Source organism: Jaculus jaculus, chromosome 12, assembly GCF_020740685.1.
Source record: "Jaculus jaculus isolate mJacJac1 chromosome 12, mJacJac1.mat.Y.cur, whole genome shotgun sequence".
Taxonomy (NCBI): Eukaryota; Metazoa; Chordata; class Mammalia; order Rodentia; family Dipodidae; genus Jaculus; species Jaculus jaculus.
This window is the reverse complement of record NC_059113.1, coordinates 16,807,891-17,081,456: the sequence shown is the minus strand read 5'-3', so window position 1 is coordinate 17,081,456 and position 273,566 is coordinate 16,807,891. Positions and strand designations below refer to the sequence as shown.

Genomic DNA, 273,566 nt, shown 5'->3' with positions numbered 1-273,566 from the left:
TTCCTCCTAGGCCCTTGGAACCTGCGCAAGTGGAAGTCCCTGAAAGTCTTCTAGTCTCCTTAGAGAGAGCCCCTGGACCCAGTGCTCTGTGGCAGGGCATTGGCAAGCCTACACAGGGGGCACTAAAGAGTGTCACAGACACAAAGAGACAGCATCTTCCAAAAGACAAACAAGAGCAGGATTTCCTCTCCTCTTCCTCCTCCTGTTTCATCTTTCCTTTCCCGTTCTCTTTTCTATAAGTCTTTTATCACCTATCTCAAATAGAAGTGGTCTACTAGAGGAAACCATACTTAACCCTCCCCTTGGAACATACCCAAAGCCAAGTTGAGCTAGCACTTTGCTGGAAGGATCCCTTACCTTCCCCTCTGGCTCCACTGGTTAGTGAGAAACAGGAAGATGTTCTCAGCTGGAAATCAGGTTCAGATCCTAGGGCAGTGGTCACTTAAGAGGAGAGATAGGATGGCTAAGCTGTGGGATAAGACACTGCATGGAAGTTGTATCAGCTAATTTCTCTGTTTTGGGTCAAAACACCTGACCAGAAGCAGTTGGGGGGGTGGTATTTAAACTTAGGATTTCAGAGGATGGAGTCCAGAATGGTGGGGAGAGCCTGGCAGGAGTGGGAAGCCAGCATCACACAATCATGTCAGCAGGGAGAAGTAGAGCAGGATGATCAAGGCTGGTCCTCAACTAGGTTCTTCTTTCTTACCTTCTTTCTTTCTTTCTTTCTTTCTTTCTTTCTTTCTTTCTTTCCTTCCTTCCTTCCTTCCTTCCTTCCTTCCTTCCTTCCTTCCTTCCTTTCTTTCTTTCTTTCTTTTCCAAGGTAGGGCCTCACTCTGGCCCAGGCTGACCTGGAATCCACTATGTAGTCTCAGGGTGGCCTCAAACTCATGGCGATCCTCCTATCTCTGCCTCCTGAGTACTGGGATTAAATGTGTGCACCACCATGCCCGGCTTTTTCTCTTTCTTAATACAGTCCAGGAACATAACTCATGGTGTCCACTATTAGGGTGGGTCCTCCACCAATCCTAGAAAATTCATTCACAGATGTGAGCAAAGATTGGTTTCCATGGTGATTCCAAATCCTGTCAAGTTGACATCCAGAGATTAACTATCACAGTAGTGGTTTTATGTATGAGTGTGTGTGTGTGTGTGTGTGTGTGTGTGTGTGTGCACGGTGTGTAATATATGGCCTGAAAATATCGGACCTTTTTGTAAAAATACCACAGCCAACTTGGAGCGTGAAAAGTAACCCCTGGGTGGACACTAGTGTGTGGCTTCATGTCCTTCCCTTCCTCCTGTTGTGGCTAGGCCATTGGCCTTTACACTGTTGTAGGACCCTTTCTTGATCCCACCCTGTCTCCATGAATCCAACCTCCACTTCTCACTTACCTTACAAATAAGAAAAGATGTCACAGGAGGGTCACTTTCCATGGAATATTGTACTCTGCACATCGCTTTGGGTGAAAGGATGAGAACTTCCATCACAACCACCCTAACTCTGGCCTACACAGCCTCCCATGATTCCAGAGCAGGAAACAGGGCCAAGGCGAGAACTCTCGCCCTCTGCTGGTGTGTCTGCCTTTCTGTTCTTATGAGACTCTTCCTGCATGAAGGGCACAAGCTCCCTGCATAGCCGTGTTTCAGGATAGCTGGTGGGCAGCTCTGTTTCTGGGGATTTTCTAATCAACCTTCCAAGACATGTTGCAACAGCTCACAGTTCTACCCCCTTCACCACACCCTGTAAGGCAACTTTTCTGTCTCTGTCGCTTTCCTTGGCTCTTCCCTTCCTACTAACTTTCTCCTCTTAGGAGTACCTAGGGTCTCCAAGGCCTGGAGGACCCATATGGTAAACTTCCATGTCAGCTCTGAGGAGGGATTAATCCACCAGGGGACGTACCCTAGGCAAAACCATCAGCGAAGCAGAGTGCTCTTCCTTTCCTGAGGCCCTGCTCCTTGTCTCCATCCCTACCAGCCCATGTGTATCTGGGACTTTTTCATGAATCCCACTGCTCACTCATTCTTACCTTGTACCAGGAACATTTCTGCTCCCATCAGACTCTTCTTCCACCAGGGATGTATCTCCAGTGTTTCTTTCCAGGCTCATCTTTACAAAGAGCCACAAGCTGTGTGGCTTCAAACAGACATTTATTTGCTCACAGTTCTACAGCCTGGGAGTCCAAGGTCCAAGGTACTCGCTGGTTGTTTCTTCTTTGGCCGATCTTGACTTCTCCCTGCTTCTTCATATGGTCTTTCCCCTGGGTTTACACATGTCTGTGCCTAAATGCCCACTTCTTATAAGGACATGAGTCATGCTAGGTTAGGGTCTGCCCTCAAGACCTCACTGAACCTTAATTAGCTCCTTAAAAACTATCTGCAAATGGTCACGTTGTGAACAAGCAGGAGTTAGAATATGAAATAGGAATTTAGGGAGGACTCCATTTAATCCTTATGATTCTCCCATACTCCCTCCTTTCTTCTTTCTGTACCAAAAAGAATGTATCTACAATTTGAGGGGGGGGCTTGTTTTTTTATTTAATTAATTGACTGATTTTTCTTGAGACCTATGTAGCCCTGGACAGCCCAGAACTCACTGTGTAGAGTAGATTAAGCTGGACTTGAACTTACGGGTAATCCTCCTGCCTCTGCCTCCCAAGTGCTGGGATTACAATCCTGTTCCACCAATCTCAGATATGTCCACAATTCTTTATTCATATCAGAAGTTCAAATTCAGCCCTTTCTGGTCATCCTAATCTTTCCCCAAGTTGTTTATGCCAAACTGTCTATGATCTGTATTTGGTGACTAATTATGTTCTTGATTCTGACATTTCTGGTGCTTTTTAAAAATCTTCCTCTTTAAGCCCGGTGTGGTGGTGCACGCCTTTAAAGCCAGCACTCGGGAGGCAGAGGTAGGAGGCTCTCCGTGAGTTTGAGGCCACCCTGAGACTACATAGTGAATTCCAGGTCAGCCTGGGCTACAGTGAGACCCTACCTTGAAAAACCCACAACAACAACAACAACAAATCTTCCTCTTTAAAGTGATTTGAAAGGTGAAGGGTACCTGTGTACATTGTACTTGGAAAGACTCTGTCTCCTCAACTAGATGGAAAGCCCTGGAGGGCAGGGCATGTAGCTTACCACAACTATACTGCAGCCCTGAGGCCTGGAAGCTCACAGCTTCCAAGCAGACAAGCAGGAAGAAGGGCAGGCCAGCAACTTGGAGACCATGCCCACAGGAACGTGAACATCCTTAGGGATGCTCAGGGAAGGGTTGGCAACCCTGAAGTTTATAGGAAGTTACAGCTGTGCCTGACTTAGAAGATGGGTCACAGCAGTGGGAAATCCCAAGCTAGCATCTGTCCTGACTCAGGTGGGCTTATGGTCACCCCCCCCAAAGACATCTGTGCCCAGAAAAGCAGAATCCTTGCATTGTAGGAACAGGGTGAGGCAGGATAGCATGGAGTCAGAGACTAGAGCCAGACTCAATCCTAGAATTCCTAGAAACTGAGTAACTAAGGACCAGGAATCCTGTCACCACCTAGGTCTCCATCTCATAAGCTAACCTGTCACCAAGCCATGAAGGGCCACTTCTGGTGAAAGGCCTTCCAACTTTCTGAAGCTTCCTCCACCATTACCCCCAACGCCACACAGGACCATGGCGATGTACTGCTCTGCTCTTCCGTGGGTCCTTTGAGCACCTCTTCCTGTCCACCTTGCTCCTCTTGGGGAAATCTATTTCTGCTTCATCAACCCACCTGAACCCTTATAGACAAATTCACAGCCTTCATGGTGCCATGGCAGCTACAGAGCAATGATGTCTTCTCTTCATCCCCAGCTCCTGCTGAGGAGTGAAGAGCCTTCATCCTTAATAGGAAATTGGGGGTTTCCAGCATGTGGTACCTGCAGTAGCTTGCAAAGAATTACAAAGAATACTGAGGCTTCATTTTCCTAACTCTGTCCCCTCCTGGGAGCCTCTCAGATTCGAAGCGTTCCTAGTCCCAGAGTCTCAACCACAGTGGAGCCCCCTTATCTGCAGCATCACAGTGCATTGGTGTGGGTCCAATCTAGAAATCAGGGAGAGAAAGATCGCATGAACAGACAGAGCCTACAAAAGTATTCAGTGCATTGGAGCCAAAAGCCATTCAAAATCAGGCTTGGATGCATGTAGTTAGGTCTTAATGATTTATCCACCAAAAAAACAAAAGTCTTTCTCCCCAACGCTGGCCTAAATGCCTTTTGATAAGTCATCTTATCTTTCATTATGAAAAGGGCTGAGCTCATTGAAATCGAAAGGGTTGAGAGGCCTGTGGCCCGCTAATCAAAAGCATCAGGATAAGGCTGCCCTGCTGCCCAGTGCTCCCCTCTCCACTCTCTGTGTCCTGCAAGAAGTGACAGTGGCTGTAAAAAGCAGAGAAGCTGGAGAACTTGATGGATGGTAGGTCAATGGGCAGCTTTCATCTACAAATGAGCGGGCTTAAATTCAAGTGACAAGTAGGAAGGCTATTAAATGGTATGCCATGAAGTATTTTTAAGAGCAAAACATGCAAGTATTACAAATATTTACATAATAATTTATTGCCTATTTCTTTTAAAGTCAAATACTTATTAAGGGGTTGTTTGAATTTAAAAAGAGGAGGGTGGAGAGATGGCTTAGTGGTTAAGGCACTTGACTGTGAAGCCTAAGGACCCAGGTTCAACTCCCCAGGATCCACATAAGCCAGATGCACAAGGTGGCACATGCATGTGTAGTTCATTTGCAGTGGCTAGAGGCTCTGGCATACCCATTCATATTCTTTCTCTCTCCCTCTCTCTTTCCCTCTCTCTCTCTTTCTCTCTCTCTCTCCCCCCTCTATCTCTAATTTTAAAAAAAAAAAAGTGAAGTCCTTACTTGCTCTCACCTCCATTTCCTGCTGCTGGCAAGGCCTCTGTCTTCCTGTATTGATCATCTCACGCAACCCTGATATGATAAACGTCAAGTGAGAGCTAGCATTCTGTAACAGAATTTCTGCATTGGCCTGGAAAGCCCAATTCAAAACGCAGGCCTTCTTCATCAGATGTGAAGGAAAATAGCTATTTTTGTCTCCAGGTATGACACACATTACAAGCAATGCCCTTCCCATTATTTCCACCCAAGCTTAGCCCAGTACTATAGCCACTGGGATTCGTTCACTCCCTCTCGCATACCTGTGATGAGTCATGCAGAGGTGAGGCTTGCATCATAAAAACCACGTTTTTAGAAGACCTGCTTCACGCTGCGGGCTCTCTAACACACTTTGGGATGGTAAGGGATAAGATTTTAAAGTCACACTGTACATGAAATGCTTTCACAGAGAACCAGTACTGAGATGTAGGCTTGGGGAGAGGAGAGAGAGTCAAGTCTGTAGGGAATTTGGGGGAAAGAGAACGCTGGGATCGTGAGCTTGTCTGTTTCTTCTCCTGGAGCTCTCCTCTGTGAACCTGAACCTGAACCTGAGTTGTCTTGCTGAACTTTGACCTTCCCAGTTCCACCCAGTCCCCATCCCAGGAGGGGAACCAGAAGGATCTTTAGTGGCGCTTTGGAAGGAGGGATGCAGGAGTGGTCACAGGCCCAGGCTTCAGCATTCTCATCTGATGGGGGCTCTGAACACGTCACATGGCCTCTGTGGTCCTGTTTTCACCTGTGCAGGAAGATACGTCATGAGTTGGTCAAACCCTTCAGATTGTGCTGGGTCACTATACACCAGGACTTTCCTGCCTTTATTCTTCCTTATGCTCATAGGATATTATTATAAATGCATCGCCATTAAGATATGTCGAAGCACTCACCTCATATAAGAGAGAGAGAAAGTCTTTCCTTCCTTCACTCATCATCCTGCTTCAGTTCACCTGGAAAATGGGTCAGCACTCAGGGAAGGCATATGTTTAACTAGAAAAGAAGTCACAAAGCAAAAGGTGTGTGGTGCTGGGTGCTGTCATTCCTAAAATAAGATTCCAACTCTCAATCATCTGTTCCGCACCACCGCCACCAAGCTATGTTTCTTTGGATTAAAAATATCCTCACCTGGAAATTTTGCTTTAACTTAAAAAAAAAAAATCAGACCTCCTGAACTTTCTTGAAGATTTGACCATGCTCAAGAATATAGCCATCCCAGGAAGGAATGTCCAGGCAGGGCTGGTGTTTGTAATCTTTCTAGCATCGATTACTTATTGGGCATTAGGATGGATTTTACATCCTCACAGCTGCCTTGTGCAAGGTGCCACATAAAATGAAGTCATTTCACAACAGGGGCGTGTGTGCTTATATTACTGATGCTATGAGACGGAGAAGTAGCTTTCCTGCTGGAAGAGGGACGGGATTTGACCCGTCAGAAGTTTACAGGACAAACAGAAATCTCCAGTTATGAACAGAGGCAGTTTTGATTTCAGTGGGAGCTGAGTCGTTATCACGGGAGCCCCGGTGCGCCACCTCGGTTCACATGCCACATCCTGCCAGGCAGAGCAGTCATCCCAGAAAACCCTCCACAGGCCTCCCCTGGGAACCTCTGGAAGGGTGAGATGGGGACCTTCCATGGGAAGGCCACACCACCAGCTCAGCCGAGTGCAACAGTCAGATGGGGCGGTCAGTGGACTCAGAGGTTGCCTCTGCCGAGGGTTTATCACACCCTGCTCGTGACTCGGAATCTCAAATTTGGTTCAAACATAAGGGAAGAGTCACTTTGGGGGCTGAGGGTTCTTGGCCCCAACTGTGTTTTAGATAAACATGGCCCAAGGCTGGTTCGGTTTTCTGGATTTTAAGAAACAACGGCTAAGCTGTAACAAAAGCAAAGGGAGGAATGTTGGTTCAAATGAAAGCAGAGCTTCCAGTCCTTCAAACCCTGAAGAGACAAAGTCCCCTAGTATGGGACTGGCCTGCTGCGGAGGAGAGAGTAGCAGACAAGCATGGGTCTCATGTCCAGGAACCAAAGTCTGAACCTCTAAGCATGGACACTTGGAGTTTAGAGTTAAAGAATTTTACTTCATGAAAGGTTAGCATTTTGAATCACTTGATGCCCAATGCTTTAAAGTGTAATATTCTTTAAAGATTCATTTACCCTGTTTTTTTTCTTTCTGTCCCGCCTGCCCTCTCGCCCCCTACTCTGTTCTTTAATGGGATGTACACCCATTACACAGACCCTGGCTGTTATCACTGTCCATCCTTCCTCTGTCCTTTAGGATCCACTGCAGAAGCTCCTGAGTCCTGCCTGAGACATGAAGTTCTTTCTTTTTCAAGCACAAATCTAACATATTACTGTTGCCAACATGAGCACAACAGCTTGTTTTCTTTTTTCCTTTTAAGCTTGCTTAGCACAACTCCCCATTGCATTCTTAAAAGTTGAGCACAGGGCTGGAGAGATGGCTTAGCGGTTAAGCACTTGCCTGTGAAGCCTAAGGACCCCGGTTCGAGGCTCGGTTCCCCAGGTCCCACGTTAGCCAGATACACGAGGGGGCGCACGCATCTGGAGTTCGTTTGCAGAGGCTGGAAGCCCTGGCGCGCCCATTCTCTCTCTCTCCCTCTATCTGTCTTTCTCTCTGTGTCTGTCGCTCTCAAATAAATAAATAAATAATTTAAAAAAAAACTTTTAAAAGCTGAACACAAAGGCTGGAGGTGTGGCTCGGTGGTAGGTCATTTGCCTAGCATACATAAGTGTGATCCCTGGCACCACAGAAGAAAAAAAAAAAGTCATACCCTAAGTTCCCTTAATGTCCCTCAAATTCTAGCACACCCACAGATGTAGACAAAGCCACTCTGCAAAGCACAATGCAGCTTGCAGAAGTGGCCACCGTGCTCAGCTATGCTCTCCACCCATGGGCAGTGGTTGTGGGGAGCTGCCTGGGCTCCCAGAGATGGAGAGCAGCAGTGGTGGAGACACAGACCCCATCCTCCAGAGTGTCTGTGATCCATGGACAGTGCAAGCAAGTCAACGAATACAAAACCGCATAGCAAGTGTGTGATTTGAGTGTTCAGGAAGGCTTGTGTGTAAGACTTGTGTGAGGCAAGACGCTCCACTAACCTCGGCAAATGGCCTCTCAAAAAAGTAACCTTTTGTTGGACCCTAGGAGAAAACGTGGAGTGGAGAGCAGATGAAGTCATTCCCAGAAAGAAAGGAACACATCTGTGCAAAGGCCCAGGGCTCGGAGGATCCCAAGTATGTGCTGGGGTCACCCCTCCTTCCATTTGCCAGGCACTGGGAGATCAGTTTGCTGAAGTCATGGTGGCCACTTGGCTTAGCAAACCTCGTGGACCAAGGCCTGTGGGCAAATCACGCCTCATTTCCTGCCCACTCTTCTCCTAAGCCAATGAAGAGCTCGCTGGAGGTGCCAGGACATAGTGGGTGTTGGGGATCTCCTGACAGGGCCACCAGGTCTGGCACAGCTAAAAACCAAAAGGCATTGGTTTCCAGTCATCCGATTTTGCTTATTCTCAAAGTCTTAGCAGGGCATCACAATGGGATTTCTGAACAGAAAGAAAATTAAGGTTTAATTTCTTTCTTATCATGCAAATAAACATTTGTTCATGAGGTGGCTAATCCGTCATAATAACTATAGGCTTTAGGAGTCTTAAAAGAAAATTGTAGATAAGACAACTCAGTGTTATTAAAAGTTGAGGAATTGTTTGTGGCAAGAAACATTGTGCAATATAGTACGAAGTAGTTATGTCCTGGGGAAAAAAAAAAAAAACACCAATCTGCTCACTACAGTGCCCCATGACCGCCTTCCCCATGGAGGAGGCCCTGTCAGAACATTTGCTCGGCACACATGCTTGGTGGTTATAAGAAATCAAACAGGGGCTGGAGAGATGGCTTAGCGGTTAAGCACTTGCCTGTGAAGCCTAAGGACCCCGGTTCGAGGCTCGGTTCCCCAGGTCCCACGTTAGCCAGATGCACAAGGGGGCGCACGCGTCTGGAGTTCGTTTGCAGAGGCTGGAAGCCCTGGCGCGCCCATTCTCTCTCTCTCTCTCTCTCTCTCTCCTCTCTCTCTCTCTCTCTATCTGTCTTTCTCTCTGTGTCTGTCGCTCTTAAATAAATAAATAAATAAATAAATAAATAAATAAATAAATGAAATCAAACAGAGCCAGGAAATGGGGAGACTGCAGGAAAAAACAGAAGAAAGATTTGGAACTGCACTTTTACTTCCCGGGACATAGGAGGTACTTGACCTGCTGGGTTCATTTTCTCCCCCATGAAATTAAAAATGCATTTTAGTAAATAAGGTTGATGCCGTTGACACATAAACCCTGTGACACGCCCTGGCCTGCTGCAGCTTTTCTGCTTGTGTCTTCCTTCCTCAAGGCTGCTGAAAATACAAACCGCATTTCCACGCTGTCTGAAAAGCAGGTGTGGGCTGACTGGCTGGTTTTGGCTACAATGGCTTTCCATAGCCTTTGCAATTGTGACTGGCAAGATCGCTGTGAGGCTCAGTTTCTAACTTCACAGTGTTTGGCCCATTGAGTTGATGCTCTCATGACCTATCATTTGTTAAAAAAAAAAAAAAAAAAAATCCCTGAGTCATGCTCAAAGTTTGGAATGTGCCTGTGCTAACTATATGGCAGAGAATTCTCTCCTGCATCAGACCAATATATTCATGTGTGTGACTTGTGATACTGGAATTGTGTACACCATTGTGTATTGATGCATATATGCGACACCCAGGCTGTCTACAATGGCTTTGAAGCATTTATTCCTTTTTAAATGGGGTAGTATCCTTGGAATGTGCTACTTAAGTATTCCTGATTTTTTTTTTTCTACACACTACTTTTACAGGTCCATTTGTTTATGATGTGATGTGGTAAGCAATTATGTTTAATTTTTTTGTTATTTCTTTTGATGAAAATGATTGTACATATTACTAAGTAAATGAATAAATTATTGAAAATATATTCTTTATGGATTATGCCCGCTGGTAAAAAATAAATTTATTTTGTTTCATAAAGTGACTGTTCAAATGATAAGAATTTATATGGTCCTTATATGGATATCATATATTTAAGTTCTGTTCATTATTGATGGATGTTCTCCAATAAAATATTTTAAATGTCTTTCTTTAAAGACAACGCCCTCATTCTTCAATCATGATGTGTTGTTAATGTGTCCATTGGTATGCGCAGTGGATAGTAGAAACAAGAAGAATTGGTATTTTGGCTCCATAAGGAATAATGAATGGTCTTGCAACATGCATATTGGCCTACTTGAGACAAAGACCAGCCCAGCTATGAGGAGATGATCAGGGCTCAAGGCAGGTACCAGAGAAAGGCAGTATAGGAAGTCAGACATAAAAGTAGTGGATGTGTTCAGGGCAGGTTGTATTGAGCGACACCAACCAATGTAGTAGGTTAGAGGAGCTAGGTGTCAGAAAAGATCATGAGTAATCCAGTCCTAGAGAGTTCTCCAGTAGAGGTTCTTGTGTAATGATTGTAAGGAAAGTGTAAGAGAAAAGCAAAAGAAAACACCAGATTTGATTTCTATAAACAAGACTGTTTTGTTTAGAGAAAATAGCAAGGGACCTCAGCTTTCTCCCAGGGCGAAGGCTGAAGCCCTGAGCCAGGCTAGGGTGCGAGGGGAGGAGAATCCTAAGAAAAACAGACTGTATCAGGTGAAATTGATAAGAAAATTGTAGCTGTTTGTGTCCTTGTTCAGAATAGGCTTCTTCATCCAGGAATGTCTAGGGGAGGATCCTCAGATGGTCTCTGGTCCTTCAAGGCCATCTAGGCAGAGGGGAGTACATAGTCAGGGAAGGGTACCAAACTTCTCTATGGCCTGCAAGCCTTAGGAATAGCTATTAACCCTTTAGCTCCCTTTAGTTTTCAGGGAAGTCCATTAACTCTTCAATGATAGTCTCAGAACCCAGGAACCCTAAGGCTACCCCCTTGAGCCCTATGTCTCGATGGGAGCCTGTGGAAGTGAAGTGCCCTTCCTAAGGACATGAGCTATGGAGTCAGGTTGTCTGGGAGCTGTGACAGATGCCACGTTTCCTCCACCTCCTGTCGTCGACGTGATTTCAAGTCCAACATCTTCATGTTCACTTTTCAAAGACAGGAGCTATGACTGAATGTCATGTCACTGTTTGCGTTGCTGTGACCAAATACCTGACAAGAAGCAACTTTAGGGGGAGAAGTGGCCTATTTTGGCTCACAGCTCCAGAGGCCATGGCCCATCATGACAAGGAAGGCGTGACATCAGGACCGTGAGACAGCTGGCCACATTGCACTTGCAAACAGGAAGCAGAGAACAGGCAGGAAGTGGGGCCAGGCTGTAGTACCTCAAGACCTATCTTCCCCCAGTGAACTGCTTCTGCCACTGAAGCTCCACACACACTGGTGACCAAATTAAAACACAAGAGCCTGTGGGGGGACATTTCATAGTCAAACCCCAACAATCCCTCGGAGAATGGCTTGGATGATATAATAAAATAATGCAGGTAGGGTTATAAAGGAAATGCTTGTACCGTTTGAATCAGAAATGACTTCCACAGGCTCATATGTGGAATGCTTGGTCCTTGGCTGGTGGTGCTATGTTGGGGGGCTGTGGAAGCTTTGGGAGGTGGGGCTGATGGAAGTTGGTCAGGGTGGAGACGGGGCTCTGAAGGTTCTGCCTGACTCCTAGCTCCCGTTGTACTGCTCCCCTAAGCCACTACTAGATGAACAGCTTCTGGCATGGCTTGAGATGCTGCTACGCCTAATCCACCATGATGGACTGAAGCCTTCTGAAACTGAGCAAAAATACGTCCATGGTCTGGAGAGATGGCTCAGAGATTCAGACGCTGGGTCGCAAAGCCTAACAATCTAGGTTGGGTTCCCCAGTACCCACATAAAACCCAATGTATATGCGTTGAGAGTTCGTTTGCAGTGGCAAGAGGCCTGAAGTGCCCACTCACACTCATTCTCTCCTCTCTCGTCTCTCTCTCTCGTTCTCTCTCTCTCTCTCTCTCTCTCTCTCTTCCCTTGCAAATAAATAAATAACATACTTTTTAAATTTTTTTATGTTTATTTATTTATTTGAAAGTGACAGACAGAGAAAGAGGCAGCTAGAGAGAGAGAGAGAATGGGCGCGCCAGGGCCTCCAGCTACTGCAAATGAACTCCAGGCACGTGCGCCCCCTTGTGCATCTGGTTAACGTGGTTCCTGCGGAATCGAGCCTTGAACCAGGGTCCTTAGGCTTCACAGGCAAGTGCTTAACCGCTAAGCCATCTCTCCAGCCCAAATAACATACTTTTTAAAAAAATACTTTCTCCCTTAAGCTGTTTCTGTCAATGTCATAGGCAACTTTTTTCTTGAAGAGACATGAACACAGGGCTCACACAACAGACCAAAATACAACTGCACCAAACCCAGCTTACGAAAACCAATGAGTTTATTGGGGTTACTTACAGAGCAGGTGAGGAGTCACTTACAGGCGCATGGATGACTCACAGGCAGTTGCATCACTGAAGAGCCCACCCCAGCACAGGTGAGGACTCATGGAAGCTGCCTCTCTGGAGCACACTGTGATGTCTGCAGGCAGCTCAGCGGGTAGGACAGGTGCTTCCCAAACAGTTTACTTTTTAAACCTTAGGGAGGGGGTCTTGCCATCCTTTCCCCAGCCTTATTGACCTCCTGACTCCTTCAGGAGGCAGTGTTTCAATTCAGACAAAATTCAGGGTCAGAGTCTGCTCCTCAACAGTTGTTTACAGCCCCTCTAACCTGGGGAAGGTCATGTGACCTTTTACGTTTCACTTGCCGGAGACTTGTTGATCTCCTGACTCCTTCCTCCAAGCAGGGAATGATTAATTCAGAGGAATTTGCTATTCAACACTTGAGTATTGTGAATACAACACAAAAGTAAGTAACTTAATGTCAGATGCATGCTTAGCTCACTACACTGTATATCTTATTTCCTTGTTGTTTTTTCCTCATTGGTAATGTTGCTCTTTTTTGTGTGTCTATCCAATTGTTCTGTGTGTGTGTGTGCATGTGTGTGTGTGTGCTCTATGTATATGTACTGTGAGCATGGCATGCATGCAGAAGCCAGAGGAAGACATCAGCATCCTCTGTCACTTTCCACCTTATTTTCTTGATTCAGAGTCTCTCACTGGGCCTGAAACTCCCCAGTTTTGTTTGACAGGCTGACCAGGAAACCCCAAGAAATCTCTCTGTCTCTGCACACATCTGCACTCGGGTTTAACCCATGTGTAGACATGCCTAGATTTTACATGGGTGCTCTGGGTCTAAGTCCAATGATACTACCACATCTCTTTTTTCCAATTTACATTTTCCAAACGCTATCACATCCTACCATGTAGCCAGCTGGTCACAGTGCTGGCTCAAGTGGCATGACCCTGGCCTCAGCCCTGGGAGCTAGAGGGCAGATGTAAGGAGGAGGTCTCCTAAAGTACACAAAACTTCCCAGTGTTCCAGGATTTGTTCTCAAAAACCTTGGAGATTATCATAACTATGGGTCAACATCACTGGGTTGTGCTAATGACCTCTCCACTTAACTCTGCTTTGTCCTAAAAATACAGACTATTGAAAAGAAATAAAGTGGAGATAGGAAAATTTTGCCACTAATTATTTCCTATACAGGTAGAGAATAATTTGCAGTAGATGGGTAGAATGGTATGATGGGGCTAATATTTACTAAGTAAAACCATGCACCAACCTTGCAAATTGTACCGTCTCATTGAATCCTCACAACAATCCTATAAGAAACTGTAGATGGCTGCAAGTTACGGAAGAGAAGAATAAAAGTTCACACAATACGAAAAGCTTTGACACATTATGTATCCACACAAAACATCTTGTTAATAATAATAATAAACATTAAAAGAAGAAAACAAAACTTCACACTCCACACATGCTTTGCATGACCTAGTTCTCCCAGCAAAGTGAAAGCTATAAACAAACATACTGGAGGAAAAACTTTCATATAAAAGGGTAGCAAGTTGAAAAATCTTCATAATTCATGTGTAAGATGATTTATGGAGATAACAACAAATGCAAGTTACTCATTAAGTAAACAAAGTAAGTTATTTAAAAAAAAATGATACTATTGTTGGTACTTGTGTATGAAAACACACATCACTGCCAAAGTACATTTGGCTCAAACTACCTGGATTTGAATCTTACCCAGTAATATATCCTTAATGTTTGGCAGACAGTTTTCTGGGGGAAAACAAAATACTTGGTCTATAGGGTTTGTCAATTGCTGTAGTGTAACTTCTACCCAGTGGCCAATTCAAAGCGGCCTCCGTGACTTGCCGAACATGGTAATGGAAAGAGACGTGGCTAAGGCTGGGGAGGTGGCTCAGCAGTGGAGGATTCTTGCTCGCAAGCCTGCCTGCCTGAGCCCCGGAACTCTCCCTTCAGCGCCCATATAGAGCTGATCACAAAGCCACACAGGAACTTGTAATCCACTGCACCTCCTCACTTAGGGCGATGGGAGGCTGAGCCAGGAGAATCTAGACACTCAGGAGGCCAGCTAGTCTGGTGCTGGCAGCAGTGGGAAATCAACGACCCTGTCTCAAAAGAAGGTAGAAGGGAAAGAGAAACACCCTGAGATGAGAAACACCTCTGACCTCAACATGCATGTCGTGTAGTCCCACACAAGCAAAAGAAGGAAAGAAAGGAAAGGAGGGAAGGATGGAGGAAGAGGAAGAATGGGAGGGAGGAAAGGGAAAGGGAAAGGGAGGAAAGAAGAAAGGGAAGGAAGGAAAAAGAGGGAGGGAGGGAGAAAGGGAAGGATGGAAGAAGAAAGGAAGGAAAAGAAGGAGGAAGAAAGGAAGGAAGGAGGGTGGAAACAGGCCTTATGAGCCACCATCACCCAGTGGGTCCTAGACTGCCTCTTAGTAGCATGTGGCCTATGCCTATATGTGTTCCTTTCCTCACCAATAAAATGAAATAAGAGAGCTTACTCATCTGACTGACAAGGTAGAGAACTTCTGGCTAGTTCACAGTAAGCACTCGATGAAAGCTATTGTCATCATTGTTATTAATAGCATAATGATTCGTATAAGCACACACCATCTCAGAATAGCAAGTCTCACTCTGAGAACCCAGAGCAAATGTCATGGGACCATACTCTGAGATCTGGCCTCAGGATAACTAAATAGAGGGTTACACTTTGGAGACAGTACTGCATAGTGCTCCATATTGTAGAATCTGGTGTGAACCATAGACTGGAATGAAATGCATGGAAATAGGCCCAGCACCCATACCCATACCAAGGACCCCAGAGACAGGATAGGCACCCACTCCCAGACCAAGGACAGCACATAGACTCTGCATTCCCATTCAGTTCTCTTTCCTTCACTTTGCTACCTCCCTTGTTTAATGTATAATTTCATTTTTTTCGAATAGCTTTGCCTGCACCATTCTTTCTCTCATCTGTCATTGATGATGATGATGATGATGATGATGATATAGACCTATTAACTTGCTTTAGAGACTCCCTGCTTCAGCTTCCCAAGTACTAGAATTCTTTCAAGTAATCTGATTCCCTGCCTTTAGTAAGAGCTGCCTTATCTCCTCTCTTTGTCTTTATTGCCCTCTTCTTTTCTATATTTTTTGGGGGGGCTCACATGTGGCAATCAGAGGACATGCACACGTGTTGGTTCTCACCTTTCATCCCGTTTAAGGCAGGGTCTCTTAGCTGTTTGCTGCTGCTGCCTTTGCCAGACTAGCTGACCCACGAGTTTCTGGGGGTCCTGTCTCTGCCTCCCATCTCACTGTAGGAGTGCTGGGGTGACAGATGCTCATGCAACTGTGTCTTGCTTTGCGTGAGTTCTGGGGATATGAACCCAGGGCCTCATGCTTGCGTAGCAAGCACTTTCCCCACTGAGCCGTCTGCCAACCCTGTGGTTCACCTGGTCTATGAATCACCCTTCTTCCAGCTTTCCTGTTGTGTTAGAACTAATTGCTAGTTTTGTTCTGCTTAATTTCTTGCCATACCTTTAGTGTCAGACAACTTAGTGTGCATAATACTATCCTTAATACTTTACTCCTCCAAAGTGATTGGAGTGGATAAGGTTTATCAACTGGTTTTAATTGGTTGCTGCTGTATTTTCCTACTGGCCATATCCACTGGTTATGGTCATGTCTGCAGTTAGTACTGCACTCGGAGCAGAGCTGGAGGTCAGGCTCGGTGCCTGCAACACATGGGCTGAGAGTCTAGCTGCTCAGCTACTCCCAGCACAGTGTAGAAAATTATATCTCAACCCTTTTTAAAACACAGTCCCATTTAAACATTACAAATGCATGCCCTAAAGAGTGTGGGTAATTTTTTTTAAAGGCAAATATCTTAATCCCAGAGGCACAAGTCCCAATAAAGAAACACACAAAAAGAAAGAAAGAAAAATCAAGGCAACACAACTCCTCTAAAAATTACTAATTCTACAATAATGGATACCTATGAGAACAAATTAGGTGAAATCCCAGAGAAAGGATGCAAAAGAATGATTGCAATAATGTTCAACAAAATCAAAGAAGCTAAAGATAAAATACAGAATTAATTCAAATAGAACACAAGGAGCTGAACAATGTAAAAAAAAATCAATACAGGATATGAAAGAAAAAATTGATAAAAAGAAATGCTGAAAAAAATCAGAATTAAAATATTTGTAAATGAAAAGCATAACAACTCAGATTTTAAAAATGAACATAAAGGGCTGGAGAGATGGCTTAGTGGTTAAGCGCTTGCCTGTGAAGCTGAAGGACCCTGGTTCGAGGCTCAGTTCCCCAGGTCCCACGTTAGCCAGATGCACAAGGGGGCACACACATCTGGAGTTCGTTTGCAGTGGCTGGAAGCCCTGGCACACCCATTCTCTCTCTCTCCCTCCATCTGTCTTTCTCTCTATGTCTATTGCTCTCAAATAAATAAATAAAAAATGAACACAAAAAAATATTTAAAAAAAATTTTTTAAATGAACATAAAAAGCACAAAAACACACAAAAAAAAGAAAAAAAATTAGCAGAGTCTCACTAATAGAATAGATCAAGTGGAAGACAAAACACCAGGCTTGAGGACATGGTAGATGAAGTAGAACAGTCAAAAAATGGCAAAGATAAAATTATAAGAAAATAAAAGCAGAACATGCAAGCTCTATGGGATATTATTAAAAGATCAAATCCATGAATTATAGGCATAGAAGAGACAGGTTTTAGCTAAATTTACAGAGAATATATTCAATGAAATTACTGAAGAAAACTTCCCAAATCTAAGGAGAAAGATGTCCATCCAGATACAAGAGTCATTTCAAATGCCAGACAAGATGAGAATAGAACCTCACCATGTCATATTATAATTAAAATATAAAGGACACATAATAAGGAAAGAATAATGAAAACTGCAAGAGAAAAGCATCAATGACATGTAAAAGTGAACCCATTGAAATAACAGCAGATTTCTCAACAGAAACTCTGAACACCAGGAGAGCACGGAATGGTATATTGTAAACTCTGAAAGATAATCATGATCATATATACAAAGGAAAAGATAAACAAAGCCATGAAAGTACAGGAAAGAATAAACCACACTAGAACAGCAAATAAACAAGTGAGGATTGCAAATGTACCAAACACTACAAAAATAACAAAATAACAGGAATTACTGCACAACTTTCAATAATAATTCTGAATGTTAATGTGTCAAGGGTCTCAATTCTCCAATTGAAGGATATCAATTAAATGACATTGTATATCAAAAGGGCTTAACAGACATCTACAGAATAAACCCAAACACTACAGAATTTGCATCCTTCTCAACTGAGCTTTCTGTAAAATAGACCACATTTTAGGATACAACAGGAGTCTTAGCAAATGTAAGAAAATTAAAATAATTTATTAAGTCTCTCTGATCAGTCAAATAAAATTAGAGGTCAACATAAAAAGAAACTACAGAACATAGGCAAATAGGAGGTGATTAACACACTGCTGGGTGCTGAATGAGTCACTGAAGAAATCAGGAATAAAATTAAAATATCCCTAGAATCAAATGAAAAATGCAACATACAAAATCCCGTGAGATACAAACAAAAGCGCTTTCAAGAGAGAAGTTTATAGCTATAAATGCCTAGATTTTAAAATATTTGAGAAACCTTGAATAAATAATTTAAAGAAGCCCCTCAAGGTCTTAGAAAAACAAAACAAGTAAGTCAAACCTGAAATCAACAGATGGAAAGCAATAATAAAGATCAAGACAGAAATCACTGAAATGGGAAAGGAGCAATCCAAAGAATCAACAAAACAGAGAGTTGATTTTTCAGAAAAATTAGAACATTGACAAGCCTTTAACCAAACTAACCATAAGAAAGAGAGTGGACTCAAATTAATAAAATTAGAGTTGAATATGGAGACATTATGATACCCATGGTTTTCAGAGGATCCTTGTGCATAGTTTGAAAATCTATATTCTAATAAATGTGGAAGTCTAGAATGAAAGATAAATTTCTAGACATGTATTGCCTTCTAAAATTGAGCCAAAAGGACTTAAGAAATCTAAATAGATCTATAATAAGCAATGAGCTTGCAACAGTAGTAGAGAGTTTTCTGATTTAAAAAAATGCATCTAGGGGCTGGAGAGATGGCTTAGCGGTTAAGCGCTTGCCTGTGAAGCCTAAGGACCCCGGTTCGAGGCTCGGTTCCCCAGGTCCCACGTTAGCCAGATGCACAAGGGGGCGCACGCGTCTGGAGTTCGTTTGCAGAGGCTGGAAGCCCTGGCGCGCCCATTCTCTCTCTTTCCCTCTATGTGTCCTTCTCTCTATGTCTGTCGCTCTCAAATAAATAAATAAAAAATGAGCCAAAAAAACTTAAAAAAAAAAAACAAAAAAAAAACCTGACAGTATAAGATAGGAATGAAAGCAAACTTTGTAACATATGAGCAGTCTTGTTGTGCAGGTATTAAAAAAAAAATGCATCTAGAGTTATTCACTGCTTAATTCTACAAGACCTTTCAAAAAGAATGAGTGGCAATGTTCCTCAAAGTACTGCATAAAATGGAAGGAGAATAAATGCTATGGAACTCATTTTACAAGGGCAAAGGTAACCTTTAAGACCATTCACTATGGCCAGGTAAGCTTCATTCTAGGGGTACAGGGATGGTTCAACATAGACAAATCAATAAATGGAATACATCACATTAATAGACTCAAGGTCAGAAATCACATAATCATCTCAGAGATATGGGGAAGGTCTTTAACAAAGTTCAACATCCCTTTGTGATGAGAGCTCTGAAGAAATTAAAAAAAGAAGGAACATACCTTCACATAATAAAAGCTATTTATGGCAAATGTATAGCCAGCATTAAACTGAATGAGGAAAAATTCAAAGTATTTTTACTAAAACAAAATAAGAGTATCTGCTTTCTCTACTCCTGTTCAATATAGTCCTTGAAGTCTTAGCTATAGCAATAAAACAAGAGAAATAAATGAAAGGGCTACAAATAGAAAAGGAAGAATTCAAATTATTCTTGTTTGCAGGTAATATGATCCTATACATAAAAGACACTAAAACCTCATCAAAAAACTCTTAATTCTGATAAACACCATCATCAAAATACCAGTATATAAAGTCAATATACATAAATCAGTAGCTTTTCCATATGCTAATAATAAATATACTGAGAAAGAAATCAGAAAAACAATCTCATTAACAATAATATAGGGCTGGAGAGATGGCTTAGCAGTTAAGCGCTTGCCTGTGAAGCCTAAGGACCCCGGTTCGAGGCTTGGTTCTCCAGGTCCCACGTTAGCCAGTTGCACAAGGGGGCGCACGCATCTGCAGTTCGTTTGCAGAGGCTGGAAGCCCTGGCGCGCCCATTCTCTCTCTCTCCCTCTATCTGTCTTTCTCTCTGTGTCTGTCACTCTCAAATAAATAAATAAATAAATAAATTAAATTAAAAAAAAAACAATAACATAAAGAAAAACAAACCTAAGGAAAAAGGACCTACCCAAAAAAGTGAAAGACCTCTATCATGAAAATTTTTAAACACTAAAGAAAAAAATTGAGGGCAAGTAGAGTGGCGCACACCTTTAATCCCAGCACACGGGAGGCAGAGGTAGGAGGATCACTGTGAGTTCAAAACCATCCTGAGACTACATAGTGAATTCCAGGTCAGCCTGAGCTAGAGTGAGACCGTACCTCAGAAAGCAAAAAAAAAAAAAAAAAAAAAAAAAAAAAATGAACAATGCACCCGAAGATGGAAAGACTTCCCATGCTTGTGGATAGTCAAAACTGACATGGTAAAAATGATTATTTTACCATAAGCAATCTACAGGTTCAGTGTAATCCCTATAACAATAAAAATTTCAGTGACAAACTTCATATACATAGAAAAAAAAATCCTAAAATTCATATCGAAGCACAAAACACCCTGGATAGCCAAAGCAACCCTGGGTAAAAAGAAAAAAATGCTAGACGAATGAAAATACCTGATTTCAAACTATACTGCAGACTCATAATTACAAAACCAGCATGTTATCAGCATATAAACAGATGCATCAGCAGAATAGAATAGAGGCCCCAGAATTAATCCCACACAACTACAACCACCTAATTTTTTTTGTTGTTGTTTTTTGAGGTAGGGTCTCACTCTAGCCCAGGCTGACCTGGAATTCACTAAGGAGTCTCAGGGTGGCCTCGAACTCACAGCGATCCTCCTACCTCTACCTCCCAAGTGCCCAGCTTAAACCACCTAATGTTTGACATACATGGAACCAAAGCCAGCCTCCTTGACTAACAGTTTTGGAGAAACTGGATCTCCACATGGAGAAGAATGAATTACATGTATAAAAATCAATTACAAATGCATCAAAAGCCTACATGTGTGACCTGAAGCTCTGAGACCAGTAGAGGAAAATACTGTCAGATCTAGGTGTAAGGGAGGCCTTTCTGAGAACTCTACCAGCTCAGAACATCATACCTGAAGAACTGACAAATGAGCTTGTGTGACAATAAAAGTAAACAACCAAAAGTGACAACCAAGTAAACTTAACTGAGTGGAGAGGCAGCCTACAGAATTGGAGAGAATTGTCTCTAGCTATACATGTGATAGAGCATTAACAACTGGATCAGATAAAGAGGCCCCACACCAAAAAAAAAAAAAATTACCAAAAAGCTAAGCAACCTAATCTGTAAAGGGGACAGTAAAACATACAGTCCTCAGATGATGAAATACAAATGGCCAATAAGCATGAAAGAAATCCTTAGTCATCAACAATGCAAATTAAGACTACATTGAGCGTTTGTCTTGCCCTGGTCAGAATGGCTAGCACAAAGAAAACTATAGCAATAAATGCTAGTGGGGATGGGACAGAAAGGGAACTCATATGCATTGCTGTTGGGAATATAAATTAGTCCAGCCACTATTTGAATCAGTATGAAGATTCTTCAAAACACACATGAAAGAGGTGAGTCATGACCCAGCTATACCATTCTGAATATATACCCGAAAGATAACACAGAGACACATGAGCGTCCTTGTTTACTATAGCCTATGCATAACAGCCAAGCCATGAAATCAGCCTTGGAATCCACCAATAAATGAACGGATAAAGAAATGTGCTGTATGCCCAATGTCATGTGAGTCCATCATCCAGAAAGAATGTGTCATTGGCTAGGAAATGGGTACAACCTGGGGTTATCACATTAAGCACAATAAGCTAAACTCAGATAAATCTCATATGCTTTCTCTCATTGGTACATTTTAGGTTTTATATAGATACATAAAACTGTTACATATCTGTGGAACGCAGAGGGGAGACGGAAGAGGAGATTAGCAGGAGGAGATAAGGGAGAAGGAGAAATAGGGGGTGGTATGGGGGAATAAATGTTACCTATGAGAGAAATTGTCATTATGAAACCCAGAAACATGTGCAGTGAGTGTATGCCCATAAATTACTTTTTAAAAAGAATAGCAAGTCTTTATCCTCACTCACTTTCCAAGGAGAGTGACTTTTCTGAGTTATATGTGATAATATGAGAATCCTGCTCAGATATTATTTAGCAGTGACTCCTTATAACCAACCACACTGAATTTGTTAGGTTTTGAGTGATAATTCTGCCCCTTTACATTTTTATTTTAAGCAAAGTATTTAATGACTCTGTGAACCAGTTTCCTCAAAGAGCCTCTTAATGCTAAATCAGCCCACCAGCCAATTATCATTATCACTCCTGTTTATGAATGCAAATTGCTTCCAACAGAATTTGTGAAAACTAATTATCCTGTTGTGTAGATGGAAGGAGAAAAAAACACTCTCCCCATATTCCTCATTTGTTATTCTCTCCTAATCCATGCACGTTTTGTTTCAAACATAATGCATGTGCAGGGTAAGCTCGCTAAGTAAAAACACTACCATGTCATAAGGTTGGGATGAAGGCTGCCAGACACCACCAGGCAGCTCCCTTCTGCAAGAAACCCAGGCAGAAGGACAACAACCAACTGGGAAACAACGTGCAATTTTTAGTAATCCCAAGGAGGGTTGTGTTCCCAAGTCCACAGGGCCTCTGTTATGCTGTCCTGGCCCTTGGCATTTCCATACCTGACTTGCTTAAATATAAAATTTCCAGAGGTGAGGAATGCCATAGGCTGGATGCTGTGTCCCTCCACAATTCTCATGCTGAAATCGAATCTCCAATGTGGAAGTATTTGAGGGTGAAGAAGGTAGTTAGGTCATGAGAGAAGAGCCCTCTTGAATAGTCCTCGTGCTCTTCTAAGACCCCAAATGTTAGGAAAGGGAACGATAGCTGGGGGAAATCAAATAAAGAGGAAGGAAGGATGGGAGGAAGGAAGGAGGGAGGGAGGAAGGAAGGGAGGGAGGAAGAGAGATAAGGAACCGGGGAGATAGCTCAGTGGGCAAAGTATCAGGTGAGCATGAGAACCTGAGCTTGAACCTTAGCATCTGCCCAGTGTGGTGATGTGTGCCAACAATCCCAGTGCTGGGGAGGAAGAGGCAGGAGGATCCCCAGGACTAACTATCTGGCTAGCCTAATCAAATCAATAAACTCCAGGTTCGGTGAGAGAGTCTCTCAAAAAAAAAAAATAATAATAATAATAGCAAGGTGGCAAACAATATGGGAAGACTCTAACATTGACCCCTGACCTCTACACAGGGTGTGCATACACACGCACATACACGCACGCACACACATGTTCCCACATGCATATATACACACAAACACATAATACAAGAAGAAAGAGGAAGGTAAGAGAATATTGCATGATTATAAAAGCATGACATACATGTATGTAAATGACACCATGATGTTCATGAACTCCTATAATTAGTTTTTGTTAACAATTATAATAAGTAATAAAATACTAAGACTACTCCCTCCAAAGAAGACCCCAGAGGGCTCCTTAACCCCTTCTGCCATATGAAGTCATATCCAAGTGTTGCAGTCAGGTTCACATTGCTGCCAGAAAATACCCAACCAAGAACAGTTTGTGGAGAAAATAAAAAGTTATTTTGGCTTACAGACTCAAGGGGGAGCCTCATGATGGCAGGGGAAAAGATGACATGACCAGAGGGTGGACATCACCCCCTGGCCAACATCAGGTGGACAATAGGAACGGGAAAGTGTGCCCAACACTGGCAAGGAGACACTGGCTATAACACCCATAAGCCCGCCCCCAACAATACGCTGCCTCCAAGAAGCATCAATTCCCAAATCTCCATCAGCTGGGAACCTAGCATTCAGAACACCTAAGTTTATGGGGGACCACCACTTTCCACCTCTGGCCCCAATAAACTAAAAACCATCCATGATGTAAAATGCAATGCATTCAGTCCAACTTTAAAAGTCCCCATAGTTTTTTTTTTTAATTTTTTTTGTTTATTTTTATTTATTTGAGAGCGGCAGACAGAGAGAGAAAGAAGCACATAGAGAGAGAGAGAGAAAGAGAATGGATGCGCCAGGGCTTCCAGCCACTGCAAACGAACTCCAGATGCATGCACATCTGGCTAACGTGGGTCCTGGGGAATCGAGCCTCAAACTGGGGTCCTTAGGCTTCACAGGCAAGCATTTAACCACTAAGCCATCTCTCCAGCCCATAAAAGTCCCCATAGTTTTTATCCATCCTAATGATGTTCAAATATCCCCATACTCCAAGGTCTTTTCACTGGGCCATAATACAAAAAAAAAAAAAAAATCTAAACAAAAAAACCCATAATGGCACAGAATAAACATTCACACTGCAAAAGATGGCATTAGGCTGGCAAAGAAATATTCAACCAATACGAGATTTAAACAGGGCAAACATCAAACTCTGTAACTCCAAGTCCAACAACTCTAGTCAGTAACAAGTCTCCAAGTTCAGTAATCCTAACCAGCAACAAGTCTTTGGAGTTCCAATTCCGCCCCTCCAGCGAGGCTACTCAGTCCTGGAAAACTTCATCTGGGGCCAGCCGCTCTCCTTGGCAGCCATCTTGTGGTCCCCGCATCTCCACCGGGTCTCCACTGTAACCCACAGTTCGTCCTCACGGCTCCATTGGGTCTTCATGCAGGAATCCAGCAAACCTGCTTCACACTGCCCATGACCATTTCCAAAATACAAGACTGCATTGCAAATTCAATGACCCTCTCTTTCCTGCATTTCTTTTTCTCCACAATACCAGGTAGGGTGGTGCCAATTTGTTAATCCAGGGGGGAGATAAAGCAGACTTTGAAGAACAGGACACTCCTTGAGCACTCAGTCTCCTTCAAAAGAGTCTACATTCTTCCTGTTGCCCCAGAGCAGATCAGCTGATTCAATCTCAATAGTTGTCATCTCTCAAATGCAGCTGAACAGCCAGAAGTTTCAACCCAAAGATTTCATTTCTGTGCCATATCCTTCTGCTTACACCAGTCCATTTCTACACAAAGCAACCCTGCACAGATTCTCAGGGCATGGGCATAAGAGCAAGCTTCTCACACAAACTGCTTCTAGCCCAGTCCAAGCAAAGCTCTTTCTCACCCTCATCAGCCAAACCTCACAGTGCGTAGTTCTTACTGCTTTCAGGTCTTTCAGCTCTGACCAGAATAGCCCATCATGCTGTACTTACAGCACTGCAAGGCATGTCTTAGGCCAAGGTTTCAACTCCTTCCACATTCCTCTTGAAAATCAGCTCCAAAGGGCCAAAGCCACACAGTCAGATGTCTAGCAGCAAATGACACCACTCCTCAGTACCAACATTACCGTTGCAGTCAGGTTCACATGGATAGCAGAAATCACCCAACCAAGAGCAGCTTTTGGGAAAAAGGGATTTATTTTGGCTTATAGACTTGAGGGGAAGCTACACAATATCAGGTGAAAATGGTGGCATGAGCAGAGGATAGGCATCACCCCCTGGACAACAACAAGTGGACAACAGGAATGGGAGAATGTGCCAAACACTGGCAAAGGGACACTAGCTATAATACCCATAAGCACCCCCCAACAACACACTCCCTCCAGGGGGGGCCATTAATTCCCAAATCTCCATCAGCTGGGAACCTAGCATTCAGAACATGTAAGTTTATGGGGGACACGTGAATCAAAGCACCACAGCAGGAAACCATATATGACCCAAGGAGCAGGCCCTCTCCAGACACCAAATCTGCCATGCCTTGCTTCTGGACTTCCCATCATCTAGAAATAAATTCCTGTTCAGTATAAGCCACCTGCTTATGACATTTTGCCACAGCACCCCTGGCTAAGACAAGAAGAACAAGCTCCAGTGTCCACATGCCTCTGTCCCCACCCTCAAGCAAGACGCAGGCAGAAACACTGTATGCACAAGGACACAGCCATGCCTGCTCCGGAAATGAGACCCTGATCGTAGGACGCCGGGGAAGGGACATGGACAAGCGAGAGTGAGATTCTGCAGGCTATGAGTATAAGGTCCAAGGACGACCAAGCAGCTTATACCTTCTCCACTTTGGGGTTTGGGGGTTCATAAGAGCCAGTGAAAACAGAAGCAAAGATAGAGGTGCATGGAGAGAGAGGAGGCTGATCTTCCTACTCGCCCCATTTAGATGGAAAAGAGGTCATTCCAGCAACCTCCAGTCCAGCTCCCTAGAGGTGACCACTGTTGCTTGTGAATTCATTTACTCAACACATTCCTGTCGCATATGCCCTGTGCAAAAGACCATCTCAGCACACATTAAAGAACAATGAAGGGGGAAAGAAACATGAAGACCCGTCTTCCAGAAATACTCTATGCAAATGCAAATACGAGGCTTTTCTAAAATATCTTTCTTTCTGGTCTCCCTGGAGGGCGCTTCTAGTATCAACAGTGTGACAATGACATTACCATTCACATAACATGACAGTCATGTTACCAGTAAGTTGCCAGGGCAATCCTTGTATTTGCGTCTAAACACTTCTAAAAGCTGCTGTTTTAATGAGAACTTTATTGTATGAACATATTGCATATTGGTCATATTACCATCTGATAATACTTTTATGTTCCTTCTCCCTGGCCCCGTTTCACTGAGGCCCCTCCTCAGTGAGGTTATCAGTATTCACCGTGGGGTCATGAATGCACCAATCAGTTTCTGCTGGGGGAAGGCCACGCCTCAGAGAGCACCTTCCACCCTGTGCTTCTTAAAGTCTGTCCTAAAGGTCTTTATAACAGACTGAGCCATACCTGACCCCGTCTTATTACCTACCCTAGCTGACTTATTACCCTGGGTCCATTTTTGTTGCACATGCATGTGTTTGTGCACATTCGTGTGTGTGTGTAGTGTGGTTTGGAGGCCAGAAATCAATGTCTAACATCTTCCTCTTATCCGTCTTATCTCTCGAGACAGGGTCTCTCATGGGACCCAGAGCTCGCCAATTCAGCTAGATTGGCTGACCAGCAAACACTAGGAATCCTCCTGTCTTTGCTTCCCCAGCACTGAAATTACAGCACCATCATGCCTGGCTTTTACATGGGCGCTGGGGATCTGAACTCTGGTCCTAGTGTTTGCATAGCCAGCGCTTTACCCACTGAGCCACCTCCCCAGATCTTCTGCGTTCATTGTTATAAGTCAGTGATTAAGCAATTGGAGAGTCTTGACTATCTCAGATTCCTAAACTGCCTGAACAAATCTACCACATAACCAGTCAAGCCTAATACCCTGCCTTCTGACAAATTATACTTTGATATGGCAAGTCCTACGAAACTACTTTTTGAGCTTACATTAGAGTTTCTGGCATTTCTAAGTGCCATACATTTATTTCAATAGTGTCATTTCCTAAAATAATTCCAGAACTTTTCTGAGAATGCCTCTAGGGTCAGTTTATATGTTATATCTCCCAAAGTCCCTTATTTACCTAAGAGAGGTCTGTGTCCCATCCTGAAACTGGGGCACAGGGTTTTAGAAATAGCAGGATATTTAGAGTTGGGGCACCCCTGGACATAAGGCTGCCATCACTGGGCTATTCCCCAGTTCCCAAAGCAAGCATCATTGGTTCGATGCTCTCCTATGCTCAGCTATACTAATTAGCCCCTAAACTTATTCTGTGGTCCCAGGAGAGCTGATACCACCTGACTTCCTGACTTTCTGCTGTCCCAGGATCCCGTCTTTAAGGGTGTGATCCCTTCTGCTGTGGTTTCCAAGCTTGCCGCTGGAAGGCTCTTTATGGACTCAGAGTTGAAATTCTCCGCATAGGAAACATTGCTTCCAGAGAAATCTCTTTGGAGAGCTCATCTCCGAAACACTCTTTTTAATTACTGCAAAATGAACACCAGAGTGAATACCCCGGCTCCCCATCGGCTGGTGGTTGGAGAGCTGCTGATGTAATCACTGTTTGCTCCCCGCCATGAAGGGTGGGAGATGCCCTGACACATTGTGATCAGCATTTAATGGGGGAAGAAAGGCCCATTCTCATGAGGGTCGGGGCACTGCGGACAGTTAGGAATATGGAGGTGTGAGGAGGAGTCCCCCCCATATTTAGGAAGAGGCGTCCTGGCATTCTCACACTGTACTCTCCGATGAACAGATGTTAGAGCAAAGTGAGACAGTCACAAGCCTCATGTCCCAGGGGCAAGGTCCTCATGAGCTTCTTTGGATGGAAACTATTTGAGAATTCGTACAAAACTGAAAGGAAATTTTACTGGTGAGCAAGCTTTGTTTCTGGCTGGCCTGGGATTAAAACCTGGCTGGGCAGTCAGGGAGCATCCTGGGGAAAGAGGATCCCTGTCCACAACTTTGACCTCCAGAAGCCTCACCTTGGATATGGTAAGGAAGCCATGAGACCAGACAGGCACCTCTCCCAACCCTGTTGACTGTGTCCAGGTTCCCTAGATCCCCAAATCCCTCCCCTGGAAGGCCCCAAGACAGTTTCCCAAACCTGCTCTGGCCCTGCCCCCAACCCCTGCACTTAAGTCCAGCCAGGGGCCAAAGGAACTAAAGACAGGGCTGCGGGCAGAGCCAAGGAGTCTGAACCCAGGCTGGGAAGAACGAGTGAGCTGTGGGCCAGCGGCCTAGGCTCCAGCTCGGGCTCAGGCTGCAGACCCGCCTCCCCCGTCCTTCTGAAGGTGTGTGTAAGAAGAACCAGCCAGATGGTTGATTTCTGTGGTGATGGGCTACCAGGTCACTGCAAACAATAAATTAGCAAATACTGGGCCATCATGGCTCCTGGGAGGAACTGGGACAGAGGTTCCTACCTGCCTCTCGTCACCATATTTTGCCAGCTGAAGAATATATGACTATCTTAGTCAGTTTGGGTTTTATCCCAGATGGGTAATTTATGAAGAAAAGGAAACTGGTTTCACAATTCTAGAGACAGGGATAGCCAATACCAGGCCCCAGAATCGGGCAGAGGCCTTCTTTCTACTTTATCATGTCAGAGGCAAGTATGAGACAGCGGAGTACATGTCTCATCCTCCCTACGGACCCCGCTTCCAATGTACCAAACCCACCCTGTTGTCTCGCATCCAGGGGTTCATGAGGTCACTGCCCTTCTGGCCTGATGACCTCTTGAAGGTCCCTCCTCTCCACACCTCTGCGCTGGGGGACTGCAAACCACAGCAGTAACTTTGTCTTGTGATTTCCATTTTGAGGACAGCTCATTTTGTTTGTATTGCTGATTCGTTCACATTGAACTCACCACCAACAGCATCATCACTCATACTGGAATGAAGCTTACCCAGCATTGTTTCTTCTCTGTAAGGACCTTCACAGGTTGCTGCACTTAGAAACTAGAGACCAGAGCTGGAGAAATGGCTTAGTGCTTAAGGTGCTTGCCTGTGAAGCTTAAGGACCCAGGTTTGATTCCCCAGTACCTATGTAAGCCAGGAGCAAAAAAAAAAAAAAAAAAAAAAAAAAAGGCATATGCATCTAGAATTTCTTTGCAGTGGCTGGAGGCCCTGGTGTGCCTATTTTCTCTCTCTCTCTCTCTCTCTCTCCCCTTCTTTCTGTCTCTAATAAATAAATAAAATAAATAAAATAAAGAAACTACAAACCACCCAGCACTGCCTGAAGAACCACTGTAAACTGCAAAATCTCCAACAAAAAAAAAAAATCCCAAGCCAGGTGTGATGGCACACACTTTAATCCCAGCACTTGGGAGGCAGAGATAGGAAGATCACCGTGAGTTCGAGGCCACCCTGAGACCACAGAGTGAATTCCAGGTCAGCCTGAGCTACAGTGAAACCCTACCTCGAAAAACAATAAATAAATCCCAAATATGGCTGCTTAAGGTCATATAAGGGACACTTGTTGTAGAAGGCAGAGTGCCACCTTGCTCAGCTTCGCTGGGAACGTGTGCATCTGCTTGGAACCGCCCACTCCTACCCTTGCCTTTCACTACAAGCTCTTCCTTATTCTTTCTTCTCTTCACGCACGCGTGCACATGTGCTTTCTGTGCTGTAGAGCCCGTGTGGGCAGCTGGAGGGCACAGGACAGCCCTGGCTGTCGTCTTTAGGAATGCCAATCCCTTGAGATGCGGGGTCCCTTGTCATGGGGCTCACCAGTTAGGCTAGACTGGCGGCCAGCAAGCTCCAGGGATTTTTCTCACCTCCACCTCCCCAGCACTGGGATGACAGGCACGTGCCACCATGCCTGGGATTATTTTTATATAAATTCTGGGAACCGAACCCAGGTCCTCACGCTTGCTTGGCAAGATGCTACTGACTGTGGCCTCTCCCCAGCCCTCCTTATTCTTTCAAAGTGTTTGTGACATTGAATTCTTTCCCTCAACCTGGAATTGAATTGAGTATATTTTGTGATGTTACACCCTAAGTTTCTTCTTATTTTTAACATCGAATTATTCCAGAAAATTCAAGTAGTGACCTTTTAGTCCTTGCCATTACTTCTATAAATCCACACAGAATAGGTGAAGTAGGCATTCAATCTTTAGAACTTTAATAGATGTCTTTTCCATTATCCCCAGAGATCTTTGAATTAAATTTATCCCAGTGTCATCATAAGCACCAAATCAAGAAGCCACTTCATTTATTTTCCATTCCCAGTTATATTTATTGTCTCGTCTATCTAAACTCAACACATAAACTAATTCAGTGCACTCAGATATGAAATAGCCCATCACCATATGAAAATTTCAGTCTGTGTGTGTGTGTGTGTGTGTGTGTGTGTGTGTGTGTACTCATGTGCATGCATGTGAAGGCCAGAGGACAGCCTCAAGTGTTGCTCCTCAGGAATGCATTTCAACATTTTGGGGGACAGTCTCTCACTGGCTTGAAGCTCATTAAGTAGGCGAGACTGGCTGGACCAGGAGCCCCAGAGATCTTCCTGCCTCAACCTGCACAGTGCTGAGATTACAGGTGTGTGCCACATACCTGGCATTGTTACGTGCTTTCCGGGGATATAACCCCAGTCTTCATGTTCACAAGACAAGCACTTTGCCCCTTGAGACAGCTCCTCAGCCGAAAATTCCCCACCTTGAATTTACACTTCCAGCAATGCAGCACTCTGCTCTCACAGGGAAACTGAGGCCTACAAAATGAATCTGGGGGCTCCCCTGACACAAGTGACACGGGATGGGTCCACAGTGTTCCCAACCTCTTGCTTCACTGCTACTCAACCAGAGATGACACCGTCCAGGTGCCTGGGTCTGCAGGCTGATCCCTACGAGCCAGGATTTAATACCCTAGAACTCCAAAAACGGACTCCACCAACTCCACCCACGTATGAGTCACACTTTCCCAAACTTCCACATTCCCTTCTAGTCTCAATATTTGGAAAACAGAAGCAATTTCACAACCAGATGTGGCCCCCACAGCAGCTTCCAAACCAAGCATGTGCTCCATCACTTAGTGAGCGACCGTATGCGAAGGGGGATTTAAGACTGCACACCACACTGGGGAGAAGTCTCAACGGGGGACGTACTGACCGAGCAACTGCAATGACCTGACATCAGATCCCTACAACTCTTGTAAAGCCAAACACTGTGCTGTGAGTGTCTCAATCCCCGTGTTTCTAGGGCAAGACGGGAAGTGGAGATTCTCCCAAAGCTCACAGGCAGGCTTTTTTTTTTTTTTTTTTTTTTTGATTTATGCTGTTGTCATTGTTTGCTGGTGGCATAGGATATCAGATGGTAAGAGGGGTAAATACAAGTGCCAGAATCTGACTGGCTTTTATAACAGATGCACTCTCCAAATAAGCCATTACCACATTATTCTATTAATCTATGAAGGGGTTAATCCATTGACAAGTGCTCTACTTCATTGCCTTGCAGGCCTCACTTCTTTTTTTAACTTTTTATTTATTTATTTAAGAGAGACAGAGAGAGACAGAGAGACAGAGCATCTGGTCGCAGGTTGCTAGGAACTAGAGGGCCTCTGTATCACCCAGCACAGGTCCTGGGCAGGTTCCCCCACACCCAGTAGCTTAGGAACTGATGGCGACTGTAATGACGGATCTGCTCAGCACCCTGGAGCCTCACATTCTCTTTTGTCCATGGCTGTCTCTGCTGGGGCTCTAAGGGATTTAAACAAAAGGAACAAGACTAAGCAAGTGACAAGTAATCATTACTAATAAGGATGGGCCCAAAATCCTCCTTGGTCTCCTGCCCAATCGATCATGTCTTCTTCTGTTTAAGTCCTCCAGTGACTGCTCAGTGCTCTCTGGGTAGAATCCAGAATCCTTAGCAAGTCCCCGACTGAGCTGACGGAACTCCCCATTTTCTTGAACTTCCCATTCTCTGCCTCTGATTCTTGAAATTCTCTTTCTCCCTGTCTGGAAGCTCCACCCCACCCCACAGCTGCCCAGCCTCTTCCTACTCACCCTTAGATCTCACTTGAAGCATCATGGGTTCCTCCCAGACCCCCAGGCTGGGTCAGATCCTCTTTGCAGTATTCTGAGAGCATCCCCTATTTCTTGTAGCATTTCCTAAATTATAATTAAAAGATCAATATGTAGCCGGGCGTGCTGGTGTACACCTTTAATCCCAGCACTCTGGAGGCAGAGGTAGGAGGATCACTGTGAGTTCGAGGCCACCCTGAGACTCAGTGAATTCCCGGTCAGCCTGGGATAGAGTGAGACCCTGCCTCAAAACAAAACAAAGCAAAACAAAAAGACCAATTTGTAAAGAGCCATCCCTGTGTTTCTATGGACTGGTACCATGACCCTCTCACAGCCTGCAGATCCACTCTAGCCCCTTATATGAAATGATCTAGTATTTGTGTCTCATCCATTCACATCCCCCATGTGCTTTAAATCATCTCTAAATTACTTATATCATCAAACATAATGTAAGTGTGACGCAAATCATTGTTACATGGTATTGTTCAGACAGAACCTAAGAAGAAAAAAAAATGTCTGTAGATATTCACCACAGACAACTCTCATCCCATAGAAAGGCTTGGTGGTGCACGCCTTTAATCCCAGCACTCGGGAGGCAGAGGTCGAAGGATCGCTGTGGGTTCAAAGCCAGCCTGGAACTACAGAGTGAGTTTCAGGTCAGCCTAGGCTAAAGTGAGACCTTACATAAAAACCAAAAAAAAATGTTTTTTTGTTCAAACAATCCACAATTGGTCAGATCTACAAGTGCAGAGCCACGGGTGGTGAGGGCTGGCTATGTTGGCCTAGGCTGTGAGCTCATTGTGTTCTGGTGACTGTTGGAATTCCTCTTGTATTGTCTCACCGAATACAGTGCCTGCATGTAACAAGAGCTCAAAAAATATCTCTTGACTGGAGAAATAAGTTAGATGGGGACTCCTATTAATAATAATCAAAGAACTCTTAACTTACAACCATCTCTGGTTTTACACTTTTCTACTCCTCTTGCAAATGCCAGTCTCAATCCTCCTAAGTGATTTAACAATCCTCCGCAGCCTTTCCCAGCCACGGCTCACACAAACAAGCCTTGAATAAAGTCAGCTAAGCGCATCACTTCTGATGTTTCGTTGTCATTCTGCTAACATGCTTTCTACTCCCAGCCCCATAAATCAATCTCTCATCCTCTTCCATGAGCCGTCAGCCTTGACCTTTGAAATGCTACTAATTTTCCTAGAAAACTCTTTCCTTTTAAAAGAAAAATGAAAGCTAGTAAACCCTCCCTGGACCTACAATATTTGTATATGCAAAATGAATGTGCCACAGAAAAATCTTCACTGATGAACCCTCGATTCCAGACCCAGATAAGACCATGGTGGGTGAGTTTTATATGCAATCAAGCCCCCCCAAACTAGAGGGTACGCCAGCATGAAGCTCTGCAGTGCTGAGATGACATGGCTACCCACAAGGAGAGATTACCCATAACGGGTGTTGGTTAGGAATTAGCCAAGAGGGGCTGGAGAGGTTGCTTAGTGGTTAGGGCACTCGCCTGCAAAGCCTAAGGACTCATGTTGGAAGCTCCAGGTCCCACGAAGGCAGACACACAGTGACGCAAAGCATGCAATGTCGCACAGGTGCCACAAGGGGGTGCACACTTCTGGGGTTCAGTCGCAGTGGCTGAAGGCCCTGGTGCACCCATTCCTTCTCTCTCTCTCTCTCCCTCCCTCAAAAATAAGTAATAATTTAAAAAAAAAAACACACTTTAAAAAAGAGCTAAGAATTTGGATTCTTACTCTGGGAGTCTGTTTTCCAGCTATGTGATCCCACTAAGCCATCTCCCTAGACACAAACAAGGTCATATCTTGAAATTCTGAATGTATTTCTTTGAGGGGAATATCCATTAACTCACTCTACTTATTTTATTTTCTTTACTATAGTGCTATAGTTACTTTCTCATTGCTGGAACAAAGCACCTGACCAAAAGCAGCTGATGGGAGGGGGGAAAAAAGTTTTTATTTTGGTTTACAGTCTCAAAGGAAAGCTTCATGAGGGCAGGGGAAACCAGGGCATGAGCAGAGGCTGGACACCTCCTCTGTCACAGAAGGCGGAAAACAGCAACAGGAGAGTGAACCAAGCTCTACTAAGCGGGAGCTGGCTGTAACCCTCCTCCAGCAAATCTCCACCTCCCAAATGGCCATCATCTGTGGACCAAGAATTCAAAACACATGAGTTTACAGGGGACATTGATTCAACTCACCACACAAAGCTATTACAAAATACCTAACAGAAGCAACTTGAAGAAGAAAAGGTTTATTTGGGCTCACAATTTTTATCCATCACGGTGGGGAAAGTATGGCAGGATTCATATTCATGCAACATTCCTCACGTCTTGGTGGATCAGGAGGCAGACAGCAGAGCTAGAAGTGGGGATAAACTATACCCTCAAAAGCCCACCCCCAATGACCAACCTCTGCCAATGAGGTCACACAACCTCCCAAAACAGTGCCACCAGCTGGGGACTGTGTTCAAACACATGAACCTCTGAGGAGACATTTCACATGCAAACCACAGAATCTGTGAATCTGACATGTTTCACGTATTATTCAGAAAGGAATCTTCAGTAGTCATATATAGCCCAGAAGGTTAACTGCAGGCTCATTAGCCTGGTTTTTGTGTTTTCCACAATCTGACCTCAGTCTGAATTTCAATCCTATTTCTCCTTTTGCCCCTATAATGAGTCAACACTTCCATTAGAATTTTTTATATATTTCCTTTTTTTATTTATTTGTGAGAGAGGGAGAATGTGAGAGAGAGAGAATTGGCATGCCAGGAACTCCAGCTACTGCAATCAAACTCCAGATGCATGGGCCATTTGTGTGTATGTGTGACCTTGTGCATCTGGCTAATGTGGGTTCTGGGGAATTGAACCTGGGTCCTTAGGCTTCACAGGCAAGCACCCTAACTGCTGAGCCATCTCTCCAGCCTGTCCACTAGAATTTTTAACTCCTACCTCTTCACTTCTACAGCTTTCCTCTCATATCCACCCCTGGGATGTCTTCTCTTCAGTTTCCTCATCTTTTGTGACATGGATTAAACCTCAGTGTCTCCAGAAAGGCTTCTTTGGAACAATTTGCATAAAGGATAAATACTACTTTAGGGACACTTATATTGCCCTTTGGCATCTTTTCTGGTAGAATTTGAGCAATTTCTTATTTAAATTATATTGTTATTTAACTTCTTCTGTGTCCACCTTGCCGCCTCATATTTAAAGTTCCTTGGGTTGAACACCTTTGCCTTGTGTTGCAGTCAGGTTTGCATTGCTGGCAGAAATCACCCAAACAAGAGAAGGTTGTGGGGGGAAAAAAGGTTTATTTTGACTTACAGAGTCGAGGTGAAGCTCCGTAATGGTAGAGGAAAACAACAGCATGAGCAGAGGGTGGACAACGCCTCCTGGCCAACATCTGCTGGACAACAGCAACAGGTGAGTGAGCCAAACGCTGGCAAGGAGAAACTGGCTATAGCACCCATAAGCCCATCCCCAACTACCTCTAGGAGGTCTTCATTCCCAAATCTCCATCAGCTGGGAACCTAGCATTCAGAGCATTTAAGTTTATGGGGGACACCTGAATCAAACCACTACATTGCTAGTACAATAGGAGTTACAGGCCTGAGAATCAAGGAACCGGGTCGCTGCACAGTCTAGGTGCTCAGTCCATGTGGCTAGTTGCCTTAGCAGTCCCAATCTAGCACTGAAGACCTGGGAGCTTCCTGAGGAGCCACTGATCTTCAATCCACGTGGGTCTTCAGTTGACACTGGTCTTCAGTCCACGTTGGAAAGCAGAACGCAGCTCTGGCAGCCATGTGGAAGGAAGGGGGCTCTTTTCACCCAGGGCTTCCTTACATAAAGTCCCCTTTAGAGGGGGGGCGCTCACTCTGGGAGAAGGACTTTCTCCTCCAGCTAATCCTTCCTGGAAGCAACCTCGGAGACCCACCCAAAAGGGATGTCTGTGGATTACTAAACAGATCAAGTTGACAACAGCTTAACCATCACACCTTGGTTCCTTGCCTCCTTCTTTCTCTGCAAGGAACCTTTCTTTCTTTTAGAATACACGCACAAGGAGCCCCATAAAAGCACAAAGAAGAGTTGGATGATGTTCTGGTTATTTTCTCATTGCTGAACAAATGCCTGGCCAGAAGCAGCTTATTAGAGGAAAGGGCTTATGTCAGGCCTACAGAGTCCAGCGGGGAGACCGTCAATGGCAGAAGCTGGCTCACTTTCATAGATCCAAGCAGAGAGACACCACAGAACAGCCAGCAAACATGAACAGCCAGAGCTCCAACCTGCTCTGAACACACCTTGGAGTGCCCCCAGTGACACCCCCACCAGCAGGGCAAAGCCCTACTGTTACAAGCTTAATCAAAAGTATCTCTGGCTGGGCTGGAGAGATGGCTTAGCAGTTAAGCACTTGCCTGTGAAGCCTAAGGACCCCAGTTCGAGGCTCCATTCCCCAGGACCCACATTAGCCAGATGCACAAGGGGGTGCACGCGTCTGGAGTGGCTAAGCAGCCCTGGCACGCCCACTCTCCTCTCTCTCTCTCTGCCTCTTTCTCTCTCTGTCTGTCACTCTTAAATAAATAAATAAAAATAAACAACAAAAAAAATTTTTTTACAAGTGTCTCAGGCTATGTGGAGGGGGTTAAACATTCACTTTTGAACTACCACAAATGGAGACAAAGAGAAAGGAGAGACAGAGAAGAGAGAGAGAGAGAGAGAAACAAAGAAAGAGCTATTGAGATCATAAGGAATTATCTTACACAGTTACAAAGGAGGTGGAGAAGTCCCAAGGTGTATAGTTGGAAGCCAGGAACCCAGGATTGCTGATGTGCATCCACTGCTCAAGTCTGAAGCACTATGAACCAGGTGTCCGTCCCAGTCTGAAAACCACCAACATTAAACCCTAAAAATGAACCTGAGGGCAAAATATGACTCAGGCCCCAGCTCCTCCATCGGTAGGGAGGCGTTCTCTCTTACTCAATTCGTCTTATTCTAGACACATCGGAATGAATTGGATTATGTGACCTGCCTTAGGAAGACCAACTTGCTTTACACAGTCCACTAATTTGGCTGCCTATCTCATCCAAAAGTACCTTCACAAACATGCCCAGAGTAATGACAGACCACTCCATAGGTCACTCAAGTTAATAAAAAACATTATCTGTCACAAAGAGGTGGAAAGGAGTAGTGGTTGACATCAACACTATTAGTGATCCTTGAAATCAGAGTCTGGGCCATCGGGAACCACTGTCTTCCAGCAGGGTTGCTGCGGCCACAGCTGGAGTAAGATGCTTTTCCAGAATCCCCTCTTTGTGACAAGGACAGTTGCTCTTCCTCTAGCAGCTCCAGAAGCAAGAGCAATGAAGTGGAGGCAATAGTTGTTACCTAATCAAGTAAGAATGTAAGTAGTAATTGGCCTCTGGTCTTCTCAGCATAGCCTGGATGCAAGCACGTCTGGCAATTCATGCTAGAGAGAAACTGAGAAATCAAGCTCATGGATTCTACAGGAAACGCTCTGAGGTTTCCTTAAGAACTTATATTTGTGTGGATATGCCCTATCCACAGGGTCATTTTAGTTCCAGTGATATGGACCTGAAACATTATACTTTGCACATAGCACATAATAAATATTGTTAATGAATGGCCATAAAATATCCATTTTCACTTTTATGCCCATCCTGCTAAAACACTCTCATCTCCCATAAGCATGATGTTATATTTCATTTCATCCCTTGAGATTTATAGAAGAGAATAACACTTAGGTGTCATGATTAATGCTATGCACGGAAATGCACCAAAACTAAAGTCAACTTTCAGCATGATCATCGATCTTCCACTGCTTTCTTCTTGGAGCTCCACAAAATGTCTCATCTAGTACCACATTTTTAATTTTTGCCTCAAAAAAAAAAAATTATTCCTTGACATTCCCCAGTATCTTTGATTCCCATTTATTTAGGGGTGCTCTTGTCCTGTGTCTGTACTTAGGAATATCCCACAACTTAACTCATTTCAAATAAGCATTGCTTACTTTCTATTACATGCTGAGCTGTGGACTGCGAGCCCTACACTTATAAATCAAGAATATGCCATTATGCTTGTGTCTGTCCGCATCTTGGCTGGAAAATTGACATCGCTGTAAATAACCAAAAGGGAATATAATGCAAGGAATTGGCTTAAATGCATTATGGTGATTGAAAGGAAAAGAGGGAAAAAATGGCATGTGGAAGCACAAGAAAAAGGAAAATTATCACCCACATACCTAGAAGCTGCTTGCTTTTACCCCTGACTGACCCCCCCTCAGCAGGCTTGGGGTGCTGGGCTGGTCTGAGCATCGTCACTGAGGCTGGGAGAACCTGCCGCTGCCTGTGTGAAGGTCCACAGGAGCCCGTGCACACGCCTGTGGTGCTGAAAGGCCTCTCTGTGGTTGAAACTCGCAGATGCCCACATTCCCTCCACCATCTGCCACCAGTTATGCCCCTGCCCCCAGAGACCCTTATTCCTCTCCTAGTCGCTGGAAATGCCAAGGATGCAAGGCCCTGACCACCGACTAACATAAATGTGCCCAGGTTCCTGCAGGGCACTGCACCTGAATTTGCCAGGCTGAGCAGACTAAACCGTAAGAAGCACAACTTCATTTTAATTTCCGATAAATGAACAATAACTTTTTCTTTTAAGTACAAGCCATCAGTGGTCCTGTAGTTCTTGGCCTCTGACCCAGGACTCTTAAGTCCTCTTCCACATTCCATGAATCAAATATGCCATAAAGCGGTCCACGTCAGGCTTCGTGAAACCGTGACAGACAAACTTCTTAGTCTACAAAAGGGTAAAAATCAAATCCCAGACATCCCGAAGCACCAGGGCCCTGTAGCCCTTCAAGTCTGTTCTTGATAGTCAAAGAACCAATGAAAATATCTGAAGCTGAAGAGTTAATACCCTTTGTACCCCAACTACCCAGTTCTCTTGCAGGGAGAACCTCGGTAAAGAGGCTCGCATAAAGATGTGACTCTTCAGGACCAGTTATGTCACCAACTCAGAAGAAAGCAAGTTGGACGACTGAGTAAATTCACTGGTTGAATCTCTCACTGTTCATATGACTGCCTAGCGGTGTGTGGTGCAGATAACTCAGCCTGATGTTGACTCAAGATCCCAGAAGTGCGGGGCGTGGGGGCGCACACCTTTAATTCCAGCACTCGGGAGGCAGAGGTAGGAGGATCACAGTGAGTTCGAGGCCACCCTGAGATTACATAGTGAGTTCCAGGTCAGCCTGGGCCAGAGTGAGACCCTACCTTGAAAAACCAAAAAAAAAAAAAAAAATCCCAGAAATGAGCTGGACCATTCATTTTGGTTCCAAGGATAGTCAATACATCTTTTTTAAAAATTATTATTTGTAAGGTGGACTGTGTGTGTGTGTGTGTGTGTGTGTGTGTGTGTGTGTGTGCACACGCACGTGTGTTGGAGGGGTTATTTCCATTACCGCCTTATTGTTGGGACAAACCATCCAACCATATGCAGCTTATAGGAGGAAAATTTTTAAAAAGGAGGAACATGCTTGTTTCACACTTACGGTTTCCAGGGGGACGTTTCATCACGATGGAGGAAGCTGGACCCTTCTGTCACACTCCAGCAGCAGAGCAGAGGACCACGCGAGCTGGCTCTGACCACACAGTCTTGCTTTTGAGCTGGAGTCTCTTTACTGCTTCTGGAGCTTGCGGGGCCCCGACGATTCTCATGTCCCTGGTCTCCCACCAGCCTGGTACAGGTGGTCGTATCCAGCTGCTTACATGGGACCTGGGGATTTGAGCTTCAGCCATCTCTGACGGCCCTCACGACTGTGCAGGAAGTGCCCTTAAATGCTGAGCCACGGCTCCATCCCATGGACACAGTCAATATGTATTAATTAAGCTCAGCATGTGCTAGACAAAGGCAAGAGCAGCTGACTAGATTTCTTTGACTGCAAGCACCAGAAACCAGCCACCACTAACTTGAAACGTATTAAAAAGCTATCAACAAGCTTACAGAACTGACAGGAAGGCTGAGGAACCAAGCTAAGAGAAATGAATTGTACGGTCTGTCAGGCAGATCCAGGGAGGCCACAGCTGAGGCCACAGCACACCCCTCACATGAAGATGCCATCCCTGGCACAGATTTCTATGCACCACCCATGGCAGCTGAGTGACCATCCCCATGCCACACCAGCAGCACCACTGCCAACCCCCTACATAAGTGAATCACTCACTCTGCAAAAGCCCAGGTTCCTGGGGCTAAGCTTAGGTGTGTGATGTGTCCACACCTATCTGCCAGGCAGGGATACAAGGAGAATGGGTTCTTCACTTTCCTCTTCTATTGGAGGGGTCTTGTAGCCCACCAGCACCCCAAAATTCAGTTTTTCCCCAAATAAGAAGAGAGTTGGTTTCGTTATTGGATAGGCAAATAACATAAATAGTCATGGGTCTCATTCTAACACAATTTAAATCAAGTACCCACAACAAAATGAATTATATCCTTAGTCCTAGAGAACTATAGAGAAAGACTAAATTATTAAATGAAAGAGATCAGTCTGAGATGGAGCATTAAGGAAGAGGTCTTGTTAGCCTAAGCAAGGCAGGCACCTTCAAGGGCAAAGTCCTGTATCAATGAGCCTTCAAAAGGCTTTCTACTTGTTTTCAGCTAAAACTTCATGCCATGAGCTTGAGAAAGCCCAGAGGCATTTCTATCCATAATTTTACTATTTTAAACATGTGCTCCATGACCTTCAACTGAGCATGGCAGGAATGCGCTCCTTAATTGAACATGCTTACGAATGGGCTGACCCCTCTGTGAACACGTACAGGAGCCTGAGTGAAATCCATGTGCGTTTTGCTTTCCTTGTGCTAGGAGACCATTGCTTTGGAAATGACTCTCACAATCCCCTTACTACTGAAGGTAATAAATCTTTCTCTATTTATTATTATTATCATTTATTTATTAGAGAGATAGAAAGAGCAGACACACAGAAAGAGAGGATGGGCACACTAAGTCCTTCAGCCACTGCAAACAAACTCCAGATGCATGCACCACCTTATGCATCTGGCTTTATGTGGGTACTGGAGAATTGAACCTGGATACTTACACTTCTCAGGCAAGTGCCTTAACCATTAAGCTATCTCTCCAGCCCTCTCCATTCTTTTTTTTTAATATTTTATTTATTTTCCAACAGAAAGAGAGAGGTGATGAGTGAATGAGAGAAAGAAAGAGAAAGAGTGGGTGAGAGAATGAGCATGCCAGGACTTCTCGCCACTGCAACTGAACTCCAGATGCATGCTCCACTTTATGCATCTGGCTTTACATAGGTACTGGGGAACTGAACCCAGGCCGTTACGTCTTGCAAGCAAGTGCCTCTAACCACTGAGCAATTTCTCCAGCCCTCCATTCTCTTTTTAATATTTTTTTTTTATTTGAAAGAAAGAGGCAGAGAGAGAGAATGGGCACTCCAGGGCCTCTTGCCACTGCAAGCGAACTCCAGATACACAGCACCACTTTATGCATCTGACTTTGCATGGGAACTGGGGAATCAAACCTGGGTCAGCGGGCTTTGCAAGCAAATGCCTTTAGCCACAAAGCCATCTTCCCAGCCCTTCACCCATCCTTTTAGGTCTTGGCTGTGCTTATTTTGGCTTTGTGCCCAACAAGATGTGAACCCATCATGTTTAGTTACAGTCTCATGGCAGAGCATGGTCCTCATTCAGGGCTCTAGAGATAGGAAGACCTGGCTAGGTAAGGCAAAATGGCATGAGGAGGGTGCTTCACATGGGCTGGAAGAATGAGCGGATACCCAAGAGTGAGATGAGCAGAGGTTGTGTGGGACATAGGAATGCCTAACCTGACCAAAGACAGCTTCCATGGAATTCAATAATGCATCATCTCAGGACCTGAGAATTTTGCAGACATTTGGGATTGATACAGGAGCCCATAAGGAGACATCTACATTTGGTATGCAGAGAAATTCTATACTGTGAAGTAATGATGCATTGGGAAGATTAATCTGACATTAATAGGCAGAATGGGTTGGCTAGTGAAGATTCTGACAGTGACATCTTTGTTAATGGCAGATGAAGGAGGAGCCCTTTTCCCAACTTTGGGGATATCCTCTCAGGATCTATTTTTCATGCTAATGGGCACAAAAAAAGGACCTGAGGGCTCCGGGCTCCACACCTTCTTCCTCTCTCCTCCAGGCTCTGCTCAGCTTCTCTTCCTCCATGCCCTGTGTTTTACACCTATGGCCCCCACAGAGAGGCTCTTGACTGTTGATGCACCTGTGGAAAAAATCTGGCTACTCAGAACTCACCTGGGAGCCAACCCATTTCAGATTTGCTACATCCGGGAGCTCTCATATGATGCAGAACTCGGGCAGACGAAAAGAGTTAATACCCACCGGAACCTCAAGACGTCACCCTGGAGGCAATGCATAGACCCAAGCTTAATATGAGGAAGATGGAGTTTAGTATGTTTGATGTGAGCTTTGACATCAGGACTCAGATCTGGAACCTAATCACATCTCATCAATAATTTTTTTGTAATGATTGCTTCTCTGAACCTCAAGTTCCTTATCTCTAAAATTCAAATAAGTCTTTTTATTGTTTGGGCTATGATACTAATCCTCTGTCAGATGTGCAGTTAGCAAAGATCTCCCCCTATTTTGAGGCTACCTCTTCACCCAACCCATTAATTGTGGCAAATCTGTCCAGAGGAGCAAAGGAGACTCATAGGGGGAAAAGGGTAGGGTAGCAAGGTGTGGAAGGGAATATTCTCAGTGCTGTGTGTGTGTGTGTGTGTGTGTGTGTGTGTGTGTGTGTGTACACCCTTACATAACACAGAACCACATACAATAACTATACACAATGAAAAATTTAAATAATGATCACAATTGAATGATAATAATTTGGGTCTAGGAAGTTAGCTTATGCTTGTGTCATCCCCATGAGTAGCATGAAGGCCTGAATTCAATCCCCAAAACCCATGTAAAGTGCCAGACATGGATGGTAGCACACGTCTGTAATCCCAGCACAGGAGAGGCAGAGATAGAAGGATCCCTGGGGTTTGCTGGCCAGCTAGTCTGACTGACTGACAAGTTTCCAGAACCACAGAGAAACCCTGTTTCAACAGGAGGTGGTTGGCACTCCTGAGGATAACATCTAAAGTTGTCCTCTCTATACATACACATTCACATGCATACCCCCCACGTACATATGCACCCATATGCACATGAACGCACATACACACATGTATGTACATCACATACTCATGAAAAAAAAAACAAAATTCAACTAATTTCGGACTGTCTTGTTTTTCTGGATCATTGAGAAGATCACACGGTACAGGCAGCTCAGGATAGCTAACATGACTTAGTATGTGAATGTTGCTTCCTCCCAGGAAGCTACAGAGCTTATTAACATAGGGTTCATACTGAATTACTGAACCCTACCCCCAAAACTGGCATTTGGAATGCTGTTAGCAGTCTCTGCACTTTACAGGGAATAACACAATTATCTTCGAGATGGGGCTGCTCTTTTTGTCCTGTAAGAGACACTGTGAAACTGGCTTTTACACAGCTGTTTCCACAGATGCTCTGAATGTTGGGAAATGACTCAGTGGCAGGTACTTCAGCTCAGATGCTGAAGTGTTTGGTTTAGAAGCAGAGCCCTTCTTGCATCCTCAGAATCAAAATAAATAAATAAATAATCTTGCTTTTTTTAATCCTTGCAGAAATCTTCTTGATCTTGAAAAATGAATGTGTCGATTTTATCCAGGCCTTTTCTCCCCAGCCATGAGAACCTCAATTCCATCTTCTTGGAAGGAGGAAGATGTGGGCTTGTACAGATAAGCAGGACATCATCTGCTTAAAAGTAATATTTAAGTGCAGGAAAATAGACATGCATGCAGCTTGGGACAAAGATCAATTAGTTTAACTACTTGAACACTAACTTGGTAAACCTATATCACTTTATAATATATTTGTCCTCAGATATGTCCACTTCTGTCCATTCATTCTAGACGCAGCATCTTGGAGCCCAGGTCTAAGGTGTGTGTAGAGCAGCTGGAGTTCTGGTGGGTTTTTGATGCTGGCAATTGGTGGTGTCTCTGCTCAGATCTATGAAAGGGAGCCAGCTTCTTCCACCACTCATGGTGTTACCTCTGGACTTGTAATCCTGAAACAAACCCTTGCCTCCCAGAAGCTGCTTCTAGTTAGATATATGTTTTAGAAAAGAGGAGCTGAAAGCTGGCCATGGTAGCACACACCTTTAATCCCACCTCTCAGGAAGCAGAAGTAGGAGGATCACCATCCTGAGACTACATAGTGAGTTCCAGGTCAGTCTGAGCTAGAGTGAGACCCTACCTCGAAAAAAACAAAACAAAACAAAAAAAGAAAGGAAGGAAGGAAGGAAGGAAGAAGGAAAAGAGGAGCTGACTACAACACGTGCTGTTTTATGTGGTCATAAAAGAGCAACAAAGAAAACATTGTGTTGCAGTTACCCTCTCATTAGTGGGACAATACACCAAGTCATAAGCAGTTTGGGGGGGATTGTTTACATCAGGCTTGCAGTTTTGAGGGGAGGTTTCATCGTGGCATGGCAGAGCAGAGGCTGAGCATCACATCTAGTCACATCAGTTGTGAGCAAGCTCTGAACATCCAGTGGGTGAGACTAAAAAACCCAAGGTCCGCTTCCAGTGAACACACTTCCCCCAGCAAGCCTCCACCTCCCAAATTTCCACCAGCTGGGGACAAACATTCAAAATACATGAGGCTATAGGGGACATTCCACATTCAGACTGTCATACCTTGGGATAATGCGACCCTTTGTTTTGATACTGTGGTTATGTCTGTCAGAATGCACACATAGGAACACAAGAAAAACAGGGAAGATCTAAATAATACTAGTATATTTGTCTATGACACTGGCTATGGTATTATACTTTTGTCTTACAGGATATGACTATCAGAAAGAAAAAAAACTCAGCAAATGTACCTGGGATGACTCTAGATTCTGTATTTGAACCCACAATGGTTTTAAAACAAAAGGAATGAGAATGGAGAGATTGTTCAGTGGTTAAGGTGCTTGCCTGCAAAGCATAAAGACCTGGGTTTAATTCCCCAGTACCCATGTAAAGCCAGATGCACAAAGCGGTGCATGCATCTGGAGTTTGTTTGCAGTGGCTTGCCCTGGCAAGCCCATTCTCTCCCTCCCCTCTCCACCTTGGAAATAAATAAAACATTTTTAAATTTTTTTAAACTTTAATTTTTGGGGTTAGAGAAATGGCTCTGTGGGTGTCTGTGGGCAAATACTTCCTATGCAAGCATGAGGAGCTGAGTTTGATCCCCAACACCCACATAAAAAGCCAAGTGTAGCTGCACATGTCTGTAATCCCAGTACTGAGGGGGAAAGAAATGGGAGGATGGCTGGGATTCACGGGTCAGCCAGTCTAGCAGAAAAACACAAGCTTTAGGTTCAGCGAGAGGCTCTGTCTCAAGGAAATACAGCAGAAGAGCGACTTAGGAAAGAGACCCAAATGTCTTCCTCTGACCTCTGTAGTATGTTCACAGGGTTCATGCATCTGCACACACACACACAGATGTGACACATCACTCACAAATACCACACACATATACACATACATTTAAAATAAAACAGTTTAGGGATGGAGAGATGGCTTAGTGTTTATGCCATCTGCCTGGGAAGCCAAAGGATCCAGGTTCCATTCCTCAGGACCCACGTAAGCCAGATGCACAAGGGGCACATGTATCTGGAGTTTGTTTGCAGTGGCCAGAGGCCTTGGCATGCCCATTCCCTCTGTGTCTCTCCTTTCTCTTCTCTCTTTTCTCTTCTGTCTTCTCTCTTCTCTCTCTCTCTCTCTCTCTCTCTCTCTCTCTCTCTCTCTCTCTCTCTCTTTCTCTCCTTCTCTCTCTCCTCATAAATAAATAAATAAAATTTTTAAAAATAAAGTTTAACTTTTAGGTTATTTTTAAGAATTCCAAGAAAAGCACACAGCTTCATTTCTTTTTCTGTCTCTATGATTTTGTTTTGTTTTTGAGGCAGCTAGGATTAAAAAGCCTGAGCCACCACACCCCATTCACTGCTCTTTTTCTATTGTTTCTGATCTAATTCATCAATGTCACTGGTGTTAATTATTCATGTTCAGCTTCGTTTTGTAACAGATGCATCTTCCTCCGTGGCTCTGTGGGTACCAATGGGCTCTACAGGCTTCCTCACAACTCCCCTCCGAGTTCCAGTGCTCAGGGCATGCCCACTGAGGTAGTGGCAGTAAGGGTCGTGTAAGAGTAGGAAGCGTTCATAAGCAGATCAGAAAAGGAAACAGGGCTGCCATTTCTCCAGGAAAATCCATCCTTATCCCTAACACACAAGAATGCTGCAGTGACCCATAATTTTGAGTAGCTCATTTTGAGACCCAAAATAGTAAAAAATTAATACCATCAAAACTATTTTTAGTTCCAAAATAATGAAAACCATCAACTATTCTACCACCTTCTTAGCTGAGCCTCAGGATAGTGTGCTTGCCTAGCATGCACAAGTCCTTGGTTCAATCCCAGCCCCATAAATACTAACACTACTACTAATAATAACTCCAATACCTTTATACATATATATGTGTGTGTGTATAAATAATATATATATATACATATATATATATATATATATATATATTCATCTTTTCCCAGTTTTTCCTTCTCATCCAGCTCTAATCCCTAAGTTTCCATCCCAACATCTCTTTCCTGGCCCCAGAGTCTGTGGAAGCATATGTGCATGCAAACACGTGCATCTATACACACATTCACACACATTTAAGCTACAAAGACGATCCTGCTGTTTGAAATGATTTGCATGTTGCTTTTGCTTTCTATTCAGGTCATACATGTTAGCCCACTCCAGCCTCTTTCAATGGCTCTCGGGGCTCCCTCCTATCACCCCCATGTCTTTGTCAATAGCCCCCCTGCAAGTGGACAACTTGACGGTTCCCTGTCGTGCTGTGATAAGCCAGAAATTAACAAAAATGCTTACACATATGTCCTCACATAGTTAGGATATTATTTCTACAAAACAGATGCCTCTAAGTGATACTTCTGAGTCCAAATACAAATATGTATTTAACTGCCTATGGCTGCAAATGTGTCTGTCAGAGACGACCTGGGGTTCTTTTTCTTTTTACTTCTTGCACTCCTGTACGCTCGAATCTTGTACTAAACATATAACTGCTACAAGAAACAACAATGCTTAACTTCTGTATGAGAAGACTTGATGCCAAAGCCCTGGATTGTTGGTCATGCCCTGTCAATCTTCTCTCTGCGAAGTCTCCCTGGTAGCCATCAGCTGAGGTGCTGGCAATGAGTGCGAGCAGAGCTGGCTGGTTGATGAGTGAGTGCGATGGTGGGTCAATTGGTGAGCGGGTTGGCTCGTCAGTTGCCTGGCTTGTTAAGTGTGAGCAGTCAGAAATCATCTGAAGTGGTTTCTGCTGTTTAGTATCTGAGAGTAAATACGCTAATGTCTTTTCACCCACAGAAGAGCCTAGCGTATGAGATCCAAAGAGTCTGTACTGGGAAACTGCAAAGCCAGTCCGACATGCTGGATCTCTTCTTCCTGCTGTGGTTCTTGGTCTCTAAGCCCTATGGCCATCCGCGGGTGGGGTATAGCTACAGCGCCGTTTGATTCCTCGCATGCAAAGGAAACAGACCTCAGAGAGCAGGAACACCAAAGGGTCAGGCTGCTGAGCCAAGCCTGCGTGTGCCTCAGCCGCCACTGGCCGAGCAGCCGACTTTGATCCCGCTGACCCAGCCTGTTCCATTGCAGATCCATTGCTCAACCCGTGCCCACTAGGACTGAAAATAAAGGAATTAAAAATTATCTAGCCATGAGTAAGGTGCCCATGCTCCTGGAACAAACACTAATCCACACCAGTAAACAACCTGAATGAAACTCACTGGGTCCCAATAAGTAAAAGACATGAAGGTAGAAACTAGGCTACTTGGGAAGAGGAAGGGGGGGGGGGCAGCGAAATGGGAGGATGACAAAAGAAAGTAACGGGTGAGGGTGATTGAAATCTACCATGTCCATGTATGGAATGTGACAATGAAGCACATTATTATGCACAAATATATACTAATAGAAAACATTTTAAAAAATAAACAGGGCTGGAGAGATGGCTTAGCGGTTAAGGTGCTTGCCTAAAAAGCCAAAGACCCAGGTTCAACTCCTCAGGACCCATGTAAGCCAGATGCATAAGGGACCACACACATCTGGAGTTTGTTTGCAGTGGCTGGAGGTCCTGGCGCCTCCATTCTGTGTGTGTGTGTGTGTGTGTGTGTGTGTGTCTCCCCACCCCCATTTCTGTATCTCTCTCTCAAATAAATAAATAAAAATAAAATATTTTAAAAAAACAGCTAGTCTAGCAGGGCGTGGTGGCGCACACCTTTAATCCCAGCACTCAGGAGGCAGACATAGGAGGATCGCTGTGAGCTTGAAGCCACCCTGAGGCTATATAGTGAATTCCAAGTTAGCCTGAGCTAGAGTGAGACCCTCCCTCAAAAAACCAAAAAAAGAAAAAAAAAACAGCTAGAGTGAACTTCACTCCAGGGAAACACACATACACACACAAAGGGAAAAAATTATTCCCTTGAAACAATAACAATTAACTCCAAATACAGAGTCTAAGGACAGGAGGTCAGGAAGTTTCTAGAGTGAAGAAGAGGACAGACAATATGACAGCATGGAAACCTATTGACGAAACCAAGGCATTACTCCCCATTGTTCAATGGATGCAACAGTGTGCGTAGATTATTCCCATCAACAGACTGCAGCCTCAGGTCTGCTTTCCGGCTGTTTATAAATGAACCCAAAACCGTAGTATTCCTAAATTCCATGATGCATTCTGCCAATCCAAAAGAGGCAAATAAATTGAATTGTGGAGCTTGGCTTCCATATTCCTGGTCTCTGAGCATGACCTGAGAGACCTCTGCTTCCATTAGAGAACGCTCGCCTGAGAGTGATGCTGGGCTCAGACTCGGTACTCAACTGGGAACCTCACTCTCCGAAGCTGTGCTTAGAACTCAGTACTCAGCTGTGAGCCTCACCCCCGGCTGCTTTGCTCACGGCTCTGTGGGCTCCATGGGCTTTCCCACAATCCCCTCCCTCTGAATGTCAGTGCTGCCTAAAGGGGCTTCACAGCAAGGCACGTCCACTAAGGCAGCGGTAGTAAGCGGTCATCTAAGAGCAGGAAGCAGGAAGACTTGATAAGCAGTTCAGAAAGTAAGACAAGACTCATGTTCCAGGAAAATCTTTCCTTGCCCCGGACACAGAAAAAAGCTGCAATGAACCATCAGGTTTCTCCTTAGAGCTTGGGCTAACTGGCTCCGTGAGTCATGGTGCTTAATCCGAATCTCACTATTAAGAGCATGAATGCAATAAGGACCTCGTGAGAGAGAAGAGAGGACGCAGAAAGAGAGAACCCTCCTCGTTTAGTTAGAATCCTGTTTGCCGAGGGACATCTGGCAGAAATCATAATTTAACTCATTTGGACTGAATGAATGGTATCTTATTTCCTCCCCTATGCGCCAACCCTCAAGCCTGGCCATTAGAGGCTCTCACATGTCACCGGATGTTGCTCTCTGCCAAGAAAGTCTTGTTCCCTGTTTTTAAGCTCCTAGAACAATCCCATTTTAGGATATTTTCTATCTGGCTAGCATTTCAATAATTTGCATCACCTGTTTTCCCTTAAAAAAAATGATTTATCCTCTTTCCACATCGAGGAGCCTTTCTGCATCTCCCGCTGGCATGTCCTTGGGTGGCTATCCAATCAATGTCCCCGCTCATGTGCTTAAGAAGGCAGCGGCCTCTGCTCACTACAAAAAAAAGAAGCTACAAGGGCTCAGATGATCAGCTCCAAAGAAATCTTTGGGTGTTGGAATAATTGTTTATCTTGTTTATGATAAATAAACAAGGGAGGGGACAGAACAGGAAAGAGAAATGTGGAAGGAGAAAGACAAACGTTGCATTGTTGCCCTCATGTGGAATCCCAGATTTAAATATATGTACACATGTATATGAAAGCGAATGATAGATAGATAGATAGATAGATAGATAGATAGATAGATAGATGCAGAAGGGGTACTATTTGTGAGGAGAATAAGGCCAGCAGAGGTCAGAGAAGGAACAGTAATGGGGGTCACAAATATGAGTAAGGTACAATATATGTGTATAAAATGTTATCATAAAACCTATTATTTTGGGCTGGAGAGATGGCTTAGTGGTTAAGGCACTTGCCTGTGAAACCTAAGGACTTAGGTTTGATTCCCCAGTATCCACGTAAGCCAGATGCACGAAGTGGCGCATGTATCTAGAGTGTATTTGCAGTTTCTGGAGGCCCTGACATGCCCATTCTCTCTTTATATCTGCCTCTCTCCCCTTCTGCCTCTCTCTCCTCTCAAATAATTAAATAAATAAATATAAAAATAGTTAACAAAAACATTATTGTGTATACAAACTACAAAATTAATAAAAATAAATGAATCTATGCCTGAGTATGTATCTTACTTTAAATCTCAATGTCCAGGCTGAATCTAGACGAATTAATTCAGAATTTCTGAGTGGAAGCCAGGGATCTGCAGCTTTTTCAAGCTCCCATGGGTTTCCAGAGTATGGTCAAGGTTAAGAACAAGGTCCCTGTGAGTGATGTTTGCTTGACAAAGGACAGTGTTTTGTCAGCAGCTCAGAATCCATGGCCAGAGGCAAATTCTGTTAGTGACAGCCCCTGCCACAGTTCCACTGGAAGACTGGCTTTTGTGATCTGATTCCTGAAATGACTTATTTCCTTAGGGACAGTATGGGTTTCTGTCTCTGAGGAATCTACCAAGTGCCTGGAAGTAGTCCTGTGAGACCTAGAAGAGACCGGGTCCTGTTTTTCTGGAATATTCTAAATTCCCAGTGTCTCCCATATCTAACCACAGAACATAAAATGTTTTCAAATGACTCAGAAAGCCAGGTATGGTGGCTTATGCCTACAATTCCAGTTCTCAGGAGGCTGAGGCAGTTGGATTACCATGAGTTTAAACACAGCCTAGGCTACATAATGAGACCTGTCCCAGAAAAAGGGTGGGCTGGGGAAATAGTTGACAGTGGCTAAGTGTGCTTGTCACTTAAGCATGAGGGCCTCTTGGGCCAAAGACTGCTAAGTTTGACATCCCAGAACCCATGCAAAAAGCTAGAAATGGCCACACACATCTATCACTCCAGGCCACTAGGGGCAGAGGCTGGAGTCTCACCAAGGTTTATTGACAGACAACTCCCAGTTGAGGGAGAGACCCTGTCTCACGGAAATAAACAGCCAATGCTAAGAGGACACGTGACATTATCCTCTGCTCCAATCCACAGGCATGGGTGTGCACACTTACACACACAGCTTCGTACACCACACACCACACAATAGTATACACATACACACAACAAAAAGAAAAGGAACGGGGGTGAGCAAGAAAAGCAAGGGCTCTCTGGTGGTGAACTTTATGAATCCATTTGACTGGATCACATCTTTTGGGACATGACTCTAGAACTAAGAAGGTGTTTGGGGGAGAGACAAGCATTTAAATCACTACACTGAGTAAAACAAATCACCCTCCAGCCGGGTTTTTCCTGCCTGCACACTCAAACCAACCACTGACTCTTCATGGGTCTCCAATCCGTTCTCAGGGTAGCGTTTGCAAACTTGCTCCAGATTGGCTGTGATGCGTTTCCAGCCTCCTAACTCACCCCGTAGAAGTTAGGACGGCCAGTCTCCATAGCAGCCTGAGATAGCTCCGTATATAAAAATAAAATGCCACAGGGCTGAGCTGTAGCAGTCTGCTTGCTACCATGCACAAAGCCGAGGGTTCCATCCTCGGCGCCTCATAAACGCGGGGTTCGTGGTGCATGTCTGTAACTCCAGTACCATTGAGCCACCTCTTCAACTCCTAGATTTCACTGTCACATATGCGTACATAAGTGGAGTAAGGAGTATAGCTCATAAAAGTAGAAAGGGGCCACGAAAGGAGAAAAAAATGTTGCAGGAGGATAATTGGATACATGGGAAAATGGAGAGCAGTAAGGGGTCAGGGAGATGGGGGTCAAGGAGTCGTGGGGGAGATCAACAGAACAAGGTATGTATGAAAATGCCAAAGTAAAACTTACTACTTTGTTTATTTTTAAAACACAACCAGTTATAGGCCAAATACATAGAGCATTTCAAAGATAGTGAGAAGCCATATTCCTGGACCATTCTAGAAGAGCTAGAGAGAAGCCGGTCAGGCTCACAGCTTGCCCTGGAACGCGCTTCTGCTCTGGGTTGCCCTCAGGGCAAACCTCACCTATCACCACCCCGTTCTCACCTCCAAATGTAAAAGCAGTCAGGGGAGGAGAGGTGCCCATTTTCAACATTTTCCTAGAATGCCGCCCTCTACAACAAAGTCAGGGACGAGGTCCGGTCAGGGGGCTGCCAATCGCTTCTACTTCAGTGGCTTGGTTCCTCCCGGGCTTTGGGTTTGTGGGACAGTTGTCCAGGCTCTCCTCAGTAGCTAACATGCATTGTGACATGTTCAGGGCTCAGCTCTCTGCACGTTTCCTCTGAGTTCCAGGCGGGCGGAGCTGAGGCCCCAGGTTCTCCGCCCCAGCGCCTCTTTTTTCAGGTCCACCCGGCCCTGCGCTTGGCCTGCGTATGACCTGCGACTCACCCTTTGTGTGTGTGCCTTTAACTCACTCTTTAAGTTAGCATTCAAAGTCATGGGGTTCGTCACATCTTCACACCTACGTGACATCATGCTGGGTTCTTACTCATCCCTCTCCCGTGTTGCCTTCTACTCCCTGCCCCCTCTTTCAGGTTCCCCTCCAAAGTCATGTCTTCTATATTCCTTGCCCTCTCCCCTTCCCTTAGGATCTCTTCCTCCCTCTTAGATCCTTTTCTATTTCCATGTTGCTATTGCATCACTAATGGCTTTCTTAATTTGCCTCTCTTTTTATTTATTTGATAGAGAGAGAGAGGCAAACAGGGAGAGAGAAAGAATGGGCATGCCAGAGCCTTCAGCTGCTGCAAACTCCAGACATATGTGCCAACTTCTGCCTGAGGCTTACATGGGTCCTGGGGAATCTGGGTCCTTTGGCCTTGCAGGCAAGCACCTTAACCATTAAGCAATCTTTCCAATACCACCCTTACATTTTTTTATTGCAGCACATTCTTCCATTATACAATTCTGCCCCTTTGTCACTGAAGAGTTCTGTTATACAAATGACTTCCTAGCATGCCCTTCTGCTCAGCCCAGGCTCCTGAAGACACTTCTCTTCACCACATCTGCAGGAAGGAGACTGTCTGTCCCTTCTTTCATGGGAGCATTGCATAAGCCCCAGGATGAAATGTTGCCTTCTGTTGACTTGTTCAATGAAAAGAGGATGTCCATCGACGCTCAGCGGTTGCCGAAACTCAGGGTGTGTAGATTGTCCTTGCCCCAGATCTAGGACACTGGCTGAATTTTACTTCCAAATACGCAGCTACAGAGGAGGGGTCTTCTCCACTGCAGGATCGGTTTCCACGTTGAGGTTAGCTTGTATCTGATGGAGTCTGTTAAGCCGTAATGAAATCAATTTCATCCCCAGTACCTGGCTCTATGCTCCTGAGAATATTAAAAAAAAAAAAAAGTTCAAGCCTTCACATAGGCGGCCATGAGAGTTTGTCTCTGACTCCCACTGGAGGATTGGAGATGGCTGAGTTAAATGTTACCTAGTGAAATGCACCCTGGTAGGTTCTCTTGCTCTTCCTGGTCAGTCAGAGGTAGAACACAGGTACAGGTGACCAGAGGGCAGAAATAACCCTCTTACTGCCTCACAGAGCACCGGTTGCTCATGGCAACATATCCCATGCTTCCTTCCTTTCACTGACTGGCTCTTAAACCTCCACTCGTATTTGTCCATCTTCTCGGAGGTGAGACTTGCAAGACAAGTCCCAGGGATGGACCTGAAGGTTTGCTAGTCCAGAGTCCCGGGGTGCTCGTGGCTCCCTTTTCTACTTCCTCCCTGCTGATGGGTGACGATGTGACCCTGTTTCCGACGCCCACCACACTTCGCCCACTGCTGTGTCTGAATGTGAAATGTCTCCACAGCCTCATGTGCTTGTGGCTAAGCGTGGAGCCTTGCCGGAGGAGGCAAGTCGCTGGGGCAGACCTTGAAGGTCACGTTAGGTGTTAGTTGGTAGCTCACTCAGACTCGGGACTGTCATGCTTTCCCCAGCACGACTAAACTTCCCCTGTTGGCTGAAGGAAGGGAAAAAAAGAAATTAAAAAAAAAAAACTTTTCTCCACCCCTAAGCTGCTTCTAGTCAGGTGTTTTGTGCCAGCAATGAGTAGGTAACTGTTACTCATGCCCTCCCCTGTCAAGACACTTCCCCTCAAATCTGTAAACCAAAATAAACCCTCCCTTCCCTAAGTTGCTGCTGGTCAAGCATTTGTCCACAGCGACTAGAAGGTAAGTGATCCAGACACCAGGCAGGTTGACCACTAATGAGCCAGACTTTCACTTTCTGTGCTCCGCGTTCATGTGTTTCCATGCCTCGTCAAATCAATAACCTCCATAACACTGCCAATAGCTGCCATCCCAGCGGAACACACTGACCTCGTTTCCTGCATTGCCCTGCCATCGTTTTGTAAAACACTTCTTTATCTTCCTTTAGCTTTATATGGACTCCAACTGCAGCCTTCCTAACTCTGTAATTTGTTTTGTTTTGTTTTTTTTTAACTTTTAGGGGAGTTTTAAGTATATTTTATTTATTTATTTGAGAGATAGAGAAAGAGGCAGAGAGAGAGAAAGAGAGGGAGAGAATGGGCACACCAGGGCCTCCAGCCACAGCAAATGAACTCCAGATGCATGCGCCCCCTTGTGCACCTGGTTTACATGGGTTCTGGAGAATCGAACAGGGATCCTTTGGCTTTACAGGCAAATGCCTTAACTACTAAGCCATCTCTCCAGCCCCAGGGTATTGTTTTGTTTTTTTTTTAACAGAGTCTCACTAATGTAACCCAGGTTGTATTTGAACTTACTATGTAGCTCAGGCTGTCCTAAGACTCAAAACAATCCTCCTACTTCAGCCTGCAAGTGATGGACTTACAGGGTTACACCACCACATCCAACTACCCTATAACGTTTTTACCTTTTAGTTTATTATATTAATAAAAAAAGACACTGGGCTGGAGAGATGGCTTAGTGGTTAAGCGCTCGCCTGTGAAGCCTAAGGACCCCAGTTCGAGGCTCGGTTCCCCAGGTCCCACGTTAGCCAGATGCACAAGGGGGCGCACGCGTCTGGAGTTCGTTTGCAGAGGCTGGAAGCCCTGGCGCGCCCATTCTCCCTCTCTCCCTCTATCTAGCTTTCTCTCTGTCTCTGTCGCTCTCAAATAAATAAATAAAATATTTAAAAAATATTTTATGAATTAACTAATTAAAAAAAAAAGACACAAAGCATCCTCCCATAACCGGACTTAATCTTTAAAAAGTTGAATTAAGAAAAGTGGAGAAAGACTAAGGGGATTGCTCAGCAAATAAGAATCTTTTCTCTACAGGCCTCATGCACCTGAGTTTGATTTGCCAGAGCTCGCATGAGCAGATAACCTTCAAAAGCCTGTAATCTCAGTCGCCTGAAGGTCTGACTGAAAACACGGTCAGTGAGAAACTCTGTCTCAAGGAAATACTGATGAACCGTAGAGGATGTGGTTGTTTGAATGTGCAACGTCCCCTACAGCCTGGCGTGTTTTTGATTCAAACTCATGCTCAATGCCCAACTGGTGGATCCTGCCGGAGGTGGAGGCTTATTAACCCAGCTCCAAAGTAACTCCACCCAGATATGTGACAATGTGACAATGTGAGCCCACTTTCTGCACATGCACGTACATATAACACACATGCCATACCACACACGTGCTGCACGCATGCACACATCAAAAGGAAAAGAAATGAAAATGAACGAAAAGGAAAATCACAGAAAATCGGCACGGGAAGAATGTCAAAGCGAACGGGCGCTCTCCCAGGTTGATCCATCCATATTTCTCCTCGCTGTGACGCCTCAGTGCCTGCATCCACGCGTCCCTCATTTGGAGAGGGGATGATAAATGCTTTGCCCTGGAATGAACTTGACGTGACGGATGGCCTGGCCATCCTGTAATTATGTTCCGCGCATGTGAAGGGACCTTTTCCTGCCTGTGCCCCAAGCTTAGCTAAGTTAGTTCCCAGAGGCAAGGCCGGCTGCGGATTGAAAGGCCACCAGGACACTCCATCTGCTTGCAAGGATGCACAAGGCTATGGGGAGCATTTCACAGTCAAACCACCACGCTCACATTCTGTAAAGGACAAGAAATGACAAAGCACACAATTTTCTAATAACCCTATGGGATAAAGCTTATTTTTGGAAAGCACGATCCACAGCTGCCATCCACTACGATGGTGGTTAGTGGTCACACTTCCCAGTGTGCAAAGCATCACCCCCAGGCTCATCTCTGTGTGATCGTTAGTGCGCCCCCTGTGGGGTCTATAAATGCATTGCACCAGTATTCCTTTCTTTTAATTTTTATTTATTTATTTATTTATTTATTTGAGAGGGGGGAGATAAAGAGAGAATAGGTGCACCAGGGCCTCCAGCCACTGCAAATGACTTCTAGATGCGTGCACCACTTTGTGCGTCTGGCTTATGTGGGTCCTGGGGAACTGAACCCGTGTTCTGAGTCTTCCCAGGCAAGAACCTTAAGAGCTGAGACATCTCTCCATCTCTCCTTTCTTGTTATATAGCACAGTTGAATTGTGATTATCTGCTCAGCCTCCTTTCCTACGAGCTGTGCCTTCAAAAAAGTCACTCTTTAGAACACATTTAAACATTTTTCTTCAAAGTAAAATGAAAAGAAAATCCAACTGCCAGGAAGCGCTGTTATTTAACAAAAACTTGATTGGTAAGAGCAAAGGTATCTTACCTGATCCTTCAATATATTTAATGATCTATTTTAAAAAATGAGTTTGCTGATAGCAATGAACAACTGGAATTTGAAATGTTACATGTAGGGCTTGGGAATTGCTCAGTGGGTAAGAGCACTTGCTGGAAAAGCGCAAGGGCCTGGCCCGAGTGTTATTCCTTAGGACCTGTATAAAGACCTAGGCGTGGCCATGCACATCTATGACCCCAATCCTATGGACCTAGAGACCAGAAAATCACGGAGCCTTATTGGTTTGAGTGATCAAGTTTTTTTTTTAATATAATATGGAAAGTATAACCCATGAGGGAAAAAGTGATGAATTAAACTTCACTAAAATTAAAATACTGGGCTCTCAAAAAGACGTTGTTCAGAGAATGAAATGATAGGCCTCAGGCTTGGAGTGAGTATTTATGAAAATGCATATACAATAAAAGAATAGTACCCAAAATAAACAAAGAAAATTTAAAATTCAATCATAAGAAAATAAGCCCCAATTAACAAATAGTCGAAATATATTAGAGATGCATTCGCAAAGGTGACAAACAGATCACGACTGGGCAGGTGACAGAATACTTGACGCCACGTCATTGGAGAGCTGCGAGTCATCAGTGAGCTAGCTCCGAACGGAAGTCCAAGTTGCTCGGACACTGGCAGAGATGTGGTGCAGTTGTGGACCTCTTTGTCAATGCAGCGAATAAAAGTAATGCAGCCACTCTGGAAGACACGACGGTGTGTCAGTTTCTTAGAACACCAAGCTTATTTTTACCAAAAATTTCACTCCTTGCTATTTACCCAAAGGAGGTGAAAATTGATGTCCATACACACAAAGAACATCTGCACACAGATGTATACAAGGTTTACTATTTAAGGGAGGATGGGAAGGATAAATGGGCAGAGCATGGGGGGTGTTGGGAAGTGAAGCCACTGTGTGATGCTTTCACGGCTGGATGCACGCCATTGCACCTTTGTGAAACCCACAGATGTACAGTGCTAAAAGAAACCCTAATGGAAATGAATGCGTCCATATGGGCTCCCCCATTGTAGCTAAGGCAGGACATTAATAACGGAGGACACTGCAAATGAGGAGTGAGTGTATGGAAATTCCCTGTGCTCTCTGCTTGTTTTCCTATAAACTAAATTTATTCTTTCAAAAGTCTGCTAATTAAAAAGAACACTTTAGGGGAAGGAGCTGAAACAATAACTTAGTAGTTAAGGCACTTGCCTTCAAAGCCTAACGACCAGGGTTCAATTCCTCAGTACCCATGTAAGCCAGGTGCACAAAACAGCATATGCATCTGGAGTTTGTTTGCAGTGGCTAGAAGCCCTGGCGTGCCCATTCTCCTTCTCTGTCTCTCTGTCTCTCTCTCTCTCTCTCTCTCTCTCTCTCTCCTTGCAAATAAATAAATATAAATAAAATTTTAAAAGAATATTTCTGTCAGCCGGGTGTGGTGGCGCACACCTTTAATCCCAGCACTCGGGAGGCAGAGGTAGGAGGATCGCCATGAGTTCAAGGCCACCCTGAGACTACAGAGTTAATTCCAGGTCAGCCTGGACCAGAGTGAGACCCTACCTCGAAAAACCAAAAAAAAAAAAAAAAAGAATATTTCTGTCAGTTAAACTTTGCTTATACAACCATTAATTGCTTTTGCACCAGTGAAGGAATGAATGAACAAAAATTGGACCATATCATTTTGTATGACTATGCATGATGACTTTCTGAGTATTAAAGATCCTGCATCAACTTGGCTGTTCATTTCCACAGACAGATACACAGCAAGTGGCCATCTCAATCTGCTATTGTTACAATTTAGGTTGGTCTCAAATTTTGGTAAAGGAATAACACTATTGGTAAAAATTTCCATTTACATCTTTTCAAATATGAGTGATTCTTTGGGTAGAAATAGCTCTATAGAACCAAGAGGTCTGACACAATCACAAGCATAATTAAGGCTTTTCATGGTTATTGCCAATTTCTTTCCAGAAATACCTCAGTTTCCCCTCCCCCTGCCTGTTCCCTTGCCAATGCTGAGTGGTATGAATATGCAAAGTTGATGCTAATTCCATCGGTAAAAGATAACTTGTTATCATTACTTTTAATGTACATTTTACTATTATGACATCAAATATATTTGAACATATTTTCTAGCCATCTGTCATTCTTTCTTATGATTGTACTAAAATATATATTAAGTTAATTAACATATTAAAGAAAATTCTGCCTAGGGATCCATTTTTTTTCTTTTACAAAATAAAATATGGGCTGCAGAGATGGCTTAGCAGTTAAGGCCCTTGCCTGAGAAGCCTGTGGACCCGTGTTCTACTCTTCAGATCCCACGTAAGCCAGACGCACAAGGTGATGCAACGGTGCAAGGTCGTACGTGCGCACAAGGTGGTGCATGCATCTGGAGTTCGACAATAGTGGCTGGAGGCCCTGGTGTGCCAATTCCCTCTCCCTCTCTCTCACTCTCTCTCATTAAACAACAAACAAACAAAAAAAAAAAAAGCCAGTCTGTTGGGCTAGACTAAAAATAAAATAGGCTGGAGATGTGGCTCAGTTGTTAAGTGTGCTTCCTGCACAAGCATGAGGGTCTGAGACTGACCAGGTTCAAATCTCCAGACCCCACATGAAACAGCTGGGTGCGGCCACGCATGCCTGCAACCCCAGCCCCTCAGAGGATCAGGGACAAAACAAAAGAATCTTCCGAGTCCTTCAAGCTCCAGAAAGAGTAAAGTGAGACAGCCCTGCTCAAAACCAAGACCAGGCTGAAAAGAGACGGGGGCGGGGGTGGGGGGGCAGGACACCACGTGCTGATCTCACGCCACACTCTGCACGCAGGTGAGTGACCCCCCACTGCAGGCCAGCATAGGGATCACCCCAAAAGCACACATAAAGACACCACAGGCCTGCACACGTACAAAAGCAAGTGCATAAAATGGACCTATAAATAAATACATTGATTATAAGTTAATTGTTATAAATAAATTGATAGCCTTTCCTACACAATAATAGTAGTTAACTTAAAAGCTGGTTTCAAATGTAAATATCAGAGCAGGAAAGATGCCTCGGAGGTTAAATATACTTGTTTTGAAAGTCTACCAGCCCAGGTTAAATTACCAGGACACCCAGATAAGCCAGACACAAAAAGTAGTGCAAATGTTCGGCATTCATTGGCAGTGACAAGAGACCACGGTGCCCATGTCCCCCAACACATACACACATACACGTGCAAATAATTTTTTAATTATATGAATATTAAAAATCTGGGGCCAAAAAAATATCTAGGGCTGGAGAAATGGTTCAGCGGTTAAGGCATTTGCCTGTGAAGCCCAAGGATCCAGGTTCGATTCTCCAGGACCCACATAAGCCAGATGCACAAGGAACACACACATCTGGAGTTCGTTTGCAGTGGCTGGAGGTCCTGACGCACCCATTCTCTCTGTGCCTCTCTTCTCTCTCTCTCTCTCTCTCTCTCCTTACAAAAATAAATAAATTAATTAATTATATATATAATAATAAATAATATAATAAATAAAATTATATATATATAAAGAACAGGGAAGATGTCTCCGTGGGTAAAGCTCCTATTGTGTACACATGAGGACCTGAGTTCAGATTCCCAGCACCCACTTACTTGGTTGTAATAGCAAGCATCTGCAGTTCTAGCACTTCTCTGGAGAGATGGGAGATGGAAACAAGAGAATCCGCAAAGGGACAAACAAGTTGGCAGATGGGGACAGGCACTTGGGGCTGTCCTCTGACCCACCCAGGTGCTCCATGCACGCACCTGGGCTTACACAAAACAACAGCCAAACAAAAAACAGCAGGGCTAGAGAGACTGGTCAGTGGTTAAAGGCGCTTGCTTGTAGAGCCTGCTGGCGTGGGTTCAAATCCCCAGTCAGTACCCATGTAAGTCCAGATGCACAAAGTAGCACATGTGTCTGGAGTTCATTTGCAAAACGAAGAGTCTCTCTCTCACACACACACTCTCTCTCTCACACACACACTCTCTCTCTCTCCTTGAAACTACATAAAAATGTCTTTAAAAAACAGTAATAGTTATTTTACTTTCTACAAAGAAATTTAGACGTTATAACTCCCAATTCTAGAGTGGCTTCCTCCTAATTTACAAAAGCATTATAACTACAAAGCATTCAATACTAAGTAGATGTTTTTAAGATGAGATTTTTGTCCTGCAGCCAATCTAGTAAGAAAAAAAAAAAATCTACCTCTAGCAAGATAAGAGAAACCAAATAACTGCCTCAGAGCAATGGGAGGCCAAAGGTGCCTTTTCATTTCACCTGCGGGGGGAGGGGGGGTTCTCCACTGCCTTGAGTGAACAGTGTGCTTCTCTTTGACTGCTCCCCTGAGTCATGTGGTGGAAACTTACTCCCCAAATTTATGTGCTGATGGCATTGGGAGTTGCATGCTTCTTCTGTCTCTCCCTGCGTGCCCTCACCACACATGGACATGGTGCCAGCAGTCAATGCTCTGGGACTTCCCAGACTCCAGAACCATAAGCCAAGTAAACTTCTGGTAGTTTGTTATAGCAGCAGAAAATAGACTGAGACACTATTGTAAAGAGCTGCTATGGGTCCCTCAAGTCAGGGAGCCATTGATCAAAATGCAGGAGAGTGACAAACTCTTTACATAGATATATGTGCCATCCTCCTCAATAGGTTTGCTGCCAAATCCTTCAAGTTTTGTAAAGGGAATGAGAGCAGCTCCCCAGTGGATTCATTAACTCAATATACCGCTGGAATATAAGTTAAATATAATAAGATATGAAGGAAACAGAACTGGGTAGTCAGTGATGCACAGTGAAGTGTGCGTGGCTTTGAACTTGGGAAGCCACAGACCTACCTGCAGGCTCTGAGCTCAGACTGCAGGGATGGCAGGAAAAATGTCTCAAAACAGGCACTAACAGAAGGTCAGTGTGTATCACATGTCCCCATCCACACGCACCTCACCTGCAACAGAATAGCTACAATCATCTCCCTTAAATGCTGCATGTACAGGGAAAAGAAACAAATACAACAAATTAGAAGTGCTCATTTATTTGGGAGAAATAGGGTCTTGTGTAGCCCAGGCTGGCCTCAAACTCACTGCATAGCCAAGGATGGCCTTAAACTTTTGATCCTCCTTCCTCTACTTCCAAAGTACTGTTATTACAGGCTTGCCTCATATCCTGTTTATAAAGTTCTGAAGATAGAAGCCAGAGCACTTTTTAAAAATATTTTTATTTATTTGTTTGCAAGCAGAGAGAGACAGAGGGAGGAGAGACAGAGAGAGAGACAGACAGACAGAGAAAATGGGAGTGTCAGGGACTCTAGCCATGGCAAATGAACTCCAGACACATGTGCCAGTGTGCATCTGGTTGTATGTAGGCTCTGGGGAATTGAACCTGGGTCTCTAGGCTTTGCAGGCAAGTGCCTTAACTGCTGATCAATCTGCTCCCCAGAATCCAGAGCTTGGTACTTGCTAGATAAGCAATCTATCAATTAAGCTAATCTCCACCCTAGAGGTGCACTATTGAAAACTTAAATGCCAGGTGGGCAGTTAAGGGCATTTCTTAGGCAAGCATGAACACATGAGAGGACCTGAGATGGCCCAAACCCAATCCCCCATACCCATGTAAACACATGGCCACTTGTGTCTGTAACCCCTGCAGGGGACAGAGACAGGAAAATCCCTGGAGCTTGCTGATGGAAACAGTGGCAAAAACAGCATCTCTGGATGGAGAGAAAAACTCCATCTTAAGGAACCGGGCATGGGTGAAAAGACAGTATCAGACATTTGCCCTTGACATCCACACACACGTGCACAGGTGTGTGCATCTGCACGCACACATACATGCACTGCATACACACCACAAGTATTCTACATGTACACCATCTCCACCAAAAAATATAATAACTTGAACATTATGTCTTGCCTAACAGCCTAACAAGGACAATATATAAAATAGGAATAGAATGCACCTGGCAACCAACCCTCTCATATCATAAGTGGCCATGTGTTCCTTCACAAAACCCCACGTTGGCCTATGACTTCATAATTCGATATAATTATGAATTAGATATAATAAGCAGCTGAAGTTAACCAGACTTCTAAATAAAGCCTCCACCATGAAAAAGAGAGACTACTGGGCTGGAGAGATGGCCTAGTGGTTAAGGCGCTTGCCTGTGACACCTAAGGACCCATGTTATACTCTCCAGATCCCACGTAAGCCAGATGCACAAAGGTGAGGCAAGCACAAGGTCACATGTGCCCACTAGGTGGCGCAAGCATCTGACATTCGATTACAGTGGCTGAGGCCCTGATGGATCAATTTTTTTCCTTTTCCCTCTCTCTCTCTCCCTCTCTCTCTCTTTCTCTCTCTTCCTCTTTCTAAAATAGAAATAGAGAGTATTAATGTCAAAGTACATCCCAAAGGTGCAAGTTTCAAGATCTCCTGAGATTGAACCCCTAAAATGCTTGACAGAACCAAAGTGCATGACTCCCAAAGATTCACTTGTGAGTGTCTCTGCTGTTTCACCTGCTATGAACCAGTAATCAGGACAAGTTTGTTTGCAAATTTCCTGTGAACGGCCAATATTTCTTCCCTAAGATACGCAGCTACGATGTGGTGCCCAGTTGTAATTAAAAGCAGCTCTGTCAGAAGTCTGCCAGTTTCAATGAGTCCCGCACTGGAGGGCATCTGAGGAGCTTCGGATCTAAGTGTACTTTGTCCTCTATAGTCAGAGGACCACTCACAAAATGTTTCCAGAGCCACGTTACCACTGAGTCGCCGTTGTCCGTGCTTCTAAGCTTAGAGAAGAACCAGAACCTATTGTCCAGTAATGTTTGCATGTGCCTGGGGGGGGGGGGGCGGGGCATGGCGGTCCTTGCTACTCCAAAGCCACTGCATGGTATGATGGTTTGAATGTGATGTGTTTCAAACACTTGGTCCCCAGCTGAAGGTGATGCTTTGGTAGGTTGTATGATCCTTTGTGCCCAGCAACTAGCTGGCAGACATGGGGTCATGCTGGCACAGATTACATTATTATAACCAGTGACCCATTTGTGCCAAGGTCCCTCTGCTGCCCGGTCTGCCAAGACTATGTTAACAGGTCAAGCAGAGCTTGGTCACACAGACACAGCCTCAACTGCTCAGCCTCCTCCACCACGAGTCTATGAGCTGAAATCAATCCTCATCCCTTCATTTAATTGTCAGGCAATGAGCAACAAAATAAACAAAGTGCCATCTTTCCTCCTCCTCTTCCACAAAATTCCCTGAGCCACGGTGGGTGAGTTTTAAGTCTACTTCAGTGACGAGCTCTTAGGAGCCTCTGGATCTCTGCTTTGGTAGGTGTTGAGTGTCCTCCGGGTCTGTCCCCTTCACCCTGGCGCTGATTGTCAGGTTCAGCATGGAAACCACTCTTGCTCCGTCTCCCCAGTTCTTCTGTGGTTTCAGCTGTGGCCTGGCTGAGGTGTGAGGGGTGGTTTATCTCCTCCAGTCCGCTACCTTCTGAAAAAGAAGAACAGATTCTCCAACGAAGACTGAACTCAGCATAGTTTAAATGGGATAAGCATTATTAATTTAGGGAGAAGTTGATGTATGAAACCCCTCTTTTAGCAGGGTACCAACACATGATGTGTCCGTACGAAATATGCTGTTAATAATAATCATCATCATCATTAAAAATAAATAAACAAAGCAATGAACAGGGCAAACCCACCCTTTCCCTCACGTTTGGCTTTCTTGCTGCTACCAACTTCCGTTTCAGGAAAGAGACAGAGAGTGACATGCTGGCCGGGTTTCCCTCCAGCTTCGGCGACAAGCAAGACCACATTCAGGTGATTAAATTCATGTGCTAGGTATAGAAAAAAAAATGGTTGGACGTTTCTATCAAAAGCCATTGTTTAAGCCAAGCGAGGAAATGTCATCCTATTGACTCCTTTGATTGCTTTTCTCCCTCCGGCTCAGGGAAGTGGTGGAGCTCTTCCTGGCTTTGAAAAGCAGACCTTGAAGCAAGTAGCTACAGTAATCCCTTGACATTTTGGAGAGCAGCATTGCAAACAAACTCTCACACCTCGCTGCTGGACACTTCAGAGGTCTCCGCTGCGCACCGTACAGCTGCTGCTGAATTACTTCCAATTGAATAATGAATACTTCATTGAGGCCAGCGCAAAGCTTCCAATCAGGGTCTAATTTGTTTACGGGAAGAGGATTTGAAGCAATTGGAGCAAGTTCTCAGAAAGAACAACCAAGACAGTCGCCGGTGTCCCAGCTCTAATCTTGAAATCAAAGGCGCTGTGCCGACGCCTCATGCCACCTCAGCCAGAAATGAGTATGACTCAGTACCTCCTTCCCATGTGTAGGAAATGAGTCTGTGGTGAGTAGTCAGGGGAATGGTTATGTCCAAAACTTGACTGAGATGCCCCCCCAGTTGGTGTGGCTTTGACAGAGGAAGGACGCTGACGATTCTGCTGAAGGTCTAGAAGCATAGTATCTTGGGCTCCTCACTGTTCTCACTGAAAGGTCATAGGATTCAGCTCAGACCCTCTTTGGATACTCAGGGAAGCAGGGTGTGGTGTGGCTGTTTCCTCCAGCTCAGATGTGACCACGGCCCTCTTGGAGCAGCATGGCTGTGAGACAGGATGGGTATGGGAGACTCACATATGGGACCTACCAACATCCCCTCATGGAGGACAGAAGAGAGCCACCGGACTCATGAGGGGCCTCCACAAAATGCTCTGGAGGCCTTTCCTGCCCCCAGACTCCAATCCCCACTATAGAAGAGGCAAGCAGGTGATGATGGTGGGACTTCCTGGTGAGGTAGCTGCCCAGGAGTCTCCTGGGGGGGCTTCTTGATAATGGAATGGCTATCACTAATGCTCCTGCCGACCCCACCCCCATAAGCTAAACTTTTCTTGGTTATCTGATGCGTTCGTTTTTTTTAATATTTCATTTATTTATTCATCTATTTACTTGAGAGAGGCAGATAGATAAAGAGACAGAGAGAGAGAGAGAGACAGAGAGAGATTGAGCACACCAAGGCCTCCAGCCACTACAAATGAACTCCACACACACAGACCACCTTGCACATCTGGCTTACGTGGGTCCTGGGGAATCGAACCTGGGTCCTTTGGCTTTGCCGTGAAGTGTCTCTTCATTCCTGCTGATGCCTTTTCTGTCTGAAGGTGAGTAGACATTTCTTTACAACTCTTCGAGAAGAGTCAGACAGCAAAACCCTGGAGCAAACGTGGGCCAGTCTGTGTACTTGACTGTGATCATGATGAGAGACACAGAGAAAAGCTCTGGACTCCTTCCCCAGTAGTAAACATTTACAAATGATCCCTCGGGTCCTATTCTCTTTCTTCTTAGTTCAGCTGTTTTTAGTTAACATATAAAATCATGTATTTCATGATGACATTTCAATATATACACACAAATATATATATATATATATATATATATATATATATATATATATATATATATACATATATATTGCACTTTTCTCATATTCACCCTCCCATTACTCTTTCCCATACCTCCCTCACCCTCACTAGTCTTCTTCCTGTTTCCACATATGAAAAAATGCCTAGATTCCACATTTTAAAAAAATGTTTGGGGCTGGAGAGATGGCTTAGTGGTTAAGGTGCATGCCTGCAAAGCCTAAGGACCCAGGTTCAATTCTCCAGGTCCCACGTAAGGCAGATGCACATGGTGATGCATGCGTCTGGAGTTTGTTTGCAGTGGCTACAGGCCCTGGCGCACCCATTCTTTCTCTATCTGTTCCTCTCTCTGTCTCTAGTAAATAAATAAATAAATAAATAAAATCTTTTTAAAAAAATGTATGCTATTTTGTCTTAGTCCTCCCTTCCATCTAGACCCCTCCCCCCCCCTCACAGCCCCTCACACTTTCAGGCCATCTATATGCACATGTGAGAGAACATACAATATTTGTCTTTGGGACAAAAGTGGGAGTCTGGCTTATTCACTTAACATGATGATCTCCGGTTCCATCCATTTTTCTACATACGATGTAATTGTGCCCTTTCTTACAGCTCAGCAAACACTACTGGGCATGTGCAGCCCAAGTCCTTTATCTGGTTCATCTCTTGGTGGCAGCTGGGCTGGTATCACAAGAAGTGTAAGTGGACACTGCAAGCCTTAAGCTTAGCCAGCCAGGCCAAATGACCCAATGGGTACAGTAGTGGCATGTCTGTTGTGGTGGAAAACAACCACTCTCTGATTGGACTGGAGGCCCGCTCCACAAGAGGGGATACCTGCCTGGTACTGAAAATTTGGTCAAAGGCCTATGGAAGTGAAGGTTACAAGCCCTAGGGATGTAATGCCTGCTGGTGTCTGGCTAAATGCATATACTCTGCTCACCAAACTGCCCAGCAAGCACTTCTCTTAATGTTCATACCCATATATTAATGCTACTCTCACTTTTGGTTAGAGAAGCTTCTCTTTTCAAATAGCAGAGACCACTGGGATGACTCAAAAGGCACCATAGTTCTGAGAAGAAGTGACAGAGGAGTGCTCAGCACTGAAACATCTCTATCCCACCCTCCAAGGCTCAGGGTCTATTGTGGAAGATGTGGCAGAAAGAATGTTAAGAGCCAAAAGAAGGGGAGGACGCTTACAATGCACTCTTCCAGACACAAAATAGCCTGGATATCCATGACTTCACAGTGCCTGGCACTGCCTATACAAGACCCTCATAATAGGAGAGACTAATTAAGAAGGGGAGGGGATATGATGGATAGTGAATTTGTGATGGGAAAAGTGGAGGAGGGGAGGCAATTATCATGGTTTATTGTCTATAATTATAGAAATTGTATATAAAAAATGAAGTGGAGCTGTAGAAATGGCTTAGCGGTTAAGGCGCTTGCCTGCAAAGCCAAAGGACCCAGGTTTGATTCCCCAGGACCCACATCAGCCAGATACATAAGAGGCACATGCATCTGGAGTTCATTTGCACTGGCGAGAGGCCCTGGCATGAACATTTCTCTCTCTCTCTCTCTCCCTCCCTCTCTCTCTCTCTCTCTCTCTCTCTCTCTCTCTCTCTCTCTTTTTCTCTCTCTCTTTGTCTCTCATTGCAAATAAATAAATAAAATTCTTAAAAAAATGAAGTGTAGGACTGGAGAGATGTCTTAGCGGTTAAGTGCTTGCCTGTGAAGCCTAAGGAACCTGGTTTGAGGCTTGATTCCCCAGGACCCACATTAGCCAGATACACAAGGGGGCGCACACATCTGGAGTTTGTTTCCAGTGGCTGGAGGCCCTGGTGCACCCATTCTCTCTCTCTATCTGCCTCCCGTTTCTAGACCCCCAAGTGTGTTACACACCCCTGGTTGAAGAGACTGGGTCATCTTGAGAACTGGAGAGATGGCTTAGCATTTAAGGCATTTGCCTGCAAAGCCAAAGGACCTCGGTTCAACTCCCCAGGACCCACATAAGCAAGATACACAAGGTGGCTATGCGTCTGGAGTTTGTTTTCAGTAGCTAGAGGCCCTGGTATGCCCACCCTCTCGCTCTCAATCTTTCTCTCTCTCTCTCTTTCTCTCACTCTCTCTCTCTCTCTCTCTCTCTCTCTCTGTCAGCCTCTCACTCTCTCAAATAAATAAATAATTTTTTAAAAAAAATTAAGGGCTGGAGAGATGCTTAGCGGCTAAGGCGTATGTCTGCAAAGCCAAAGAATCTGTTTGATTCCCCAGGATCCACATAAGCCAGATGCACAAAGGGGTGCATGCATCTGGAGTTCATTTGCAGTGGCTGGAGGGCCTGGCATGCCCATTCTCTCCCTCTTTGTCTCTCTCAAATAAACAAATGAATAAAAAAAAATTTTAAACTTAAAAAAAAAAGAACTAATCCTGAAACTCTGTCTCAGGTGGTTACTCCTGCATGCCTTCTCCCAAAGGGGCACACGGCCTAATAAACAGCAACTGCACTGGAAAAGGACAATGCCTGGACCTTGGGTGCCTTGTGACAGTATCTTAGCACTTATGCTCACTCCCAGGGACCCGAATCATCTTCCTGGTCTGCTAATCAAATCAAGGGAGGAGGTGCGCAGTAGTCACTAACAACTGGAGTTTCCACTCGAGTCCAGTTGGCGGTGGGCCCAAGGGTCCATAGACGATGGCTCCACATTAGTCAGGTCTCCATTTCCTGGCTGTACGATTGAAATGTGCCCACTGAGCAATGACAGCATGCCACGCAGAGTGAGAGCCCTATTGTTGGAATTGCTGAGCACAGTCTCCCAAAACATCCTCTCTCTGCCAGGTCAGTAAACCCTGAGCCATCCTGCATCCCAAAAGAATTTGCAGAAACCAATGCCACTGCCAAAAAAAAAAAAGAAAGAAAAGAAAAATTCAAAGGACGAAAGGATCACAACGACTGTCACCCTCCCCATTTAACAGCTGTTGGTGGATGGATCTGGGAGAATGCAACTCGTTATCAACATAAACAGGTGTTGACGTCCGTGGAGGCTATTGCCATGGAAACAAATCCGAACAACTGCTTGCACCTGATGTGCAGGGCTGAGTGTGACAGGTGCTTGTTTCTCAGCACCGGTTTCCAAGGGTCACCAGCAGCAATGTGCCGCAGCTGGCAGAGCCAACAATGGTACCTTTAGGTTTTGCCTCGGGTTACAGGGCTTGATGGTTGTGATACCTCGTGAATATCACACCTGTCCAAGGCATGGGCAGTGCGATGGATGCAGATTGGAGCTGATGCACAGTGCCCAATGCTTTCGCTCATAAGAAGAGTGGCTGCTGTGGTTACAGAGAGAGAGAGAGAGAGACAGGATAGACACCATCTCCCATGCCAAAGGAGAGTTCTTACCCCTCTCAGCCCTTACCACTGAACAAGAAACGATCCTATGCAGTAGGTCTTCTTTTGGAAGGTTGTAAATAGGCTGGGAAGATGAATCCGTGGCTGAACACACTTCCTGAGCAAGCATGAGGGCCTGAGGGAGCCAGAACCCACATAGACAGCGGGTGGTGTGAATGGCAAGCTCTGGAATTGGTAAAAGACTTCTCTGCGCTGAAGACAGGTGCGTGAGTGACTGAGAGGCCCGCTTGATGTTTCCTTCCTGCTGCCCCAAGTCGGCACACAGGGTGCTATGTCAGCATATACGTGTGCATACACCACACACACACACACACACACACACACACACACACACACACACACAATATTGTTAGGCAGCTTCCTATTTCTTCCTCAATTTCTCAGGCTTAGCCCCACTGAGCTAATCAGTGCTGCTCTCAGTAAGGCCCACCAGCCAATCAGGTTTCTCCCGACACACCTGGGCCTCACGATGAAGCCCATTCTAGTTGGATACCTGGTTCCTATGAATGGAGCGGAACCACACGCGTGAGCCCCTTCCCCACAGACTTGAGGCTTCCAGTCCCTATGTGAGGAAACTCTTCCTTTGTCTTTCCTTCCCCCCTCCCAGCAATTCCTCTTTCCTACCTTTTATTTCCTGCTGTCCTTTTCTCATCCTATCTTTAATTAATTCTCATAACTGAAAAATATTGGGCTGGGACTGGAGAGATGGCTTAGTGGTTAAGGCACTTGCCTGCAAAGCCAAAGGACCCAGGTTTGATTCCCCAGGACCCACGTAAGACAGATGCACAAGGGGGGGCGCGCATGCATCTGGAGTTAATTTGCATGGGCTGGAGGCCCTGGTGTGCCCATTTTTTCTCTCTCTCTCAAACAAATAAATAAAATCTTTTCTAAAAATATTGTTAGGAGCCGGGCATGGTGGCACATGCCTTTAATCCCAGCACTCCGGAGGCAGAGGTATGAGAATCGCCATGAATTCAAGGCCACCCTGAGACTACATAGTGAATTCCAGGTCAGCCTGGACCAGAGTGAGACCCTACCTCAAAAAACCAAAACAAAAAATATATAGATAGAGAGAAAGAGAGAGAGAGAGTTAGGGACTGCATCTCATTAAAAGTGCTAAGCTGAGTGTGTGGCTCAGCTGGAAGAGCATTTTCCTAGCATGCATGAAATTGGGTGCACTGGAGCGTACCTGTAACCTCAGCACTCCAGAGGTGGAGGCAAGACGATCAGAAGTTCAAGGTCATTATCTACTACATAGCAAGTTCAAGATTAGCCTGCACTACATGAGATCCTGTCTCCAAAAACAAAGAGTGAAAAAAATATATATATGTTATTCTAGTCATTTTTTGTTGTTGTTGTTGTTGTTTGTTTGTTTGTTTGTTTTTCGAGGTAGGGTCTCACTCTAGTTCAGGCTGTAATTCACTATGTAGTCACAGGGGGCCTTGAACTCACGGCGATCCTCCTACCTCTGCCTCGCAAGTGCTGGGATTAAAGGTGTGCGCAACCACGCCCAACTTCATTCTAGCCCATTTATCCATCCATTTTCTAGTTCTGTTTGGGAATCAGGAGATGGCGGGGGAGCAACAGCCGCAAGAGTGGGCCCCAGAGCAAGCAAGCTACGCTGTCACTCGGGCCTTGTGACCCAGAATATCCCTGATGCATGAGGTCTCCATAGAAACAAGCATGGCTGTGTGAAACCTCTGAGAAGCTTCTGTGGAAGGAGCATCGAGCGAGGCCCCAAGGTCTAGGAGCAGACTGCCGCCTTCCCATTAGCTGAACTCCTCTTAGGGAGTGGCTCTTGGCTTGTAGCTGGACCTCCTAGGGACTGATCACTGACCAGGCACGTGCTGTGTCTGCGTGCCTAGCTGGAGAGGGTGCTGTAGGACACTGACTCCCAGCATGAGGGAGACACAAGCTCAGACACGCATGTGTCTGGTAATTGGTGACATGGCGTACCTAATCAAACTCCATGTTCAAGAAGATATCTCAGACTCCCCTAACGTCTGATTCTCTCCTTCATATCCCCTGCCTCAGTCTACCCCGACACCCTAGTGAGGGAGTTCTTTCTGTCTCATTGACTGAGAGTGGCAGAAGGCTCTGCCTTTGTTGATGGATGGTTCCGCAGAGTACAGAAATGTGAGATGGACTACTGATTATTCTAGTCTATTCGGAAGGGCCTTGAGCTGGCTATGGTGGCGCACGCCTTTAATCCCAGCACTCAGAAGGCAGCGGTAGGAGGATTGCCGTGAGTTCAAGGTCACCCTGAGACTCCATAGTAAATTCCAGGTCATCCTGGGCTAGAGTGAGACCCTACCTCGAAAAACAAAAAGGGGGGGGGGGCTGAAAGCAGAGGAGTAATGGTCATGTGTTTGTTTGTTTTTCTTTTTAAAATTTATTTATTTACAAGAGAGAGAGAATGGGAGCGCCAAGGCCTCCAGCCTCTGCAAACAATCTCCAGATGCGTGCGCCCCCTTGTGCATCTGGCTTACATGGGCCCTGGGGAATCGAATCTGGGTCCTTAGGTTGTGCAGGCAAGCGCCTTAACCACTAAGCCATCTCTCCAGCCCTGGTCATGTGTTTTGAAAGACATACCTTAATTTAAGTTTGTCTGGCCATTTCTCTCAGGATCAAACAGAGGGTGCCATCTCCCGGAATCATAGAGTTTTGGAAAGAATGCTTCCAAGCAGCTAGGAAAAGGGGTCAGTGGCTAAGAGCACCCACTGCACCCGCATAAGGACCTAAATTCAACCCCGAGACCCCACATGAAAATCCAGGCATGGCTGTGCATACCTGTGACCCCAGCACTGAGGTCAGGGGACAGAGACAGGAGGAGTACTCGGGCTCAGCGGTCAGCTTGTCCAGCAGGCTCAGTGAGAGACCCCGTGTCACACACACACACACACACACACACACACACACACACACAATGCCAACTTGCTGTCTCTCTCCTTCCCACTGTGTGTTCATTACGACAAATCCAGCTCTGCACAAAGGGTGGGGGCGGGTGGGAGGGGAGAGAACAGTGCTCATCAGCCTGAGGGGCAGAAGTGTCCCTATGTCTTATTTCGGGCTCTTTTGCAAAAAAAGATTTCTGCCTTCTCTCCACTTAGCACTAGTAAGATCATTTCCGTCAGCTTGGACTCATCTGTTTTGGGTTATAATTCAAAGTATCTATTTTTTTTTTTTTAAGCTCAAGTTGTAGTTGATCTATTCATTTGCTTATTCAACTTGTTCCATTTTACCCATGGGATCCCTGTCAGTTTCTCTGCCTTTTGTGAGGAAACTGTCTGAATATCTTTGTTTATATGAAAGACAGTCAAGGGCTGGAGAGATGTCTTTGCAGCATAAGGTGCTGGCCTGCAAAGCCAAAGGACCCAGATTTAATTCCTCAGGACCCACGTAAGCCAGACGCACACGGCGATGCATGCATCTGGAGTTCATTTGCAGCGGCTGGAGTCCCTGACACACACATTTCTCATTCTCTCTCTCCCTTCCTCTCTCTCTCTCTCTCCCTCCCTTCCTCCCTTTTCCTCTTTCACTCTCTTTCAAATAAATAAAAATAAAATATTTTTAAAAGCCATTTTCATCTGAATAGAACAGAATATAAGCCTTGCATTGGTTCCCATGACCTTGAAACTTGTGAGGAGTACTGGTCATATATTTTGAAGTATATCCCTTAATCTGGCATTTGGAAGTGCAAGTATGTGTAACGAGCTGTGTGTACAGGTGTCGAGAACCCAGAGCGGTGATGTGAAGCAGTGACATCTCATCTCCAAAGCCTCGCTCCTGCCCTGCGCTCTGTACAGCCAGGGCTGAGCTCCAGCAAACTACATTTCTCGTGCTAGCTCCTGTCAGCGGGCGACAGTACAGAGAAATCAGAAGGCTGGAGACAGCGCTCCTTCCCACCTGTTCTGTTCCTCCCAGCAGCTCTGAGCAAGGACGCTTCACCATAGTGACATCCACATAGTGACTTCCAGACCCAGTGCTACATGCCACTTGAGGGATGCCAGCAGCAGCAAACAGTGCCCCCTCCTCGGAGATCTCGGTTCCAAACTGCACCCAGATCCTCCCCCAGGCTCCTGGCATTTTGCTTTTCAGCTCTCTAACCCACGGGGAAACGGTTCCCTATAGGAAAGTGCTGCTGCCCCACACACTGACTAGTTTAATCTGCATTTTCTTGGCTGGGTTCTCTGAGGGATGGGAGCAAAATATATAAGCAACTAAGAAATGACAAGCTAGGCGAAATGGAAGCCGTCGTTTTGGCATGGAGAGTTCAGGAGGACTTCTGTATCTTGTCTTCCAAAATTTCTGACGTCCTGCCAAGATGTCGTTTCGTAAGTCCCTTTGCAGAGGACAGTGTGTGCCCGGGGCCAACTCTGATAGGTAAGGCCCATTTATGTAACTCGCTGGTAATTCCCAGGTGGGTGGAGACGGAAAGTGAGAGCTGGAAGAGAAGCTCCACACAACACTGAGAGGGGTGGCATCTGACGGAGGCCACAGTTTCTGGTCACAGAAAAGCACCTGCAAGGTTCAAAGCCAGCAGGCATTAAAAGTTCTATGTTTAACCCTTCTGCACTGCTGGTGGGAATGCAATCTGGTCCAGCCATTGTGGAAAACAGTGTGGAGGTTCCTAAAACAGCTAGAGATTGATCTACCATATGACCCAGCTATAGCACTCCTAGGCATATATCCAAAGGACTCATCTCATTTCCTTAGAAGTACGTGCTCAACCATGTTTATTGCTGCTCAATTTATAATAGCTGGGAAATGGAACCAGCCTAGATGTCCATCAACAGATGAGTGGATAATGAAGATGTGGCACATTTATACAATGGAGTTCTACTCAGCGGTAAAGAAAAATGAAGTTATGAAATTTGCAGAAAAATGGATGGACCTGGAAAGGATTATACTAAGTGAGGTAACCCAGACCCAGAAAGCCAAGCGCCACATGTTCTCTCTCATATGTGGATCCTAGCTACAGATGACTGGGCTTCTGCGTGAGAATGAAAATACTTAGTAGCAGAGGCCAGTAAGTTAAAAAGGAGACATAAAGGGAAGAGAAAGGAAGGGGGGAGGATACTTAATAGGTTGATATTGTATATATGTAATTACAATGATTGTAATGGGGAGGTAATATGATGGAGAATGGAATTTCAAATGGGAAAGTGTGGGGGTGGGGAGGGAGGGAATTACCATGGGATATATTTTATAATCATGGAAAATGTTAATAAAAATTAAAAAGAAAAAATAAAAATAAATAAATAAATAAATAAAAAGAAAAAAAAAGTTCTATGTTTAGGGGGTTGCTGGAGAGATGGCTTAGCGGTTAAGGCGCTTGCCTGCAAAGCTAAAGGACCCAGGTTCTATTCCCCAGGAGCCACGTAAACCAGATGCACAAGGGGGCGTCTGGAGTTCCTTGGCACTGTCTGGAGGCCCTGGCGCGTCCATTCTCTCTCTCGCTCTCGCTCTGCATCTTTCCCTCTCTCAAATAAATAAGTGAAATATTTTTTAAGTTTTATGTTCCATTTGTTTTCCATGCTATTTTGACATAGGATGCACGAGCAAACTGAGGCACACGCAAAAGAATCAAGCTGTGATTTCAGGAGCATTCTGCAAGAGCGCGGTACTCCTTTGATGGCCCCGCCCCGCCTTTCCTGGAAGCTTGACGACAGCGGGCATTGCCGCCCCCTGCTGGTCATAATGCTGAATTGCATCCATCCAAAATTCCTATTGAAGTCCTAACTTCCCCTCAGACTGCGGCTGAATTGTTAAAAGTGAGCTCATCAGAATGGGTCCTAATCCAATAAAACTAGTGTCCTTGTAAAAATAAAATAAGACAACTAGGCAGAGGAGTCCGTGTGGTAAAGTGTTGGCTAACATACACTTGAGCTTGGAGCCCCAGAGCCTATGTAAAAATACCAGAAATAGGACTGGAGAGATGGCTTAGCGGTTAAGCGCTTGCCTGTGAAGCCTAAGGACCCCGGTTCGAGGCTCGGTTCCCCAGGTCCCACGTTAGCCAGATGCACAAGGGGGCGCACGTGTCTGGAGTTCGTTTGCAGTGGCTGGAAGCCCTGGCGCGCCCATTCTCTCTCTCTCCCTCTATCTGTCTAAATAAATGAACAAAAACTATTTAAAAAAATACCAGAAATCGCGCTGGGACAGGAAATCCCTGGGGCTCACTGGAGGGCTAGTCTAGGCCAATCAGTGAGCTCTAGGCTTGGTGGGAGACTCTGCTTCAAAGAATAAGGTAGAATGTGACTGAGGAAACCCCCCAACATTGACCTCTGGCCCCCATAGCGTCCATGTACAACCCGCACCCCCACACCTATGGACATAATTACACACAGGCTTTTACACCTTACACACACACGCGCACGCGCACACACACACACACACACACACACGGACATGGCATGTTGCTGGGATACTTCCAGAGTTTTTGAAAGAATGGGCTAGCGTTTTGAAGTCCCTCCAAGCCGACTTGCCATTCATTTTTTTGTCAGTAAGGTATCCTCAACTCCATCAAGTGAGTAAATGCCATTAAAAATATCAGAAAGGGGCTGGAGAGATGGTTCAGCGGTTAAGGTGCTTCCTTGCAAACCCTAAGGACCCATGTTCAACTCTTCAGATCCCATGTAAGCCAGGCGCACAAGCTGCCACAAACACATAGGTGACATTTGCACACAAGATGGTGCATGCTTCTGGAGCCCAACTGCGGTGGTTGAAGGCCCTAGCACACCAATCTCTCTCTCTCTCTCTCTCTCTCTCTCTCTCTCTCTCTCTCTCTCTCTCTCTAAAAATAATATCAGAAAGGGTGTCCTTATGAAAGGGTTCCAATGTTCCCTTGTGTGTCTTTACTATCAATGGAGATCTTCCACAGGGCTGAGGAGGGCCCTCAATGGAATGGGGTGAGGATACAGCACACAAGAGGATAATTTAATGGGAAGGTGACCAGTTTGCAATATGTTCATATTGTAAAGTTCCCAATAAAAAGTATTGTTGGGCTGGAGAGATGGATTGGCAGTTAAGGCTGCCTGTGAGCCTAAGGACCCAAGTTCAATTCCCCAGTATCCATGTAATCCAGATGCACAAGGTGGCACATGCATCTGGAGTTCATCTGCAGTGGCTAGAGGCCCTGGTGCACCCATTCTCTCCCTTTCTCTCTCATAAATAATAAAATATTTAAAAGACTTTAAAGAGGCTGGAGAGATGGCTTAGCAGTTAAGGTGTTTGCCTGCAAAGCCAAAAGATCCTGGTCCAGTTCCCAACACCCATGTAAGCCAGATGCACAAGGGGGCGCATGCATCTGGAGTTCATCTGCAGTGGCTGGAGGCCCTGGAGTGCCTGAATTCTCTCTCTCCTTCCCTCCCTTTACCCTCCCTACCCCTTTGTCTCTCTCAAATAAATAAAGCATATTTTTAAAAATATGTTAAAGAATATTATTAAAGAAGCCACACATACACAGAGAGAGGGAGAGAGAAAATCCAACAAAATAGATATTCTCCGGCTTCCCTCTGCCATCTCCATCACGTTGGCCCTTCCAAACGCTGTTTTCTGGTGTATTGGGGAAAACTTCACTACAGAGTCACTGCCCAGCCATCGAGGGTAGATATTATTAGTTAATATATTAGGGGTCTTGACAAGAGACTGGCTCTTAGCCCCAAATATGTCTTGACAGGTACTTCATGCAGGGATACCACTGTGTGGCCTCCCCCATGCACCCCCATAACCCTAATCTGTGTGGACTAGGCGTTCCCCATTTAGGCTCTTGTTATGAGATGCCCCCGCCCCGGACCCAGGAACCATCACCAAGGAGTCAGGCCCAAGTCACCTGCCCAGTTTCTTACTCTCAATAAAAGCCACAAACGCTAACAGTGGAAGATCAGAGCACCCTTCAGTTTCAATGATTTTCACGTCTGAGAACCATCTGGAAAGAACGGCTGTTGGTGCACTTTTTAACACCTCTGGACCCTGTCAAAGATAGACACTCGTCCGGGGAGAGCTTCTTATCAGTAGATAATCATACAGACCTGGTCCTCCACTGTTGGAACCCCTGAGCGAGGAAGAACGGAAATTTGGAAGTTGTGTTGGCGCGCCCTCTGGTGGACAATGATAATGCTGCCCTGGAGTCTCCTTTGCAAAACTACCCCAAAACTCCTACAAATCTATAAAAACTATGAAACCGCAGGATTTTTCTTTTTTTAATCTGTAGTTCAAAACAGTGTTAAATCCACTTGATAACTCTAACAGGTCAATATAATCTACTACTTTCCAGAATTCATTGATAAGTTTATGTAGTGACACTAAAATACCTCTGTGGGGGCTGGAGAGATGGCTTAGCGGTTAAGCGCTTGCCTGTGAAGCCTAAGGACCCCGGTTCAAGGCTCGGTTCCCCAGGTCCCACGTTAGCCAGATGCACAAGGGGGCGCACGCGTCTGGAGTTCGTTTGCAGAGGCTGGAAGCCCTGGCGCGCCCATTCTCTCTCTCCGTCTATCTGTCTTTCTCTCTGTGTCTGTCGCTCTCAAATAAAAAAAATAAAAAAATAAAATAAAATAAAATACCTCTGTGGGTAGAAATGCACACTTTAAAGACAGCCTGCTCGACTCCAGCAAAACACCTCTGGCTGTATGAGCTTAGAAAAATTATCTTAGTGCTTTTTGCCTCAGTTTCCTAATCCACAAAATATCTCACGCCACAGTGTGATCACTAGATAGGTGAATTTGTGTAATGCACTTAGAACAGCACCCAACACTGAGTAACTATTATGTGTTAGTTTAAAGACGCATAGGCTCTGAGTCACTTTCTCCAGAACCCTGCCTGTGAACCTGGCGTGATCTTTGTGTCTACCCCCAGCAGGTACCCCCTGCTCCCAAGGAGCAAGTTCATGGACGGATCTGTACTGGGACTAGCCTCAGGCCATGCTACTGACCCCACGTGCCAACTTCACCCTGTTCCTCCTTAAGAGCCTGCCCTTTGAACCTGGAGTCCCCCATGCCCGTGTATTCTTGCCTTTGGCTGATGGTCAGCTCCCCGCTTGCTCTGGTCCACAGTCCTCTTTACTGGCTAGTCTCGGTCTCGACTTGTGCCTAAATCTTCTTCCTGGACCTCTGTGTGAGGGATGGCTCAGCAAGTAAGAGCCACAGGCAGGAGAGCCCGAGAGGGCTGGAGGCCACCTGTGTTTGATTCCTCAGGACTCCCATAAACAGCTGGGCACAGCCACATAAGCCCAGTCCTGTGTGGAGAAGTGTCTGAAGAGAATCCCCAGAGCTCTGAAGCTCTGTGTTCAGAGACTCTGTCTGAAGGAAAGACCCAGATGCGATAGAGGAAGGGCACCTCCAGCCTCCACACATGCACAGCCATGCATATCTGCACATACACACATACGCTCCACATACACCTCGCACAAAAATAAACAAGTAAACTGCAGGTTAGGAACTGATGTGACTGAACTGGAGATCTAAAGTATAGAGCCAGAATTAGAAGCCAGAGCCAGGCTGGAGAGATGGCTTAGCAGTTAAGGCGCTTGCCTGCAAAGCCTAAGGACTCATGTTCAACTCTCCAGATCTCACGTTAGCCAGATGCACAAAGGTGAGGCAAGCACAAGGTCTCACATGCCCACTAGGCGGTGCAAGCACCTCTCTCTCTCTCTCTCTCTCTCTCTCTCTCTCTCTCTCTCTCTCTCTCTTCCACTTTCTCTAAAATAAAAAAATAATAATATAAAGAATCCAGAGCCATCCGAGGATCAGAGATGCTCTCTAAAACCCCACACAACTTCCTGGTGCTTTAAAATGCGGCATGAGAGCCGGGCGTGGTGGAGCACGCCTTTAATCCCAGCACTCCAGAGGCAGACGTAGGAGGATCGCCATGAGTTCGAGGCTACCCTGAGACTACATAGTGAATTTCAGGTCAGCCTGAGCCAGAGTGAGACCCTACCTTGAAAAACCAAAAGAAAAAAAAAAAGTGGCATGAACACCTTTCAATCCAAAATATTTAAGGCCCCAAATGTGATCTCATAAATATGAGCATTATTACGAGCTCATTCAAATTTGCATCCACATACTCCCAGAACAAAAAGAAATTCAAAACAACGGTGTGAATAAATCTGGAGTGAGGAGGCCCTGGTCACCCAGGCTAACTGAGGTACCTGAAACTTGAAGAATGGACACTTTTCTTTAAAAGATGTTTGGGGGCTGGAGAGATTGCTTAGTGGTTAAGACACTTACCTGCAATGCCTAAGGACCCAGGTTCGATTCTCCAGGACCCACATAAACCAAGATGCACAAGGTGGCGCATGCACCTGGAGTCCCTCTGCAGTGGCTGGAGGCCCTGGTGTGTCCATTTTCTCTATATATCTGCCTCTTCCTCACTCTCTCTCTCTCAAATGAATAGATATTAAATAAAATAATAAATATTATTTTAGTAATAAAAATAAGTAACTATTAAATAAAAATAAAAATGGTTGATATTCCATCTGTTTCTGGCAAGCAAAGGTTGATGACATGAGAGCAGCAACAGAAGATAAAGTTCGTCTCAGCAGCTGAAGTAACGAAAGAAGGGCCGCCTGCCCGAAAACCTGGAATTGCGAAAGCAAAAGGCTTCCTGACACACTCAAGTATGCAAATAGCTAACGAGGATGCGGCCCGAGGGTTGTGAGTTCGAGGCCAGCTTGAGAGTGCGAGAGGTCTGTCAAAATAACTAAATGGCATGAGTGACATAAATACGTAGCAAGCTCAAGACGACTGAGTTCTGTTGAGGGGAAGAGCTGGAAAAACTGGACCTCAGCCTGCAGTACCCCTGCAAGGTCCCCCCATGAAGCTCAAACACTGGCAGCACCCAGATGCCTTCATATTTACCCACAGAGCTGGTATCTCCACTGTTCATCCTTCATACATCCATCTAGCATCATGTTCTTTCATGCTGGATGATTTCCTATAACCTTGCTTAAATGGGAGCTATGATAATATATTCCTCTAGGCTTTTATGTCTGAAAAAGTCTATGTTTTTAATTTTTTTAATTTAAATTATTTGCAAGGATGGAAGGGGGTGGGCATGCCAGGGCCTCTTACCACAGCAAATGAACTCCAGAGGCACGCATCACTTTGTGCATTCGGCTTTATGTGGGTACTGGGGAATTGAACCCAGGCCATCACACTTTGCAAGAAAGTACTTTTTGGGCTGGAGAGATGGCTTAGCGGTTAAGCGCTTGCCTGTGAAGCCTAAGGACCCCGGTTCGAGGTTTGGTTCCCCAAGACCCACGTTAGCCAGATGCACAAGGGGGCACACACATCTGGAGTTCATTGGCAGTGACTGGAAGCCCTGGTGTGCCCATTCTCTCTCTCTCTGTCACTCTCAAATAAATAAATAAGAATGAACAACAAAAAAAGAAAGTTCTTTTAACCACTGAGCCATCTCTTTAGCCCAATATTTGTTTCCAAAAACAAATCTGATTGGAAAAGAATTATAAACTGATTTTTTTTTCATTTTTTTTTAATTTATTTATTGGAGAGCGACAGACACAGAGAGAAAGACAGATAGAGGGAGAGAGAGTGGGCGCGCCAGGGCTTCCAGCCTCTGCAAACGAACTCCAGACACGTGCGCCCCCTTGTGCATCTGGCTAACGTGGGACCTGGGGAACCGAGCCTCGAACTGGGGTTCTTAGGCTTCACAGGCAAGCGCTTAACTGCTAAGCCATCTCTCCAGCCCATAAACTGATTTTTATCTTTCAGATCATCCCTCCAGTGTCCTCTGGCTTTCACTGTTTCTTAATGTGAAGTCAGTGGTAATTCCTATATTTTCTCTCTCTGACTTTTTGCAAAAATTAATAAATTTTATTTTTTTCAGGCAGTCTTTGGTTTGCAGAAAAAGTTGAGCAGGAAGCGCCATATACTTCTCTTACCTTCCTTCTCAGCGTCCCTGTAGTCACACCTTTGGGCGGTGGCTACATTTCTGACAGCTGATGACCCAATATGGATGCTCTGCAGTTTACCACAGTTTACTCTCGATTGCACTCGGTGTTGTATAGTTCTTTGGATTTTGACAAAAGTGTGATGCAATATACCCAGTGTTAGGGCTCCACAGAGAATAATTTCGGAGTCTGGAGAAATGCCTCAGCGAATAAAACATTGCCAAACATGTGTGAGGACCTGAATTTGGAGTCTCAGCAACCACATAAATGCCAGGTGGGTGTGTCACCCCTTGTGATCCCAGGGCTTGGGTGATAGAGACAGGGAATCACCGAGAGAGGATGGCTAGCTAGGCTAGCCAAGTGTTGCAGTCAGGTTCGCATTGCTGGTAGAAATCACCCAACCAAGAGCAGCTTGTGGGAAAAAGAGATTTATTTTGGCTTACAGGCTCGAGGGGAAGCTCCATGATGGCAGGGCAAAACGATGGCATGAGCAGAAGGTGGACATCACCCCCTGGCCAACATAAGGTGGACCACAGCAACAGGAGGGTGTGCCCAACATTGGCATGAGGAAACTGGCTATAAAGCCCATAAGCCCGCCTCCACCAATACACTCCCTCCAGGAGGCATTAATTCCCAAATCTCCATCAGCTGGGGAGCTAGCATTCACAACACCTAAGTTTATGGGGGACACCTGACTCAAACCATCACACCAAGTCTGTCAGCTCTGGGTTTAAGTGCAAGACCCTGGCTCAGTAAAAATGGGGAGAGTGGTTAAGGAGAACAGCCATGTCAATCTGTGGCCTCCGAATGCATGTGTGCATGTGTGCACGCACATAGAAACACCACACACACGCGCGCACATACACACAGAAAGAGAATAAGTTCAACAGAGTAAACCTTCCCTTTGTCCCAGTTATCCGTCTCCGTTTCCCCGGCCCCCTCGAACCACTGGCCATCACTGACCTTTGGCTGTCTCTATAGAAGTGCTTCCCATCTGCTTTCTTATTATCCGTAGAGGAATTTACATGTAAGAACACTCTCCACTTTTAGCAATTTCTGAGCATGGACTTTACGAGCATCAAGCGTCTTCACAAAGTGCAACCGTCTTCACTCTCCGCTTCCCGCACATTTTCACCATCCCCAGCAGAAGTCAGCCACATAAAGGCAGAGCTGATCAGTGCAGTGGTCCCTGGTAAAGAGGGGAAGCCTGATGCACAGAAAAGAAGAAGGCCATGTTTTCCTATAATCAGTGCTTCGGGGCTTTGTCATTTTAAGGAGATCTCTTCAGCATGTCAAGCAATGAACTCCTCACCATTCGTCACACATAAAATAAATTAAATGCTCCCTTAATTAGACATATTTGTAACTTGTTACAAGTTTAAGCGCTGACGTTTTTATGAGTGAACCCTTCTAAACTTTCAAATAGAAAATTCTTCTGCTACACAAACTATTCCACAGCACAAAAACATATGGAAACAACCCCAAATATTTAACAGGCTGCCATATAAATGTCAAAACTGAATAAAGCTACTATATACATTAGAAAAGCTTTAGAGATGGCTCAAGAACAAATATTGATTTACAACTCTGAATGGGAATCTAAAGCGATACCAGCTTTATGTTAGAAAATAATATCGCTGTGGTTACATGGCTTGTCAAATTCAAACAACAGAAGACTACATGAGCATCTCAAGACGTGTTGAAATTTTTCTATCTGTTCTTTTAAAAGTTCTTACTAGCATCAACATTTACACGTGTGCTCAGAACATGATTTTTAAAAAAATCTCTATGTGAAGACTGTGGCCAAAACGGTATCTTGCAAACCTTTCTGAAATCACATCCCAGAGGGATTATATCTGAGAGATTTTATTAGCAAGGATCATATGAAGGGCAAAGCAATGTTCAAATCAAATAAATATGACAAATGATTAATTAGTCAGACTGGACACGTGCTTATGTGCCTGTGAATATTTTAGATCTCTACATGTTTTTCCCTGCTATGGGGCATTCTTTCCACAGATGTCTCTCCAGGCTGGAATGGTTTTCAGAAACTCACCTTAGAAAATGTTGTAGTAAATGGACTTCCAACAATGAAAAGAACAAAAAAAAATCATTGCTGACACCCTTGTAACATCCTAAAATTTCAGACCAAATCATTCTCCAGGAAAATAATGGAATGCATATAATCACAGGTCAGGCAGTCACTGTGGACATTGGGAGGTTTGAATGACTCCATTGGCTTGACCTGCCGTCACTTAGACAACACTCCCAGAATTCTCTCCTCAACAGCATTTGGAACATGTTCCAAGAGGGACCGTATTTAGGCCTGGAAAACAAGCCTCAATAAATTCAGGGTTACTTAAGTCATACCAAGTATGTTCTCTAAGCATAATGAAATTAGCTTGGAAATCAACAACGGGAAAACGTCTGAATATTCCCCACATACTTACAAGCTCAGTAACACACTCTGCATAACTGCAGAACCTCAGCTTGAAGAATGCAATGGAGGGCTAGAGAGATGGCTTAGCGGTTAAGGGCTTTCCTGTGAAATCTAAGGACCCCGGTTCGAGGCTTGATTCCCCAGGACCCACATCAGCCAGATGCACAAGGAAATTAAATGCATCTGGAGTTTGTTTGCAGTGGCTGGAGGCTCTGGCGCACCCATTCTCTCTCTATCTGCCTCTTTCTCTCTCTGTCTGTCACTCTCAAATAAATAAATAAAAATAAACAAAAAAAGTTTAAAAAGGAACACAGTAAAGCAACAACTAAGGTGAAATTTAGAGTACTAGACGCTTTCATTAGAAAAGAAAAATACTGAAGGTTCCATAGTAGGAAATCAAAATCAGATGAACAAATTAAATCCTAAATAAATAGAAATATATATATATATATATATATATAAAAAGCAGAGAGAAATGCCAAATAAATAGAAAATATTAAAACAGTATTAAAAGACAACTGAATCAGGCCTGGATAGATGGCTTAGTGGTTAAGCACTTGCCTGTGAAGCCTAAGGACTCAGGTTCGAGGCTCAATTCCCCAGGACCCACGTTAGCCAGACACAAGGGGGCGCACGTGTCTGGAGTTCGTTTGCAGTGGCTGGAAGCCCTGGCACGCTCAATCTCTCTCCCTCTGTCTCACTGTCTCCCTCTCTCTTTCTCTCTCTCTCTCTCTATCTCTCTCTTTCTCTCTCTGTCACTCTCAAATAAATAAATAATGAACAAATTTAAAAAAAAAAAAAGACAACTGAATCAAAACCAAGTTCCTTGAGTAATATCACTGAAGTTGACAAGCCTCTAACTGTTTTTTTGGTTTTTTTCGAGGTAGGGTCTCACTCTATCCCAGGCTGACCTGGAATTCACTATGGAGTCCCAGGGTGGCCTCGAACTCATGGCAACCCTCCTACCTCTGCCTCCCAAGTGCTGGGATTAAAGATGTGTGCCACCACACCCGGCTTTGTCCCTATTTTGATCAGGAAAATAAGAAAGAGAAAGTACAAATTGGCACATTCATAGATTATGAAAGAAAAATCACAGAGACACCTCAATAAAATTTGTTAACATTGGTATCAGCTATTTTTGGAGAAAGATTCTTACCAAAATATCAATTTAAAATGCTTTTCAACCGGGCGTAGTGGTACACACCTTTAATCCCAGCACTCAGGAGGCAGAGGTAGAAGGATTGCCATGAGTTCGAGGCCAGCCTGAGACTACAGTGTGAATTCCAGGTCAGCCTGGACTAGTATGAAACCCTACCTCAAAAAATAAATAAATAAATAAAATGCTTCTCTAACAAGATAGATTAAATCTATGTGATCACAGTAGCCAAAACTATTATCTGCTAGGGTTTTTGTTTGTTTGTTTGTTTGTTTGTTTGTTTCGGTTTTTCGAGGTAGGGTCTTGCTCTAGCCTAGGCTCACCTAGAATTCACTATGTAGTCTCAGGATGGCCTTGAACTCACAGTGATACTCCTACCTCTGCCTCCCAAATTCTGGGATGAAAGGCGTGCACCACCATGTCCAGCAGGTATTTTTTTAAATATGTCCCAATTAATTTATTTCTGAGATCTTATTAGCAAGGGTCATATAGGAAAATAGTATGGGAAATAATTAAAGAAATGAGCATATAACATCACTAAAATGTCTACAGATATAAAAAGCTATTAATGGGATAATATTCCTTTTTCTTTTTCTTTTTCTTTTTTTTTTTTTTTTTTTTTTTTTTTTTTTGGTTTTTTTCGAGGTAGGGTCTCACTCTAGCCCAGGCTGACCTGGAATTCACTATGGAGTCTCAGGGTGGCCTCGAACTCATGGCAATCCTCCTACCTCTGCCTCCTTAGTGCTGGGATTAAAGGCATATGCCACCACACCCGGCCAATATTCCTCCTTTTATGGCAATGGATCCAATAACTTAGACAAAATGAACAAATTCCATGGAAGACACAAACTACAAAAGCCACATGCCCACAATGGCATGTCAATCTGGAGTTCACCTGTAATGATGGGAGACCCTGGCACAACCATTTCTCTCCCCACCCCCCATCTCAAAATAAATTTAAAAAGAGGTACAAGGTGTGGAGAATGGTACTTTTCTTGATGGTAGTCTTCCCCAAACCAAAAATCCCAGTCAAATCATGAATAAAACACCAGACCTCCCTAGAGGAATGTTCCACAGATCTGACCATTATTCCTCAGAATTATCGATGTCTCCACAACCGCCACAGCCAGGAGGAGCCTGAGGAGGCGTGAACACTAAATGTAATTAGTATTGTGGATGGAATCCTAAATCAGAAAAAGGGCAATAGGTAAAAACTAACAGGAAAAAAAAGTATGGCTAATAAAGAAGAATAATGTATCCATATTAGTTCACTCATTTAACAAACATGATACCTGTATTTAAATAATACAGGAGAGACCAGGCATGGTGGTTCACGCCTTTAATCCCAGCACTGGGGAGGCAGAGGTAGGAGGATCGCTGTGAGTTCAAAGCCACCAAAACTACATAGTGAATTCCAGGTCAGCCTGGACTAAAGTGAAACCCTACCTCAAAAAATAATATTTATTTATTTATTTATACAGGAGAAACTGGGTGTAGAGTATATGAGAAATCTCTGTACTATCTTGGCAATTTTCCCATAACTCTAAAACTACTGTGAAGTTTAAAAGTATTTTTAAACACTACATGCCCAAAAAATATTTTCAAATTCCTTGCAAAGTGGAGAAACATTTATACTATGTTCATGGTCAAAACGCTCAGTACTGTTAAGATGTTGAGTTGCTCCCAAATTTACTATTGAGTCCTCATAATTCCAATCCAAATTCAAGCATATTTATTGGCTAAGACTTGAAAATCCATGTGAAAACTCAAGAGATCTAGAATAGACTAAATAATTTAGAAAAAAATTAATCTAGGGGGAGGAGAGGGAAATACCATGGCTTGTTGTCTGGAAGTATAGAAGTTGTCAATAAAATATATATATATTTTTAAGTAATATATCTCTGAAGGTTGAAACTAACCAATTTTAAATGTTATTGTCAAGACAATGTAATACTGATATCAGGATAGATAAATAGTTCTATGCCATAGAATATAAAATCTACAAAGAGACCAGTGTGTGGCAACTTTTCATTTAAGAAAAAAATGCAAGGGCAATTCAGTGAAGAAATGGTAATCTTTACAATAGCAATATCAGAACAATTAGATAAAAATTACCTTTGATCAATACCATGTATAAATATTAATTCAGAGTAAAATCTAGAACTAATGCCTTTTTGTAAACCCTACTGGAATTTATATATTTATATTTTATTTGCAGACATAATATATATGTCTACAAATAAACTTATTTCTTTCCAATCAAGGTGCCTGCATATTTTTTCCTTCTTACGTTGCCTATAACCTCTAGTACAATATTGTCTAGAAGTAGACTGAGAGCTTATAGGGGAAGCAGTCAGTCTGCTAGCATTATATAAGATATATTAGCTATAAGGTTTTTGATTGTGTTGTTATTGTTTTGGGTTTTTTGTGGTGCTTTGTTTTTGCAAGGTAGGGTCTCACTCTAGCCCAGACTGACCTGGGATTCAAAGTCTCAGGGTGCCCTCAAGCTCACGGTGATCCTCCTACCTCTGCCTCCCGAGTGCTGGGATGAACAGCATGCACCTCCATGCCTGGATATTTGATATGTTTTATAAAGATGAGAGAATTTATTTCCATTCATTTTTTTTAAGACAGGGTCTCTCTCTGACCTGGAATTCACTCTGTAGCCCAGGCTGGCCTTGAACGATGACAATGCTGATACCTTTGCCTTCCAAGTGCTGTGATTCCAGGCAAGAGCCACCACACTCCATTCATAGCTCCTTGGGAGTATTATTTTTAAATTGGGAATAGATGTTGGAATTTGGATTTTATGAAATCCAAACAAAACTGTGAAACTTCTAGGGTAAAGTATTGTTGAAAAATATTGCCTCTTTAAGTTGAACAAAGATTTACTAGATATATTGCCCCAAAACGCAAATATAGCACAACAAATTGATCAGCTGGACTTCATCAAAAATAAGAATTTCTGGGACTAGAGAGATGGCTCAAGTGGTTAAAGGTGCTTATTTTACAAAGCCTGCCAGCCTGGGTTTGATATTCCAACCCCCATATAAAACCAGATGCAAAATATGGTGCAACAGACATGGAGAGATCTGGTTGGAATCTGGAGAAGAGCCAGTGCCCAGACAATTAGCCCATCTAGTGCTGGAAGGTGCTACATGAGCTATAGGGGGAAAGTGGCCAACATCTGTCCAAGCAACTCAAAGTCTAAGAGACTCAGAAGCAAACAACCTGACATGATGCTCACACAAGTGCAATAGTGGCTCACAGCCACTGCTCTTGGATTGACTAACAGATCTGCTCAATGGAAAGGAAACCACATCTGGAACTGGGAAACTAGTCAGAATCATATCCAGATAATGATTCTGCTTTCCATTGTCAAGCTCCCACTAACCTTAGACTATAAGAGGGTCTAAACCTTTTTTAATTCTAAATTAATAATGGTTATCTCATTCAACTGGTGCTGACTTCATTCTCCACTGGAGAATCTACTCCTCTTTTTCAGACAGTAGCTGGACCAGAAGAGATAAATGACCCAGTGCCCTCCACCCAAGCCCCAGCTTAAACCACAGACGTACTGGGGAAATGAGCAAGAGTGCTGCTTTCTTAGAGAATCTGATATCAGCACAAGGGTGACGGAGATAGACACTGAGGACATCAACACCTACCAGACCAGAGGTCCAGAGGCTCCTAAGTGCCCATCACTGAAATAGACTTAAAATGCGGCAGGGAGGAGGAAACGGATGGTACCAACATGTGTTGTTTACATACAAAATATGTCCATATGGCGCAAGAATCATTTATAATGGTAAGAGAGCCTGGAGCACCCACAGACATGCATACATGCCCACACAAACACATGCACACGCATGAGAATACATAAATATGCAAAAAAAGATGTTGGTGCTCCTTCAAAAACACTGTCAAGAGAGAAACAGCACATCGCTTATAAACAGAACTATCTCTTTAGAGATGGCAGAAAATGCCAGGGAGACCCGAGACTCATCAAAAGGACAAGAAGAGAACGCCCAGGGCTGAGACACTGCCGAGTCATCTCTGTCACACCCGCCAGGGCCCAGGGAGCGCTGCAGAGGAGGCGGGGGAAATAACCTGAGTGCCGCTGTCAGGGCCAGCCAGAGAAGCCTCTCTATGGTGGTGGTGTAGACACTGACGAGACTCAAGGCTCATCACAGTAGAAAAAGAAGAGGCTGTTGAGAATGCAACATTAGAGACTTGCAACACAGCCTCTGAGGCTCCAGGAACATCGGGGGAGAGGAAAAAGAGAACCAGGTGCACAAGAGGGCGCATGTGTCTGGAGTTCGTTTGCAGTGGCTGGAGGCCCTGGCATGCCCATTCTCTCTCTCTCTCTCTCCATATATGTATGCCTATTTCTTCCCCCCCCCCCTCTCTTTCTCTCTCCCTCTCTCAAATAAATAAATAAAATATTTTTTACAAGACTTCCCAGAAGCTGAGAGCAAATATATTCAAAGTGTTCATCTGAGAAGCACTTGAAGGCAGAATATTTTAGAAACTCTCAAAAACCCACACTAAGGGCTGGAGAGACGACTTAGTGGTTAAGGCACTTGCCTGTAAAGCCAAAGGACCCAGGTTCAAGTACAGATGTATTCTCCAGGAAGCCAGGAGCTCATGGTGGTGCAAACATCTGGAGTTCCTCCCTTTCTCCTTTTCTCCTCTCTCTCTCTCTCTCTCTACCTCTCTCTCTTTCTGGCTCTCTAATAAATAAATGAAAATAAAATAGACAAAATAAAAATTTTAAAACCACAATAACAAAAAAAGCAAACCAACTAAAATATGAACAAACCCATGAACAGGCATGTCACCAAAGGAGACATCAAGATAGATAATAAGCATGTGAAAAGATGTTCCACACCTTTCACTATTAGGGATATTCAAATCAAGAGTTCCAAAGACTGACCCTGCTAAGCGCTAATTAGTGGAAGAAGCAACTGGGTTTATCCTGCACTGCTGGCAAGTAAAGTAGTACTACTACTAAAGATCATTTGGTAATTTATTTTGAAATTTTTTTAATTTTTTTTTTTTCAAGAGAGAGAGAATGGGCATGCCAGGGCCTCCAGCCATTGAAAAAATTTTAATATGTATTTTTTTCAAGAGAGAGAGAGAATGGGCATGCCAAGGCCTCCAGCCACTGCAAATGAACTCCAGACGCATGCGCCACCTTGTGTATCTGGCTTATGTGGGTCCTGGAGAGTCGAACTGGGATCCTTTGGCTTTGCAGCAAACACCTTAACCGCTAAGCCATCTCTCCAGCCCCTGTTTTGAAAAGCTTCAATGCAGTGACTATAAAACCTAGCCACACCATGCATGGGTATTCAAATGTGGAAGCATGTGTCCATGCAAACCCGGCACACGCATGCTCAGGGCCATTCTGATTATATAACAGCTATCGCTGGACACGGCAAAGTGACTGTCAGTGGAATGGGTCAGCAAGGCATCCATGCAACTGAACACGGCCCACCAGTTAAAGGGCAGTAAGCATAGGCAACCGCCTGGGTGAGGAGGGGTAAAATTATACTGAGCAAAGGAAGCCAGGTGACAGAAATCATAAACGCTGCGTGACTCCACTCACACAGAATACTGGAAAATGTAGACGAATTCACAGTGGCAGGAAGCAAAGCAGAGGTTGTCTACGGTGGGGTGGAAGATATGTGCCAGTGCAGGGGTAGGAATTACCTAGGGGTATAAGAGAACTTTGGGGTGACTGATATGTTCATTGTCTCTCATGTTGTATCATAGAAGTATACATTGGCACTCTAAGCATGAACTGTTTAGGGCAAGGGGCACAGAAGAGTGGTACCGCGCTTGTCCAGCAGGGTAAGGAAGGACCTGGGTTCCATCCCCATCCCCAGCACACACAAAAATATGTAATTGATTATGTCAATTATACTTCAATAAAGCTATGAAATATTAATATACTTAAAATCTTTTGGGGGGCTGGAGAGATGGCTCAATGATTAAAGGCACTTGCTTGCAAAGCCCAGTGGCCCAGTTTGATTCTCCAGTACCCACGTAAAGCCAGCCAGCTGCACAAAGTGGTGCATCCATCTGGAGTTTCTTTGCACTGGCAAGAGGCCTTGGCGCACCCATACTCACTCTCTGTCTTTCTCTGTCTGCTTTCTGTCTTTCTCTCTCAATAAATAAATATGTTTTTAAAAATCTTTTTGATGGGCTGGAGAGATGGCTCAGCAGTTAAAGGAGTTTGCCTGCAAAGCCTAATGACTCCCGAGTTCAATTCCCCAGTATCTATGTAAAGCCACATGCACAAAATGGCACATGCACCTGGAGTTTGTATGCAGTGGCTAGACGCCCTTTCATGCCCATTGTCTCTCTCTTTCTCTTTCTCTCTGTCTCTGCTTACAAAGGATTAAATAAATAAAATTTTTAAAAATATTTTTTTGTTGTTGAGACAGGGTCTTATGTAGCCCAGGCTGGCCTTGAACTCACAATGTAACCAAAAATGGCATCAACTTATTATTCTCCTGCCTCCACCTCCTGAGTGCTAGGATTAGAGGTATGCATCACCATGCTCAGTTTATGGGGTGCTGGGGTTGGAACTCAGTCTTCATGCATGCAAGCACTCTGTCAACGGAGCTCCGTCCCCAGCCTCAGAGTCACTTTTTAAAATGACAGCGTGTGGAGTTAATTGCAAACATGTTGCAGAAAAGGGTAAGCATAACCCACACATATAAATTTCCTTACAAACTAATGGGAAGATGACCACTGTGTTTACACAGACCGGTGACACAAATATGCAATTCTAAGGAATAAACACAAATGGTTGCTAAAAATAAGTAACCCTGGGATGGAGAGATGGCTCAGTGGTTAAGACACTTGCCTGCAAAACCTAACAACCTGAATTTGATCCCCTAGTGCCCACGTAAAACCAGATGGATAAAGTGGCACATGCATCTGGAGTTTGCTTGCAGTGGCTAGAGGCCCTGGCATTCCCATTCTTTCCCTCTTTCCCTCCCTCCTTCCCTCCCTCCCTCCCTCTCTCTCTCTTTGCAAATATGTAAATATTTTTTTTAAAGATAAGTAACCCCAAAACAGCATTCATTATTTTAAAACAGAATACTTTAACAAATTGGCAAATATGACTTACTATATTCAGTGTTAGTGAGGATATGAGAAAAATCATATAAACACATTCTGAGGATCATTTTGATGCTAATGTAGAGTGGGCATATCTTTTTAACATAAGAAAGTTCTAGTAATTTGCACTGCAGATATAGTCATGCATGAATGCAAAGATGAATATGCAAGTGTGTTTCATTAATTCAGCACAGTAAAGAGACAAGTTATAAAGAAAAGCTTTGGGGGCTGGAGAGATGGCTTAGCGGTTAAGCGCTTGCCTGTGAAGCCTAAGGACCCCGGTTCGAGGCTCGGTTCCCCAGGTCCCACGTTAGCCAGATGCACAAGGGGGCGCACGCGTCTGGAGTTCGTTTGCAGAGGCTGGAAGTCCTGGCGCGCCCATTCTCTCTCTCTCCCTCTATCTGTCTTTCTTTCTGTGTCTGTCGCTCTCAAATAAATAAATAAATAAATAAATAAATAAATAAATAAATAAAAAGAAGAAAAGCTTTGGTAGAATGCGGCGTGGGGGGAATGAAAGAAGGAAAAAGGTGGGGATTGTGATCAAGTCACATTATGTACATGTATGAAAATTGTCAAAGACACAGAGAGATCTGACTACAGACATTAACAGGAAACAAACAGGCTGCAAGAGGAAATTTAAAAGCCCAATTCCTAACACCCAACTCATTTTTTTTTTAAGACATAAGGTCTCACGTTAGCCTAGGCTGATCTAGAATTCACTATGGAGTCCCAGGCTGGCCTCGAACTCATAGTGATCCTCCTTACCTCTGCCGCCCAAGGGCTGGAAATAAAAGCACGCACCACTTACACCCAGTTCTAAACAACCCTACTCTGACCCTGTTGGAAAACGCGTCTCACAGGAAGACACCTTGCTGATGGGGGCGTCTGAGACTCTGGTCATCAACCTATTCAGTGGCTTACGGCACCGAGCTCAGACAGAAGTCTCTCGACTGGGGTCACCCGGGTCTCAGCGCCGCGTGCAGGGCTGGCTGGCTCCTGGCCTTGAGCGGGGCTTTCGGGTCTCTGCTTTTGAAACTTAGCAGGTACACTGGCGCCATCTAGGGGAACCTGTGCGCCCTGCAGAACCAAGCCACTGGCAAAGCCAAGGGACCAGACCTTTGTAAAAAAAAAGGGGGGGGGGAGTTAAACAACGAAAAGCCATTAGGCAAAAGTTAATGAACCCGAGGGCCAGGCTGGGAGCTGCCTAGAGTTAAAAAAAAAAAAAAAAAAAAAGAGAGAGTTGAGAGGTGGGAACCCAGATGAGGAAAAAGTCTCAGGCTTTCAGTGCAGTAATTCTTCCTGAGCTTCATAAAAATCTCAAAAAGCACCCATCAGATATGCAAATGAGGTACTAAAAACTGATAGAAGGTTTTGGGGAACAAAACAACCAGCGGGACCGGAGAATCAGAACATCTGACCATCCTGGTCTCAAAACAGTTTCCATAGACAGCTTAAGTTGGATGCCGGGCATGGAGGCACATGCCTGTAATCCCAGCACATGGTAGGTGGAGGCAAGAGAATCACGAAATCAAAGCCTCAAAAACAAATAGATAAGTAAATAAAAATAGGGCGGAGGCGATGTCTCAGTAGGCAAAGTGCTTGCTGAGTTTGGATCCCCAGTGCCCATGTAAAATGTTAAGTGCAGTGAAAGACATCTGTAATCTCCATGCCTCAGAGACACAGACGGGGAGTCCCTGGAGCTGTGGGGGGGGGGGGTCGCTCACTGGCTAGCTGAAGCAGTGAACCCTGGCTCCAGCTAGAGACCCCATCTCAAAGAACGAGGTGGTGATCATGGAAGACCCCTGGCATCTACCTCTACACACACATGCATGCACACTTGCAAACACATACATGTGACAACATACAGTCACACGCACACTCACCCTATATACATGCAAAAAATGAATCAATTTGATTAAAATTTCAAAATAAAAGCTAGAGGATCAGGTCAGATTCGTGGGCTCGGAGACCAACTAGTTTGAGATGAGCATAGAACCAGCCTGTGGGTTTCCTACCGCTTTTCACCTTTTCTTTAAATTCTTTTTCAGTTTTGAAGATTTGTGAATTCTTTTGGTTCTGACTTGACCTTGAAACACATCCACAGAGCTTGGGAGTGAGAAATCCGCTTGATGGGGAGAAGAACGGAGGAAGGTCCACGACACCCCACCACCACCACCACTTCCCAGGAAAGTGTGGATGGAAACAGAAAGGGAAGGACGACGAATGAGGCCTTTGCGTGGTGGACCCCAGTCTTATGAGTCAGCATGGCTCTGAAGGAAGCCAGGCAGTTGAGACTGGGCCAAGATTCACATGTTTTAGGACAGTCTCTGATAACCCAACCTTGCCTGGAACTGGCGTACTGAACCAAGGATGACCTTGAAGTTCGTATCCTCCGGAGTGCTGGGGGTTACAGGCAGGTGCCGCGGCATCCAATTCTGTACACACCTCTCATTCATCAGGGGCTGGCACTAGCTTTGATTTCCGGGGTTCAATCAAGCCCCGGGGCCCTTGCCCACAGTGGGTCGCAGGTGACATTTGGAGTTGGCCTCTGGGTTCATACAGAGGGCCAGGCTGTGGCGGTGGGAACTGCTCTACAGGTCCAAGTGGGAGGCGTAGGCTTGAGGGCATTAAGGGGGTGGCACAGTTACAGTGCCTGGCATGGGGTTCTGGTGGGGAACAGAAGGGAAACTGATGGGTGGTCAATAGCTGGAAGACTGGGGAGATCATGAGACTGAAGAGGTGAGGGCCAGCAACTGGGTATAGTGGGAGTGGGTGAGAAAGGAAGTCAAGGAGAAGGCGATCAAGCTAGGAGTCGATTCGCCTCTCCTCCAGCGGGGAGACACCCTGTGGTCCCTCCCTGCAGGAGGCTGGCCTCTTTGGGTGGTTCCGGTTCCCAGTGAAGCCATCCTGGAAATTCGCAGCGCCCACCGTCCACTGCTGACCTATGTAAGAGGTAGAGGATGCATCTCCTTCCACCAGGGGGCGCTCGGCTCTCCGCGTACACGGGAGCAGCACCCCTCCCTTGACCCCAGGGATAAACACGCAGAGCTATGGAGTGACAGGGAATCCCAAGCAGGTGACCATTAGAAAGCAAAAAGTCCAGGGCACCTCGAGTCTTCCCTGAGGAGGGGCTCATTCTAACGAGCTGTGGACAGCAAACAGGTAGTTTTCTCACTGCTCCCTGACTCCTGGGAGGTTCACACTTGGAAAAACAGTAAAAGGAAACTAAAAATTTCAGTACACTCCATTTTATTGATGAAAATCTGGAGACAAAGGCAGAAGGTAAATCTGAAAACAGCAGGTCCTGGACAAGGTCACGGCTGAAGGATTAATAGGGTTTTCTTCCCTGCCCTTCACACATATTCTCCCTCTCTCTCTCTCTCTCTCTCTCTCTCTCTCTCTCTGTCTCTAACATTTCTACTGTTAGTCATTTTATATACATACATATGTGTGTGTGTGTGTTTTTATTATTTTTTTTTTTTTTGGTAGGGTCTCACTCTAGCCCAGGCTGACCTGGAATTCACTATGCAGTCTCAGTGTGGCCTCAAACTCATGGTGATCCTCCTACTTCTGCCTCCTGAATGCTGGGATTAAAGGCATGCACCACCACACCCACCAATATTTTTATTTGTTTATTTGCAAGCAGAGAGAGAGAGAGAAAGAATGAGCATGCCAAGCCCTCTAGCCCCTGCAAATAAACTCCAGATGCATGTGCCACTTTGTGCATCTGACTTTACGTGATTACTGGGGAATCAACCTGGGTCATTAGGCTTTGCAGGAAAGCACCTTAACCACTGAGCCAACTCTCCAGCCCCAAACAAGTTACAATTTTTTTAAAATATTTTATTTATTTATTTAAGAGTGAAAGAACAAAAGAGGCAGAGAAAGAGAGAGAATGGGAAAGCCAGGATCTCTAGCCACTGCAAACAAATGGCAGATGCATGTGCCACCTTGTAAATCTGGCTTTACATGGTTACTGGGGAATCGAACCTGGGTCTTTAGGTTTTGCAGGTAAGTGTCTTAACCACTGAATATCTCTCAGCCCAACATTTGTCTTTTGGTTTTTCAAAGTAGGGTCTAGTTCTAGCCCAGGCTGACCTGGAATTCACTATGTAGTCTCAAGGTGGTCTTGAATTCACAGCAATCCCCCTACCTCTGCCTCCTGATGATGAAATTAAAGGCGTGTGCCACCACCTTAAATCATGATGTACTAATATATCTTTGTTTCTTTGCTCTTTTCAGAGGGTTTTCTTTATTCTCATAGTGTTTGTTTTACTTAATTTTTTTGCGCTCTTCACAAATTTAATACTACATACACATTTGTGTATATATACATGCTGGTAATTTTTCACCAAATCCCAGTCTCTACCCATATCTTCTCTATTAGTTATAAAAATTATTAGTTGTGATCCAGGTATGGTGGTGCATGCCTTTAATCCCTGCACTCGGGAGGCAGAGGTAGGAGGATCGCCGTGAGTTCAAGGCCACCACCCTGAGAGTACATAGTGAATTCCAGGTCAGTCTTAACTAGAGTAAGACCCTGCCTCTAAAAAATTAAAAAAAAAAAAATGGGGCTGGAGAGATGGCTTAGCGGTTAAACGCTTGCCTGTGAAGCCTAAGGACCCTGGTTCGAGGCTCAGTTCCCCAGGTCCCATGTTACCCAGATGCACAAGGGGGCGCACGCATCTGGAGTTCGTTTGCAGAGGCTGGAAGCCCTGGCGCGCCCATTCTCTCTCTCTCCCTCTATCTGTCCTTCTCTCTGTGTCTGTCACTCTCAAATAAATAAATTAAAAAAAAATGTTAGTTTCCCTGACCCTTTGTGCTCTCTCCTGAACCATTTTCCCTGGACTTTCAGATACTTTGTGCACTTCCTTGTCTCTTGACTAGAGTCCACATATTGGCACTTTTTCCCAGCCTCCCTCCCCCGCCGCATTCTCCTAAGTAGGAGCTTTCTCCTAACAGAAGCGAAAGACATGTTTTTTGTCTGCTCTGTTCATTGATAAGTCATCCTTTCTCTGCCTGACAGGCAGCCAGCTAGACACATGGAGACACAACCTCTGTACCTATATGAAAATCTGCTCTAGACTCTTCATTTTCCCCATCACCCACTATATTGAAATTGCTATTAGGCTGGAGAGATGGCTTAGTGGTTAAGCACTTGCCTGTGAAGCCTAAGGACCCCGGTTCGAGGCTCGATTCCCCAGGACCCACGTTAGCCAGATGCACAAGGGGGCGCACATGTCTGGAGTTCATTTGCAGTGGCTGCAGGCCCTGGCATGCCTATTCTCTCTCGCTCTCTCTCTCTTCCTGTTTCTCTCTCTGTCACCCTCAAATAAATAAAAAATTTAAAAAATTGCTATCTATCTATATATGTTGTGTGATGTGCATGGCTAATCAGCCTGCCCCTGTCTCTGCCTCCTGAGCATTGGGATTACACATGGGCAACCATGCCAGTCTGGCTTTACATGGGTGAGTGCTGGGGATTGGAACCCAGGTCTTCATGTTCATATTGCAAGAGTTGTTGTTGATGCTGTTTCTCCATTGAGCCTTCAGCCCAGGCCTACTATTGATATCGTAGTTATTTCATTTGGACAGCTTTATATTATTCCTTGATGTCCTGGAAGTCGGGTTTGCCTTTTACCCACTTTTCCCCAAATATTTTCTGGGCTGGGTATGGTAGCACATGCCTGTGATCCCAGCACTCAGAAGGCTGAGGCAGAAGGGCCATGAGTCCAAGGCCAGCCTGTGTGACCCTGCCTCATTAAACACAAACAAGGTCAGCCTGGATTAGAGCAAGACCCTATCGTAAAAAAAAAAAAAAAGTTGGAGAGACGCCTTAGCAGTTAAGGCATTTGCCTACAAAGCCAAAGGACACAGGTCTGATTCCCCAGGACCCACATAAGCCAAATGCACAAGGGGGCGCACGCATCTGGAGTTCATTTGCAGTGGCTGGAGGCCCTGACAAGCCCATTCTCTCTCTCCCTCTCTCTCTCTCTCCCAAATAAATAAATAAAAATGAAGTTTAAAAATATCAAAAATAATGCTAATATTGGGATGGAGAGATGGCTGGGCAGTTAAGTGTGCTTCTTGTACAAGCATGAGGGCCTGAGACTACCCAAGTTCAAATCATCCACACACAAGAGCTGGGTGCAACCCCACATACCTCTGATCCTAGTCAGAGGGGAGAAGAGATTTGCAAGTTAGCAGAGCTCCCCCGCAAGCTCTGGAAATAGTCCAAAGAGACTACAGCTCCAAACAAGACCAGGCACAAAGCCACATACATGTACATACACCAGATGCACCACAGTATACACACACACACAAATAAAAGCTAAGGAACTTTTTTTTAAAGCTAAAGCTAGGCTGGAGGGATGGCTTAGCAGTTAAGGCATTTGCCTGCAAAGCCAAAGAACCCAGGTTCGATTCCCCAGGACCCACGTTAGCCAGATGCACAAGGGCGCACATGCATCTGGAGTTCGTTTACAGTGACTGGAGACCCTGGTATGTCCATTTTCTCTCCCTCTTCCTCTCTCTCTCTCTTTCTCTGTCAAATAAATAAAAATAAAATATTTTTAAAAGGTAAAGCCAATATTTTTCCTACCCATTCTCAAATATTTGCTTATATCGATTAGCAAATCATTTTTCTTCTGTCTAAACTTTTATTTTTCAATGTGGGTGTGTTTAGGACAAGGGAAATATTAAATCCTCCCTTATAATTAAATAAACCCATATATAAATATAAAGCTCATGCCTACTGGCTCCAGGCTGCAGACAGCCTGCTTTTGAGCAGTTGCCCCAACGCTCTATGTCTCCTGGTCTGTGTACTGGCACGGTGACGCCTTCTTCATGGCCTGCTGCAAGGATGAGCCGAGTTAATAGATGCAAAGCCTTTAGAAGCGCCTGGCGCACCACGCTGAATGTGAGCTGTCGGCCTGCCTCGTGACTTAAACCAGCAGACTACCCAGAAACAACGGATACTGTCTCCGACGTCTCCCAATGTCACAAGCTCTGCGCTCTACCCGATTATTGGCAGCCATCAACCTTTGCTCCCTGATGTTGGCGTCTGGCAGGGACAGGCGTGTAGAACAGCTGCTGGCACTTCTGCAATCCTCAGCTCTTCCCACATCCCATTCCTGGCTGGTCCTTTGTCCAAGGACCAGGAAAGCTGCAGGGTTAAGCTGTGGCTACCTCTCGGGTCCTAAACTGAGAGCGAGGTTGGACAGCTAACTTTATTTCATCTCCACCTTTAATCCCAGAGGAGTTAGATGACTGCCTTTGGAAACACACACACCTGCCCAGTAGCTTAACTGTCAGATTCATAAGCCTAAATGCATCGTCAGTTTATCCTGATGTGAGCTTGCTTGATTGATTGATGGGAGAAAAAACAGATATACTTGTCTCCCCCCCCCCACCTTTCCCTATTGCTTATGTATGTGTGTATGGTATGCCCAAGTATGTGTGTGAATGTTTGAGTGTGTGTGTGTGTGTGTGTGTGTGTAGGCCAGAGATCAATGTTGATAGGTGACAGGTGTCTTCCTCAGTTGCTCTCCAACTACTCTTTGAGAGAGAGTCTCTCACTTAACCTAGAGCTCATGGATTCCACTAGAATAGCTAGCCAGTGAGCTCCAGGAATTCCCTGTTTTCACTCCCTAGCGCTGGAATTACAGGTGTGCCTCACTGGACCTGGGGGATTAAGCTCATGGCCTCATTGCTACTGAGGCTTCTGGCCAGCTCCTAGATTTTCCAACAGAATGCATGCTCCATCTGTAGCCCTTCCACCCTGAATGCACCCAATCTCATGAGAATGCATGTTCCAGAAACCACAGGATATAGAACTTTGAGCTCATGGCAATGCCAGGGTAAAGCCTCCTGAAAGCTGTGTATGCCGCTAGCTTTTTCTAGATGCTTTGAAATGGATCTTTGGAGGGAGTCAGATCAGCAGTTACGTGGATGGCTGGATGGATCCACACAACACTGGCCCATTATTAGATGTCTACCCTGGCCCCTCCAGCACGCCGCTTTCTGTTCAAGAGGCCCGGCTACCGGTCAGTGAAACGTTTCCAGCCACAGCCTGGGCCATGCTTCCCAGCCTGGGCTGTACCTGGTTCTCTGAAACCCTCTGAGCAAATGGTCCTAACCCTCATGTGCCTACCCAGGCCTCACTTGCTCAGGACTGCCTTTGGGCAGCTGTCGGCAAGGGTCTGGGCAGAAAATGGAGATGGGAGCTGAAGGCCCCACAGGTCTTCGAGGTGTGGGTCAGGCCTGGAGGACAGTAGGAGGATGGACCATGGGCGCAGGGCTTCATGACTGTCTAGTCCTAGGGCCCTTGCGTGTTCGGATGAGACTCCCTGCTCCATCTCCTGGACACACTTGGTTTCATCGCATCACAGAGCCAGCCCTGCATCCACACTGTGGCTCTTGCAAGGACCCAGCCCTTTCCCTCACGACTAGGGGTCAGGATTCATGAACTTTCTTAAGAGAACCTGATCTCCTTTCACCTTTAGTCATGGTCCGTGTTGTAACCGGCCCTAGCAGACACTAGAGATATTTGCAGGCTCTAAGCAAGTGGTCTGTATTCATGTACTCGGGACCTCTCTTGCTATTCCTACTCTCATTTAACAAAGATCCTTTGTGTATAATGTTTGCATCATCCTTTGTCCCTTTTTTGAGGCAGGACCTCACTATAACACCCAGTCTGTTCTTGAACTCATGATCCTCCTGAGTGCTGGACATTTTGCTGGTATGACTAAGCTCATATACTCTTGTCTTACATCATATCCTGTTTGGATAAACAAATAAGGTCTGGAGAAATGGCTTAGCGGTTAAGGCGTTTGCCTGCAAAGCCTAAGAACCCTGGCTCAATTTCCCAGGACCCACGTAAGTCAGATGCACAAGGGGGCACATGTGTCTGGAGTTTGTTTGCAGTGGCTGGAGGCCCTGACGTGTCCTTTGTCTTTCTCTCTGCCTCTTCCTCTCTCTCCAATAAATAAGAAAATATATATATTTAAAATAAACAAATAAGCTGGGCGTGGTGGCGCACGCCTGTAATCCCAGCACTTGGGAGGTAGAGGTAGGAGGATTGCTGTGAGTTCGAGGCCACCCTGAGACTCCATAGTGAATTCCAGGTCAGCCTGGGCTAGAGTGAGACTCTACCTCGAAAAACCAAATAAATAAATAAATAAATAAATAAACAAACAAACAAACAAACAACTGGGGACAGAAAGAAAAGAGGGTGAAGGGAAAATGATTTCCACGCTGTGATGGGTCCAGGGAGCCTGGAGCACACTATCTCTTCATTGAGTTCTCAGAACTAATTAGGTACTTAGAGACTCTGAAAACCCAGTACCCAGCTTTTCACCTCCACCGTCGTCACCAGCGCTGAGATGAGGGGGAAAGCCCAGGCCTTTATCCTGGTTTCCAGCACCGCCTCCTTGAGGTATGGACGAGCCACCACACTGCAGTCTCTTCTGTCTACGGCACCCAGGTAGCTTCAGGATTTTCCAGGTGAACAAGAGAAAAGCAAACTTGGGGTCTGTAGGAGAGACTCACATCAGCTCATGCAGTCTCACCCAAAGCCCCGTTTCAAAATAGGGTCTGCAGCTCACTTATTTATTTATTTAATATTTTCATTTATTCGCAAGGGGAAAGAGTCAAAGAATGGGGGCACCAGGACCTCTTGCTATTGCAAACAAGTTCCAGAGGCATGTGCTGCTCCATGCATCGGGCTTAACTTGGGATCCAGGGAATTGAACCCAGGCCAGCAGGCTTTGCAAGCAAGTGCCTTCAACCACTATGATATCTCTCCGGACCGCATTTCTTTTCTATAATGGTTTCTGGTCATTCACCTTTTGCCTCCTCATGTTTTTTTTTTTTTCACTGTGTGTGTAATGTGGTGTGAGTACGCATATAGTGTGTTGCGGCGGGTGGCACCCCACAGAGGGCGCTCGCCTACACTGGCCACAGCCTAACACTTCCTTCCCCCCATGTGGGTTTTGAGCTGGAGTCTCCTCCTGGGTTCCAGACATACTCCACGGAGGGGTCTCTACCCCCCTGTTGTGGGCTACAAGTGTGGGTGGCCATGCCCAGCTGTTTGTGTGGCTCCCTGGCAGTCTGAGGTCTCCTCAGGAAGCGCACTTCATTGCTGAGCCATCTCTGTACCCCAGCTATCCTCTTTACATACTGAGGCAGAGTCCCTCACTTGAGCCCAGGACTAGACAGCTTGCCTTGCCCTGAGGGTCCCATTCCCACCTCCGGCATGCTGGGATCACAGGTGCCACTGCACCCACTGAGCATTTACATGGATGGCTGGAACCTGAACCCCAGTTCTCACACTCATACAGCAAGTGCTTTAACCGCCGAGCCATCTCCCCAGCCCAGTCTGCAGACATACCTGACCCTCAGCTTCCGCACGTCTCCCACAGGCTGCAGCCCTGCTTGGAATGAGAACACAGCGACCTATGTACACTATTGAAACGGTCCAGGCTCAGAATTTAAGCTGAGCCTGGGGCTCCCGAGACCAACTCCTCAAAGGAAACAGTTGTCTCCTGTACATCCCAACACACACACACACACACACACACACACACACACACACACACACGGCCCTGAAACAACCACATTTTGCTTTATTAGGAGTTCCATGGTATATAACACAGAGTTCTTAAGGAATAATAAGCATGAGACTTGTTGTTGGGTTTTTTTTTACTATAATTATTTTGCCATTAAGACAGTGGTTACAAAAAAAAAATAAAATAACAAAAGTACCTTTCTGGCTACATACGTGATCAGCTTTAGCACGGAAAGGTCTTCCACTCATGGGTCACAATCACAATTTCAAGGGTTCCAACAATCTAGTAGCAAATCCTACACTGATTTAGAGCATCAAGTCACTGTAGTTTTTCAGTTCTGAGACACTGTCGATTTCGCTCAGCATTTACATATGACATTCATTTAACGGACATAGAAAGCAAGCCAACAGATACACATGCTTACACAGCCTGCGGGAAATCTTCGTGTGTAAAACTGTTTGATTAAGAAAACAATTGAGACAACCAAAATTACCATGACCCGGTACAGGAGAAAATGGGAAGACGGGCGAGTATTGAGGAGCTGCGTGTTGTTTCTCAGAATGGAAACAAAAATAGGTTTGCCAACTTGTTCAAATTTCCTCCAAGTGCAGGTGAGAAAAAAAAATCAAATATATTAAGTCAACCAATTTTTTTTAAAAAAGTGCAATTTACCTCTAAAGTAACAAATAAACAACAAGAACAACAAACCCAAACCCCAACCATAAACCCCAAAGGCAAAAAACGTGTGAACAGACAAGTGTCACAAAGTGATGACCTACTTTCTGATGTTGATGTTTGACACAAGCAGATTTGGTTTCATAAAAGCCTGCAAACCTAACATTGCTTACAAGGACCTGTAAACACGTTTGGAAGGCTATCAGCAAGGACAGGAGCCAACTAGTGAACACGGGCCACATGACAAGAAGCGGGCAGGCTATGGATATGAGGTGACGTGGTCTCTAAGAAGTGACATGTGATCTCTGGGGGGGGGGGGGGACACTCGTTATCAAGGTTTAAGCTTTCTTCCCCACAACAGCCCCTGATATGACATACTGTTCTTAAAACTGGAATTTTCCTCATGTAAAGTAAAACAGATTGGAAGTCCAATTTTTCAAGTTTTTTTTTTCTTTCTTTCTTTCTGAGTTTATAAGGCCTCCCTAGATCATGTTAGACATTTGGAAATAACTGGACAGAAAACAAAAATGTCCCCCTCCCGCCCACTGAAGAGCTCCAGTGTGTTCTAGAACGACCCCCAACCAGGAAAAAGCGGACTCTGGCAGACTCCCCTTGAAGAAACCCTCCCCAGCTGGTAGATGGCTAGAAGCTGGCTGCTTGCTGCAGAGGGGCCCGAAGGCCACACTTAAAGGTTCTACCATGTCTTTAAGCTGTCAGAATTGCCTGGTAACGCTGTCACCAGCCTTATCCTTCCGTGTCTCTCTGCTGGGTGGCTCCACTCTGGGCCCACAGGTGACAATATGGGTGATATAATTCCAGGTCATCTCTATTCCAGGCAAGAATCTCAAACTCAGACACACCCCCTAGTAACGGTGAGCGGGTAGCACCAATCTTACGGGGATCAAAATAACACGTGACCTGGGTGCGAGGAGAAAACTGGGGCCCTCCTAGGCGGACTGTGACTGAAGCCAAACGGTACACTTGGTGATAACAGACGAGAGGGCAAGGGGAGAAAAACACCGTCTCAGAGAAACTCGAGAAAAGAGACGGGCACCTGGAAATACACAAAAAGGCAGAAGGCCACAGACAGAGCTGACATGTGGAGGGCGGTGAGGAGAATTCTCAAAAGGTCTCGTCTGCTGCAAAATCCAGGCCAAAGAAGAAAACCTGACCTCCTCAACAGCTGACCCAGAATGTGCCAGGATGGTGATGTGGACACTGGGGGCCTCTCGGGAGGAGGCACTCTGCCAGCCCCCGCCCCCCGACCCCCGGTTAGCATGATGGTTACATAATTGCATCATTAGGATGTCCAGTTCAAGCCCCATGGATTAATATTGAATTAGACTTTCCAATTTAGTATTTGAAAAAAAAAAAAAAAAAAACTCTCCCACCCCTGCCCCTCCCCAGCCCCACAAAGAAAAACCCTTATAAAAAAATTTAAAAAGAAAACAAGAAAGGCAGCTCTGGGTAATTCACTGTATCTTTCTCATGGCGAGGAAAAACGCTGAGCGCGCAGCTCGGGGGGCCGCTCGGGGCGCCCTGGCCGGGATCTGGGTCGCGGCGCATGTCTGTGTGTTGGGTGCAGCTCCGTGTGGGGTGGGTGTCTAGGCTTGGGTGTGTGGCGTTCGTGGATGTGCAGGGACTTGGGTGAGCCGATTCAGGAACTCCAAGGGAGATGAATGGGAGTGCGGGGGGTGGGGGGGGGGCCCAAGAGGGAGCCCCAGGAACTGGCTGCCCACAGCAACTATCACAGGCTCTTAAAAAGAAACAAAAGTAATAATAATGGAAGGAAGGAAGGAAGGAAGTCTCAGAATGTCCTCAGGTGTCCCATCCCCCATCCCCAAGTGGCCTTGCAAGGCCCAGGGGCTCTAGCCCAGGCTGGTGATGTTGGCACGGCCACCAGGGGGCGCCACGATGCGCTGGGTGGTGCGGCGGGGGATGTTGTCATCGATCTGGGCACCTGCAGGGAAGAGGAAAGGAAGGGGTGAGGGTTGCCTGTCCCAAGCTCGGTAACGCAGCTCAGGGGAAGGGGCCAGGGACATCCCTGAATCACCCCTTTCTCCAAGCCTCACGAAAGGCTCAAACTTGGGAAGCACAGGGCCCCTCGGGCAGTCTGTGGATCATTCGGGGCACAAGAAGCCCCCGCAGGAGCTGGGCTGGACCTCTCACTGGGGACGTACAACTCCAGGCAAGGCTCCCTCTTTCCACACGCATCCTGTCTCCGTCCCTACAGTCAAAGCGGAGTGTGGCTTTTGTGAGGGCCCATTCCTCTCCCTAACCCTACACGTACAGGGAGGAAGAGAGTGAGGGTGGGCCAGGAGGAGCAGCTCTACTCCAAAGCCCCCAAACCTAAAACACGCCAAAGCCTGACACTTCCCGAGGACCTCCTGCATGATTCCACGAGTGGAAAATGCCACTGCTGACCTCAAATAAAAATAAAAAAAAATAAAATAAAAAATAGGTGCTGGCCAAACACAAGCCCACTAAAAAATACTGTAGGAAATCATTTCGGACTCTGTGTGTGTGTGTGTGTGTGTGTGTGTGTGTGTGTGTGTCTACCAGATGCTTCAGGAAACACAAAAGCATTCCATGTTTGGGCATGGGTCTTATCCCAAAAAGATTTCATTATGTAATGCAAATGTTCCAACAATTTCTTTTTTAAATCTAAAACACCTCCGGGTCCCAGTCCTTTCAGATAAAGGCCCCGTATCTTCTCAATGTTCCTCTGAGATCCAGACCCCATATACATCGTCACAAAAGGAAACCCTGAACTGGGAGGGGATTATGATCAAAGTACATTACGGTCATGTATGAAAACTGTCAATAAAAACTTTTTTAATTAAAAAAAAAAACAGCTTCAAACCTTGGGAAAGTGGTAATCTACCTATGGTATAAATGGTACTTTGTACATACACTCCAAAAGAACTGACAAGAAAAAGAAGAAATCTCTCTTGGAATAGGTACAGGATTCTGGGTGTCTATCTGTGACTGGGGTGTGTGTGGGGGGAGGGCTAGAAGATTGGAAGTCCTGTCAAGTTCCAAATGGAAGAGAGGAAGGAAGTTTCCAGATGGAAACTAAATTCTGTTCCTCTCACCCAGGAAGCATCACATCTTTTGTCCCAGCAGATGTCTCTCATATGTCAGTGGCTCAGCCCTGTACATGAACCTGAACTCACAAAATCAGCAACAAGCACCGATCAGGGGACTGAGGCACAGTGGGTGTGAGCTAAGAGGTGGGGCTGCTGAAACCCCCGACTCCACACACTCAGCTACCACAGCCCCTTTTTACCATGGACACGCTGGGGTGCAAACTACTGGTGCAGGCTGTTAGGTGTCTGTGGTGGTTTGAATGTACGTCCCCCATAGACTCGGGTATTTTTTTTTAAGGTTAAACTTTCTGCTGAGCAGGGGCATGTCACTGGGGCCAGATCTGAATTCCAGCCCAAGGGGGCAGAGAGCAGACTGTGTCCTGGCAGGGTCTGTGTGCAACGGCGTTTGGCTTGCTAAAGTTTTGCTCCCTGCTTGGAGGTATGGAAGTAGCTTCTCCCACCACTGATGAAACTTCTCCTGAATCTGTACACTGAAATACACCCATTTCTCCCACATGCTGGGTCTGGTTTGGATGTTCGTCCCAGCACAGCGTGGAGCTGTCTATGACAATGTCACATGCAGGATGAGAGTCACGGCATTGTGAGTGACATGAACTGACTTCAAGATTCAGAACTCCAGCTGCCATTAACAGACACTTATCAGGTGAATGCAGCGTTTCCCCATTTCTGCCCTTTTTAATGGAGCAACCGCAGCCTCAGCACCCCCAGCAAACTAGCTCGGTAGAGCTGGTCCAAACCCACCCTGCCCCAGCTATACCAGACAAGCTGAATCCAGACTGGTGCAGGTTCCGGACAGGCGGCGCCTGCTGCTTGGCAGGGGACGTCTTGGCAGAGGACGCTGGAGTGACCGTCTTGGGAGTCACAGACACCTCGCACACGGGCCCATCATACAGGCCGCGGGGGACCCCTCTCAGCTCAGCCAGCTGCAACACACAAGCGTCCCGTGACTCAGGTTACGCTCAGAGGGCCTCCCCAGCACCCTCCCGGGGGGGGGGGGGCGGTTGGGGTGCAGGAGGAGCTACAGCCAGGTGAGCCTGTGATGCCCAGGACGGGAGCACTCCTTGCGGGCAGATACCACAAGCACCCCTGGGAGACCCGCCCCACATCTCCAGGCCGAAGCTCCAGCGTGGGTCCCCAGCAACTGGATACTCAACAGGAGTGACATTTCTTACAAATTTTCCCCAGGGCCTTCATTTTCAGACCCTGTAAGAATTCTCTAAACATGTTATGAGGAGGTTCTGGTAGGATTGAGATCTGCCCCAAACTGTCTTCCCAATCTCAACTCTGATAACTTTACAGCCGTAAGAGTCACAGTCCCCAGGTGCCCGCTGTGGGCTCTCACCCATGCCCTGAACACACTGCGCTGTCCACGCCCGTGACAGTCCCTCCACCCAGTTCCTTTATCTCCATTCACTGACTTGATAAACTCTTACTTAACCTTCAAAACCCAACTCAAAAAGCCTTCTCCCATGACACCTTCCTCCACAACTACGGCAGTGGCTCCCTCCTCGGGACCCGCACTCCATACCTGGCATCACTACATTGGCCAGCTTACCAGGCTCCTGCACCGGAATGTTACATTTCAGGACTAAAAACTCAGGTCTTCCTTTACCCCTGAACCTCCCCCACCTCAGCATTCTCACTCTAAGTATTTAAGTGCTTGCAAAGTTGAATTTAACTCACACATTTAACAGATTATTACCAACAAAACCACTCACCCTGCTCCTTGCCTTGATACGCTTGTATACAAAGTCAGGGAAGGGCTTCCGGGGGATGTAGCGCCCGGAGCCTTCAGTGACATGAAGTGTGCCATCTTCCAGAACGATCTTACCCTGGCTGATAACAACCAGAGGGGAGCCACGGCAGTCCATGCCTTCGAAGATGTTGTACTCGAGAGCCTGAGGTGAAGAGGAAAATCACCCTCAAGGAAGGTACTGTGCCCAGGCTGGACTGAATCAGTCTAGCGGGGCCCTCAAGGGAGGCCCCTCAGATGTGGGGTCTTATCTCCACTGCCCAGCCCACAGGGACCCTCAAGCTCTGACTCACTGCCCCTTCCAGAATGTGGACTCATCTTTCTTTAATCTCAAAGTGTGGAAGAACAGACTAGAGTGGGCAGAGTGCATGTAATCGCTACACCCCTTTAAATCAAATGATTCCAGCTAGGACCTATAGAGCAGCTCCGTAAGCCCAACTACCCAGAAGACTGAAGAAGGATGATCACAAGTTCAAGTCCAGCCTGGGTAACTTAATAAGACCCTACCTCAAAATACAAAAAATGGTGGGCTGAACAGATGGCTCAGCAGTTAAGTGTGATTCCTACACAAACAAGAGGGCCTGAGCCTATTTCAAACTCCGGATCTCACATAAAACAGCTGAGCATGACTACACGCATCTATAACCCCAGTCCCACAAAAGGAAGCAGAGACCAGGGAATTGCCTGGGCTCATGGAGGGCGGGGGGGAAGCTTCCATATCAGTAAGAGACTGAGGCTCAAATAAGAACAGGCAGAGCCTGGGCGCGGTGGCGCACACCTTTAATCCCAGTTCTCGGAAGGCAGAGTAGGAGGATCACTGTGAGTTCTAGGCCACCCTGAGACTATATAGTGAATTCCAGGTCAGCCTCAGCTAGAGTGGGACACCCTGACGTTCTACTTAAGTCTCTGCAGATGAGGGACCCCAACTGCAGGTGACCACACAGGGGCTGCGAAGGCGCATGCAGAAACAGACATCACACATACAACACACCACACACACACGTACAGCACACAGAAAAATTAAAAATGGGCTGGAGATGCAGCTCAGTGGTAGAACTCTGGTCTAGCACACAAGTGCCCTGTTTCAATCCCCAATACTACAAAGTTGGGGGGCATGGAGAGAAGAGAAGGCAGGGGAGTGGAAAATAAGAAGGGGAAGGGAAGGGAGTGGAAGGAAGAGGAGGAGAGGAGAGGAGAAGAGAGGAAATTCCTTCTCCCAGCAATGACTTTGTTCCCACAAACTCAAGCCCTGTCCAGGCTGAATTTCCAAAGCAACCTTTGAACAAGCTCTATCATGCTACTTGCTACCCAGCAGACAGCCATAACACGATCCCTAATTTGTCGCCTCGCTGTTTCCTGTTCTTTACAAGTACGGTTCAAGGCCCTGGCACCCAACGCTTTGAACAACCACCACATAGTCTAGCAGCTTAGGAAGGAGCCCCGGAATGGCATTGGGGCCATCTTCCACTTTTACAATATGGAGGGAATTAGTGCGATGACTAAGTTGTTTAAAACTGAGATGTCCTTAATTTCAGCTCTCGGGAGGCAGAGGTAGGAGGATCACTGTGAGTTCAAGGCCAGCCTGAGACTACATCATGAATTGCAGGTCAGCCTGGGCTACAGCAAGATCCTATCTCTAAAAACAAAATAAATAAGTAAAAGCCTGACACAGGCAAGTTTGAGATCCCAGTGCAGGGCGCTCAGGTCACACCTCCTGTCCATCAGGGAGGCTAGCGGCTTAGGTATCACTAGTTTTAACCTCCACTCAAAAATCCCAGCAGAGGCTTAGCAACAGAACTACAGATACCAGCTAAGTTCTCCAAACTGAAGCCAGACCCGGACAGAGCCTTCTGCTGCGCCCACCCCCAGCAGGTCAATGCCACACAGGCACGCACAGTGCCAGCCCCTTAGAGCTCCTTACGCAAGTGCTGGGCTGCTAAAGCTTGGCTGAGCCATCCTGTGGGGGAGGAGGAAAAGGTTGGCATAAGTATGGAATCGAGTGAGCTCCCAAGATCCATCTGTACCACCCTGGCACCCGAGCCTGGGCGGCATACGCAATCTGGTGGGGAAGCACGAACAATTTTAGCTTCTAATTCTGGCTCAACCGCAAAATCGCCATGTAACATTAGACTGGTCACTTAAGCTCTCGGCACCCCCGTTTATTTATCTTCCCACTTGGGATAATCGCACAGGACCCTTTACTGAGACCGTCAAATGAAAGAGTGAGTGGGAATGTGAAGTTGGATGTGCACGAACACAGAGGTTTCCCCTAAGGAAGTCTCTGGGGACCCCAAGACATGATGGTCTGAGCTTAAGCCGGAACCAGGATGCTAAAGCGATGCGGAGCCATCCCACGGGGCGGGGGGAGGTGGGCAAGGCCAGCATAAATATGGAGTCAAGTGGCTTTCCAAGAATCACCTACCATCTTGGCACCCACAGGTGCCACAGAAACTGGAGATGAGCCCAATAGGCCACACCCAAGCCCTTCTGTCCAAGAGAGAAGATCTGCACTGGCAAAGGGCCCAGGCCTGTCCTAGAGATGCCAGAAACCTGTCTTGAAGTGCTGTCGTGGCACTTGGGTAGGGACCATCCTTGCTGTCCCAAGCTCTCTGCTGTGGGCAATATGAAATTATATTCCCTAAGCAGCCACTGTCCACCGAACAGCCTCTTCATTGGCTATCTGTTAAGAGCTCACTTCAAGATTCAAGTGAGGGGGGCTGGGAGTTGACTCAGGAGTTAGAGGTGCTCGCCATAGAAGCCGCAGGCCAGATGGCCAAAACCCACATAAAGACACGCACACAACAGCAAACAGCAAGAGAGACCCAGTCTCAAGGGGAAGATGAGGACTAGTAGCCCAAGGTTGTCCTCTGACCTCCACACACACGGCACAGCAAGTGCACACCCTTTCTCACACACACACACACACACACAGATTCAGGTGAGTCGCATTTTGGAGAATTTGAGACTTGGAATTTTCAGATTAGGAGTGCTTGAATGCTTGCTGAAGCATATGCACGTACTGCAATGTCTGAAAATTTCTGAAATCTAAACGCTTCTAATTCCAAGCATTTTGGATAAGGAACACTCACCCTGCATTACCTTTATTTTATTTTATTTTATTTGGTTTTTCGAGGTAGGGACTCACTCTGGTCCAGGCTGACCTGGAATTAACTCTGTAGTCTCAGGGTGGCCTTGAACTCACGGCGATCCTCCTACCTCTGCCTCCTGAGTGCTGGGATTAAAGGCGTGCGCCACCATGCCGGACACCTTTATTTTTTTTTTTAATATTTTTTGTTCATTTTTTATTTATTTATTTGAGAGCGACAGACACAGGGAGAAAGACAGATAGAGGGAGAGAGAGAGAATGGGCGCGCCAGGGCTTCCAGCCACTGCAAACGAACTCCAGACACGTGCGCCCCCTTGTGCATCTGGCTAACGTGGGACCTGGGGAACCAAGCCTTGAACCGGGGTCCTTAGGCTTCACAGGCAAGCGCTTAACCACTAAGCCGTCTCTCCAGCCCAATTTTTTAACATTTATTTATTAGAGTCAGAGAGGAGGAGAAAGACAGAGAGAGACGATGTGCATGCCAGGGCCTCTAGCCACTACCAATGAACTCCAGATGCATGTGCCATCGTGTGCATCTGGCTTACACGGGATCTGGAGAGTCAAACCTGGGTCCGTAGGCTTCTCAGGCAAGCACCAGAACTGCTAAGCCATCTCTCCAGGCCTTGCATTACCTTTAAACTGACTTCTCATGGAATCATGGATTCATGAGTTGGTACTGAATTCCACTCATAAGATGGTCGTACACCACTGTCAAGTGTTTTTTAAGGAGGATGTTGAAAAGTTAAAGGGACGAGTAACCGATGTGCTTCATCGTAGGCTCGTCCTGCAAGAACGCTTACATAGAAGAACCACTTCTTAAACCTATGGCTCACGTTAAATAAGATAGAATGACTTGAGGCAAAAACAAAAAAACAAAAAAAAACAAACAAACCAGAGGTTCATGTAAGGTGATAACAAAATACTTCTGGCCTGACTTGGAGATGCAAACCTGTAATTCTAACACTCAGGAAGCTGAGACAGGAGGATTGTGAGTTTGAGCCCAGCCTAGGCTACAAAGTGAAACCCTGCGTCAAAAAAATAAAAATAAAAATCAAACTCTCCTGCCCCAGGCTCTCCCTGTTCCATGCTCCATCAATGTGTGTGTGTGTGTGTGTGTGTACACACACATATAATGTTGTCTGAAGACTCCATGGGAGCTAACACCCCTGCTCCCTGCTTCAGACCCCACAGATTCACAGGACACCTAGCACCTCACCAAACCACTGGCTCTCAGCAGAAGAGATAAGATGCTCACACACAGCACATCCCCAAACTCCACATTCAAGATCTCTTCCAACCAGCAGTCCCTAACTGTGACCAACTGCCTGAGGCATTCCTTCTGCGGGGGAAGAAGTGAAAGTTGGCCGGTTCCTTGGGGTAAGAAGCCATGCATGCTGTCCGCTTCTGAACAGCAACACTGGCCTATGAAAACAGTGACGTATGAAATACAACAGTGGGAAAAAAAAAAATTCTAATAGGCAAGACAAAAATAACTAAAAAGAAAAATGAGAGAGAAAGAAAACAGAGGCATCTGGGCATCTCAAGGTGAACATGTGGCTATTCTATTTAGGTCCCTTGTACTATAAGACACACCACAAGAGATGCTCAGGGCTGGGGAGAAGGTGCAATCAGAGATGGACTGAGGCTTGCTGACTGGCTACTCTAGCTGAACCAGTGAGCTCCGGGTTCAGGGGGAGACTTTGTCTCAATACATACTGTGTAGAACCACAGACAAGAGATACCCAACATCGACCTCTTGCCTCCACACACAGCACACATAGACAAATACACACACACACACAAACACGCATGCACACACTCATGCATACACACACGCGCACACACAAATACGTGGGCGTGCACACATGCACACGCACGCACACACAACACAGCTTCTGCTCAAGCATGAACACAGAATGGCACCTGGCTCCTACGAGCTTCTGGAGTCCCAATGTCACTCTGCACACCGTGGAGGTCTAAGGACAGAGGCCGTGGCCGTTTCCCCTCCCCACCCCCAGGAAACTGTGGATGACAAAATAGCCCAAGGAAAAATTTCATTCATATCCCAGCAAGTTCCTTTTGGAAATCCCGGCCCTGTCCCTTCCTGCCTGTCTGGGTGGGTGCCCGCAGCCCCCGCGGATTCATGGGTGGCGGGCAGGCCTTACGCTGTTGTGAGTCTTGGCAGAGATGGTCTTGACGCTATCGGGGTCCCAGATGACGAGGTCCGCATCAGAACCCACAGCGATGCGGCCTTTCCGAGGGTAAAGATTGAAGACTTTGGCCGCGTTAGTGCTGGTCACAGCCACAAACTGGTTCTCGTCCATCTTCCCAGTGACCTGAGGGGCACGGCACATGTGAACACACAAACGCAACAAGGACAGGTCAGAAAGCTGAGGTGGACCACACCTAGCAGTGAGGGAACGCCCATCGATACACACAATGGGGTGTCCCTCTCAACCAAGGACGGACATAAATATGGGCTTCTGGTCAACCAACATCCAGCGGTCCCTGGTATACAGTAGGGGCCAATCACAGTTCCTCAAGGCGCCAATTCCCATACCCTGTCTAAACTGAGTACTATACTATGAGTAAAGGACAGAGTGTGCAGAAAGAGCGGGGGAAGAGGGAATCAAGATGGCCAAAAAGCACGCACACAAATTCATTCCAGGGCTGGGAAGAGAGCTCTGTGGGCAAGGCGCTTGCCTCGCAAGAATGAGGACCCGTGTTTAATCCCCAGAACCCACGTAAAAAGAGCTGGGCATGTGATGTACACTCGTAATCCCAGCACTGTGTGAGAAGGAGACGGGGACATCCCTGAAGCTCACTGGCCAGCCAGTCTACCCTATTCGGCAAGTTCGAGGCCGGTGAGAGACTGGCAGGTAGTTCCCAAGAGGAGTGGCATCGCAGGTGGTCCTGCACACTCTGCATGTGCCCCACACATGAACACCCACCCACACACATGTACATGTAATTTTTTTTTTGTCAATTCACCTAATCGATAACTATAGAAATTCAACATCAAACAAGACTCAAGATTCACTTATCCAGTGAGCAGCGCTTCGGGGTTTTGCTCATCTGGATTAGCGAACAACGCTGGGGACCATCACACATAAGTGGTATATCAGATGTGGTTACAGCCTTAAACAATACGTCCTTTAACCCAGCAACATCATGTCTAGAAACTTCTCCTGCCTGCACAATTGAATTGTGCTGGCATCTACATGGATTCTCATCTAGTTGAAAAAAAAAAATCATTCATTATAAAGATGTTCAGCCAAAAAATTATAAAGGACTGACTGACTGGCATAAGGAGAGAATAGTCTGCTATTTTAAAAAAGATTTCTTAGCTGGGCGTGGTGGCGCACGCCTTTAATCCCAGCATTTGGGAGGCTGAGGTAGGAGGATCACTGTGAGTTCGAGGCCACCCTGAGACTACAGAGTGAATTCCAGGTCAGCTTGGACTAGAGTGAAAAACAAAAACAAAAACAAACAAAAAAAAGATTTCTTGGGACTGGAGAGATGGCTCTCAGCCATTAAAAGCATTTACTTGCAAAGCCTCACAGCCCAGGTTCAATTCCCCAGTACCTATGTAAGCCAGATGCACAAAGTGGCACACTGGAGGTTGTTTGCAGTGGCAAGATGCCACTGGTGTATCCATTCTTTCTCTCTCTCTCTGCTTACAAATAAGTATTTTTAAAAATTAAAACAAGGAGCCGGGCATGGTGGCGCACACCTTTAATTCCAGAACTCAGACAGAGGTAGGAGGATCGTCATGAGTTTGAGGCCACCCTGAGACTACATAGTGAATTCCAGGTCAGCCTGGAGCGAGACCCCACCTTGAAAAAAAAAAAATTAAAACAAGGGCTAGAGAGAATGCTTACTGGTTAAGGAGCTTGCCTGCAAAGCTAAAGGATCTCCGGTCAATTCTCCAGGACCCACGTAAGCCAGATGCACAAGGGGATGCGTGTGTCTGGAGTTTGTCTGCAGTGACTGGAAGCCCTGGTGTGCCCATTCTCTCCCTCTCTGTGTCTCTCTCTGCCTCTTTCTCTCTCTCAAATAAGTAAATAAAATATATTTTTAAAAATTAAAACAAAATAAGTTCTTCAAATGTATTTAAGGATGAAGACTTTCATCCTTAAGAATTTTTGCCAGATGTGGTGGCACATGCCTTTAATCCAAGCACTTAGGAGGTTGAGGTAGGAGAATCATCATGAATTCAAAGCCACTCTGAGACTAGTGAATCCCAGGTCAGCTTGGGTTAGAGTGAGAGCCTACCTTGAGAAAAAAAAAATTAGGGCTGGAGAGGCGGCTCGGCAGTTAAAGGCCTTTGCTGGCAAAGCCTGATGTCCCAGATTCAAGTGCCCAGTGTCCATGTAAAGCCAGATACACAAAGTGGCACATGTATCTGGAGTTTATTTGCAGCACCAGGAGGCCCTGGGAAAATCATACTCTCTCTCAACTACATAAATATTTTTTTTAAAATAGAATTTTTAAAAGCAGGATTTGCATACTCATACCATACGTTTGTGTATTTGTATAACAGCAAAAACCAAAAAATATGGCCACATGTGGTGGCACATGCCTTTAATCCCAGCACTTGGGAGGCAGAGGTAGGAGTATCACCATAAGTTCGAGGCCACCCTGAGACTACATAGTGAATTCCAGGTCAGCCTGGGCTACACAGAGTAAGAGCCTACCTCGAACAAATATGTAATATTTAGAAAAAAAGTAATATTGCCTCACAAGAACTGGCTTCTAGAAGAATGTTCTCAACTGGCATTTCAAGGCCAACGTGAGTCCCACATCCACAGATGAAGAGGCGGGAATGCCTGCACCGCCCCTTACCACAGCCTTGTCCCAGATGACGGACATCCGCTCCTCCGTGCCGTTGGTGCCCTCAGGAATCAGGGTGAAGTTGTCCTTCCCCACGGCCTTCTGGGCGGTGTTGAAGGTACAGTGGGCGCTGCCCGTGACCTGGAGGTCTCCACTGGGAGGAAAACAGGACACAGTTTTGTTGCAACGCTGAGCACCTCAGTCTGGTTTGTGAAGTGTTTTGTGGGTAATGTTGCACCAAGCCATGCCCAGGTCCTTCTGGCACCCCATTTGGTACCTCATTTAGCCCCTTTGGTTGACTGCCCCCCAGGTTCTATTTTGGGAACTCCTACCTGGGATGGTGACAGAATAATTCTTTATTCTCATTTTTGTGATCTCAGTTTGGCGAGTAAAAATCTATTTCAAGTCCGCTCCCAGCCACCAGGGGAAAATGAACGGTGTGAACCAGTCCCCAGGACTCACCAGGACAGCAATGAGTTGAGAAAGTCTGGAGTGGTCGGGTCAGGACTCAGGGGTGGGGAGGTGACGAAGGCAGCCGCCTTGGCCCAATTCTTGCTCCAGTAGTGGGAGCCATCGGTCCCCAAGCTGGCAGTGATAGGCTCACCGTACACCACCGTTCCTGGGGAACAATGAATACGTGGCTCAGTCCAGCACACCATGGACCAGAGGTCACCCTTAGCAGACATTACCAAACGTATGCCAGTGTTCTTACCGTCCCCTCCATGGGGACGCAGACTCCTCTCACAAGTGAGATCATCAAGATCACCGGGGGTCAAGTCCCAGGCAGCCAAGGCCATCCAACAGGCAAGTGCTCCCTAAGATTTCCTGTGGCACTGCTCTGAGGACTCACAGCTCTATCAGGAGCTGATACCAATCACCCTGCCAGCGTCCACCTCCCGCGCCACCGATCCCCAGTGTAGATGGCTACCAACCAGCCCGTCCTCAGAGACATCCAGACTTTTGTGTTTTTTGTTTCAGTTTGGTGGACGTAATCTTACTGTGCAGCAAACAGCCAACCAGCTCACATCTAGTTCTAGCTAGAGGGCTGTGGACAAAACAGCATGTGTCCGCGCTGAGCGGAGGTGCTACAGATCAAAGCAGTGTCAAGATATTCCAGAGAGACTCCTGGGTCCCTGAGTCGCCATGGGAGGGAGCTGGCCAGCAGAAGGACAGCTGCTTCGTGAGAGCAGTAATTAGGCCACTAGAATTTCAGGGTTTCTGGAAGCCTAGCCTAAGTTAATACGATGTCCAAGAATGTCAGTTCCTCTTCTCTGTCTACGCCAAGAAAACTGGGAACCATGTATACCTGTTAGATGCCACATTATTCTGTGTTAAATTACCTTCTTCCTTTAGACCTGGCCTCATGGCTTCTCCCAGCTCATTCCAACAGGGCCCCTAACTGGACTTCGGGTTTATATTTTCCCAGTGCTCTTCCACTCCTCTCCATCCAGGCTCGGAGACATTTCCAGAACAATCCGCAGGGAAACCCTGTCCCTACACCCACTAGCCCACACTTCGTGTCTAAGAAGCCCTTATGTCTCTCTGCCTCCCACAGGCTGGGATTAAAGGCATGCGCCACCACGCCTGGTTTGCTACCTTATTTCTTGAGAGAGAGTCTGTGCAGTACTCAACCTGGTGCTGCAAGCTGGGACAATCTTCCTGTCTCCCCTGCCCAGCCCTGGGACAACGGGCACGCAGGATCGTGCCAGGCTTTCATGAGGTACTTGGACAGCCAGACCCGGGTGGTCCTCTTGCTTGCACAGCAAGCACTTTACTATCTCCCCAGTGCCCACAACTGGTTTTTCCATGTCCTCTTTAGCAGGATACAAAATTCAGTTTAGGCATTGTACCATCCCCCACTCCCCCCCCACACACACACCTGAACCCTATCCTCCACTCCAGTAATCGCCCACTTTTGACCGTTTGGGTTCTATGGTGACACCCTGACAATCACGTTTCTGGCTCACATGGAAGGGGACGGCACTCAGTAAATGTGTGTTAAGCCGATTCGGTGCTCTCATCGTTCATTTCATTACAGGAATTTGATCTGAGGTCATCTAAATCCCACTGGCCTCTTCTCCCCTTCCCACCAGCCAAGAGTCCCTCAAGGCCAAACCCTCCTCAGACAGGAATGTGTTTCCCCGGCCTCTCCACCGTCTTTTCAAAGGCTTATCACTTGATAATATTCCACAACACCCTCTCTGCTGGACAGGCTGAGAGCTGGCTCCCTCCTGCCTCAGGAATGTCACAAAGGAGTGGCTGTTCAGCCCGAGAGAGTGTTGGAAGCCCTAAGTGCAGCTGCCCCCAGGCAATCCAAAGAACAATCCCCTGGCAAGAGGGAAGGTTCCAGAACAGAGGGCAAGGCAAACTGCATCCTAAAGGGGGAAAAAAAAGAGCCTGGATGGGACCCCCGAACTCTTGACCTACTCAAAGTTCCCCCAACAGGAGGCTGTTCCTTCCCTCAAAGCAGAAAAACACCACATAATCAATGACCAGACCACAGAGCTGTTGCCGGGCCCTCTGCAAGACACAAACGGCCACGCAGGGCCCAGCAGCAGCCACAGTTGGAGACTCTCCCAGGATCTCCAGCTCTCAGCTTTTGGCTGGAACCCCAAACACATGGGGGTGAAATTAGCTTATCCCTGACCCAAGCCAGGTTTGGAGGTCCTGCAGGCCACTGTCCCCCCAGTGAGCACAAAGGACCTACTGAACCTGGAGATCTCCTGGTTTTGTCACGACGAGAAGTTCATGACTACAATGGTGCTTGAAAGGGAAAATGTTGTGGAGGGAGGGAATTACCATGGGATATATTTTATAATCATGGAAAATGTTAATAAAAATTAAAAAAAAAAAAAAAAAGGGAAAATGTCGTGATGGTCTGGGGAACTCTTTGGATGGGTATCCACGTCCCCAGAGCTCCCTGAAACTTGCCAAGGTCCGTCTTGCCCTGGGTCTGCCCCTCAGTCCTGACTTTGGAAACCAAGGGTGGAGAAAAGACTGGTGCTGGGAACCGGTGAGCTACATCTCTGACTGGGGGTGGGGTGCCATTCAACAAGGGTCCCCTGGCCTCAGTTACACAAGCACGCACCTCACAATACAAGGAGCCCTGCTTTCAACCTCTAGAAACCCCAGGGCTTCATGGGGATGAAGCTTCCAAGACCACTGGTGGCCAGCACTTTTCCTCCTTAGACCACGGCAGATGGAGGACTCCTGAACCCACCAACAAGGAGATTCAGGACAAGTGGGCACCACCCGGGAGACAAAGAGGAGCAGTTATGCCTTGCTGCGGGCGTGAGGAAGTCAAGAACTTCTCACCGTCTTTTGATTTTTAATTCTGTCCTCAGTTGTAAAAGGCAGGAGTTAATCAGCACAGCCAAGGTCTCTTACCTCCAGGGGAGTGCGGTTCACACGCCCAGGCTCTGTCTCCCACCCCAGTGCCTCACCCCAGGCTCCGCTCCTCCTATTATAAACCCCATGGCTCAAGGGAGCAGCTTCCAGAGCCCAGCCAGGCCACGGACACCAGCAAGCTGCGTGCCAACGATCATTACCTCTAATAATAATAAACCACAAAGGGCTTAATTGCTCTTTGTGTGCTTCTTTAAACACGCTGCTGACGCTTTCTTGGCGGCTGTGGGCGCTTCGAGATTCTCTTCTCCAGGGAAAGTTTAAACTGAGAGATGTGACCCCCCCCGAGCCAGCCTCAGACAGGCGCGCTGCTCCAGCCAGGAGCGCAGGGGACTGGCGGGCGAGGCTGATTCACAACGGGCCCAGGCCCCGAGAGTATTCACGAAGAACAAATGCAAGCTGGGGTTAGAAATGTCTGACAGCTCCGGCTCCAACGCTTAAGTCATTTCCCATGAACACGAAGCAGGCGGACGGACCCAAGGTAGCAACAAGGGAGCCATGTAGCCAGAGGCAGAGTGAAAAATGGACTAGGATGGATGGACGGACGGACAGGACACACACACACACACACACACACACACACACACAGAGCACTGCTTTTCTTTTAGAGAACGCACACCACAAGCATTATGGCTGACAGACTATGAAATGAGATTTTGACGGCAAGAGTGGTTCTAAAGCAGCAAATCCTTTGTGTGTGAATGAGAGTGTGTGTGTGTGCATGTTTCTTCTGTGTGGTGTGCACGTGTGTATGCAGGCATATATGGAAGCCAGAGGACAAGCCAGATGCCATCCTCACCTCCTCTGAGACAGAGCTTTTCCCAGTGAAATCCACCAAATAGCCTAGGCTAGCTGGCCAGCGAGCCCTGGGGGCCTCCTTTCTCCAGCTCCCCAGCACTGGGATCACGAGTGTGCCACGCCTGCCACCATGAGTGGGCGCTGAGGATCCAACTTGGGTCCTTTGTGCTCGTAAGGCAAGCACTACCCACTCAGCTTTCTCCACAGCTCAGGCTTGTCTTCAGGGAGAAATCCTCCTGCTTCTGCTTCTGCCTCCCGAGGACTGGGTCTGTGGGCATGTACCACCTCACCAAGCAAGAAACAAAATCTGCTGCATGAGTTTTCTGAACTCCCTGGGATTGGTATTAATCTGACATTATTTCAAGGTCCTTTTCTATTCACAGTGAACGCTTGTAAACCATACCGTGATGGGACAGTAGAAATCACAAAACATTCCAATTGCATATCCCCTGTAAATTATTCCTAAAACAGAATGGTTTTTTTGTTTGTTTGGTTGGTTGGTTGGTTGGTTTTTCGAGGTAGGGTCTCACTCTAGCCAAGGCTGACCTGGAATTCACTATCGAGTCTCAGGGTGGCCTCGAACTCACAGCAATCCTCCGACCTCTGCCTCCTGAGTGCTGGGATTAAAGGACGTGCGCCACCACGCCCGGCCAGAATGGTTTTTTGCAAGATAACCAATGAGACTGGGTAGCTGCTTCTAACAGTGCTGGAGCAAACCGGTAAAGAAAGGAATGAGTTCTGAGATTGACATTCCCAGGTCGGGCACCACCCAATGACTCAATATTTTCTTTTGCCCTGAGAAAGCCTCTGATGTTGTCCAAACACAAAAGCTGATATGGCTGAAAATCAGACCCAGGATCTTACCTTATGAGGATGAATGGCCTGCCAAGGTACGTGCTGTTCAAAGGGGGGGGGGGCTGACTCGGAAGGGCTTTTGCCTCCCATCTTCAGATGTCAAGTGGCACCATCATCTGTCACCTGAGTCCCTAAGCCTGTTGGCCTTCCTGACAGATTTCAGACTTGTTATCACAACTGCCCGAGTCAGTTCCCTGAAGTATATCTGTGTCTGTCTGTCTTTCTGTTACTCTCCCCCATCCTCCCACTGGCTGTTTCTCTAGTAAAGATTTGCTGGGATTTTAGGACACTCACAACCCAATGACCTACCACAGTCAACCCTGTCTAGTTCAAGATTACTAGGCGGTGTGTGTTAGCTTAACACTAAGGAATGATTCCCAAGGTGAGGCTGTCTTCACAGGTCTCAGGACCACACAATTACAGGCTTCTCTTGAGGCTGAGCACTGCTGTTGACAAGTTTTTGCCTCAGATTTGAGTTCCCAGGACTTAAGTGTCTCTCATTAGCCATGACTGTTTTCAGTGTGTCTGTCCATGGGTCCTGGAGGTGGGTGAGGATGGTGGTGAAGAGAAGGATGTTACCAGAGAAAGGAGCTTACCAGACACTACCCATGGGCTAGCATTCCCACACAAAAAGCCATCCACAGCCACACAAGGGCAAAAGGCAGCCTAAGGTAGAGTGTTCTAGAGGAGAAAGTCCTGCCCTGGATCCTCAGGAAGAAATAGCTTAGAGGTTGGGAATAACGGTTTCTGCTCACCACAGGCTGAGGGATTTGAAACAATGTGTTCAATGTGTGCACTTTTGTTTCTCTTCAGTGAAATGAGCCTGTTAAACTTGAGTACTGTCTACATTCTTGCCAAAGTAAAACCTGAGCCAGTCCTGGCAAGTGCAGTTCTGTAATCCCAGCTACTGAGGAGTCTGAGATAGGTGGGCCACAAGTTCAAAGTCTGCATGGACAATAAAGTGAGATCCTGCCCCCCTCCCAAAAAAATAGGACTAGGGGCTGGAGAAATGGCTTAGCAATTAAGGCATTTGCCTGCAAAGCCAGAGGACCCACATTCAATTCCCCAAGGCCCATGTAAGGCAGATGCACCCACCAGGTGGCATCTGTGGTTCATTTGCAGTAGCTGGAGGCCCTGGCACACCCATTTCCCCCTCTACCGCTCTGCCTCTCTCTCAAATAAATAAATATAAAAATAAGTAGTTTTTTAAAAGAGGGCTAGCAATGTAGGTCAATTGTATAGCGCAAGGCCTCAGGTTCAAACCGCAGGCATGAAAAATGAATAAGTGAATGAAAGCCAGGGAGATGGCTCAGTGGATAAAAAGCACCTTCCTGCAGAGCCTGCCAGCTCACATTCAACTCCCCAGCACACACATAAAGCCAGGTGCCAAGTGGTGCATGAATCGGGCGTCCATTTGCAGCAGGAGACCCTGGCACACTCACACACACCTGTGACAGATGTGCGTGCATGTGCGCATGCACAAGTCCACAACCAGGTAAAATGTTTTTAAATAAAGAAGTAGGAAGGGAGGGAAGAGAGGATGGGAGGGGAGATCTTTATCTGCTAAGTGAGCCTGATGAGGTGGTTTTCCGCAGCCTGGCCCAGGATGATGGCGCAACAGGCTCCCAGGAAAGGTGGGCTGCCGTCACGTTGGGTCCAGCTGGCATATGACGAGCCGTATCCCCCACTGGGATTTCACCCCCCCACACCATTCTCACGTTTGACTTCCATACTCACCTAAACAGAACAGCTCTTGCCTCAGACACAGGACTGGCTGGTTTGTGGGTGTGTTAAGAAGGGCATGTTATCTCCCACAGCCTGGCCTGCCTCTCTGTTCTGTGCTCTCGTCCTGCTGGGCTTGGACCTCCACTGGTCACTCCCCTGGGACTTTCTTCTCATGCATCCCCCACCCGCCAAGGGAAGACACTGAGAATCAGGACCATCTCTTGCTCCTGGGACCTAAAGCTTGAAGAGTCACATAGGAAAAGCCAAGGGAAGGAGTGAAGACTCTCTCCATATCGCAGATGAAATACAGGGACAAGAGGTTGGCAGTGCCTGGCACTACCTTGGGTGGGGGAGGGGGAGAAGAACCCACTGGAGGTAGAAAAGCAATCCTTAGCAGGAAACCTTTGCCCGAGGTCAGCAGGTGTCTCTGTTTAGCTCGCCTACCGTGCACCAAGTTGGACCAGCCCTCCCTTCTTCGCTGAGAAGAGTAACTGGTAAGTTATTCTTACGGCTCAACCTACATCATCTCATTTGACCACAACCGCCACACTCCTTGCAGAAGGAAAACTAACAGCTGCGATGGTAGGTCGACCATCCAGGACAACGTGACTAGAGCACCCTGGAGCCAGCTGTGACCCAGAGCCGTGTCACTGATCCCTTCAGACAGCCTTCTGTTAGCTTCTTCTCGGCTGCTTGGGAATCTTTGCTTCTTCTTACCCAGGTCTCTGCTGAGCTAGGCTCGAGTTTCTACCAACACTAAGCTTCAGGGTTTCGGAGACATTCAATGGGACATGACTGCCACGCAATCACGTGAGGACACAAGTTCGGATCCTCGAACCAATGGGAAGCCAGACCTGGTAGCTCACATTTGTTACCCCAGTGCTCTTAGATTGAGATGGGAGGTAGACACAGGAGAACCCTCAGAAACCCACAGGTCAGCTAAGCCGGCGTTTTCACCGATGAACAAGGGACCCTTCCTGAACAAGGGAGAAGGCAAAGCCTGATGGCAGAGGTTGTCCTGACCTCCACATACACAGTGTGACACACGTGCACCTACACTGACACGTGACTGCAGACACACAGCGATTAAGAGAGAGAAAGACCTAAGCCTCAAAGCACACAGACCGCACGCGTTCCCAACCCCGAAGTAACCTCAGGGTGAAGGGAAGTCAGTCAGGTGTTAACACAGGGATTCACGGCCTCAAGTCAGATGACCCCCCTCTCTTCTCTGGCTCTGAGCTTCGGAGCAAAACAGAAGACGAGCATTCCTGCCCAGGCCGTTTCCTGACACTGTCAATAAACCCCAACAAGATAGAGAGCCTTCCCAGGCTAGGAGGAGGCTAAGGTTTCATGCTCATCTGTCAGCACCTGAATATACTGGTATTCCTTCCCAGCACCCCAGGTCTGCCTGGTGCCAGGGCTTTGAAGGGCAACTGGATGACAGTTTTAATGTAACCGCCACACTGAGAAACACAGACACAGGGGACTCGTGCATGGAAGGGTGGTCTAGAACAGAACAGACTGAAATATTTTCCTCTGATACTCAACACACACACACACACACACACACACACACGGCCAAAAGCTACAAGGACAACAGAGAGGCCCTGGGAGAGGGAGACTGCTGACGCAGAACTGAACTCTACCACATACCAGGCCCACACTTCAGGAAGGAGAAAGGGTTTTGGTACTGTGGCGGGGGGGGGCGGGGGGGGGGACGGTTAAAGGCTTCAACTCTCCGCCTATGATCTGACAGGAGGCTGAACCCCTCCATTCTCCAATGTGGACGGGTGAGCGTGTGACTTTGTCACACTTTGAACTCCAAAGGCCAAATCTTGTTAAAATGTTTACCTTAATCACCCATAACCTTCTGGGTATAGAATGGCTCATAAAATGCACAACATAACCGGCCCCTGACTGTCCCCCTTTTACAGACACTGCACCCACTGGGTCCTGGCTGCAGGGAAGCCGCAATGCTATGAATGGTGTTCAGTGTTGAGGTTGGACCTCATGCATACCCAGTCAGCCATGCCAGAAGTATGCTGGCTCAGACTTGTTCCACAGGGTCACCTCAAAAGTAAATAAATAAATAACTCAAAGCAGATTCTAAATAGATTGGGTGAATGCTCTCTTCAAGAAGACAACTCCAGGGCTGGAGAGATGGCTTAGTGGTTAAGGCGATTGCCTACAAAGCCAAAGGACTTGGGTTCAGTTCCCCAGGACCCACATTAGCCATATGCACAAGGTGGTGCATACATCTGGAGTGTTTGCAGTGGTTGGATGTCCTGGAGTGCCCATTCTCTCTCCCTCTCTCTCAAATTTTTCTTTTTTTAAAAGGTAATTCCAGCCAGGCATGGTGGCACATGTTTTCAATTCCACACTTGGTAGGTGATCATTCAAGGTCACCCTCAGCTACATAGCTAGTTCAAGGGCAGCCTGGGCTACACAAGACTCTTGTCTCAAAATACCATAAAATAAAGTGAAATTAAAAAAAAAAAAAAGCAATTCTTTCAAGCTTCCAGAAGACAGCAGGTTCCCAAGAATTAGCAGCACAACAACTTTTTAATTCAAAGCCCTGGAGTCCTCAGAGAGTTCCAAAGAGCAAGGGTGGGAGTACAGGGTTGTTCTGGAAGCCATCATCTCTTGGGACACACTGAATGAGTGGCCATTGAGCAATTTGTTCTGCAACTTGGACCGAGGCACCCACCAGCAAAAACATCCCATGGCTCTTCTGGATCCATGTGGATCACATCATGTAGAAAGTAGAAACGGAGCCATCGGAGCCAAATTGTTTCCTTATTGACAGAGAAAGACAGAGATGAGAGAGAGAAAGAAAGATCAGATTGAGTCAAGAAAAAGAATTAAGAATGATGGGAGAGAGCCAAGGCATGGTGGCACACGCCTTTAATCCCAGCACTCAGGAGGCAGAGGTAGGAGGATCACCATGAGTTCGAGGCCACCCTGAGACTACAGAGTGAATTCCAGATCAGCCTGGACTAGAGTGAGAATCTACCTTGAAAAACCAAAAAAAAAAAAAAGAATGGAAGAGAAAGGGAAGTGGAGACACACAGGTGGCGGGACAGGAAGGAAGAGGACCCCTTCACAATGCTCATTTGACATCAAGCTGTCTCCTCCTCAAACCAACACTGTCTCAGGTTCTCTGTACATGATTCTCGGGTGCGGTGTAATTGGCCAAAGTGCTAGCCAGTGGCAGGTGACGGTAGGACTCGGCTTATTCATAATGTACAAGGTATTCCACACAAAGTCCCCCAGGGGACGCGCTAGGAGCTGCACTTAGTGAATTAGTTTCTAAGACCCTTCTCAGGAGAAGCAGCCTTGCCCGCAGGGGCTCGGCAGGGTACAAAGCCCCAGAGAGGATCCCATGAGTGGCAAAATGCATCCTGCCCTGCGCCAGGCTCGGAGTTTTACCTGGTTAGGAAATCCCACCTACCAGAAGGGAGAAACATTTTGAAACCAGCACTCCCCAGGATGGTCCCATAACCAGTGGGAAGCGACACGATCTGTGTACATACCCAGTTTGTTTAGGCGACAGTTAAAATCAACTTTCTTGGGGTGGTGGGGGGGCACCCAGCCTTGACTTTTAAATAGATACTAACAAGGCCGTGGAACAAAGGGAGGAAACTGTAGCTCCCTGGCCCCGCTGGGCTGTAATTAGGTTAATGCTGGAAGGCGATGAAAGTGGCCCAGCTTGGCACGAGGGTGTAGACAGAAGCGCCCTCCCTCCAGCTGCCCGTGGCCGCGGGGGCCCCCCCCTCCCGACGCTCACCCTTCTTCCGCGCCTGGGCGATGACCTCCGCCGCGCTCTTGCTCATCACCTTCGTGACGTACAGGGGGCAGTTGGTCTGGTTGGCAATGGTGATGGAACGGTTCACGGCTTCAGCCTCCACCTACAGGAGAACGGCCGGCGGTGAGACGTCAGCTCGACCCCGTGCCCCCATCACTTTTCACACTGGATCGAGTGAGGCCCGTGTGCATGTATGTATATAACGTGCCGTGAGCGTATTAACCCCACACCTCACTAACACCCCCTTTGTCTCACGCCTCCTCCTCCCTGCTGGCCCCCGTTGCCCCCCTGGACTGTTTCTCTCGACTTTCACAGAAGTCAGTACATATGTGATTTTAGGAATCTATATAAAATCTAGGACCTACACGTGAAATAAAACATGTTTATCTTTACAAGACTGATTTAATTCGCTTAATATGATGCTTCCGGTTGCATACATTTTCCTGTATTTGTCATAACTTTTTATTTATTTATTTATTTATTTATTTATTTATTTATTTATTTATTTATTTGAGAGCGATAGACACAGAGAGAAAAACAGAGGGAGAGAGAGAGAATGGGCACGCCAGGGCTTCCAGCCTCTGCAAACGAACTCCAGACGCGTGCGCCCCCTTGTGCATCTGGCTAACGTGGGACCTGAGGAACCGAGCCTCGAACCAGGGTCCTTAGGCTTCACAGGCAAGCGCTTAACCGCTAAGCCATCTCTCCAGCCCTTGTCATAACTTTTTTGACTGAAAAAATAATTTTCTTCGTCCATTCCTCTGTTGAGAGATTGGCTCCTTAACTCATCTATGGTGAGAAGTATTACAGTAAACATGGATGCACAAGTGTCTTGGATATGTTGACTTGAAGTCATTTGGGTAAATACCAGGAGTGGTACAGCTGGGTCACATGGTAGGTCAATGTTGACTTTGTTGAGAAACCTTCATACTGACTTCCACAGCGGTTGTCCTGACTTATATTCTCACCAGCATTGTATACGGGTTCCCTTTGTCCACATCCTCACCAGCATATGTTGTTATTTGCTTGATGAGCGCCATTCTGACCAGGATGAGATGGAATCGCAATGTGATTTCTATTTGCATTTCTCTGATGCTGAGCCTCACGTCTACTCTCACCCACTGACAAAACAGACAGAGGCAGCGGGGTCCCCAAGGTTCCCCAAAGCGGAGATATTGGGTGGTACGCTAACGGGGTAAGTGCTCCTTGATCAGTCTCAGAGTGTGGCAACAACAGCCCAAGTCTGTAAGAAATGCAGATAACAAGCCAGGCGTGATGGCGGACACCTTTAATCCCAGTACTCGGGAAGCGGAGGTAGGAGGATCACATCACGGTGAGTTCAAGGCCACCCTGAGACTACATAATGAATTCTAGGTCAGCCTGAGCTAGACTGAGACCCTACTTCAATAAATAAATAAACAAATGAATAACTGCAGATACTCAGGCCCCACCCAAGCCCAGAGCATGGTGACTCCAGGAGGGGGACCCGCGGCACGGACTGCAGCAATCCCTGGTGATTATTCCACTTGCTAATGCTTGAAAACCACCAGGCCCAGACCCTGGCTAGTGTCAAATTTACATATTGATTCTGCTCCCATCGCTGTGAGTGAACATTCTTGGTGACGTGACTTTGAGGCCAAGCTTCTGTCACATGCTCATGAAGCAAGCCCGCATCACCCACAGAACCAAGCAAGCTCACAGGACTCAGGATCAGAGCAGACAGCAGAGCCTGTAATAGCAAGGGCCCCTGCGTGCGAGACACAAGCCGGGCTGGCCAGCCGCAGCAAGGTATGACCTTCAGCCCAAGACCTTCGGCCCTGACCAACCATCGGGCTCTTTCAGTCTGATTTCAGTGAACAGTGAATGGAAGTTTAAAGACCCCACAAGATGACTCCTAAACCCTGACTGAGGAGGAAAAATAAAAAAGCCTTTGGATGGAGGTGTATTTTACAGATCTGAAAGGCCACTGGCTGCTGCCTCACCAAACCCTGGTGAGACACTATGGTGTGAACTCTTTTTTATTGCTTTTATTGTTTGGTTTTGTTTTCTGAGGTAGGGTCTCACTCTAGCCCAGGCTGACCTGGAATTCACTACTTAGTCTCGGGGTGGCCATCCTCCCACCTCTGCGTCCAAGTCTTGGGATTAAAGGTGTGCACCACCACATCTGGCTTATGGTGTGAACTCTTGGGAGTGAGAGGTAGGATTGGTCTTGTTCGTTTCTGGACCCTCTGTGCCCAGCTCCCAACACCACAAAGCAGAATTGGTATTCACAGTGGGTGTTCAAAAGTGTCTGCTGCACCAATAGGTGACCTCACCTTATTAATGGCTCTTAAAGCTGCACTGTTACTTTTCACACAGAGGGACTAAGCTCCTGACTGAGCTGACTTGGCAAGCCGGAGGGCTCATCCAATTGAAGGAAAGTAAGCTTCACTCACACCCGGCCTTTGGACATAACTAGGGGAAGAGGTCTGTCCAGACATCTCCAGGAAAAGCCAGTGACTTTTGAAGATGCTCACTGAAACACCCAAATACTTCCCATTCCTGGGATAGCTGAAGGCCGCCTCCCTGCTCCTCCCCCTGGCTCGCCGTGGCCTCCTGCTGGGTGAAGTGTGGCAAGGGCTTACTAGGACCCTCTGCACTTCCTGGAGAGCCAGAAACCCACAGGATGTCCCAACATAAGACATTTTGGAAAGGAACAAGGGCATTAACAACTGTAGGAGCAACAGACATAGCTTGGGATTGTCCTGAGGAAGTTGAGATGTGTAATGGTACTAATTAAAGGGGACAAATGACTTCCACTGGGACTTGGTGGGAAGAATCCAGGTCCCACGTCTGTCTGGATTTGCATATTTGCTGTGAATGGAGTTCACGCTCTAGCCAAGTGGGCTGAACTTGGGCCAGGTGGTCAGAGGTGCTGGACTTGAGGTGACCCTGATGACTAGAAGCCCAGGCACAAGGTTTCCTGCCAAGAAGTACAACTGGTCCTGCTGGCCACTCAGCTTCACCCCCAAGACCACATAAGGAGGAGTTGCTACCCTGTCCTCAGTCCTGGCCAAGAAGGGCAGGTTCATTGTAACATCTCTATAAAAGATTGTGGGCCAGGCACGGTGGCACTCGCCTTTAACTCCAGCACTCAGGAGGCAGAGGTAGGAGGATAGCCATGAGTTCGAGGCTAGCCTGAGACTACAGAGTGAATTCCAGGTCAGCCTGAGCTACAGTGAGACCCTACTTTGAAAAACCAAAAAAAAAAAAAAAAAAAGATTATAAAACTGGGCTGGAGAGATGGCTTAGCAGTTAAGACACCTGCCTGCAAAGCCAAAGGGCCTAGGGGACCCAGGACTCCCCATAAGTCAGATGCACAAGGTGGTGCATGTGTCTGGAGTTTGTTTGCAGTGGCTGGAGGCCCTGGCGTGCCCATTCTCTATCTGCTTCCCTCTCTCTCTCTCTTTCTCTCCCCCCCAAATAAATATTTTCTTAAAAAAAGATTTTGAGGGCTGGAGGGATAGCTTAATGGTTAAGGCGTTTGCCTGCAAAGCCAAAAATCCCTGGTTCGATTCCCCAGGACCCATGATAGCCAGATGCACAAGGGGGCGCATGTGTCTGGAGTTCGTTTGCAGTGGCTGGAGGCCCTGGGGTGCCCATCCTCTCTTTCTCTCTCCCTCTTTCTCTGTCAAGTAAGTAAAAATATTTTTTAAAAAAGATTGTCAGTCAGGCGTGGTGGCACACGCCTTTAATCCCAGCACTTGGGAGGCAGAGATAGGAGGATCGCCATGAATTTGAGGCCATCCTGAGATTACATAGTGAATTCCAGATAAGCCTGGGCTAGAGTGAAACCCTACCTCAGAAAAAAAGAATAAAAAAACATTGTGAAACTGCAGCCAGCCGGGTTCCTTTTCTCATGGGACCTGGTGGACAATGACCGCAAACAGCAACCTCACTGGTCGTGTACACAGCCTGTTGCTTGTGCAAGTTGCCCTAAAGGACTCTGGGGCTTTCTGGTGGGTGTCCGTGCTGACAATCTCATGCTGTCCCCCAGTCTAAGTTCTAGGCAGGTATGCATGGTGTCTTTCAGAAGCCCCAGGGCATAGTTGCCATGGTTCCCCTTGGCCAGGTCATCAAGTATAGAGAGCGTGCCAGGTGTGGTGGCGCCTTTAATCCCAGCACTTGGGAGGCAGAGGTAGGAGGATCGCCATGAGTTTGAGGCCACCCTGAGACTACAGAGTTAATTCCAGGTCAGCCTGGACCAGAGTGAGACCCTACCTCGAAAAAAAAAAAAAATAGAGAGCATGTGATGGAGGCCCTCCCTACACAGGGTCAAGTTCAAGTTTCCTGGCCACCAGAAGATCTGCATCTCAAAGAAGAAGGGTTCGGCAACAAATGCAGTGCAGATGAATCTGATGACATGGCAGCTGAAAAGTGGGTCAATCCCAGCGGCTCTGGAGTCAACTCTGTCCATCGTGGGCTCAGCTCTCACGAGGGTTTCTCCTGCTGAATATCCTAACAACCATGTTCACTAGTAAGTCTCACAATACAATCCAAAAAGAAGATACTGTGAAAACAACATGGTTGTTTAAAATAAAACCTCTTCCAGGGCTGGAGAAATGGGTTAGCAGTCAAGGTGCTTGCCTGCGAAGCCTAAGGACCCAGGTTCCATTCCCCAGGATCCATATAAGCCAGATGCACAAGGTGGCGCATGCGTCTGGAGTATGTTCGCAGTGGCTAGAGGCCCTGGTGCGCCCATTCTCGCTGTCTCTTCCCTTCTCTCTCAAATAAATAAATATATTTTAAAAATAAAAATATTTTTAAAAAGTCTTCTAGAGCTGGAGAGATGGCTTAGCAGTTAAGCACTTACCTGTGAAGCCTAAGAACCCTGGTTCGAGGCTCAATTCTCCAGGACCCACGTTAGCCAGACGCACAAGGGGGCGCACGCGTTTGGAGTTCATTTGCAGTGGATAGAAGCCCTGGCGTGCCCATTCTCCCTCTCTCTCTCCCTCTCTGCCTCTTTCTCTCTCTCTCACAATCTCTCTCTCTGTCACTCTCAAATAAATAAACAAAAATGAACAAAATTTTTTTAAAAAAACTCTTCTACTTATGCACATCTGAGTGTCCACTCTCTTCCTGGACCCCAGGCTCTGACAGCTGTCCCTTGGGGGCATGTGCTAGTCTACATGTATATTTCATGTGCCTTCTTTCTGCCCAGCTGTGGGGGTTTGATTCAGGTGTGCCCCATAAACTTAGGTGTTCTGAAAGCTAGTTTCCCAGCTGATGGAGATTTGGGAATTAACGCCTCCTGGAGGCGGTGTATTTTGGGGGGCGGGCTTATGGGTGTTACAGCCAGTTTCCCCATGCCAGTGTTTGGCACACTCTCCCTGTTGCTGTTATATGTTGGCCAAGGGGTGATGTCCACTCTCTGCTCATGTCATCATTTTCCCCTGCCATTGTGGAGCTTCCCCTAAAGCCTGTAAGCCAAAATAAACCTCTTTTTCCCACAAGCTGTTCTTGGTTGGGTGATGTCTACCAGCAATGTGAACCTGACTGCAACACCAGTTCACTGAGACTCCCTCTCAAGAAAGATCCTTCCCTCTTATCTCACTGTCCCCACAGGGTCCCTCAGTGCTCCCATCAGCCATCCATCACTGACCGGTGACTTCGAGACTCCTACGTCATGCTACATCCTCCCCAGGCCCCTTTTCTATCTTCTAGGCTAAAATCATGGAAAATCCTATGGGTGGTCTCACATAGAAGGTTTGGAAAAGAAGCATCCAGTGGCAGTTAAGCTGTTATGTGAAGTCCAAATGCAAGTTAACCATCACGCTAGCGATGGAAAATATCCTGGCACTACAGGGAGGCTCATTTGTTTACGAACTGCTGACTCCTACATACCACTGGCTCCTCCCTAAGTGAACTGTACCGCCAAGTCGGCTTAGAAAGGTTCCATGTCGGACTGTGTGCGTCGCCCCCTCAGAGTTTAACACACAACAGACACCCTTGACAGACTGGAAAATCAGCAGCAGCCTGGAGGCTGGGGTTGGAATCCATTCTGCTACCCTCAGGTCCACACATCTGTCCCGTCCCCCACCACCCCCCCCCCCACACACACACACCACACAGAGCTGTCACAGGATGAAAATTACTCAGGGCAGCACCAAGTTCATTGTCTGACACAGGGTAGGTTGCTCCAGATTAGCTGAAAAGAGCACTCCCTTGATGGTGTATTCCTGGCCCTGCTGACCATCAACAAGGACCTTCATCATGAGCTACTTGGGACTCTGCAAATCTGTATTGAAGAGAAGTCCCCATGCGAAGTCTTAGACAAATGGCTGTAATTTTTCTGGTTAAAGGAGCAACAATAATACCCTCTCTAGCTCTCTCATTCCGGTAAGCCAGGAATCCTTCCCATTTTCATGTTTTGTTCTGCAAAAGGTTCTAAAGTCCTAGGGGACCCTGTGTAGCCCTCTTGTCAAGCTTCTCCCTCTTCCTGTTTTGGGAAGGGAACCCCTAATGTCACCTCCATCTGTCCAAGTTCCAAAAGGTTTCCTCTTGCCTCCTCTACACTTTGCTTTGTTTTCCCCAGTACTTCTTTCCAGGCAGTTTCAAAAAGACCAGTGTGCATCCAAGAAGCCCCGTTTCTCAATAGGTTCACAATGGGTTCTGCGTGTTCAGCACAAAGCCCAAAGGGTCACCAAGTCACACGACCCACTCCCAGATGTTCACCTCCTCAGGTCGGCTCAGCACATGTCCCTCGGGGCCAGTGATGCCCAAATCCAGGATCCTCTGCTGCTCCTGAAATATGTGAAGAAAACCAGGCAATCAGGGCAGCTGACATGAAGTGGCCGATGGCTAGTGACCTGGGCACAAAGTTTCCCCACAAGGAATTCTGCTGGCCACTGCTCCATGCCCCCCCCCCAAGACCTCATAAGGAGAGGGCTCACTGCATCATTCCCAGTCCTGTCTGAGCAAGGCAGGTCCATGACAGCTCCTATGCTGGTTTAAATGTAATGTGGGGCTGGAGAGATGGCTTAGTGGTTAAGTGCTTGCCTGTGAAGCCTAAGGACCCTGGTTCAAGGCTCAATTCCACAGGACCCACGTTAGCCAGTTGCACAAGAGGACGCATGCATCTAGAGTTCGTTTGCAGTGTCTGGAGGCTCTTGGTGTGCCTATTCTCTCTCCCTCTCTCTCTGCCTCTTTCTCTTTCTGTCTGTCACTCTCAAATAAATAAATAAATAAAATAAACAAAAAAAAATTTAATGTAACGTGTCCTTCACAGTGAGTGTGTGTATGTGTGTGTGTGTGCGCGCGCACGTGCACACACGCACGCATGTGTGCACATAACTAAGCCTCATACTTGAGCCCCAGCTGGTGGAGGTTTTAGGAGATGAAACCTCGCTGGAGGAGGACGTACCTCACTGGAGGAGGACGTGCGTCACTGCGGGGAGGACAAGTGGACCTTGAGATTTTATTAGTCCAGTACTTTGGGTTTCCAGAGCTGGCTGACCCTCACCATTCCTACCCTACTTGCTGATGTATGAAGCTATGAGCCAACTGCCTGCTCTGCCATGATCTCTCCGCCATAAAGGATCTCCCCCTCAAAACTGTAAGCTGGGAGTAAACCCTTTCCTCTCATTGGCTGCTTCTGGTAGGGTGTTTTGTCCCAACAGCAAAAGGTAACAGCAACACCTTCCCAACTGCCCGGCGTCCTCAGCGATGCTGGCAGCTAAGACCCTCCTGGCCTTGGCACCTTGCTCAGGCATGACTAGGGAGCTCCCGTGGGGGCGTGGGGGGCACGGGGCAGCTGCAATGCAGATTCAAGACAAATGACCTGTGGGGAATTGGGTCCTGCAGAACTGGCAAAGAGGCACACACACACCACCAGTGTTCCCGCCACCAGGAGACCGGCAGAGCCTGGACCCAGGGACGCCGGGCCCTCTGGTTCCCCACCCTGCTATTTGGCTCCCTCAGCTGCCTCCCTTTCTTCAGCCCACCTCTCGCCCTGCAGGGTGAGACAAAATGAGAAAAAGGGACGCTCCATACCTCGGCAATGATGTCGCCATTTTCCGCGTGGACTTGGGCTATGGCACCAATATCCCGGATCACACTCAGCACTTCGTATATCTGACGGAGAGGAAGGGCAGGTTCAAACGTGGGAACCTGTAATCGTCCTGAACACCTCTGAGAAATGGCGACCCTCAGCTGCCCCTGGTAGACCTGGCTTTGTGATCTACCCAAGGGTGCTCACGACTTCTAGCCATCGGCAGGGGAGGACCCTCTGCCATTCTCACACAACCCCCAACGACAGAGATGAGGGGTAAGGGGCTGAGAGATGACACCCAGCTCTGCACCAGATATGCTGAGGGGCTCTGAGTGCTCCCTTATGTCATTCTGTATCCTGGATAAAAGATCAAGGCTCATTTGCAGAGCCTGATAAGAGGATGACCTGGAACCAGGACACTGGGCTCACATTCCTACTAAGAGCCAATTCTATCAGAAATGGGAATCCACCCGACATATTCCATGACACTATGGGATGGGAACACACTGAAGGCTGCTTCTCCAGGTGGCAGTGGTGTGCTGGATGTCAGTGTGGCTACTCACAAAGGCCTGCTCTCTTACCTGGGAATCCGTCAGCTGGAAGCGATCTTTGAAAGCCATGTATACGAGGAAGGAGTTTACCCCTGGTAACAGAGAAGAGAGAGACGGAGATGCGACTTTTAATAGATAAACCAAAACTAATCTGTATGTATGTGGATGTTCACTGAGCATATGGGGGGAATGCACAGAGGAGCAAGAGAATCGAGACACAGATGGAGACACAAGAGGGTGACAAGGCAGCTGTGGTGTCACAGGCCCGTTATTCCAGCTACTCAGGAGGCCGAGGCAGGAGGATTGCACATTCAAGACTGCCCTAGGCAAGGCCCTGTAGTGAAATAAAAAGGAAAGTTGCTCAGTGGCAGAGGGCTCGCCTAGAACAACAAAGCAAGGAGCATCTGGAAGTAGAGCTCATGGAAATTCTTTTCAGCATTCTTAAAATTTTCCTGTCAGTTTAAAAATCACAGCAAAATGAAAAGTTGCATCCAGGTATGGTGGTGGCACACACGCCTGTAATCCCAGCTCTCGGGAGGCTGAAGTGGGAGGATCGCTGTGAGTTCGAGGCCAGCCTGAGACTACATAGTAAATTCCAGGTCAGCCCGGGCTAGAGTGAGACCCTACCTCGAAAAACCAAAAACAAAAGTTTACGTAGTATTAGGGCTGTGGGAATGCTCACAGGTAAGAGCACTTCTTGCCAAGGATGAGGTCCTGGAAGTGACCTCAGATCCTCTGAGTTCAATTCCCCAGGATCCATGCGCATCTGTAACCACAGTCCTGTGGGGAGCAGAGACTGAGGAACTGCTGGGCAATCAGGAAAATGGCAGCTCGGCATTAAGAGAGAGAGGCTAGTCTCAAGGGAATATGCAGATAAGCAACAGAGGGAGGACACCTGTACAGGTGCAGGAACCTGCTTCACACGCACACACTACACCTGCACCAGATAAAATTAAAAGTCGCAGTATGATCATGTTCGTGTTTATAGCAACATTATCCACCATAATCAAAGAATGGAATCCACCCAAGGGAATGTGTGACGTGTGTTCCGGGTGTGATGGAACACCAGCCAGCCTTACACAGGGAGTTCTCACACGTGCTCTACCAGAGAAAAACCCAGAAGACAGAAGATATTCTGCTAGGTGCAGCAAGCAAATCACGAAAGCTAAGTACCGTGGGGTTCCACTTACAGGAGGGACTTAGAACACCAATTCATAGCCGGAGACAGCCGGAGAAATGGATCAGCAGTTAAAGGAACTTTCTTGCAAAGCCTGACAGCCCAGGTTTGATTCCCAAATACCCACATAAAGCCAGATGCACAAAGTGGCCCATGCACCTGAAATTTGCCATGGCAAGAGGCCCCGGCATGCCCATTCATTCCTATTCTCTCTCTCTCTGTCCTTGCAAATAAATAAATAAATAAATTTTTAAATATTCATAGGGCTGGGGAAGATGGCTCAGTGGTTAAGGCATTTGCCTGAAAAGCCAAAGGACCCCAACTTGATTCCCCAGGACCCCGTAAGCCAGATGCACAAGGGGCGCATGCGTCTGGAGTTCGTTTGCAGTGGCTGGAGGCCCTGGCGCGCCCATTTTCTTATAGAGGGAAGTTAGAACGGCAGTTACCTGAGGACTAGGGAGGAAAGACAAGAGAGATTTATAGTTTCATGGGGGCAGAAATTCATTTTAGCAGAGCAAAGAGTTCTGAAGATAGACTGTTGCAATGGCTTCAAAACAAGGTGAATGTATTTAATATAACTCAACTGCACACTAACAAAGGGTTAAAACGGTAAACTTAATGCTACACATTTCGCCACACTTTCATGTTTTCAAAAAAGCTGTCCCCAAGACAAGTCTGTTGTGACTTTAATAAGAAAATGATTAGAAGTTTCATTCTAGGAACATCAGTAAGAAATGTCTCTTTGGCAAGCACACTTGCCTTCGGGGCTGATATTTAAGAAACATTTTTTTATAAATAAGAAAAGGCCCATTAGGTCGACAAGCAGATGTCTCCAGGCTCACACTGGCGTCTTGCAGTTCTTGCCTCCTGAGGCACCAGACCAAACATCCCTGTCCAATGTCCATCAAAATTCTAAACAATCATCCACACAGCCTCAGAGCCTTGGAGTTTAATTCAAGCCACCTGGGGATGCTGGAAGCTGCCTGAGCTAATACCTCTCTGGACATCCTGGCTCTTTGCTGCTTGCCAGGCAACAGTTGCCATGGTAACCTGCCTGGCCTGATGTGGAGTAGATTCATGTTAAGTTATTGGAAGTTTAAAAATCCATTTGGAGTCTGGATACTCTCAAAAAGAAAGGTCAAAAGTTGTCGGCTTTCTTGTTATGAGGCCTTCGTGCTGGAGAGGGTCTTAGAGAAGACATCTTACATCTTAGCTCAATGGTCTCAAGTGAGAGATTTTCATAAAAGCAAAACTCAAAGTTTCCGTGACTTGCCAAGTCACATAGCTAATCCGCGGATAAGCAAAGAATAAACTCAAGGCTCTGGCTTCCCAATCCAGTGTCTTTTTACCGTGCTAAACGATGTCCCCCATCTGCATCCACACCAGATGTGTCCCAGCACAGCCTGTTATTGGCTCTGAGTTTAGAAGTCCAAGAACCCAAAATCAGTAGTGGTTCCCTGAAGGTCACGATCCCATGACGTCAGGTGACTCCAGGAACCTAACCCACAAGGAAATCAAAGGGGCCTGGAAGGCTAAGTGGCTTAGCCACCAACCTGGGCCCAAGGCTGCTATGGACAGGAGTTCCGGAGGCACCTGGAGGAAGACAGGATGCCACCAAATTCCCTGTGAAGCTTTCTAATCCCTGGAAATGTTTGAGCAAAAAATTTCAAAAAAAAAAAAAAAAAAACCCTGATAATCCCCAGCTTTGAAGTGTCTCACTGTCTGCTCCTCTATCCTGATACCTGATTCTTCCAGGCTTGTGGGCAGTGACTGCCCAAACACTCCTGGCTTGCTGTGCCCTCCCAAGACTGCCTCACGACTTCACTGGGATCTGCACTTGCAGGTCCCTCAACCCTTAAACTGCAGGAAGTTGTCGGAGAAGATGTGGCAGAGCCAATGCCCTCTCATCAGTAATGGCTTCCATTCCCACACTAGGGTGGGCACCCTCTAATCGCCTGAGCAGCAGCCCCCAACCCCCTCTGCCCCTTCCTCAGAAAAGGCAGAAACGTGGACACATGACCCGACAGTGTTAACGTCCCAGGCTCTGGACGGAGACGCCCCTGCAGAGGGCATGAAGTGGCATGACCTACCGTGATCCTTCACCAGAGTTTCCATCTCCTCCTGGACGCCCTTGTGCCATTCGGTGATGTCGACATGCAGAGAGTAATCACAGCAGGACTTGCTGTCGGCCCATTCCCTCCACTGGTCGAAGGCAGCCAGCAGGCTGGTCCCGGGCTCAGGAACCACATGGTCAACTAGGAAGGAACGGACATTTGTCACCATCCAGAAACTCATGGGCTGTGGCCAGCAGGTGTCGGCCCACGTGAGCTCTGAACTGAGCCTCTTGGGTTCCCAACGGAGACAGACATCTCGCCAAGCAGCGTCTAAGAATGCACTTAAGCCAGCTGAGGACCCGACCGGGCGAAGAAGGCAGAAACTTGGCATAGGACGGTGTGCTGGTAAAACCGCCCGTGGACCGAACTGCCCAGATCTGATTTCTCAAATCCGAGTCCCTGAGGCCCAGGGGCACATTCCACGGACAATGAGTTCTTAGGGACAATGGCAGTGTCGGAGAGCTGGCGAAAGAAGCCAAGCCCTTCTGTGTACTGATAGCCGCACCCAGCAGACAGCCAGGCCCCGGAGGGGCTGGAGCGCAGCCATGCACGCTGCGTCTTTCCAGAGAGAACGACAGACACCCCCCTCCCGGCCACTCAGGTTTCTACACTACAGCTCTACCCTTTAATTTAAGGGGCAATCTTTCATCTTAAGAGTTCAAAGCATTTTAAAAGCTGGGGTTTCTGTTATAGTCTCAGGGAGGTAGGCTGATACTGGGCACAAAGAACCATGAAACCATGAACTTGGGTTGTCCGGGGTTTATCCCGTCTCCACCATCTTCCTTCAGGTGCCCTTGGGGAAACTGCTTATCCCACCGTCCACAACACCTATGCTGGCTTTAGTGGAGACATTACCTAACACAGCTTTTTGTTGTGAGGATTCAATGAGATGGCTCGAGCTGGAGAGATAGCTCAGTGGTTAAGGCACTTGCCTACAAAGCCTAATGGCCCGGAGTTTGATTTCCAGGCGCCCACATAAAGCCAGATGCACAAAGTAGCCCATGGATCTGGGGTTTGTTTGCAGCAGCTAGAGGCCCTGGCACACCCATTCCCTCTGTCTCTCTTCTCTGTTTCTCTCTCTCCTTGTAAATAATTTGTTTTAAAATGAGGTGACTCACCGGGCATAGTGGCGCACGCCTTTAATCCCAGCACTCGGGAGGCAGAGGTAGGAGGATCGCTGTGAGTTCGAGGCCACCATGAGACTCCATAGTGAGTTCCAGGTCAGCCTGGGCTAGAGTGAGACCCTACCTCAAAAAACGAAAAAAAAAATATGAGGTGACTCCCCAATTTACATCCTCTCAATGGCCTCCCCTGGCACTGCGGATGAATACTGAAGTCCCCAAAAGCTCTACCAGTTTCTGCCCGGCTCTGGCTGACACCCCCCCCCCCCCAAGTGTGTGTCTGTGCTCCGTGTATCCTTTGCACCTTATTTCCAGCTACACAGGCCATCTCTCAGTTCCCACTGTACCAGTCTGCTCCCTCCCACAACACAGCCTTTTTTTTTCTGTTGTTTGCTGGTTTTTCTTTAATTTTTATTTATTATTTATTTATTTGATAGAGAAAGGGGAGAGAGAATGGGCGTGCCACTGCAAACGAATTCCAGATACATGTGCCCCCCCTCATGCACCTCGCTAACGTGGGTCCTGGGGAATCGAACCAGGGTCCTTTGGCTTTGCAGGCAAACTCCTTAACTGCTAAGCCATCCCCCCAGCCCCTGCTTGGTTTTTCTTAATATTATTTATTTATTTGAGAGAGAAAGAGGTACAGGGGTAGACAGAGAAAGAGAATGGGTGTGCCAGGGCCTCCAGCCACTGCAAATGAACTCCAGATGCATGCACCCTTTTGTGCATCTGGCTTACATGGGTCCTGGGGTATCGAACCGGGATCCTTTGGCTTTGCAGACAAACGCCTTAACCGCTAAGCCATCCCTCCAGCCCCACAACAGGGCTTTTGCATGTATTGGTACCTCTCCTAGGTTGCTGGAAAGCTCTTCCACAGCTTCCTTGATGACAGAAAGTCTGCTACAACTGTTGTTATCCATGTCCCACACAGCAAGCACTACAATCGCTCCTGAAACTTGTCTAAAGTTGACTCAAACAACTCATGCAACAATACAAGTGAGCCCAGGACTCTATAGGTGCCTAAAGCAGCAAGCCATTATTCCAAAATAAAAAATATTAGATTTCCCCGCACCCAGGTAAGCAGCTTGGAGCTAAGAAAAATGTCAGCCTATGCCACACAAATGATCTTGGGCTTCCGAAATGGATCAAGTCTTGCAGATGCAGCTGAACTGTGACTGGCTGGGCTAGAAACAGGGTCATCAATTCTCATCTGATCTTTACAAACACATACTGAATGTCACACTGTAACCCTGAAGTATATACAACTGCTATGTGTCCATTAAATATACTTTCAGATATGGCCATCTACGTTCTTCCAGCAGAATTTAGTTTTTAAAAAAATGTATGAAGTGATTTGCATGGGGTGGGCACCACGGCCTCTTGCCACTGCAAGCAAACACAGACACGTGTGTAACATTTTGCATCTACCCTACCTGGGTGGCCTGGGAGTCGAACCCAAACCAGCATACATTGTATGCAAGTCCCTTTAATAATTGAGCCTTCGGGCTGGAGAGATGGCTTAGTGGTTAATGTGCATGCCTGTGAAGCCTAAAGACCCTGGTTCGATTCTCCAGGTCCCACACAAGCCAGATGCACATGGTAGCACATGCGTCTGGAGTTCGTTTGCAGTGGCTAGAGGCCCTGGCGAGCCCATTCTCATTCCCCCCCACCCCGCCTGTCTGTCTGTCTGTCTCAAATTTTGAAACAAAGCCAGGGCTGAAGAGATGGCTTGGCCATTAAGATACTTGCCTGCAAAGCCAAAGGACCCAGGTTCAATTCCCCAGGACCCATGTAAGCCAGATGCACAAGGTGGCAGATGCATCTGGAGTTTGTTTGCAGTGGCTGAAGGCCCTGGCATACCCTGGCACTCTCACACACTTTCTCTCTAAATAAATAAATAAATAAAAATTTTTAAAAAACAAAGAAAAGAAAAAGGCCAGTCTGCAGAAAGAATGTAAGAGCCAAAGGAAAGGCACCGATCCTTACATACAACTGTCTGGAGAGAAATTGGCCTCAATATCCATGACCTCACAGTACCTAGCAATACCTATACAAAACCCTTATAATAGGAGAAAAAAATGATGACATCAAATTAAAAGAGAGACTAATGGAGAGAAGGAGGGGATATGATGGAGAGCAGAGTTACGAAGGGGAAATGGGAGAGGGGAGAGAAATACCATGGTCTGTTATCTGTAAATATAGAAGTTGTCAATAAAAAAACATACATTTTTTTTAAAGGAAGAAAGAAAAAGGACAGTCTGTTGGGCTTGCCAAAAACAAACAAACAAAAAAAACTCCCGTCTGAAGGCAAAGGGTTTCTCCCTAATACCACATGTGCAAATACTGCCTTTTAATTTTTTGGTATGTGTGGTGTGTATGATGCGTATATGTGGTGCATGTATGCATACATGCAGACATGCATGCCCCACGCACACACACGTGGAGGCCAGTGGAAGATACTGGGTGTCCTCTATCATTGCTCTGCCTTATTTCCCTGAAACAGACTCTCTCACTAAACCTGGAGCTGCCCATTTTTCAGTTAGACTGGCTGACCAGTGATCCCCACTCGTGCTCCTGTCTCCAGCCTCCTCAGCACTGGAGCCACAGCCATGGGTGGCCAGGCCTAGCTTTTGACATCGGTGCCTTTCAGCCCTTACCTTTCAATTTTTTTTAAACCATCATTATTTATTCATTTGTATGAGGAGGGGTGCCAGGGCCTCCAGCCACTGCAAACAAACTCTAGACACATGTGCCACTTTGTGCATCTGGCTTTACGTAGGCGCTGAGGAATCAAACCCAGGCTGGCATGCTTTGCAAGCAAGCGCTTTTAACTGCTGAGCCATCTCCCCAGTCCCCTTGCCTTTTAATTCTTATATATGTATCCACATGTGAGCAGGGGTTTGTTCAAGAAACTACAAAGGGGACCATGAGAGGAGACAGCCTATCACCTGGTAGCAGATTCCTTCAACTGCAGGGACCTGGGAGCGGCCTTGAGTATAAAACACAGGCTCATGGTCCTCGGCCCTATTCTGAGTCTGTGGCCCAGTGAATTTCTGATAAACAGTCGTTGCAACTGTGGCTGAGTGGAGACCATTTCCCCATGTGTTTCTCTTTCCACCACCCACTCAGGCCCATCAAAGACCTGCTCAGCATCCCGCATCACTCGTAAACCAAGCGCAGGTTCCCCTTCCTACGTCTAAAGCTGGAGCCAAGTTAAGGACCGTGGAAGCCTCAGGACCCAGCTATGTGCTTCAGGCAAACAGCCTGTTTCCTCCAGGGTCTAATGACACTCAGAAACGTGTCCCCGCTTTCCCACAGCTCTTCTCCCACCGAAGCTCTCCAGGGACGAGCTGCTTCACGGGAACAGGGCAGAAGGCCACATTCACTCATTTCCGGAGGGAGCACAGCCCCCAGTGAGGACACAAGCCTGAAACCATTTACACAGAACTCACATGCCTTCTCCCTGGTGACTTTTCTTTTTTTTTTTTTAATTTTTGTTTATTTTTATTTATTTATTTGAGACAGAGAAAAGAAAGAGAGAGAATGGGTGCGCCAGGGCTTCCAGCCACTGCAAATGAACTCCAGACGCGTGCGCCCCCTTGTGCATATGGCTAACGTGGGTCCTGGGGAATCAAGCCTCGAGCCGGGGTCCTTAGGCTTCACAGGCAACTGCTAAGCCATCTCTCCAGCCCACTGGTGACTTTTCTAAGCTAGCTGGTCCTCCAAGAGAGAAGTTCAGCCACCAGCCATTGACCAGCAGATGAATTCTGGGAGCCCAGGCACCTCCAGAGCTGTCTGCTTCCTGTGGCAGTCCTCCTTGTGGCTGTTCTCTGGGACCCCCATTTCTTCACCTAGAAAGCAGGCACGATGCGCCCCACCATGCCAGGCTGGGGCACGGTATAAAGCACGCACAGCGAAGAGTACCTGCCGATCACCTGGCACAGGCTGGCTCTCCTTCCCTCCAAATATGTGGCCATCAAGTCCATGGCCACCTCGAAAACTAATTTATATTTGTGGGGGAGCCAAGAACACCCCCTGGGACAGTGGCTTGAATTCAGATGCTACAGGCAGACCCCAGGCACGCTGTCACCTAAACAGAGAACAACTGCAAATGATCGGTTCATTTCTTTTCTCTTTTTGGTTTTTCAAGGTAGGGTCTTGGTATTGCTCAGGCTGACCTGGAATTCACTATGGAGTCTCAGGCTGGCCTCAAACTCACAGTGATCCTCTTACCTCTGCCTTCTGAGAGCTGAGGTTAAAGGCATGTGCCACCACACCCAGCAATGATCAATTCTTAACTCCAAAATTCCTAAATCTAAAAATCGGAAACATGGTTCCACAGCTGGGAAGTTCCACACCTGATCTCACATGACAAGTCCCAGTCCAGATGCAGGCATGCTAAAACTACCATATACAATCACAATCAGAGGAGGCTGGGAAGATGGCTCAGCAGTTAAAGGCACTTGTTTGCTACACACATAAACCAGGATGCACAAGGTGGAGCAAGCATCCGGATAGAGTATGTTTGCAGCAGCAAGAGACGCTGGTGTGCCCATTGCCTATCTCCCCCTACCCCAGAAATCACCATCGGGGTTGATGGCTCAGTAGGTAACATGAGGGTCCGAGTTCAGATCTCTGGCACCCACATCAAATGCAAAGCACAGCGGTACACACCTATAATCACAGCACCGGGGAGGAGGTGGAGAAAGGAAGATCGCTAGCTAGCTGGTCTAGCTGAGAAATCAGTGCGTTCCAGGTTCAGTGAGACCCTGTCTCAAAAAATAAAATGGAGAGCCGGGCATGGTGGTGCATGTCTTAAAGGCACTTGGGAGGCAGAGGTAGGAGGATTGCCATGAGTTCAAGGCCACCCTGAGACTACAGAGTGATTTCCAGGTCAGCCTGAGTTACAGTGAGACCCTACCTCAAAAAAGCAAAGAAACTGAAATAAAATAAGATGGAGGGCTGGGGAGATGGCTTAGCAGTTAAGGCGCTTGCCTACAAAGCCAAAGGACCTAGGTTCGATTCCTCAGGACCCTTGTAAACCAGATGCACAAGGTGGCACATGCATCTGGAATTCGTTTGCAGTGGCTGGGGGCCTTGGCATGCTCATTCTCTCCCTATTTCTCTCTCTCTCTCTCTCATAAATAAATAAATTATCTAATTTAAAACAACAAGTTGGAGAACATGTTTAGACTGTAGGACACCGAGAAATCATTCTGGAAGCCACCTCCCAGTTGACTGTCAGGGCTAGAAAATTCTATGCAGCCCATGGGGAGGGGGCAGGTCTGGAGAAAAGTCTTAGGCTTAACCAGCAGTGAACCCTGCAAGCTCTACAGCTGGCCAGCCAGGCAAAAGATGCACTCTAGTGCAAAGGTGGTATGTCTGTTATAGGGGAAACCAATAGCTCTCTAGTAGGTTTTGAGACCCGCTCCACCAGAGAGAATTCATACGGGGTACTGAAAACATAGTAAAAAAAAAAAGTCTATGGCTGCGGAGGCCATCAACCCTGAGAGGAAGCTACTCCTGTTGCTTGGCTAAATGAATATGTTATGCTCACCAAGCCACCCCCTAAGTACTTATGTTTATGCCCATATATTAATGCTGCTATCACTTTGGGTGAACGAAGCTTCTCTTTTCAGCTGGCACCGACCACTGGGAAGACTTAAATTTCATCAAGTGCTGAGAAGTGACAGTGGAGTGTTCCGCACTAAGTGAGACATCTCTATCACACTCGCCAAGGCTCAGGGACTATTGTGGAAGAGGTGACAGAAAGGATGTAGGAGCCAAAGGAGAGAAGTGCTTTGGAATGTTGGCTTCCAGACCCAAAGTGGCCACTGCACTCATGACCTCACAGTGGCTGACACTACCCACACAAAATGTGTATAATATGAAGGAAAAAAAATGATGACATCAAGACAAAAGATTAGGGACCCAGTGAGAGGAGAAGGGGAACACAAAGGACAGTGGTGGGAGGGGTTATGATGAGGGTACACTGCTACATTATGGAGATTGTGAATAAAAAGTTAGAAGTGCTAGCCAGGTGTGGTGGCACACGCCTTTAATCCCAGCACTCAGGAGGCAGAGTTCGCATCACCATGAGTTCAAGGCCACCCTGAGACTACATAGTCAATTCCAAGTCAGCCTGGACCAGAGTGAGACCGTACCTCGAAAAAACAAACAAACAAACAAACAAAAAGTTTAAAGTGCTAATTTTAAAAAAGGAATTCAGGCTGGAGGGATGGCTTAGCATTTAAGGTGCTAACCTGCAAAGTCAAAGGACCCAAGTTGATTCCAAAGGACCCACGTAACCCAGATGCACAGGGTGGCACATGCTTCTGGGGTTCATTTGCAGCAGGTGAAGGCCCTGGAGTGCCCATTCGAGCGCGCTCTCTTTCTCTCTCTCTCTCTCTCTCAAATAACATAAATACAAAATTTTAAAAGAAGGAATCTAAGCTCCAAAAAAAAAAGAAGGAAAAGCAAATGTGGAAAACGACTGATACAGGAGGCTCCCAACATCTATCTGTGACCTTCACACACATGTACTCTTGCTCATGTGCACACACACACACACACACACACACGCGCGCGCGCGGAAATGTGAAACCCTTCTGGTCCCAGGTATTTCAGATAAGGGACACTAGGACTGTACCACTACTATTTCTGCTAAAGTTATCAAAGAAGAAAAGCTCTTTAACAGCTTGATTGAGATATAAGTCACATAATACAAAACTGACCCAGTTAAGGGTATAATCCAGTGGTTGTTTTCTTTATTATATTCATAGATCTGTACAACCACCACCACATCTAATTTTAGAATATCTCCCCAAAAGAAACCAAGTGCCCATTAGCAGGCCCTCCCTGCCCCTGGAAGCCCCAGGCCAAAGCAGCCACTGATCTGCTCTGTCTCCACAGCTCTGCCTGACTGGGCAGCTCATATAAACACGCTGGTGCACTGGGTGGCCTTCGGTGGCTGCTTTGCAGTCCGAATGAGGCTTTCACACTGCAGCATGAATCAGTACTTTACTCCTCTTTACGACCTTCCGGCAGCTTTAGGATCCTTTTTTTTTTTTTTTTTTTTTTTTTTTTTTTTGGTTTTTCAAGGTAGGGTCTCACTCTGGTCCAGGCTGACCTGGAATTCATTATGTAGTCTCAGTTCCTCTTCTCCTAAGTAAATGCCAGAAATGGGTGGCCTCGAACTCTCGGTGATCCTCCTACCTCTGCCTCCCGAGTACTGGGATTAAAGGCGTGCACCACCTCGCCCGGCTGAGATCCCATTTTTATACATATTATACTCTAGCAAAAAATTAAGAAATGAAGAAATAAGCAAGTCACTACTTGAATATCTAAATTTAGGGCCCCAATGAAGAAGGTAGTATTTGAAAGACCCTATTTTTATTTTTGTTTCTTTCTTTTTTTTTTTTTTTTTTTTTTTTTGAGGTAGAGTTTCACTGTAGTCTAGGCTGACCTGAAATTCACTATGTAGTCTCAGAGTGGCCTTGAACTCACTGCAATTCACCTATCTCTGCCTCCCCAGTGCTGGGATTAAAGGCGTGCGCCACCATGCCTGGCTTCTTCTTCTTTCTTTTTTTTTAATCACTATAAACTCATGTACAGTTTTAAGAAAGTCAGATGCCCACTCTCTTACTGTTTGCATGCACCCTCGGTTTCCACTCCCATTTCTGGCATTTACTTAGGAGAAGAGGAACTGGGGAACTGATCGGTAGAGCTGCCCTCTTCTCTGACCCTCCTCTTCCCCTGCCTTCACTCTTCCCCCGCACACATGGTGCCACGAAGGGTCTTCTTCCGTCTCAAGCAAACCCCCCAAGGTAACTGAAGTGGGGGAAGGGGACTGGCAACAGCACCTGTTGGGACAGTCACCTGCAACAAAGGGGACTGGCCATGGACGTTCAAAGCTGCCCACACCTACAGCCCACCCGCCGTAACAGCAGCCTTGCTTCTCGTGGCCTGGCAGAAGGAGACTGTCCATCCCTTCCAGCCTTGCTGGAAGATGTGCCTGGGAGACCAAGAGTCAGAGCTGGAGACGGAGGCAGAAGCAGAGAAGAGAGTATGGATTCCAAACTCAGAGATGTCCAACTCTAAAAAGCCAACCTTAGAAATTAATCTCTACTGGCTCAGCGGTTAAAGGTCCCCGCTTGCAAAGCCCGATGGCCCAGATTTGATTCCCCAGCACCCACATAAGGCCAGATGCACAAACTGGTGCACGCATCTCATGTGCAGTTGCCGTGGCAGAAGGTCCTGGCATGGCTGTGCCCATTCTGTTTCTTCTCTCAAATAAATCAAATTTAAAAATAATTCATCTCTAGTTTGTCCTCTCATTTTCTCAAGTGACACATGCAACCACAGCCTCAGATTTGGGAAGCACACCATTTTTTCCTCTCCAGCAATCTCCAATGGTGGAAGGGGACAATACAGCCATCTTGCAATGCCACACCTCTGGTTGCATTTATCACAGCGATTCTATGAACTCACACTGACATCATGTTTGAGCATTTCACAAAAGGTTATCACGTACTCTTCCTTGCCTGATGCTCAAGGTAGACAGGCAGGGAAGGTGGACAGCCTCACATCACAGCCAGGAGACCCTCGGGGCCCTGTGGCTTGCCTGCCATGGAGTAGTCCCAACTCAGGAGCTCACATCCAAACTGGGAGCTGCTCAGCAGCCTGCCTTCCACATCAAACACCTCCGCAACACTGCACTGAAGATGGGCCAGCTCAGCTTTCCATTTCTACATACTCGCCAGTCTTCCAGCCACACACAGGTTACTGAAGCAGGCAGCTAATGACCTGAACACCTCCAGTGTGAGATTTCCCCCGTGTGTTGGAGGAATCGTCAATCCAGGGCATCAGGTTAAGAGCTTGTCAACATGTCCGCACCTCATAAAGCTCTTTTCTCGGAGGAGGCCTGATGGAGCATGCGTGTGAGGCTTCTGGCAATCCAGATCAAAGACAGGGTAATGAAGTCTGTGTGGTGTGATGAAGGGTCATTTATAACATGAGAATCCCTTCAAGAGTGACAAACCAAACAATGGGCAGGAATTCTCTTTGATTCATCTGAGGCAGAAGTGGCAGGGCAAAAGAGCCCTGAGGCCATCTGCAGTCAGCGAGGGCTTAGAGTCCCCAGAACAAGACCACCAGACTCAACAGCAGCACACGGGCCAGGGAAGGCTGGACAGGATGGGACAGGTAGGGAAAGTGATCCTCCCCACCACACACAGCTTGACTTGCCCTCCAGCACTTGGTGGTTGGAGCTCACTCAGGAAGGGCTGTGCGTAATCTGCGCACCGTCTGCAACAAAAGTCACTGTGTCTGTAGGAACACAGGCTAACCAAACAAATCCTTGAGGGACGTCGGGCAGGACGATGCCTCTATATGACCATGAAACTAGCAAATATTAAGTCAGTCAAGGTAGAATCCACCCAGAGAGATTTTGTAGCTGCAATCTCAGAAGAGTGTCCAACGGTCTTCCTTGCACTTTACTGATAAAGAATCCAGATCGAAGCCAGGCATGGTGGTGCACACCTTTAATCCCAGCACTTGGGAGGCAGAGGTAGGAGGATCACCATGAGTTTGAGGCTACCCTGAGACTACTTAGAGAATTCCAGGTAAGCCTGGGCTAGAGTGAGACCCTACCTTGAAAAACCAAAAAAGAAAGAAAAGAATCCAGATTGCAGGCAAGTTTCTAAAGTTGCTATAAGGTATATAAACCCATCGGAACAGTCCCAGAATAAAATTCAAGAATGAATCCCAACCTCCAGTCTTTGCTTTTTATTGTTACAGGGCGGGCAAAAGAATTACCTATAACCCAAACTGGAGGCTGGAAGAGATGGCTTAGAGGCTAAGGCGCTTGCCTGCGAAGCTATGTTTGACTCTCCAGGTCCCACATAAACCAGACGCACAAGGTGACGCAAGCGTGCAAAGCTGCACATGTGCACAAGGTGGTGCACATGTCTGGAGTTTGACTGCAGTGGCTGGAGGCCCGGATGCACCAATTCATTCTCTCATAATAAGTAAATAAATATTGCTTATAACTCCACCATCTTTAAGACAAAAAAAAAAAACCTACTCATTATCTACCTTATCTTGCATCCATTTCAGGTGGGTACAATCACAAATGTGCTCACTTTTAACAATGTGGGTTTTATGTTTTTATCTCCCTGGCATGTTGTCTCACAGTCTGCATAATTCAGTTCCTACTGAGCGCTGTCATTGAGGCGTCCTTCCCTTTCACTCGTTTCTTAGGGAAAAGCCTGAAGGTCTCTTCCAGTTTCCCCTATGATACACAGTCTTTATGAGTGCACCCACATTCCTAACTGGGCCCCTGTTTCAAAGTCTTCTTGGGAGAGGGTGCTGGAACTGACATGGCTGGATGACCATGTTTCACAATCCAGATGACCATACCGTGTTCCAAAAGGGTCACTGCTGTACTTGGCTAAGGTAATGCATTGGGACGTTACCCCAGACAGAGCTGGAACCCAGTTTGCTTGCTTGTTATTTAAGGGAGCAAACACAATGGCCCCCTTCATCCTTCTAGGCTGCCTCTGTTGCAGAAAAAATGGCCACTGTCCAAGACCCCGCGGGGTGACCGAGGAACACACAAGGTATTCAATCAGCCAGCTGTACTAAGTGACGGACGAGCTTACGAGAACAAGGGCCGGTGGTCACTTCCCACCATCTCTGTCAGTCCTGGCTAGCACTTCCCAGCCTCTCTCCACCTGTCAACCTGCGCCCAACACGAGACAACTGCCAGCTGAGGCTGTCTCATCAGCAGGCGCCATGGCGGCAGGCAGGGGGGTGGTGGCAGCTCTGAAGTCAGCCCAGCCCCCACCCCGCCCCAACCCTGGGTTCTGAGTCCCCCGAGGCAGCACAGAGAGAAGCAGCTACGCCCTGTCTCCACGCCACGTCGGCACCCACAGACACAGGGACTTTACAGGAAATGCACAGAGCAGGGTGACGAAATCAGAGCCTGGGGAAGAAGGCAAGGCGATCCAAAGGTGAACAGCCGAGCCAAAATCTGTTCCCAGGCCGTGTTTCGAGCTCCAGGGCCAAGCAAGATTTCTCCACGAGATGTTGAAACCGTTGGCTGAGCGAGGGACAAGGTTCCTGTTTCCTGTCATTAGACAGGCATTCAAATCGGAATCATAACAAAAGCCACATTGACAGCAGCTCCCGTCCCCTCAGCAGTGGGAGAAACCGACTCTGCTCCCAGCAAGTCTGTCAATGCTGGAGTACCCCTAACTCTGAGGTAGCAAGAAGTGACTTGGCCAGGCGACTCCAGCACTGGGCTCTCGGGGACATCACGGGCCCTGGAGCCCAGCAGTTCTCACACACCCACTGTGAACCATGGGGCCTCAACCATCTGAGAAGATGGGATTAAATATTCACTCCTGAAAAAAAAGGAGGGGAGTGGAGAGATGGTTTAGCAGTTAATAAGCACTTGCCTGTGAAGCCTAAGGACCCCGGTTCGAGGCTTCGTTCCCCAGGACCCACGTTAGCCAGATGCACAAGGGGGCACACGCGTCTGGAGTGAGTTCATTTGTAGTGGCTACAGGCCCTGGCGTGCCCACTCTCTTTCTCTCTCTCTCTCTCTCTGCCACCTTCTTTCTGTCTGTCACTCTCAAGTAAATAAATAAAAATAAACAAAAAAATCATTTAAAAATAAATAAGTAAATGTTGATGAGCCGGGAAAACCCAGGTTACAAGAGAAGAGGCCCCAACTCTGTAACTGTCCACCCTGAGCTCGCTGGAGTCAGGGACCCAACAAGCCACAGGTCTGGACTCAAGTCCCGGCTCTAACACTCATTAGTTTTAGGACCCTGAGCTCGTTAATGAACCTTTTGGTGCCCCATTTCCCCCTTGTGCTAAAAGTGTTCGCCTACTTGATAGTATCAGAATTCAAAGCCCCCAAATGCTGCCTCTCCCACTTGCTGAGTGACTTCAAGCTCTTCTGCCCTCTCTGAGCCTCACTTTTCTTTTTCTTTTCATTTGTTGTTGTTGTTGTTGTTTTTCGAGGTAGGGTCTCACTCTAACCCAAGCTGATCTGGCATTCACTATGTAGTCTCAGGCTGGCCTCGAACTCACAGTAATCCTCCTACCTCTGCCTCCCGAGTGCTGGGATTAAAGGCGTGCGCCACCACGCCCGGCCAGCCTCGCTTTTCTTATCTGTAAAAGGGGCACTGCTATTTTTTCTACTCACCGGGATGTTATGGAGTACTTACCAAGGCCTTACCACACTACTAAGCTTGTGTCAAATGGAAAAGCTAATACAGGGCCAGAGAGATGGCTTAGTGGTTAAGGTGCTTGCCTGCAAAGCCTAAGGATCTAGGTTCCATTCCCCAGTACCCATGTAAGCCAAATGCACAGGGGTGACACATGCGTCCGAAGTTCGTTTTCAGTAGCTAACGGCTCTAGCACGCCCAACACTCTCTCTCTCCCTTCTCCCTCTCTGTCTCTGTCAAATAATAAAGAAATAAAAATTTTTAAAAAGTTAACACAGCAGGGCAGGAAGCTGCACCACGCAATTCCTAGCCAGCACTGTGGTCTCCAAGATAGTAAAGCTTCTTGTACAAAGATCAGCCGTATCACAGAAGATTTAAGGATGTGGAAGTGGCCCCCAGGGGGGGATGAAAAACGGGGTGTGGGGAGGGAGTAGATAAAGACTAAGAGCCCCCCCAACCACCACTACCACCACACTAAGGGCTAGAACTATGAGTCATTCATTCAGCCAAACAGGCTTTCTGCAGAAAACTGATTAAGACCCAAGGAACAAAACAGATCTGTCCTATTTACACAGCACTGACAGTGAATCACAGAGATCCTCTGGGGACAGCCCTGAAGGGAGATTCGGCCCTGGTCACCACAACGCAAGCCATCTTCTTACAAGGAAAGTATCAGGAGCGAGTACATTCACTTCAGTGACTCGGCCACAAATTAGAGGAAAGCTGCCAATCCGAGCAGATAACGAACTACCCTCATTTAGCAAGGTTCATGTCACTCAATGAAGAGCAAAGAAACCTGAGCCTAGAGATTCCCAGAGATCTCCCGAAACATCAGGTCCATCTGCGGCAGGCTTTCCAGGCGCTGGAACAATTCATGGTTTGAAAAGAAAAGGGGAAAAAAAAAGTCCCTGGGGACACAGGGAGCCCAAGCTGGAGCAGATGCCTGGCTGGGTATATCTTTTCCTTTCCCCTGAGACACAGGGGTGTGTGTGTGTGTGTGTGTGTGTGTGTGTCAGGGAGGGTGAGGGACAGGCAAGCTCCCTACCCTACTTCCTGGGGCCTTTCAGACTGCTTGGAGGAAATGAAAGGACTTCCCAAATTTTACCACAAAGTTAGCAAGAAATAAATTCCAGCCAAGGAACAAATTACAGAAAGCGCAGAGATGTAATGAGCTCCAGGAAGCCCAAGGAGCGTGGGGGTCCACCTAGATGTTCCACATGGGGGACTGATCAGCCCCTCCCTGGCCAGCCTGTGCTCGCCGAGGTCCACCTCGAGAGGGATGGCCGCTGGCTGCGCTGGCCTGATGAGGTGGCTGGAGAAATGCGTGAGTAATGAAGCTTCCTCTGTTTGTCTCGGCTTTCGGTTGCCCTGGACTACAGGACCACAGATTCGGTGCTGGCTTGCCAAAAATAAGAGATTACAGGGCGGTGTGGAACATCAGGAAAAAAAATAAAATAAAATAAATAAAAAGTCACACCATAAGGCTTCCACGTGTGAAGACGGTTTGACTCCATTTTCCTCTGTGCTGAGTCCCCGTTCAGCAAAATCAAGACTATGCACTAAGGAGCTGCAGCTTCCTATAAACAGGAGACTAAGGACGACGCATGTCCCTGCTGGGTCATGTGCACAGAGCTATGTTATAATCCTCCCAAAAGCCCAAAGGCCGTGGACAATAACAGGAAGGAACAAAGCGGCCATCAACAGAAAGGGTCACGTGGTACATTTCTACACACAAACAAGCCTTAGGGCCTGGCTACAATAAGCCATCCGTGAGGAAACAAGCAATGTGATGCTCACACCTGTGCTCGAGGGACATCATTTATGGCCAGAAATACAAGACTGTACTAAAGACAACTCCTCCTAGTTCATAGACTGACTCATCCAGGACTCTAAGCCCAAGAACAAACAATTGCGCCCTTATACAAAAGCCGCTGGTGACAGTCTCTCTGTGTACAGTCAAGACTATCTGGGGCTCAAGCTGCACACAGAGACCAAAGCAGGAGTCGGCTCACTGCAGCTTATTCCAGGGTTGCCCAATGCTTCTTGCATCCCCTTCTAAACGAAGGCCAGCAGGGAAGGAAGCCTGGTGAGGTCATCTGTTGACTGGGCTCAATCCACAGCCAAGAGAATTCGATGGGTGTTTTCCTCCTAGAAACTTGGCCTGGATTCAAAAGCAAAGCAAAAGCCACAGCATGGCATCGTGGGGCCTGGGCCACCACCGTCCCCGGACAGTCCGGTGCATCCCTTCTCCTCTGGTGCTCATGGTTCAAAGGGTCTTTTTTTTTTGTCCTCAATGGATGAACAAGACTGAATAAAAGCCAACGTATCAAAACAGCAACGTCCAAGCCTTTAGATAAGGGAGCCGCTGTTCCGGAAGCCTGTAATTACTTTTTACAGCTCTGTGGACAGCTGGCAGTCCAGGTGACACCCAAGCTCCAGCCTGCCAGCACCCCACCATCCGTAAATGCAAACACACGCTCCCAATATGTTCTCCTCCTTCTCAGGAATGACAAGGAATACGAGGTAATAAATAACCCAGATGCAAAGCAGAGCTCCATAGGAAACCATTCTGTGCAAAAATAAATAAATAAATAAATTCCTTGAAGTGCAGAAGTATTTCAGCGCCAAAACTCTGGAGCTCCACAAAGAATTGAGAAAAATAAAATAAAATCTTTCCTGAATCACCCAATCGGCCAAGGAAAATATTAATTGATTTATACATGTACATTTATACAATTTTTCCTACTCACACACATACATGGCTTTGACACTGTGCCTTTGTGTTACTGTCTGTGGCCTCTGGGCTTTGGGGAGTATGCTAACATAGTTCTGCACATGATATTAAAATGACATAATACATAAAGTACTCATCAGTAATGTCCCTTTCTTTTTGGCTTTTGGTTTTTCAAGGAAGGGTCTCGCTCTAGCCCAGGTTGATCTGACAATCACTATATAGCCTCAGGGCTCAGGGTGGCCTCAAACTCTTGGCTGTCCTCCAACCTCTGCCTCCCAAGCTGGGATTAAAGACCAGCACCACCACGCCCAGCAAGCGCCTTCTTAAAAAGGGAGATCTGGGCGGTCATCGGGCACAACAATGTGAGCCTGTAGCGCCAGCACTTGAGAGGCTGAGGCAGAAAGTTCTCTGAGGCTAAGAGTTCAAGACCAACCCAGGCAACATAGAAAGGCTTCATCACAAAACAGCAATAAATTAAATTACTAAATTTAAATTAATATTAACAAAATGAGATTTGTGATAAAGGGCCCAAAGGCATATACCTCAATGGTAACACATGCTTAACATGTAAAAGACCTTGGGTTCTCTCTCAGGGGATACGCGCAGGCGCACACACACGCACAAGGCAGTATCTAATTGGATCCAATTAGACACAGCAAGCATGGTCTTTTTTCCCATCAACATATTATAAATACGTTCATATTAGTAGGTATTCTCCACAATGGCTTCTAATTATTACATGCTTTTTTTCTTTCCCTAGCGACGGACATATATACTTTACCTAACCAGTCATCTATTCTAGTCACTGTGACGGTTAATAGCAATTGTCAATTTGATTGGCGAGGCAGCACTACCGTACTTCTTAGGTTATTATAGTTTTTTTTTTGTTTTTTTTTTTTTTAAGGTGGGGTTTCGTTCTAAGCCCAGGCTAACCTGGAATTCACTATGGAGTGTGAGGGTGGCCTCCAACTCATGGTGATCCTCCTACCTCTGCCTCCCGAGTGCTGGAAGCCCGGCTTTCGTTTTAGTTTTATGAATTTATTTATTTATTTATTTGAGAGAGAGAAAATGGCAGATAGAGAGAGAGAATGGGTGTGCCAGGGCCTTAGCCACTGCAGATGAACTCCAGACACATGTGCCGCCTTGTGCATTTGGCTTTCGTGGGTCCTGGGGAATCAAACCTGGGTCCTTAGGCTTTGCAGACAAGCACCTTAATTGCTAGGCCATCTCTCCAGCCTGTTATTATAGTCTTATACTTTATTTGACTATTTACCCAGTTGTAGCCTCCTATCCTTTCTCACAGCAACCTTTTTGAAATTTTCTTGTCTCTTACCAACTATTAATTAGCCATGTGACTTTCAGACCCCACGTAAACAAAAATATGGCAATGCTAAGAATTTCTATATTGGTCTGATTTTTGCTACTATAAAAAAATAACTAAGGCTAGATAAGTATGTAGAGAAATAAAAAAGTTTCTTTCTTTATTTAGCTCACTAGTTTGGGACTGAAAGTCCACAATTTAGTGGCCCATCGGTTCAACTTCTAACAAAATCTATGTTAACAGGACGTCATTGAAGGAGAAATAGGAGTAAGACAGCTTTTCACAAGTAGTCAGGGACAAACACTCAAAAAAGGAACAAGGAGATGCCATTCTGTCCACCCTGGCAAAACCGGAACTTTCATCTGATCCTGTCTCATCCAAGAAGGTTGCCAGCCACATCCCCCAGCGGAACTTCCTGCTTCTTCCTCGGCTCAGTCTCTCTGGGCCTGCCCTGAGTCTGCACACCAATCGTCTCTGCTTACACACCTCAGGCTGATACTAAGGATCACCTAGGTGGATGTCTGACCCATACCAAGGTGGTCACCCACATGGGCCCTCTCTCTCTTCTCTTCCTGTGAGCTCGCCTGAACTGCCAGTGTGTCTGTCTCTCTTCCCAGCCTGGCTTTTTCTTTATCTCTGAGTCCTTCACTACTTCTTAATCCTCTCTGGTCTTTTCTGGGAAGGGGATCTTTTGTTCTTAGGCTTTGCTTCCACATGTGGGTGCGGGCGGCTCCTCCAGAACCCCTTTACCCCCAGAGATCTCTCTATGATGGGGGATTCTCTCCATCTACCCTCTCACCTTTCCAGAGAAGAAGAATCCTCCTCTGGCTTGAGCCTTTCAGCTAGCCTCCTCCCTGGATCTTAATTTCCCCCTACAATAAACCTCATAATTCATGAGTTCTCTTAATAATTCATAATTTACTTTTCACAGAGTCTGTTTTATCAGTTCTTTCCTAAATAGGGTAAGAACTCAGAAGTTGGGGTTCACAAGTCTGGAGGACCCCAAAATCCTGCATCAGCACCATGATGAGAATGAGAGGGTCACAAGACGAAACAGGAAGCCAGGGAGTGACTCAGGGGTCAGGCGCAAGCTTCTATAATGACGCCAGATCAGTCATCCCCCCCAATTCCCTAATGACAGTTAGGGTTACTTCTTCAGAAGGAATATTGAGCCGGGCGTGGTGGCGCACGCCTTTAATCCAAGCACTCAGGAGGCAGAGGTAGGAGGATTGCCATGAGTTCAAGGCCACTCTGAGACTACGTAGTAAATTCCAGGTCAGCCTGGGCTAGAGTGAGACCCTACCTCGAAAAACAAAACCAAAAAAAAACCAGAAGGAATATTGATGCAGGTTAGGGTGACAGGGCCCTGAAAGGTACAGCAAGGACTGTCCCTGAGCTTGCCCTTGCCGTCTGCACTCTGCTCGGGGCTCTGGGTTCTCCTATGTCTTCCCACCAAAAGGAGTTCCCAAGACCTGTTTTTGTGTTTGTTTTTTTCCCTCAAACTCAACCTGAGTTCCACCCTAGAAAGGAGTTTCCCTTTCCTAGAATTAAGATTCCTAAGGTTTGAACTTGACTCCGCAGATCCCACATAAGCCACAGCACAAGGTGACCCATGAACACGATCACACACATGCACAAGGTGGTGCGCATGTCTGGAGTATGATTGTAGTGGCTGCAGGCCCTGGCGTGCTAATTCTCTCTCCCTCTCTCATAAATAAATAAATAAATAAGGCCATTCGCTTTTGGGTTTGCCTCAAAAAAAAAGAGGCAATTCAGATACGTGCCTCAGCACAATGAAGCTTGAGGACACTGTAAAATGTGAAATAAGCTAGACACAAACAGATAATGAACACTTACCTACAAACTCACTTACACAAGGTACTGAGAGGAAGCAGAATGAGGGGTTGTCAGGAGATGGGGGCAAGGATCATGGTGAAAATCAGAATTTAACAGGGACAGTCTCAGCTTGGGGAGATGAAAAAGTTCTATGAAGCCAGGCATGGTGGCACACGCCTATAATCCCAGCACGCAGGAGGCAGAGGTAGGAGGATCGCCATGAGTTCGAGGCTAGCCTGAGACTACAGAGTGAATTCCAGGTCAGCCTGAGCTATGGTGAGACCCTATGTCAAAATACCAAAGAAAGAAAGAAAGAAGGGGAGGGAAGGAGGGAGGGAGGAAGGAAGGAAGGAAGAGGTTCTATGGATCAAAGATGGTGATATTGGCACAGCAATGTGAAATGCTCTGAACTGTGTTCTTAAAAGTGACTTAAAAAATAGTCAGGGCTGGAGAGATGTCCCGGTGGCTAAGAGTGCTTACCTCAAAAGCATGAGGACCTGAATTTGATTCACAGACCCATATAAGAAGATAGGTGTGGGGCTGGAGAGATGGCTAAGCAGTTCAGGGGTTTGCCTGCAAGGCCAAAGGATCCCGGTTCAACTCTCCAGGACCCACATACACCAGATGCATAAGGGGGCGCACGCATCTGGAGTTCATTTGCAGTGGCTGGAGGTCCTGGCGTGACCATTCTCTCTCTCCCTCTCTCTGCCTCTTTCTCTCTCTCACATACACAAATAAATAAGTAATAAAGATTTTTAAAAACAAGATAGGTGTGGCCCTGCAGCCTGTAACCCAATTCCTAATACAGATACAGACTGGGGAATAACTGGGGACTCACTGGTCAGCAGGAATGACTGAAAAATGGCCCCTCCGGGTTCAGTGAGAGACCGTTTCAAGGAAACTACATATAAGACTGATGGAAGAGGACACCAGACATTTCCCATGTGTGGGCACAAGGCTTGTGCAATTGCACACACACACGCATACAGTACACATGCACACGTACAAACACCGCACACACACACACATACACACGCACACACATGAACACATGCGGCAAATCTCAGCCATTTTGATGGTTAACCTAGCTGTCAGCTTCACAGGATTTATAATCACCATGAAAACAAATCCCTGGAATGTCTGAAGGATTTTCTAGATTAGGTTAATTGAGGTGAGAAGACCCATAATTGTGGGTGGCACCATTCCATGCACTGAATGAAGAAGGAAAAAGTGAGCACTGATCACCCTCTGCTTCCTCACTGTGGAGGGAGGTGACCGGCTGCCTCCAGCTCCTGCCCCGTGCCTTCCGCACCCCAATGCACTGTAACCCCAAACTGTAAGCCCAAATAAACACTTCCTCCCTTTAACTAAGATCGCGCTTGTCAGGCATTTGGTCACAGCAATGAGAAACTAATACATTCATGTATGCTACCATAATAAAATCAGAAAGCAAGGGCTGGAGAGATGGCTTAGTGGTTCAATGCTCTTGCTCTGGAAACTACAAAACATACACAATGAGTATTCTTTTTGTTTTTCCTTTTTCGTATGTGTATATGGTATATGCACGTGTAGGTACAGATGCGTGTGTCCCACACATGCATGTGCAGAGACAAAAGAACATCAGGTGTCCTCCTTTCTCACTCTTCCCCTTATTCCTAGAGATGGAATCTCTCAACAGATCCGGGGCTGCTGGTTTTGTGCTTTGTTTTCTGGTCAGCTAAGCAACTAGCCCAGCAGTTCTCTTGTCTCCGCTCCGCCCTCACCACTGGGGCTGGAGATGGGGACAGTTACGGCCCCGCTTCTCACATGGGCACCGCGGGATCAAGCTCAGGTCCCCCATTTGCCCAACACGTGCTCCTCCCGGTGGGTTACCTCCGCAGGCCCTGGGAACATATTCTGATCACTCTAGCCCTGCAGGGGATCTCTACCTGAGGCAGAAATGGGTCAGGAACACCTGGGTCTAGCAGGCTGCAGAAGGGTACCGTGGCGGAGGAGGGGGAACAGCGATGAAGAGAGAGGCTACAAGTCGTCCACCAGGAGGACAGCCACTGACCCGCCATCATAAAGCCCAGTCAATGCAGGACAGTTACAAAGGGCCACACACCACTTCTCACTCTGGGCCACACGGGGAGAGAGCACAAGGCTAGAGTGGCATAATGTTGTGCCTGAGGATAAAGTCACTCGGTTATCAGGAACCCACTCCCACAGCAACTGGTTCCTTCTGAGGTTAATAACATTCACCTGTGCAAGAAGGCAGAGTGCCTCTTCTGAAAGATCCCACATCCCAATTGTGTTGCCCGTGGGGTGGGCTTCCAGCACAAGGACGTGGGAAAACATTCAAGCCATAGCAGGGGGGTAAGAATGTTCTGAAACGAGAGGGGGATGATGGGTGCCTAAGTCTATGAATATACCAAAATAAACCACTGAATTATATACTTTACCAGTAGATTTTTATGGTAATATGGAGATAGCTTAGTGGTGAAGGCATTTGCCTGCAAAGCCTAATGACCCAGGTTCAATTTCCCAGTACCCACATAAGCCAAGCTGCAAAAAAAAAAAAAAAAGGCCCATACATCTGGAGTTCATTTGCAGCAGCTGACATGCCCAGTCTCCATCTGCCTCTCTTCTATCACTCTCTGTTTGCAAATAAAGAATTTTTTTAAAAAAAAAACTTCAAAAGAACTTTCCTAGAGCTGAAGACATCGCTTAGTGGTTAAAGCACTTGCCTGCGAAGCCTAAGGACCCAGGTTTGATTCTCCAGGTCCCACGTAAGCCCATGGCGGCACATATGTCTGGAGTTCATTTGCAGTGGTTGGAGGCCCTGACACGCCCATTCATTCTCTCTCTCTCCATGTGTATATATACACATACATACATACATATATATGTCTCTCTCTCTCTCTAATAAATAAGTAAAAAATAAATCTTTTTTAAAAAAGTACTTTCCTATCACCTAAGATCACCTGACTCTCCCATAAGCAAGAGGCTGTGCCCAGCAAGAAGTGACTGACCCCCAGCAAGACAGCGACACATGAGCCGTCCTCCCATCTGCAGTATGAAACTCACCAAAGTGAACCTTTCTCTTCCAAAGGAAGATGGAATACATGTTCGTAGATGGCGGGATAGTTTCCCAAATTTCATGCACTTAAAACCTTCAGGAGCTGGGGTGATGGCACGGTGGTTAAAGGTGCTTGCTTACAAAGCTTGCTTGCCCAGGTTCAACTCTCCAGCCCCCACAGAGAGTTAGACAGGTATTCATTTGCGTGGCATGACTAGTGTGCATACCCAAGTATTAATTAATTTTATTTTTTACAAAGAGTGTAGCTGGGCATGGTGGCACACACCTTTAATCCCAGTACTTGGGAGACTGTGGTAGGAGGATCACTGTGAGTTCGAGGCCAGCCTGAGACTACATAGGGAATTCCAGATCATCCTGGGCTGGAGTGAAACCCTACCTCTAAAACCAAAAAAAAAAAAAAGAGAGAGAGAGAGAGAAAGGGAGAATAAAAGAAGAGAAAGCTTAATCTTCAAATTCTTATTTTGATGGTATCTGGAGGACGACGCCCCCATGAGTGATCAATGACTTTCTAGGAAGAGAAAGAGGGGTGCTGGCGGGAACCCTGGCTCTGCCTCACCACGCGGTGGCCCCCGCCAGGCGCAGCCCGCTTGCCAGCATCAAGCTCTTGGACACGGCAGCCCCCAGAACTGTGTGCTAAATAAACCTCTATCTCTACACATTATCTAGGCTGTGGTATTCAGTTCCAGGCGCAGAGAGAGCACTGAGAACTTTCACTAACCACAGCTAAGTGCTTACTTAACAAGGGGAAGAAACGCAGGTGACCGGAGGGGATGAGGATTATCTGGCACACCATCAACAACAAAACCCACTCCCCAGAGACCACGACCACCGTAACACATGTGAGCACAGAACAAGAGGAGAGATGGCTGAAAGCAATCAACACACAAAAAAATAATAGTAATTAATTTAGTCCTCCATGTCTCCCAGGAGCAAGCACCATCATAACCAGATGGGGTCACCTCTCCCCAACCACTCACCATGTCTCTCTCCTACTCAAGCTCCATCATATCTACCAGCTCCCTTGACCCTCACAGCAACACTGGGAAGAAGAAAACATAAAAAGCTTCTGGGGCTGGAGAGATGGCTTAGCGATTAAGGCGCTTGCCTTCAAGGCCAAAGGACCTCAGTTCGATTCCCCACTACCCACGTAAGCCAGATGCACAAGAGGGCACATGTGTCTGGAGTTCGTTTGCAATGGCTGGAGGCCCTGATGTGCCCATTCTCTCTCTCTCTCTCCCTCCCTCCCTCTCTCAAATAAATAAATAAAAATAAAATATTTTTTTTTTAAAAAAGCTCTGTCAATGAGGAAAAGCAAGACAGACACAGGACCACATATCTGGACGAATAATCAACCAAGTGAAGGCCGGAATTAAGACCTCCTGATTCCCAGCTCGGTGAAGATGTGTCCTTGAGAAAGTGAGGCCTCAAATTCTTTCCACTCCACCTCATGGTTCCTTAGAGAATCCTTGGATTATCTCCACAGAGGAAAAAACAATGCCGAGAACAGTAACTCCAGGCCCCAAGACATTGTTTGATTTTCTTCTTCCCTGTACCCAGAAATCCCCACCCTCTCCAGCCCCTCAACAAAACGCCCCACGCCTGGGTGTCGCCCTGTCAGACACAGGGCGGGCTGAGCCGATGCAGCGCACAGAAAGTCACGCCAGAGTGTCCCGGAGACGCCTGGAAAGAGGAGCTCTGGGCAGGGGCAAAGGGGCCCTTGGGAGCACGCTGTGTGACAGCAATTGGCTCATTCTGGCCCTACATGAACAGGGGCTCGAGGCCTCCCAGAAGAGGGATTAAATTCAGCTGATGAATTCATGGCATCAGTTCCTCCCCGTGACTGCTATATCCAAATACCCCCTCTGGGGTGCAGAGGGGAATCTAGGTCATCGAGCCAGGGTTTCTGGTGGGAGACCAGAGACACTCAGTGGGAGATCAGAGACACTGGGTAGACCACCAAAGGGGGCGAGCCTCTGCCCAAGGGTGTAGCCTCCCACTTAGTGGGACATGGATAATACCTAATCATTTTCTCCCTATTACAGAAATTTAAAAAAAAAAGAAAAAGAAAAAGAAAAAGAAAAGGCACTTTCAATGATGGTTGGGCGAAGGGCAGGATCAAGCTTGAAGACCAGACTCTTCCTGTTGCTGGTGTTGGGACAGTAATGTGACACCCCCCACATCGAGCTCAAGGTGGGGGCTGTGTCTGGGGTGTCCACAGCATTCACGAGCACTTTGTTAAAAAGCAAATGTTGCTCTCGGTCTCTGATCTGCGCATGCTTGGGGCTTGGGTCAGACTCTCAGTCCTTCTGCGAGCTCAGAAGGCTGAAGCGAATTCCCCGGCTTCATCCACACTTCTCATTCCTTCGTGTCTAGCCTGAGGGTCAGCCCTTGACCTTCAGGGTAGATGGGAAGATTAGAAATGGAGGACACAGGGCCCGGATTCTCCATGAATGGAGTTAATTTTCTGCTCCTCCAGATGGCCTCACTTTCTTCTCATCACCTCTTGTGCAAAGGATAGAATCTTGCCCATGATGCTGGTAGCTCAGTGGAGGGATCCAGGGCAACATGGTGAGACGCCACCTCAGAAGGAGGAGGAGGAGGGGAAGAGGAAGGAGAGGAAGAGGATGAGAGAGAGGAAAAGGAAGGAGCAGAAAAAGAAACAGCAGGAGAGAGCAACACTCCGAGGTCACATCTTTTCAGAGCTCATCAGAGGACAAAAAAACTTCTTTTTCTGTTTGTTTTTGTTCTTTTTTGAGGTAGGCCTGTGAAGCCTAAGGACCCCGGTTCAAGGCTTGATTCCCCAGGACCCACGTGAGCCAGATGCACAAGGGGGCACATGTGTCTGGAGTTCGTCTGCAGTGGCTGGAGACCCTGGTGTGCCCTTTCTCTCCCTCTCCCCCTCTCTCCCTCCCTCTCTCTCTCTCTCTCTCTCTCTCTCTCTCTCTCACTCTATCTCTTTTCTCTATCACTCTAGCTCAGGTTGACCTGGAATTCACTATGTATTCTAAGGGTGGCCTCAAACTCACTGAGATCCTGAGATTAAAGGCATGCGTCAGCATGCCCAGCTAAGAACTTCGTAGTGATCACGTGACAAGCTGGGTTTGCTAATGGGGTAGCCTAGCCTGCACTACTGTCCTAGGATCCCTCTTAGTTGTATATGAAATAAAAATTCATACATTCAGGAGCTGTGACAATGGCTCAGTGAGAAAAGGGCACTGAGACTCTGAATTCAGTTCACTGGCACCCACATTAAAAAATAAAAATAAGCCGGGTGTGGTGGCGCACGCCTTTAATCCCAGAACTCAGGAGGCAGAGGTAGGAGGATCACCATGAGTTCAAGGCCACCCTGAGACTACATAGTGAATTCCAGGTCAGCCTGAGCCAGAGTGAGACCCTACCTCGAAAAACCAAAAAATAAATAAATAAATAAATAAATAAATAAAAATAAAAAGCTGGTTGTAGCCTCATATGCCTGTTAACCTCAGTATCATGGGAAATGGAGACAGGAGAATCGCTGCTCCCCTCTGGTCTGAACAAAGGCAGCTCCAGGGTCAGTGAGAGACTTTGTGTCAAGGAAACAACCAGACGACTGATAGAGAAGGACACCGCAGGTTCCACAGCCATGTGTGTGAACGCACACGCATGCACACACTACACATACACTGCGCACACACCACAATAAAAATTACTTTTTTTCCTCTGGGCGTGGCAGCGCACACCTTTAATGCCAGCACTCGGGAGGCAGAGGTAGGAGGGTCACTGTGAGTTTAAGGCCACCCTGAGACTACAGAGTGAATTCCAGGTCAGCCTGGGCTAGAATGATACCCTGCCTTGAAAAACCAAAACTAATTAATTAATTAATTAGTTAATAATTTTTTTCAACATTGCAAATTCTTTATTTTCCTATTGACACTAACACAAACACAGAACAAACGACCAGAAATCCCACTGCCTGCTTCCAATGCACAGACGCATACAATGACAAGACTTTTTGTTTTCTTTTTTTTAAAAAAATAGATCCTGTTCGTAGTTTAGCGCTGGGGCCTATAGATGGAGTTACCTGCAAGATGGAGTGGCGGGAGGGTAGGCTTGGGTCTAGAGCTAGGTTTCTTTAGAGCATTTAATCAAACTTACTGTGAAAATACAAAGATGACCGTAACTTGGTATTAACCCTACTTCTGTGGTAACCACTTCATTCATGTAGTTAAGAATTTCAGTGTTTGTCCTCAAACAGGGAAGAAGTCCCACGTAATTATATAAAATGACCCAACATGCCATCAAGACCACTCGAGCTGACTTCCTCTCAGGTTTCCATCTAAAATACTGAAGCAGGGCTGGAGAGATGGCTTAGTGCTTAAGCGCTTGCCTGTGAAGCCTAAGGACCCCATTTCGAGGCTCCATTCTCCAGCACCCACATTAGCCAGATGCACAAGGGGGCACATGCGTCTGGAGTTCGTTTGCAGTGGCTGGAGACCCTGGTGTGCCCTTTCTCTCCCTCTCCCTCTCTCTCTCTCACTCTACCTCTTTCTCTATCACTTTCAAATAAATAAATAAACATAAAAAATTTTTAAAAAATAAAATACTGAAGCAAAAGTCATTATTTTTTTAAATTTTTTTTGTTTGTTTATTTTTATTTATTTGAGAGTGACAGAGAGAAGGAGGTAGAGAGAGATAGACAGAGAATGGGCGCGGCAGGGCCTCCAGCCACTGCAAACGAACTCCAGACGCGTGCGCCCCCTTGTGCATCTGGCTAACGTGGGTCCTGGGGAATCGAGCCTCGAACCGGGGTCCTTAGGCTTCGCAGGCAAGCGCTTAACCGCTAAGCCATCTCTCCAGCCCGCAAAAGTCATGTCTGCTCTACAATACTCAGGTTCCACACACATTAGGCTCAGAGTGGCTTCGAATGCCTGCCGGCCAAGGAACTCTCTCCTTGTTCGTCCAGTAGTTGTCCTCACACCCTTTTCTCATACGCTGTGACCGCTGCCCCTCCTGAGCTAAAGCACCAGGTAAGCCAAATGACAAAAACTCCCGGCTACGGGAGAGCAGTGCCCGTGCAGATGAAAGGAGGAGCTATCTTCCTCTCGATCAGTTGGCCACCAAGGAGTGGGGACCAATTCTTTGATCAAGGAGGAATTCATGGGGTGCCTTGGTTTGATGCTATGAAACTGGAAGGCGTGGCTCGTTGTCAGGACAGAGCTCTGCTCAAGCCCACGTCCCTCAGTTTTTTAAGCCCCTACGTAGTAACTAAAGGCCTCAGCTGAAATGCCCACTGGGAAGGATTTGTCACCATGGCTAGCACAGGGAAGGTGCAGGGCTGTGCTGGGATGCTCAGCAAGGGTCAGGGCAGGGCAGTGGGGTGGGGAAGGGGATAGGTATTGGCTGAAGAAGGAAGGGACACCACAACGCAGATCACGCTGCACGTCCACCACCAGAAACACAGGAGCTCGCGTCCCATGGTCATAAACGTGTGTCACGCTAGCCTCCTTCGAATTCCAAAAGCAGCTGAGATTTCAAGTCCAACGAGAGTTACTGACCTGATGTTTTATGCCGTAAAGAAAATATAGGCCCCAGGATGAGGAAAAGTGAAAACTTTTAATTTAATTTAGTTTGGTGTTTCATGCTGTGCTCAAAAAGAGGAACTTTTTTTTTTTTTCATGGGCTTGGAGATAAAACAAGCCTGGGACTTTCTCCCTGGTCTTTGAAGTGACCGTGAGGTGACATAGCTATATGGCATGTGACTGCATCCTTACTGCGGAAGAGATGTACTAATGATTGATGGATACAGACTAGATGAATGGTAGATATGAAAACAGCTGATGGGTACACAGGTTAGAGATGATGGGAGGTAGATCGATGAATTACGATAAACTGGGCATAAGTGGATAATAGATAGAGATGGGCAGAGAGATGGATCAGTAATAGAATGAGCTATGGTCTGAATCGGTCCTCCAAAACTTTTAATGAATTGATTATATCCTCCAAAAATGCAAATGATTCTCAATCCATAAGAAAATAGTATTAGGAAATGGGGCCTTTGGGAGATAACAAGCTAATGAAGGTAGGGACCCCATAAATGGGATTAGTGTCCTTATTAAAGAGGCCCAAGAGAAACCTGTGGTGACACAGTGAGAAAGATGTTGTCTGTAAACCAGAAAGTGAGTGCTCAGCAGACACCAAACCGTAGTGCCTTGATTTTGTACTTTCCAGAAGCCATAACTGTGAAAAATAAATTCCCGCCATTTACAAACTGCCCTATTGATGGAAATTTGCCGTAATCGCTCAAGCATACTAAAACAGACTAGGTAAGTGTCAGAGACAGGCGATGCGTCGGTACTGATAGATAAGGATGGATAGATCCGATGTATGAGGGCTGAAGAGATAGATGGCTTAGCGATTAAGGCACTTGCCTGTGACGCCTAAGAATCCACGTGTGACTCCTCAGATCCCATGTAAGCCAGACATACAAGAGGACACATGAGCAAGATCACATCACACATGCGCCCAAGGTGGCGCTTGCATCTAGAGTTTGATTTCAATGGCTGGAGACCCTGGCATGCCAATTCTCTCTCTCTCTCTCTAATTAAAAAAAAGGAAAAGCCGGGCGTGGTGGCGCACGCCTTTAATCCCAGCACTTGGGAGGCAGAGGTAGGAGGATTGCCATGAGTTCAAGGCCACCCTGAGATGACAGAGTTAATTCCAGGTCAGCCTGGACCATAGTGAGACCCTACCTCAAAAAAAACAAAAAAAAAGGGGGGGCAGTCTGTTGAGCTCACCTCAAAAAAAAAAAAAATATATATATATATATATATATATATGGGACCCACAAACATACCAAAAGTATCATAATAATAAAAACAAGATGCCAAATTTCACTTACTTTCTATACAACCCTAAAAAAAATGACAGTCTGTTGTCTGCCTCTTATACATGTAGAAATTGCCATCTTGAGATATATTACAACAGTGGGTCTTAAACAGAACATACTAGGAAGGGAAACTGAGCTTCGGTTTGATTCTTGGCACTGCCCCACGCTGTGGGAACTTCATCATCGGAAGTGGCCCAGGGAATTTCATCCAGCTGCAGAGTGGGGCTGGGACAAGAAGGATCTGAATGGCGGCCCTAAGAGCCCATGATTCTATGCTATTACCAAGATCTTTTGATTTCTTCCTCACAGGCCCCCCACAAGGAAGGATTCCAGTCCTGACCTATCATTAGAGGGAGATTAGGTCATAAACACTACAGATCCAACCTAAAGCCAGTAGGCTTTTCTCGGGGAGGAAATGGCACAGCAGGTGGCCATGGGTTTGGGGTCTCAGCCTTCAGAGCCTCTGCCATCCCAGCAGCAGCCCTGCTCCCGCCCACGTCCTCACATTCCATCGACTCCCTTCCCCAGACACTCCTGGTCCTAACCAGTGCTCTGCTAGGGGATGGGCCAAATAAAACCTTTGAAGAGACGAGGACCATAACCAACTCAGCCCCATCCTGCTTCTTAAAGTTCTAGAAGGCACCTGGTTACGCAAGCCACTCCCCAACCAGGTCACAACAGTGTGAGGTTCTTCCCTCTGCAAAGAGAACACAGGGCTGGAGAGATGGCTTAGCGGTCAAGGTGCTTGCTTGCAAAGCCAAAGGATCCATGGTCCACTCTCCAGATCCCACGTAAGCCAGACCCACAAGGTGACGCAAGCGCACAAGGTCGCACATGCACACAAGGTCGCACATGCACACAAGGTCGCACATGCGGTTAGAGTTTCATTGTAGTGACTGAGGCCCTGGCACGCCAATTCTCTCTGTCTCTTTTCCCTCCACCCCCCCCCCACTTCTCTCTCTCTCTCATGAAGGTGTGTGCTACCATGCCCAGCAAAACACACACACACACACACACACACACGCGTGGTGGCGCATGCCTTTAATCCCAGCACTCGGGAGGCAGAGGTAGGAGGATCATCACTGAGAGTTCAAGGCCACCCTGAGACAACATAGTGAATTCCAGCTCAGCCTGGGCTGGAATGAAACCCTACCTCTTGAAACAACCCCCCCCCCAAAAAAAAAGAGAGAGAGAGAGAAAAGACAGCAATGAACAGACCCCAGAAGGTGCCCCTAACTTTAAAGACCTTGGTGGGCATTCATTTCATTTCACCAGAAGACTCACTGCTAAAGCAAAATCTTATATCCTAAACCCTAACCGTGACCTGGAAGCTTTCAAAACTGTCAATGCCAGGCCCACCTAGAACAAATGGGTCAGGAGTTTTGGTGTCTGCATTTTGTTAAAACTCCCCAGGGGATCCTAATGTGCAGTCATGGCTTTTAATGACCGCCCGAGCTCACTGCAAAATTCCGTTTACTGGAAAGTGGCCTCGTCCACCACGACCCAACCCCAGGCTGCATCCTCTCTATCATTAGGGAAACATTTAGTCACATTCAAAGAAAGCTGCCTCCCAAATGGGTTAACCATAAAGAAGTCTAATTTCTAGTCACTATAATCCCCCTTTATCATTAACCATGGCAGGGAGGCTGGCTGGAAACAAGGAATTTGAATAAATGGCTTCACCCAACAATAGCAGCAAAGAGGGGCAGGGCCCTCACAACTCAAAAACAGAAGGGATAGTTTCTTGAGAAGGAATGACCTCTTCAAAAAGGAGCAGGACAGAGGAGAAAATGGCTTTTAACGACACACGGGCAGCTCTCACTGATAATAGGAAGATGCAAGTCTCTTAGCCAATCAGTCCTCAAGACAGTCCCCCCACTTTTCTTTGTTGTTGTTTTTCAAGGTGGGGTCTCACTCTGGCCCAAGCTGACCTGGAATTCACTATGGGGTCTCAGGGTGGCCTCAAACTCACGGAGATCCTCCTACCCCTGCCTCCCGAGTGCTGGGATTAAAGGCGTGCGCCACCACACCCCCGGCTATTTGGTTTTTAAAATAAGGCTGAAGAAGGGCTACATGCTTATCTATGATGGGCTCAGCTGTGAAAAATCAAGCAACCTAGCCCACCCCTGGGCAACGAAAACCAAACAAGTGCTTTATTTGTGTCCTCCCACGAGAAGGATGGACATTCAACAAAACCACTGACAACTTAGCATCGGGAGATTTCTAACATGCCTATGTGGTCTCCCCTCTGCTTATAAACTCGTTCTCCCCTGAGACTCAACAGAGGCTGGCCGGGACCTGTGGCACCACCCTACTACGGAAGGGGCATCTCACTCACACGTGAAGGTTAGGAAGGCCACACGTATCCAGTCCCCATCTGCATCTCCTAGCTCTCGCTCATTCTGCCCAACAGTTACAATAGGAAGTTCCCAAGAGCCTGAAGGGAAAACCAGAGAATAGGCTCTGGAAGCTTCCAAGGACTGAGATTTCCTTGGTTCCATGTGCAACATCCACAGGCAGCATCAGGACTGGGGACAGGGAAGAGATAGACATCTCAGGAGACCAAGGCCTTCCCTTCCTTGCTGGTCTGATTTCCAAGGCTGTCAAGAGCAGATCTCAGGGGCTGGAGAGATGGCTTAGTCGTTAAGGTGCTTGCCTGCGAAGCATAAGGACGCAGGTTCGATTCTCCTGGTCCCATGTGAGCCAGATGCACATGGTGGCACATGCATCTGGAGTTCGCTTGCAGTGGCTGGGGGCTCTTGAGTGCCCATTCTCTCTCACTCTCTCCCTCTCTCTCATAAATAAAAATGAATTTTTTTAAAAAGCAGATCTCAGGATGAGGGACCACACAAGACACCTGGTAGATTATGGTGGCGCCCACAGCGTCCCTGTAGACCTAACAGTGCACACGCTGTACCCTTCCTTCTCAAAGACTCCCCACCATCCTCTCCAGCTGGTTGGTCAAGCCCAACACTACAACCTTCTTGAACCTCTTCCTCCTCATCACTAAGCAACAAGTATTGGGTGATCAGACCAGCCACGCATGGCGTCTTCTAGTCCAGCCATTCGGGGATGAAATTTGCACAGTGACACCTAAACAGGCCCAGGAAAGGTCTTCATGTCAGGTGAAACCTGTGACCGTGTCCAAACAGGGCTTAGAGAGACAGAAGAGAGGCAGAAGGAGTCCCCACAAACAGCGCAGCATAGGACAGCGTAGCTCTCTAATCGTCAGAGCACAGGCTAGAGCTGTGAGGACAGCTTTGGTCCCAGACTTTTGAAACTTCACTGTGATGTGGTCGGGGTTTTGGTGAACACTTTCTAACCCTAGTCAAATGAGTCCTGCAAAGGGACTAATCAAAACAGCAATGACAGACACATCTGCATTATACAGTGTGTTCACACATTTGTGCCTGTCTTAAGCTGGAAGCAAACCTAAATGACACATGGATGAAAAAAAAAAAAAAAAAAAAAACCAATGACAGGCAGTGGATATACCACAGGACCACAGTGGCACTCCTGGGTCATGTCCCTTCAGAGTCTACTCCTGTCTCCTATGCCCCTTGTCTCCACAGCCACCAAAAGTGAGGCTCACAGTAAGAGCTGGAATAAACCCAAATTCTGTGTTCCACTGGGGTCCCCAGGGCCATGTGACTTTTCCAGTAGCCACTGTCCTTAGAGAGCCAGCCTCATTACTAAGAGGACCAATGCGGGACAGCCCAGACAGAGGGCACACCCTGTCTATGACCACACACTGAAGCCCACGCTCTTGGATTCCCTTCCTACCTCCCTCCTCCAGCTGTGAGAAGCGCTGACTCCAGGATCGGGGGCGGGGCACTGAGAGAGCAGCTGTTGCCATCTGGGTGAACATGAGACACACAACCCCACCTTCCCGTCACACCACACTCAGTCCTCCAGCATCACTCTAACAGGAAACCAAGTCTCTCCCTTGAATTCTCATTCATTCGTTCATTCATTCATTCATTCTCCCACTTGGGCATTGATGGAGCACCTCCTAGCATTGATGCTGCTTGCTGGATGGGAAACTCAACAACAAAACAGAGGCATGGGTGGAATCACAGGAGACTGGATGCCACAGGATATGGATTAAAAATTCAACATCTTCTAGGGTGCAAGGTAGAAACAGTGCGCTATAGGAAACAGAACACCTATGCTGAGCCTCAAAGGGGGAGGGAAGAAGGAGATCCCATCTCTGAGGTGACACTATAGAGTCAAGGCTGGACTGTAAGCTTGGGCCACACTGTAAAGGGCTGTGACCTGCGGCTGCATTCTCTGAGCAAGAGGGAGAAAGGAGCCAGCCAGTGCAGTGCTGGGGGGAGAAAGAGTCCAGCTGCACAGGCAGTGATACTCTAACATAACTCCAGGATGAGAAATCAAGACAAAGGTGGGAATCAGTGAGTTTGGAGATAATACCAAGGCAAAAATGCACTCGATGCAGCACAGACAAGTGAAGACCCCAGGTGACTATGGGAGTCAAGTCGGTATGACCGTGGGGCAGTGGTCTGGGACTAGGTACCAGACACGTGGCAGCCTGATGGTTAACTCCTGACTGTCAACTGGATTAGGTCTGCAGTCACTTAGGAGACCAAGCTCAGGGCATGGCTGTGAGTCTCTGGACTAGGTGACTTGAGGTGGGAAGGCCCACCCTCTGCACGGACAGTTCTATGCCAGAGGCTGGAGCCCCAGGCTGAGTAAGGAGAAAGCAAGCAGGCTGAGCACCAGAAGAGACCCTCTGCTTCCTGGCTGAGGGTGAAATGTGACCAGCTGCTTCCCGCGCCTGCCACATCCCTTCCCTTCTGCCCCAACAGACTGCATCCCTCGGAACTGTAAGCTTCTGCATCCAAGAAGTCAACCAACCCTGAATCAAAACGAAGTAAATTTCCTTAATCCCTAAATGATACAGTATGACAACTACTGACGTGCCATTTACGTTGTAACACGTACTATAAATAGTCAGAGATGACTTAAAGTACATAGGAGAGGGCGGGAGAGATGGCTTAGCGGTTAAGCGCTTGCCTGTGAAGCCTGAGGACCCCGGTTCGAGGCTCGATTCCCCAGGACCCACGTTAGCCAGATGCACAAGGGGGTGCACGCGTCTGGAGTTCATTTCCAGTGGCTGGAGGCCCTGGTGCACCCATTCTCTCCCTCTCCCTCTGTCGCTCTCAAATAAATAAATAAATAAAAATTAAAAATAAATAAATAAAATAAGTACATAGGAGAACTGTGTTGGTTCTATGCAACACTATGCCACTCTACAATAAGGCACATGACCATCTCCACATTTTTGTAACTCTGCGGGGGGCCTGAGACCAAATCTTTTGCAGATATCCAAGGATGACCATATAACTCATATATATATATATATATATATTTTTTTTTTCTTTCCCCTAGCCCAGGGTCTAGCTCAACACTGTTCTGGACTTAGTTGAACTGAATACCATTGCATTTAAGGACCAGACATGCATGTTGCCTTAGCTGCATCTTCAAAGAACTAGAAAGACTTTGGTTTAGATGGCAGGGAAGAAAAAAATTTTTTTTGGTATTTAGCAAGAGACAGTTATCTTTTCCAACAGTCCCCAAGTGCTACATTAAAATATAGATCCACAGGGCTGGAGAAATGTCTTAGCAGTTAAGGCATTTGCCTGCAAAGCCAAAGGACATTGGTTCAATTCCGGTACATGCATCTGCGGTTCATTTGCAGTGGCTGGAGGCACTGGTTTGCCCATCCCCACCCCCCCTTTTCCCTCTCTCAACTAAATAAAAAAATAAATTAAATAAAATAAAAAATGTTTAGCCAGGCATGGTAGCGCATGCCTTTAATCCCAAGCACTTGGGAGGCAGAGGTAGGAGGATCACCATGAGTTCGAGGCCACCCTGAGAATACATAGTGAATTCCAGGTCAGCCTGGGTTAGAGTGAGACCCTACCTCAAAAAAAAAAAAAAAAAAGTTTAAAAATATAGATCCACAGACCCCCACACACACCAAAAGACTCACTCCCTCAAAAAGTAGAGCAGGATCTCAAGGGGATACCCAGGCTCATGGTGCCCAGGTCGGCCCAGCCTCTTTCTTCAGACCCGACAGTGAGTGAAATTCCAGAATGTTCCAGAGATGGCGATAGAGGCTGCAATGCTCCATCACGAAATGAAAGGACTGTGACTACCACATCTGTGTGCTTACTAAGGGCCGGGGACCACTCTGACATGGGCGTGGTCCATCTTCAGGACATCATTCCCTGCCACGGAGTTGAAACAGCTAAGGCCACAGGCATGCAGCTGAGAGGCGGCAGTTGCAAGCCCGCCACCAGCTCCAAGCACAACGTGTCACCCCGTGTTCCTCTAGGCCAAATGGAAGTAACCACGCCAGTGTGCTCCTGGGGATTCTGGACACTTAACCACTCTGATGATCATAAGGGCTCTGGAAGTCCCTAGGTAGCATCCTGACCACCTCTCATGACCCTTGGGCCAATAGTCTGGACACCACCTTTAAGCTATGTCTGGCATCTCTGCCCACCTATCCCTGGACAAAAAAGGATAAAGGGTACCCCTTGGTCCTGCACGGGGTCCTCTCACAAAGATCCCATTGTGTAATGCCTGGCAGTGGGCTCTGGTTGATGGCAAAAATATTATCCTTTTTTTTTTTTTTTTTTTTTTTGGTTTTTTGAGGTAGGGTCTCACGCTAGCCCAGGCTGACCCAGAATTCACTATGTAGTCTCAGAGTGGCCTTGAACTCACGGTGATCCTCCTACCTCTCTGTGTCTGAGTGCTGGGATTAATGGTGTGCGCCACCGCGCCCAGCAAAAAATATTGTCTTCTGCTTCTGATGTGTCTCCTTTAAATGGGAGCATGGGCTGCATTTTCCTTAGAACACAGTCCTGTCAGAAGCAGAGCCTCCAGGGCCTGTGATGGAGAAAACACAGCTAGCGGGGGAGGGGGGGAATATTCACCCACCATCGGATAGGCTTGGAGGACGGGGAAGGGGGAGAAGGAGACAACGCGGGCAATCCCTGACTGCTTGGTTTGACAACAGCCAAGAGCCTATCAAGCCTGCACTTGAATTTGTTGAAAATGCCTAAAGCCTTCCTTGATGGCCTTAATATGCAGTGTGCAGTGAAGCTAATCCTGGGCTGGGGAAATGGCTTAGCGGTTAAGGCGTTTGCCTGCAAAGCCGAAGGACCCCAGTTCGATCCCCCAGCATCCACGTAAACCAGATGCACAAGGTGGCACATGCATCCGGAGTTCATTTGCGTTGAGTGGAGGACCTGGTGTGCCCATTCTCTCTCTCTCATAAAAAAACATAAAGTATCTTTTAAAAGCGGCAGCTAATCCTCACGGAGCCACGTGCGCAGGGTTGCATCAAGCTGTCCCTCTTTGTAATGCAAGATCTCCTGCTCTGCAGCCCCAGGCCAGCCACACACTCACGTGAAGCCAGACAGAACGTAGGACCAGCACACGGTGTCTGGATGTAAAATGGCCCCTCATCTGCTCACATGTTTGAACGCATGACCCCCAGCTGGGCGCGCTATTTGGGAAGGTTATGGAACCATTGGGAGGTGCGGCTGAGCTGGAGGAAGAGGTCACTGAGGGCGTGGCTGAGGCTTTCTGGCCAGGCCTGCCTGGCTTGTCGCTTGCTTTCTCTGTTTCCTAACTCTGCTGAGATGTGACCAAGCTTCTCACTCTGGCCTTCCATGCCCTCATCACCATGTTAACACTTCTCCTTGAGGCGTGGGGGAGATGGTTCAGCGTTAAAGTCATTTGCTTGCAAAGCCTGATGGCCCTGGGTTCAATTCCCCAGTTCCCACATAAGCCAGAGGCACAATGTGGCACATGCATCCGGAGTTCATTTGCAGTGGCAAGAGGCCCTTCCCCTTCAATATTCGTCCCTCCCCCCTCAACACCTCCCCTCCCCGAGATAAATAAAGAAAACTTTTTTTTAATTCTCCTTAAAACTAAGCCGGGTGTAGTGACGCACGCCTTTAATCCCAGCACTCAGGAGGTAGAGGTAGGAGATCACCATGAGTTCAAGGCCATCCTGACAACTACAGAGTGAATTCTAGGTCAGCCTGGGCTAGAGTGAGACCCTACCTTGAAAAACAAAACTAAATTAATTAATTAATTTTTCAAAAACAGGCTGATAAAATGGCTTAGTGGTTAAGGCACTTGCCTGCAAAGCCTAAGGACCCAGGTTCGACTCCCCAAAGCCCATGTAAGCCAGGCGCACAAGGTGAGGTAGGGTCTCAAGATCTTTCTGAGTGGAGTCTAGACTAGTTTAGCTGAAAATGAAATTGGAGAAATAAATAAATAAATAACAAAAATAATAATTCTCCTCAAAACTGCAAGCCTAAATTAAACCCTTTTCCTTCCATAAGCTGCTTCCGGTTGGGTATTTTTGTCCCCAGCAACCAGAAAGCAACTGATCCGATCAGAAAGCAGAAGACAAACATCCTGTTGCCTTCACCTACATCATCACTTCCCAGGAGGCTGGCAGCTGGGACCCCTCCACAGGCCAGCGTCCCAGAGTGGGCTTCCGCAAGAGCAGTTAGTACTGTTCATGCACTGCCGAAGGGACGAGTTTTGGGGTGCCGTGACTGAGCACGTGCTGCTGCTCTGCTTACCTGTACTCTTCCCCTCAGGCCCCCTCACAGGGCTGGGTTTCAAATCCAGGGCCTTGCACACGCGGCCACTGGGCAACAGCCCCAGTTCCTGTTCCGTTCTTCAAGGTTCATTCATCAATCTCCCCACTGTCGAACCAACACTAACTGCATCGCAGAGCCCCCACTAATGCCACTGTATCCTGCCCCAACAGGCAGGGCTGCCCATCACTCAATCCTCTCTTCTGAGCATCTGCCCACGCTGCTCATCCCAGCACAGGACACACTGAGATGTCCTTTATCCTGCGCAAGCAGAGCCGCCTGGGTGGATGGAAGGAAGCCACAAGTGCTGAGGGGAGGGAGAAGGTCAAATAGAAGTCGGAGGGGCAAGAAGTAACATGACCCGACAGCAGGGAAGAGACAAGGAGAGGCGAGAAACAGAGCAAGGAGTCGAGACTCTCAGGTCAGGTTGGAGGAGGGAAGAGACGCACGTAGGATCGGGAGACAGAAGATGACAGACGGCATTTCTCAAGTAAGTCTGAGTGACAACAGACCTCTCTGTGGTTAGGGGCAAAAAGCTCTGAGCTCAGTGCACAGCCAGGAGGCCGAGAAGGAATTCCTGTCAACTAGTGCAAATCCTTTCTTATGCCAGGAGACATGAAGGGACCTGCTCAAAGCCACATAGCAAGTTAGTTCTGGAAGGGAACCCCGGACTCCTAATTAACCAAATGGGAGCATTTTCTCGTTGCAAAGCTCCTGCCAGACAAGTCCTTCAGTGACAAGTGTCACCAGTCACTCACGGGGGATACATTATTTATGGAATGTTGACCATCAGTGACCAATGCACGGGCCTCTGGGGCATCTATTTGAACCCAAAGCCAAGGCAGATTGTCACCATGACTTGACTTCCTAATGTTGGGAGTTGACCCATACTAACCAGAAGCCCACCTGGGGTCAAGAAAGAACTGCCCATTCAGCCAAGTGCATCTCAAAGCAGCAAGCTCTCCATGAGCCAGGCCAGTAGGAGGCATGAAGGTTCCCCCACCCCTGAGAATGGCACCCGCTGGGCTGGAACAAGACAGAACCTAGAGACACTACGGTGCTCTGTCCGAGGTGACAAGTTAGCAGAAACCACGGTGCTTCAGACCAAAGGCCAGAACAGAGAAAACACCAGGGGTGGGTGTGATTCAAAATGCAGGCACATGTTCCTCCAGCTCTGGGAAGACAGAAAAGAAGTTTCTAGAAAGACCCTCGAAGCCAGAGGTAACAAACCATCACTAAAAGACACGCATTAAGAGAGGCTTCAGAGGGCTGGAGAGATGGCTTAGCAGATAAGCACTTGCCTGTGAAGCCTAAGGACCCCAGTTCGAGGCTCCATTCTCCAGCACCCACATTAGCCAGATGCACAAGGGGGCACATGCATCAGGAGTTCGTTTGCAGTGGCTAGAGGCCCTGGCGCGCCCATTCTCTCTCTCCCTCTCTTTATCCGCCACTTTCTCTCTGTCACTCTCAAATAAATAAATAAAAATAAAACAAAAAAATTAAAAAAGAGAGAGAAGAGAGGCTTCAGAGCTGGAGAGATGACTTAGCAGTTTAGGCACTTGCATACGAAGCCAAAGGACCCAGGTTCGATTCCCCAGTACCTACGTAAAACCAGATGCATAAGGTGGTGCATGTGTCTGGAGTTTCTCTGCAGTGCCTAGAGCCCCTGGCACACCCGTTCTCTTTCTCTATCTGCCTCTTTCTCTGTCTGTGGCGCACGCCTTTAATCCCAGCACTTGGGAGGCAGAGGTAGGAGTATCACTGTGAGTTTGAGACCACCCTGAGACTACATAGTGAATTTCAAGTCAGCCTGAGCTAGAGTGAGACCCTATCTCAAAAAAAAAAATCTGAGGGGCCATTGTGCAATGTCCCCACCTCCCCAAATTACAATGATGCTTGTCAAAAGGCACGCTGCAATCAGACCATTCCTCAAGCAAACTGCGCATGGTGCCATGTGCACTTTATGTCTGCCTGAGTCGAGAACACAAAACCCTCCGAGAAGCACATGAGTAGCAGCAACCTTACAGATAGGGACCAGTGGTCCTTCCCGAAGCAAGGTGGTCTAACTCACTGAATGTCCAGCCTGGGCCAGCCACCTTCCTAGCTAATGGATCATGAGAACCAGTAGTCCTTCCCCAAGTGAGGGAGCCCAATTCACTGACTGTCCAGCTGGGCTAGCAAGCGTCCCCTTCTTTGATTTTTCACATCCTTGGAACTTAGATCACAAGTTTGGCGCTTCATTTGCAGCCAAGCAAATGACATGGCTGTCATCCCAGTATTTGGGAGGCAAAGGCAGGAGGATCAGGAGCTATACAAGATCCTGACTCCAAAAATAAAAGAAAAGAGCCAGGCATGGTGGCTCATGCCTTTAATGCCAGCACTGGGGAGGCAGAGGTAGGAGGATAGCTGTGAGTTTGAAGCTTCCCTGAGGCTACATAGTGAATTACAGGTCAGCCTGGACTAGAGTGAGACCCTTCCTTTAAAAAAAAAATCAAAGAAAGAGGGGCTGGAGAGATGACTCAGCAGTTAAGGCACTTGCCTACAAAGCCTAATGACACAGGTTCAATTCCCCAGTATCCAGGTAAAGCCAGATGCACCAAGTGGCACATGCATCTAGAGTTTGTTTGCAGCAGCTGGAGGCCCTGGCATTTCCCACTTGCTCTGTCTCTCTTCTCTCTCTCTCTGCTTAAAAAAATATATATATACATATATATTTTTTTTAATCAAAGAGGGCTAGAAAGATGGCTTAGCATTTAAGCACTTGCCTTGAAGCCTAAGGGCCTCTGTTCGAGGCTTGATTCCCCAGGACCCATATAAGCCAGATACACAAGGAGGAGCATGCGTCTGGAGTTCATCTTCAGTAGCTGGAGGCCTTGGCATGCCCATTCTCTCTCTATCTATCTGCCTCTCTCTCTGACTGTCACTCTCAAATAAATAAATAAAAATTTAAAAATCAAAGAAAAAACTCTTCGTTATTTGTACCCCATCTTCCTTTTGAGAAGCATCTTTAGAATTTTTTTATCCAATATTTTTGAGCAAAGGCACAAAACTGAGAGCTCTGATAATGACTTCAAATGCTGTATCTTAATAACAATCACATTTTGAGGATAAAGACAACAGAAGTCCTCAAATAGAGAAAACCACAAGCCCTTCCTATTGCTCTTCCCAAATTCCCCAGGACTTTATTCTCAAGTTCAAGTGGAGAACTCAAGGTTGGACAGAAAAGGAGGATGAGGAGGAGAGACAGAGTTAACATCCCTGAGTGCCCTTACTGGGCAGGCCAAGCAGCTGTTCAGTTCACCAGCATCTAGAAGGAAAAGCTGAACCATACAGATTCCTGGTCACACTGTCTTAGTCCCATAGCCCCACAGCGATGGGGATCAAGCCTTACTGATCATGGTGGTTCCCCCAGCCAGGGCCGCCTTGGTTCCTTGGAAGAAGTCATCAGCTGATGTCATCCCCTGGTCAGGCATCTGGAATCGAGTATGAACATCAATTCCTCCAGGGATCACCATTCTGGAATGGGCTTCGATGGTCTTCACCCCTCCTGGCACAATCAGGTTTTCTCCAATTTGCCTAAGAAAACAGGGTTAGTGAGAAAGGTAGCCAATAAAATATGGAATCAAATCAGATATGACGCAGTTTTCACTAAGATATAAACTTTCCTCCACTATATGTCATGGAAGCACTACCCAGTCCTCACCCCCAAATACAAAGGAATGCACAGTAATCTAGAAAACAAAACTTACATAAGGAAGCCAGCCAGGCATGGAGGCTCATACCTGTAATCCTAGCACTGGGGAGGTTGAAGCAACATGACTGTAACAAGTTCAAAGTTAACCTAAGCTACATAGTGGCTTCCAGGCTAGCATGGGCTAAGAATCAGATCTTTATTTTTTAAAATATGACTAGCCAGGCATGGTGGTGCACGCCTTTAATCCCAGCACTCAGAGGGCAGAGGTAGGAGGATTGCTGTGAGTTTGAGGCCAGCTTGAGACTACAAAGTGAATTCCAGGTCAGACTGGGCTAGAGCAAGACCTACCTTGGTAAAACCAATATAAACACATACATAGATATATAAGCATATATATGTGTATTACTAAGGCACCAAATGCCCCAATGGTTAGTTATCAGAAATCCCCTAAGACCCAATGATAACAAGGCCCTAAGACATGTCTATAAAATGTCACTCAACCAGCTTCCAACACACACCATTGAGCTCATTTTTCTGAAGTAATATGCTACAGACCTGGTTGGATTTCTAAGCATCTGTTTTCACTGTATCCTTTTCAATACAGGGAAAAGAGGTGGAAGGGTGGAGGGAGAAAAAAGAAAGCTAAAAAAAATAAATAAAAGAATGAAAAATAAAACACTATCATTCTAACAGGTTTACAGCATAGAAAGAGGTGCTGATCAACTGAGATAATAGAGGCAGAAAATTAAATATTCATCAAGATGGAAACATGATTTGTTTCCATTGTTTTGTATGTGAGGTGATGCATGTGTCCACATACATGCGTGGACAGGTAAAAAGAGAATGGCCAGTATTCTCCTCTATCAGTCACTCATGTGTTAAGTGAGACGAAGTCTCTCACTGAACTGTTTTCCATCAGACTGACCAGTGAGTCCTAACAGTTCTCTAGTCTTTGCTACCCCTCTGGACTGGAGTTACCTCTGTGTGTGTGAACACAATACTTGATGGTAGGAATTGAACTTGGGGTGAATCAGGCCCTCATGCTTGCATGGCAAGCTATCTTACCTGCTGAGCCATCTTCCCTTCTCCTCATTTGCAATTTGTAAAGCATATTTTTGCTATATCGTTCTACCCACATTTTAAAAGGAAAAGTAATCAAGAGGGAAGTCCTAAGACAAATGAGGGATAACTGAAAATCACCCAGGGCCACTCCACTCCAGGCCAGAGTCCTCTGCCCAGACCCAGTCATGCTGTCTTAGAACTGGGTGGAAATGGAATAAGAAGGTCATAGCCTTTGAGAGCCTGGAGGGAGCCGAACCTGTCACAAGCAAACACACATGGAGAGAACATTAAGTGTGGAAATATTAAAACCTATTTTAGGTTCATAAATCAGGGCGTGGGCTTCCAGGCAAGTCTCGGCCACTCCAGCTTTCCACTCCACACTGATGTGCCACAGGAGCCTGACAAAGGCTGCTTATTTAAAGATGTCAATGGCTGCGGTGTTCGTCACCGAGCAGATGTGTTCTTTCTCCAGAGCCTGTGAGCTGTCCCGGGAGGAAGGGCATGAGGATACTGCTAGGCACTCAGCTCATTTAACCCTCCAGAGTCCCCAGATAGGCCACACGTCTCACAGCCCTCTTGTTCCTCATTGTAACACACAAGAAAGGCTGTGTGGGTCCTATGTGTGCTGGTTTCTATTTCAAGAACGAAACCTAAAATTTCCCCCCAAGATTAGGCAGTCATTTGTCTGTGTTGCTTGGTAATGAACTCAGTGTCCTCCTGTGGCCGCTCTCACTTGGATGCCTGACTGCATCTTGATAGGACCCATGACCTTGGATTGGGCAATCCATCCCAAACAAAGACATTCTAGGAAAATCTTTAATACATTCCACATAGCATAAACCCAAGTATGTGGGCTGGCAACAAGAGCGTGTTGTGTCACCTCCGCTAAAAATAGTAAATTGCATCAGACATGGGTGTGTGTCTGTTGTGATGCTGAATCCTCTAATTCTCAGAGTCATTAATAAGCCCAATCAAAATGGGCTTAGAACAGATACTAGGAAGCCAGGCGTAGTGGTGCACGCCTTTAATCCCAACACTCAGGAGGCAGAGGTAGGAGGATCGCCGTGAGTTCGAGGCCACCCTGACGCTACATAGTGAATTCCAGGTCAGCCTGAGCTAGAGCAACCTTGAAAAAAAAATACTAGGTTGCAGGGGATTTTTTGCAACTTCATACATGTATATGATGTATTTTGGTCATAACCCTCATTATTCTTTCTTAACCCCATCCTGCTACCACTAAATGCCTTTGTTTTCCCACCTAGTCTCCTTCCTGCGCTCACGTCCACATTTTTGCGATCGACTAAGTTTCATTGGAGTTGCCTGCATGAGCATGGGTGGGAGGAGTGTTTGCTGAAGGATGAGTGACGTACGGAAGGCATGACTCCCCTGCTCAACATGTATTAACTGCTATAGTTCTCGGGGAGGGATGGGCCTCCGGAGACACCGCTCACCTTGTCTGGATGGTACTGGAGACCCCATCCATGTCGTGTTCATGCTATAGGAGCACTCTGCTACCCAAGTTACACCCCAAGACCAACTTTCGAGACTCTCTGAGTCACTAACACCTGAGACTACGTGTCTGAGCAGTAGCTAAAGCCTGGGAACGTGGGGAGGTGGGCAGACACACCTCTCCACATGGTAATGAGTCACACTCACTTGATCAGCCCATCTTCCATGTAGATGTCTGCGTAGAACGACTGGTCATCATTCACAATTTTACCACCTTTGATCAGAAGACGGTCACTCTGAAACAAAGAGGTATCCAGGTCACTGCACATCACTGACACCCCCCCCAAGGAGAAACACTATCACTGAGGTAAGTGAGCCAAGACCACGTAGTCACTCCTCAGCAGTGATGCTCAAAACGAGTGGATCTCAGAAAGGAGCCACAAGAAAGGAGAACCTGCATGGAGCAAGCTATTCAGCACCTGATGAGTCAGAACACATTGGCAAATCTCACTCCAGATAAATGAAGCATGTCTTTTGAGATCTCAGACACTAGAGCAATAATAATAATAATAATAAGGCTGAGGAGAACCTGCTAAAGAGCAGAGAGAACATTTCAGATTGAGAAGACAATACTTTTTAAATAACTTTTGGCTAAACTTCATCTTTAAAAAAAAATACACCCACATGTAGGAAAGTCACATCTTGGCAAGGTTTTGGTCGGGAAAACAGACCAAAAGTCTGTTGTCATGGGATGTGCTATACAAACATGGAAACAAGGCTTCAATTCAGTACACCGACTGTGTGAGCGTTTATCTTTGGGACAAATCACAGGCAAGTATAGCAGGGAAGGGAGGAATTACACACACACACACACACACACACACACACACAAAGTACACCATCTTAACAGGTAAGAAAAAGGTAGTTTATGATAAATCAGATGAGATGGACAGTTTTGAAACTGAACACCACTACAGACTGTCGATCCACTTTTGTGTAATAATAATAATAATAATAATAATAAAGGCCAATTAGCACATGAAAACCAAGAACCTAACAGAAACGTTATGTTATGACTCACACTATCTCAGTCCTGGTAATGGAACGGAATGTTAAGATGCTGTGTTCTGGGCTGGAGAAATGGCTAAGTGGTTAAGGTGCTTGTCTGCAAAGCCTAATGACCCGGATTCCATTCCCCAGTACCTATGTAGAGCCAGATACACACAGTGGCGCAATGCATCTGAAGTTTGTTTTGCAATGTCTTTCTCTCTTCTCTTCTCTCTCTGCTTGCAAATAAATAAAATACTTTAAAGAATGCTGTGTTCCATGAATGTGCAGTGCATCACTGCAGACTGGAGGTGTTAACAAGCTGAGTCACACGTTGCCCTTTTAATAAGCAACACCTTTCACAGGACAGTATTCATCTTGACAAGGGCTAGCCCAGGAATCTGTTACAAAATAATATTCTCGGGAAAATGCTATTGGAATTTAACAGCTATAGAGAAAGTGAAATTACCGAAAAATCCTTAAAATATATGTGAATTACTAGCAAACAAGGGGGAAGGACAGTCACACATAAAGGCACACGCTCTTAAGTCTTGGTATATTTATCGATCCTCTGACACTGAGAGACAAGACTTATTTTGGTTGTATACTGTAAGATCTTCCATCCGGATATATGCATTAGAAAGTCCTTGAAAGAGTCAATATGGAGAGGATGATCTTGCCACACACCTCACGTTATTTAAGGGAGAAGATTTTATAACCATGACACACACATTAGGAAACTAAGGCTAGGTGTCCACAGACCCGCAACCATGCCTTCTTCGCCCCCAAAGGGGAAGCATTATGCAGTAGAGGAACCGTGCCCTTCACTTCAGTGCGGTACGTCCCAGCCATCACCGGCGAATCCCCCAGCTCACATCATGCCAAGGGGGGAAAAAAAAAACCACAACCCGTTCACTCAGACTAGAGCCTTCCAGAAGGCATCTTACATAAGAAGCTGGCCTGGTGATGGAGGGAGGGAAATCACTCTATAGATCCTAGGATATGCAACCGGGTTTTCTTTTAAAGGGTGGAGGGGGCGCTCTTTTAAAAAGTGGCCTTGTTGGATTGTCTGCCAATTTATTATGTTTTTTTCCCCTCTCCACACTGTCAAAGCGAAACTGCCTCGTTCATTGAAGACAGCAAATTATCCGAGGCTTGCAGCATCCTATCTGCTCCCTACCCCCACTGCCTAGCTCCCTAGACGCCTTCCTCCACGCAGGGAACCGGTAACGTTGGTCTCCTGGGTAGGTCCTTTGAGACTTAGCGTGTTTCACCGTAGAACAACCCAGCTCAGGGTACAAATCCCTAGCACACGCCCTCCCCCCCTCCCCTGTACGAATGTTCCCACTTCTCTCCTGCGGATGGGTGTGTCCTGGTGTAGGGAGAGGAGGAAGCCGGGGTGCGCAGGGCCAAAGAGATGAGCAGGGCGAACGTGCGCCCACAAATCCAGACTGAAAAATACATCTGGACAGGAAGATGCTTCAACCCCCCCCCCCCACACACACACACCGCCGGCTGCGTGGCCCTGGGTCCTAGGCGGGAACCCGCTGGCCAAGCCGATTGCACAGTGTTATATAACAATGCAATCTCCCTCTCTGGGATTTCCTTTGCGAGGATGCAAAGAATAGGACAAGAGAGATTTTTCTAGAAAAAAAAAAAAAGAAAGAAAGAGAGAGAGAGAGAGAGGATGGGAGCATGGCCCGGTGCTCATCACCGAAGCACAGGATGCTTCCCGGGGGACACTCCCCAGGCCCCGGAGCGAGGCCGACACCTCTCGCGCCGCGGGGATGGATCATTGTGTGCCCGGGGCCGGCGGGGCCATCTGCTCCAGCGCCATTACCTCGGAGGCCGGCTCGCCGCGGTCCCCGGCGCCCACCCTTCCCAGCCCACTTTGTATGCGCCCGCACGAACACCTCCCCGGGAGGCGGAAGAGGCAGAAAAGACGCCAGAAAAGCGCGCCCAGAGCCTAGCCAGGGCTGCAACCCCAAACAAGAGGGGGGGGGGGGAGAGAGAGAGAGCTACAAAAAAATAACCCTGCAGGTCCACAAAAGCCCGCACCCACCCTCCTCCTCCTCCTCCTCCTCCTCCTCCTCCTCCTCGGCCCATCACCGCCGTCCCTCTTTCCACATCATCCCTTTCCAGCATCCCTCCGCTGTCATGACGCCTCCCGCCCGGCAGAAGCCCGCTCCTTCTCGCTAGAAGGAAAGCTCCAGAAAGCTCTCTTCTCTAAGGTGGGCGGGGGGGGGGGACGGAAGACTCGGGAGGGTCTATGTGGCCAGCTCCCCGGCACCGCCGCTCCCCGAGCCCAGCCTTCGCAGCACGCAGCCCCGGGGAACAATATCCGAGCCCCAAACCATGCGCATTCAATCTGGCATCCATTTGCTCACACCCCGCAGGCCAGCTCTGCAGCACCGCGCGCCCACAATAAAGACGGCAGCGGGTCGGGCGCGCTCCCTCCAGCAGCCTCCGGGCTCCTATTTTCATTTTAACGCCTTGCGAATTAAGTGCCCCATAACCAGGACTGCGTCTCCCCTGCCCAACTCTTCTCGACGCTCCCTCCCCATCTTCAAAAAAAAAAAAAAAATCCTTTAAGATGATCTGCACCACAAAAGGTGGCTGGACCCCAACGCAGATTTCCCAAGTACCAAACTCACCGTGATGCGAGGAATATTTTTCTTCCCCTGATAAGACATCTCTCTCCTGAAGGAAAAAAAAAATGAATCTCAAGAAGGCAGTTTTAAAAGCAAAAAAAAAAAAAAACTGCCAGGAAGGGAACTTGATTATTATTAATTTTTTTTGCAAGATTTGAATAAAAAAAAAAAAAGGACGATCGCCTCGCTGGTCTTGCTGTTAGCAAATTTCAAAGAACGTAAGGGATATAAATGCAATCCTCGGTCTCTCTTCCTCTCCTTCAACACAGATCCAGCTAGGGCGGAAAATTAAAAAAAAAAAAAAAAGAAAGCGAAGGAGAGAGAACAGGAGGGAAGAAGGGGGTGGAAATAAACTACAGCAATAAAAGCCTCGCTTCGAGTCGGCCACCGAGGCGCATGCGCCGCCAGCCACTCCCTTTCCTCTCAGGCCAAAGCCATCCGCTTCGAGAGAGACGTGCACTGATTGGCTTACGGCCGTGGGATATGCAAATGAGGACGGGCGGGGAGGGGCGAGGCTCCGGAGCGCCAAACGCTGCTGCAGTGTGCGGCGGAGGGCGGCGGTCGGTGCGTGCGCCCGAGCGGGGAGCGCGCCTTTCGCGCCCTTTCTTTGAGCCCGGGCAGCGGGCACTGGGGGTTTGGCAGGAAGCCCCAGATACAGCATCTGCGACGCGGGGACCGTGTAGGGGTGGTTCGTTGCTAGACTGGGGGCGCGGAGGGGCGGGGAAGAGAGAAAGGGGGCGCAATCCCAAGACGGAGGGGCTTCGGTGCAGCCCGGGCGGCACGCACACGCCCGCCCGCGCGCCAATCCGCGCAGGCCGCCGCTGCAGCCCCGCGTGGGGTGACTGCGCCGAGCCAATGGCTTGGCTGGCGGCGAGCGCGCGACTGCACCGCCGGCCGGCGCCGCGCGGCCCGGGAGGGGCGCCGGGGCTCCCCCGCCCTGCTTCTCGGCCTCCGCCCTGCGGCGGGCTGGGGAGTTCGAGAGCGGGCCGGGGAGGTGGAAGGTGGAAGGTGGGGGGCGGGGGGGGTACTGGCGATCGCAGGCCACGGGATGCGGCTGCTGCAGGCGCCCGGCAGGGAGGAGGCGGCGCGATCCGCCCCCCCCCCCACCCCCACCCCCGCGGCCACGGCGGGGTCTCTCGGCATCCGCTCCCTGGCTGCTGCTAAGGAAAGCCCGGGAGCGTTGGCAGCATCCGGGAAAGCGGAGGTCCGCGGGGCACGAGACGCCCCGCCCAGAGACGGCCTTTTGTGCCTGCAAAAGGCCACCGGGAACTTGGGGACAGAGGCCTAAGCCTGGAGATGCAAAAAAAAAAAAAAAGAAAGAAAGAAAAGAAAGAGGGGGGAGGCCAATCTAGCGCCCTGATGGGCTTCTTGGCCGGCACGCCCACCCGGACCCGCTGGAGGGGTTCAGGTCAGAAGAGGAAAAGCACTTGGGACCTCAATGCCAAGGTGCTCTAAGACTCCCAGGGTACATCGTGAGAAAGGAAGCAGAGATGGATGTAAAGCTAGCGGGCACGTTCCACAGGACAGGGAAACTGAGTCATGGTGAAAACTACTAAACAGAAGCCCTGATTTCTCAGTTAAAGTCTACTCTTACTTTAGGGTCATTCAAGGCCTTTCTTCATAGCCTTAGGGATACAACAGGCCTGGGAGCCCTTGACTACCAAGCCATGCTGAAATGCTCTTATTCCAGAATCTCTATGGAAGGAAAGAGCTGGTCCACAGAACCCAGGGAAGGTTCCCAGGCAGGTACAATGGGGAAAACTAATACACTGGCATGGCCTTGGGCATCTCTGCTTGAGATAAAAGAGTGCATATGTTCCCTGCTTAATCTAAGCCATCAAGCCAGCCTTGAGCGGTGGCAGTGTGTGGGGGGGAGGGGGTCTATTTAATGGGTTCACACCTGCTAAGCAAGATTAGCCAAATAAATGCAGAATAATCCTGGGGATCCATATTTCTTTATTTATGAGTCTTTTTCTGCTCTTAGTCATGGTAGGGGCTGTCTGTCTTTCCAGGCTCAGAGAAGGTGTAAAAGTCAGTCCCTGAGCTGGCAGGCATGCAGGAACCTTTACTCCTGACCAGTTCATTCAAGACTGGTTTACCTGTGCATCTTGAAAACAAGCAGTTTCCTGCTTTCTCCTCCTGTCCCATGTGCACTACCGAGGGGCCTGACATCCCATGACTGGTGTTAGCCAGTAATGTCAGAGACTCCAGTCTCAGAAAAAATGACGCAGGCAGGAGAGATGCCTCAGCAGTCAAGGAGCTTGCCTACAAAGCCTAAGAACCCAGGTTCGATTCCCCAGGACCCACATAAGCCAGATGCACAAGGGGGCGCATGCATCTGGAGTTCGTTTGCAGAGGCTAGAGGCCACGGCTCATCCATTCTCTGTCTCTCCTCTGCGTATCTTTCTCTGCTTGCAAATAAATAAATGAAAATATAAACGTACTTTTAGGGGGCTGGAAAGATGGCTTAGTGATGAAGGCACTTGCCTGTGAAGACTAAGGACCCATGTTCCTCTCTCCAGATTCCACATAAGCTAGAGGAAGTACAAAGTCACACATGTGCATAAGGAGGTGCACACCTCTGGAGTTCGATTGTAGTGGCTGGAGGCCCTGGTGCACCAGTTCTCTCTGGCACTTGCTCGCTTGTTCTCTCATTAAAGCACACACACACACACACACACACACACACACACACACGTACTTTTGGACATGGAGAGGTGGCTCAGCAGTCAAGGCGTGTGTCTGCAAAGCCTAACAACCCAGGTACAATTCCCCAATACCCACGTAAAGCCAGATGCACAAAGTGTCGCATGCATCTGGAGTTTGAAGAGGCTGAGGGCCAGGAACACCCATTCTCTCTGTCTCTTCCCCTTCTATTTATTGCAAATAAATTTAAAAAAAAAATTAAAAAGAATGAGAGAGATGAGCCAGGCATGACTTTACACTCAGGAAACTGACGCTGGAGGATCAGAATTGAAGACCTACCTAAACTTCATCATTGGCTGTCTGAAGACAGAGTCAGAAGCCAGAGGTGGGTCCTGTTAAAATCACAAGAAGCCGGGCTCACTTTTCTAATCCCAGCACTTGGGAGGCAAAGGTAGGAGGATCACTGTGAGTTCCAGGCTACCCTGAGACTGCATAGTGAATTCCAGGTCAGCCTGGGCTATAGCAAGACCCTACCTCCAAAAACAAACAAACAAACAAAAAAGAATGAGTAAAATCACACGAAAGATAAGTACTCAGCAAGCAAGTATATAAATAAGATTTAAATTAATTTAAAACAAAATGGCCTCTAGTGATACTGTTTCTGTTCAGGTTATATTGGCTTGCTCCCAATTATTTTTTTTTTTGTTGTTGTTTGTTTGTTTGTTTTTCAAGGTAGAGTCTCACTGTAGCTCAGGCTGACCTGGAATTCACTGTGTCTCAAACTCACGGCCATCCTCCTACCTCTGCCTCCTGAGTGTTGGGATTAAAGGCATACACCACCATGGCCCAGCTAAAACAAGAGGTTTTTTGTTTTTGTTTGTTTGGTTTTGGTTTTTCAAGGTAGGGTTTCACTGTAGCCCAGGCTGACCTGGAATTCACTATATAATCTCAGGGTGCCCTTGAATTTACAGCGATCCTCCTACCTCTGCCTCTCAAGGGCTGGGATTAAAGGTGTGTGCTACCATGCCCAGCTCCTTTGATCTTAATGGGTTTAAATGCATCTTGTTATTTACCAATTTGCCATGGAATATTTTGATTTGTAATAAAGGCTCCAGGAGTTCATCAGTCTTACTTATGTCAGTCTCATTTCTACAGCCGTTGATCAAGGTTTTTAGTACATGATAATTGACATGTTTACCCATAAATGCCCACGAATGCAAGGTTTAAATTGATTTATCCGCTCTGACTGGAGCCTAGGAGAATATTAGGCACATCGAAAGACCCAAACAAACAGTTTTAGTTAGCCAAGGAAAATAACTGTAGTCTGCATAGTCTCACCATACTTAACCTCTCAGTGCAACGCAGAGAAGTAAAAGGGGTGGGAAAGAGCTGCCCACCTAGTCTACACTGACAGACTGGTTAACGGAAACTATATTCTTTTTAGCTTTTTAGAAAGGCACTCAACGGAAATTTCCTGTGACGTTCAAAATCATTATCTGGGAATCTGATATTCAAAGCCAATCTCCAGAGTGCCTTCTGGGTGTTTAAAAATTAAATACATGGGCAACGGCGATGTTAGTTGCCTACCTCTGCACCAGAAGAGGGGCACAAAGTTTCTAGGTGAGACAGTCATTAATGCAATGGTAACCCCGCAGGCTTTCTAGATGGCTTGGAGGCATCTGTAAGGGTGGGGAGCTGTAACCAAATGCTTTGTTAATCTGACCCCAGCCTCCCCTGAAGCTCGTGTCCCATCCCCTGGACACCCATCAGAGCTCAAAGCTAACCTTTCCCTCAGTTAGTGGGACATGGTGGCACACACCTTTAATCCCAGCACTTGGGGGACAGAGGTAGGAAAGTCGCCACTCTGAGACTACACAGTGAATTCCAGGACAGCCTGGGTAGTGTGAGACCCTACCGCGAAAAAACAGCCAACCAACCAACAAAACAAAAACATGCCTTCGTGGAGGTGTAACTCAGTACTAGAGCGACTGCCTAGCATCCTCAAAGCCCTAGGTTCAGTTCCTTTAGCCAAACCTGGCATCGAAAGCTTGTAATCCCCATTTCTCAGGAGGCTGAGGCAGGAGAAACATGGGTTCAAGGCCTGCCTGGGCTAGAGAGCAAATTCAAGATTAGCCTGGCCAATTTAGGGAAACGCTATCTCAAAATAAAAAGGAGGAGGGAGGAAATCACCATTTTATGCTTTCCTTTTTTTATTTTTGTTTCTACTTTCAGGTAGAGTCTCTGATGGAGCCCGGGCAGGCCCAGAACACTAACGTTCAGTGGCCGGGTACTTGCTGAACAAGCATGAGGCACAAAATTCAATCCCCACTACATACATACATACATACATACATACATACATACATACATAAAATTCCTTTTCCAGTCTCCTCTGTTCTTCCCTTTCCCCAAAACTGCCTTTCCCTGTTACCAGCCATGAAGTCTTTGCAGTCTTTCTTGTGTTGCCCTCTACTGGGACACTCCTCCTGGATGCTGTGATCATTTCTTCATGGCTCCTAGATGCTCAGAGCCACACACCCTTTCCTTCCAGTCACCAGCGCACTGCCTGGTCCATAGCCAATGTCAGAGTCTGGTACATAAATAACCGATGTCACTGCATTGCTATGACAAGGACAAAATATTCTTCCACATCACCACCATGATGGATTTGGGTGTCCAAAAATCTCTGACTCAGACTTTTGGCACTGTGACTTTGCTCGGTCTTACTTCCAGGCAGCTCAGCACCTCTCCCCCAGCTCCTTGGAATTGCAAGAGAACTCTCTTGACAGAGAACTTATGCGTGAAGCAGGGAGGGTGTAGCTGCCTGTATTTTAAGCTAAGCTTTCCCTAACAAAATAGCCATGAGCTATCAAGCCTCATGGCCAGAGCAGTGGGGGAATCCTAGAATCAAACAAGCTGTCTAGAAATTTCCCCGGCCCCAGTTTCTGAATTTATTTATTTTTTGTTGTTTTTATTTATTTATTTATTTATTTATTTACTTTTGTCTCTAACGAGGGCCTTGAGCATGGCAGACAAGCACTCTGCTGCTGAAATTATTTTTTTTTCTATGCTTTTCCATTATTCTTTTCTATCTTGGGGAGAGAGGCAGAGAAATTCGGCTGTTGGTCCTTGCCTTGCCTTCTCCCTTGGTTGAAGTGGGGCATCTTGTTCACTACTCCATACATCACACCACCTTCCAGAGATTCTCCTGTCTCTTCCTCCCATCTCACCATAAGGACACTGGGATTACAGAAGCATGCCTGCTGCATCTGGCTTTGTATGGTTCTGAGGACACGAACTCAGGTCCTTGTGCTTACGCCACAAGCTCTATTACCCACAGGGCATCTCCCAGCCCTCAGGTTCTCTTTTTAAAATATGTTAAAGTATTTTTATGATTTTATTTTTATTTGTTTATTTGGGGAAGAGCAAGAGAAAGAGAGAGAGAGATGAAAGGGCATGCCAGGGCCTTCAGCTGCTGCAAAGAAACAGATATTTGTGCCACGTTGTGCATCTGGCTTATGTGGGTCCTGGGGAATCGAACCTAGGTTCTTTGGCTTTGCAGGCAAGAGCCTTAACCGCTAAGCTGTCTCACCAGCCATCTTTTTGTTGTTGTTGTTTTTATTTGCAAGCAGAGAGAAGAGAGAGAGAGAGAGAAACAGGTACACAGACAGAGAACAGGCACCCCAGGACCTTTAGCCATGGCAAACAAACTCCAGATGTATGTTGCGCCACTTTTATGGGTATTAGGAAATCGAACACTGGTCGTTAGGCTTTGCAGGCAAGTGCCCCAACCGCTGAGCCATCTCTTCAGCCCACCTTCATATTCTTTATGCATGCTAATAGTATCCCGCGTTTCCTATTAGGCCATTCATATTGTACCGTACACCTCGGTACCATGCCTTAGGGCGGCATCACGTTCCTTCCTGTCCTTGTTTGAGTCCCCAGAAAATAAGATCCCTTCAGAAAGTCTTACTGTTCTCTTACCCTTACACAGGACTGGGCAGGACTAAGGGCTTTAAAAAAGATGGGTGGATAGATGGATAAATGGATGGATGGAGCAGTGGTAAGAAAAATATGCTTGTGGGCTGGAGAGATGGCTTAGAGGTTAAGCGCTTGCCTGTGAAGCCTAAGGACCCCGCTCCGAGGCTCGATTCCCCAAGACCCACGTTAGCCAGATGCACAAGGGGGCGCACGCGTCTGGAGTTCGTTTGCAGTGGCTGGAAGCCCTGGCGCACCCATTCTCTCTCCCTCCTTCCCTCTCTCTCTCTCTCTCTCTTTCATTCTCTCTCTGTCTGTCCCTCTCAAATAAATAAATAAAACAGAAAAAAACATATGCTTGTGCCTTGCCAGGAGATGGGGGTAGGGAGCTAGTGGCTGTCAGCGCTACTCCAGGGGAACTGGCTACTTTCAGTTCCTCAGCATGCGCCCAGTGTGAGGTGCCCTGGCCTAACCCACCAAGGTTCTGTGTTTCGTCCTCCCCCTGTGGGATGGTGGAAGAACCATCTCTGCGTCGGTGGTGCCCCTAGAGCCCTGTGTAAGTGCAGTGCTCAGAGCGTTAACAGAGAAGGGGAAACCCCAAAACGTAAAATGCTGACGGCCAGACGGGAGCCTAGATGTGGGCAAAGAGAACAAAATGCAAAAGAGAGAGAGAGAGAGAGCAAAGTGCAACCTGCCACGCTGCTGCAGTCAGACGCAAGGGCGGTGGCCATCGGTGCAGTCTGAAGAAAAGGGTCGGGTGGTGCAGTGGGCAAAGTCGGGGGGACGGTGCTAGAATCCTTCTTTGCCAAAATGGAAGGGCGGTGCCAAGGACGCTTTGCTGCAGATGGAATTGTGTGGGCAAGCTGAAAGGGCAGCTAAACAGCCGCAGATCTGAACCTGCCCGCAGCATCCTTGGACGGTGACCAGTGAAGGTCGGTGGGGCAGGCTTCCAAGGATACGCTGCTTTTTGCTAAAAGTAGGCAAACTAGCCAGGCGTGGTGGCGCATGCCTTTAATCCCAGCCCTTGGGAGGCAGAGGTAGGAGGATTGCCGTGAGTTCCAAGCCACCCTGAGACTCCATAGTGAATTTCAGGTCAGCCTGGGCTAGCGTGAGACCCTACCTCAAAAAGCTAAAAAAAAAAAATTAAAAAAAAAAAAAGTAGGCCAACTATGGGTGGCCCTGGCTGGCTCTGAAAAGGTCCTGAAGGTGTCCCCTCTGCAAGAGGACAATCTGTCCCAAACCTTCTGAACATTGGGGGCACAGAGGAAAGTGTGCACCTCACAGAAACTGGACGCCACGGGCTTTTCCCTCGTGTCCCAGTTAGAATGGACATCACCCAAAAGATCCCCAGCATTATGCAGTGTGCGGTCTCTGCCCAGCTGGAGACAGCCAGCAAGCACCTTGCTCAGGCCATCCTGCCTCGGGTCTGCCCTCCGGTGGCCAATGTGGAGTATGCACGCGGTTCTCTCCTTTCTGGGATAATGGACTCCAAACCCAGAAAGGGGCCTTGGACGCCACTTGTGCCAGTGGTCCCAAACCTGCAGGTTCTTTCAAAATCGCCTGACCCCAGCCCTGCCCTCATGACCAGAGTTCCCCGAGGCAGGCTGGGAATGATGTTAGCTAGTCTTCTCTGGGCGCTAAGCTACACAGACCCAGTGCGCCTCACCCTCCGTTTCTTTTCTTTTTTTAATGTGTAATTTTTTTTTTTTATTAACAACTTCTATACTTACAGACAATAAACCATAATCTCCTCCCCTCCCCCACTTTCCCCTTCACAACTCCACTCTCCATCATGTCCCCTCCCTCTCTCCCGTTAGTCTCTCTTTTATTTTGATGTCATCATCTTTTGCTCCTGTTATAAGGGTCTTGTGAAGGTATTGCTAGGCACTGCGAGGTCACGGATAGCGAGGCCGATTTCTGTCTGGACAGTTGCATTGTAAGGAGTCCTACCCTTCCTTTGGCTCTTACATTCTTTCCGCCACTTCTTCTGCGGTGGACCCTGAGCCTTGGCACCCTCGATTTCGTGAAAGGAGAAAACTACCAAAAGATGAAGGGTGGACTTCTTACCCACATCTTCCTCCTCCACTCCCCAAAGTGCAGTCATGGCCTGCTCTTAAGTGTTGTTTGTTTGTTTGTTTGTTTGTTTTTGAGAGAGTGGTTAATATTATCACTCTGTCATTCGACTTGTCTGATTTCCACCAGAAATCCAATCTGTCACGGGGCTGCTGTGCAGTAAGGAAGCAGCTGGCTTTCATGGAGCACCGCCGTGATCAGGCACGGCCCAGGGGGCAGAAGTGCATCCTCCAGGGCTCAGGTATGGCGCAGTGAGAAAGATGCAATGCCCTGGGTTCCAGCAGTGCCAAAAATTAAATTAATTTAAACACACACACACACACACACACACACACACACACACACACACACACCAGAACTGGAAAAACGGCTCAGTTGGTAAAACACTTGCCACACAAGCATGAGGACTGAAATTTAGATCCTACCATCCGTAGAAAAGCTGGGTGTGGGGGTGCGTACCAGTCATCCCAGAGCCAGGAGATGGAGACAAAAGGATGGCCAGGAGGGTTGCTGACTAGCTAGCTTAGCCAAATAGGTGAGCTCTGGGTTCAGTGAGAGACCTTGCCTCAATAAATACATAAATAGGGCTGGAGAGATGGCTTAGCGGTTAAGCGCTTGCCTGTGAAGCCTACGGAACCCGGTTCGAGGCTCGGTTCCCCAGGTCCCACGTTAGCCAGATGCACAAGGGGGCGCACGCGTCTGGAGTTCGTTTGCAGAGGCTGGAAGCCCTGGCGCGCCCATTCTCTCTCTCTCCCTCTATCTGTCTTTCTCTCTGTGTCTGTCGCTCTCAAATAAATAAAAAAAAAAAAATTTTAAAAAATAAATACATAAATATAGTACAATGATTGAGATGGGGAAGTAATATGATGGAGAATGGAATTTCAAAGGGGAAAGTGCCGAGGGGGGAGAGGTATTACCATGGGATATTTTGTATAATTATGGAAAATGTTAATAAAAATTGTGAAAATATTATGGAAGCTGTCAATAAAAATTTTATTTAAAAAAATTGCGAAAATAAAAATAAATAAATAAATAAATAAAGTGAAAAAAAAAAAAGCAGTTGACATGAGATTGAGGAAAACACCTGACGGATTTCTGGCCTCCATCTGCACACATGAGCCCATACGCATGCATATGCAACACACACACCATATGCAGAGATATCAATAAATGAAGTCTATTTTTTAAAAAAACACAGCTTTACTCTCCCCCAAATCCTATTAGGTCTACCTTCATGCCTCAGCTTCTAGATGGGGAAAGTGAAGACAAAAAAGCAGCCCTCAGGGTTTTAGGCTCAGCTTCTATAGTAGAAACAGAGGTATTCTAATCTAGGGAACACTTCAGCCCACCAAGCTAGTTCTCCCCTTAATAAGGAATTTGATTATAGAAGCCAGGCCCAGCCTTGTGCAAGAGTCAGGTGTGTGGGTGATCTGCTGTCTCTGACTTCACCTCCCTCGCAACCCCCCCCCCAACTCCTAAGTCACTTCTCCTTGTTCCAAAACCCATCCCTTTCTATCCTCCCCAAAAAGCACCCAGATTCCCTGAGCAGCCCAGGCCCTCCCGCTATGGCAAATAACACGGATGTCATCCCTTTCCTTTTTCCCTGCATGCACACACACACCTAGCCTGGTGACACTCAGTAAACAGAAGCTAAGTGAAAAAACATGCAGCGGAACCTTTCTAAGAATACTGTTTCAGTTTTCTCCTTCTGCCCTCCAGCCATCTCCCTGATGGATGCCTGCCACCCTGGTTCACCCCAGGGCTCTAAAAAGCCAATTGTGGGGCTGGAGAAATGCTTGCCTGTGAAGCCTGAGGTTCGATTCCTTACCACATATGCCAGACGCACATGGTGGCACGTGTGTCAAGTTTGTTCGCAGTGGAGGAAGGCCCTGGAATGCCTGTTCTGTCTCTCAAATAAATAAATAAAATACTTTTTGAGGCAAGACCAGGAGACTGGCTTTTTTTTTTTTTTTTTTAATGTGAGAGAGCAAGAGAGAGAGAGAGAGAACTGCCACACCAGGGCCTCCAGCCAATGCAAGAGAACTCCAGACAGGTGTGCCATCCTGTGCACGTGTGCAACCTTGCACGCTTGTATCACCTTGTGTGTCTGGCTTACATGGGACCTGGAGAGTCGAACGTGGGTCCTTAGGTTTTGCATGCAGGCAAGCACATTAGCAGCTAAGCCATCTCTCCAGACCCCCCACACACACAAAATATATATATATATATTTAAAGCCAATCATAGCCGGGTGTGATGGCGCACGCCTTTAATCTCAGCACTCGGGAAGCAGAGATGGGAGGATCTCCATGAGTTCGAGGCTACCCTGAGACTCCATAGTGAATTCCAGGTCAGCCTGGGCTAGAGTTAAGACTCTATCTTGAAAAACCAAAATATATATATATATTTAAGCCAATTGTGGAGACTTCAGTCACTGAAGAGGGCACTATGGCCTAGGTCCTCACTGTTCATGACAGACAGATTCCCTTCCCACTGGGAGGGGTCCTTTCCAAAGTGCCAGCCTGAACAGCCTCAAAGCTCAACTCTTTCTGGGGGGTCTAGTTGTGGGAACTGGAGCTGGGCGCCTCTCTCTGAGCCCACTCCTCAGACTTGTGTGCCAGCATCCCCAGGACATACTATAGATTGTCAGCAGTTGAGATCCTGATTCAGAATCAGTGTCAGAACAACAGCCAGGAAAAAAAAAATGGGGGGGCCTAACTATACCAGAAAGTGTAGCTATTTCAGGAGTTTAAGTCTTCAAGGGATCAGCCGCAATACTGCTCTCGGGCCTGGGGGCCGGGAGAGTAAAACCCCGCACAGGCTTGGCAGCGGGCAAGGAGTGAAGGGTGAGGAGATGGCAGATGAGCTCCCACCTTGCTGCTGATCACACTTGGTCCAGTGAAGTCCACAAGGGATGCAGCGGGACTGTCCACACTGACAGACTTAATTCCAGGTACCCGGTCTCTCCGAAAGGCTGAATCTCCTTCGTGGCCCCTGCTTCCTCCCTTTCTCTCCTTTGGGGAAGAGGGCTCCTGTAGTGTTCAGTTTGGATCAACCAGGATCTGCTAGCATCCACTTCTCCAAGCTTTGGTTTCTGCTCAACTCTTACCAGTTTCCTTCTTGGGAAAGAAAACTCTGTCTAGTGCCCTCAACTGAGTCCAGGGCTTGGACCTGGAACACATGGGGCGCCCACAGATCCTTCCTGGGAATGAAAGCCCTGTCTTGTGCCGTCATCGTCTGATTCCAAGGCTAAGGTCGTGGAATACTTGGGCGGCCCCCGGACTCCCATGGGTGCTGAGCACTGCCTTCCAGCAAGTGTTTCTCAGACTGATGAACTCTTGGATCCCCGTCTGGGGGCTCGACTTCAGTGCTGCCCCTTACACCTCCCTCACCCCCAAACACCACTAAGTCCTTTCACGTGCCTCCTGCCCAAGTAGACCACCGGCCCAGGCCCAGCAGCAGTCAGCTTCCCTCGACATCCATCCCAAGGGTCCGCGTCAGGTCATGGTCCTTCGGGAAGCAATTGCTCTGCCTTGAAGATGCTGAGATGTAGCCCTTCTCACAGATGCTCAGATCTACTTGCTCATTCAGGGCACAAATGGGCCAAGCATGCGCGGGTGGTGGGAGAATTCCCCACTGACCCCCCGCCAACACTGTGAAATCTCACCAGAGTGACAGCCCAAGAGGACCCTCTCACACTTGCATAAGAGACAATGTAAAAGTCAGCAGGGGCCGGGCGTGGCGGCGCACGCCTTTGATCCCAGCACTTGGGAGGCAGAGGTAGGAGGATCACAGTGAGTTCGAGGCCACCCTGAGATTACATAGTGAGTTCCAGGTCAGCCTGGGCTAGAGTGAGACCCTACCTTGAAAACCAAAAAGAAAAAAAAATCAGCAGGGGACATTCTTCTGACCCCTTTGGGTCTGATAGCCGGCTAAGACAACACTTGGTGAAGCACCCAGACAGAACAGTGTTGTGTCTATCTGAGAACTGAACATCTCCTGACATGAAGAAAACTGTCTTTACTACACTTTCATCCAGGGAGCAATGTCTTGCTTAAAAAAAAAAAAAAAAAAAAAAACTTCCTGCAGGCTGTGTATGGTGGCAAACACATTTAATCCCAGCACTCTGGAGGCAGAGGTAGGAGGAGGAGCTCTGTGAGTTCAAGGCCTGTATGAGACTACACAGTAAATTCCAGATCAGCCTGGGCCAGAGACAGACAAAAATAAGTTAATAAATAAACTTCCTGCAGGGATGTAGAGATGGCTTAAAGCATCTAAGGCACTTGCCTGTGAAGCCTAAGGACCCATGTTCTACTCTCCAGGTCCCAAGTAAGCCAGATGCACAAGGAGACACAAGTGTGCAAGGTTGCACACGCGCACAAGATGGTGCATGCGTCTGGAGTTCCACTGCAGTGCTTGGAGGCCCCAGTGCACCTATTCTCTCTCTCTCTCTCTTTCTCTGTCTCTCTCTCTCTCATAAGTACAAATAAGCGTTTTTATTTATTTAAAAAAAAAACTTCCTGTAATGTATATAATTTCTCTGTCCAACCTGAGGGTTCCACACACCATGTCATTACAGAGGCCCTGGAACATGGCTAATGCAACTCAGGAATTGAGTTTTTAATTATATTTCCTTTAACTTAAGCTAATTTAAAAAATATTTATTTAGGGCTGGAGAGATGGCTTAGCGGTTAAGCGCTTGCCTGTGAAGCCTAAGGACCCTGGTTCGAGGCTCGGTTCCCCAGGTCCCACGTTAGCCAGATGCACAAGGGGGCGCACGCGTCTGGAGTTTGTTTGCAGAGGCTGGAAGCCCTGGTGCACCCATTCTCTCTCTCCCCCTATCTGTCTTTCTCTCTGTGTCTGTCACTCTCAAATAAATAAATAAATAATTTAAAAAAATTAAATATTAAAAAAATATATTTATTTAAGGAAGAAAGAGTAATATGGGCACACCAGGGCCTCCTGCCCCTGTAAACAGACTGCAGGTGCATAAGCCACTTCATGCATCCGGCTTTAGGTTGGCACTGGGAAATCGAATCTGAGCTGTCAGGCTTTGTAAACAAGCACCTTTAACCACTGAGCAATCTCCCCAGCCCTCAAGCTAATTTTCATCAAAATAGTGTGTCATACTGAACATTATAGACCTGGAAGTGACCGGTGGACCTGTACTGGTGCAGAATATCCATGTTGTAAACTAGTCACCCGCCATGATTTTAATTTATTTTGAATTTTTATAGTTTTGTTTTTTTTTGAGGTAGGGTCTCACTCTATAGCTGAGACTGACCTGGTAAAGTCCCAAGCTGGCCTCAAACCTTCAGTGATCCTCCTACCGCGGCCTCCCAAGCGCTGGGATTAAAGGTGTGCACCACCATACCTGGCTTCTTATAATTTTTTTACATGTGTACATATGTGCAACGTGTGTGTGTGTGTGCACGCTTATATGTCTATGGGCCCATGAGTGTGTGCAGGTGCATGTGCTCATGTGTGTGTGTCTGTGTGGGCCAGAGGTCAATGTCAGATATCTTCCTCAATCACTCACACTTTACTTACTGAGAAGGAGTCTCTGAACGCGGAGCTCACTGATTCAGTAGACTGGGAGCCTCCTTGTCTGTCTCGCCAGCTCTGGGATTATATCAGCACATGCCACTGTGTCCACTTTAACATGGGTGCTTGAGATCAGAGCTCAGGTCCTCATGTTTGCATAGCAATCGTTTTCCCCACCGAGTCATCTCCCCAGCTCCTGACTTTAATTTAGATCCAACCTTTGAAACTAAGGAGTCATGTGGAAAAAAAAAAAAAAAAAAAAAAACACCACAAACTTCCATTTTCCTTGGAAAGTCAGAGGCTCTAGCTAACTCTGTCTGTTCCCACACGGCACAGCGTGAACAACCACTTTGGAGAAGTGCCCTGGATTCCCTGCACCATAGTTTCCACGCTCCTGTAAAACTAGGGGAGAGCAAAGCGGGCGAATCACAAGTTTGAGACCAGACTAACCTGCATAATGACACCGTGTTCACAAACAAGACTGAGGCTAGGGAAATGGCCCAACAGTTAAAGGTACTAGCTTTCAAAACCTGATGGCCTGGGTTTGATTCCTTAGTACCCACGTAAAACCAGATGCACAAAGTGGCAACTGCATCTAGAGTTCATTTGCAGCTGCAAAAGGCCCTTGTGCACCCATTCTTTAATGCTTTCTCTCTCTCTCTCTCTCCTCTAGAAATAAATACAAATTTAAAAGTAACAAAATACAATTGATTTGGGGGAAGTTGAGTTTGTACCCTTAAACTTTATTAAATCTGTTGTGGTGCTGGAAATCAAACCCCACACTCTTGCATACGCTGAACATGCACGCTGCCACTGAGCTATAACTCCAAGCCCATGTTTTTAGTTGTAATAGATTTTTTTAAATTTTTATTTATTTATTTATTTGAGAGCGACAGACACAGAGAGAAAGACAGATAGAGGGAGAGAGAGAGAATGGGCGCGCCAGGGCTTCCAGCCTCTGCAAACGAACTACAGACACGTGTGCCCCCTTGTGCATCTGGCTAATGTGGGACCTGGGGAACTGAGCCTTGAACCGGGGTCCTTAGGCTTCACAGGCAAGCACTTAACCGCTAAGCCATCTCTCCAGCCATAGTTGTAATAGATTTTAATGATATATATGACCATATATTCTGCAAGCAGGTAATTTTACTTCTTCCCTTCCAATTCAGTTGGTTTCATTTCTTTTTCTTAATTGTCCCTAAGGCCCCCCCCCCCAAAGAAATGGAGGCATAGGCATCTTTTCTTTGTACAGAACTTGGGGGGAAAGCTTTTGGGTTTCCCCCATGGGTTGTGGGCTTAACTATGGTCTTTGTTGTGTTGAGGTGAGGTCCTTCTATGCTGACTTGGTTGAGAACTTGAATCATGAATGGCTGTTGGCCTTTGAGATTTTTGTCTCACGTTTCTTCAGTTGACCATGCAGGACTTTCTTTCAACACACTGGTTACCTTGGATATGCTGAAACAGGCTCATCTCTCGCAGACAAAATTCCCACCGTGTCATGGTGTTTATTCCTTTTAATAAACGTCATGTTGAATTTAGTTTATGTGGAGGTGTGAATGGTAAAATGCCCCCCATGGACTCAGGCATTTGAATACTTAATCCCTAGCTGGGGGTGCTGTTTGGGAAAGCTGTGGAGCCTTTAAGAGATGGAGCCTTCCTGGGAGACATGTGTCAAGGCATTGAGGTTTATAGCCAGCTCCGCTGGCTGCTCTCACTCTACTTCCTCATTCCCTGCCCATGTGATGATGTGACGCATGTCTCCTGCTCCTGCCATACTTTCCTGGCATTGTGGACTTTGCCTCAAAATGATAAGCCAGAAATAAACTTTTTTTTTTTCCTTTTAAATGTGTTCATTTGTGAAGAGGGAAAGAGAGAGAGAAGGAGGGAGAGTATGGGCACACCAGGGCTTCTTGCACTTGCAAATAAACTACAGACACATCTGTCACTTTGTGCATCTGGTTTTATGTGGGGACTGGAGAATCAAGCCTGGGTCTGCAGGTTTTGCAAGCAGGCACTTTAACCTGCTGAGCTCCAACCCTTTCTTTCCTTTAGCTGTTTCTGATAGTGTATTTTGTCCCAGCAATAAGAAAGTAACTGGCATAAGGCTGGAGAGATGGCTCAGTGGTTAAGGAGCTTGCCTGCAAAGCCTAAGGACCTAGGTTCAATTCTGCAGTACCCACGTAAAGCCAGACACACAAGGTGGCACAGGCATCTGGAATTTGTTTACAGTGGCTGCAGGCCCTGGCATATTGTCTCTCCCTTTCTTTCAAATAAATAAATAAAGTAAAAAATATAGATTGCTAGTATTTTTGTTTGTTTGTTTTTTGAGGCAGGGTCTCGGCTAGCTTAGGCTGACCTGGAATTCACTATGTAGTCTCAGGGTGGCCTTGAACTCACAGCGATCCTCCTACCTCTGCCTCTCAAATGCTGCGATTAAAGGCGAGCGCCACCATGCTCAGCAATGGCTAGTATTTTATCAAGTGTTTAAAACTCTGTAGTCATCATGTATGTTGGTTGGCCTCTGCCTTTTTTTTTCTCACTCTTGTAGCATCATAGCCTGCTTTTGGAATCAAGGCAAAATTGAACCTAAAAAATGAATTGGAAAGTGTTCCCTCTTTTATTTTGTGGAAGAATATATGAAGAACTGGCATTAATTTTTCTCTGAATATTTGATAGACTTCACCCATGAGACCATCAGGTCCTAAACTGTTCTCTGTTGAAAAATTTTCTCTTCATTTGTTATAGAAAACTCAGACATTTTATTTTGTTGCCTGATTCAATGTGTAAAGTTGGATGTTTCTAGGGATCTGCACATCCTTCCTGGGTTTCAGTTTGTGAGCATATAAATATTCACAATCCTCTCGCGTGATCATTTTTATTCTCATACGTCCATTGCTAATGTCACCTCTTTCAATTCTGACTTTGCTTATTTTAGTCTTCTTTTTTTTTTTCTGGTCTAGAAAAGGGTTCATTAACTTTGTTAATTTTGTGAATTTTCTATGTTTACTATGACTTTCCTCTTTACTACTCCCTTCCATTCACTAACTGTGGGCTTTGTCCTTTTTCTGATTCCATGAGATGTAAAGTCGGGTTGTTTATTTGAGAGGTTTCTTCTGTAATGCAGCTGTTTTCTGCTAACAACTTTGGGCATGCTATGCTCTCAGTCTTGTTTGTCTTAAAATTCTTTTCAAATTCCCTTTTGATTCCTTCCTTGACCCAGAGGTTGCGTAAGATTGTTATTCAGTTCCACATGTTTGCAAGTTGTACTATTTCTTCACGATTGCCAGTTTTACTCTGCTATGGTGGTAAAGGTCCCTGAACTAAATTTGAGCTTCAGTTTGTTAGGATTTATTTTGTGATCTGAAGTGTGGGCTCCCCAGGAGAAAGTGTGGTGTGCACTTGACAGGAACACGTGTTCTGCTGCTGTTGGGTGGAAAGTTCTGCATATGCCTGTCAGGGACACTTGGTTTATAGCACTGTTCATTGATTTTTCTACCTGGACATTTCATCCCTTACCTCCAGTGGGATGCTAAAAACCCCCTACAACGGGCTGGAGAGATGGCTTAGTGGTTAAGCACTTGCCTGTGAAGCCTAACCCAGTTCGAGGTTCGATTCCCCAGGACCCACATTAGCCAGATGCACAAGGGGGCGCACGCGTCTGGAGTTCGTTTGCAGTGGCCGGAGGCCCTGGCGCGCCCATTCTCTCTCTCTATCTGCCTCTTTCTCTCTGTCTGTCTGTTGCTCTCAAATAAATAAATAAAAATAAACAAAAAAAATTATTTTTAAATCCTGCCACTGCTGTCAGTTTCTGAGAGCCTATCTGTGAAAACTGGCTTCCTGGCTTCAGTGTTCTGATTTGTCTGTACGTTTATTTATAGTTGTTATATCTTACTGCTGAACTGATCTGTTTCGGTGTGCATGTGTCGTATGTGGTGTGTGTGGTGTATGCATGAATATGTGCAGATGTACACGCCTGCAGAGGCCAGAGGAGGATGTCAGGTCTCCACTTCTATCACCCTTCCTCCTCAGTTCCTGCAGACAGGGTCTCACTGAGCCCGGAGCTCGAGCCGCGTTTCAGCTGACCAGCAAGCCACCCTCCGAGTGCTGCTCCCTTCAGCACTGACATCCCAGGTGTGTACAGTCGCCCTCCACTTTTTACGTGGGTGCGCCGGGGCTCGAACTCGGGTTCTCATACTTATGCAGCAAGTGCTCTTGCCCACTGAGTCCTCTCCCCAGCCCCACACTGATCGAGTATAATAGAATGACTTTTTTGACTATTTTGGTTTGGATATGAAGTACGGTCCCAAAATGGGGGGAGAGGGATGGAAAGGTTGACACCTTATGTGGTTTCTCTCATTTTTCTTTCCGTGCTTTGGGTACAGGATTCTATGCTCCTGATTTGCTGTGTTTTCTTTTTCGATATAAGAGCCTCACCCTAGCTCAGGCTGACCTGGAATTCACTATGTAGTCTCAGGGTGGCCTCGAACTCATGGTGATCCTCCAACCTCTGCCTCCAGAGGGCTGTGATTAAAGGTGTGTACCACCACACCTGTCTTCCATGTTCCTGATTTTTCACATTTCTTAAATCCTGCTTTGAAAGCTGTGCATATGAGAGACCAGTCAGTCACCTGTCCTAGACTGGTGAGGAAGACTTCACCCGCGGGCAGGTGGCGGCGCCATCTGCTTGGGCATGGCAGCTCTGTTCAGAGTTTTGGCCGTGGGGATGGTGCGGTGGTGGACCACGTGGAGCTCCGTCTGTTGAGATCTGCATCCTCGAAGACCATGGGGTCCTGTGTGACCATAGTAGTGAGGGGTACTGGAGTCACAGTGCCACTGCGTCCAGCCCTGTTAGCTGTACTCGGTGACACTGGAGACTGCTTGGTGAAGGCTGTGGGTGTCCTAAGTGGCGGTAAGGCCTCTGCTGTCTTCCTCGTCTCCTTCACCTCGGTGCAGGGGAGTACTGTGCCAATGGCATCCCTCTTGGAGCACAAGGGAAGAGAGCTCTGCTGACAGTGGGGGGGGGGGTGGACGCACGCACGTGCTTGCTAACCTTCCACACAGTCGTGCTCAACGCGGTTCTGCAGCCCCTTCATTGTTCCCCAGGCCTCTCCAGACTTCTTGTGTCTCTGCGTGTATATGGTGGGTGTGTGTTCACATGGATAGGTGCACACGTGTGTGGGTACATATCCACATATGGGCACAGGCATGCAGGGCCCAGAGCACCTCAGAGACTGTTCCTCAGGCACCACCCGCTTTTTCTCGAGACATGGCCTCCCACCAATCTGGAGCTCACATAATGAGGCTAAACTTATTTAGAGTTGGCCAATGAGCCCCGCGGATCCTCCTGTCTCAACCTCCCCAGCCTTGGGATTTCATGTGCCAAGAAAACTGGCTTTTTGTTTTTTTTGTTTTGGTTTGGTTTGGTTTGGTTTGGTTTTCCGAGGTAGGGTGTCACTCTAGCCCAGGCTGACCTGGAATTCACTATGTAGTCTCAGGGTGGCCTCGAACTCACAGCCATCCTCCTACCTCTGCCTCCCGAGTGCTGGGATTAAAGGTGCGCACCACACACCCAGCTTGATAACTGGCTTTTTTTTTTTACATGGGTTCTGGAGATCCAACTCATGTCCTCACGCTGGTAGTGTAAGCACCTTACTGACTGAGCAGACGCCAAAACCACTTTTGTGAATACTCACTTACTTGTTCACTGTTTTTGTGTGGGGACAATGAGCCCTGGGACATCCTAGCTTAGCATCTTGTTGACGACACTCTTCCCCAACAAGGACAACATTTTCAGTACTTAACATCACAGTTGTTACGTCTCACCACCACCACCATGACCAAGTGATCCAAGTGATCATGACTAGTAATGGAACAGATGGGCATCCGGTTCCCTACAACATGCATTGCTAAGTCATACCAAAAATTCATAGATCACAAAGGAATAAAAGAAAAGAAATTAGGAGACAGTCCACAAAATGAGTGACCTGCCAGTATTATAAAAGTCAAGGAAAGGGCTGGAGAGATGGCTTAGTGGTTAAGCGCTTGCCTGTGAAGCCTAAGGACCCCGGTTCGAGGCTCGGTTCCCCAGGTCCCACGTTAGCCAGATGCACAAGGGGGCGCATGCATCTGGAGTTTGATTGCAGAGGCTGGAAGCCCTGGCGCGCCCATTCTCTCTCTCTCCCTCTATCTGTCTTTCTCTCTGTGTATGTCGCTCTCAAATAAATAAATAAATAATTTTTTAAAAAAAGTCAAGGAAAGATTAATGATTCCAGAGTGAAACATACCAAGGGAAACGTGGCAACTAAACGCAAAGACGGTCTTGGATATGGCACCTGTCAACGAGCATGATTACAGTCAGTGAACTACAAATGGGGTCTTGAGAATTCAAAGAAGATGCTGTGTCAATCTTCGTTTTCTCATTTTGATGGCTTTACTTTGGTCATGAAGGAGTCTTCTGTGTCTTTAGGAAATGCACACTAAAGCATCAGGAGTGATGGGTCACCACACTGTCAAGTGACCCAGAAGAAACACGTAGTTGTAGGGAGGTGTGTGTATGTGTGAGAGAGAAACAATGAGAGAACTGTATAGTAGATGTAGGAAAATGTCAGCAAAATAAACCAAAATGATGAAACCTTTGTTTTAAGACTGGATCCTTGAATTGATGGTAATTTGCCTCTGCCTCCAGAGTGCATCAGTCCTGGCCTCAAAAAATGACTAAGTTTTCAGCGCCTTCAAAATGTAAACTAATTTTTAAAAGTTGAAAAATACAACCCAATTTTTACAAAATTCTAAATAAGTAATACTAAAAGTTGTGTGCAAGTGTGGCAAAAAAAGGGGCCTGGCACTGAGACCCCTTGCTGAGTATCCCGAAGCTCTGCTCATCAAGGACACTGTCAAGAGAGTGAAAAGCCGAGTGTGGTGGCACCATCTGCAATCCTCGCACTCAGAAAGGTGAGGCAGGGCCGGGCGTGGTGGCGCTGCCTTGAATCCCAGCACTCAAGAGGCAGAGGTAGGAGGATCACCATGAGTTCAAGGCCACCCTGAGACTACATAGTGAATTCCAGATCTGCCTGGGCTAGAGTGAGACCCTACCCTGAAAAACAAACAAAAACAACAGGGGCTGGAGAGGTTGCTTAACAGTTAAGGTACTTGTCTGCAAAGCGTAAGGACCCAGGTTTAATTCTCCAGATCCCATGTAAGCCAGATGCACAAGGTAACATATGTGTCTGGAGTTCATTTGCAATGGCTAGAGGCTCTGTTGCAACCATTCTCTCTCTTTCTCTCTCTCAAGTAAAAATAAATAAATTAAAAATTTAAAAAATGGGGCCTGGAGAGTTTTCTCAGTGGTTAAATGTGCTTGCTTGTCAAGCCTGAGTTTGATTCCCCAGTGCCCAAGTAAAACTAGATGCACCTGGAGTTTGCTTTGCTACAGCAAGAAGCCCTGGCATGTCCGTACACTCATATTCTCCCTTCTCTCTGTCTCTCACTCTCTCTCTCTCTCTCTCCTTCCCACCCTCCCTGTCTCCCTTTCTTGCATATAAATAAAAATAGTTTGTTTTTTTTTTTAAGGAGATGAGGCCAGATCTGGTGGTGCACACCTTTAATTACAGCACCTGGGAGGCAGAGGTAGAAAGATTGCTGCGAATTTGAGGCCAACCTAAGACAATATAGTGAGTTCCAGGTCAGCCTGGACTAGAGCAAGACCATACCTCGAAAAACAAACAAACAAAAAGAGAATCAAGTAAAGAAAGCAAGGGAGGGAGAAAAGGAGGTAGAAAGGAAATGGACCAATGATCTGAATAGACTTTTCTCCAAAGAGGACAGACAAATGGCATAAACACGCAGAAAAAGACTCCGTAGGGCTGGGGAGGTGGCTCAGGGGTTAAGGGTGTTTCCTGCACATGAGAACCTGAAAGGGGCCTGAGACTGCCTGGGTTCAAATCTACTGTCCCCACATGAACAGATGGGGGCTCCCACGAGCACCTGTAAGCCTGGTCCTGCAGGGGAGCAGAAACCAGAGGATCATTGGAGCCCCACAAACTCCAGAATTAGTAAAAGCTGGCACAGACTCAAAGCAAGAGCAGGTGGAAGAGGCACTCCGGCCCCAGCAAGCAAGCACGTGGGTCACAGCAAGGGCGCACACACGTCCATACACCACACGTGACTACCCCACACGCAACACATCACGTACACACATAAAAAATTAAATTAAATTAAAATGCTCAATGGCAGTACTCATTAGGGAAATGCAAATCAAAGCTAAAGAGATACTAACCCTCAGTAGGACAAAAGTAATCAAAAACACATAAACAGAGCTCAGCATGAAGCTCAGTACTTTAATCTCAGCCCTGGGGAAGCCAAGGTAAGAGGATCACCATGAGTTTGAGGCCAGCCTGGGCTAGAGAGTGAGTTCCAAGTCAACCTGAGCTACATTGAGACCCTGATTAAAAAAAAAAAAAAAAAAAACAGAGCTGGGCATGGTGGCACACACCTTTAATCCCAGCACTTGGGAGGCAGAGGTAAGAGGATCGCCTTGAGTTCGAGGCCACCCTGAGACTACAATAGTGGATTCCAGGTCAGCCTGGGCTAGAGCTAGACCTTACCTTGAAAACCAAAAACAGAAGAAAAAAGTATATAAGAATTGGAAAGGAGGTAGAGAAGCTGAAACTCACACCCCACTAGTGGGAATGCAAAGTGGGGCAGCTCTGGTGGGTTGGGAAATAGTTTGGAGTTCCTTAGAGAGGGGTTGCCAAATGACTCAGCAATTCTACTCCACGGTATGTGACTTCAAGACATGAAACCATGTGACCATACTAAAACTTAATATATATATATATATATGTAATATATATATATATATATATATGTAATATATATATATATTATATATATTTATTACATATATATTATTTGTTTTTCTAGGTAGGGTCTCACTCTAGCCAGACTGACCTGGAATTCACTCGGTAGTTTCTGGATGGCCTCGAACTCACAGTGATCCACCTACCACTGCCTCCCAATTGCTGGGACCAAAGGCATGTGTCACCACACCTAGCTTAATATTAATATTAGTAACATTAATATTCTTAGCAATATTATTCATAATAGCTGAAAGATTGGCACAACCCAAGAACCTGTCCACGGATGAATGGATTTCTTAAAAAGTAGTGTGGTCATGCATCACTTGATAACATTTGGTCAAGGACAGACCACATACTTTATGTGGTAGTGATCCAGTAAGAATGCAATGGATCTGAAATACTCCCATCAGCTAGTGATGTCATAGCCATCCTCACATCATAGTGAAACACGTCATTCACATGTTTATGGTAATGCAAACAAACCGAGTGTATGACGTATATGCAGGCCATACATTTATGGACGGTGCCTAACGTTCCTAACATAGACAGAGCCAGCTGTGTTACAGGTTTGTGTAATTACTATGCTCTGCTTTATTATTAATATTATTTTGGTTTTTCAAGGTGGGTTTTACTCTAGCCCAGGCTGACCTGGAATTCACTGTGTACTCTTAGGGTGGCCTTGAACTCACGGCAATCCTCCAACCTCTGCCTCTCAAGGGCTGGGATTAAGAGCATGGGCCACCATGCCCATTTCACTTTTTTTCATTTGTTTGTTTGTTTGTTTTGTTTTTCGAGGTAGGGTCTCACTAGCTCAGGCCAACCTGGAATTCTCAGGGTGGCCTTGAACTCACGATGATCCTCCTACCTCTGCCTCCTGAGTGCTGGAATTAAAGGCGTGCGCCACCATGCCCGGCTCATCTGACTTTTATCATTAATTTTAGCTATGCTACTTTACTTTATATTTTTAAAAAAGTTTTCTGTAAAGAGACAGCCATATTATGCCTGCAGCACATTCAAACATCATTCACATATCTTGATTGCAATCTCTTGTGTTAATCTCGTGTTTTATTCATCATGGCTGTGGCACCAAGATCAATAGACTATTACATAAATATATATAATATGGTCTAAGTGGATAGTAGACTTCCATCTAGATTTGTGTGTGTATGCTCTGTGATATTGGCACAACAACAAAATCACATAACTTCTTAAAAGAAATGAGATGCACATGGTGGCATCTCATTCAGCTGCATGGATGAATCCAGACACATTTTACTAAGGAAAGAAACTAGCTAGTCCCAAAAGGCTACACAGTATTTTTTTTTTTTTCCCACTAAAAGCTAACGTCCAGAATTAGCAAATCCACAGTGACAGAAAGCAAATTAATGACTGGCAGAGGCGAGGGTGGAGAAAATAGAAAGTGATTTTTTTTTTCAAAACTTTTATTTACTGATTTATTTGAGAGAGAGGCAGATAGAAAATGGATGCCTCCAGCCACTGCAAATGAACTCCAGATGCATGCACCACCTTGTGCATCTAGCTTACATGGGTACTGGGGAGTTGAACCTGGGTCCTTAGGCTTCACAGGCAAGCGCCTTAACCACTAAGCAAGCTCTCCAGCCCAGAAAATGATTTTTCCATGGCTTACTTTGGGGGTGATGAAAATGCTCTGTAAGTGGCTGATGATGGTAATACAATTTATAAAAATACTAAAAGCTGAGCCGGGTATGGTGGCACACGCCTTTAATCCCAGCACTCGGGAGGCAGAGGTAGGAGGATCTCAGAGAGTTTGAGGCCACCCTGGAACTACATAGTGAATTCCAGGTCAGCCTGAGCAGGAGTGAGACCCTACCTCAAAACAATAACAAAAAAAATACTAAAAGCCACTGAATTGTACATTTAGGGGTAGAGTGGTTAACCTCAGTTGTCAATTTGACAGGATTTAGAATCACCATGGAAACAAATCTCTGGGCATGTGTGTGAGGGATTTTCTAGATTGGGTTAATAGAGATAGGAAGACGCATTCTAAATGTGGGTGGTGATATTCTTTTGTTGTTGTTGTTGGGTTTTGTTTTGATTTTTTTAAGGTAGGGTTTCCAATGTAGCCCAGGCTGACCTGGAATTCACTGTGTAGTCCCAGGGTGGCCTCAAACTCACAGCGATCCTCCTACCTCTGCCTCCTGAGTGCTTGGATGAAAGTTGTGTGCCACCACGCCCAGCTCGTGGGTGGTGCCATTCTTTGGGCTGAGTCCTGGACTGTACAGACAGGAGAAAGTAGATGAGCACAGCATTCATCCCGCTCTGCTTCCTCACTGTACACGCACCGTGACCAGCCCCGTCTTTCCCTGTTCCCACTGCTATGCCTCCCCCACTCCACAATGCCCCGTGTCCCCTTGTGCAGTGGTCTGAATGTGGCATGTCCCCTATGGCCTCATACTTGATTGGGTGCAGGGTTCAGGATGTGGAGCTTTGCTGGAGGAAGTACGTCTCTGGGGGTGAGCCTTGAGGTTGTATAGTCTGGCTCTGCCTGCCAGGGCTAGTGAGCTCACTCTCTACTTCTTGCCTGCTTATGTGGGGGTGTGATGCCCAGCTGTCTGCTGCTGCCATGCTTTCTCTGCCATGATGAAAGTTCTCCTTGAAACTGTAAGCCAGAAATAAGCCCTTTCCGATGAGCGACAGATGGAGAGAGGCACAGAGAGAGGGAGAGAGAGAGAATGGGTGTGCCAGGGCCTCCAGCCACTGCAAACGAACTCCAGACGCGTGTGCCCCCTTGTGCACCTGGCTAACGTGGGTCCTGGGGAAAGGAGCCTCGAACTGGGGTCCTTAAGCTTCACAGGCAAGCGCTTAACCGCTAAGCCATCTCTCCAGCTCAATAAATAAATTTTTTAAAAATGCACAAAAAATAAAAATAAAAAAAAAATAAATAGAAGTTCATATAGAGCAGCCATTCGTGAAGCGCCTGGTAATACTGAGCATGGCCCTTTCCCTGGCTCTCAGGGCAGACACGGAGGATGCTGTTGTGAAACACGGTCCTCTCTACTTGCCCCACGCAGTGTCAGGACCTAGGGAGGTAACACCACAGGCCCCAGAGCGAATCACTGTCTCACGCCAGGCTCTGTTGGGTTCAGACTCAATGTTCTTTCTAATGCGCAATAATTCCCTTGCTTTGGGTCCTCTGGCATTCTCGTCCATCTTAAAAAAAAAAGGGGGGGGGACTGGAGAGATGGCTTAGCGGTTAAGCACTTGCCTGTGAAGCCTAAGGACCCCGGTTCGAGGCTCGGTTCCCCAGGTCCCACGTTAGCCAGATGCACAAGGGGGCGCACGCGTCTGGAGTTCGTTTGCAGAGGCTGGAAGCCCTGGCGCGCCCATTCTCTCTCTCTCCCTCTATCTGTCTTTCTCCCTGTGTCTGTCACTCTCAAATAAATAAATAAATAATTAAAAAAAAAAAAAAGAACTGGAGCCTACCATACTTTAGCCAAGTGCTCTTTAAAAAAAAAAAAAAAAAAGTTTAAAGCCAAGCGTGGTAGCACACGCCTTTAATCCCAGCACTTGGGAGGCAGAGGTAGGAGGATTGCTGTGAGTTCAAGGCTACCCTGAGACTACATAGTGAAATCCAGGTCAGCCTGAGCTACAGTAAGACCCTACCTCAAAAAACCAAAAAAAAAAACACCAAAACACTTAAAAACTTAAAAAAAATATTTTATTTCTTTGAGAGAGAGGCAAAGAGAGAAAAAGAATGGGTGCACTAGAGTGTCTATCCCTGAAAACGAACTCCAGACGCATGCCACCTTGTGCACCTGGCTTTATGTGGGTACTGGGGAATCGAACCCAGGCCTTCAGGCTTTGTAGGCAAGTGCCTTAACTGCTGAGCCATCTCTCCAGCCCTTGTTCATCTTTTCAGGACTGTCTCTTGCCCTCCAATTAAGGAGGACCCATTCCCCATTGTCTGCTCATCCAGACCACATGCGAACTGAGTGATCTCTCCCACCCAGGGCTTCCAACACCACCTCCCATATGGATGACACCCCACCTCCTCCGACAGCTCCGAAGATCACTTCCTGCTGGTAGTCAGAAGTCCTGCGCTGTGCAAGAGAGTTCCAATGGCCTTCCTTCAGAATTCTCATGAGCCCCTGAGCTGCCCTTCCACTGGGACACAACTGGACTGTCCCTCTATTCTCTCCACACCCCACCACCTGTTTCTTTCTTTCTCTGCATTTGCCTTATTTTGTTTCCTGTCATTGAAATGACCTGAGCTTTGGGTCTCCACAAAGCTCAGGTTTGGGAAATTTTAACAACAGTAGTGAGTGGGGCCTATAGGAAGGGGGTTAGGTCACGGAGGTCCCACCCTTACAGATGGATGGATCGATGCCGCTGTGGACAGGCTGATGAAAATCACTGCCATTCTGCCATGCAGGAAGGCAGCAGGAGAGCCCTTAGCGAGCGCTGGCACCTTCATCCTGGACTTCTATCTCCAGAACCGAGAGAAAGTGTTTTTCATAAACTCCTTAAGCTAGGTGTGGTGGCACATGCCCGGAATCCCAGCATTTGGAATGGAAAAGCGAGAAGATCCAGAGTTCAAGACCAGTCAAAGGAAGGACAGCCTGAGCTACATGAGACCCTACCTCATAAAACCGATATCTAACTAAGGAAGGAAGGAAAGAAGAGAGGGAAGGAGGGAGGGAGGGAGGAAGGAAGGAAGGAAGAAAGGAAGGGAAAAAGGGAGGGAAGGAAAGAAGGAAGGAGGGAAGGAGAAGAGGAGGAAGGAAAGGAAAAAATACATGCACTGCCCTGCCTTAGCTATTTGGTTATAGCACCACAAAACAGACTCAGACAGGCCTTGAAGCTGGTCCTAACATCCTCTTAATCTTGTGTTCAGCCTTGACGTTTTACAGTACTTTTATTTGGAAGAGAGAGTAACAGAGAAAGAGAGAGAATTATCATACCAGGGCCTTTTGTCATTGCAAACAAACTCCCAATGCCTGCACCACTTTACACATCTGGCTTCATGTGGTTACTGTGGAATCGAATCCAGGCTGGCAGGCTTTACAAGCAAGTGCCTGTAACTACTGAGCCATCTCCCCAGCCTCCAGCCTTGACATTTCGGTCGTCATGATCAGCAAACACCTTTCTCTTCGTTTCTTAACTCACAATCAATTTGGTATCTGAGTATTCCCACTCTGCAACTGGCCGTGGCTTTGAAGTCACTCTCCTCCACTCAAAGCCAGTGTGTGGAATGCCCACGTGACCATTGCACAGACCCCTTCAAAATGTCCTTGGCAAAGCTGACTGGCCCTCTCCAAACTCCAAGCCCCTTCCCCATATGTGGCTCTGAGTCTAGCTTTATCCAAATGAGAATTCTAGACATTGCCATGCCCCCTGCTCCTTCTTCGGTGTTTCTCTTTCTCTCTCTCCTTTACAAATTGGTTATCTACTTATTTATTTGCAAGAAGAGAGGAGATAGAGAGAATGGGCGTGCCAAAGCCTCCAGCCACTGCAAATGAGCTCCAGGGGCATGCACCTGGCTTTATGTACGTGGGTACTGGGGAATCACACCCAGGTCCTTAGGCTTTGCAGGCAAGCATCTTAATAATGAGCCATTTCTCCAGCCCTCTTTCTCTTTCTTTCTCTCTCTCTCTCTCTCTCTCTCTCTCTCTCTCTCTCTCTCTCTCTCTCTCTCTCATCTAAGTCCATTTTCCTCCCTCTGGTGGCCTGGAGCTACCACCACCTCATAGGTGACCTGATGGGATGCTGCAGAGCCTCCCGGCAGCTCCTCCCATCCTGGCTCCCATCTGCCACAGCGACCCTTTGACGCCCTCAGGTCTGCGATCATGCCACACTCCCTCCAGGCAAGGGCTTCCCATCTCCAGCAGGGTTCAGGCCAACATGAAGTGACGCCCAGCCACGCCTTGCCTGCACTGGCCCTGGTACGCTTCTTAGCGGCTCTTCTCCCCTGGCTCAGGGCTGTCCACCCGCCCTTCAGCAGCTGTCACCAGGTGATCCTTCCTGGGGGCTTTTGTCTACTTCCTTTTGTTGGGGACACTCTTGCCTGTAGATTCTCTCGGGCAACCCCTTCAAGACCTCCTTCACGTCTTCACACAACTCTGGCCTTCTCAGTGAAGGGGTCTTCTGGGCCGCACCCCATTTCCCTGTTTCCCCACCCTGCTTTACTTGCTATGGGTTGTTTTTTGTTTGTTTGTTTTTCGAGCTTGTTTTTCTCTAGCCCAGGGCTTCACTCTGTAGTCTCAGGGATGCCTCGAACTCACAGGGATCCTGAGTGCTGGGATTAAAGGCATGCGCCACCAAGACTGTCTTATGTGCTTTTGAATATTGTAGTTCTCATCTTCTGATGTATTATTTGATATATATGCAGTTAGTTGTTATCTGACTCTTCTTCCTTCATAGAACATAGCTAGCCAAGAGCAAGAATTTTTGTCTATTCTGCTTACTAATATGTCACAAAAGCCTGCCATGTCATACATTCATGTGGGTTCATGAGCTCCTATGTGGTGCTCTGTGAGTCTGTGGCTCTTCTCCAGTCTCATCTTCCGTTTCCATAGCTGGCACACTCCATGGCCTCCTCACTCTGATCCTGACTTTGGCAACAGCCACCAAGTGGTCTTTCTGTCCCTAGATGATTCCTGCCTCAGAGAAACACTTCCATTCCCTTGCTGGAGGTATCGTCAAAAAAAAAACATCTGGCCAGGCGTGGTGGCGCACGCCTTTAATCCCAGCACTTGGGAGGCAGAGGTAGGAGGATCACCATGAGTTCAAGGCCACCCTGAGACTACAGAGTTAATTCCAGGTCAGCCTGGACCAGAGCGAGACCCTACCTCGAAAAACCAAAAAAAAAAAAAATCTAATGTGTCATACTGATGAGAATCTTGCACAGGAGTTTTATCAGACTCTCAAAGAGCAGGTGAACCTAAAATGAATCATTTAAATCATTCCAGAGCAGCAAGATGAAAGCCTGCACATTCTAAAACATCATAATAGTATTCCAATAATAAATCTTGGGAGGGCTGGGGAAATGGCTTAGCAGTTAAGGCATTTGCCTATGAAGCCTAAGGACCCGGATTCAATTCCCCAGGACCCACAAAAGCCAGATGCACAAGGGGGCACATGCGTCTGGAATTCATCTGCAGTGGCCAGAGGCCCTGGCGTGCCCATTCTCTCTTTCTCTGTGCCTCTTCTTCTGCCTCTCTCTCTCTCAAATAAATAAATAATTTTTAAAAAAAACAATAAATCTTAGGAGATCTGGGTGTGGTGATACACCCTATAATGCTAGCATGCAAGAATCAGAGGCAAGAAGATTGTGAATTAGACGCCACCACGGGCTACATAGTAAATTCCAGGACAACCTAGTCTACCTAATTAGACCTTGTCTCAAAATGAAACAAAAAACTGAGGCTAGACAGATGGATCAACAGTTAAAGGCACTTGCTTACAAAACCTATAGCCCAGGTTTAGTTCCCCAGCACACACATAAAAGCCAGACACAAAATGGCTCATGAATCTGGTGTTCATTGCAGCGGCAAGAGACCGTGTTGCACGTGCATACATGCAAATCAGTTAGAATTTTAAAATAAACCTGAGAGACTAAAAGTGTAACTCAACTAAACAAGCTTTAGCACACGGGAGGCTCTAAGTTCAATTTGCAGCCTGCCCCACAAAAAGAGACATTTGAGAAGCCCATGTAAGAAAAAAGAGGCGTCTGAGGAGACGGCTCAGTGATTAAAGGCTTTTGCTTTCAAAGGCTGCTGGCTGGAGTTTGGTTCCCCACTACCGCCATCAAGCCAGGTGCACAAAGTGGCGTAAGTATCGGGAGTTTGCTTGCCGTGGTAAGAGGCTCTGGTATGCCCCTGTTTTTCTTTCTCTCTCTCTTCATCCCTCTGTCCCTCTCTCTCCTCATGCAAATAAGAAAGAGAAAAAGAAAGGAAGGAAAAAAGGAAGGGAGAGAGGGAGGGAGGGAAGGCAGGGAAGGCCACTTCATGTCTCAGAAGAAAGGGCTGGAGAGCCGGCTCAGCGGTGAAGAGCACTTCTTTGCAAACATGAGGTCTGAGAAGGTTGCTTGTGTGTGAGCCCCACGACCCTCATGTACAGCTGGGCCAGGTCGCACGAGTCTGTAATAAGCCAGTCCTGCATGGAAGCAGAGACGCCAGGATCATCAGAGCTTGTGAAAAAAAAAAAAAAATGCCGAACTCTGGTTAAAGTAAGAATGTGTGGAATGTGGAATCATGCCTTTCCCTGGTTCTGTACTTCCCTGCATAAATATAATAATTTAATAATTCTTTTAAAAGAATGTTTGGGGCTGGATAGGTGGCTTAGCAGTTAAGGCATTTGCCTGCGAAGCGTAAGAACATAGGTTCGAATCCCCAGTACCCACAGTAGTAAGCCAGATGCACATCATGGCACATGTGGCTGGAGTTCATTTGCAGTGGCTAGAGGCCCTGGCACACCCATTCTCTCTCTATCTGCCTCTTTCTCTCTCAAATAAATAATAATAATAAAAGAATGTGTGGAAAAGCAGTAGGATGGGACATTGGAGGTTCCCCTCTAGCCACTGCAGGCAAGTGCACCCCACCTCCACAGACATATATCACACCACACACACACACACACACACACACACACACACACACACACACCAAACTATACAGACCACATTATACACAGACACACAAGCAAAACAAAGAAATTGCCAGTTTTCATAACAAAATGAATAAAAAATAAAAAGGTATGCCCACCATCCTTCCTTTCTTTTCTCCACAAGCTCTATAATAGACTCAGACACTTCAGCACTGTCTCACACCCTCACCATTTGGCCTCACACATCTGCACCTTTATTTTTATTTAGTTATTTATTTTTGTCATTTATTTGACAGAGAAAGAGGGAGAGAGAGAGAGAGAAAGAGAGAGACAATGGGTGTGCCAGGGTCTCTAGCCACTGTAAATGAACTCCAGACGCATGTGCCCCCTTGTGCATCTGGCTAATGTGGGTCCTGGGGAATCGAACCTGGGTCCTTTGGCCTTGCAGGCAAATGCCTTAACCACTAAGCCATCCCACCAGCCCTGTACCTTTATTTTTAATGGTCTCCCCAGTCCTGTTCTCTCCTCCTACAACTCTCACCACCTGGCCAGAGGACTCCTGACAAATGTGTCCCCTCAACCCTATGCGTTTAGCCGCTCTTATTCTACCTGCCACATACAGTCCTTGTTTCTTCATGACCCACAAGTTCTACTTTCACTTCAAACTCACCCTTGAAATTCACAGCATCTATTCTATGCACCCAATCCCGCCCTCTGCACACATATCCATTCAATTCATTCAACATGAATATATGGAGCTGGGCTCCGTCCTGGACACGGAAATTCAAATGTTAATGAAGGACACACAGCTTCTGCCATGAAGGAGTTTATCGTGTAAGGAAGGGAGCCCACCATGAAACCAACAGTACCAGCAGCCAGGGCTGGTGTGGCTGCCCTCCACCCTCACAACATGCTAAGACCACGAATCTTCGCATGTCAGGTTCAGAGGCAAGGAAACAAAGATCACACACAAACCTGAGGGAGAACAGCTTGGAACTCAGATAATCCACTTCCCAGCTCCAGGCTCTGCTGACACCAGAACACTGAAGGACAGTGGCCCAAGGGGAGGGAGTACAGGATAAATTGATGCCATGGGAGAGGGGAGGGTCCCATAACTCTCATGTGGCTACTGACACTAGAAACATGGCTTGTTTAAGTGGAGAAGTGTTACAAGTGAAAACAAAATGTGGACCAGACTTCCAAGACATAGAAAATTCACACACGCACACGAATGCAAGATGTGATTCATAAATTTATACTGAGGCTGGGAAAATGACTCAGCAGCTAAAGGGGCTTGATTGCAAAGCCTCCCATGTTCACTGGGTGTGGTGGTTTGAATAGATGGCCTCCAATATATTCAGTGTTTTATTACTTTGTAGTTTGCATCTGCAGCCACCTGGCTAGAGACAGTGTCACTGGGCAGTTCTTAAGGTGTGGTGGTGGATTTCAGATTTCAATCTAAAGATATGCAAAGTGTGCCTAGAGGGAGTTCCTGATGTGTGCTGTGCTGTGTGGCTTTTGACTTTTAGGCTTGTGCTTCTCTCTGTGTGTTTTTTCCTGTGAAAACAAGAGGGCTGGTTCTGCCATTATAGAACTTCCTCTGAATCTGTAAGCTTCAATAAATCCCTTTCTCCATAACTGTGCCTAGTCTGGAAGTTCATCTCAGCAAACCTGAAGCTGTCTGCTACAGAACTTGGTACCAGGAGTGGGGTGAGATGAACCTGACCATGTGGATGTTAGTCTTTTGGAACCTTTGTTTTGGAGGAATGGGCATCCACTTGGTGCTTACAACTAAAGATGCCTTCTGGAGAGGTAAGCCAAGTTTTATGGACTATTCTGATGAGAGTTTTTGAATGCTAAGTGCAAACAGTATTGAATTTTGAGGTTTGGCTTATGAGCTCTCTAAGGGGAAGGAAAGACTACAGAGGGCTTTTTTGGAACTGGGCTACTGGCATAAGGACTGGCTGTGTTCTTTTGCCCAGGGCCAGAGAGGTTGATCAAGGTTAAATTTGTTATAGACTGATGTGCTTGGCTAAAGATATTGGACAGAGAGATTTAAGATTTTAAGTGTAAAAACCTCAAGCAAGTTAAAATTACAGGCACTGAGACTGGTTTTAGGTTACTGAAGCTGCTATTGTCAAACACATTAGCAATCTTAAGGAAGATGGGCCCAACTTTTTACATTAAAACAATGGAAAGGATGCCTGAGGAAGGATTATCATAGAAATGCAAACTCTTTTGGAAAGAGTTGACTGGAGAAGAAACCTGCTTTTCAAGGCTATAATTTATTTCATCCATGAATTAAGAATATGGCTGTGTCCTGCACACCTGGTATTAGTTTCAGAAGCATGAAAAATGCATGGAGTGGTCATGAATTGCACACGGTTCCAGGAGCTGCTGCTGAGATGCCGCATGAGGCAGGGCCTGATGCCCTGACACGCTGAAAGAACCTTTGGAAGTTGGACCGTGGTTTGCATGAAGACCTCAAGATATTTTGGATATACTAGGCTATGCAAGGGCTACCATAGAGTGCACTGTTGGCCTAGGGTGGAAGTTTTCCCTGGCTACTCTGCCTAGCTGGAGGGGTGGAATTGAAAATCTGGAGACTGTCAGTCTCTGGTTATACTGAACTTGAACTGCAGAAGTTTGATGTTTGTTTGATGGTGGTTGAGCTTGCATTGTTTTAGTCTCTCCTTGCTATGCCTTATGCCAGATGAAAATGTTTACTCTGTGCCCTTATATGTTGGAGGTATTTAAATTGTTTGATTTTTACAGGACTTACTATCTTAAATTGGTCAAGACTGTGGGGTCCTTTGAAATTGAACTGAGTACAATTTACAGTGTGTGATGATTCTGAATCTATTGGGGGCCAGGGGCGGAATGTGGTAGCTTGAATAGATGGCCCCCCAATATATTCAGTGTTTTATTACTTTGTAGTTTATATCTGCAGCCACCTGGCTGGAGGATGTGTCACTGGGCAGATCTTAAGGTGTGGTGGTGGGTTTGAGATTTCAATCTAAAGATATGCAAAGTGTGCCTAGCTGGAGTTCCTGAAGTGTGCTGTGCTGTGTGGCTTTTGACTTTTAGGCTTATGCTTCTCTCTGTGTATTTGGTCCTGTGAAAACAGGCCAGCTTCTTCTGCCATCATGGAACTTCCTCTGGATCTGTAAACTTCAATAAATCCCTTCCTCCATAACTGTGCGTGGTCTGGAAGTTCATCGCAGTGAACCTGAAGCTGTCTGCTGCACCTGGCTAGATAGTGTCTCGCTCTAGTCCAAGCTATGTCATCTCGGGGTGGCCTCGAACTCACAGAGACCCTCCTACCTCTGCCTCCCGAGTGCTGGGATTAAAGGTGTGCCCCACCACACCCTGCTGAGCACAATTTTTTGCTTTTTTTTTGAGACAGTTTCACTCTAACCCAGACTGAGTTGGAACTCAGTCTGTATTGCAAGCTGGCCTCAAGCTCATAGTGTTTCTCCTACTTCATCCTCTTGCATGCTGAGATTAAAGGTGTGCAGCACCAAGCCCAGCCTTAGTGAGCAGTCTTGGAGATGGCAGATTTCAGTTGATTTTTTTCCAGCCATTGTCACTGCCAGTTAAGATACTCATATGCATGGAAGATTTTATTTGATGGGCTGGGGAGTTGGGTCAGCAATAAAAGGTGCTTCTTGCAAAGCCTGCCATCCCAGGTTTGATTTTCTAGTACCCACACAAAGCCAGAATGCACCAAGAAGCACACGTGTTTGGAGCTTGTTTGCATTGGCAAGAGGCCCTGGTATTCCCATAAACACTCTCTGTTTGCATATAAACATTTTTTTAAAAAAAAGAAATTTAGTTGTTAAAAAGTTTCAATTAAAAAGTCCAACTGGATGTGATGGCTCATGCCTATAATCCCAGCACTCAAGAGGCTGAGGTAGGAAGATTTCGGAGTTCAAAGGTCAGCCTGGACTACAGAGTGAGCTCCAGGTCAACCTGAGCTAGAGTGTGACCCTGCTTCAAAACAAACATTCCGGAGCTCATGTATGGGCTTTGGCTCATAATGGATTGGGTTTAGTGATGTGATAAAAATTCTGAACATTCATCAAATTTTTTTTTTTTTTTTTTTTTTTTTGGTTTTTCGAGGTAGGGTCTCACTCTGGTCCAGGCTGACCTGGAATTAACTCTGTAGTCTCAGGGTGGCCTTGAACTCATGGCGATCCTCCTACCTCTGCCTCCTGAGTGCTAGGTCATCAAATTTTTAAAAGCTATTTTTATTTATTAATCTGCAAGCAGAGAACGAGAGACAGAGGGAGAATGGGCATGCCAGGGACTTTAGCTGCAGCAAAGGAACTCCAGATGTATGTGTCACTTTGTGCATCTGGCTTTATGTGGGTACTGGGGAATCAAACCAAGTCATTAGGCTTTACAGGCAAGTGCCTTAACCACTGAGCCATCTTTGAAGCACCATCATCAAAATTTTTTTTTTTTAAATTTTTTTGTTCATTTTTTATTTATTTATTTGAGAGCAACAGACATAGAGAGAAAGACAGAGGGAGAGAGAGAGAATGGGCGCGCCAGGGCTTCCAGCCACTGCAAACGACCTCCAGACGCGTGCGCCCCCTTGTGCATCTGGCTAACGTGGGACCTGGGGAACCAAGCCTCGAACCGGGGTCCTTAGGCTTCACAGGCAAGTGCTTAACCGCTAAGCCATCTCTCCAGCCCATCATCAAAATTTTTAAAGTAACATTATAAATTGCTTTTGTATGTGTGTAGTGGTGTGTATGTATGGTGTGTTGTGTGTGTGTTTGTGTGGTGTGTGCATTTGTGTGTGGGTGTGTGTGTGTGCATGTTTGAATGTGGGCAGGAGCCAGCGATGACATCCAGTATTTCCTTCAATCCTCAGTTCTCTCCTCTTGTTAACTGAGGCAGTCTCTCACTGAATCCAGAACTCCCTGCTTCCCAGCTTACATCAGAGATCCGCCCGCCTCTTCCTCCTGAGCACTGAGATGACTGGCTCATGTCACCGCACCAGCATTCATGTTGGTGCTGGGGATCTGAACTCAGGCTTTCATGCTTGCATGACAAATGCTTTCGGGCTGGAGGGATGGCTTAGCGGTTAAGGCATTTGCCTATAAAGCCAAAGGACCCAGGTTCGATTCCACAGGACCCACGTTAGCCAGACGCGCAAGGTGTCTGGAGTTTGTTTGCAGTGTGGTGAGCCAATTCTCTCTCTCTCTCTCTCTTTCTCTCTGTTAAATAAATAAATAAAAATTAAACATTTTCAAAAAAGAAGAAGACAAATGCTTTACTCACTGAGCCCAGCCACAAGCTTACAGATTTTAAAAAGCAATGTGGCCAGCAGCTCAGATACAACGTTGCACTGGAAGTGCTCATCATGGAGACCAAGACCATAGAAACAGGAACGTGCCCAACGGGTCTGCACAGCTAGACCTGCGGGCGGCTACTGCAGACTGGGGTGGTTGTACCAACGGAGCTAAGTTCTAATTTAGCATGTGAAGCCCTGGCGATACTGCCCAGACTGCTGCCCCAGAGCCAGCTAGTTCCAAAGAGAGTGAGTGAAACCTCTCTCCTTGGCGATGTCCAGCACGCGCAAACCAACCTGTCCAGGGCCCCGGGCTCCTCTACCTCCCCTGTGAAGTTAAAGTGAAGACCGCTGTCCACCCTCCTTCCTCGCTAGGTCATTGTTGTAGCTACCGTCTCATTGCCCGGACAAAGCACCCGACCAAAAGCAGCTGATGGGAGGGAAGTTTGCATTCTGGCTTACAGTCTGCAGGGGAAGCTTCATGATGTCAGGAGAAAGCACAGCATGAGCAAAGGCTGGGCTGAAAGACTCAGGAAGCCACAATAAGCCTCAGAATCATCAACAGGCCTAAGTTTCTGCTTCCCAGCAAGGTCAGTTTCCTGATAAGGGGGAATAGACTGCACCATGCCTTCCTTTGGTCATAGATAAGTTTGCTTAAAATAAGTTTGCTTAAAGTTCCTCACATACACATAGCCAATCACAATAAAGGTTACCTAATTTGCTTGGAATCCCCCTAGCCCCTGCCCACCAGCTTTGCCCACCAGTGTCCTAGGCCTACCAGAAAAACACAAGTGCAGTTATTGCTTAAATCAACCAATCATGGAACCATTCTCCTACCTCTCCCTACTTCTTTGTTCAAATCCCTATAAAAAAAAAAAAACCTGCCCCCCTGCTGCTCAGGGCTCTTGTACGGATCCACTGTGTTGGTGAAGTCAAGAGACCGAGCTTAAGCCCAAAATAAAGCTCCTCGCCTTTGCATACGTGTTTGGTTCTCCTTGGTGGTCACTGGGGGCGCCGAGAGCTGGGCATAACATGGGCCTCACCTCTGCCCCAGCAGGTGGAAAGCTGCAGCAGGAATGAGCTAAATTCTGACAAGGAGGAAATGGCTGTAATACCCCAAAGCCTGCCTGAGCAACACCACCTCCTCCAGAAGGCCCCCCCTCCCAAATTCCCACCAGCTGGGGACCAAGCTTTCAGAACATATAAGTTTATGGAGGACATTTGATTCAAACTATCACAGTCATATACCAGGTTACCGGGGACAGTGTACCGGGGTCCAACAAAATCATCTGAACTAGCCTTGTAAGCCCGCTTACCCGGACTCTCCTGTTCCCTTGCAGACGCCAAGCCTTTCCTGTCCTGCCCCACGCTGTTGCTTCTGTCTGAGATAACTTTTAGAGACCTGTGGGCAGAAAACCTTCCCAGGGCTTGGGTTCCATATCCAGCACCAGAAATCAACTCAATTCAATTATTAAAAATAAATAGGAGATGCTGGGAGTGGTGGTGCACACATTTAAGCCCAGCAGTCGGGAGGCAGAGGTAGGAGGATCGCCATGAGTTCGAGGCCACCCTGAGACTACACAGTGAATTCCAGGTCAGCCTGAGCTAGAGTGAGACCCCACCTTGAAAAAACAAAGTAAATAAATAAATAGGAGATAGCTTAGTGGGTAAAAAGTGTGTAAAAGTGCTTGTAATCCTAGCAAGGGGGCGGAAGAGGCAGGAGGGTCCCTGCAGCTTGCTGGTCAGCCAGCTGGTCATTGAGAGCCTGTCCCTGAGGACGACACCTGAGGTCATCCTCTCACCTCCACATGTGCGTGCACACATACACACACGCACACACGCACGCACACATGCATACACACATACACACATTAAATAAATGAGTAAAGAAGCAGACCAAACCTTGTCCTTCACAACAGTCACTTCCATGTGGCTAAGCCTTAGCACACCCAATTAGAATATAACCCAGCTCATTTTTAAAACAAAGGTCCAGGGTGAGAGAGGTGGCTTAGAAGATAAAGCATTTGCCTGAGAAGCCTAATGACCCAGGTTTGATTCCCCTATACCCACATAAGCCAGATGCACATGGTGCTGTGTATGTCTGGAGTTTGTTTGCAGTGGCTAGAGGCCCTGGCATGCCCATTCTCCCCCTCTCTCCCTCCCTGTCTCTCTCTCTCTCTCTCTCTCTCTCTCTCTCTCTCTCTCATAAATAAATAAAAATAATAGCCAGGCACACACCTTTCATCTCAGCACTCGGGAGGCAGAGGTAGGAGGATCACTGTGAGTTCGAGGCCACCCTGAGACTCCATAGTAAATTCCAGGTCAGCTTGGACTAGAGTGAAACCCTACTTCCAAAAAACAAAAAAAGGAAAAAAAATTAAAACTATGGCCTATACTGATTGGAGAGAGGTCGCATCTCTGCATCCAGCAGAGGTAACACCCCGGGAAGGGAATTTCACAAAAGGGTGGACAGGCAAGAACATGAATAAGAAGCAACCTCAGGGCTGGAGAGATGGTTTAGCAGTTAAGCCGCTTGCCTGTGAAGCCTCAGGACCCATGTTAGACTCTCCAGATCCCACGTAAGCCAGATGCACAAAGGTGAGGCAAGCACCAGGATGCACAGGCCCACTAGGTGGCGCAAGAATCTGGCGTTCGACGGCAGTGGTGGAGGCCCTAGAGCACCAATTCTCTCTTTTCTCTTCCCCACGCCCTTAAAAAAAGAACAAGTGGGGCTGGAGAGATGGCGTAGCGGTTAAGCGCTTGCCTGTGAAGCCTAAGGACCCCAGTTCGAGGCTCGGTTCCCCAGGTCCCACGTTAGCCAGATGCACAAGGGGGCACACGCGTCTGGAGTTCGTTTGCAGAGGCTGGAAGCCCTGGCGCGCCCATTCTCTCTCTCTCCCTCTATCTGTCTTTCTCTCTGTGCCTGTCGCTCTCAAATAAATAAATTAAAAAAAAAAAAAAAAAAAGAACAAGTGGCCTCAGCCAGGGCTGGTGGGCAGCTAAAGCCAGGCTGCCCACAGCAGTCTTCACAAATCTCAGTCAAAACAAAAAAAAATAATAATAATAAGGGCAAATAAAGTACATTGTGCCTATTTTTAAATTCTTGAGTATTTTCCATAATAGTTTTGGAGCTAAGATGTTCTTTATTTTATGAGATGAGACTAGTAATTTTTTAATGCTACTATTTGGCAACATTAAAAGGTTGGCAAATTTGTTCCTCAATTTACTTTTGAAATGTGGCTAGTGTATGGGAACAAAACTCGGAAACCAGTGCTCTGAAGACTAGAGATTAGACAAAGAGAGGGTGGATACTTGACTCCAATGTTCCCTGGCATCAAGGCCAGAGACAGTCTCCACATGATGGCCTGCTAGACGCATGGGTTCTGAAGGGGTCTGGCTGAATCAATATAAATACAAAGGGCGGGGGGAGATCGAGCTTAAGGAAATCACTACAGAATCAATGATTTTCATAATCTTTTTTTTTTTTTTTTCTTTTTTGGTTTTTCCACATAGAGTCTCACTGTAGCCTAGGCTGACCTTGAATTCGCTATGTAGTTGCAGTGGTTTGATTCAGGTGTCCCCCATAATTAGGTGTTCTGAATGCCCAGCTGATGGAGATTTGGGAATTAATGTTTCCTGGAGGGGGTGTATTGTTGGGGATAGGCTTATGGGTGTCATAGCCAGTTTTCCCTTGCCAGTGTGTAGGACACTCTCCTGTTCCTGTTGTCCACCTTATGTGGGCCAGGGGGTTGATGTCCACCTTCTGCTCATGCCATTGTTTCCCCCTGCGATCACTGAGCTTCCCCTCGAGCCTGTAAGCCAAAACAAACCTCTTTTTCCCACAAGCTGATCTTGGTTGGGTGATTTCTACCAGCAATGTGAACCTGACTGCAACAGTAGTCTCAGGTTGGCCTTGAACTCACAGCGACCCTCTTACCTCTCCCTACTGAGTGCTGGGATTAAAGGTGTGCGCCACCACACCTGGCTTGATTTTCATAATGTTGAAAACAAAAAAATTTCAGAAAGCTACTTGGCCTCTTCAGTGGAAGACAGATTATCCTTGAGCAGAAACAAAGCACTACAGAATAAAACCTGTCACACCAAGCCGGATTGTAACAGTTTAGCGAGAAGCCCAGTACAGGCCAGACATGGGGCACACACTCGGAATCCCAGCACTTGGGAGGTGGAAACAGGATGTTCAGTTGTTCAAGGTCTCAACTGGAGAACTCAACAACATGGCTACTTAGAGACCATCCTAGGACACATGAGACCTGAAGAGGGGAAGGGGATGAGGGAACATGCAGTCACATACCCCTTAACAGTGAGAACCGCTTTGCTAGGCCTCTGGTCACTGTGTGAACTTCGCAGGGTAATTATACAAACGTAGGTGCTACTGTGCATCATACACCTATATTGTGAGGCATGATCTATGTGGGGGTTTGAGTCAGGTGTCCCCCATAAACTTAGGTGTTCTGAATGCTAGGTTCCCAGCTGATGGAGATTTGGGAATTAATGCCTCCTGGAGGGAGTGTATTGTTGGGGGCGGGCTTATGGGTGTTATAGCCAGTTTCCCCATGCCAGTGTTTGGCACACTCTCCTGTTGCTGTGGTCCACCTTCTGTTGGCCAGGGGGTGATGTCCACCCTCCGCTCATGCCATCGTTTTCCCCTGCCATCGTGGAGCTTCTCCTCGAGCCTGTAAGCCAAAATAAACCTCTTTTTCCCAGAAGCTGCTCTTGGTTGGGTGATTTCTACCAGCAATGCGAACTGGAATGCAACAATCTATTACTCTCACATTGCAAATTCACACTGTGTGTGACTGCGTGGACAATTCTAACACCATGTAGCAGTTACCTTCTCGGTGCTGGGGCAAAATACCCACTCAGAAACAGCGGGTGGGAGGAAAGGGTTTATTTAAGCTGATAGACTCAAGGAGAGGTCTCGTCACAGTGGGGAGAGCGTGGTAAGCACAGACGCCTGGGTGTCACATCAGTTGGGAAGCAGCAGCAAGAGCAGGCCATTTAGCACTGGTGAGCTGGGTTGGGCTGCGAAATCCAAAGTGTACCCACCGATGACACCTCCTACAGCAGGCTCCCCCTCTCAATGGCTCCCATAGCTGAGGTTTAAGCACAAACATATGAAGCTATTGGGGGGGGGGATTTCACATTCAAACCACCGCACCCATCAGAAAGTATTTGTGTGTGTAAATATAACTATGCATAGAAAAGAGATAGGAGAAATGCTAGGCTGTAGGAACTTTCAGCCCCGTAATAATCTTATGGGACCACATGTATTCGTGTAACCCATTACTGACCAAAGCATTGCTCTTGGGTGTGTGGCTGTACTTTTCAGAACTGCTCTGCCACTCACAGTGTGGGCTGGGTGTTCTCTTGTCAAACATAAACAATTCCACAGAACATCACTCCCACACACAAGGCTCTCTTGTCCAGGTTGAATTATGACAAAACAAAAGCACTCCATCACCATGCCTAGCAAAATATGAACACTGTTCAAGTCATGAAATACCATGTTTTCTCTTCCCTGCCTAATATGAGTAACCACTGATTCTTAGCAGCATTAGCCTTGACCTCCATCTAATAGCCCTCCTATAGACATATGGATTGAAAAACTGAATTACAGGACTGTTTCCACTTTCTGAGTTTTGGTTTTTTGGGGGGTTTCGAGGTAGGGTCTCACTCTAGCCCAGGCTGACCTGGAATTCACTCTGTAGTCTCAGGGTGGCCTTGAACTCACAGTGATCCTCCTACCTCTGCCTCCTGAGTGCTGGGATTAAAGGCATGCGCCACCATACCTGGCTTTGTTATGGTTTTTTAATATAGAGTCTTGCTCTAGCCCAGGCTGACCTGGAATCCACTATGTTAGTCTCAGGGTGACCTTAAACTCATGACGATCCTCCTACCTCTGCCTCCCAAGTGCTGGGATTAAAGGCGTGCACCCCCACAACCAGCCTCTACTTTGTGTTATTAAACATGAACTCTGGGCTGGGGAGATGGCTTAGTTAGGGCGCTTGCCTGCGAAGCCTAAGGACACATGTTCTCCAGATCCCACATAAGCCAGACGCACAGAAGTGAGGCAAGCGCAAGATCGCACATGCCCAATAGGTGGCTCAAGTGTCTGGAGTTCAATTCAAAACCAAAAAAAAAAACGTAAAAATAAAAAAAGAATTAAATAAATGTGAGCTCTGGGAACTGAACTCTGGTCCTTGTGCTTGTGCAGCAAGTGCTCTTACCAGCTGAGCCATCTCCCCAGCCCCGTTACCACTATCTGGCAGCGTCCTATTCACAAGTAGTTGCCTCTACAGACCTTGAAAAATGCCTGTCCTACGGTCAAATCTCTCTTCACACTGTCTTACAGAGACACTCCGTGGCTCTGGAGCGCGTGTTCTCCCTCACAGAAGCAAGTGCAAAACAAACCCAGCTAGGTCAGCCGTGGTGCGCGCCTGCTGCTCAGTGGCTGAAGGGCGCAGGCTATACTGCCAAATTGGGGTTAAAAATATTTTCCAGGGCTGGAGAGATAAATTTGCGGTTGATTGCTTGCTTGTGAAGCCTAAGGACTCCGGTTCGAGGCTTGATTCCCTAGGACACACGTTAGCCAGATGCACAAGGGGGTGCATGCATCTGGAATTTGTTTGCAGTGGCTGGAAGCCCTGGCGCACCCATTCTCTCTCTCTCCCTACCTCTTTCTCTCTCTATCTGTCACTCATAAAGAAATAAATAGTACCAAAAAATTTTTAAAAATATATCTTCTAAAACCTGGACTAGAGATCTCATTATTGTCAGAAGCCAAGCAGCAAGAGAGGACTGGCCATGATCCTAGAACATCGCCATACTAAGAAGGAAAGTCATGAGGAAGAGTATTTCAAAAATGGACAAGAGAGCTGGGTGTGGTGGCGCACACCTTTAATCCCAGCACTTGGGAGGCAGAGGTAGGAGGATCACCGTGAGTTCAAGGCCACCCTGAGACTACAGAGTGAATTCCAGGTCAGCCTGGACCAGAGTGAGACCCTACCTCAAAAAAAAAAAAAAATGGACAAGATCCACCAGGCATGGTGGCACACATCTATAGTCCCAGCACCTCAAAAGACTATGGCAAGGACTTAGGTAAATGGGCTTAAGGCTAGCCTTGGCTATAGAGTGAGTTCCAGGACAGCCTGGGCTAGAGTGAGACCCTACCTCAAAAAAAAATGTACAAGTAGTAGCCACAGAAAATAAAATCATCCACAGAGAATAAATGCAAAACCATCAGAACCAAGAGTGAGCTTATCACAATGGCTGGTAGGAAAGAACACAAAATCCCCCAAAGTAAAAAAAAAAAAAAAAAAAAAAAAAGCAAACAAATAAAATATAAATGACAAATACAATGGAAAAACTTTCCATCTACAATAGCAATATACACATCTAGAAATAAATCTAGCAGAAGTGCTGGGAAGATGGCTCAGTGGTTAAGAGTCCTTGCTGCTGAAGTATGAGGGCCTGAAACAGCCCAAGTTCAACTCCCCAGAGGTGGGCATGGAAGCAATGTGAGTGTCTATGGACAGAGGAATGGATAAACAAAATGTCCAGAGGCTGTGGGTATCCGGCTATAGGGCAATACCTAGTATGTGTGAGCTCCTGAGTTTGATATCCACCAACACACACACACACACACACACACACACACACAAATGGGTCTAAATAATCAGTAAAACAACATTCAGCCTTAAGAAAAAAGAAAAAGGAAATCCAGCCTATGCCATGACATAGATGAGTCCGGAGGACATCATGACAAGTGAAATAAGCCAGCCCCATGAGGACAGCGGATGTGTGATTCCACTAGTCAAAAACACCCAATGTGCTAGCGCACTGGAAAGGGCTGGAGAGACGACTATTGCTTGTAAGACCTACTGGCCTTGGTCTGGAGAGATGGCTTAACAGTTAAGGCACTTGCCTGTGAAGCCAAGGGACCCAGGTTTGATTCCCCAGTACCCAAGTAAGTCAGATGCACAACGTGGTACATCATGTGTCTGCAGTTCATTTGCAGTGGCTGGAGCCCCTGGCATACCCATTCTCTCTGTGTGTCTTCCTCCTCCCTTTCTCTTAAATAAATAAATAAATAAATTTTAAACCCGCTGTCCTGGGTTCAATTCCCCAGTACCCAAGTTAAGCCAGATGCACAAGGGGGTGCATGCATCTGGAATTCATTTGCAATGGAAAGAGGCCCTGACATGCCCATTCTCTCTCTCTTTCTCCCTTCCTCCCTCTCCCTCTCTCTCTTCTTGCAAATAAGTAAAAAAGAAAAGAACGTGCTGGAATCAGAAAATACATGGAGGTTGCCCTGTGTTAGAAGGAGAGGGAAATAAATAAATAAATACTCATATACTAATGCTACTCTCACTTCTGGTTAGAAAAGCTTCTCTTTTCAGATGGCAATGACCACTAGGATGACCCAAAAAGCAGCATAGTGCTGAGAAGAAGGGACAGAGGGAGTGTCCAGTACTGAAACATCTCACACCCTCCAAGGCTCAGGGTCCATTGCAGAAGAGGTGGTGGAAAGAATGTAAGCGCCAAAGGAAGGGTCCCACTTCTTATACACAGCTGTCTGGAGAGAATTTGGCCTCGATATCCAAGACTCTGCAAGGCCTAGCAATACTTGCACAGACCCTCATAATAGGAGAAAAAGATGATGACATCAAATTAAAAGAGAGACTAAGCCTGATGTGGTGGCGCACGCCTTTCATCCCAGCACTTGGGAGGCAGAGGTAGGAGAATCGCTGTGAATTCAAGGCCGTCCTGAGACTACATAGAGAATTCCAGGCCAGTCTGAGCCAGACTGACCTTACCTCAGGGGAAAAAAAAGAGAGAGAGGGAGAGAGAGAGAGAGAGAGAAAGAGAGAGAGAGAGAGAGAGAGAGAGAGAGAGAGACACTAATGGAGAGAGGGAGGGAGAGCAGAATTATGAAGGGGAAAGTGGGGGAAGGGAGGGAAATACCATGGTTTGTTGTCTGTAAGTATAGAAGTTTTCAATAAAAAAATATATATGTTAAAAAAAAAAGAGGGCTGGAGAAATTGCTTAGTGGCTAAGGCACTTGCCTGCAAAGCCAAAGGACACAGGTTCAGTTCCCCAGGACCCACATAAGCCAGATGCATGAGGTGGGGCATGTGTCCGGAGTTTGTTTGCAGTGGTTGAAGGGCTTGGCATGCCCATTTTCTCTCTCTCCCTCTCAAATAAATAAATAACATTGTAAAAATTTTGAAAAAGAACTGGGCGTGGTGGCGCACGCCTTTAATCCCAGCACTTGGGAGGCAGAGTTAGGAGTTAAGGCCACCCTGAGACTCCATAGTGAATTCCAGGTCAGCCTGGGCTACAATGAGACCCTATCTCAGGGGGGAAAAAAAAAAAAATATATATATATATATATATATATATATACATACATACATACATATAATATATATATATATAAAAAAATATATATATACATACATACATACATACATATAAAGAAAAGAACAGCCAAGGACAACATAACAAAATATAAGCAGCAGGATAGATAAATTGTATTTCATTAAAATTAAAAGCTATTGTGCCTCAAAGGAATAATTACAAAAGTGAAAAGTGATCCTCAAAAGGAAGAAAATGTTATCAGAAACCCTGTATGCCAAGCTGGGGTCCAGTGCTTGGCCAGTATGCAGACGGCGCTGTGTTTGACCCCCAGTACCTGCCCAAAACAAGTAGAAACCACATTCCCAGTGAGGGTTAGTGCCCAGACTATTCAAAGAGTTTATACAGCTCAGCAAGAAGACAAACCATCTTTTTGTTTTTTCAAGATAGGGCCTCCCTGTAGCCCAGGCTGACCTGAAATTCACTATGGAGTCTCAGGGTGGCCTTGAACTCACAGCGATCCTCCTACCTCTGCCTCCTGAGTGCTGGGATTAAAGGCGTGCGCCACCACACCGGTCTCAACAAGCCATCAGTTTTTTTTTTTAATTATTTATGTACTTATTTATTTATTTAGTTACTTGAGAGAGAGAAAGAGGCAGATAGAAAGAATGGGCATGCCTCTAGCCACTGCAAACGAACTCCAGACGCTTGTCCGACCTTATGCACCTGGCTTTACTGATGAATCTAACCCGGGTCCTTAAGCTTGGCAGGCAAGTGCCCTAACCACTGAGCCACCTCTCCAACCCCAAGCCATCATTTTTTAAAGTGGCCGAAGGACTGGGGAGACGGCTCAGCCAGTCAGAGTGCTTGCATGAGGGCTGAGAGGCATGTGCCACCACACCTGGCTAAGTTTAACTTTTTTTTTGAGGTACAGTTTCACTCTAGTCCAGGCTGCCCTCAAATTCACTATGTAGTCTCAGGGTGCCCTTGAACTCATGGTGATCCTCCTACCTCTGCCTCTTGAGTGCTGGGATTAAAGGCGTTCGCCCCATGCCCCACTTTGCATATCTTTAGACTAGAATCCTAAATCCACCCCTACACTTCAGGGTTGTGGGGTGATTTGATTCAGGTGTCCCCCATAAACTTAGGTGTTCTGAATGCTAGTTCCCAGTTGATGGAGATTAGGGAATTAATGCCTCCTGGAGGTGGTGTTTTGCTGTAGGTGGGGTTCTAGATGTTATAGCCAGTTTCCCCTTGCCAGTGTTTGGCACACTCTCCTGTTCGTATTGTCCACCTGATATTGGCCAGGGGGTGATGTCCACCCTCTGCTCATGCCATCGCTGTCCCCAGTCATCATGGAGCTTCCCCTTGAGTCTATAAGCCAAAATAAAACCCTTGTTTTCCCCACAAGCTGCTCTTGGTTGGGTGATTTCTGCCAGCAATGCAAACCTGACCATGACGGGCTAGTTCTTCCCTGTCAATTACAACCATCCTGAGCAGGTCTGGTTTGGTATCACGGTGGCTTGAGCTTTTCATTCCCAACTAATAATATGGTGCTTGCTGCACATGCATATATCTTCATTGGAGAAGTAGCTACCTCCTGATGGTTAAATTGATATTTTTAAGTTATATAAATTTCGCCACTATGGTGGTTTGAATGTAAATGTATGTTAGGGACGGATCCTGGGGCCCCGCCCTGAGGTGTGTTTGGGGGCAGATCTGACTCGAGCCCAAAGGTGCAGAGAGCAGTGTGAGCTCTGGGGACCTGCTTTCTGTCAGGTCATGCTCGTTCACTTTAGTTCTGCTGGTGGTTTGGTTGTTGCTCTCTGCGCAGATGTGGCTTCTCCCGCCACTGATGGAACTTCCCCCGGGTGTACAGGTTTGAAGTCAGCCCCTTCCTCCCATACACTGCGTCAGCAGCCTGAAACTGACTATGACAGCTGGAGAGATAGATCAGCACTTAAGGCGCTTGCCTACAAAACAAAAGGACCCAGGTTCAATTCCCCAGAACCCACATAAACCAAATACACAAGGCAGTGCATGTGTCTGGAGTTTGTTTGCAGTGGGTGGAGGTCCTGGTGCACTCATTCTCCCCCACCCCTCAAATAAATAAAAAACGGCTGGAGAGATGGCTTAGGGGCTCAGGCGTTTGCCTGCAAAGCCAAAGGATCCAGGTTTGATTCCCCAGGACCCACGTAAGCCAGATGCACGAGGGGGCGCACACATTTGGAGTTCATTTACAGTGGCTGGAGCCCCTGGCCTGCCTATTCTCTCTCTCCCTCTCTTTCTCTCCCTGCCTATTTCTCTCTCAACTAAATAAGTAAAAATAAAATATTTAAAAAATAAAAATAAGGGGCTGGAGAGATGGCTTAGCAGTTAAGCACTTGCCTGTGAAGCCTAAGGACCCCCGTTCGAGGCTCAACTCCCCAGGACCCACGTTATCCAGATGCACAAGGGGGTGCACGCATCTGGAGTTTGTTTGCAGTGGCTGGAGGCCCTGGCATGCCCACTTTCTCTCTCTCTCTCAAACAAATAAATAAATAATTAAAAAATAAAAATAAATAAGTAAATAAAAATTTTAAAACTTAAAAAAAAAAAAAACAGCTAAGACAGCACAGCTTTCTTTCAGCAGCTTTAATAGAGGTGGATGGAAGAACCTTAGAGAGATAAACACACCCAGCGGCCACTCAAGCTCACAACGGTGCAGGCATCATGGCTAGGGGCTGGCAGAGCCAAGATAGCTCCAGGCTTCCTGGCCCTCCTCTCCACGTTCTCCCTGCTCGACAGCCCCGGAGGTCTGAGCCCGCACACCGCGCCTGCGCAGTGTGGACTTGTTGAAACAGACCTGACGCGCCTCCAGGGCCAGGCTGTGTCTTCCATGTGTATGTGCAGCTTTGGCCCACACCACTAGGCTTCATTACAACTAAACTCTCAGCTCAACTGCCCAACAGCCCATGGGCTACTACTGTCATTGACAGCACCCTCACTATGTACTGACAGGGCAGGACTCTTAAGGACGACATGTTTGCACCCCCCCCTCCAAAATCTACATGTGAGCTGGAGAGATGGCTCATGGTTAAAATCATTTGCTGTGTGAGTCTGGCAGCCGGAGTTTGGATCCCAAAACCCCAAGCCAGGTACAAGTAATGCCCACACCTGTAATCCCAAAGGTGCCTAAGCAATGGGAGGCAGAAGAATTGCAGAGCTCCCAGACCAGCCAGTCTGGCATTTGCAAGGGCAAACAACAAGAGAGACCCTGCCTCTAGACCAGGCGCAGTGAGGCAGACCTCTAGTCCCAACACTCAGGGGGCAGAGGTAGGAGAATTACTATGAGTTTGAGGACAGCATGGGTTTACAGAGTAATCTAGCCTGAGCTAGTGTGAGATCCTACCTAAAGAGAAAGAGAGAGATCCCATCTCCAAAAAAGGTGAAAACTGGGCTGGAGAGATGGCTTAGCAGTTAAGCGCTTGCCTGTGAAGCCTAAGGACCCCGGTTCGAGGCTCAATTCTCCAGGACCCACGTTAGCCAGATGCACAAGGAGTGCACGCGTCTGGAGTTCGTTTGCAGTGGCCAGAGGCCCTGGCGCGCCCGTTCTCAATCTCTCTCTCTCTCTGTCTCTTTCTCTCTCTCTCTGTCACTCTCAAATAAATAAATAAAAAATGAACAAAAAAGGTGAAAACTTAGACCCCAAAGTTATCCTCTGGTCCCCACACATGTACCATGGCAAGTACTTGTTCTTACATACATACCCACTAGATTCACACATACACATACATATAGACTATACACATACATACAGACGCACAAACACACACATACAAACAATTAAAAACGACAGAGACTGGAGAAATGGCTCAGTGGTTAAGGCACTTGCCTGCAAAGCCTAACAGCTAGAGTTTGATTCCCCACAACCCACATAAAGCCATATGCACAAGGTGGCACATGCATCCGAAGTGCACTTGCAGCAGCAAGTAGGACTGTGGCATGTCCATTCTTTCTCTCTGCTGGGTGCGGTTGGACCACTCTGAGCTCAAGGCCAGCCTGAGACTACATAGTGAATTCCAGGTCAGCTCAGGCTAGAGTGAGACCTTTCCTCAAACCCCCCACAAAAAAAAAAAAAAAAAAAAAGCACATGTTGGGCTAAGAGGAAAGTTCAGTCAATACAGTGCTTGCCATGTGAGCCTGAGGATCTGAGCTTGGACCCCAGAACTAGTGCAAAAAGCCGGTGTGCCGGTACACAGGTGCCTGAAATTCCAGCACTGCAGAGGCAGAGACAAGATGATGAACTCTGGATTTAGCAAGAGACCCTATTTCAGAAAAAGATGTAGTAATGATGATGATAATGATGATGCAGAGAACTACTGGGGAAGGCACCCAATGTCAACACACACACACACACACACATGCATGCCTGAATCCATGCCCATACACCCATACATATATGAACATGCAGTCATACCCCACACACATACACGCATGGAAAAACTCCATATGTTGTTGGGGCTGGGGAGATGGTTCAGCTGTTAAAGGCATTTACTAACAAAGCCAGCTGGCTCAGATTTGATTCCTCAGTACACATGTAAAAGCCAGATGCACAAAGTGGCACATGTGTCTGGAGTTCACTTGCAGTGGCTAGAGGCCCTAGCATATCCATATTCTCTTTCTCTCATAAATACATAAGTAAACAAACATCCTTTAAAAAGCAAAAGTGTGGGGGTGGAGAGATGGCTCAGTGGTTAAGGCACTTGCCTGCAAAGCCAAAGGACCCAGGTTCGACTCACCAGGACCCATGTGAGTCAGATGCACAAGGGGGCACACGCATCTGGAATTTGTTTGCAGTGGCTGGAGGCCCTGGAGCTCCCATTCTCTTTCTACCTGCCTATTTCTGTATCTCTCTCTCTAATAAATAAATAAAAATATTTTTTAAAAAAGCAAAAGCGGGCTGGAGAGGTGGCTTAGCAGTTAAGGTGCTTGCCTGCTAGGCCTAAGGACCCACATTCAATTCTCCAGATCCCACATTAGCCACATGCACAAAGGTGAGGCAAGCGCAAGATCACACATGCCCACTAGGTGGCGCAAGCACCTGGCGTTCAATTGCAGTGGCTGAGGCCATGGTGCGCCAATTCTCTCTCACTCGCTCTCTCCAAAATAAAATTTAAGAAAAAGTTCAAAAATAAAAGTTTTTTTTTTTTAAAGCAAACGCAAGAAAACCTATGTGTTGAAATCCTCCTAATCCTCAACAGGATTGTATGAGGAGTTGGAGCCTTCAGAAAGTGAGGAGATCAAGAGTGTGGGGCCTCGGGGAGAGATTAGCACCCTTGACAGCTTATTTTCTCCCTCTGCTTCACCATGTGAGGTCACCCTCGAAGCAAGGAGCAGGTGCACCAGCCAGGGCTCTGCCACTACCTTATCTCCATCGTGCAGCCTGCAGAGCCATGAGAATGAATGTCTGTCGTTTGATCTGCTCAGTCTACAGCGATCAGTCACCACAGCCGAAACTGTCTTAGATACTGATTGACACCAGAGAGAAAATTCCCATCGTCATCACAATGCTGTCATCTTGGGAGGAGATGCGGTTCATACTGCTCAGAGTTGGCCCTGCCCCAGTGATATTGGAATATATTTCTTGTGCTTAAAAAAATGGACAGGATATTAGCAGCTTCATGAAGACAAATCAATAGTTCATTTCATAAACGGCATCAAAGTGCATTGTGGAAGAGCCAAGCAGTCACTCAGACATTTTTTGCAATGACTCCTTTGGCGATATAATGAGAAGGGATGATAAATACAAAAAAGCAGCTCAGAGACATGCCAGGCATGTCCATGGTGCCAAGAATCCCAGCAAGTAGGAGGCAGAGGCAGAATGAGTGCTACAAGTTCGAGGCTACTCTCTGTGCGTAGTGAGTTTCAGACCAACCAGGGCTAAGGAGTGAGACACTGCCTCAAAAAGCAGGGGGTAAAAAAGCAACTAAGTACATCTCGGTGATTAAGAAGCTCTTTTGTTGTTGTTTGGGTTTTCAAGGTAGGGTCTCACTCTATCCTGGGCTGACCTGGAACTCACTATGGAGTCTCAGGGTGGCCCTGAACTCACAACGATCCTCCTACCTCTGCCCCCCGAGTGCCGGGATTAAAGGTGTGAGCCACCACACCCAGCAGGAAGCTCTTGAGTCAGCTAGTCCTGAGTTCAAATTCTGATTTTGTGTTTCACGAGCAAGTTTATTTTACCTTACGTTTATTTACCACACATCCCACTAACTGGACATCCAGTTTGTTTCACAGGCTCATCCATTATCAAACAAGAATCTCAGGGGACTTCTTGGGTATTAGCCATTCACATCAAGGCTGATAACTTAACCAACAAGATGTCCGTGCACTTAGGAACTTTGAAGGGAAGAGAGGAGAGTGAAGGGGAAGAGGGTGATTTAAAACATAGTGACCCAAAGGCCTCAGAGAGCCAATAATGTCCTCAGCAAGAACACTACTGATTGTGTCACCACAGCTGATTTCAAGATTACTATAAATCAAAGTTAAAAAAAAAACAACACAGCATAGCCCTGTCCCCAAACAGACATATAGATCAACAAAATGGAATAGAACATACAGATACAATTTTGATGAACTATAGCTGCTTGTTCTTTGAAAAGAAGCCAAAAATGTACACCTGAGAAAAGAACATTTTCAACAAATGGTGCTAGAGAAACTGGATAACTATAGAAGAATAAATCTAGACCCTCTTCTCTTGCACAAAAATCAGCTCCAGGGCTGAAGAGATGGATTAGCAGTTGAGGCGCTTGCCTGCAAAGCCAAAAGACCCAGGTTCAATGCCCCAGAGCCCATGTAAACCAGATACACAAGGTGGTACATGCATCTGGAGTTCATTTACAGCCACTGGAGGCCTTGATGTGCCCATTCTCCCTGCCTGCCTCCCTCTCTCTTTTTCTCTCTCTCTCTCTCTCAAATAAATAGATAAAATCAACCCCAAATGGATCAAAGACCTCAATATAAGACCTGAAACTGTGTAATGACTAGAAGAGAGGGCAGGGAGAACACTCCAAATATAGACATAGGGAAAGGCTATCTGAATAAGACCCCTGTAGCCCAGAGAATTGGATATCTCAACCTCTGGGAGCTCATGAAACTACAAAGCTATTATTTATACAGCTAAGCAAGCCATCCACAAAGTCAATGGTCAACCTACAGAATGAGAAAAAAATCTTCACCAGCTATGTATCTGACAAAGGTTTTATATCTAGACTATATAAAGAATTAAAAAAACTAAAAGCAATAAAAATATCAATCAACCCACTTAAAAAAATGGGGTAGGAAACTGAACAGAGAGATCCCAAAGAACGAAATACAAATGGACAACAAACATCAAAAAAGATGTTTGGCCAGGCATGTCACATACCTTTAATCCAAGAACTTGGGAGGTAGAAGTAGAAGGATTGCCCTGAGTTTGAGACCACCCTGAGACTACATGGTGAACTCCAGGTCAGCCTGGGCTATAGTGAGACCCTACCTCAAATAACCAAAAATAAAAATAAAAATAAGATGTTCAACATCATCTAAAAAGATGCCATCAGGGAAATTCAAATTAAAACTACTTTAAGATCACAACATCAAGATAAAAGAGAGACTGATTGAGATGGGGAGGGGATATGATGGAGAATGGAGTTTCAAAGGGGAAAGTGGGGGAAGGGAGGGTATTACCATGGGATATTTTTTATAATCATGGAAGTTGTTAATAAAAATTTGAATAAATAAATAAATTACTACTTTAAGGGGCTGGAGGGATGGCTTAGTGGTTAAGACATTTACCTGCAAAGCCAAAGGACCCAGGTTTGATTCCCCAGGACCCATGTTAGCCAGATGCACAAAGTGGCACATGCATCTGCAGTTTGTTTGCAGTGGCTGGAGGCCCTGGCACGCCCATTCATTCTCTCTCTCTCTCTCAAGTAAAAAAATTACTTTAAGGGCTGGAGGGATGACTTAGTGGTTAAGGCACTTGCCTTCAAAGCCAGAGGACCCAGGTTCAATTCCCCAGGACCCACGTTAGCCAGATTCACAAGGAGGCACACGTGTCTGGAGTTCTTTTGCAGTGGCTAGAAGCCTTGGTGCCCCCATTCTCTCTCTCTCCCTCTCTTTCTGACTCTAACAAATAAATAAAAATTTAAGAGGCCAGTAAGTTAACAAGGAGACATAAAGGGAAGAGAAAGGAAGGGAGGAGGGTACTTAATAGGTTGATATTGTATATATGTAAGTACAATAATTGAGATGGGGAGGTAATATGATGGAGAGTGGAATTCCAAAGGGGAAAGTGGGGGGGGGGATTACCATGGGATATTTTTTTATAATCATGGAAAATGCTAATAAAAATTTTTTTAAAAAGGTAAAAAAAAAAAATTAAAAAAAAACTGCTTTAAGATTCCATCTCACTCTGGTCAATAAATCAAATGACAACAAATGCTGATGAGGCTGTGGAGAAAGAGTCCCCACCATCCACTGTTGGTGGGAGTGCTAACTTGTACAACTACGGGAATCAGCGTGGAGGTTCCTCAAAATCCTAAAACATAGATCTTCCGTTTGACCCAGCTGTACCACTCCTGGGCATTTACCCTTAGACTCTAGTGTTCACTGCAGAGATGCTTATCCAACCATGTTTATTGCCACTCTAGTCACAATAGTTAGGAACTGGAATTGGCCCAGATGCCCATCAACTGTGGAATGGGTAACAAAGATGTGGGCCATATACACAATGGGATTCTACTCAGCAGTAAGGAAACATGAAATAATGAAATTTGCAAGGAAATGAATAGACTTGGAAAAAAAAATCAAGCATACTAAGAGAGGTTACACAGGCCCAGAAAGACCAACGCTGAACATTCGCTCTCACATGAGGATCCTAACGTGAAACCATTTGGCTTGCTTGTAAGTTGCAGGAAGAGCCTTAGTGCTGGTCAGGAAGCCAGAAGGAGGTTAGGAGGGAGAAGTAGGGAGGGACGAGAGGAAGGCATACTTGACAGGCAAGTGGAGGGACAGAACACAGGGGTGGAAGGGACTTGGGTAAGGGAGGGAGACACACAAAACTAACAATGGCATGAATCAGCACCATAGAAACCCTCCTCTTGGTTAGCTAACTAAAAGATCTAGCCAGGAGTGGTGGTGCATGCCTTTAATCCCAGCACTTGGGAGGTAGAGGTAGGAGGATCATGAGTTCAAGGCCACCCTGAGACTACATAGTTAAATTCCAGGTCAGCCTGGGCCACAGGGAGACCCTACCTCAAAAACAAAAACAAACAAACAAAAAGATCTAAGTAACTTAGAAAGGAAAGAGAGAGACAGATTTGATGAGGGCACCCTAAAATCATAGGTTGTTGCTAATAAATCCCAGCGCTAGAATTTGGTTGCCTCCCACAGTAATTGGTCTGGAAGGCCCATGAAGCCCCAAACACAATTTAGACCATTGCCAAAGCACTTCGGTTACCCACCAGAACCAAATGGGAAGACCCTATTGCTAAAGACACCACAGGCTGCAGTCACGGGACGTAGGAAGATTGTGCTGGGACGGAGAAGAAAGCCAGCTCCTGCGGGCTAGAACTCACAGAGCTGGAAAGGCTCTGCAAACTGCTGGAGGACAAAGGTCACCAACAGCATGAACCAGCCAGTGGATCCCGCAAGCTACAAGATCAACCAGCCAGGCAACATATACACATGGGTGCAATAGTGGCACATAGGCTATGGGAGTAATCAACAGCTCTCTGATTGGATACGTAGCCTGCTCAGTTAGAGGGAATTCCTACCTGGCCCTGAGAACCAAGTCAAAAACCTATGGCCTGCAGGGCGTGGTGACGCACACCTTTAATCCCAGCTCTCTGGATGCAGAGGTAGGAGGGTTGCTGTGAGTTCAAGGCCACCCTGAAAATACATAGTGAATTCCAGGTCAGCCTGGACTAGAGTGAGACCCTACTTTAAAAACCAAAAAATAAAAATAAATAAGTAATTTTTTTTTAAGCCCATGGCCTGGGAGATCATAGACCCTAGAGGGAAGCTTCCACTGTTCTTAGACTTAAAAAACAAAAAGAGGTTATACATATCAAAAAGTCTTCTAAATGTCTAGATTTATTCCCCTTATTCCATACTGCTCTCACTCGTAGATAGAGAATCTGCTTTTTTACAGATGGCACAGAATACTGGGGAGATACAACACCTATCTGTGTGACATAAAAAAAAAAAAAAAGCCAGGCTGGAGAGATTGCTTAGTGGTTAAGGTGCTTGCCAGCAAAAGCCAAAGGACCCAGGTTTAATTCACCAGGACCCACATAAGCCAGATGCACAAGGGAGTGCACACACATCTGGAATTCGTTTGCAGTGGCTGGAGGTGCTGGTGCACTCATCCTCTCTCTATCTGCCTATTTCTCTATCTCAAAGAAATAAATCAAAATAAAACTTAAAAAAAATAAAGAAATGCCAACTGTCTAGCATGAGGCCAGTCATCTCTATCTTGTCTGCCAGGGCCCAGGAAACATTACAGAAAAAAACAGTGGAGTAAATATGAGTTCTTCAGCCCCCCCCCCCCATTACCCCAAAGGGATTGCCTGAGGCCTTCATAGTGAATCCTATAGCCCCACTGAAGAGGGCCCCCAGGGAACAGGAGCAGAAGCAAGGGAATAAAAGAGCATAACCTGTTTTATTATACATGAAATACATTTTCTTAAATATATGAGTACTGCTTCCACTGCTAGTCTGAGAACGGCAGCTGACAGGAAAGAGACTCAAAATTCATCAAAGCAAGCCGAGCATGGTGGCGCACTCCTTTAATCCCAGCACTCGGGAGGCAGAGGTAGGAGGATTGCCATGAGTTCAAGGCCACCCTGAGACTACATAGTGAATTCCAGAACAGCCTGAGCTGTTCATCAAAGCAGGAAATCAACCAAGGCTCAGGGAATATTGCAGAAGATGGGGAGAAAAGATTATAAGAGCTTCAGGGTGGGAAGGTGTATTCTGAGACATTGCCCCTCTCAGAAATCCCGAATATTGAGTGCATTCATGACCCAACAGTGATTACCTATAACTCCACTGAGGAGGCCTTTCAGTGGAGTGGGGTGGGAGGGAGGGAACATAAGAGCATAACCCAACAGGCACATGACCAACTTGCAGTATGTTCATGTAAGAAAATTCTAGGCCAGGCGTGGTGGCATACGCCTTTAACCCCAGCACTCAGAAAGCAGAAGTAAGAGTGTTGCTGTGAGTTAGAGGCCACCCTGAGACTACATGGTGAATTCCAAGTCAGCCTGGGCTAGAGTGAGACCCTACCTCAAAAAAAAAAAAAAATTGAGCCGGGCGTGGTGGCGCACGCCTTTAATCCCAGCACTTGGGAGGCAGAGGTAGGAGGATCACCGAGAGTTCGAGGCCACCCTGAGACTACATAGTTAATTCCAGGTCAGCCTGTACCAGAGTGAGACCCTACCTCGAAAAACCAATAAATAAATAAATAAATAAATAAATAAATAAATAAATAAATAAATAAATAAAAGAAAATTCTAGGCCAGGCGTGGTGGTGCATGCCTTTAATCCCAGCACTCCAGAGGCAGAGGTAAGAAGATCGCTGTGAGTTTGAGACCACCCTGAGACTACATAGTGAATTCCAGGTCAGCCTAGGCTACAGTGAAACCCTACCTCATAAAACAAAACAAAAACATATCTGTGCTAGAGAGATGGCTTAGTGGTTAAGGCACTTGCCTGCAAAGCAAAGAACCCAGGTTCTATTCCTGAGGATCCTCATAAGCAAACTGCACATGTTGGCAAATGACTCTGGAATTCCTTTGCAATGGCTAAAGGCCCTGGAACACCCACCTCTCTCTCTTTCTCTCTCTCCTTCTTTCTTTCTATCTTTCAAAATAAATTTTAAAAAAAAATTTTTAAAGAAAGTTCTGCAACAAAAACAGAGTGATACTGGCACAAAAACAGACATGTAGATCAGTGGAACAGAATAGAGGACCCAGATGTAAGTCCAGGTAGCTATAGCCACCTGATATTCGATAAAAATACCAAAAATAGCCGGGCGTGGTGGCACACGCCTTTAATCCCAGCACTCGGGAGGCAGAGGTAGGAGGACTGCCGTGAGTTCGAGGCCACCCTGAGACTCCATAGTGAATTCCAGGTCAGCCTGGGCTGGAGTAAGACCCTACCTCAAAAAAAGAAAAAAAATGCCAAAAATACTCATTGGAGAAAAGACAGCCTCTTCAGCAAATGGTGTTGGGAAAACTGGATATATATCTGGAGAAGGATGAAAATAGATTCTTCTCTTTCCATGCACAAGAATTAAGTCCAAATGGATTAAAGACCTTAACATCAGACCTGAAACTCTGAAACTGCTAGAGGAAAAAGTAGGGGAAACCCTTCAATATATTGGTCTTGGAAAAGACTTTCTGAATACAACCCCAATTGCTCAGGCAATAAAACCACAAATTAATCACTGGGACCTCATGAAATTACAAAGATTTTGCACTGCAAAGGACACAGTGATAAAAGCAAAGAGGCAACCTACAGAATGGGAAAAAATCTTCGCCAACTATATATCTGATAGAGGATTAATATCTAGGATATACAAAGAACTCAAAAAGTTAAATAATAAGGAAGAAACAAGCCAATCAAAAAAAGTGCTATGGAGCTAAATAGAGCATTCTCAAAGGAAGAAATATGAATGGCATATAAGCATCTAAAAAAAATGTTCTACATCACTAGTCATCAGGGAAATGCAGATTAAAACTACATTGAGATTCCATCTTACTCCTGTCAGATTGGCTACCATCATGAAAACAAATGATTATAAATGCTGGTGAGGATGTGGAAAAAGAGGAACCCTTCTACACTGCTGGTGGGAATGCAATCTGATCCAGCCATTGTGGAAAACAGTGTGGAGGTTCCTAAAACAGATAAAGATTGATCTACCATATGACCCAGCTATAGCACTCCTAGGCATATATCCTAAGGACTCATCTCATTTCCTTAGAAGTACGTGCTCAACCATGTTTATTGCTGCTCAATTTATAATAGCTGGGAAATGGAACCAGCCTAGATGTCCCTCAACTGATGAGTGGATAATGAAGATGTGGCACATTTATACAATGGAGTTCTACTCAGTAGTAAAGAAAAATGAAGTTATGAAATTTGCAGAAAAATGGGTGGACCTGGAAAGGATTATACTAAGTGAGGTAACCCAGGCCCAGAAAGCCAAGCACCACATGTTCTCTCTCATATGTGGATCCTAGCTACAGATGATTGGGCTTCTGCGTGAGAAGGAAAATACTCAGTAGCAGAGGCCAGTAAGTTAAAAAGGAGATATAAAGGGAAGAAAAAGGAAGGGAGGAGGGTACTTAATAGGTTGGTATTGTATATATGTAAGTACAATGATTGAAATGGGGAGGTAATATGATGGAGAATGGAATTTCAAAGGGGAAAGTATGCGGGGGGAGGGTATTACCATGGGTTATTTTTTATAATCATGGAAAATGTTAATAAAAATTGTGAAAAGAAAAAAAAAGAAATAAAGTTCTAGGCTGAAGAGATGGCTTAGCAGTTAAGCCCTTGCCTGTGAAGCCTAAGGACCCCAGTTCAAGGCTCGATTCCCGAGGACCCACATAAGCCAGATGCACAAGAGGGCGCATGCGTCTGGAGTTCCTTTGCAGTGGCTGGAGGCCCTGACATGCCCATTCTCTGTCTCTCTATCTGCCTTTCTCACTCTGTCTGTCACTCTCAAATGAGTAAATAAAAATGAACAAAGTTTTTTGTTTTTTTTTTTTTTAAAAAGAAAGTTCTGCCGGGTGTGGTGGCGCACGCCTTTAATCCCAGCACTCGGGAGGCAGAGGAAGGAGGATCGCCAAGAGTTCGAGGCCACCCTGAGATTACATAGTAAATTCCAGGTCAGCCTGAGCCAGAGTGAGACCCTACCTCAAAAAACCAAAAAAAAAAAAAAAAGGAAGAAAGAAAGAAAGAAAGAAAGAAAGAAAGAAAGAAAGAAAGAAAGAAAGAAAGAAAGGAAGGAAGGAAGGAAGGAAGGAAGGAAGGAAGAAAGAAAGTTCTGCAGCTAGAGAGAGGGATCAATGGTTAAAGTCATTTGCTTGAAAAGCCTGCTGCCCTGGGTTTGGTTCCCCAGGACCCATGCACAAAGAGGCACATGTGTCTGGAGTTTGTATACAGTAGCAGAAGGCTCTGGTGTGCCCATATTCTCTTACCTTCTCTCTCTCAATCTCCCTTCCCCTCCCTCCCTCTCTCTCTTTCTCTCTCTCTGTTTCGATCTCTCTCAAATAAATAAAAGTATTTTAACAAAGGAAGTTCTGAACAACAACAAAAAAAATCAATTCGCCAGGCATGGTGGCACATTCCTTAGTTTGAGGACAGTTTCAGACTACAGAGTGAGTTCCAGGTCACCCTGGGCTAGTGAGATTCTACCTGACCACCACCCCCCACCCCCAATCAGTGAGGAGCAAAGAAATGCTGAGAGTCTAGAGTAGACTCTTGGAGGCAAAGGAAACTTCTAATATAAAATACAATAATGAAAAGAAGGGATAACTAACATTGCCACATTAGCTAGATCGCATCGGGTTACATGAAAGAATTGGTTCAATGTTAAATCTTAAATCTGAAAATCCCTATATAAAAACATCTTTGTTCTTAGAATATATCCCCAAGGCATTGAGGGGTAAAGGAACATGATATGTGCAAAACACGATATGCCTCAAATAATGCCAAAAATTGGAACAATAACAAATTCACATTGCGGAAAAGCATGATAACATATAGGTGACAAAATGATAGAAAATGTACCTAGCGTTAAAGCGCAAAACATCATAGCGACTCTCGGTGACAGAGAGATCCCAAAGGGGCACCCCGGGAGGCCAAGGCAGGGTTGGTGGTATGCGGCTCTGGGCACTCAGGGTTGGGCTGAACACGGAAGAGGGGACAGGAACACAGAGTGGAAATGAACATTAGCGAGTATTTTACGCTCTTGCTGACCGCCTTGGTCCATTTTGTGCTATTGTAACAGAAAACTTGAGATGGGTAACATATAACTAATAGACGTTTGTTTGGTTCTCAGATCTGGAGGCTGGGAAATCTAAGGCTGAAGCCGTGCACTGTGAGGTTCTTGCTGTGATGTACATGGTGGAAGGTGTTACATGAGGAGAAGAGATGGAACCCAGAGCCTCCAGTCCGCAGCTCTCACCACGCATGAGAACGGAGCTCTTCCCATGAGGCCCTGCCTCCCCACACACGGCACTGGGGTTGAAATGTCCAACACACATCGCTGGGGACACATTCAAACCCACTAGCTGACACTGCCCTGGAACAGGGGAGAATCACTTCCCTGCCACTCTAGCCTGGTGGGTCGTTTGTGGCTAGAGGAGCCCCCTGGGAGGGTGTGCCCCTCACCCAGTCTCTACGCTGAGCAGCTGATTCTAGCCATGTCTCCAACAGAAAGGAGGGAAGTCCTGGGAGGAAGAGCAGAGTCATGTTCACTGGCAAGGGACAAGTGGGCCCAATGCCAGGATTTAGCTGTTGAGCGTCCTCCAAAGGCTTGGTCTCCAGAGTAACAGATCTGGGAGGTGTTGTGGACTGCTAAGAGGTGGAGCTTGGTGGGCAGTCCTCCGGTCATCAGTCATTGGGATAGGCGCTCAAAAGGGATTATGAGGCTCTAAAGAGATGGCTTAGCAGTTAAGACACGTGTCTGCAAAGCCTAAGAACCCATGTTTGACTCTCGAGGTGCCATGTAAGCCAGATGCAATGTGACACAAGCATGCAAGGTCACACATGTGCCCTAGGTGGCGCATACATCTGGAATTCAATTACAGTGGCTGGAGGCTCTGGCACACCAATTCTGTCAGTCTGTTTGTCTGTCTCTCTCTGCTCTCTCACTGTCTCTCTCACCCTCTCTCTCTCTCTCTCTGAAATAAATTAATAAGTAGGTTTTTTAAATAAATGTATATGGGCTGGGGAAATGGTCTAGTGGTTAAGGAACTTGCCTACAAAGCCAAAGGATCGAGATTCAATTCCCCAGGACCCACATAAACCAGATGCACAAGATGACACATGCATCTGGAGTTCGTTTGCAGTGGCTGGAGACCTTGGTGTGTCCATTTTCCCTTTCTCTCTCTCTCTCTCTCTCATCTCCCTCTCTCAAATAAATAAATAATAAAAATTAAAAAGCATTTTAAAATAAATAAATGGATTATAAGATTTCTGTTTTCCGCCTGGCATGGTGGCGCATGCCTTTAATCCCAGCACTCAGGAGGCAGAGGTAGGAGGATCACTGAATTCTAGGACACCCTGAGATTTAGCGAATTCCAAGTCAGCCTGAGCTAGAGTGAAACCCTACCTAGAAAAACCAAAAAATATATATATATTCCTGTTTTTCCCCTCTCACTCTCTCCATGGTATGCTCAGGATGTGACCAGATCTCCATGTATCTATCTATCTATCTATCATCTATTTATCTCCTTTTCCACATTGTGGCCCATCATCAAAGAGCCAAACCCATGAGGTCACTTGATCTTAAACCTAAACTCCCAGAACCATGCAGCAAACAAACCTCTCTTCACTTCGTAAGTAGCCTGCCTTGGTGTCTTACTATAGTGATGTCAGGTGGGCAAAAGTGCCAACAAAACTCTGTCCCAAGAGGCTCAAGGTCTTCACAGGTGTGAATCACTGAAGCACAAAGTGGCCTTCTGCAGGTCACACATGCAAAAGAGGTGACAAGATAGAAGCTTTCAGGCTGGAGAGATGGCTCAACAGTTAAGGCACTTGCTTGCAAAGCCTAACGACCGGGGTTCAATTCCCCAGTACCCACGTAAAGCCATATGCACAAGGTGGTGCATGCATCTGGAGTTGCAGCAGCTGGAGGCCCTGGCCCACCCATATTCCTCCCCCAACAGGTGTGGTGGTGCACACCTTTAATCCTCAGTGCTCAGGGAGGCAGAGGTAGGAGGATTGTTGTGAGTTGGAGACCAGCCTGAGACTACATAGTGAATTCCAGGTCATCCTGAGCTAGAGTTGAGACCCTACCTCAAGAAGAAAAAAAATTGTAGCTTTCCTTTCCCATCACCAAAACCTGACAGCAGGAATCAAACCATGGCCTCAGCCTCTGCACTCTGCCGCCTACTTCACTAGTCCCTGCGAATGTGTCCACCAGCCGCTCATCCCCCATGAGCCGCATGGCTGAGGAAGCTTGTTCCACGCCTTCCCAGGCCTTCATAGAAGAGCAGACCCCTCATGTGGCAGGCGAGCAAAGCCACTCTGGCCATTCTTTTTTCTGAGACACGAGCTGCCCTTGAACTCTCTATGTAGCTGAAAATGACCTTGAACGTCTGAATCTCCAGCTCCCAACTGTCTGACCATCCTTATTAGAAAGAGAGGGAGAAAAAGAGAGAGAGAGAGAGAGAGAGAGAGAGAGAGAGAGAGAATGGGTCTCTAGACACTGCCAACGAATGCAGATGCATGCAGCCTGGTTTACATGGGTCCTGGGGAATGGAACATGGGTTCTTAGGCTTCGCAGATAAGTGCCTTAACTGCTAAGCCATCTCTTCAGCCTTCCCCTCGACCATTCTTAATACCACAAATACAGATGGGGGGATGAACGGGGACATCATGAGTCAGAGTCCCCAGCACCCACTCAGCTTTCTCTTTCTTCAAGAGGAATGCACTGAGAAGCTGCAGCCACCCTACTCAGGAGCTAATGAGCCAAGAGGGAGCCCAAGCATGCTTCCAGAAATCACCATTGTGACCGGGTGGTGGTGGTGCATGCCGTTAATCCCAGCACTTGGAAAGCAAAGGTAGAATGGCAGTGAGTTCAAGCCACCCTGAGACCACATAGTGAATTCCAGGTCAGCCTGGGCTAGAGACCTTACCTTGAAAAACCAAAAAGAAAAGAAAAGAAATCACCATTGTTAGACATATATGTATGCACACATCCCTAATACCCTTGCCCTCTTATGTAGACATGAAAACTTCAAATATGGCTGGAGAGATGGCTTGAATGCCTCCATAGCCTAGTGACCTATGTTCAATTCCCTACAACCCACATAAGCCAGATGCACAAGGTGGCACACGATTCTGGAGTTTTTTTGTAGTGGCTACAGGTCCCGGCATGCCCATTCTCTCTCTGCTTGCAAATAAATAAATAAAACATTTTTTAAAAAAAAATTAATATTCAAACATAAGGGCCAATGCAGGCAAATGTCCCTAAGCATGAAACAGAATCCCGTGGAAACACATCTTATGTGAAAAAGCTGGATTCCATATGATGAAGCAGGAAGGGCTGCAGTAAGGCCCAGCTGGACTCTGTGGTCAGCAGTCAGGCAATTGAAGCCCAGAGGCTAAAACCACCTTGGGTCCTGGCTGGTGTTTTTCTCATCAAATCTCCCTCCATCTGCCCTCAGTTTGCAATTGAAAATTTCTATTACATTTCGAGTGAAGACCCTTAAGCAAGCTTCTAAAGAGACAGAAAAGTAAGGGTGTCATTCAAGCAGCGAAACTATGCCTTTCAAACTTGATTGTGAGTGTTGTGTGTATGTGTGTGTGTGTATGCACTTGTGTGCAGACGCATACTCCTTGTGTGAATGCACATGGAGACCAGAGAGGACCATCAAGTGTCCTCCTCTGCTGTCTTCTGCTTACTTCCTTGAGATGGAGTCTCTCACTGAACCTGGAGTTGTCACGTTCTGGTCAGACTACATGACCAGCGGAGCCCCAGCAACTCTCTTGTGTTTGCCCCTCTCAGCACGGCGGTTACAGGCACGTGTGGCCACACCCAGCTTTTACACGGGTGCTGGCAAGAAAACTCGGGTCCTCGTGTTTGAGCAGCAAGTGCTCTTACGCACTGAGTCATCTCCCCAGCCCCGAGAAAGAATGAGAACGGGTGCCACTGCAAACGAACTCCAGACGCATGCGCCGCCTTGTGCGTCTGGCTTATGAGGGTTCTGGGGAATCAAACTTGGGTCTCTAGGCTTGGCAGGCAAGTGCCTGAACCACTAAGCCATTGTTCCAGCTCCCGAGAGTTTGAATTTTCTGGCATCATGATAAGATGGCCACTCCTAACCTCTGTTTTACCAGGTCTCTTTATTGATTTCCCCAGATGTGTTTTCTACTTTGTCCAAAGTATTGGAATCACCAGAACAACGTGTCTTACTCGAGACTGTTCACACAACCTTGGTGTTACATGATCTTAACCCTCATTCAATGTATTCACATAGGGAAGCATTTCACAGGCACATCCAATTTTCAATATGAGGTATAGTGTAGGAAATTTTTGGACTGGGGATGGAGCTCAGTGCTCAGCATGTGCAAGACCCTAGGGTGGGTCCTCAGAGTAAGAGGCAAAGGAAAGAGGGGGGAGGGAAGAGGAGAAGGAGGAAAACAAGCAGGCAGAAAAGAAGAAAGGAGGGAGGGAGACAAGGAGGCAGGGAAAAGGAAGGAAGGAAAGGAGAAAGGAGGAAGAGGGAGAAAGAGAGGGAAGATGAGAGGAGGGGAGGAAGGAAGGGAAAGAAGACGGAGGAAGGGAGGGATGGAGGGAGGGAGGCACGGAGGGAGGGAGCAAGGAAGGAGAGTCTTTTACTTCAATTGTCTGTTCACTTGGAACAAAGCAAGTTTAAAAAAAAAAAAAAAACTGGATCCTTCTGGCTGCCTCCTAGTGAAATAGGGATATGAGACACTCACGCCTCTGTGTGAAAAATCAGAGGACAGGGCGTCTGTAACCAAAGTGACTGACTGCTCCACCTTTCTGAAATGACAGGAAGAGGGGTACTTTCCCTAGACTTGGTCCTAGGAAAGTCAGCAGCCGGGGCAGCGGACGGCTTAGGAGAAGAGCGAAGTGCGGCCACAGCCACTCTCCCCACGGCTGCTCTGTGCTGTTTGCCCTGACCACACCGCCCCGAGCTATGTAGACCACCCCTGGCTTCTCCAGAAACCCTCCCATTCGAAGCCCCTTGAACTTCTTAGGACTAACCTTCTCCCTGCCCTAGGAGGTGAGGCACACTGAGATTCAATAAAGAATCCTGCATTGATTTTTTTTTTTTCATCTTCGCCATGGGCGTGGGAGAGAAACAGCAAACAAAAGTAAGACATTTGGCACTGTTAATGATCAGCTGAGAAATTAAAAGCTGTGGGGGGGAAAAAAAATATATATATATATATGACACCTCAAGTAAAAATGGTCATCCTGGAAAAGAGAGACACGTGTGTGAAAAGATGGGAGTGCTTTAAATATCCACTTCATATTTGCTGGACAGCGTTGAACATTTTCTAAAAATCAAGGTGAACCATGCTAGCCTTCTTTGTCTCGCCATTAACACACTACAAGGAGTGCAGTCTTCAAGAGCAAGTCTCCCCCTCCCCACACACACCCCTTTATTTTCTCTCTTCTTTTTGACCCTTTGAGCCTAATCCACTTTGTCCCCACCCCCAAAGTCCCTCCCAGGTAGTGCTGGGGACCGCTCAGGAAAGCCCTTGAGACACTTAGCAGAACTTTGTTCTCCACACGGGCTTCGTAGGAGCCTGGCCGTCCTCGGCCTCCCTGGCTCTTCACACGCGGAGAACCGGAGTCCAAGGATGGATGCTGAGATGCTCCCGGGCGGGGCAGGGAGAGCGCTGACCATGGTCCTGACCTCCAAGCTCAGGACCCCGGGAGGCCTTGCGACCCAGAGTGGCTGTCAGAGCCCCTACCCCTCCTGACCCTCACCCTCACCCTCCCGGGGAGTCCGCGAACCTTCTTCACTCCAATCCTCCACTGCGCCTTCCCAGCTGTAGGGAAAAAAGGGTGGGGCACCGGCCCCAGCTGCCACCGGCTGCCGCCCGCCTCGGGAGGATTTGAGAAGAATGGCACGGTGGTCCACCCCAATCGCCACGCGAGCCGCTCCCCCCCCCCCCCAGCCACACACACACACCTCCGCCAGCCAGAGATCAGCTGGTCCTTTAAGCCCGTGGCCCACCTCCCAGGCCCAGGCAGATGTGGGCAGCCTTTGTGGACGCACCGCCGCCCACCGCTGCGCCCCGGGCTCGCCGCACCCTGCGCGGAGAAGGGGCGGGCAGGGCGCGGTGCGCGTGCAGATGCGGGAGGCAGCGCTGCGGGCGGGGCGCGCGGGCGGCCACGCTGACACGCTAGGTCCTCGGCGAGGTGGAAAAAGGAGGGGGGTGGGGAATAGAGAGGGGCGATCCCCGCGCCCCATCCTCCGTCTCCACCCCCAGCAACCCCTCCCCAACCCCACCCCATACCAACCTGGTCGTAGATATTTTGAAGGGCTTCCTTGCCCGAGGCTCGACGAATCTCCACCTTGCGTCCGGACTCAACAGATGGCTCTCCACCCGCACGCCGGCTCTGCCGGTGCGGATCCGGGCCCAAGTGGGCGACATCCCTCTGCTGAGCCACTACCTGCCCCGAGCCCCGACCCACCGACAGAGAATCGAAGTCGATGGTCTTGTTCTCCGAAGACCCTTCCACCGGGCAAAACATGCCACAGAATTTCTGCCGGGGCTTGGGGCTGCCCGAACCGAGGTTTTTAAAAAAGGCAGGGACCTCTTCGTCCTCGGCTGCCTTGCCGGATTGCTTTCTCTCGGCCATGGCTCTAGGGGAGGGTCCACTCCGTCCGTCCGTCCGTCCGTCCGTCCGCGGGTCCCTAAGCCTCGCTCGCCTGGGCGTGCACGAGCCCCCACCCCCCTCCCCGGCTGCTGCCGCGGCTGCCCTCGCTCTGCCTTACCGCAAGGTGCACAGAAAGGATGGAGGGCTGGCGAGCGGGCGACCCACCCCTCACGGTCCCTCCCCCTGACCCCGCTTTCTCCCTCCCTCCCTGCCCACGCCCCCCGCCGCTGCCGCGCCAGCTCCCGCGAGCTGCAAAGTTGGTTCTGGGCGCGCAGCCGCTGCGGCAGGAGGATGCCAGTTCCCGGCAGCGCCGGGAGAGGAGGGAAGGGGAGGGGCGGCGGGGCGGGGCGGGGCCGGGCGGCTGGCCGGGAGTTGTCGGGGGGGGGGACCCGGGCACCAGGGGAAGGGCGGTGCACCCCGGAGCCCGCGCTCCGGAAGTGAAGCGTCCAGACCACCGGTTAAATGGATGCGCGGCGGCGGGTCCGCTGACCGCTCTGCGCGCCACGGTGAGTCTGGAGCAGCCCCCACAGGGGACCCGGCACTCCCCGCTCCCCCACCTCTCCTCCCCCCAACCCCACCCCGACCCCGGGTGACAGGGAAGGGGATCGAGCTGGCAGGCCGCGGGACACCCGGGGTGGGGTGGGGTGGGGGAGGGGACGGGTGGAAGGGGCCGCCGAGCGCGGGACACCAAAGCTTTCAATCCGTGGCTTAAGGAAGGTTCCCTGGGGTGGAGAGGGGCGCAGAGCGTGAGACGAGAATGTTCTCGCTGGGCGCATCCGCCGGGGTTGGGGGTGGGGCGCACAACATGGCGGGGAGAAATGCAGAGGGCCGTAGTGAGGGGGTAGAAAAGAGAGAGACGAGAGAGATTGAGGTTCAGGCCTGTGGTTTATGGGAGAATGAAGCAAAACCCTGCGCCACAACTTAGGAAGGTGCATACTCTTCTCGGGTACCTTAGGTAGACCACTGCCGCGTGAAGAAACCTAGAAGGAGGGACCTGATATCTACCACCCCATCCTCTCCTCTCCTCTTCTCTCTCCCTCTGTATCTCTCTTTCTCTCTCTCTCTCTCCCCGGTCACCACCAGCAGCAACAAAAAAGATGGGGGGGGGGGAACTAAGGAGATTGACGCCCACTTGAGACTCTCCCAGCTTCCAGGGCGCCCCGCCTAGCTCCCCCGCCCCCGTTGCGCACTGCGCCATGGCCGCGGGCTTTCCGGGGTGGCCAGATGCCACTTGCCTGGGTAGTTAAGTGGCTCGAACACCCTTTCCAAAAGGGGTATTAGAGGGAGAGTAGGAGCTGGAAAAGAGTGCCATGGATTTGTACGGGAGTGGGAGTGTTGGGGGGCTCGGGGAGTACACGCAGATCGCTTCCAGCGGCCTTCTGACATCCGCCGGGCGCCTCGCTGCTAACCCCCGTCTCCACGGTCCGTTTCTGGTCCATTTCAGCACCGCCTGTCTGGACACAGAGACGGAAACCTGGACGCTCAGGTTTGGGCAGCTTGGGAGCGAGGTCTGGGCATGCTCGGTAAGCAGGGAGGGTTTAGTCTGAAAAGCAGACTGCAGGGAGGTCTCTCCACGGTGGAGTGACCGAGAATTCAGTCCCATTGTCAGCCGGCGGCCCGGGAAGGATTAAATGTGGATATGAAGCCCAACCCAGCTGCTGGAGATAGCTTGATGAATGGAGGCATGGTTTGAACACGCCCCTCCCCACACTAGAGGGGCTGACAGAATCCAACCCTGACTGGGGGCGGGGGGCTCTGGACCTCAAAGCAGCCGCATATGCTTCCCACACCTCGCAGCCCCGTGAAGTCCACCATCCCCGCCTTCCAATGAAGGTTTAGAGCTATGGAGGCATTGGGCCCGAGGTCATGCGTGCACCCATGTAAAACATCCAGCAATCCCAGTGGGGTCTTCCACCACACGGACTATGCTGTTCCCTCCCATTTGATGTGAGGGGGGAAAATGTAATGTTCTCGCATTTTTCCATATCCAAATATTTCCACTGTGGCCTCATTGTATATCATCGTTTCACTGGAGGTCTTTGTACTGGAGTTCCACTGTGGCTGGGTCAGGCTTGAGTGCACTCAGTGGAAAGCTAGCCTGATTTTAGCATAGCCCCTTAGTTTCCTCCCAGGCGTTCGATGCCCTTGTGCTTGTTTTGTGTGGCAGCGTGCTGTGTAGCTTGGGCTGGCCTCACTAGGTGGCCAACAATGACCTGGAACCTCCGGTCCTCCTGCCTTCACTTCCCTAGCGCTGGGATAAAAATTTTGAGCCATCATGCTAGACTTGTGCGGGCTTGAACCCGGGGCTCTGTGCGTGTAAGACTGTGCGTGCACTAAGCCACATCCCCAGCCCCTTCAAAGCCTTTGCACATGTCTGATTCCTTTATACTCCAGTGGGAAGAAACTTCACCGCCCGGCTTTTAGAACTAGAGGTCTGGAGTCTCAGGTCTGTTCCCCACCAGGACAGGCTCTGACACAGGGATGCAGCCCTCAGTGCCTCCCGGAAGGACTGTCGCTAAGGGCCTGCTGCAGCAGAACTACTGCCATGGCTACAGGCCAGCATCTGTGGCATGTGCCCTTGGTCAGACTGATGGGAGATTTTTCAGGCCAAGACTGTAGGGGTCGCAGCCTCCTAACACACACTTTACAGAGGTCACTCTACAAAGCTACAGTCAAGTACCAGTCAACAGCAGAATGCACATACTTCAGTGGTCCCATAAAAGTACGTGGCTTGGTGACATAATAGCTGCCTTGGTTTGTACAGGGCCACTCGATGAGGCTCACCCAGTGTCGCCTAAGGTGCCTCCCTGGTGACATCCGGGTGGCGAGGCATCCGTGCGGTCACAGGGATGTTTCCTTAGACGTTCCAGTCTCCCACTTCTCCTCAGCAAGCTCCTTGGTTGATGTGCTTCCTGTCTTTGGCCTTTTTTTTTTTTTTTTTTTTTTTTTTTTGCCTTTTTGTATGATCCACTCTTGTTCAAATGCCACAAAGAAAGACAGTTTAGTAACTTGCCATTTGTAGCCAAGAAGCATTCCCTTGTGTATTTGCAAACTGTCACAAGACGTAACAAAAGGAATTCATTCAGAATTCCAACTTAACTTATTTTTCTCATTGTTACACTCATGTTAATGATTCTCAGCTGCATTTTTGTTCATTTATGTCTTTCTTTCCTTTTTTTTTTTTTTTTTTTTTTTTTGGTTTTTTGAGGTAGGGTCTCACTCTAGCCCAGGCTGACCTGGAATTTACTATGTAGTCTTAGGGTGGCCTCAAACTCACAGCAATCCTCCTACCTCTCCCAAGTGCTGGCATCAAAGGCATGCACCGCCACACCAGGCACATTTCTTTCCTTTTTAATTTTTTTAAAAATTTTTGTTTATTCATTAGACAGAGAATGGGTGTGCTAGGACCTCCAGCCACTACAAATAAATTCCAGATGCATGCACCCTGTGCATCTGGCTTACGTGGGTTCTAGGGAATTGAACCTGGGTCCTTAGACTTCACAGGCAAGTGCCTTAGCCTGTCAGCCATCTCTCAAGCACCCTTTCTTCCTTTATTTCTTTCCTTCTTTCTTTTTGAGTCAGGGCCTCTCTAGGTAGCCTAGACTGGTCCCACACTTAGAATCCTCCCGTCTCAGCCTCCCAAGCTAGTAGCATCACCACACCTGACCCGTTTGGATTTGTGTGTGTAGTGTGGGCACGCGTATCCACATGTGGGAGCTGTGTGTGTAGTGCGGGCACGCGTATCCACGTGTGAGCGGGCACACATGTGCACACAGGTGCACATGGACATTTGTGCTTGTGGAGGCCCAGGGTTGTCCTCATATATTTCCACCTTTCACGTCATTGATTGATACGAGGCCTCTCGCTGAACCCAGAGGTCACTCATCAGGCTAGGCTAGCCAGCTGGCCAGCCCCAGGGGTCCTCCTGCCTCCAACCTTCCGGTGCTGAGATTGCAGGCATGCCCCCACCGTGCCTGGCATCTATGCGTTTACATGGCTGCTGGGGACCCAAGCCTAGGTCCTCACATTTCCACAGCAGGCACTTCTCAGCTGAGCCACCTTCCCTGTTTTGTTTGTTTGGTTGGGGTTTTTTGTTGTTGTTCAAACTAGTGGAGTGAGTGATTCTATCTCACTTGGAATATTTCATTAAATTATGAGAAATTGACATTTTTTCATTATTTACTGAATTGTTATGTTGTAGTAAGTGCACTAATTTTCATTACTGGATATTAATTGGACATATAAAAACATGTTATTCCTGCTTGTGCGTGTGACAGGCAGCTTGGCTTGGTTGGTCACTCGCAACATTCTATGAAAAGGTGGGTGACATCTCCCTTGAGCTAGACGCTGAATAGATGAGCTCCTTAATTCTCACAGGACATTCCAGAACACATCAGCAGGTATTTAGCTACAACTCCTAAGTTCACCTTTCATATGGTGAAGATCTTTAGTCCGCCCACAGCTGGGGCAGCGGACATTAATCAGCCTGTCTGATGAGCGTAAGGTGGGGAGACTGGATTCAGGAAGGGGATCCCTTTTTAGTAAGAGATCTTGCAGAGTGGGGTAGACACAGGTGTAGTGTGAGCCACAGCCCCTCACCTCGTCCATCCCAAGCTCCTTCCCAAGCTAGAGCACGCAGAAGCGGCTAGCTGCGTTGTAAAAGTGTCTTGTTTTCCCAGCAGTCATTTCCGCCCTGCCGTGCTCCTGAGTGGAAGGTCACGCCCCGCTGTTGACTAGGGAGAAACCAGGAGATGGTGGGGGAAGCCTGAGAACTTCATGAAGAAAAGCGGTGGTGGTGACAGGATTACGGACCTACCGGGCCACCGCTGTCGCGACTGAGACGCACCCTTCCACCTCGGGGCGGGGCGGGGGGGGGGCATCCATCCATCCACCATCTGGTACCCAGCGGTAGGTCTGAAATCTGAACTGGAAGAGCTCAGTTCTTGCCACTGGCCAGAAACAAGGTACTGGTGTGTTTGTCTGTGGAGTGACCCGGGGGCCGGGGCTAAGCGCAGGAGCCCATCCCAGATACGGTCACTGCTCAGTCGGTGAGGACCTGCACCCCGGCTGCGCGCTTCTAGAGTGACAGGGCTCCGGATTTAGGGCCATGGCGGTGGCACTGTTGGAGGACTGGTGCAGGATCATGAGTGTGGATGACCAGAAGTCTCTGATGGTGATGGGCATACCAGTGGACTGTGGTGAGGCCGAGATCCAGGCCGTCTTACAGGAGGCACTGAAGGGTGTGGTCAGCTACAGGCAGCTGGGCAAGATACTCCGGAAGCAGGACAACAGCAGTGCTGTCTTATTAGAGCTGCTGGAGGACACGGATGTCTCGGCGATCCCCAGTGAGGTGCAGGGAAAGGGGGGTGTCTGGAAAGTGATCTTTAAAACCCCTAACCAGAACACTGAGTTTCTTGAAAGACTGAACCTCTTTCTAGAAAAAGAGGGGCAGACCATCTCGGGGATGTTGCGAGCCCTTGGGCACGAAGGAGTGACTCCAAACTCCACGCCCTGTCTGTCCCCGGAGTTAATGGCCCACTTGGTGGTGCAGGCGATGGCCAACGCCCCGCGGCCTCTGATGCCCCTGAGGTACCGCAAGCTAAGAGTGTTCTCCGGGAGCACCGCACCTGCCCCGGAGGAGGAGCCCTTTGAGGTCTGGTTGGAACAGGCTATTGAGATAGCCACGGAGTGGCCGATCCCTGAAGCAGAAAAGAAAAGGTGGCTCATGGACAGCCTGCGTGGCCCTGCCCTGGACCTCATGCGCATACTGCAGTCGGACAATCCCTCCATCAGCGTGCCCGAGTGTCTAGAGGCCTTCCAGCAGGTGTTTGGGAGCCTGGAGAGCCGCAGGACCTCGCAGGTGAGGTGCCTGAAGACCTATCAGGAGGAGGGAGAGAAGGTGTCGGCCTACGTGCTTCGGCTGGAAACCCTGCTCCGGCGAGCCGTGGAGAAACGGGCCATCCCCAGGAACATCGCCGACCAGGTGCGGCTGGAGCAGGTCATGGCCGGGGCCAACCTCGCCGAGGTGCTGTGGTGCCGGCTGAGGGAGCTGAAGGATCAGCGCCCGCCTCCCACCTTCCTGGAGCTGATGAAGGTGATCCGGGAAGAGGAGGAGGAAGAAGCCGCCTTTGAACGTGAGAACAGAGAGGAGCCAGAAGACAGGGAGGGCAACTGAGCACCAGCTGGGAGACCGCCCCCCCCCCCCCCCCCGCCACCACCCACGCACTCCCGCGGGGCCTGGGGACATCCCCTTGACCAGGCTAAGCCATCTACCGTGCATTTTTCTTTAGTGTATAGAATTGAAATTAGGGCACCGTAGCCAAGTCTCTGTGTGCATGCGTGCATGTGATAGGGTTTCACTCTGTAGCCCAAACTGGCCTTGAACTTGCAATCCTACCTCCCGAGTGCTGGGATTACAGGGGTGTCCAGCCAGTAGAGAGCCCGGTCTGTTTTTCTTTCTAAGACAAAAATACCTGTAGATGTGTAGACTCTAAAGAGATTGTTAATAAATAACAGGTTAATCTACAAAAATACCCCCAAGCACATCATAGTTTACCCAAACCAAAAAAAGGATGAATTGGTAATAGGAGGGAGAATAAAAAGGTTCTAGGAGCTGGGGCGAGGGCTGAGCAGTTAAAGGCCCTTGCTTGAGAGTGGGCCTTCGAGAACTCGCAAACTTGATATCCGAAGCCCACGTAAAGCCTGGTGCAAAGGGGCAGCATCCCAATGCATGCACGGCCGCGGGAGGAGCCGCTAGGAAAGTCTGCTAGGTCTCCAGCCGTAGCAGGGACAGCAGAAGCAGAGAGGAGACTCCCAGAGGTTGGCCTCTGGCCTCCACATGAGCACTGCACCCATATATACACACACAAATAATACTAAAAATAGTGGGAAAAAAAAATAAACCCATACATACACACACAAATAATACTAAAAATAGGGGGAAAAAAAAAAAACCAAACAGTTGCTTCTGCAGTATGTTTGGAAGACAAACTGGCTTGGCTTATTGTGAGACTTCTTATCTCACATCAGCAGATTCCAAACTCTAAAGGGGGAAACGGGGAGCTCCAGCCCCGGCCTAGCGTTTAGCAGCTCTGTCCCTAACAGGGTGGCCTTGCCTGTGTGTGCAGGTAAGTTCACAGCTCAGCACGAAGGCTGGGCCACATGGGTGGGACCATTGCCACCATTAAGTTAGGTTTCTTCTCACCTTCAAAGTGCCCACCTGCCTGCTAGGTATCGTATCGTGTAGATGGTTCCAGAACCGGCTGCTGGGTTGAGTTCTGAACACACAGGTGAGTGGCCTAGTCTGACTCCAAGAGGTGCCTGGCCACAGAGAGTTGCTCAAGGACAGAGTGGGCATCAGAACAAGTTGTTTTGTTTTGTTTTGTAAATGCACTTTTGAGGGGCTGGAGAGATGGCTTAGATGCTGAGCACTTGCCTATGAAGCCTGAGGACCCCAGTTTGAGGCTCGATTCCCCAGGACCCACGTAAGCCAGATGCACAGGGTGGCGCATGCATCTGGAGTTCGTCTGCAGTGGCTGGAGGCCCTAGCACACCCATTCTTTCTCTGTGTATCTGCCTCTTTCTCTCTCTGTCGGTCTCAAATACATTTTAAAAAATTAAAAATAAAAAACATTTAAATACACTTTTGAGCTGGGCATGGTGACACATGCCTTTGATCCCAGCACTTGGGAGGCAGAGGTAGGAAGATTGCAGTGAGTTCAAGGTCACCTTGAGACTGCATAGTGAATTCCCAGGTTAGAGTGAGAACCTACGTCAATAAACAAAAAAACAAACAAAAAAAAAAAAACCCCTTTCTAATTTTAACTTATTTATTTGAGAGAGAGAGGCAGATAGAGAGAGAATGGGTGCACCAGGGCCTTTAGCCACTGTAAATAAACTCTAGATGCATGTGCCACTTTATGCATCTGGCTTGCATGGGTCCTGGGGAATTGAATCTGGGTCCTGTGGCTTTGCAGGCCAAGTGCCTTAACCACCAAGCCTTATCCAGCCAAAATGTTTATTTTAAGATCTTCATTTTTATTTTATTTTATTTGGTTTGTTGAGGTAAGGCCTTGCTGTAGCCCACGCTGACCTAGAATTCACTATGTAGTTTCAGACTGGCCTTGGATTCACAGAGATCTTCCTACCTCAGCCTCTCGAGTGCTGGGATTAAAGGTGTGCACCACCATGCCCGGCAAGCTCTTTACATTTTAAGTAGCAGGTAGTCTCAAGTGTATTGACGACCAAGAATATGTATGTCCATGCTCACAGTTTGTTTTTGTTTCCAGACTGACCCATTTGATGCCGACCTTGGAACAGAACTTCTGCTGATAGTGGCGTGCTTCCTGAAATTGTACATAGACGCCAAAAGTTGTAGCGTCCCATGGGTGTTTAAATCAGGCTGTGTATGCTAGGCCACATGCATAGGACATCGTAAACAAGTGCTATTTAGCTATATGCTAGCCAGAGTTCTGCCACAGGTCAGGTACAGCCTTATGGGAGGCTTGTATATATTATTAACAAGTGGCTTAGTCTTTCTGGAAATCTCGTCCTTTATCTGAAAATGGGTCACCATTAGGATCTGATAGCCTGATGCCTTGAGGTGGTGAGGATCTTGGTACTTTTGTAATTCTGGTTGTCAGCCCTGTGCATGCTCTCCTGACCAATCTTCCAGATGTGCAGAAGTGAGTAGAGATGTCACCTCCCAGGCCAGTGTGATGCCTTGGCATTTTAGGAGCCACTTCAGCTTTTCTTGAAAATAAATGTGGGCCTTCACTGCCTTCCTCGTTGGGGATAGGTATTTGGGAAGTTGCTGAGTGCCAGGGATTTGACCTGGAAACAATGACCCAGTCTTCTGATTGTGGATAAGTTTGACTGAGGAAGATCCTGAGGTTATAATAAAAGCATTTTTAAAGCACCGTTCGCCATATATTAATGCTACTCTCATTTTGGTTAGAGAAGCTTCTCTTTTCAGATGGCGGTGACCCATGGGGAGACTCAAAACTCACCAAAGTGCTGAGAAGGTGACAGTGGAGTGTCCAGCACTGAGACATCTCTATCACAGCCTCCAAGGCTCAGGGACCATTTCAGAAAAAGTGGTAGAAGGAATGTAAGGGCCAAAGGAAGGGAAGGAATGCCAAGGAACTCGTGACTTCACAGTGGCTGGTGTGGCCTGCATAAGAAATGGGAGGTCAAAAGAAGTGACGACATCAGAATAGAGGAGGGGCTATCTGGAAAGAAGGGGTTCAGTGATGGGGGATGTGTGAGGAGTGCAAAGGAAGATGATGGGAGGGGAATATGATCAAAGTACACTGTGTTTATGTATGAAAGTTGTCAATTAAAAAACATTTTTAAGAGCCAGGCATGGTGGTGCACACCTTTCATCCCAGCACTCAGGGAGGCAGAGGTAGGAGGATCACCATGAGTTCAAGGCCACCCTGAGACTACATAGTGAATTCCAGGTCAGCCCGGGCTAAAATAAGAACCCTAACTCAAAAACAAAACAAAAAGAAAAAATGTTTTTTTTTAAAGTACTATCTGAAGGCTGGAGAGATAGCTTAGTGGTGAAGGCATTTGCCTGCAAAGCCTAAGGACCCAGGTCCAATTCCCCAGTAGCCACATAAGCCAGATGCACAAAGGGATGCATGCATCTGGAGTTCATTTGCAATGGCTAGAGGCCTGGCACACTCATTCTATCTGTCTCTCTAAAAATAAATATTTTAAAAAAACTACTATTTCAGCCAGGCATAGTAATACACGCCTTGAATCCCAATACTGGGGAGGCTGATTGAGGAGGATCACTGAGAGTTCAAAGTCAACCTGGACTACAGAGTGAGATCCAGGTCAGCTTGGGATACAGTGAGACCCTGCTTCAAAAATAAATTTAAAAAATACTGTTTGTGATCATTTATTGTTATCAAATGCATTTCTCAGCATTGTATAACCACTGATGTGACTGCCATCCATTACAGCCCGATTTCATGAAAATGGCCTCCCCATAGCTTATCACCAGTCTATGAGTAAAACAGTAACAATGTTAGACTATGAAATAAGTCTGTGCTGATGAACCCAAGTTGTTTTGTGTTTCCCATGTGCCCAAGAGACGGTTTGAAGAAGAAGATTCGCTACTGAGACAAAAAGAAACGAACTGAGAAATCCTGCCAGAGTAAAAACGCCTTGAGGCCTGTGTGGTCGTTTGAATGTATGCCCCCCACAGACTCAGGTGTTTCGTTAAAGTTTGACTCCAGCTTGCCTGGCTGGAGGAGGTGTCACCGACAGGCAGGTCCTGGGGTCCAGCCACAAGGTGTCACAAGGAGGTGGCTCTGAATTCTCTCTGTCTGGATGTATGGAAGCAGCTTCTGGCATCGATGGAATTTCCCACCCCCCTGGATCTGTAAATGTTAAATAAATCCCTTCCTTCCCTAAACTGTGCCTGGTTTGGTTGCTCATCCCAGCCACATGGAGTGGTCAACAGCAAGGTCCTTCCTACAGGCACGCAACCCTCAGGGAAGTGCTTCAGTCAGAGTGGTCAGGTCCTGTCTCCAGGGACAGGGGAGAGAGCCCAACCCACCCATCACTGGTTTCCCTTTTAAACACACAGGAGGTGGTGGAGGCCGTCGTCTGCTCTGAGACGATCAACCACCCAGACAAATTCTCCAGCCATGGACAAAATTACCTAAAGATACAATCTTGCAAGGGGCCAGGGTGAAGGCTCACATTAGCTTCTATATATGTCTGCAGAGTATCTGCCTCCTAAAAAAAATAAGAAAATATTAGGGCTGGAGAGATGGTTTAGCAGTTAAGCACTTGTCTGTGAAGCCTAAGGACCCTGGTTTGAGGCTCAATTCTCCAGAACCCACATAAGCCAGATGCACAAGGTGGCGCATGCCTCTGGAGTTCGTTTGCAGTGGATGGAGGCCCTGGCGTGCCCATTCTCTCTCTTTCCTCTCTGTATCTCTCTGTCCCCCTCTTTGTCTGTCACTCTCAAAAATATTAAGAAAATAAATCTTTTTAAAAACTTTAGAGCCAGGCGTGGTGGCGCACGCCTTTAATCTCAGCACTCGGGAGGCAGAGGTAGGAGGATCACTGTGAGTTGGAGGCCACGCTGAGATTACGTAGTGAATTCCGGGTCAGCCTGACCTAGAGTGAAACCCTACCTCAAAAAAAAAAAAAAAAAAAAAGCTTTAATAGTTTGTTTATTTATTTATTTATTTGAGGAAGAGGCAGAGAGAGAGAGAAAATGGGTGCACCAGGGCCACTAGCCACTGCAAGCAAACTCCAGATGCATGCACTACCTTGTGCATCTGATTTACTCATGTCCTGGGGAATTTAACCTGGGTCCTTAGGCTTTGCAGGCAAGCACCTTAGCCCCTAAGCCATCCTGCCTCTTGCCCCTGAAGGTCTTGAGGTTGCTTCTTCTCTGTTTGTAGTACAGCATGGAAGCATAATGAGCCAGACACGCTGTGACCATCTACCAGGGATAAGTGTCCTGGGAGACGCCTCCTGGGACGGATGTCACTTCACACGTCATCAGTCTCCAGACCCGATCCGGGGAAAGAGCTCTCCAGGATTCATCAACTGTTGAACATCACTTTTCACTAGGGGCCTCTGATATGTACTGCAGACCAAGCCATCAGGCTCCTGCCTTTTGGTATCACTTGATGTCCACACTGGCACCAGCCATTCAGCCTCACATCTGGTTGGCTTCTGTAGCCCAGGCTAGTCTCCTGGATGCTCCGTGCTGTGCTAAACACAACAGCCGAGGTCAGCAGGCAATCGATTGAAGGCCTGTCACCCATGTCCCAAAGTTCTGTAGCTCTTGCGACCTTTTAGTAAAAACACTGCTCAGGTGACTGTTGTTACCCACCCAATACTGGGACCTTCCTTCCTACCTTCAGTCATGGGTGGCGGAGGAGGGCATGAGGTCCTCGTCCCTCTCCAGTGAGTAGTTGGCAATTCGTGGTTGCTAAAGGAATGGAAGAGACATTTTTTTCCAGTAGTGTAGCCACTGGTGAATTGCATTGCTGTACTATGTAATTCCCCACCCATGCAGGCAATCCTAATTAAACTCAGGGAGACACACACACAATTGCAAAAAAGACATCCTATATGATTCTCATGAAATTGCCCTGAAAGCACTACACTTAATGTTCATATTCATATATTAATGCTAATCTCACTTTTGGTTAGAGAAGCTTCTCTATTCAGATGGCAGTGACCACTGGGATGACCCAAAAGGCAACATAGTGCTGAGAAGAAGGGACAGAGGAGTGCTCAGCACTTAAACCTCTCTGTCACATCCTCCAAGGCTCAGGGTCCATTGAGGAAGAGAAGGCAGAAAGAATGTAAAAGCCAAAAGAAGGGTATCACTCCTTACAATGCAACTGTCCAGACAGAAATTGGCTTCAATATCCACAACCTCACAGTGCCTAGCAATACCTTCACAAGAGCCTCATAATAGGGGGGAAAAGATGACATCAAAATAATGAGAGACTAATGGAGAAATGGAGGGGATATGATGGAGAGCAGAGTTGTGAAGGGGAAAATGGGGGAGGGGAAGGAAATATCATGGTTTATTGTCTGTAAGTATAGAAGTTGTCAATAAAAACAAAAAACAAACAAACAAAAAAAGACATCAGCCGGGTGTGGTGGCACACTCCTTTCATCCCAGCACTTGGGAGGTAGAGGTAGGAGAATTGCCATGAGTTCGAGGCCACCCTGAGACTCCATAGTGAATTCCAGGTCAGCCTGGGCTAGAGTGAGACATTACCTCAAAAAAAAAAAAAAAAAAAAAGAAAAAGAAAGAAAGAAAGAAAAGAAAAGAGAGAGAGAGAGAGAAAAGGCTGTTCTGTCCCCTCCACCTCAACAGAGACTGGCAAGTGATGGTAGCCTTACTCCTGGCACACCATCATCTCAGATCCAGTATGTGGGCATGTGTGCCTCTCTGGCACATTCTCACCACTCTGCCTCACCACCCACTGTCCACTTAGAACTAATCTGCCTGGGTGTGATCTAAAGCCAAAAAGAGCAAGAAGGGGTGGGGAATGGCTCAGTCAGTAAAAGGCGCTTGTCACACAAGCATGAGGACATGAGTTTGTATCCCCAGCACCCATGTAAAACTAGATGGGGGTAGTGTGCACCCGAAACCCCAGTGCTGGGGAGACAGAGACATGGATCCTCGGATCTTGCTGACTGACTAATTTAGCCAAATCTGTGATGTCTGTGTTTAGCAAGAGATCCTGCCTTGAAAAATAAGACTGAAGAAATACCTGATGTTGATCTCTGGCTCACATGCACTCCCATGCATATGCACCTCCACAACACATGTGCACTCACAGAGTATGAACACACATGCGTGCACACACACACACACACATGCACACATACACCAGAAAGCATGAAGCATCAGACAAGGATTATCAACTCTGTCAAGAGAGTTCTAAAAGCGTGGGGAAGCTAAGAGGATCAAGGGCTATCGTTCTGAAGGAATGGCGCCTGAACAAAACGGGACTGAAGAAAGAGGCTCTAAGACAAGCATGGTTGGCTGGACCCCAGACTTGCTCTATGTTCCGTGATCAGAGTACTCCGAAAGCTTCCACCACCTAGAAGTGGGACGGACATCTCGCCCACCCCACTCTATGTGGTGAGTCAGAAATCCCAGGGGTTGCCCAGGGAAGACAGACTTGGAATGGAGGATATCACCCATGTGTGGGCTTCTTGGAAGGTAGCCTTCCCGTGGGACCTGAGCAGAAGGCTGTCCTGGTCTTTCCCTGTGTGACACCAGTCCTCTCTGTGCCCAAGTGCCCACTGACATCCCAGATGGACATCCTGATACTATTAGTGGAACTCCAGGAGTACATGCTCGAATCAATTTCACCATGAGGAAGGTATAGGATTTCAGCCCACCATCTGGAGCTGACCTCTAATGGTCAGGGCTGCTTTCGGTAGCAGCTGGGGCCTTCCCAGTCTGCGCTGGTCCCCCTTACCCAGCAAGTTCCTCAAGGGGAGAGGTGTCAGTGGTGCTGAGGACTGGGCAGTGGGCTGGGCTGAGCCACCAGAGGAGTTCACACAGAAGATGGTGGCCCCCACCCCATCCAGTCCAGATCTTCTCCTGCTCCACAAACTCTAATGACCTAGCACGGGTTCCTCCCAACCTCAAGAGGTCTTTCCCAACAAACTTAATTGCCAAATGAAAGCTTTCTTAAACAAACATTGTCACAAAATTCAACCTGGCCAAAGGAAGGGACTGCTTACAATGCAACTGTCCAGACAGAAACTGGCCTTGATATCCATGACCTCACAGTGCCTGATACTACCTTCACAAGACCCTCATAATAGGAGGAAAAGATGACATCAAAATAAAAGAGGGTCTAATGGAGAGAGGAAGGGGATATGATGGAGAGTGGATTTGTGAAGGGAAAAGTGGAGTAAGAGAGGGAATTATCATGGTTGATTGTCTGTAAGTAAGGAAGTTGTCAATTAAAAAAAAAGTCAGCCAGGCGTGGTGGCGCACGCCTTTAATCCCAGCATTCGAGAGGTAGAGGTAGGAGGATCGCCGTAAGCTTGAGGCCACCCTGAGACTACAGAGTGAATTCCAGTCAGCTTGAGCTACAGTGAGACCCTACCTTGAAAAACAACAACAAAAAAGTCAACCTGATATGGTTCATGAGCTGAAGACAATGAAAACCGGGTAGGTGTCTGAGGGAGAGTGGAGTCTACAGACAATGGCGAGCCATCCAGTGCACATTCTGGGGACATCTCATACAAAGTTGTCAGGCTCTGGTGACACTTGAGCTTGAGGGCATTGCTCCCCGTTCCAAATAATAGCCAGTGAGCATTTTAAGTGTCCTAACCAGAGTATTTCTCTGTGAGCTCAAGGCCATGATACATGTCTATAGCTAGATGTGCTGCCCTTGTGGGGAGGCGTTCCTTAATCCAGAATACCCAGGGGCTGTTTTCCAGTTCCTAGTGACCTCTGAGTGGAAACGAAGATAGCTGGATGTGGTGGTGCACGTCTAGAAAGCCTAGCTGCTAGGGATGCTGAAGCAGGGGGATCACAAGTTAGAGACCTGCCTGGGCGGCTGAGCGATTCCAAGGCCTCCCTAGACTGCAGAGTTAAGTTCAAGGAGGCCAGCCTGGGTTACTTAGCAAGACTCTGCTTCAGGATTTAAAAAAGAAAAAAATAGAAAAAAAAAAAAAGACCAGGGTTGTAGCTAAGTGGTAGAGCACCTGCCTGGGATGTACAAAGTCCTGTGGAAATGCCCAGTATTTATATGATAATAACAAAAACATAAATCAGGGCTGGAGAGATGGCTTAGCGGTTAAGCGCTTGCCTGTGAAGCCTAAGGACCCCGGTTCGAGGCTCGGTTCCCCAGGTCCCACGTTAGCCAGATGCACAAGGGGGCGCACGCGTCTGGAGTTCGTTTGCAATGGCTGGAAACCCTGGCACGCCCATTCTCTCTCTCTCTCTCTCTAACTGCCTCTTTCTCTCTGTCACTCTCAAATAAATAAATAAAATACACAAAATATTTAAAAAATAAATAAATAAATCTGAGGGTGTTTTTAGAGATAACATTCCATTATGCTGTAACCCAGGTTGGTCTTGAACTCATGATTCCGTCACCTCGGCCTCCCAACTGCCGAGATTACAGGTGTGTTTCTCCACACCCAGCTTGGGGCAGTAGTTTTAGGACTCTCTGGTTTTGTCACGGGTCTGGATTTCTGGTCTGAAAACGGCAGTATAGAGTGACAAGCAAGGCTGTTGAGGTTCCAGCAGCCACTCTCGGGAGCTTGGAGAGTAGCTGGTAAAACTACCAAAGGGTTACTTGGCAGAGCATAGAGTCCCTGGGTCACATTTCCTCACAGGGACCTGTACGGTCACTGGCAGCTGAATCTCCTGGGAGCAGTGTCCAGAGTTTCCTGTGGCATGATCTGAAATGTATCCAGAATTCCCAATGGCATGATCCACTCGGAGCCAGAATGCATTTTGGTGCACCGTGCAAGGGGTAAGACTGGCACATCCACTTTCTCTCTACCAAGAGCGGAGCATAGAATTTGCCAGGAATAGACAGGCTGTACTTTACCAGAGCTGGGTGTCTACTTAGGAAATAGAGAAAGCACTGAGACAGGGGTGGGGATGGGAATTGCAGCAGATTGAAGAATGAGAAGAATGGGCAAAGTGCTCTACGACTGAGCTACGTCCCAAGTCTTTCATTTCTATTTTTTATTCTGAAACTGTCTTACTAAGTTGCCATTCTTTTTTTAAAATTTTAAAAATTATTTTATGTATTCATATGACAGAGAGAGAGAGAGAGAATGGTTATGCGAGGGCCTCCAGCCACTGCAGACGAACTCCAGATGCATGAGCCCCCTTGTGCATCTGGCGAACATGGGTCCTGGGGAATCAAACCTTGGTCCTTTGGCTTTGCAGGCAAACGCCTTAACCACTAAGCCATCTCTCCAGCCCAAATTGCCATTCTTAATACTTAGCCACACACAGACACTACTGACATTTCCAGAAGACCTCAGAAACAAAAGTTAGGGCAACAGAAATGAAGGTTTTGAAATAGATGAGAAGTGTAATAAAGACAAGAACAAGTTGATATTGCATTAAACTTTTATTAACCTTTTCCTGAGGACATGTGACCAAATGTCTATATACCCCTAGATAAGGCACGCACAGCAGACCAGTGAAACCACCCTACCCAAGTCTAGCTTAGCGATCCACTGAGTTTATTGGGGTTGCTTACACAGCAGTGTGAGGGTTATTTATAAGGAGCGTGGATGTCTCAAAGACAGAAGCCCACCCCAGTATAGGAGACCACTCACGGAAGAGCTCACCAGACTATGTACAGGCAGGATTTCCAGGCAGCCCAGATGGTCTGCCTGTCTCTTCTCCCAAAGCACTTCTTACCCTTCATGTACCTTGGGGATGGGCCCCCTGTGAATCTTACGTTTTAGGAAAACTTATTACGTCTTCAGCCTTGTTTACTCACTGAAACTTAATAAGCTTTGGAACTTTCTGAGTCTGAGGAGCCTATACTGATATATATTATATTATTATATGTATATGTACAAATTATATGTATTTTATTTATTTATTTATTTATGAGGAGAGAAAGAGACAATGGGTACATCAGGGCCTCCTCCACTGAAAATGAACTCCAGATGCATGTGCCACTTTGTGCATCTGGCTTTATGTGGGTATTGGGGAATTAAACCCAGGCCAGCAGACCGGATGAAACTATTTTGCATAGGGCTAGGAATGTAGCTCAGTTGGTAGAGTGTTTTCCTGGCATGCATGGGACACTGGGTTCAATCCCTAGCACTACATAAACTGGGCATGGTACCATACACCTCTAATCCCAGCAGTGGGAGGTGGAGGTAGGAAGATCAGAGTTCAAAGTCAAATAGTGAGTTTGAGGCCAGCAAGGCATAGAGACTCTGTCTCAAAAAGAAAAAAAAAACAAAAACAAAAAAACAACGGTACATTAAATGCTGGTAGGAAGGAAGCTTTGGAGAAATCTCTTCTGCCAAGGCTCCAATTCACATTGGAACTGGCTCATCCTGACAGCTTCATTTTACCTTTATCACCTCTTCAATCTGTCTCCAAATATAGTCACATTCTGTTGTACTGGGTGGCCAGGGCTTCTAGATAGAAATCTGGGGGAAAGTCGGTTCAGACAATAGGTAGAATTCAAGCCTGGTCTCCTATTGCTTAGCACCCTGCGGACAAGGCTGAGGAAGGGCAGGGGGACAGGGTCATCTCCCTTCTGAAGGGAAGAGCCTTGCCTGTATGTCATGGCTGAGAGGAATGAGGAAAGGAGGCCAGAAGCTTCCAGGGCAGGAACCATTGCTCAGCATGGGCACACATGGCTGCTTTCCAAAATTAGAATGCTCCACGCTTCTTGTTGCTCCAAATAGCTCCTGTTGATGCTGCTGTCAGCTTTTTGAAGACTCCTTTTTTGGCACACTTTAACCCTTAAGTTGGCGGGCATCTGAGTAGCTATGAGGACAGGACCTTACGCTGTCTCTCTGGGCCAGCCTGAGCTCCCCATGATGGTTTAACTGGAGAAACATTCTCACCTTGTCTCATTTTCTACACTGGCCATTACACCCCAGAAGAGAAAGGTAGAGGTCTGGCATGCCACACAAGAAATTATTTCAAAGAAAGCCTGTTGCCATAGGAACCAATTGTCAAATGCTTTTCTGCGAGGGAGGTGTCAAGAGTGGGACCTCGGGATTTGCTCAACAGTGCTTTTTTGCTTTTCCTTGAGTTTGTGACATGAACACTAAGTGACTGGTGATGAAGGAGGGAGGGAGGAAGGAACGGAAGCTACCAGCTACAGGAAATTCACCCTCAGAACGAGCCTGTGGCTTAAGGCATGGACTGTTCCAATGGAGCCCTTCCAACTGTAATGTTTGGGCCCCAGGGGACCCAGGATGCGGAGGCAGGAGATGTCACTTCAGCTAAATCAGAAAGTGTCCACAAGGCTCTTCCTGTGCCCTCAGCCCCATGCTAAGCTCCGCTGGATACTGACGACAGACATAACCTGTGGCTTTGGAGATTTAGTGAGTTCCTTGGGGAACTGGGACCAATATATGTGGAATGAGAGAAATGGCCT

The 273,566-nt window shown here is 47.0% G+C and overlaps 2 protein-coding genes, 1 long non-coding RNA gene and 1 other non-coding gene across 8 annotated transcripts; 2 read left to right on the top strand and 2 right to left on the bottom strand.

The window, feature by feature from the left end:
• Positions 1-5,276: 5,276 nt before the first annotated feature.
• On the bottom strand, positions 5,277-12,505 carry LOC123453624. Its single transcript, XR_006632884.1, has 3 exons — positions 12,380-12,505; positions 5,803-5,902; positions 5,277-5,654 (listed from the first exon to the last, which is right to left on the bottom strand). It is a non-coding gene; the product is annotated as an uncharacterized LOC123453624 (long non-coding RNA).
• Positions 12,506-104,354: 91,849 nt separating this feature from the next.
• Dpysl2 (dihydropyrimidinase like 2) lies at positions 104,355-255,026 on the bottom strand. Of its 2 annotated transcripts, none has more exons than XM_004665832.2 (14): positions 254,584-255,026; positions 183,465-183,553; positions 180,444-180,628; positions 139,189-139,353; positions 135,952-136,013; positions 135,373-135,453; positions 134,056-134,124; positions 127,324-127,444; positions 117,216-117,372; positions 116,766-116,907; positions 114,086-114,256; positions 108,780-108,959; positions 107,819-107,984; positions 104,355-105,911 (listed from the first exon to the last, which is right to left on the bottom strand). In XM_004665832.2, the coding sequence occupies exons 1-14, from the start codon at positions 254,923-254,925 to the stop codon at positions 105,820-105,822; spliced, it is 2,022 nt and encodes a 673-aa protein (XP_004665889.1). In that variant the 5' UTR covers positions 254,926-255,026; the 3' UTR covers positions 104,355-105,819. The 2 variants fall into 2 exon arrangements, with proteins under 2 accessions (XP_004665889.1, XP_004665890.1); XM_004665833.2 differs by lacking the exon at positions 254,584-255,026 and adding an exon at positions 186,959-187,259.
• Positions 131,206-131,338, top strand: LOC123453899. Its single transcript, XR_006633071.1, has one exon. It is a non-coding gene; the product is annotated as a small nucleolar RNA SNORA70 (small nucleolar RNA).
• Positions 255,027-255,329: 303 nt separating the features above from the next.
• Positions 255,330-263,860, top strand: Pnma2 (PNMA family member 2). Of its 4 annotated transcripts, XM_004665831.2 has the most exons (3): positions 256,391-256,466; positions 259,623-261,077; positions 263,232-263,860. In XM_004665831.2, exons 2-3 carry the CDS (start codon positions 260,051-260,053, stop codon positions 263,234-263,236), a joined length of 1,032 nt encoding a protein of 343 aa, XP_004665888.2. In that variant the 5' UTR covers positions 256,391-256,466; positions 259,623-260,050; the 3' UTR covers positions 263,237-263,860. The 4 variants fall into 4 exon arrangements, with proteins under 4 accessions (XP_044987863.1, XP_044987864.1, XP_004665888.2 ...); XM_045131928.1 differs by lacking the exons at positions 256,391-256,466; positions 263,232-263,860 and adding an exon at positions 255,330-255,449 and having other exon boundaries at positions 259,623-261,845; XM_045131929.1 differs by lacking the exons at positions 256,391-256,466; positions 263,232-263,860 and adding an exon at positions 255,341-255,449 and having other exon boundaries at positions 259,626-261,845.
• Positions 263,861-273,566: the final 9,706 nt, after the last annotated feature.

Bases quoted from the DNA above. Each gene is read 5' to 3' on its own strand.
- Dpysl2 (XM_004665832.2), bottom strand. From the start codon at position 254,925: ATGGCCGAGAGAAAGCAATCCGGCAAGGCAGCCGAGGACGAAGAGGTC. The intron at 136,014-139,188 runs GTAGGTCATGCC...CTCTGTTACCAG, and splicing joins AACTCTGGTGAAGGATCACG to GGGTAAACTCCTTCCTCGTA. The intron at 116,908-117,215 runs GTGAGTCCTGGG...TTTTCCTCCCAG, and splicing joins CTCAACTCATTGCTGTCCTG to TGGAGACCTCCAGGTCACGG.
- Pnma2 (XM_045131928.1), top strand. From the start codon at position 260,051: ATGGCGGTGGCACTGTTGGAGGACTGGTGCAGGATCATGAGTGTGGAT.